Source organism: Pezoporus flaviventris, unplaced genomic scaffold (genome assembly GCF_033815535.1).
Source record: "Pezoporus flaviventris isolate CSIRO_AGI_PZ_B2104156 unplaced genomic scaffold, CSIRO_AGI_Pfla_v1 ptg000023l, whole genome shotgun sequence".
Classification (NCBI taxonomy): domain Eukaryota; kingdom Metazoa; phylum Chordata; class Aves; order Psittaciformes; family Psittacidae; genus Pezoporus; species Pezoporus flaviventris.
The window spans coordinates 5,797,655-6,072,838 of record NW_026892571.1 but is presented as its reverse complement, the minus strand read 5'-3'; the positions used below and the strand labels follow the sequence as shown (position 1 = coordinate 6,072,838).

The 275,184-nt window shown below is 55.1% G+C and overlaps 16 protein-coding genes across 18 annotated transcripts; 11 read left to right on the top strand and 5 right to left on the bottom strand.

Moving 5' to 3' along the window:
* Nucleotides 1–15,555: 15,555 nt before the first annotated feature.
* Nucleotides 15,556–26,641, top strand: LOC133271249 (uncharacterized). Its single transcript, XM_061457195.1, has 4 exons — nt 15,556–18,000; nt 21,229–23,985; nt 25,690–26,521; nt 26,565–26,641. Exons 1-4 carry the CDS (start codon nt 15,556–15,558, stop codon nt 26,639–26,641), a joined length of 6,111 nt encoding a protein of 2,036 aa, XP_061313179.1.
* A 35,992-nt stretch (nt 26,642–62,633) lies between these two features.
* LOC133271248 (protocadherin gamma-B5-like) lies at nt 62,634–66,633 on the top strand. Its single transcript, XM_061457194.1, has 2 exons — nt 62,634–65,073; nt 66,562–66,633. The coding sequence occupies exons 1-2, from the start codon at nt 62,650–62,652 to the stop codon at nt 66,631–66,633; spliced, it is 2,496 nt and encodes an 831-aa protein (XP_061313178.1). The 5' UTR covers nt 62,634–62,649.
* A 442-nt stretch (nt 66,634–67,075) lies between these two features.
* Nucleotides 67,076–69,520, top strand: LOC133271247 (protocadherin gamma-A2-like). The gene has a single exon (XM_061457193.1). It carries the CDS (start codon nt 67,076–67,078, stop codon nt 69,518–69,520), a length of 2,445 nt encoding a protein of 814 aa, XP_061313177.1.
* Nucleotides 69,521–72,667: 3,147 nt separating this feature from the next.
* LOC133271246 (protocadherin gamma-A2-like) lies at nt 72,668–160,462 on the top strand. The gene is made up of 5 exons (XM_061457192.1): nt 72,668–75,262; nt 76,989–79,520; nt 141,120–141,178; nt 152,902–152,990; nt 158,084–160,462. The coding sequence occupies exons 1-5, from the start codon at nt 72,815–72,817 to the stop codon at nt 158,308–158,310; spliced, it is 5,355 nt and encodes a 1,784-aa protein (XP_061313176.1). The 5' UTR covers nt 72,668–72,814; the 3' UTR covers nt 158,311–160,462.
* LOC133271243 (protocadherin gamma-B5-like) lies at nt 82,715–87,034 on the top strand. The gene is made up of 2 exons (XM_061457188.1): nt 82,715–85,322; nt 86,799–87,034. The coding sequence occupies exons 1-2, from the start codon at nt 82,871–82,873 to the stop codon at nt 87,032–87,034; spliced, it is 2,688 nt and encodes an 895-aa protein (XP_061313172.1). The 5' UTR covers nt 82,715–82,870.
* On the top strand, nt 87,129–93,410 carry LOC133271242 (protocadherin gamma-A2-like). The gene is made up of 2 exons (XM_061457187.1): nt 87,129–89,711; nt 93,063–93,410. Exons 1-2 carry the CDS (start codon nt 87,129–87,131, stop codon nt 93,408–93,410), a joined length of 2,931 nt encoding a protein of 976 aa, XP_061313171.1.
* LOC133271241 (protocadherin gamma-A5-like) lies at nt 93,418–96,136 on the top strand. Its single transcript, XM_061457186.1, has one exon. The coding sequence runs from the start codon at nt 93,491–93,493 to the stop codon at nt 96,134–96,136; it is 2,646 nt and encodes an 881-aa protein (XP_061313170.1). The 5' UTR covers nt 93,418–93,490.
* LOC133270898 (protocadherin gamma-A2-like) lies at nt 99,923–102,376 on the top strand. The gene has a single exon (XM_061456487.1). It carries the CDS (start codon nt 99,923–99,925, stop codon nt 102,374–102,376), a length of 2,454 nt encoding a protein of 817 aa, XP_061312471.1.
* LOC133271240 (protocadherin gamma-A10-like) lies at nt 112,065–117,777 on the top strand. The gene is made up of 4 exons (XM_061457185.1): nt 112,065–114,498; nt 115,809–115,815; nt 117,493–117,601; nt 117,666–117,777. The coding sequence occupies exons 1-4, from the start codon at nt 112,078–112,080 to the stop codon at nt 117,775–117,777; spliced, it is 2,649 nt and encodes an 882-aa protein (XP_061313169.1). The 5' UTR covers nt 112,065–112,077.
* Nucleotides 160,463–167,866: 7,404 nt separating the features above from the next.
* LOC133270894 (uncharacterized) lies at nt 167,867–186,997 on the bottom strand. The gene is made up of 6 exons (XM_061456482.1): nt 186,676–186,997; nt 184,307–184,398; nt 184,105–184,181; nt 176,210–176,257; nt 175,381–175,546; nt 167,867–168,617 (listed from the first exon to the last, which is right to left on the bottom strand). Exons 1-6 carry the CDS (start codon nt 186,971–186,973, stop codon nt 168,609–168,611), a joined length of 690 nt encoding a protein of 229 aa, XP_061312466.1. The 5' UTR covers nt 186,974–186,997; the 3' UTR covers nt 167,867–168,608.
* Nucleotides 186,998–193,818: 6,821 nt separating this feature from the next.
* HDAC3 (histone deacetylase 3) lies at nt 193,819–206,757 on the bottom strand. The gene is made up of 15 exons (XM_061456479.1): nt 206,613–206,757; nt 206,262–206,344; nt 202,510–202,652; nt 200,756–200,837; nt 199,797–199,853; nt 199,650–199,705; nt 197,679–197,812; nt 197,325–197,405; nt 197,166–197,239; nt 196,890–196,954; nt 196,073–196,162; nt 195,902–195,960; nt 195,464–195,543; nt 194,935–195,092; nt 193,819–194,665 (listed from the first exon to the last, which is right to left on the bottom strand). The coding sequence occupies exons 1-15, from the start codon at nt 206,665–206,667 to the stop codon at nt 194,596–194,598; spliced, it is 1,287 nt and encodes a 428-aa protein (XP_061312463.1). The 5' UTR covers nt 206,668–206,757; the 3' UTR covers nt 193,819–194,595.
* Nucleotides 206,758–211,155: 4,398 nt separating this feature from the next.
* RELL2 (RELT like 2) lies at nt 211,156–221,703 on the top strand. Of its 2 annotated transcripts, none has more exons than XM_061456480.1 (8): nt 211,156–211,576; nt 212,214–212,427; nt 214,004–214,069; nt 214,147–214,213; nt 214,511–214,699; nt 218,365–218,935; nt 220,702–220,744; nt 221,029–221,703. In XM_061456480.1, the coding sequence occupies exons 2-7, from the start codon at nt 212,220–212,222 to the stop codon at nt 220,741–220,743; spliced, it is 1,143 nt and encodes a 380-aa protein (XP_061312464.1). In that variant the 5' UTR covers nt 211,156–211,576; nt 212,214–212,219; the 3' UTR covers nt 220,744; nt 221,029–221,703. The 2 variants fall into 2 exon arrangements, with proteins under 2 accessions (XP_061312464.1, XP_061312465.1); XM_061456481.1 differs by lacking the exon at nt 211,156–211,576 and adding an exon at nt 211,621–211,838.
* A 4-nt stretch (nt 221,704–221,707) lies between these two features.
* Nucleotides 221,708–227,329, bottom strand: FCHSD1 (FCH and double SH3 domains 1). Of its 2 annotated transcripts, XM_061456477.1 has the most exons (19): nt 227,266–227,329; nt 226,916–227,013; nt 226,609–226,654; nt 225,676–225,749; nt 225,343–225,487; nt 225,127–225,263; nt 224,987–225,050; nt 224,764–224,892; nt 224,443–224,565; nt 224,265–224,360; nt 224,074–224,181; nt 223,866–223,970; nt 223,388–223,618; nt 223,216–223,299; nt 222,946–223,102; nt 222,655–222,860; nt 222,432–222,531; nt 222,293–222,360; nt 221,708–222,152 (listed from the first exon to the last, which is right to left on the bottom strand). In XM_061456477.1, the coding sequence occupies exons 1-19, from the start codon at nt 227,284–227,286 to the stop codon at nt 222,087–222,089; spliced, it is 2,058 nt and encodes a 685-aa protein (XP_061312461.1). In that variant the 5' UTR covers nt 227,287–227,329; the 3' UTR covers nt 221,708–222,086. The 2 variants fall into 2 exon arrangements, with proteins under 2 accessions (XP_061312461.1, XP_061312462.1); XM_061456478.1 differs by lacking the exon at nt 223,388–223,618.
* Nucleotides 227,330–228,614: 1,285 nt separating this feature from the next.
* Nucleotides 228,615–230,899, top strand: LOC133270888 (proteinase-activated receptor 2-like). Its single transcript, XM_061456475.1, has 2 exons — nt 228,615–228,795; nt 229,567–230,899. The coding sequence occupies exons 1-2, from the start codon at nt 228,699–228,701 to the stop codon at nt 230,589–230,591; spliced, it is 1,122 nt and encodes a 373-aa protein (XP_061312459.1). The 5' UTR covers nt 228,615–228,698; the 3' UTR covers nt 230,592–230,899.
* ARAP3 (ArfGAP with RhoGAP domain, ankyrin repeat and PH domain 3) lies at nt 230,871–250,963 on the bottom strand. Its single transcript, XM_061456476.1, has 34 exons — nt 250,767–250,963; nt 247,974–249,062; nt 247,313–247,356; nt 246,972–247,042; nt 246,687–246,757; nt 242,459–242,728; nt 242,156–242,225; nt 241,298–241,418; nt 240,890–241,077; nt 240,117–240,223; nt 239,813–240,012; nt 239,601–239,686; nt 239,253–239,435; nt 238,869–239,007; nt 238,430–238,561; nt 238,205–238,358; nt 237,995–238,097; nt 237,572–237,770; nt 237,419–237,482; nt 236,955–237,118; nt 236,612–236,824; nt 236,370–236,475; nt 235,799–235,946; nt 235,550–235,618; nt 235,217–235,291; nt 234,992–235,106; nt 234,735–234,863; nt 234,443–234,576; nt 234,229–234,311; nt 233,978–234,013; nt 233,210–233,273; nt 232,989–233,126; nt 232,697–232,735; nt 230,871–232,066 (listed from the first exon to the last, which is right to left on the bottom strand). The coding sequence occupies exons 2-34, from the start codon at nt 249,020–249,022 to the stop codon at nt 231,500–231,502; spliced, it is 5,331 nt and encodes a 1,776-aa protein (XP_061312460.1). The 5' UTR covers nt 249,023–249,062; nt 250,767–250,963; the 3' UTR covers nt 230,871–231,499.
* A 3,808-nt stretch (nt 250,964–254,771) lies between these two features.
* Nucleotides 254,772–260,292, bottom strand: LOC133271284 (START domain-containing protein 10-like). Its single transcript, XM_061457224.1, has 6 exons — nt 259,707–260,292; nt 256,621–256,768; nt 256,415–256,518; nt 256,205–256,322; nt 255,953–256,005; nt 254,772–255,669 (listed from the first exon to the last, which is right to left on the bottom strand). The coding sequence occupies exons 1-6, from the start codon at nt 259,869–259,871 to the stop codon at nt 255,457–255,459; spliced, it is 801 nt and encodes a 266-aa protein (XP_061313208.1). The 5' UTR covers nt 259,872–260,292; the 3' UTR covers nt 254,772–255,456.
* Nucleotides 260,293–275,184: the final 14,892 nt, after the last annotated feature.

Below are 275,184 nucleotides of genomic sequence, written 5' to 3'. Positions count from 1 at the left end.
AGCATGAACCGCGTGCCTTGGGGCATCCCACTCTGATACAAGCGAAACCGTGGAGACGGGCGCAGTCTCTTTCAGGCCCCCTAAAACACGGCTATCACCCGACTGCAGTGGCTTCGCGGCGCCTCCGGGTGCCGCTGTTGGCCGACGGAGAGCTGCGCTGGAGCCGCAACCGGAGCCGCAGCCACCGCAACGTCCTGCCTCCTCGGGTTGCTCTCTCCCCTGGCACCGGCCAGAGCGGCAGCTGCGCGGGCAGGAGAGGTAACGGCGCGGGGAACAGCGGCGTCCGAGCCGGCGCAGAGCTCGCTGCCCTCCGGCAGCCCCTCCGCTCCCTGCGGAGAGGAGCTGAAGGCGAGGAAAGGCTGCGGCAGGAGGAAGGAGTGCTGCGAGCGCTGCCGAGAATGGCGGGCAGGCAGAGCCGGCGGCCATCAGCCGGCCTAGTGCTGCTGCCCTTTTTACTGCTGTGCTGGTGCTGCCGGGCGGCGCCAGAGCGGCTCCGCTACGCCATCCCTGAAGAGCTGGACAGAGGCTCGCTGGTGGGGCCGCTGGCCCGGGACCTGGGACTGAGCCCGGCGGAATTACCGGCACGCAAGCTACGGCTGAACACCGAGAAGCAATACTTTACCGTGAGTGGGGAGAACGGGAACCTGTACGTGAGCGAGAGGTTGGACCGGGAGGAGATGTGCGGCAAGTCGACGTCCTGTTCTGTCAGCTTCGAAGCGGTGGTGCAGAACCCGCTTAATGTTTTCCATGTCAACGTGGCCATCCATGACGTGAACGACAATGCACCCCGCTTCCTCAGAGACAGTTTCCATTTGGAGATTAACGAGTTCACTTCCACTGGCTCCCGTTTTCCCTTGGGCATGGCGGAAGACGCAGACGTGGGCAGCAACTCGCTGCAGAGCTACAAGCTGGAGGCCAACGAATACTTCGCAGTGGAGGTGAAGGAGAGTAAAGACGGCCGCAAGTTCGCGGAGCTGGTGCTGCGCCAGACGCTGGACCGGGAGAGAGAACAGAGCCTGCGGCTGCTCCTGACAGCGGTGGACGGAGGGAGCCCGCCGCGGAGCGGCACCGCCCAGCTCTGCATCAACGTCACCGATGCCAACGACAACGCCCCCGTGTTCGCGCAGGAGCGGTATCGAGTGAGCGTGCGGGAGGATGCACTGCCGGGGTCGGCTGTGCTGACAGTCTCCGCCTCTGATGCCGACGCCGGCAGCAACGCACGCATCACCTATGGCTTCGGGGAAGTATCGGCTAAAGTACTTCAGAAGTTTTTGGTGGATCCAGAGAGTGGGAAAATCACGCTACAGGAAGCGCTGGACTTCGAGGACACGAGTGGGTACCCGCTTCTGGTGGAAGCAAGGGACGGGGGTGGTTTGTTGGCACACTGCAATGTGGAGGTGGAGGTACTGGACATGAACGACAACGAGCCCGAAATCACGGTGCTGTCGGTGTCGAGCCCGGTACCCGAGGACTCGCCGGCCGGAACGGTGGTGGCCCTGCTGAACGTGAAAGATCCGGACTCTGGGGAGAACGGTCAGGTGTGGTGCGAACTGTTGGGTGACGCTCCTCTGTCGCTCATGGCATCGTCGGGCGGCTCGTACAAGGTGGTGACGGCGAGCGCGCTGGACCGGGAACAGGAGTCCGAGCACCGGGTGACGGTGGTGGCGAAGGACCGGGGCAGCCCAGCGCACTCGAGCAGCACGGTGCTGGTGCTGGAGGTGTCGGACGTGAACGATAACGCGCCGGTGTTCGAGGAGGCCGCCTACAGCGCCTACGTGGCAGAAAACAACGCGGCGGGTGCGCTGGTGTTGCATGTGAGGGCGCGGGACGCGGATGCTGGCAGCAACGGACGCGTGAGGTACTCGTTGGAGGGCGACAGCGCGGGCTCGGCGCCGTACGTGTCGGTGGAGGCGCAGAGCGGCGCAATGTACGCGCAGCGCTCCTTCGACTACGAGCAGTGCCGCGAGTTCGCGGTGGTGGTTCGGGCGCAGGACGGAGGGGAACCAGTGCGGAGCTCGACGGCGACGGTGCGCGTCTTCGTGTTGGACCGCAACGACAACGCGCCGCGGGTGCTGTGGCCGGCGGTGGTGGGCTCGGGGACAGGCCAGAGTGCAGCCCCGGCCGCAGCCCCATTCGAGATGGTGCCTCGGTCGGCTGAGGCCGGGTACCTGGTGGCCAAGGTGGTGGCGGTGGACGCGGATGCGGGGCGCAACGCCTGGCTGTCGTACGAGCTGGTGCAGGCGCCGGAGCCGGCGCTGTTCCGCGTGGGGCTGCACAGCGGCGAGGTGCGCACGGCGCGGGCCGTGTCGGACAGGGACGCGGCGAAGCAGCGGCTCGTGGCCGTGGTGAAGGACCACGGGCAGCCGGCGCTGTCGGCCACGGCCACGCTGCACGTGGTGCTGGCCGAGAGCTTGCAGGAGGCGCTGCCGGAGCTGAGCGAGCGGTCGGCGGGCGCCGATTCGGCGGCGGAGCTGCAGTTCTCCCTCGTGCTGGCGCTGGCTCTCCTGTCCGCGCTCTTTCTGCTGAGCGTGGCGCTGGCCGTTCTAGCAAGAGGCCGCCGTGCCGCGTCGCCCACTGTGCTGCGCTGCCTGGGTGCTCAGCGCTTCTCTGGAACAGGCGCCGCCTTCCCGGCCGACTTCTGCGAGGGCACCTTGCCCTACTCCTACAACCTGTGCGTGGCTCCCGGGCGCGCCGTCGCCGAAACCGCTTGGCCAGCGCCGCCGCTTCCCAACCTGACCACGGAGGAGCTTCTCTGTGGGGAGCCCTGTGGGGAGCAGAACCTGACCAGTAGCGCTGGCGCTGGAGAGCCGCCAACGGCGCCCGAGGCAGTGAAGGTTTGTAAGCACGTTTTTTATTATCTCCAAACTTTCCCGAACTGTTGCTAGGAGGTGGGTTGATGCTTGTCGTTGCTCTGCCGAGGGAGGCTGCTGCTCTCTTTTACCAGAGACAAATGAAATAATCCTGTCGCTGCCTTGTTTTTGTAGCAGGCATTTTCGGCGCGTCACAGGCTGCCACGTGTAAACTCTGTGGAGAGTTTCTTGCTGTCAATTGTGTATTGGTTATTTTGTCCAGGCGTTGGAGTTTTTTTGTGAAATTGTGTCTCCCCAAATCTCATCTTCCCCTTCACCCCCAGCTTTTTCTACCGTTCCTGATCTTTTTTTATGGGGGTTAAATCAGTCTTTGGTAGCCTTTTTTTTACCCCCTTTTTTTTTCCCTAATAAGCTCTACTTTTTAACCTGAAGGCTGTATTCGAAAAATCCCAAGTGGTGGTGAGAGAAGCTGGAGCTATGCAGAGCCGTCAGAGCAGCCTCTAAAGTGCAGGGGAAAAGTATGAATGTCGAGAGGAAGGGCCGGACAGAGGAGGTCTCTTTGAGTAGACATCTTCATAGGTGCCTTGTGGTATTGCTCGGGATTTGGAAATTAATATGGCTGGTGGCGTTCCCGTCTAGTAAGTTTCTGATATGCTAAAAAGATGAGGGAAAAGTCATTCAAGAAATAGGATTAGAAAAATCTGTGCAATTGGTGAGGGAAATAGTGCCTGCGGAGTGCTGGGTTAAGGTTTCTAATACTCAAGCTGAAAACACAGCTGAAAAGAAGCTGGTGTCTGAAATGTCAGTAAAGGTGCAGGCGGATCCTTACGGTGCAGAATGAGATCTGCTAACTACGTAGCGGGATCGAGAATATGTGGTTGACGCTTGGTATTGCAGATTTTTCCTTCCTAATCACTTTTTACTGAAATGATGGACTTGAACGTGGTTAATACTGTTTCCCAAAGGAAGCGCACTTACGGTTCTATGTCCCTCCCCAGTGAATGTTCCCGTCTTCTGCTGTGCCCTGCCACCTTTTGGAGGAATGGCAGCATTGATTGCAATGATAGTTTAGGCTTAATTTTTCTGATTTCTTTGTGTAGTTACCGCTTATCCTTTTCCCCTGATGTGCAATGGGATCTCAAGGAGAAAAAACCAGCAAAACCCCAAATCAAAACCACCTCCTTTTTTTGTATCGGAACCTGTTTTTTCTTGTTTCCCGAAGAGAAGCACTTGCACTGAACTGAGTCCGATCTGTCACTTTTTGCAACATTTGTTGCGTTTTCCTGGTTACCAGTAAAGCCCCTAAGCAACCAAGAAGGAGGTGCGCAAAATGTCAGAAATTAGGCACTCGAATAAAAGCCATTTACACATTTACAGGCTACGGTTTGCAGCTCTAATCCAGAGATTGCTGTCCTGTTGTTTTTTTTTTAATAGGGGTTTATGCGGGCTATTGAAGGAGGAAGTTACTAGTTAAAATCCTCAAACTTCGCTTTCCAGTCATTAGGAAAAAATATAAAAATGTGCAGTAGTCCGTCCTGTAAAACCTATCGCAAGAGTAAAGGCAGATGTACCTGTTCTCGTTCTCTAGTTGAATGAGTAAACGTATATTCTCCGGCAGGCGGTGGTGCAGCGAATCTGAAACTTGCTCCGTATGAGCTGAAGTATTTGCATCTGGGAACTCCAAGCCAGTTTTCTTTTGCTCTCCTTGTACGCACGAAGGCAAAAAATATGTTGGAGGCTATGTTTTTGGATGAATAGGTCAATACTAAGGATATTCTACACCTTTACATATACGGCAATCATTTTTCGAGGCGGTGTAAAGAACAAGTCACGGAACAGCGCGTTTCGAGGGCAGCCAGCAGATCAACTGGGACCCGATGGCAGCCCGCGAGATGGACCTGGGCAAGGCCAGGCGAGCAGGGCTCGGCAGCATTCGGTGCCTGCAGTGCCAGTAGGAGGCTGTGGGCGCCGCTGTTGACCGAGGAGGAGCGGGAGGAAAGCAGGAGCGATGTCGGCAGCCCCGCCCGCTGCGGCCCGGCTCGCTCGCTGGTTTTCTCAGCGGCTGGGCGGTCTGCGAGCGTCTCGGCAGTGCGGAGCCGTGCTTCAGAGAGGCGGAGGAGCCTGTGGCAGCGGCCGGCAGCGGCGACGAGAACCGAGACACGGACCAGAAGCTGAAAAACCAGAAGCCGAAGCAGCGGTGGGCGGAGGGGAAGTGTGCGGCGGTGCCGAACCAACGGGACCGCGGCAGGGAGATGGGAGATGCGGGAAGGCGCTGGGGCCGGCGGGAGCGAGCGCTGCTGTGGACCGTCCTGGTGGCGGCGTGGGACGCGGCGTGGGGGCAGCTGCGATACTCGGTTCCGGAGGAGCTGCCTAAAGGCTCGTTCGTGGGCGACGTGGAAAAGGACCTGGAGCTGGGGCTCTCGGCGCTCCGCGATAGCGGCGTCCGAGTCGTCTCTGAAGGTAGGACGCCGTATTTCGCCTTGCACGGGAAAACGGGACATTTGGTGACAGCGGAGAGGATAGACAGGGAGCAGATCTGCGAAAGCGCGCAGCAATGCGTGCTGCGCTGTGAGGTGATCGTGGAGGGAGAAATGAAGGTTTACAAAATCGAAGTAGAGATCACGGACATTAATGACAACGCGCCCAGCTTCCGACAAGCAGAAAATGAACTGAGAATGAGCGAGAACACTGCCCCGGGGTGGCGGCTTCCCCTGGCCGAGGCTCACGACCCGGACTCGGGCCCGAATTCCCTGCAGCGCTACGAGCTGAGCGGAGACGAGCACTTCTCGCTGGCCGTACAGACGGTTCCCGGCGGCAGTCAGCGTCCCGAGCTGGTGCTGGAGAAGGCGCTGGACCGGGAGGAGATGGCGTTTCACGAGCTGGTGCTGAGGGCGAGCGACGGCGGAGAGCCTGCGCGGACGGGCACGGCGCGGATCCGCGTGGACGTTCTGGACGCCAACGACAACGCGCCCGTGTTCAACCAGGCGGAGTACACGGTGCGTGTGCCCGAGGATGTGCCCGTGGGCTCCGTTCTTGTCGCTGTCACGGCCTCTGACGCCGACGAGGGTCTTAACGGACACGTGAAATACTCGTTGAAGAAAATCACAGACAAAGCCTCGAAGATCTTGCAGCTGGACGCTGTGACGGGAAAGCTCACGCTGATGCGAAGCCCGGACTTTGAGGAAATGTCATCATATGAACTGGAGGTGCAGGCACATGATGGCGGGGGCCTTTTCGACACCGCGAAAGTCGTGATCACGGTGACAGACGTCAACGACAACGCACCGGAGATTTCGGTGCGGTCGGCTCTGAGTGAGATCTCTGAGGATGCGACATCGGGGACGGTGGTGGCACTCCTGCACGTACAGGACAGAGACTCGGGGGCGAACGGCCAGGTGAGGTGCAGCATCGCCGAGACCCTCCCGTTCCAGCTGGAAAAGACCTTTGAGGACTACTACCGCGTGGTGACAGTAGGGAAGCTGGACCGCGAGAAGGTGTCGGAGTACAACGTGACCGTGCGGGCGGTGGACGGCGGCTCGCCGGCGCTGCAGAGCAGCGCGGTGCTGGCGCTACGGGTGCTGGACGTGAACGACAACGCACCTGTGTTCGCGGAGCCGCGCTACAGCGCCCGGCTGGCAGAGAACAACGCAGCGGGCGCGCTGGTTCTGACGGTGCGGGCGTCGGACGAGGACTGGGGGCAGAACGCGCGCGTGCGGTACCGGCTTTCGGAGGGGCGGGTGAGGGGCGCGCCGCTCTCGTCCTACGTGTCGGTGCAGGCGGAGACGGGCGCGCTGTACGCGCTGCGCTCGTTCGACTACGAGGAGGTGCGCGAGGTGCGGCTGTGGGTGTGGGCGGAGGACGGCGGCTTGCCGGCGCTGAGCAGCAACGTGTCGGTGGTGCTGGAGATCGTGGACGAGAACGACAACGCGCCGCAGGTGCTGTACCCGCCGGCGGCGGCGCCTTCGGCGGCGGTGTCGGGCTGGGCGGGCGTGGAGCTGGCGCCGCGGTCGGCGGAGCCCGGGGCGCTGGTGGCCAAGGTGGTGGCGGTGGACGCGGACGCGGGGCAGAACGCGTGGCTGTCGTACGAGCTGGCCAAGGCGACGGAGCCGGGGCTGTTCCGCGTGGGGCTGCACAGCGGCGAGGTGCGCACGGCGCGCTTCCCGCTGGCCCGCGACGCGGCGCGCCAGAGCCTGGTGGTGGTGGTGAAGGACCACGGGCGGCCGGCGCTGTCGGCCACGGCCACGCTCACGGTGGTGCTGGCCGAGAGCGTGGCCGAGCTGCTCTCGGAGCTGGGCAGCGCGGCGGCGGCGGTGCCGGGCGAGCCGGCCGCCAGCCTCACGCGCTGGCTGGTGCTGGCCGTGGCGGCCGTGTCCTGCCTCTTCCTCGCCTTCCTGATGCTGCTGCTGGCGTTCCGCCTGCGGCACTGGCGCCACTCGCAGCTGCTGGCGACGTCGGGCAGCGCCGCCTTGCGCGGTGTCCCGGCCTCGCAGTTTGTGGGCATCGACGGCGTCCGCGCCTTCCTGCACTCCTACTCGCACGAGGTGTCTCTCACCGCTGACTCTCGCAAGAGTCATCTCCGCTTGTCCTCAGGCAGCTGCTGCGACACCCTCCCGGCCCGTCCGCCTCCCGACGAGCACGCACCGGTGCTCGGGGAGGACCCTGCCGCCACCAGCCGCGTGGACCCCGCCATTCCCTCGGTGAGTTCTTCCTAGGAGCGTTTTTCCGCGCTGCTTCCTTCCCCCTGCTGCTTGCCCTTTCTCCGACTGGTTTTGTATTCCTTTTGCCGCGTGGGAATTTGTATAGGCGAGGAAGACAAAGCTTGTCTGCGCCCCGCGTTGGGTACTCCCTCGCTCCCGGGAGCCGAATTCGGTTTTGATGTTCAGGTTCCCAGTGTGTGGGGAGAAGCGAGGCTTCTGCCGGCATATGTTTCCTTGCCGTGGGGTTTTGTGTTTCATCACGTCCTCTCTGTGTTTCACGCTTTTCAGCGATTCTCTCCTGGTGGTCTGTGCCTGGTTTCCATTTACACCTTGACATTTTTCTGTCAGCAGAAAAGTTTTCGTCTTAGTTATGTAAAGAACATGTGGGTATTGGAGAGGATACTCAGAGCAGCTGTGCGCGAGTGGTTGTTGGACACAAGTGACATGATTTGCTCCTTTCCCTATTCAGTGCCCATCTGCAGGATCGTTATGTGTGACTTTTTTTCTTCCTAAAGAATGTTTTTTAGACGACGTTATTCTTGCTCTATAGGGGTTGTTTGGAGTTTCCTGCCATGTGCTATATGTTGTATTCTTGTTACATTATGTGCTTATGACAAGTGCACTTGGAGGATGCAACAGTTCTGCCACTTCCAACGAGCTCTCTTTTCCTGCATACTGAGAGGGGACGACAATCGTTTTACAAACTTGTCTGCAAGCATTAGGCATGGATATGTGAACATCACTCTGGGCTACCGTGTTTAAGAACTGCTGTGTGAGGCGTCATTTTACCATCTATATCTCGTTGTTGGTTGTGTGAAGCTTTCCCTAGCCTTGACCAAATTTCAGATGTTTTCAATGGCTCCTGCTCTCATGAAGTAACTGCTGATGTTTTGTGGGTATTAAAATTAGTGGGAATGCAGGGGATGGGGTGGGGTATTTCTGACATTAATTTCTGGATATGGGCTTTATTTGAAACATGTGCCAGGAAGTTACTCGTTGTATGCACTATGTCAGATACAGCTTTTCCTGTGAATGGTAGTTATTGGGTGTAGATGTAAATGTCACAAAGTGGTGTAGAGTCACGTATCTGCACAGTTGCCCAAGTGCGATGCTGTCTTTGAGCTGATGCTCATGACTCAATTTTGAACCAACCAGCTAGATACTCTTCTTATGTACCTACTACAGATGACATTAGGAGCTACTAAGCTGTTGTGCCTTAATGTCCCCATTTTCTTATTGTTGCCTTTTGTCTCCTATTCTACACCTGGGTTTCAGTTTGGCTGTTAGTGGAGAGCTCTTCTAGTTGTCAGTCTAGGGAACAGTGTCCATCCATTCTATGATGGTGTTCTGCTGCCAAGACAAAGATTTTGATATAATCTCATTTCCCTAAGATGTCAAGGAATGAAACTCTTCATTGTCAGCTTCTAGCCCACATATGGTCAAAGATAGGATATAGTCTGCAATGGTACTAAAGGCTCTTTATGCAGAATAGATCTATGCAAGCAAGATGAGAGAATGGCTTGGTACCAGAAATACGGGTGGGTCAACATGCCTTTTGCCTGGTACCAAGGCCTGTGCCGCTCAAGCTGTGATGCTGGTTCCTTGTCCTGAAAGGCAGTGGGAGTCCTGATAAGAGAGCATTTGTGTAATATCTCTCCATGTGGAATGCTGATGCACTGGTAGGAGTCAAATATTATTTGTTGTAAGGAGACATTCTCTGTGTAATTTCTCTTTCAATGGAGTCTGATGAAGATCAGTGACAATGATGCAAACTAAGCATTTGAGGAGTCTTAGGGGTGCTGTGCGTGGAGGTATGGTGGAGAAATGGCATGTGTTGTGTCAGTTTCCAGGGTTTATTGCTGGTCTACAGGAAATGAGTCTGAGGGTGGGTATCACACATTTCAGAATCTGTCCAACCTGTGGGTTCATCAGTTTGCTTTCCTGTTGCATGATCACTTACTGGGCCTAGATACATGCTTTACATTAGGCTTTGAGAGTCATGTATCCTCTAACTTGTCCATGTGCTGAGGTAGGATCGTGTCTTTGAACTAATACTTTGACTGGGTCTTTACTGAAGCTGCATATCACTTATGCACTTGAGAAAATTTTACATTGCTTCCAAATAGTGTGATGAGAAATCTCTCTCCATACACCAATATAGTGATCTTTTTTTTTTTCAGTTATGTGTTGAACTTCTCTTTCAGTGGTGTCTTCTGCAAATGTAGTTTTCCTTTCATGTGACATTTGGGCATGGTGAGAAATTCTATCCAGAGACTTAGCACGTGTATACGTTTGCTGTGGTATAATTTGAAATGTCTAAAAGATGTACAGATTATGTAAAAGTTGTCCTTTTTTTCATATGAGGTTCATAGCTGTCCATGCATTTGCTTCTTATTGTCCAAAATGAGGAAACGTGGGTATGTTGTGTTAGCTCCTGTGGACATTTTATCTAGATCCTCCTTTTGTGTACCTAGTACAGTTGAGATACTCTGAAATTTTAAGCTATAATGCCCTCACCTCTGCAGGTTTCCTGTTGTTCCCTTGTTTGTTGCTCAGGTCTAAAGCTGGATCTCATAGTGGCTAACCCTTACGATATTAAAAGATGTCTTGTTGGACTGGGTAATGGTTTCCATTGATACCTTCAGTGATTTCATCTACAAAGCCAAGGCTTTGATATACCTTTTTTCTCTATGATGTCACACAATGACATGACACCTCACCTGTGGCCAGTATATGGCCAAAACAATATAGTCCATGGTGTGACTGTGGGCTGTGAACGCAGAGCAAGGAGGGCAAGATGCTCATTTTGAACATGGAAAATAGATGAGTCAGTGTGATTTTGACTGAGCAACGGATTGAATTCCTGCCTGGTACCAAGGCCTGTGCCATTTTTTTATTGTAATCCTGGTTTCCCTGTCCTGAAATACAATGGTAGTAGAGCATTTGTACAACTGAGCACAAAGAGAGATGACATATAGCTAGAATGGCTTGTAATCCTTCTGAAATCTCCATTATCCATTTCCCTGAATGTTGTGATAGTGTTTCTTCACAGCTGTTGTTCCACTTTCTTTCAGGCCCTTCTTTCCTGAAAGGTCATGGTTTCCTTATCCCATTTCTGGACAGTGCTTTTGCATTTGAAGCTGCATGGTTTTATGCAACAAATACTTACTTTAGCCTCCTAACACAGAATTGTGTGAGCAGAAAGAATGAGAATCTAAAAGAATCTATTGTGTGCTCTTAAAAGAATGCACTGGAGAAAGTGTCCCATAAGGGGGAAGAAACAATAGGAATTAGAGATGTGTACACATCTAAGTGAATATGACATTGTTGGAATCACAGAAGTATGATGGGATGGCTCCTATGACTGGAGTTGGAATGGAAAGTTACAGGCTCTTTAGGAAAGACAGGCCAGGCAGACAGGGGTGAGGGATGTAGCTACTTATGTCAATGGTAGTTTGGAGAGTACATAACTTTGCCCAGGGACGGGTGATGAATTTGTGGGTTAGGTTCAAAGGGAGAAATGTGATGGGGACATTACCGTGGGGACCTGCTGCAGGCTGCCTGATCAGGAAGACACTGTGGATGAAGCTCTCTAGACAGATAGGAGCAGCCCGCAATTGCAGGTCTTTGTCTCATGGGGGACTTCAACCACTCCAGTATCGGTTGGAAGATTGGTACAGCCTGGCACAAGTAATACAGGAGGTCTCAGTTGTGTGAAAGACAACTTCCTCCTGCAAGTAACAGGAGCCAAGGAGAGGTGCCATGCTTGACCTTGTGCTCACCAACAGGGAGGGAATGGGAACACTGGATGGGAATGTGATGCTCCAGGGCAGCCTTCACTGCAGTGATCATGAGATGGTGGAGTCTGTGATCTTCAGGGTAATGAAAAGGGCCCTGGACTTCAGGAGGGAAGACTTTGGTCTCTTCAGGAACCTACTCAATATGGTTCCATGGGATAAAACCCTAGAGGGCAGGGGGCCCAAGACTGCTAGTTGATATTTAAAGATCACCTGCTCCAAGCTCAGGAGTGTTGCGTCCCTGCAAGAAGGAAATGGGGCTGGAAAGCCAAGATGCCTCCATGGGTGGATAAGAAACTGCTGAGAAAACTTAGAAGGAAAGAAACTTGCAGAAAATGGAAGGACAGGCAGTCTGGGAAGAATACAGGAACATTGGGAAGTTAGGAATTGGGTCAGGAAAGCTGATGTCCAGATAGAATTGTCTGGCCAGGGATGTCAAGAATAACAGGAAGGGCTTCTGTGGGTATGTTGCAAACAAGTCTAGGAATAACACAGACCCTCTCTGGAAGGAAATGAACTGGCTACCCTAGATTTGGAAAAGACTGAGGTTCTCAATGACTTCTTTGCCACAGTCTTCACCAGCAAGTGCTCTGACCACACCACCCAAGTCTTGGAAGGCAGATGCAGGTACTGTGAGACTTAAGACCTTAGGCCTACTGTAGGAGAGGATCAGGTTCAAGATCATTTTAAGAATCAAAATGCATAAGTCCTTATGGGACCTGATGAAATCCATCTGTGGGTCCTGAAGTATCTGGCAAATGAAGTTGCTAAGCCACTGTCCATTTTTTAAAAATCATGGCAGTCAGGTGAAGTACCCAGCAACTGGAAAAAGGGAAATATAACCCCCATTTTCAAGAAGGGGAAAATGGAAGAGCCAGAAAACTACAGACCATTCAGACTCACCTCTGCCTGGCAAAATCTTGTATCAGATTCTCCTGGAAAGCATGCTAAGGCACATGAGGTGGTTGGTAACAGCCAGCATGGCTTCACTGAGGGCAAATCATGTCTGACCAATTTAGTGTCCTATGATGGGGCTACAGAATTGATGGATAAGAGCAAAGCAGTTGACAGCATCTACCTGGACTTGTACAAAGTGTTCGACACTGTCCCTCATGACACCCTTTTCTCTAAACTGGAGAAACAAATTTCATTGATGGACCGACCACTTGATGAATAAAGAATTGTTGGGAATGACCACATGCAGAGTTGTGGTCAGCAGCTCAATGTCCAGATGGAGATGGGTAACAAGAGGTGTCCCTCAGGGGTCAGTGTTGGGACCAATCCCATTTGTCAGCAACATGGCCGGTAGGTTTGAGGTGTCCTCAGTAAGTTTGCTAACACTAAGCTGTGTGGGGCCAACTTCATGAAGTTCAAGAAAGTGCGCAAGGTCCTACACCTGGGTCGGGGCAATCCCAGGCACAGCTACAGGCTGGGTGGAGAAGTGATTCAGAGTAGTCTTGCAGAGGACTTGGGGGTATTGGTCAATGAGAAACAGCATGGGCCAACAATGTGCTTGCAGCCCAGAAAGCCAACTGTATACTAGGCTGCATCAAAAGGAGAGTGACCAGCAGGTCAAAGGAGGTAATCCTTCCCCTTTGACCTCACTTGGTGTACTGTGTGCAGTTCTGGTATCCTCAACATAAGCATGTGGAGCTGTTGGAGCAAGTCCAGAGTAGGGCCACAAGGATGATCAGGGGACTGGAGCACCTCCTGTAAGAAGACAGGCTAAGAAAGTTGGGGCTGTTCAGACTGGAGAAGGCTGCATCGAGACCTCATAGCAGCCTTCCAATATTTGAAGGGGGCCTACAAGACGCAACAGGTTCAAACAGGGGAAGTTCAGGTTAGAAGATATAAGTTATTGTGAGGATGTTTAGGCACTGGCACAGGTTGCCCAAAGAGGTGAATGCTTCATCGCTGGCAGCGTTCAAGGCCAGGTTGGACAGAACCTGGGGCAACATGGTCTAGGGCGAGGCGTCCCTGCACATGGCAGGGGTGTTGGAACTAGATCATCTTAAGGTCCTTTTCAGCCTGAACTATTCTATGGTTCTATGATAAGGTCTTTAAACTTACAGCTTCATATTTTTGGGAGAATAGCATGTGACACGGTAACAACAATGCCTGAGGGCTGGTGTTTCTTAAACTGAACCCTGATACTGTGTAGTGCAGATGACTTTAGGGCAGCGCTTGCTACTTTAGATAGGAATGACATTCAGGTGCTCCCAGGATTGAATTTCAATGCCCACAGTGAAGACCAGCAAGATTTCCTGGTGTTTCAATGACAAAACATTTTCTAAGGCTTCCTTGCCTTGCTTGTCTGATTTATGTTTTTTATCTTGGTTTCCTAGGTGTTTAATCAGCATATATTCTTTTAGGAATGTGTCATGTATTAGTGCTTCTTGCTTATGCTCCAGTGGGTGTGAAAGGCAGGAGATATGAGGGTGTTTTTATGTTCTGTTATTGTTGGGGGGAACAAATGTAAACATGAACTGAGCAGAAGTTGGACCTCTCTGGAATGGTGTGTGCGATTAATGAGGGGAAGAGATTCCGCCTAAGTGAATAGTTTGGTGATCCAAACTCTGTTGATCACTTTTTTTTTCTCATTTGTGTGGTTGTCCTTGTTTCTTCTGAGAATGGTGGTGAGAAGCCAAATGTACCTCCCTTCTTGGTGCAATGGTGGGACATCTTCCTCTTATGATAGGTTTCTGCCAATTATGGGAAGGACAGAAGCAATCTTGCAAGTTGTATAGGGTTAGAAAAAAGACCAGGGAGCTCTGTCCGTTAGCGTGTAGAAAACCTGATGAGCATTTCCTTGCTTGCTATACATAACACGTGCCTGATGGAGTATCACACAGTTTTTCCTGTTTCTCAAGTTTGCCTTAAGAAATACGCATTTGTCTGTAGCAAAAGAAAGCAAAGCCATCTCTGCTGCAGTCGAGTGTAAAATAACCCAGCCCAGCAAAGGTTGCCATGAATAGACTAGAGGCCAATGTTAGAAGTCCTGCAGGGTGTACTCCACACATTTCCTTTCATCATGGTGGCCATTTAAAGGGATAGGTGGACAATTAGATGGTTGGCGAAATGGCTGGATGACCAATAAGGACTCAATATTCAAGAGGAAACCAGTGACCTGCTCTCCTCCAAGGGTCCATATTGAGACCCTTGGACTATTTAGTATCTTCTCAGTGGGATTGAGTACACCATCAGCCATTGTTTTCTGCTTGGAGCAGATAGTGATGGAATTTCTTGGTTCATCACATGTTCAGGTACAGCTGAAAAGTTTACAAAGGTGGTGGTGTGTGAAATGCTGTTAATAAAGGTGGTCATTAGTGCGTAGAATGACATCTGCCAACTCTACGTAACAGAGTTGGGAAAATGTTTCATTGACTCCCAGAGGAGCCTGAAGTCCTAAGTGGAAGCACAGACTCCAGTGTCAGGCTGTAATAAATTATTCCCGAGTGGTAATGGGAGAAACTGGATAAATGTAGGGTGATCCAGAGCAGCCTCTGGAGTGCAGGGGAAAAGTAACAGTCCAAAGGGCCAGCCTGGAGGACAGCTGTCTTTGAGGAGGGATCTTGATTGCTGCCTTGTGCTATTACTCGGGATTTGGGAAATTGTGGCTGATGTCATTCCAGTCTGGTACAGTTTTGATCTCCTGAAAGGCTGAGGGAAGAGACTCAACCACAATGACTACAAAAAGCTATGCAATTGGTGGGGGAGATTGTGCTTGCAGAGTGATGAGCACATAAAATATTCCGTGTGGAAGAACTAGTAGGGCCAAGGAAAGTATTTCTGCCTGGCCGGAATCGCCGCGAGAGTCAAGGCAGACCACGTCTCTAGAGCAAACGAGTAAGGGAATCACCGGGACCCGATGGCAAGTCCGTGTCTCGTGTGCCGACCCCGCGAGTTTCGCTTGGATAGGGGTGGACGAGCAGCGCTCAGCAGCGCCCGATGACTGCAGTGCAGGGAGTAGGCTGCAGGCGCCGCTGTTGACCGAAGAGGAGAGGAAGGCTCGAAGCGCTGCCGGCAACCCCTCCCGCTGCGGCTCGGCTCGCTCGCGGGCTGTCTCGGCGGCCGGGCGGTCTCCGAGCGTCCCCGCGGTGCGGAAGCCGGCTACATCGAGGCAGAGGGGTCGGCGGCAGCAGCGGCAGGAAGCAGCGACACGGACCGGGAGAGGGAGCACAAACCAGCACAGCGGTCGGCAAAGGAGGGAAGTGTTTGCGGCGGTGCGGGGTTGGCGGGGACGCGGTGGAGATGTGCACGGCGGAAAGACGCTGGAGCCGGTGTAAGAGAGTGCTGCTGTGGACCGTCCTGGTGGCAGCGTGGGACGCGGCGTGGGGGCAGCTGCAATACTCGATTCCGGAGGAGCTGCCTAAGGGCTCGTTCGTGGGCGACGTGGCCAAGGACCTGGGGCTGGAGCTACCGGTTCTCCGTCACCGCAGCGTCCGAGTCGTCTCTGAAGGTAGGACGCAGTATTTCGCTTTGCACGGGAAAACGGGACATTTGGTGACAGCGGAGAGGATAGACAGGGAGCAGCTGTGCCGGCTGGTGGTGAAATGCGTGCTGCACTGTGAGGTTATCGTGGAAGAAGAAATGAAGGTTTACAAAATCGAAGTAGAGATCACAGACATTAACGACAACGCGCCCAGCTTCCGACGACCAGAAAAGGAACTGAGAATGAGCGAGATGACAGCTCCTGGATCACGGTTTACCTTGGCCGAAGCTCACGACCCTGATGCAGGCTCGAATTCCCTGCAGCGCTACGAGCTGAGCGGTGACGAGCACTTCTCGCTGGCCGTGCAGGCGGGTCCCGGCGGGGATCAGCGTCCCGAGCTGGTGCTGGCGAAGGCGCTGGACCGGGAGGAGGCGGCGTTTCACGAGCTGGTGCTGAGGGCGAGCGACGGCGGAGAGCCTGCGCGGACGGGAACGGCGCGGATCCGTGTGGCTGTGCTGGACGCCAACGACAACGCGCCCGTTTTCAGCCAGGCGGAGTACACGGTGCGTGTGCCCGAGGACATGCCCGTGGGCTCTGTCCTTGTTACTCTCACGGCCTCTGACGCCGATGAGGGGTTGAACGGACACGTGAAATACAGTATCCATAAGATTTCAGACCGGGCATCGGAACTTTTCCAGCTGGACTCTGAGACTGGAGAAATATCTCTAAAGGACGATTTGGACTTTGAGGAAATCGCCACACATGAGCTGGAGGTGCAGGCACTCGACGGAGGTGAACTATCAGATACAGCGAAAATCGCGATCATGGTGACAGACGTCAACGACAATGCCCCCGAGATTTCGGTGCGGTCGGCTCTGAGTGAGATTTCTGAGGACGCGACATCGGGGACGGTGGTGGCACTCCTGCACGTACAGGACAAGGACTCGGGGGTGAACGGCCAGGTGAGGTGCAGCATCGCCGAGACTCTCCCGTTCCGGCTGGAGAAGACATTTGAGGATTACTACCGCGTGGTGATGGAGGGGGAGTTGGACCGCGAGAAGGTGTCGGAGTACAACGTGACGGTGCGGGCGGTGGACGGCGGCTCGCCGGCGAAGAAGTGTAGCGCGGTGCTAGTGCTACGGGTGCTGGACGTGAACGACAACTCGCCAGTGTTTGCGAAGGCGCGCTACAGCGCCCGGCTGGCCGAGAACAACGCGGCGGGAGCGCTGGTGCTGACGGTGCGGGCAACGGACGCGGACTGGGGGCAGAACGCGCGCGTGCGGTACCGGCTGTCGGAGGGGCGGGTGAGGGGCGCGCCGCTCTCGTCCTACGTGTCGGTGCAGGCGGAGACGGGCGCGCTGTACGCGCTGCGCTCGTTCGACTACGAGGAGGTGCGCGAGGTGCGGCTGTGGGTGTGGGCGGAGGACGGCGGCTTGCCGGCGCTGAGCAGCAACGTGTCGGTGGTGCTGGAGATCGTGGACGAGAACGACAACGCGCCGCAGGTGCTGTACCCGCCGGCGGCGGCGCCTTCGGCGGCGGTGTCGGGCTGGGCGGGCGTGGAGCTGGCGCCGCGGTCGGCGGAGCCCGGGGCGCTGGTGGCCAAGGTGGTGGCGGTGGACGCGGACGCGGGGCAGAACGCGTGGCTGTCGTACGAGCTGGCCAAGGCGACGGAGCCGGGGCTGTTCCGCGTGGGGCTGCACAGCGGCGAGGTGCGCACGGCGCGCTTCCCGCTGGCCCGCGACGCGGCGCGCCAGAGCCTGGTGGTGGTGGTGAAGGACCACGGGCGGCCGGCGCTGTCGGCCACGGCCACGCTCACGGTGGTGCTGGCCGAGAGCGTGGCCGAGCTGCTCTCGGAGCTGGGCAGCGCGGCGGCGGCGGTGCCGGGCGAGCCGGCCGCCAGCCTCACGCGCTGGCTGATGCTGGCCGTGGCGGCCGTGTCCTGCCTCTTCCTCGCTTTTCTGCTGCTGCTGCTGGCGCTGCGCCTGCGGCACTGGCGCCGCTCGCAGCTGCTGGCGACGTCAGGCAGAGCCTCCTTGCGCGGTGTCCCGGCCTCGCAGTTTGTGGGCATCGACGGCGTCCGCGCCTTCCTGCACTCCTACTCGCACGAGGTGTCTCTCACCGCTGACTCTCGCAAGAGTCATCTCCGCTTGTCCTCTGGCAGCTGCTGCGACACCCTCCCGGCCCGTCCGCCACCTGACGATCCCGCTCCCCTGCTCGGGGAGGACCCTGCCGCCACCCGCTGCATGGACCCCTCTGCTCCCACGGTGAGTTCTTTCCAGGAGTCTTTTCGCTGCTTCCTTCGCTCTGCTGCTTGTCTGCCCTTTTCCCGGTGGATTATCTTTTCGTGTTCCCTCTGTAGCTCGGGGAGCTGTGGGGACGAGGAAGGCAAAGATTATCTGAGCCCCGTTCTGAATTCTGGTGCTTCTTGCGCAGAGGAGGGGACTGTGGGTTGTAGGCTCAGGTATGCAGCAGATGGCGAGGCAGGAGGAGCAGGTGGAGAGGCCAGCCGGAGTTTCCTTGGAGGAAGGTGTCATGTTTTACCACATCTTCATTTTGTTCCATGCTGTTCAGCGACCCAGTCTCTACAGTAGCCTCGTGCCTCCTTGTAGGGGCATGAGTAGAAATGTGTCTTCATCTTACTATAGAAATGTAAAGATGTTCAGCAATACATTCGAGTTGTGAAGGACCTGCTCCCAAGAGTAATGTCCTGCACTGAGTTTTGCCTTCCAAAGGAATTTTTGCTAGAAGGTGTCATTGCATCTGTATGGGTTGCCCTGATAGGTTCTCCATGTGCATTTGCACTTGTATCGGTCTAATTATGCCTTAGCGGCATTTCTGTGCAACTCTTTTGGTGGTTTGCAGTTGATGAAAATCAATGACAATAATGCAAGCTGTAATGGGTTTGAGATACCGATGGTGGTGTCTGTGTGGAGGTATTGGTGGATACATGTGTTGTGTTGATTCCCAGGGTTTATTGTCGGTGTATTGAAAATTATTCAAGATGTCATGTCTTGGATATTGCCTTGGTTTGGCTCTGTCCAAGCTGTGGGTTCATCTGTTTGCTTTCCTGTTCCATGATCAGTGACAGAGCATAGATGTACACTTTACAGTAGTGTGATGAAAAGAGAAGTATCTCTGCATGCTGAGGATCTCCTCGCGAAGGAGAAGCTGCATGGGCAATTTTCAGTGGTGTCTGAAGACAAATGTAGCTTTTCTGTTGTGTAAGTTTGAGCAGGGTGAGAAATCCTGGTCAGATGCAAAGTTTTGCTGTGGTATAATTTGTAAACATGTAAAAATGGTGTAAAAGGTCAGTTTGTCCTGGTTATTTGAGGCCCACAGTTGTGGTTCATGTATAGATTGTCCACAGAATTGCCTGGAGGGAATGTGGCTACTGTCTGGTGTGAGCTCCTTTGGTTACGAACTAGGTCCTTCTTTAGTGTACCTGCTGTATCTGAAATGTTGGCTATGATTCCTTCATGTCTGCAGGTTCCCTGTTCTTGCCTTATCCAGGTCTAAAGTTGGGCCTGATTGTCCCTGTTAATCCTTAAAAGGTCTTTTGTACTTGTTGGGCTGCAGGAAGTTGCCATCCATAGCCTGAAGGTGTTCAGCCAAGATGAACACTTTGATATACCTGTTTCCCTGAGATGTCACAATGATACGCTCCTTCACTTATGACTGACATATGGGCAAAATATTGGACATGATCTGTAGCGCAACTAAGGACTTGGAATACAAAGCAAGGAGAGTGAAAGGCTGGCTTTGAACCAGGAAAATAGGTGAGTCAGCATGGCTTTGCTTGGGCAGTACTTTGATTTTTCTGCCTGGTGCGAAGGCCTGTGCCATATTTTGTGTGATCCTGGTCTCCTGAAATGCAATAGTAGAGCATTTGCTCCATAAATCAGTACATAGATGAAGCAAAGGTAAAATGGCTTATAAAACTTGTGAGAAACCTTTATCCAACTTGTATCTCCCTGTAACATTAGTGTATTTTCACAACTGTAGTTACGCTTCCTTTGAGGACATTATTCCTCAGAGGTCATGGTTCTTTTTCCCCATTTTGGACAGTTTTTACATTTGGTAATGTGAATGTTGATTTGCAGCACATATTTACTACAGCCAATATTGTAACCATGAGAATGAAGAAGGTAGAATTTGTTGTTGAATACTGAGGTGGAAAAGGAGGTCCATGAGAAGGCCTTTGCTTCATATTTCCAGGAGATGAGCAGGCCACAGAATAGAAAACAGTTGCTGAGAGCTCGTGACTATTAAACTAAACCCAATATGTAGTGCAGAGGAAGACTGTAGGCCCACAGTTGCAGCTTGAGATAGGAACAACCTCCAGGTGCTCCCAGGGATGAATTTCAGTGCCTTCAGTGAGTAGCAGGAAGACTTACAGGTAAGTTTCTGTGACAGCACACTTTTCTAACACTTCTTGTGTGATTTATGGGTTTGCAATATTATGTGATGGTGTCATGAAACTGCTCAATAATGAACATTCAGTTTAGTGACATGAACAGGAATTGGTTAATGCTGTTTTGGTGCTGGACTCAGTAAGAAAACATGCATGTGGTCCATGAATGGTGAAGTGGCAGATTGCTCTGCCCTAATAAATGTTCATCCCCTCAGCCTCATGCCATCATGCCTTTAAGTGAAGGGTGGCTACAGAAATGGCAAGAGTAGTGGTATGGGTTCATTTTCTCTGAGCTTGATTTCCTTGTTTGTGCAGTTATTAGTTTGTCTTCCATGCTGGGTGGCATTTCCCTCTTCCTTACCATTTCTCTACAGCTGTGTGAGATATAAAGCCTTTTAAAATATGGTTTGGTTGGTTTTGGTTTTTTTTTTATTTTTTTTGTTTTGTTTTGTTTTGTTTTGTTTTTGAGAATGCTGCCACACAGTAGAAGCAATTCCCAAGAACTAGTGGATTTCTAATGCTTTCTTGCCTGCTTGTGTGAGGTATGGTTTTGGTTTCCTCTTCTTGATTTCCTCGGTGTACAATTTTGGTTGTAATTACCAGCTTTGTTTAGCAATCTGGTTAGTGCCTCTAGCTCATGCTGCAGCAGCTGTTCAGCGCGTTCTGTTATTGTTGGCATACCAGATGTAAACAAGTAATCGAACTATTTGGCCTCAGAAATGGTAGACGTTCTGTTCATTTGAGTGTTTCTAAGATCTTGCATTTCATGCGCTACTAGACCTCATTTCCGCTCAAATTTGTTCTGCCAGAGCAAGGGTGCAGTTCCAGAAATAGAGCCACAGGGACGAGGCATGCAGGGTGTCCCCTAAACGGTCCGATAACATCCTGGCTTCTGTTGGAGAGATACACATTTGACAACTGGGCTGTTAGATGGCCTGAGTTCAGGTCCTCTACCATTACGACTCAGTGGTATTTTAAATCAGAAAAGAGCAGGGTAAAATTCACCCTGAAGCAGTGTAATATAAAGTCTCTAGCTACAAAAATGATTCTTCAGGTGAGTGGCTGCCGCTGCTCCTATCAGGGGCGCAGCCTCCGACTCGACTGCGGTGGCATCGAGTCGCCTCCGGGTGTCGCTGTTGGCCAACGCGAAACGGCGCTGGAGCCAAAGCTGCAGCCGGAGCCGCCGCAACGTTCGGCCCCCGCAACGTTCGGCCCCCGCAGGCTGCTCTCTCGTTCAGCGCCGGCCACAGCGGCAGCGGCACGGGCAGGAGAGGCGAGAGACGGCGTCCGAGCCGGCACCGAGCTCCGTGCCCTCCGGCAGCCCCTGCGCTCGCTTCTCAGAGGGCCTGGAAGAAAGCAAGCAGCGGCAGGAGGAGCACGCCTAGGGCTGCCGATAATGGCGGGCAGGCAGAGGCAGAGGCGGCGTCCAGCAGCCGGCCTAGTGCTGCTGCCCTCTTTACTGCTGTGCTGGTGCTGCCGGGCGGCGCCAGAGCGGCTCCGCTACGCCATCCCTGAAGAGCTGGACAGAGGCTCGCTGGTGGGGCCGCTGGCCCGGGACCTGGGACTGAGCCCGGCGGAGCTGCCGGCACGCAAGCTACGGCTGAACACCGAGAAGCAATACTTTACCGTGAGTGGGGAGAACGGGAACCTATACGTGAGCGAGAGGTTGGACCGGGAGGAGATGTGCGGCAAGTCGACGTCCTGTTCTATCAGCTTCGAGACACTCGTGCAGAACCCGTTTAATGTTTTCCACGTCGACGTGGCAATCCAGGACGTGAACGACAACGCTCCACGGTTTCTTAAGGAAAACATGCAATTAGAAATAATTGAATCCACACCTCCCGGCGCTCGGTTTTACTTGGGAGTTGCTGAGGACGAGGACGTGGGTCGTAACTCGTTACAGGGCTACAAGGTGGAGGACAACGAGTACTTCACAGTGGAAGTGAAGGAGAGCAAGGACAGACGCAAGTTCGCGGAGCTGGTGCTGCTTCGGGCGCTGGACCGGGAGAGAGAACAGAGCCTGCGGCTGCTCCTGACGGCGGTGGACGGCGGGGACCCGCCCCGGAGTGGCACCGCCCAGCTCTGCATCAACGTCACCGATGCCAACGACAACGCCCCCGTGTTCGCGCAGGAGCGGTATCGAGTGAGCGTGCGGGAGGATGCACTGCCGGGGTCGACGGTGCTGAACGTTTCTGCCTCTGATGCCGACGCTGGCAGCAACGCCCGCATCACGTACGGCTTTGGGAAAATGCCGCCTAAGGTGCTTCAGAAGTTCATGGTGGATGCGGAGAGCGGGAGGATCACGCTGCAGGAGGCACTGGACTTCGAGGACACGGGCTCGTTCAGCCTGGCCGTTGAAGCAAAGGACGGGGCCGGTCTCTTGGCTCACTGCGAGGTGGAGGTAGAGGTGCTGGACGTGAACGACAACGAGCCCGAAATTACGGTGCTGTCGGTGTCGAACCCTGTGCCCGAGGACTCGCCGGCCGGCACAGTGGTGGCCCTGCTGAAAGTGAAAGACCCGGATTCCGGGGAGAACGGTCAGGTGTGGTGCGAGCTGTCGGGCGAGGCGCCGCTGTCGCTCGTGGCGTCGTCGGGCGGTTCGCACAAGGTGGTGACGGCGAGCGCGCTGGACCGGGAACAGGAGTCCGAGCACCGGGTGACGGTGGTGGCGAGGGACCGGGGCAGCCCGGCGCTCTCGAGCAGCACGGTGCTGGTGCTGGAGGTGTCGGACGTGAACGACAACGCGCCGGTGTTCGAGGAGGCCGCCTACAGCGCCTACGTGGCGGAGAACAACGCGGCGGGCGAGCTGGTGCTGCACGTGAGCGCGCGGGACGCGGACGCTGGCAGCAACGGGCGCGTGAGGTACTCGATGGAAGGCGGCAGCGCGGGCGCGGCGCCGTACGTGTCGGTGGAGGCGCAGAGCGGCGCAATGTACGCGCAGCGCTCCTTCGACTACGAGCAGTGCCGCGAGTTCGCGGTGGTGGTGCGGGCGCAGGATGGCGGGGAACCGGCGCGGAGCTCGACAGCGACGGTGCGAGTCTTCGTGTTGGACCGCAACGACAACGCGCCGCGGGTGCTGTGGCCAGCAGCGGCGGGTGCAGGGGCAGACCCGGGACTGGCGTCGGCCGCGGTCCCTTTCGAGATGGTGCCGCGGTCGGCCGAGGCCGGGTACCTGGTGGCCAAGGTGGTGGCGGTGGACGCGGATGCGGGGCGCAACGCCTGGCTGTCGTACGAGCTGGTGCAGGCGCCGGAACCGGCGCTGTTCCGCGTGGGGCTGCACAGCGGCGAGGTGCGCACGGCGCGGGCCGTGTCGGACAGGGACGCGGCGAAGCAGCGGCTCGTGGCCGTGGTGAAGGACCACGGGCAGCCGGCGCTGTCGGCCACGGCCACGCTGCACGTGGTGCTGGCCGAGAGCTTGCAGGAGGCGCTGCCGGAGCTGAGCGAGCGGGCGGCGGGCGCCGACTCGGCGGCGGAGCTGCAGTTCTCCCTCGTGCTGGCGTTGGCTCTCCTGTCCGCGCTCTTCCTGCTGAGCGTAGCGCTGGCCGTGCTGGCAAGGGGCCGCCGTTCCGGGCCGCCCGCCGTGCTGCGCTGCCTGGGTGCTCAACGCTTCTCCGTGGCCGGCGCCGCTTTCCCAGCCGACTTCTGCGAGGGCACCTTGCCCTACTCCTACAACCTGTGCGTTGCGTCTGGACGAGCCGTCGCCGAAGCCGCTTGGCCACCGCCGCCGCTTTCTAACCTGCCCGCGGAGGAGCTTCTCTGTGGGGAGTCCCTCGGAGAGCGAAGCCTGACCCGCAGCGCCGTCGTGGGAAAACCGCCAGCGGACTCCGAAGTACAGCAGGTCTGTAAGCCCGCGCTTACGTCTTTCTCGGGTCTTTCCTAACAGGCTCTCTGCGGTTATTCGTGGTTGCGCGCGTGGTCGTGCCGATCTTTCAGGAACGAAATAATCCTGTGCCGTGGCCTTTTTTTGGGATCATTCACTGAACAGTAACTTTTCCGCGAATGACCACCCATCACGTGTAGTCCTCGTTTGAAGGTTCTTGCTGTTAATTGGTTTGTTAATTTTGTCCAAGAAACACCAAACAAATCCAACATTGTTTCAGAACCCATTTTTATATTTTTTCCTAAAGAGCTGTATTTTCAAAGTGCAGAGGCTGCGTTTTGGACGATTTATTTTTTTTGCTGTAATGACTCCACGAGTGTGTGTGCATCATACTAGAGCAGAGCCGCAAGTCCTAGGCTGTAGTGTCAGCCTGCAATGAAAAATTCCCCAGTGTCGGTGGCGGAAGCAGGAGGAATGCAGGGTGATCCGGATTAGCCTCCGGAGTGCAGGGGGAAAGTCCGCAGAAAGCTCTGACTTCTCAGCGGACTCTCTTTGGGGGGGGTGGGGGGGGGTGGTTGGGGTGTTGGGTGACTCTTGTGAAGATCTTGTGATCTGCATCTATGTGCTATTGCTCGGGATTTGAGAGATTAACGTGACACGGCGTGCGGGTCTCAGTTCTCATCTGCTGAAAGGCTGAGGGAAAAATTCTAGCACGACTACAAAAAGCTGTGCAGATTGGATTGCCTGCAGAGATGTTTTAAACGAAAAAAGCTAAAACGAAGAAGACTACGAAGCTAGTGTTCTGAAATGCTGTGGGTCTAAGTGCAGGCGGATCCACTGTGGAGATCCTCTAACTGCTTAGCGGGGTCGAGAAAATGGGGTTGATGCTTCGGTTTAGATTTCCTTTTTGACCGAAACTACTAAAGGAAACGCTCATTTATAGATTGTCCCTCCCTAGTGAATGTACCCGTCTTCCACATTGTCCTCCTGTCTTTTGGAGAAGGCTGCTGCAGAAATGGCAGCATTAATGGCAAGTTCTGTCTGGGCATGATTTTTCTGAGTTGTGCATTTACTGCTCATGAGTTCGTCACATAGTTGCTGCTTCTGCCTATTTTACCAGGATAGTCCTCTACCCATCCTGAATGCTCATCCAACCCGAGAACGAGGTACGCAAAGTAGCAGCAATTGATCACTCGAATAAAGTCCATTTGCATTGTGTTTAGCGGTAGTTGAGGGTCTGCAGCTGTAATAGTCTCCTGTCCTATGCTATTCTGTTGAAGAGGTGTCCAACACGAAGAGGATTAGCTGAAAAGTTGCAATCCTTTACATCAGTATCCCAGAGCTAATTACTTGGATAAAAAACCCTTATTTGGTTTTAAAGGGGGAGTTACTCAAAGTCCTTCAGCTTCGCTTTTCCAGTCGAATATTTGGTTTATAAGGAAATCGAGTAGTCCCATTAAAAATGCCGCAAGACAAGCCAGCCGTACTTCTCTGTATCATGCTCTACTCACAAAAGGTCTCAAATTCGGCGGGGTTGGTAGTGTGCTGAATTTGAAGCTTATCATCTGTACAAAGTTCTCGCCACCTGGGTTAATGACCTGAAACCTGGTTTGCGGGAAGGGTGTGTGCGATTACTGCGTTTAGGATCTCGGAACCTGTTTTCTTTTGATCTCCTTGTACCAGTAATTCAGCTACGAAGGGTATAAAACGTTGTGACTGCAGTGCCGAGATGAGGCTGCGGGCGCCGCTGTTGACCGAGGAGGAGAGGGAGGAAGGTCGGAGCGCTGCCTGCAGCCCCGCCCGCTGCTACCGCGCTCGCTCGCTCGCTCGCTGATTGTCTCGGAGGCCGGACAGTCTGCGAGCGTCCCCGCAGCGCGGAGCCGTGCGGTAACGACGGGGTGGAGCCAGTGCAGCGGCAGGAGCGGAGACACGGACCAGGAGCCAGTGCAGCTGCCGGAGCAGGAGAAGGACACGGAGCAGGGGTCGGCGGCGGGGAGCTGTCTGCGGAGGTGCGGGGTGGACGGGGCTGTGGCAGAGATCGGCTCGGCGGGAATGCGCTGGGACTGGCAGGAACGAGCGCTGCTGTGGGCCATCCTGGTGGCGGCGTGGGACGCGGCATGGGGGCAGCTGCGCTACTCAGTTCCCGAGGAGCTGCCCAAGGGCTCATTCGTGGGCGACATGGCCAAGGACCTGGGGCTGAAGCTGCCGGCTGTCCGCGACCGCGGTCTTCGCCTGCTGGAGAGAGGTAGGGCGCAGTATTTCGCCTTGCACGGGAAGACGGGCCATTTGGTGACAGCGGAGAGGATAGACAGGGAGCAGCTCTGTGAAAGCGCGCAGCAATGCGTGCTGCGCTGTGAGGTGATCGTGGAGGGAGAAATGAAGGTTTACAAAATAGAAGTGGAAATCACGGACATTAACGACAGCGAGCCCAGTTTCGAAGAGGCAGACACGGAGCTGAGAATGAGCGAGTTAACAGCCCTGGGCTCGCGGTTTCCCCTGGCCGAAGCTCACGACCCGGACTCGGGCCCAAATTCCCTGCAGCGCTACGAGCTGAGTGGAGACGAGCACTTCTCCCTGGCCGTGCAGGCTGGTCCCAGCGGTGATCAGCGCCCCGAGCTGGTGCTGGCGAAGGCGCTGGACCGGGAGGAGGCGGCATTCCACGAGCTGGTGCTGACGGCGAGCGATGGCGGAGAGCCGGCTCGCACAGGCACGGCGCGGATCCGCGTGGTCGTTCTGGACGCCAACGACAACGCGCCCGTGTTCAGCCAGGAGGAGTACACGGTGCGTGTGCCCGAGGATGTGCCCGTGGGCTCCGTTCTTCTCGCTGTCACGGCTTCTGACGCCGACGAGGGTTTGAACGGACACCTGAAATATTCATTGAAAAAGGACAGGGCATCGCAGACATTCTTGCTAGACGCAGACACAGGAGAGATAACGCTGATGCGGAACCTGGACTTCGAGGAAGGCAACTCCTACGAGTTGCAAGTGCAGGCACACGACGGTGGGAGCCTTTTCGACACGGCTAATGTTGAGATCACGGTGACAGACGTCAACGACAATGCACCAGAACTGACGATGTCGTCGTCTCTCAGCGAAATCTCCGAGGATGCACCGCCGGGAACGGTAATGGCCTTATTGCACGTGCAGGACCATGACTCAGGAGCAAACGGTCAGGTGCGGTGCAGCATTGCCGAGAACTTCCCGTTCCGCCTGGAGAAGACCTTTGAAGACTACTACCGCATAGTGACGGCAGGGCACCTGGACCGCGAGAAGGTGTCAGAGTACAACCTGACCGTGTGGGCGGTGGACGGTGGGTCTCCGGCGCTGCAGAGCAACGTGATGCTGGCGCTGCGGGTGCTGGACGTGAACGACAACTCGCCAGTGTTTGCGAAGGCGCGCTACAGCGCCCGGCTGGCCGAGAACAACGCGGCGGGAGCGCTGGTGCTGACGGTGCGGGCAACGGACGCGGACTGGGGGCAGAACGCGCGCGTGCGGTACCGGCTGTCGGAGGGGCGGGTGAGGGGCGCGCCGCTCTCGTCCTACGTGTCGGTGCAGGCGGAGACGGGCGCGCTGTACGCGCTGCGCTCGTTCGACTACGAGGAGGTGCGCGAGGTGCGGCTGTGGGTGTGGGCGGAGGACGGCGGCTTGCCGGCGCTGAGCAGCAACGTGTCGGTGGTGCTGGAGATCGTGGACGAGAACGACAACGCGCCGCAGGTGCTGTACCCGCCGGCGGCGGCGCCTTCGGCGGCGGTGTCGGGCTGGGCGGGCGTGGAGCTGGCGCCGCGGTCGGCGGAGCCCGGGGCGCTGGTGGCCAAGGTGGTGGCGGTGGACGCGGACGCGGGGCAGAACGCGTGGCTGTCGTACGAGCTGGCCAAGGCGACGGAGCCGGGGCTGTTCCGCGTGGGGCTGCACAGCGGCGAGGTGCGCACGGCGCGCTTCCCGCTGGCCCGCGACGCGGCGCGCCAGAGCCTGGTGGTGGTGGTGAAGGACCACGGGCGGCCGGCGCTGTCGGCCACGGCCACGCTCACGGTGGTGCTGGCCGAGAGCGTGGCCGAGCTGCTCTCGGAGCTGGGCAGCGCGGCGGCGGCGGTGCCGGGCGAGCCGGCCGCCAGCCTCACGCGCTGGCTGGTGCTGGCCGTGGCGGCCGTGTCCTGCCTCTTCCTCGCCTTCCTGCTGCTGCTGCTGGCTTTGCGCCTGCGGCACTGGCGCCGCTCGCAGCTGCTGGCGACGTCGGGCAGCGCCGCCTTGCGCGGCGTCCCGGCCTCGCAGTTTGTGGGTATCGACGGCGTCCGCGCCTTCCTGCACTCCTACTCGCACGAGGTGTCCCTCACCGCTGACTCTCGCAAGAGCCATCTCCGCTTGTCCTCAGGCAGCTGCTGCGACACCCTCCCGGCCCGTCCGCCTCCCGACGAGCCCGCACTGCTTCTCGGGGAGGACATTGCAGCCTCCTGCCGCGCGGACCCCGCCATTCCCCCGGTGAGTTCCTCCCAGGAGCCTTTCTCCACGTCGCTTTCTTCTTCTGCTTCTCCTGTCTTGTTGCTGGGTGCTGGTGCCTCTTGCTCCCAGGAGGGGAACGCGGGATGTTAGCAAGTTGAGAGGCGGAAGGAGCAATCCTGCTGCCAGCGGTAGTTTCCTTGGAGGGGGGCTTTGTGTTTTAGGATGTCTTCACTATGTTGACACAGTTTCTTCCTTCAAACGGGTCTTTTTAAACCTTGACATTTCTTCTCTGAAGTCTCATGAGCAGACATATGTAAAGATGCAAAGAGCACCATTGTGTGGTGTAGGGTTGGAGAGCAGAGTCATGGTACTTGTGCAGGATTGGCTCTTGAAGACGCAAGAGACATGGTTTCTTAATTTTTGTGGCCAGTGCCCAACTGTGAGTATACAGTGTGAGTTTCATCTTCCCAAAGAATGCCTGCTAAAAGACGTTTTACTCCATCTGTATGGGCATCCGTGGAAGGTTTCTCCTGTTTTCAGGTTGTGGTCGTTTTTGACAGCTTACGTATTTATGACAGGTGTGATAATGGGAGCTGTTGGAGGAGCCAGCAGTGGAATCATTGTCTATTTCTAGCCTAAAAGCCATTCTCGAGTATGCTGTAATCGAATCAGAATAGTTAGGGTTGGAAAGGACCTTAAGATCATCTAGTTCCAACCTCCCCCCCCCCCCCCTCCCCCTCATGGGCAGGGAGACCTCACACTAAACCATGTCACCCAGGGCTCTGTCCAACCTGGCCTTGAACACTGTCAGGGATGGAGCATTCATAGCTTCCCAGGGCAGCCCATTCCAGTGCCTCACCACCCTTAAAGAACTTCTTCCTTATATCCAATCTAAACTTCCCCTGTTTTAACCCATTACCCCTTGTCCTGTCACTGCAGTCTAATGAAGCATCCCTCCCCAGTATTTTTACAGGCCCTTCAAATACTGGAAGGCTGCTATGAGGTCTCCATGCAGCCTTCTCCAGGCTGAACAGCCCCAACTTTCTCAGCTGTCTTCATACGGGAAGTGCTCTAGTTCCCTGATCATCCTTTTGGACCTCCTCTGGACTTGTTCCAACAGTTCCATGTCCTTTTTGTGTTGACATCAGAACTGTACACAATACTCCGAGGTCTCACAAGAGCAGAGTAGAGGGGCAGGATCACCTCCTTCGACCTGCTTCTTTTGGTGCAGCCCAGGATATGGTTGGTCTTCTAGGCTGTGAGCGCACTGCTGGCTCATGTCCATAAATTCCATAAGGTTGACATCAGCCCAGCTCACAAGCATGTCAAGGTCCCTCTGGATGGCATCCCTTCCCTTCAGCTTATCAACCAAACCGCACAGCTTGGTGTCATCGGCAAACTTGCTGAGGGTGCACTCAATCCCACTGTCCATGTCACTGACAAAGTCATTGAACAAGACCAGTCCCAACAGTGATCCCTGAGGGACACCACTCATTACTGGTCTCTAGCTGGACATTGAGCCTTTGACCACAGCTCTTAGTGTGAGGCCATCCAGCCAGTTCTTTATCCACTAAGTGGTCCATCAAATTGATCTCTCTCCAATTTAAACAAGTATGTCATGCAGGACAGTGTCGAACACTTTGCACAAGTCCAGGTAGATGTCAGCGGCTGTACCCCTGCCCATCAGTTCCGTAGCCCCATCATAGAAGGCCACCAAATTGGTCAGGCAGGATTTCCCCTTAGTGAAGCCATGCTGTCACCAGTGGCTTATTCACTAGCTCCTTCGGGACCCACGGATGGATTTCGTCAAGCCCCATGGACTTGTGCATATTCAGATTCTTAAGATGGTCTTGAACCAGATCCTCTCCTACAGTGGGCCTAAGGTCTTCATTCTCACATTCCCTGCATCTGTCTTCCAAGACTTGGGTGGTGTGGTCAGAGCACTTGCCAGTGAAGACTGAGGCAAAGAAGTCAAGAACCTCAGCCTTCTCCAAATCCAGTCCTTCATGTGTCAACTTTGTGCCTTGCTGATTTGTCTTGCTGCTTGTGATGTACTGAAGGTAGGCTGTTCTCTCTGATAATGTGTGGAAGATCAAGCCTGTTACTTCTACTTCCCTGTTCCATAGGTTGCTTTCATGTTTAAAGCAATAGACTTCATATACTTGTTTCCTCAAAATACTTAAGCTCTTGCTTGTCACATGCATGTTGTGGGAAGTCAAATATTATCCATAGTAAGGAGAAGTTCTCTGTGCAACTTCAATTGAGTCTCTGCAATTGATTAAGATCAATGATAACAAGGCAGCTGTGAAGGGCCTGAGGAGAGTCATTGGTGCTGTGTGTGCAGAGGTACTTACCGAGAGATCTTCTGTGTTGTGTTCATTCCCAGGACTTGTTGGCCTATGGAATAATGATTCTGTTGATGTTTTTTTATATCACTTTGCTTGCATTTCTTTCCTATTGCATGATCAGTGACTGAGAATAGACATACAGATTCCATTGATCTTTGAGTCATGAACTAAGTTGCCCATGTTCTGAAGTAGAATTATGATGGTTTTGAGTTGATATTTTGACAACTAGGTCTTTATCAGAGATGCATATTTATGCACTTGAGAACATTCTACATTGCTTTCAAGTAGTGTTATGAGCAGATAAATCTCTTTATATGTGTTTGTGTTGCAATCCTTGTTCTCAGAAGTTGCATAGGCCCATTCTTTTTCATTGGTGTCTGTCTACAAATGTAGCTTTCCCATTGAATAATATTTGGGCAGGGTGAGAAATCCTGTCTGTTCAGAGGCAGGGCTGTTGAAAACATTTGCTGTGGTATCATTTGAAATTTCTAAAATATATAATGATGGTGTAAAAGTTCATTTTGTCCTGGTTTTCATATGAGGCCCACAGTTGGGGTTTTGTTTGCTTGTTTTTTTTGTTGTATAAAGAAATTGCCTTGTGGAAAGGTGGGATGAGTTCCTGTGGACTTTTAACCAACCAGATCCCACTCTTTTGTACATACTATAGTTCACATTATCTAAAATGTTACGCTTTGATTCGTTCAGTGTTCTGTTTCTCACTGTTTGTTGTCCAGGTCTAAAGCTGGCCTCATTTTGCATGATGAAACATAAAACATTAAAAGATATCTTGTATTTGCTGGGCTGGGGGAACAGTTCCAATCCATGAAAGTGGCTTTGAAGGAGCTTCTTGGTGGGGAGTCCATTGGGTAGCAATGCCTGAGTAGCTGCACCAGTGCAGGAGAGCTGCCTGTGGAGCCTGACTTGCCACAGCTCCGTAAGTCTGCATGTTTTTACTGTCCTGGAACCTTGCTGAACTGTTGTCTTCTTCTCCTGTGTGTTCCAGGATGGTATAGATTTGGAGTGCTGGTCTCTGTCCTTGTAGAGGAATGAAAGAATGGGGTCACTCTCTTCTTTTACAAGCAGGCATTTGGCTGTAGTGCTGCATGGTTCTTTGGTGATTGCAGGTTCAGGTTCACCTGAGAGGTTTGGCCTACATCTCACATGTGTTAGTAATGTTGAGCACAGTAAATTAATGATACGGTGATGCTGTGTGATGGAGATTTTTTCTTTCCGATCACCTTTTTCCCAAACCAATGTACTTGGTCTTGAGACCTGGATGCAAAGCTGTTCCTTCGTGCTGTTTTGTGAAACTTGCGTGTGGTTCCATAGGTGGAGGAGTTACAGATTGTTCCTCCAAAGTGAATCTTTCTAACTTTTGGAAATAGCATTAATATTTGCATTTGTTCCTTTTCTACTTAGTGATGGTATCTCTTTGTTCATTCACACATTCAGCTTCAGCTGAAGAATGTGAAACTCGTATGTTTCCAAATGTTGAGTCAGTATTGGTGAAGGTGGATCCTTACGATGTGGTATGATATTCACCAACTACACAATGGGGTTAAGAAAAGGGGGTTGATGTTTGATGAGCAGTTCTCTGCATCTTTTCTTTTGATGGATTCTGTCTGCAAATGGTGAAGATTATGAAGACAGGCTGGGGAGATGAGGAGGGGATGTTGCCCTCTAGATCAGTGACCATCTGGAACTCATGGAGCTCCACCTCTGGTTTGATAAGAAGCTGACTGAGAGCTTATGGGTCAGGATTAAAGGGAGGGCACGGACAGGTGAATTGTGTGTGCCACAGGCTGTGATACCAGGAGGACCAAGCAGATGAGGCCCTCTATACACAGGAACAGCCTCATGTTCACAAGCCCTGTTACTCACTGGGGACTGCAACCAACCCAGTATCTGGTGTAGGGACAACACAGCAGGGCATAAGCAATCCAGGAGGTTCCTGGAATACATTGATGATAATTTCCTCCTCCAAGTGACAGAGGAGCCATCGAGGAGAGGGGTTATGCTGGACCTTATCCTCACCAACAGAGGGGCTAGTGGAAAATGTGAAGCATGAGGACAGCCATGGCTGCAGTGACCATGAAATGCTGCAGTTTGAGATACGTGGTAGGAGTGTGTGCAGCAAGCTGGCTACCCTGGACTTCAGGAGAGCAGACAAGAGAGCAGACACTGGCCTCTTCAGGGATGTGGTAGAGTACCACAGGATAAAGTTCTGGACAGAAGAGGGGCCCAAGAAAGCTGGTTAATATTCAAGGACTGCCTTCTCCATGCTCAGATGAGATGCATCCCAACAAAAGAAATCAGGCAAAACCAACAGGTGGACTGCATGATTTAACAAGGAGCTCCTGGAAAAACTCCAGCACAAGAAGGAAGCCTGCAGAGGGTGGAAACAAGGGCAGGTAGCCTGGGAGAAATACAGAGAAATTATCTGGACAGCTGGGAATCAGGTTAGGAAAGCCCTGATAGAATTAAATGTATATAGGGATGTCAAAGGCAACAACAAAAGCTTCTCTAGGTACATCAGTGATAAAAAGGAAGACTAGGGAATATGTGGGCTGTCTCCAGAAGGAAGAGACCTAGTACCCAGGACATGGAGAGGGCCAAGGTACTCTATCATTTTTTTGCCTTGTCTTCATTGGCACCTGCTCCAGCCACATCACCTAACTTGGAGAAGGCAAGGAGAATGAAGAACCATCTGCTATATGTAAAGATCAAATTTGAGACCATCTAAGGAACCTGAAGGTGCACAAGAACATGGGACCTGAGGACATGCATCCATGAATCCTGAGGAAACTAGCAGATAAAGTAGCCAGGACACTATGCATCATATTTGAGAAGTTGGCAGTCCAGTAAAGTTCCCAGTGAGTGGGAAATGGGAAACATAACCCCCATTTTTAAAAAGATAAAAGGAAGTCCTGGGGAAGTACAGGCCAGTCGGTCAGTCTCAACCTTGCAAGATCGTGAAGCAGATCCTCCCTGGAACTATGCTAAGGCACTTGGAAAATTAGGTGATTTGTGACAGTCAACATGGTCTCTCTTATGGCAAACTGTGACAAATATGGTGATCTTTACAATGAATTTACAGCATTGGTAGATAAGGGCAGATATCATCTACCTGGGTTTGTGCAAAGCATTAGACACTGTCCTAGATGTCTCTGAATTGGAGCAGCATGGACCTGATGGTCAGAGTACTTGGTGCATAAGGAGTTAGGCGATTGTACTCAGAGTTGCGGCCAAGGCTCAATGTCCGAGTGATGAGTGGTGTTTCTCAGAGGTTCATATTGGGACTTAACATCTTTGTTGGTGACATGGACAGCAGGATCAAGCACCCTCAAGTCTGTGGATGAGACCAAGCTCTGTAGTGCAGGCAACACATTTGGAGGGAAGGAATGCCATTCAGAGGGACCTGGGTAGGCTTGAGATGTGAACCCATGCAAATTTAATGGAGTTCAACAAGGCCAAGTACAAGGTCATGCACCTGCTTGGGGCAATCCCAAGCACAAATGCAGGCTGGTTGAATTGAAAACAGCTCTGAGGAGAAGGACTTGGGGGTGTTGATTGATGAGAAGCTCTATGTGACCTGGAATGTATGCTTACAGCCCAGAAACGCAACAGTGTTCTGGGTTGCATCAAAAGAAATGTGACCAGCAGGTCGAGGGAGGTGATCCTCCCCCTCTACCTCATTCTCATGAGACCCCACTTGGAATAGCATATTCAGCTTGGACCACAATGTAAGAAGTACGTGGACCTGTTGGAGCAACTCCAGAGGAGGCCATAATGATCAGAGGACTGGCGTACCTCTCCAATGGACACAGGCTGAGGGAGGTGGGTTTGTTCAGATAAGGCTCTGGGGAGATAGCAGCCTTTGAGTACCTTAAGGAGGCTCAAAGCCCTACAAGAAAGAGGTTCTTTCTACAAGCACATATTGTGATGGGACAAGGGAGAATGGCTTTAAACTGAAAGAGGATAGATTTATATTAGGGAGAAGCTCTCCACTGTGAGGGTGCTAAAGCGCTGGCACAAGGTGCCCAGAGAAGCTGTGGTTACCCCATCATAGGCAGTGTTCAAGACCAGGTTGGATGGGCCTTTGAGGAGCATGGTTTAGTGGAAGGTGTCCCTGCCTGCGCAGGAGTTTGGAGCTGGATGAGCTTTAAAGATCACTCCCAATCCAAACCATGCTATGATTCTGTTATTCTATGATTCTGTGGTCATTGAGAGCAATGTGAACCGTGACACATCTTAGGAGAGTTTCAGGGTGGTGTGTATGTGGAGGTTCTGGTGGAGACAAGGTGCGTGTTTTCTCAGTTCCCAGGGTTTATTGCTGGCCTTCAGAAAGTGAGTATAAATGTGTCTGAATATGACCAGTACTTGAACTGATCCCCATATTGCTTATGGCCATTAGAACCCTTGATGTTTCATCAAACTATATGGGATGAATAGAAAAATCACATGCAGCTGTGTTGTGACTTCTGGGCTCTGAGAATTTGTGTCCACAGCATTTCATTCAATGGTGTCTGTCATATGTAGCTTTCATGTTTTGTGAGATTTGGGCAGGGTGAATTCTGCCTGCGCAGAGACAGGGCAGGTGGAAGAGTTTGCTGTACTACAGGTTGAAACGGCTAAGTGGAAGGTGCTCAATTTGTCCTAGTTATTTGAGGTCCACACTCATGGTTTGATATATTACCCCTTTGTCATTATACAAAGAAATTACCTTGAGGAACTATGGCCAGGGTCCGTGGTATAAGTTCCTGTGTGAATGTCCTGTGGACATTTTACCTAGATCCCCCTCTTGTGTACCTGCTACCTGTGAAATAATTAAGCTATGATGCTTTCACTTGTGCATGTTTCCTATACGCGACTTGTTTGTTGTCCAGGTCTAAAGCTGAGTCAGTGATCCTGGTAACCCTTGAAAGATTAAAATATCTCGTAATTCTTGGTCTGGGGCAACAGTTTCCATCCATACCCTGAAGATGTTCAGCTACCAAAGCAAATCTTTGATACACCTGTTTCTCCAAGATGTCACAGAATTACATATTCTTTCACCTGTGGCAAACATCTAGCCAGAATTCTGGCTATTGTCTGTGGTGCGACTAAGGGCTGTGACTGCAGAGCAAGGAGGGTGAGAGGCTGGCTTGGAATCAGGAGAACAGGTGGGTCGATGTGCTTTGGGCTGAGCAAAGTCTTGATTTCCTGCCTGGTGCCAAGGCTTGTGCTATGTTTTGTGTGATCCTGGTTTCTCTGTCCTGAAATGCAATGGGAGTCCTCTGAGAACAGAGCATTTGCACAGTAAATATGTATTTAGACTGATGCATGGGTAGAGCATCTTACAGTTTCTCCATGAAATCTCATCCATCTGTATCTCCCTGGAATGTTGTGAAACGGAGTTTCTTTGCAGCTGTAGCTACACTTTCTTTCAGACCTTGGTTTCCCTGGAGTTTGTGGTTCCTTTCCCTGTATCTGGAAAGTGATTTTGCATTTGAAACTGGGTGTTTTGCCACAGTTACTGACTTAATTCACCTAAGACACAATATTATCCCTGATGAAAATTAAGCCAGAATATAAAAATCAGTTGTATTTTCTAAAAAGGAGGACTTGGAGAAAGAGGCCCATAATAAAGTACTTCTAGTGCTTCATGTTTCTGGGAGATGAACAGGCCACAGAATAGAAAACAATTGCTTAGAGCTGGTGATTAGACCTCCCCCTACTATATAGTTCAGAGGAAGACTTAAGCTATACTTGCAGCCTGAGGTAGGGACGACTTCCAGGTGCTCCTAGTGATGAACTTCAATGAACTTCACTGAAGACTAAGACTTCCTGGTGAGTTTCTCTGACAGCACTTTCTCTTCTAACGCTTCCTTGCCTTGCTTGTCTAATTTATGGGTTTGTAATTCTACATTGTGGAGTATACAGGGATGATTCGTGTCAGCAACTTAGAAGTCCTTGTGACCATTATACCACGTGTGGAGAATATAGGAATGATCTTTTGATGATTGGATTTGTCAGGCTTTAAATTTATATTAAATGGCAGGGAACCTTTCAATCAAGACGTCCCTTGAAAGAAAGGAAAGGTAAATAAACCAAATAAACAATCATGGGAGCCCTTAGATAATTTACCACCCCCTTATCAGGGGCAGGACTTGGGAAGTAATGGAGAAGGTGTTTACCCTCCGATACCACCCAACCCTACTCCATCAGCTCCCCCATCCTCCCCTCCCTGAAGTCACACCAGAAGTAAGATAAAAATACAGGAGGATGAAAATCCTCAGGAGAAAACAAGAGAAAGAAACTCTACTCCCCCTCCGAGAGGTGCCGATGGGAGTAAATACAGGAGGGATTGGATTTGTATCAGTACCCCTGAATACAGGTGACGTAAGATCCTTTAAAAAAGAAATGGTTCGGTTATTAGATGACCCTTTGGGGGTTTCTGAATGATTGGATCAGTTTTTAGGCCCTAATATTTATACATGGGAAGAGATGCAGTCAATATTGGGAATATTATTTACTGCAGAAGAAAGATCTATGATTAGGCAAGCCGGAATGTGAAATTGGGAGAGACGACATCAACAGGGTCCTCCCAGAGAGCAAAAATGGCCTAATCAGAATCCCTATTGGAATAATCAATGGCCATGACAGGCAAAGCATGACAGACTGTTATAAATGCATTATTAGTTGTTGTCTCTGTTACAAGTGTTGTAAGACTTTGGTCTTGTGATTTTGGTGTTGGTGACAGACTTTTATAACTGTTAATTGTTAGTTTGATACAATGTTAGTCTCTGTCTCTAGTGCTGTAACTCTTTGGAGTGTGTGCGATCCTCTGTGTGTGTGTGTGAATGCAAGACTGATAGTGGGAAATCAGCAGAGTGGAGAGATCTTGAAAAAGAGTCCTTTAGAGTGCATTTTGGCACATTGGAAAGAACTGGGTTTCCTGGGGGCTCAGTAAATGAGAAAATGATAAAATATTGTAACCAATGATGGCTTTTGTATACTTCGGAAGATCAGTAAAATAGGCTAAAAATGGAACTTTGAACTATGATACATTGTTACAATTAATGTTGTTTTTGAGGGGGCAAGGAAAATGGGATGAAGTAATGTATGCAGATATGTTTTTCACTTTAAGAAACCGCCCCAAGTGACAGATAGAATGCGAAATTAATACAGCTCCGACAGATCCCTTAATTTTGGCTTTAGGAAAAGGACAGGAAAAAAATGGAGAAATTAGATGATTGGCAAGATCACGGGTTACAGGAATTAAGCATAGAAAGCTAAGCTGGAGAGATGTTCAGCCTGTGATATTGGGGGAATGAAATAAATAGGAAAATTATATATCACAGGTACCTCAGAGAGGAGCACCCTCTATATCTGTCCTATCAGATATTGATAAGGAGGAAATTGCTGTCACTGGCAACAAGCAGCACATTCACATTAAACCAGGAGTGCTGTTGCAGAGGCAGGTGTTTGTAACCCCTGCAGAGTAGGTTGAGCAGCTCTAAGAAAAAAAAAATAAATTAAAAAATGGGAAAACCAAGGGGGAAAGGGGGGGAGCTCCACAGATCCTGTATTTGAGCACGGGATGAGTGCTGGGGCAGGCAAACAAGTGGGAACAGACATGTTGATAGATGGGACTGAGGGGTTGTTGAATGCTTTGAAACTGGTGGAGGAGGAATGTCGGGCAAAGGTGGGGGAACTGGGTTCTTCTCCTATGAGACCGGATCGTTTTGTGTGTGTGCTGTGGGGAGTTTTGAGACTGCCCTGGGGGGAGAGTGCCATGGGGTAGCGCCGCTGGCTGAATTGGAACTAGACTGACAAAGGACCTGGGTATCGAGAAAAACAGACAGAAGGAAAAGACTAGGACCCTCTCTGGAGAGGTGCCAGACTGTTATTACTGTGGAAAGAAGGGACACCTTAAGAGAAATTGTAGAAAGCAGATGTGGGATGAGAAGATGTTTAAAGATGAGGAATAGGGGTGTCAGGGGCTATATATTCTGGGGACAAAAACATCATCAGAGCCCTTGATAAACTTAAAGATAGGTCCCCAGGGAGAAAAAATAATATTTCGAGTTGATGCTGGAGCCAAAAGATCTACAGTTTGGCATATTCCTATAGGATGTCAGACAAGTAAAGCTACCACCTTAGTAGTAGGAGCAAAAGGGGAAGGGACCCTTTAGGGTCCCTCTTATCAAAGACGTAGAAATAGAATCCGAAAAGAAAATTTGCATAGGAGATTTTCTGCTAGTGGAAGAAGCAGAGAGTAATCTATTAGGATGAGACTTAATTATAAAATTAGGAATAATGTTAGAGGTGGAAAAGGGAAAGATTACTGTGAACTTATATCAACAGAGAAAGATGAAGAGCGATTAATTTAAAAGTCTGGCATAATAAGGGAGAAATAGGAAAATTAGACATTGAACCTTTGGAAGTGGAAATAAACCCAAAATAGCCCATTAGGGTTAGACAATACCCGGTCTCATTGGAAGGAAGGAAAGGATTGAAACCAATAATTGAAGAATTAATACAAAAAGGAACTTCAGAACCCTGTATGTCACCACATAATACGCCGATCCTCCCGGTCAGAAAATCAGATGGGAGTTATCGGTTAGTTCGAGATTTAAGGGCAGTTAATCAGAGAACTGTTACCTGGTTCCCGGTGGTGGCAAATCCATACACTTTATTGAATCAGGTATCTCCAGAACATACCTGGAACAGTGTAATTGATCTAAAGGACGCCTTCTGGGCCTGTCCTTTAGCAGAAAAGAGCAGGGATTATTTTGCTTTTGAGTGGGAGGATCTGGAGACAGGTAGAAAGCAGCAATTACGATGGACAGTATTACCCCAAGGTTTTACTGAATCACCAAACCTGTTTGGACAAGCTCTGGAAAAATTGTAAACATCCTTCAAAATGGAGGGCAATGTAAAACTCTTACAGTATGTGGATGACTTGTTGATAGCCAGAAAATCGGAAGAGATCCGAGAAAACACTATAGGTCTATTGAATTTCCTCGGAGAAAGGGATTAAAAGTCTCAAGATCTAAATTGCAATTTACAGAGCCTGAAGTGAAATATTTGGGACACTGGATTAGGAAAGGGAAAAAAATCAGATCCAGATCGAGTGGCAGGAATCGTAGCCTTGCCTGCCCCAAGAACAAAAAGGCAGGTTCGACAGTGTTAGGATTATTAGGTTATTGTTGACAATGGATAGAGGGATTTAGCAAAAAAGGTAACATTTTTATGTGAGAAACTCACACTAAATGTTATAAAGTGGTCTCCAGAGGATGAAGAGAGATTTCAACATATTAAAAACACTTTAATGAGAGCTCCTGTGTTGAGCCTTCTGGATTTGGATAAACCATTTCAATTATTTGTAGATATGAGTAAGCAAACTGCATACGGAGTATTAACCCAGGACTGGGCAGGCAGTAAAAAGCCTATTGAGTATTTCTCAAAATTGTTAGATCCTGTAAGTAGGGGCTGGCCAATGTGTTCTACAAGCAGTAGTATCAGTAGCCTTATTAGTTGAGGAAGGGAGGAAGGTAACCTTTGGGGGATCCCTAGTAGTTTATACCCCACATGATATTCGGGGAGTCCTCCAACAGAAAGCAGATAAATGGCTCACTGATAACAGATTATTCAAATATGAGGTTATTTTAATCCATTCCACCGATCTGGAATTAAGATCAACAACAGCTCAAAATCCAGCACAATTCTTATTTGGAGAATGGGAGGAGATTAACTCTTGCTCACAATTGTATAGATATGGTAGAATTACAGACAAAAATTAGACCAGACTTAGAGGAGGAAGAATTAGGAGAGGGAGAAAAATTATTTGTGGATGGATCTTCACAGGTAACTGATGGAAAATGAAAATCTGGATATGCAATTGTAGATGGGAGAAAATGGGAAATAATAGAGTCCGGACCATTGAGTGCAAGTTGGTCAGCCCAGGCATGCAAGTTATATGCCTTGTTAAGAGCATTAAAAAGACTAAGAAATAAAAAGGGACTATATTTACAGACTCAAAATACTCCTTCAGTATAGTCCACACCTTTGGTAAGATATGGGAAGAAAGGGGTTTGATAAATACACAAGGTCAAAGGTTAATACATGAGGAATTCATAAAACAAATACTGCACGCAATAAGAGAACCTGCAGCAATACCTATAACTCGTGTTAGAGGACACCAGAAGGGGCTTCAGTTCAGAACCAGAGGAAATAATCTGGCAGATGAAGAAGCCAGGTGGGCAGCTTTTAGTCTTAACCACTGGTGAACACCTAGAAAAAGGGGGAGAACAGATAAACGAACCCAAAATATACTCAAAGTGAGATAAAGGAATATGAAAAATTAGGAGCCAAATTCAAAAACAATAAATGGATATTACCAGATGGGAGAGAAATGTTACCTAAGGGTTACGCTAGAAGAATATTGCATAGATTACATCAGCAAACTCATTGGGGAACAAGAGCACTTGCTGATCAATTTTTAAAATTCTATGGTTGTATGGGAATTTTTGAGACGGCAAAACGAGAAGTATAAGGATGTTTGACGTGTCAGAAAGTTAATAAGAAACAGACGACAGACTCCCAAAGGGGGAAGACCTTTGGCCCACCGACCCTTTGAAAGGATACAGGTTGATTTCACCAAACTGCCAGAAGTGGGACAATACCTTTTAGTGATAATAGATCAGTTAACACATTGGGTTGAGGCCATTCCCACTGCAAGGGCTACGGTTCAGGTGGTGACAAAACTACCTGAGAATATTATTCCTAGATATGGGATGATCGAAGTAATAGATTCAGATCGAGGATCACATTTTACCTCTAAAATCCTTAAAAATATTATATCAGTTGGATATATTATATCCAATGGGATTAACACACTCCTTGGCATCCCCAAAGTTCTGGAAGAGTAGAAAGGATGAATCAAACCTTAAAACATCAATTACCTAAATTAATGACTGAAACTAAAATGACAGATAAAATGTCTCCCTTTAGTGCTGTTAGACTGTGCCAAATTCGACAACTGGAATCTCACCTTTTGAGCTGCTATATGGGATGCCCTACACTCAGGGGCTACCGATAAGTCACCCCAAATTGGAGGATGTGACTATCCAATGCTATATCACTATTCTGAATGAAAACATGCAAGAACTCAGAGCCAAAGGAATGCTAGCTCAAAGCACTCCTTTGGAATTTTCAATACATAAAAGCCCACCAGGGGACAGGGTATTGATAAGAAGTTGGAAAGAGGATAGTCTATCCCCTTGTTGGGAAGGACCATTTCTTGTTCTTTTAACTACAGAAACGGCGATAACTGCTGAAAAAGGGTGGACACACGTGTCACAAGTGAAAGGACCCATAAAAGAATGGAGTTGTGACAACCTGGAGACACCAAGCTAACCCTCAAGAGGACTTAACTGAGGGAATTCATATTGACTCTTGTAGATATTTTAGGGAAAAAAAACAGGTACAATTGAAGTCATTTTGATAAATAGAATAAGGGCCAATCCCAATTACTCAAATTACATTATTACTCGTATAGGAGACCAAGAACAATTTCTGAGGAATCAATTACAGTTCCTTTGCATTCGGTGTGAAACTACCACCTCGTTGGAACAGTTGTGGGTCAAATACTACTGCTGTAATAGCCGATGGGACATACACCTCTGACCTACCAGAGAGGGCATGACCGGAGGGAATTGGTGCTGCAGCTGGAAAAGGGCCGAGGGCTGCAGCCCCTGGGGCTGTGACCGCTGAGCACTATGATCCTGACTGGACCTCTTTTGGTGTTGGTTCTGATAGGGACCATATGGGAGAATGCCGTGGCTTCTAAAAGCATTTCCAACTAGTGAATGCATTACCGCAACTAGACGAGGGAGAGTAACCTCTCAGACACTGTTCTATCACACCATCTATGAATGTAAAGGAACAATAGTCGACTACTGGATACATAACCAAACCCAATATAGACTGTAAACAACTAAAACGGTATGTTTCATAGAACCTGAAACTGGTTCAATGGTGACAGTTGAACAAATGTTGGTTAATACGGTTTTGGTGGTGTACTCACTAAGGAAATGTGAGTGGCTCCATGGAGAAGATTGTGCAAGTGGCAGGTTGTTCCTCTCATGAATGTTCCTCCCCCAGCCATGTGCCATCACACCTTTTAGTGAAAGGCTGCTACAAAATGGCAGTGGTAGTGAGGGGTCCATTTTCTCCGGGCTTGGTTTCCTTACTCTGTGTAGTTATTTGTGCTTTGTCTTCCATCTTGGCTGGCAGTTCCCTCTTTACCATTCCTCGTATGCTGTGTTGATTCCGAGTTTGCCAGTTTACAGAAAATGATTCGGTGTCACATGCTTGGATATCACCTTGGACTGTCCACAGTTCACTTTCATTCCATAATGTGACTGAGCATAGACAGATTTATATTCTTTGTCATGTATCTTCCAAGTAGCCCATATGCGAAGGATGGTTTGAGCTACTTCCATGACTGGGTCTTTATCAGAGTTGCATATTATGTAATTGGAACTTTTCATATTGCTTCCGAGGGATGGGCAAAAAAATCTTTGCAAGAGTCTGTTGCAATCCATGGTCTCACTAAGGAGGAGTTGCATGTGCAGCTTTCCTTTCTGTGGTGTGTCTGCAAATGCTTTCCTGTTGTGTAACAGGGCACGATGGGAAATTGTGCACAGGGCAGCTGTAAAGGGTGCAATGTTGGTTGTCCTGGTTGGTTGATGAGGCCCACATTTGTGGTTCATGAATTTGGCTTTTCATTGTCCAAAGAAATGGGAGGGAATGCAGCGAGGAACTGGTGTGAGCTTGTGTACCTAGATCCCTCTTTTGCATACCTGTTACTGATGACTGAAAAGCTACGATGCCTCCATTTCTACATCCCTTCTTGCCTTGTTTGTTGACCAGGTTTAAAGTTGGGCTTCGTCCCCAATGAAATTCTCTTGGACTGGGGCAGTAGTTTCCATTCATAACCTGAAGGTGATCAGCTGCCAAAAGGACCCTGACATCTGTCATGGAATGACACACTCCTTCACCTGTGGCTGACATACAGGGCATTTGGTTTGATGCAACTAATGGCTGTAAATGCAGAGCAACTGGGTTAGTATTTTCCTTGGGCAATGGTTTGATTTCCTGCCTGGTGACAAGGCCTGTGCCTATTTTTTTTTGTGTAATCCTGGTTTCCCTGTTCTGCAAGAATGGTAATAAGCATTTGCAACAAATCGGTAGACAGCTGATGCAAGGGTATATAGCACCTTACAAATCTGATGGGAAACATAGGTTGTATCTCCCTGTAAGTGTAGTTCTTCACAGGTGTACACTTCCTTTCAGGACATTGTTTCCCCAAGTTTTCCCCATTTTCAGCGCTTTTGCATTTGAAACTGCATGTTTTGCAGCAATTCCTTTAAGTCACGTAGGATTGTAAATTAAGCAGAAAATCTTCCATTGTTGAAAGGTTCATATTCTTGAGAGATGATCAAGACCACAGAAAATGGCCTGAGAGCTATTGACCTACTGTGTAGTGCAGAGGAAGACTTTAGGCCCACAAAGCAGCTTCAGAGGAATGACTTCCAGCTGCTCCCAGGGATGAATTTCAGTGTGTGCTGTGAGGAGCAAGACTTCCATTGACAGCACTCACTTCCTTGCCTTGTCTGATGTATGGATTTTCAACACTACATGATGGGGTCAGGAAAATGTGATTGATGCTTGAGATTTTTTCTTCCTGATGTTTTTCCTGAATGGACTCGGGTTTTGTTGGAATCAAGGAAATGTGCACGTTGCCCACGAACAAGTGACATTTTTCACCGAGTGCTCCTCAGCCTTGTGCCATCATGCCTTTAGGTGAAGGGCAGCTGCAGAAGTTGCAGTAAGGTTCTCTGAGCTTTTGTGCACTCTTCCCTCTTTACCCTCTTCCCCCTAAAGAGGGTAGCAGTTCCCTCTTTACCGTTCATCTTTCTACAGCTGTGTAGAATGGGATCTAAGCCAGCCTTCAGAAACAATTGCCAGGGGCTGGTGACTTGTGATTTATGGTTTTGCTGTATTCTTGATTTCCTAGGCGTATAGGTTTAGCTGGAAGGTGACATCTATTCCATTTGCATGGTTGCATTTCCCCTATGCTCAGTTTACAGCTGGGAAGGCTTTCAGGCATATGAGTGCTCATGCAGGCATAGCTGGGCGCATCAAGTGTGTGCAGTGGCAACCCAACCCAGCCAAGGTTTCCAGGAACAGTACAGGCCAGAAGGACAATGCATGCAGAGTGTCATCCCAACCTTCCCCCATAATATGTTGGCTACTTGAGTAGATATGGATAGGCAAGTGGATATGTTGGAGAGGGGTTAAGAAAAGTGGACTCAACGGCCTGAGTTCAGGTCCACTACATTTAGGCCTCGAGCAATTTGAAGTGCACTACCATAAAAGCTTTTAACATTTGTGGCTGGCTGCCGTTGCTTTTATGATCCCGACCTGCGAGACCCCGGGAGAGCAGCCATCACCCGGCTGCGCTGGCATTGAGACGCCTCCGGGTGTCGCTGTTGGCCGACTCAGAGAGGCGCTGGAGCAGAAGCCGCAGCCACCGCAGCGTCCTTCCCCACCCGGCTGCTCACTCTCCCGGGGCCGGCCACAGCGGAGCGGCACGGGCAGTAGAGGCGAAAGGCGGAGGGGGCAGCAGCAGCGCCATAGCCAGCATCGAGCTCGCTCCCCTCAGGAAGACCCTACTTTCTGTGGAGAGGGGCTGGAAGAGAAGGAGCGGCAGGAGGAACGAGAGCGGCGAGCGCTGCCGGCAATGGCGGGCAGGCGGAGGCAGAGCCGGCGACCAGCAGACGGGCGAGTGCTTCTGTTCACTTTGCTGCTGGGCTGGTGCTGCCGGGCGGCGCCGGAGCGGCTCCGCTACGCCATCCCTGAGGAGCTGGACAGAGGCTCACTGGTGGGGCCGCTGGCGCGGGACCTGGGTCTGAGCCCGGCAGAATTACCGGCACGCAAGCTGCGGCTGAGCGCCGCGAAGCAATACTTTACCGTGAACGGGGAGAACGGGAACCTGTACGTGAGCGAGAGACTGGACCGGGAGGAGATGTGCGGCAAGTCGGCGTCCTGCTCCGTCAGCTTCGAGGCAGTGGTACAGAACCCGCTCAACATTTTCCACGTCGACGTGGCCATCCAGGATGTAAATGATAACTCTCCGCGGTTTCCACAAGGCGGTTTCCACCTGGAGATCAACGAGTTGACTTCTCCAGGCGCCCGTTTTGCCTTGGGCATGGCAGAAGACGCAGACGTGGGCAGCAACTCGCTGCAGGGCTACAAGCTGGAAGCCAACGAATACTTCGCGGTGGAGGTGAAGGAGAGGAAGGACGGACGCAAGTTCGCGGAGCTGGTGCTGCGCCGGGCGCTGGATCGGGAGAGAGAACAGAGCCTGCGGCTGCTCCTGACGGCGGTGGACGGCGGGGACCCGCCCCGGAGTGGCACCGCCCAGCTCTGCATCAACGTCACCGATGCCAACGACAACGCCCCCGTGTTCGCGCAGGAGCGGTATCGAGTGAGCCTGCGGGAGGATGCACTGCCGGGATCGACGGTGCTGAACGTGTCCGCCTCTGATGCCGACGCTGGCAGCAACGCCCGCATCACGTACGGCTTTGGGAAAACGTCGGCAAAGGTGATTCAAAAGTTCGCAATGGACGCGGAGAGCGGAAGGATCACGCTGCAAGAGGCGCTGGATTTCGAGGACACGCGTGGGTACACGCTGTTAGTGGAAGCGAAGGACGGGGGCGGACTTTTAACGCACTGCGAGGTGGAAGTGGAGGTGCTGGACGTGAACGACAACACGCCCGAAATCACGGTGGTGTCGGTGTCAAGCTCTGTACCCGAGGACTCGCCGGCCGGCACAGTGGTGGCCCTGCTGAACGTGCAGGACCCGGATTCTGGGGAGAACGGTCAGGTGTGGTGCGAGCTGTTGGGCGAGACGCCCCTGTCGCTCGTGGCGTCGTCGGGCGGCTCGTACAAGGTGGTGACGGCGAGCGCGCTGGACCGGGAACAGGAGTCCGAGCACCGGGTGACGGTGGTGGCGAGGGACCGGGGCAGCCCGGCGCTCTCGAGCAGCACGGTGCTGGTGCTGGAGGTGTCGGACGTGAACGACAACGCGCCGGTGTTCGAGGAGGCCGCCTACAGCGCCTACGTGGCGGAGAACAACGCGGCGGGCGAGCTGGTGCTGCACGTGAGCGCGCGGGACGCGGACGCTGGCAGCAACGGACGCGTGAGGTACTCGATGGAAGGCGGCAGCGCGGGCGCGGCGCCGTACGTGTCGGTGGAGGCGCAGAGCGGCGCAATGTACGCGCAGCGCTCCTTCGACTACGAGCAGTGCCGCGAGTTCGCGGTGGTGGTGCGGGCGCAGGACGGCGGGGAACCGGCGCGGAGCTCGACGGCGACGGTGCGCGTCTTCGTGTTGGACCGCAACGACAACGCGCCGCGGGTGCTGTGGCCGGCGGTGGTGGGCTCGGGGACAGGCCAGAGTGCAGCCCCGGCCGCAGCCCCATTCGAGATGGTGCCTCGGTCGGCCGAGGCCGGGTACCTGGTGGCCAAGGTGGTGGCGGTGGACGCGGATGCGGGACGCAACGCCTGGCTGTCGTACGAGCTGGTGCAGGCGCCGGAGCCGGCGCTGTTCCGCGTGGGGCTGCACAGCGGCGAGGTGCGCACGGCGCGGGCCGTGTCGGACAGGGACGCGGCGAAGCAGCGGCTCGTGGCCGTGGTGAAGGACCACGGGCAGCCGGCGCTGTCGGCCACGGCCACGCTGCACGTGGTGCTGGCCGAGAGCTTGCAGGAGGCGCTGCCGGAGCTGAGCGAGCGGGCGGCGAGCGCCGACTCGGCGGCGGAGCTGCAGTTCTCCCTCGTGCTGGCGCTGGCTCTCCTGTCCGCGCTCTTTCTGCTGAGCGTGGCGTTGGCCGTACTGGCAAGAGGCCGCCGTGCCGGGCCGCCCGCCGTGCTGCGCTGCCTGGGTGCTCAGCGCTTCTCTGGAACCGGCGCCGCTTTCCCAGCCGAATTCTGCGAGGGCACCTTGCCCTACTCCTACAACCTGTGCGTGGCGCCTGGACGAGCCGTCGCAGAGGCCGCTTGGCCACCACCGCCGCTTCCCAGCCTCCCCGCGGAGGAGCTTCTCTGTGGGGAGCCCTGCGGAGAAAGGAGCCTGACCCGCAGCGCCGTCGTGGGACAACCACTCGATGATCCCGACGTACCTGAGGTTTGTAAACCCACTCTTCGGTCTTTTCGTACCGGCTGTATGCTGTATGGCTCTTCCTTGGGGGGTGGGGGAAGGTCACGCTGGTTTCCCAGGAAGCAAATATTGTCCCGTGGCCTTTTTTGGGTGGAGCATTCACTGAAAGGTCACCTTTTTGGCGTGTGACGAGCTCACATCCTCGTGGGGGGGTTCTTGCTTTTAATTGGATCTTGACGGGTTCAGTTGTCGAAGTTATGTGCAACTGTTCTGTGCATCACTGCCTGCTGTTTATAGGCAAAGTGTCAGGCTGCAATGGAAAATTCCCAAGTGCTGGTGGGAGGAGAAGGAGCAATGCAGGGTGATGCACAGCAGCCTCTGGATTGCAGGGGGTCAGTCGTGAAGGACTCGTGGGAATTTTCACTTCCTTGCGCTATTGCTTGGAATCTGCAAAATTTGACCGATGGTGTTCCGGTCTGAGTTTGGATCTGCTGAAAGGCCCAGGGAAATTACTACAGTTTGGAGCTGGTGGTGGTGCCTGCGGACTGATGGTTTACAGGAAAGCTAAAACAGCTGTGTGTAATTTTGCGTGTCAGTAACGGTGATGTGATCCACACTATGGAATTTCAGCGCTTAACGGTCTACGGAGTTTTACCAAAACGACTTGGCCATGGCTATTGCTGTGTCCCAAAGGAAACGCATGTTCTACGAATGGAGCAGTTACCCCCGGGAATGCTCCTTTCGCCTTGTCCCCTCCTGTATTTTGTAAAGGCTGCTCCAGGAATGCATTGATAGCAAGGGCGGGGGTGATTGAGTTGTGCAGTTACTGCTCGTCCCTTTTCCCTGGGTGAAGGTGTAATATGGGATCTCAAAACCCCCCCAGAAAACCCATTTGCATTTCGGACTCCCCATTTCCCTAAAAGGTGCTTGGACTAGAGCTCGGTCTGCCACTTGTAGCCATAGTTGTGCCTCATTACCAGGATAGTTACCCATTGAGCCATTTAACCCGAGAACGCAAAAACGCAAGTTGGCACGGGAATACACGTTTACGCATTTCAGACTGGTCCGCCTGGTTCAGGGTTTGCAGCTGTAATGGTGCGCTACGAACACGAGGCAACGATTAGCTGTGTCACTTTCAGAGCCATTTGAATAAGCCATTGTCGTGGGAAAAATAAGCCATTATGTGAGAAAAAGGGATATTGGTCCATTGAAGTCCAACTTCGTTTTTCCACTTGGGGCAAAACGTAACCACAATAGCAAAACGGCAGAAGTATCAGCTCTGATTCTCGAACACGTAGTGAGGCTTGTTCCTTGAGCTCCTGCCTGTGGATTAATAAACAAACACGGTTTTCGGGGGGGGTTAAGGGTGTGATTACTGCATTTGGGATCTTAGAACCGTTTTGCCCATTCAAGTACCAAGGATAACGTAGTGTTGGAGACACTGGAATGAGGGGCGATGGAAATAGAAGGCCTGCGATCCACGGAAAAGCTCGACAGTCGGGGTGGCAGCGCTCAGCAGCGCTCTGACTGCAGTGCCGAGGAGGCTGCGGGCGCCGCTGTTGACTGAGGAGCGAGAGGAAGGCCGGAGCGCTGCCGACCACCCCGCCCGCTGCTGACCCACTCGCTCGCTAGGTCGCTTGCAGTATAGCCGGCCGGACTGTCTGCGAGCGTCCCCGCAGTGAGAAGCCGTGCTGCAGCGAGGCGGAGAGACCAGTAGTAGCTGACGGCAGACGCGATCCGGACCGGTAGACAGTGCAGCAGCCGAAGGAAAACGGTGCAGCGGCTGGGACCTTTGTGCGGCGACGAGAGCAACGGAAACACGCTGCGACCGGCGGGAACGAGCGCTGCTGTGGTTCGTTGATGACGGCGTGGGAGCAGCTGCGCTACTCGGTTCCCGAAGAGCTGCCCAAGGGCTCGTTCGCGGGTGACGTTGCCAAGGATCTGAGGCTGCACCTGCCGGCACTCCGCGACCGCGGGGTCCGAGTCATCTCCGAAGGTAGGACGCAATATTTCGCCCTGCACGGGAACACGGGTCATTTGGTTACAGCATTGGATAGAGCGGCTGTGCCGACGGGTGGAGAAATGCGTGCTGAGGTAGTTGAAATACAGGTTTACGACATCGAAGTGGAGATCACGGACATTGACAACGCACCCAGTTTTCCAGGAGAAACGGAAATCAGAACGAGCGAAATGACAACCCTGGGCTCGCGGTTTCCCCTGGGCGAGGCTCGCCATCAGGACTCGGGTCCGAATTCCCTGCAGCGCTACGGGCTGGGTGGAGACCACCGGTTCTCGCTGGCCGTGCAGGCTGGTCCCGGCGGGGATCAGCGTCCCGAACTGGTGCTGACGAAGGCGCTGGACCGGGAGGAGGCGGCGTTTTACAAGCTGGTGCTGAGGGCGAGCAATGGGGGAGAGACGGCACGGACGGGCACAACGTGGATCCGCGTGACTCTGATGGACGCCAACGACAACGCGCCACTGTTCAGCCAGGCGGAGTGCACGGTGCGTGTGTCCGAGGACGTGGCCGTGAGCTCTGTGATCAATCTTACTGCCGTTGACGCTGACGAGGGCCTGAACGGACACGTGAAATATTGAAAACGGACGGCATCCCACATTTTCCATCTGGAGACGGGAGCGCTCACGTTAGTGCGGAGCCTGGACTTCGAGGATACTGCCACGAAATGCAAGCTCAGGCACATGAACTTCGACACGGCACATGGTACCCTGACCGTCCCCGAGATTTCGGTGCCGTCGTCCCTGAGCCAGATCTCAGAGAATGCGCAGCCGGGGACGGTGGTAGCGCTGCTGCACGTGCACGACCGGGACTCGGGGGCGAACGGCCAGGTGCGATGCAGCATCGTCGAAATCTCGTTTCGGCTGAAGACCTTTAAAGACTACCACGTGGTGACGGCGGGGGAGCTGGACCGCGAGAAGGTGTCGGAGTACAACCTGACCGTGCGGGCGGCGGACGGTGGGTCGCCGGCAATGCAGAGCAGCGCGGTGCTGGCGCTGCGGATACTGGACATGAACAACGCGCCGGTGTTCGCGGAGCCGCGCTACAGCGCCCGGCTGGCAGAGAACAACGCAGCGGGCGCCCTGGTGCTGACGTCGGAAGCGGACTGGGGGCAGACGGCGCTGAGCAGCAACGTGTCGGTGGTGCTGGAGATCGTGGACGAGAACGACAACGCGCCGCAGGTGCTGTACCCGCCGGCGGCGGCGCCTTCGGCGGCGGTGTCGGGCTGGGCGGGCGTGGAGCTGGCGCCGCGGTCGGCGGAGCCCGGGGCGCTGGTGGCCAAGGTGGTGGCGGTGGACGCGGACGCGGGGCAGAACGCGTGGCTGTCGTACGAGCTGGCCAAGGCGACGGAGCCGGGGCTGTTCCGCGTGGGGCTGCACAGCGGCGAGGTGCGCACGGCGCGCTTCCCGCTGGCCCGCGACGCGGTGAAGGACCACGGGCGGCCGGCGCTGTCGGCGGTGCTGGTATTCCATAACAGCACGTCACGCGCAGGATGTAACTGGGAGCCGGGAGGGCAGGGAGTCTGCAGGGTTGGAGGAGGTATCAGTCGGTGCTTGGCTGGGTTGGGTTGGGGGGGGGCTAGTTATCGGTCGGGTGCGTATTGGTGGTATTTACACTTTAGTTACTAAACTTCTTCAACCCGTGGGAGTTGCATTCGTTTCGATTCTCCTCTCCGTCCCTCCAGGAGTAGAGGGAGGGCAAGAAAGGGGGTGAGTGAGTGAACGAGCCCTGTGGCTGGTTTTAAACCACGAAAAGTTCTCCCACTTCCATCAATCTCCCTTTTTCTGCGTTGAGAAAGGATGAGAATCCTCTGATGCGTTTGCCTGCCGTAGCCACGAACGTCACAACATGTCTCTGGGCACTTCACCTAAGAACTGCCATGTGAAACGTTTTGCCATTTGTCCTTGTTAGTTGGTTGAAGCTTTCCCTGGCCCTGAGCAACCTTTCAGGTGTTTTCAGTGGCTTTTGCTCACATGAAGTCACTAGTGATGTTTAAACGGTCTCAAAATTGGCAGGAATACAGGGGATGGGGGGGGTATTTTTGTCAATTTTTTATTTGGGGCTCGTTCTTTGAAGTATGTGGCAGGAAGATACTCGTTTTACGTACTGTCATATTCGATGCTGCTTGTCCTGTGAATGGTAATTGCACAAGAGTTGCATCTGTCAAATTGCCCATGTGCATGATGGTGTCATTCAGCACAATCGATACTCATGACTGTCTTGAACCAACCAGCTCAATCGTCTTATGAACCTACAACAGATACACTGCAAGGCTAAGGTGCCCTCTTGCTTGTCTCCTGTTGTCCTGTTTCTGTAAATCGAATGAAACTGAGCTGCTAGCCTACATATGGTCAAAAATAGGATATAGGTGGTGGTACTACTAAAGGCTGTTGATGCAGAACGAGGATGGGCTGGCTTGGAACCAGGAGCACAGGCAGATCAGCATGCTTTTTACCTGGTTCCAAGGCCTGTGCCACTCATGCTGTGATGCTGGTTCCCTGTCCTGGAAGACAGTGGCAATGCTCTGAGAGCATTTACATAGTAACTCGGCATCATTGCATATTATGGAACGATTCATGGGTAGAATGGCTGGCTGGTGAATGGCACAAGACGGGTTGCTGTTTTCCCTGTTCAGTGCCCAGCTGTATTATTGGGCAATGTTTCATCTTCCCAAAGCTTGGCCAAAGACATGCTATTCAGGATGTATGGGGAGCCCTAGAAGGTTCTTGTGTGTTTGCAAGGTTGTGTTTTTAACTGACAGCTTATGTACATATGACAAATTATTTGGAAGGAGCCTTCTGATTTCGTGAACGACCTGATTTATGTGCCTACTCTAAGTGCCATTATCAAGAAAAGTTGGGGTGTTTTTTTTTCACATTTTAACTTCTTCCCATGCTCATTGGAATAATCTGAATGTGGGCAGTTTTCTGTGTGGAACATCAGACCTATTTGTTTATCTGTTCTGTATGTCCCTTGCATGTTTACAGCTGTCTCACAATTTCCTTAGAATGTCTCTGGAAGTAACGCTCCTGCTTGTCACATAGACACGGTTTCAAAAATCTATGGTAAGAAGTCTGTGCAACTTTTCCTTCATGAGATCAAGGACAATGATGCAATATGAATGGCTTGAGGGTCTTGGGGTGCTGTGTCTGAGGAGGTACTGGTGGAGACATACCATATGTATTGTCAATTCAGGGTTTACTGCTGGCCTACAAAAAAATTAATCTGAAGCTTATTTTTGGATATTGCACATCTCAGAATCTGACCATGCTCTGGCAGGTTCATCCATTTGCTTTTCTGTAGCATTTTTAGCATAAACATAGATTTATACTAAGTTGTGAGAGTCATCTTTCAAGTTGTCCATATGCTGTAGGTAGGATTATGGTGTCTTTGATGTGGTACTTCCACGACTGAGTCGTTAGAGCTGCATATCAGTCACGCACTTGAGAACATTTTACATTGTTTCCAAGTAGTGTGATGAGCAGAGAAATCTCTGCACTCATCCGTGTTGTGATCCTTGTTCTCAGTATGTAGTTGTGTGCACAACTTTTATTTCTGGTGTCTGAATGCAAAAGTAGCTTTTCTGTTGCATAAAATTTGGCCAGTGAACAATTCTGTCCAGAGACAGGGCTGGTGTAAAAATTTTCTGTGATATAATTTGAAATATCTAAAACATGGAAGGATGGTATATTCAATTCGTCCTGGTTGGTTGGTGAGGCCCACAGTCATGGTTCCATCCATTTACCTCTTTATTATCTAGAGAAATTGCCTTGAATGAATGTGGCTACTGTGCTATGAACTCCCACCTATTTTGTATCTAGACCCCCCTCTTGTGTACCTACTGCAGCTATTAAGCTATGCTGCCTTCACTTCTGCAGGTTCCTCGTTCTTGCCTTGTCGTCCAGGTTTAAAGCTGGGCCTCATTGCCCGTCTCAAAACATTAGAAGATCTCTTGGACTGGGATAATAGTTTCCAACCATACTTTCGAGGATTTCCTCTGCAAAAAGGCGATATATGTTTCCCTGAATGACACACTTTCACCTGTGGATGACTTATTGTCTAAATACAGGATATTGTCTGTGGCACAAAAAAGGACTATGAATGCAGAGCATGAAGGGTGAGAGGTTGGCTTTGAACCTGGAAATTAAGTGCGTCAGTTTGGTTTTGGCTGGGCAATGGTTTGATGTCCATCCTGGTTCTAAGGCCTGTGCCATTTTTTTGGTGTGACCCTGGTTTCCCTGTCCTCAAAGGCAATGGTAATAGAGCGTTTGGTAACTCAGCATGTAGATGCATGATATGTGGGTAGAATGGCTTATAATTCCTCTTTGTTATCCCTCTATCTCCCTGGACTGTGGTGTAGAGCTTCTTCACAACTAACACTTTCATGCTTTCATTTTCTGGAAGATCATGGTTCCCCCATTTCTGGACAGTGCTTTTGCATTTGAAACTGTGTGTTTTGCAGCAAACATGTACTTCAGCCACCTAAAACAGAGTGGTAGGTGTGAGGAGAATAAATAAGCTAATCTGTTTTATTTTGTCTGAAGGATGAGCCCATGATAAGACCTTTAAACTTACACCATCATATTTTTGGGAATGAGCAGGCCACTGTGTAGAAGAGTTGCTGAGGTCTGATTACTATTCCTTAACCTCTGCTACTATGTGGTCCAGAGGAAGACTATGGGGCCGTAGCTGCAGCTTGGGATAGGAATGACTTCCAGGTGCTCTAGGGAAGAATTTAAATGGCTGCAGTGTAGACCAAGACGACTTCCCAGTGAGCTCTGACAACTCTAATGCTTCTTTGCATTGCTTGTCTGATTGATGTTGGGTTTGGGGTTGTTTTTTCCTTTTGTTTTCTGTGTATGCTTACTTGTAATTACCAGCATAGCTTTGTTTAGCAATAAGTTGCGTGTTAATGCCTCAGGTTCCAGAAGGTTTCAAAGGCAGACGTGAGGGAGTCTGTGTTCTGTTGTTGGGAACAGATGTAAACACCTGAGTGATGTATAGTGTCTTTCAAGAGTCTGTGCAGGGATCCTTGGACTACTTAGTATATTCATAAGGGGACTGAGTGCACCATCAATTTGCCGATAAGCAGTGCTGCCGATTTGTGAGAGGGAATACATCCTGCATCATTAGCCATCACACATGTAAGCTCCTTGGGGATGTTCTCCACATTCAACACGTGCTGCAATAAAATGACTTGTGTGGTGGATTTCTTGGACGTAAGGAGCTTTGCTTATGCAGGATGTTCTCAATGTATAAAATATTGAATTTTCCATTGTTAGTGATGGTATTTCTTGATTCATCACATTCAGGTTTAGCTGAGTTTTCCCTATAAAGGTTGTGTTGCCTGGAATGAGTTAGTAAAGGTGAAGATGGTTCCTTAGTGCGTAGAAAGATCCACCAGCTCTGCACAACAGGGTAGAGCAGTCGGAATTGACACTCGATGTTTCTTTTACTTCATGATCTATCTTAGCCAAAGCAATGGACTGGCCCCTGGATGATAGGTGAACATGAATATTTTGGTTAAAGGTTTCAGTGTTGGACTCCCGAAGGAGACCCAAGTCCTAAGTGGAAGTGCAACCTGTATTATTCAGCCTGTAATGAAAAATTCCATTGTGCTGGGAGCAATGCAGGATGATCCAGAGCAGCCCCGATGTGCAGACGAAAAGTAACAAAGTCCAGAGAGAATGGCCAGCCTAGAGGATCACTGCCTTTGAGGGACGACTATATCTTCATAACTGCCTTGTGCTATTGCTCGGGATTTAGGAAATTGACGTTCTAGTCTGATACAGCTTTGATCTGCTGGAAGGCTGAGGGAAAAATTGTAGCCCTAAGACTAAAAAAGCTCTGCAAATGATGTGCCTGTGGATTAAATGGCTAAGGCTTGTAATACTCTGCACATCATATGAAATTTATATCTCCATTATACCTTTACAAAACTTGTTCCTTGTGGGAGGAGAATTTCACATTACGTTATCACCATTATTCCTGGGAGGTGGAAATCCCTGACATACGGATCACGGAAGAGCATGTATAGAGAGCAGAGGAAGTAGGAGATCATCGCTGGCTGGGACTCGATGGCAGCTCCGTATCTCCTGTGACCTTCCCGAGAGCTGGCTTTGGGCAAAGCCGAGCGGGCAGAGCTCGGCATCGTTCGGTGCCTGCAGTGCCGGGAGTAGGCTGCGGGAGCCGCTGTTGACCGAGAAGGAGCGAGAGGAAAGCCGAAGCGCTGCCAGCAGCCCCGCCCGCTGCGGCCCTGCTCAATCGCTCTCTCGCTTGCTGGCTGTCTCCGCGGCTGGGCGGACTGCGAACCGTCCCCTCTGTGCGGAGTCGTAGATGCAGAGAGGTGGAAGGGGTAGGTGGTAACGGTCGGCAGAGGCGATCCGGACCCGGAGACAGTGCAGCAGCCAGGGAGCAAAGGAGCCGCAACAGCTATCGGAGACGGGAAGCTCTCTAAGGTGCAGCAGAGTGCAGCGGTGGAGATGGGTGCTGCGGGGAGGCGCTGGGAAAGGCGGGAGCGAACCTTGCTGTGGGGTGTTCTACTGGCAGCGTGGGACGTGGCGGTGGGGCAGCTGCGCTACTCGGTTCCCGAGGAGCTGCCCAAGGGCTCGTTCGTGGGCGACGTGGTCAAGGACCTGGGGTTGGAGCTGCCGGCGCTCCGCGATCGCGGCGTCCGTCTCTTGGACAGAGGTAGGACACAGTATTTCGCCTTGCAGGGTAAAACGGGCTATTTGTTGACAAAGGAGAGGATAGACAGGGAGCAGCTGTGCCGACTGGTGGACAAATGTATGCTGCGCTATGAGGTGATAGTGGAGGGAGAAATGCAGGTTTACGGCATCGAAGTGGAGATCACGGACATTAACGACAACACTCCCAGCTTCCGAGATGCAGAGATGGAGCTGAGAATGAGCGAATCGACAGCCCCGGGGGCGCGGTTTCCCCTGGCCGCGGCTCACGATCACGACTCGGGGCTGAATTCCCTGCAGCGCTACGAGCTGAGCGGCGACGAACACTTCTCGCTGGCCGTGCAAGCGGGCCCCGGAGGGGATCAGCGTCCCGAGCTGGTGTTGGAAAAGGCGCTGAACCGGGAGGAGGTGGCGTTTTACGAGCTGATGGTGAGGGCGAGCGACGGCGGAGAGCCTGCGCGTACCGGCACGGCGCGGATCCGCGTAACGGTGCTGGACGCTAACGACAACGCACCCGTGTTCAGCCAGGAGGAGTACACGGTGCGTGTGGCCGAGGACGTTCCCGTGGATTCCGTCCTTGTCACTCTCATGGCCATCGACGCCGACGAGGGATTGAACGGAAACGTGAAATACGTTTTCCATAAGATTTCAGACCGGGCATCGGAACTTTTCCAGCTGGACTCTCAGACGGGAGAAATATCCCTGAAGGACAGTTTGGACTTTGAAGAAATCTCTTCACACGAACTGGAGATACAGGCGCACGACGGAGGGGGACTTTTCGACACGGCTAATGTCGGGATAACGCTGATAGACGTCAACGACAACGCACCAGAATTGACGATGTCGTCGTCCCTGAGCGAGATTTCTGAGGACGCGCCACTGGGAACGGTAGTTGCCCTGCTGCACGTGCACGACCGGGACTCGGGGGCGAACGGCCAGGTGCGATGCAGCATCGTCGAAAATCTCCCGTTTCGGCTGGAGAAGACCTTTAAGGACTACTACCGCATGGTGACGGCGGGGGAGCTGGACCGCGAGAAGGTGTCGGAGTACAACCTGACCGTGCGGGCGGTGGACGGTGGGTCACCGGCCCTGGAAAACAGCGCGGTGCTGGCACTGCGGGTGCTGGACGTGAACGACAACGCACCGGTGTTCGCGGAGCCGCGCTACAGCGCCCGGCTGGCAGAGAACAACGCAGCGGGAGCGCTGGTGCTGACGGTGCGGGCAACGGACGCGGACTGGGGGCAGAACGCGCGCGTGCGGTACCGGCTGTCGGAGGGGCGGGTGAGGGGCGCGCCGCTCTCGTCCTACGTGTCGGTGCAGGCGGAGACGGGCGCGCTGTACGCGCTGCGCTCGTTCGACTACGAGGAGGTGCGCGAGGTGCGGCTGTGGGTGTGGGCGGAGGACGGCGGCTTGCCGGCGCTGAGCAGCAACGCGTCGGTGGTGCTGGAGATCGTGGACGAGAACGACAACGCGCCGCAGGTGCTGTACCCGCCGGCGGCGGCGCCTTCGGCGGCGGTGTCGGGCTGGGCGGGCGTGGAGCTGGCGCCGCGGTCGGCGGAGCCCGGGGCGCTGGTGGCCAAGGTGGTGGCGGTGGACGCGGACGCGGGGCAGAACGCGTGGCTGTCGTACGAGCTGGCCAAGGCGACGGAGCCGGGGCTGTTCCGCGTGGGGCTGCACAGCGGCGAGGTGCGCACGGCGCGCTTCCCGCTGGCCCGCGACGCGGCGCGCCAGAGCCTGGTGGTGGTGGTGAAGGACCACGGGCGGCCGGCGCTGTCGGCCACGGCCACGCTCACGGTGGTGCTGGCCGAGAGCGTGGCCGAGCTGCTCTCGGAGCTGGGCAGCGCGGCGGCGGCGGTGCCGGGCGAGCCGGCCGCCAGCCTCACGCGCTGGCTGGTGCTGGCCGTGGCGGCCGTGTCCTGCCTCTTCCTCGCCTTCCTGCTGCTGCTGCTGGCGTTCCGCCTGCGGCACTGGCGCCGCTCGCAGCTGCTGGCGACGTCGGGCAGCTCCGCCTTGCGCGGTGTCCCGGCCTCGCAGTTTGTGGGCATCGACGGCGTCCGCGCCTTCCTGCACTCCTACTCGCACGAGGTGTCTCTCACCGCTGACTCTCGCAAGAGCCATCTCCGCTTGTCCTCAGGCAGCTGCTGCGACACCCTCCCGGCCCGTCCGCCTCCCGACGAGCCCGCGTCGCTGCTCGGGGAGGACGTTGCGGCCTCCCGCCGCGTGGACCTCGCCGCTCCCACGGTGAGTTTCTCACACGATCCTTTTTCCCCGCCTCTTCCTTCCCGGTGTTGTTTCTGCCCCATCTCCGACGGGTTCCGTGTTCTTCCGGGGAGCTGTGTGGACGAGGCCAAGTTTTTCTCTGCCCCCGGTGGGTGCTGCTGCCTCTTTCTGCCGGGGTTTGAACTTGGGGTGTTTGATCAGGTTTATCGCTGCAGGCAGGAGAAGCGAGGTTGCTGCCAGCAGGACTTATGTTGGGGCTGGGACTTTCTTGTTTTGCCACGTCTTCATTGTGTTCCACGCTGTTGTGTCCCAGTCTTCTCTCTAGGTCCGCATCTGTTGGTTTTTTTTAAATCTTGACGTTTCTGAAGTGGCAGCATACAATATGTCTTCATCTTGTGAGAGATGTAAAGTGGGAACTGCCCAACCATAATATCCTCCATTTGAAGTTTCGTCTTGGAACTTTTGCTAGAAGGGTTATTCCACATGTATGGGGAAATCATAGGACGTTCAACTGCAGGTTGTTCTTCCAGTTTGACTTAGCAGGACCTTTAGGGGGAAGCCAACCGGTTATTCATTCCCTGAATTGCTCTAGAATCCATTATATAATCAGTTTTCTGATGTGTTTTTCCTTGCTCATTATGCTCATATAAACATGGGCTATTCCTCTCACAGTATGTAGGAATTAGTTCTCTCTTCATGCGCCGTATGTCCCTTTCATGTTTAGACCTGTAAAGTTACATATGGGAGATCTGTTACTGCAGCAGTCCTGCCCAGTACATGCTTTTCATGTTTACCCCGTAATGACTTTCATACACCTGTTTTTTTTATATTATTTGAAGAAATGATCTTATCATATGGAGATAGAAGTCAGATATTATCCATGGTAAGGAGACACTGTGCAGCTGCAATTCGTGCAAAATGGTGGAGTCTGCAATTGAGAATCAATTACAATACAAGCTGAGAAGGATTTGAGGAGAGTTGCCACTGTGCGAGGTCATAGTGGTGGAGACTTGTTGATTCCCAGGGTTTATCACTGGCTTAGAGAAAATGATTCTGAAGGTATATTTTTTTGTATCACCTTGCTTGGGTGTTTGCTTTTCTGTACCTTGATCAGTCAGTGACCATAAGTTTTGAGAGTCTTTCAGGTTATCCGTGTGCAAAGGAAGAATGATGGTATCTTTGAGCTGATAGTACCATGACCAGTTCTTTATCAGAGCTGCATATTGCTTATGCAATTATTTTATATTACTTCCAAGTAGTGTGATGGGCAGAGAAATCTCTTTGCATATGTCCATGTTGCAATTCATGCTCTCACTAAGAAGCTGCATGTGCAGCTTTCTGTGGTGTCTGCAAATGTAGCTTTCCTGTTGTGTAACTTTAGGCGTGATGAGAAATTCTATGCGCAGACAGGGCAGGTGCAAAGATTTGTTGTAATCTGGAATGTCGATAAAGGTTTGTCCTGCTTTTGATGAGGCCCACATTTGCAATTCATGGCTTTACCTTTTTTTTTTTTACTCTCGAAATAGACTGGAGGGAATGTGAACTTTTTTTTACCAATTAGGACTCCATTTGCATACGTACTACCAATGACATACTCTGAAATGTTAAGCTGTGAAGCTTTTAATTCTGCAAGTTCGTTCTTGCCTTGTTTGTTGTCCAGGTTTAAAGTTGGGCCTGATCTCTTACACTTGTTGGACTGGGGCAGTAGTTTCCATCCATAACCTGAATGTGTTCAGCTGCCAAGAAGAAGACATGTATCTGTTCCCGAGACATCACTGACATGCTCCTTCACCTGTGGCTGACATGGCCAAAATGCTGGGCATTTGCTTTGGTGCAACTAATGGCTATAAATGCACAGCAAGGAGGATGAGCCTGGCTTGGAAATAATGTGTCAACATAGATTTCCTTGGGCAGTTTGGATTTCCTGCCTGGTGCCAAGGCCTGTGCCATTTTTTTGGCGATTGTTTTCCCTTTTCTAAAAGGGAATGGTAAGAGATCATTTGCCCCATGAATCAGCATGTAGAAAGCTGATGCAAGGATATAACACCTTCTAAATCTTGTTGGAAACCTTTATCCAAGTTGTGTCTCCTTGTAGCATTACAGTTTAGCGTTCCCCCACAGCTGTAGTTACACTACTTTTCAGGCCATTGTTTCTTCAAAAGTCATGGTAATTCCCCATTTTGGATAGCGCTTTTGCATTTGAGACTGTGGGTTGTTTTGCAGCAAATACTTGGTACAACCATTTAAGACAGAATTGTAGGTGTGAGGAGAAATAAGCAGAACTAGAAGAGAATCTATTTACTGTTGAATACTGAGCTGGAAAAATAGGAGCATACTAAGGCAATTACTCTTAATGCTTAATATTTTTGAGAGATCAGGCCACAGAGTAGAAAACAATTGCTGAGAGCTGGTGACTATTAAACTGAAGACGCTATTGTGTAGCGCAGAGGAAAACTTTAGGCCCGCAAAGCAGCTTGAGATAGAAATGACTTCCAGATGTTCCCAGGGAGCTGTGAGGAGCAAGAAGACTTCCAGGTAATTTTCTCTGACAACATTTTCTAATGCTGCTTTGCCTTGCTTGTCTGATTTATGGGTTTGCAATGCTACATGATGGGGTCAGGAAAATGTGATGCTCGATACTTGAGATATTTTCTTCCTGAATTTTTTCCTGAAACAATGGACTCTCACCAAAGTGACTGATGAACAGAAATTGTTTTGGTGTCGCACTCGATAAGGAAATGTGCATGCAGTCGATGAGTGAAGTGAGATTTTTCCACACTAATAAATGTTCATCCCATGAGCCTTGTGTCATGCCTTTTGGAGGGCAACTGTAGAAATGGCAGCAATAGTGTGATGGCTCAGTTTTCTCCGAGTTTGATTTTATTCTCTATGTGCAGTCATTAGTTTGTCTTCCATGCTGGATGGCAGTTCCCTCTTCCTTACCGTTCATTTTTTTACAGCTGTGTAGAATGGATTCTAAACCAGATTTTTAGAATAGCATGCAGCACATCTGAAACTATTGCCAAGGCCTGGTGACTTTTCTAGTGCTTTCATGTGATTTATGGTTTTGGTTTTCTTGTCTTGATTTCCTCGGTGTACATTTTTAGTTGTAAATATCAGCATAGCTTCATTTAGCAATGTGTCATGTTAGTGCAGAGTGGCATTCCAAAACATCCAGGTTTTCAGTAAAAAAAAAAAACATGCAGGGTGCCCCCCATAACATGCTAGCTGCGCAACTGGAGACATACGGGTTTGACAAATAGAATGTTATATGGTCTGAATTCAGGTCCACTATCTTTAGGCCTTATTTATCCCAGTGTAAATTATATCAGAATCGAACAACTCAGTGAAAAGAAATACATCCTGACAGAGTGTAATACTACTTTAAAAACCTTCTGCAGAAATACTTTTTTTTCGGTGGGTGGCTGCCGTTGCAGCCACAGTTACGGGCGCAGTCCGTGATCCTCTGGTTCCCGGGAGCGCGGACATCAAAAGGGTGCGATGGCGTCGCGGGGCCTCCGGGTGCCGCTGTTGGCCGACATGGAGCGGCGGCAGAGCCGAAGCCGCTGCAGCGGCATGCATGCAGAGAGACTGCTCGTTCACCCGGAGCCGGCCGCAGCGGAAGCGGCACGGGCAGCATAGGCGAGAGGCGCCGCTGGGAGCAGCGACATCCGAGCCAGCGCCCAGTTCCCTGCCCTCCAGCAGCCCCTGCGCTCCTTTCGGAGAGCATCTGGAATCGAGGGAAGAGCGCGGCAAGCGCTGCCGGCAATGGCGGGCAGGCAGAGGCAGAGCCGGGGACCTGCAGACGGGCGAGTGCTGCTGCCCGCTTTGCTGCTGTGCTGGTGCTGCCGGGCGGTGTCGGAGCGGCTCCACTATGCCATCCCCGAGGAGCTGGACAGAGGCTCCCTGGTGGGGCCGCTGGCGCGGGACCTCGGGCTGAGCCCGGCAGAATTGCCGGCACGCAAGCTGCGGCTGAGCGCCGCGAAGCAATACTTTACCGTGAACGGGGAGAACGGGAACCTGTACGTGAGCGAGAGACTGGACCGGGAGGAGATGTGCGGCGAGTCAGAGTCTTGTTCTGTCAGCTTCGAGGTGCTAATGCATAACCCGCTCAACGTTTTCCACGTCGAAGTGGCCATCCAGGATGTAAATGATAACTCCCCGAGGTTTCCACAAGACAGTTTCCACCTGGAGATCAACGAGTTCACTTCCACTGGCTCCCGGTTTCCCTTGGTCATGGCGGAAGACGCAGACGTGGGCAGTAACTCGCTGCAGGGTTATGAACTGGAGACCAACGGCTACTTCGCGGTGGAGGTGAAGGAGAGCCCGGACGGCAGCAAGTTCGCGGAGCTGGTGCTGCGCCAGGCGCTTGACCGGGAGAAAGATCAGAGCCTGCGGCTGGTGCTGACGGCGCTGGACGGCGGGGACCCGCCCCGGAGCAGCACCGCCCAGCTCTGTATCAACGTTACGGACGCCAACGACAACGCCCCCGTGTTCGCGCAGGAGCGGTACCGAGTGAGCTTGCGGGAGAACGCGCCGCCGGGATCGACAGTGGTGAACGTGTCCGCCTCCGATGCCGACGCCGGCAACAACGGCCGCGTCAACTACGGGTTCTATAAAATGCCGCCTAAGGTTCTTCAGAAGTTCATGGTGGATGCGGAGAGCGGAAGGATCACGCTGCAGGAGGCGCTGGACTTTGAGGATACGCGTGGGTACACGCTGCTAATGGAAGCGAGGGACGGGGGCGGTCTGGTAGCGCACTGCAAGGTGGAGGTGGAGGTGCTGGACGTGAACGACAACACGCCCGAAATCACGGTGCTGTCGGTGTCGAGCCAAGTACCCGAGGACGCACCGGCCGGAACGGTGGTGGCTCTGCTAAACGTGCAGGATCCAGACTCTGGCGAGAACGGTCAGGTGTGGTGCGAGCTGTCGGGCGAGGCGCCGCTGTCGCTCGTGGCGTCGTCGGGCGGGTCGTACAAGGTGGTGACGGCGAGCGCGCTGGACCGGGAGCAGGAGTCCGAGCACCGGGTGACGGTGGTGGCGAGGGACCGGGGCAGCCCGGCGCTCTCGAGCAGCACGGTGCTGGTGCTGGAGGTGTCGGACGTGAACGACAACGCGCCGGTGTTCGAGGAGGCCGCCTACAGCGCCTACGTGGCGGAGAACAACGCGGCGGGCGAGCTGGTGCTGCACGTGAGGGCGCGGGACGCGGACGCTGGCAGCAACGGGCGCGTGAGGTACTCGTTGGAGGGCGGCAGCGCGGGCGCGGCGCCGTACGTGTCGGTGGAGGCGCAGAGCGGCGCAATGTACGCGCAGCGCTCCTTCGACTACGAGCAGTGCCGAGAGTTCGCGGTGGTGGTGCGGGCGCAGGATGGCGGGGAACCGGCGCTGAGCTCGACGGCGACGGTGCGCGTCTTCGTGTTGGACCGCAACGACAACGCGCCGCGGGTGCTGTGGCCAGCGGCGGCGGGCGCAGGGGCAGACGCGGGATTGGCCGCGGGCCCGGGCCCGTTCGAGATGGTGCCTCGGTCGGCCGAGGCCGGGTACCTGGTGGCCAAGGTGGTGGCGGTGGACGCGGATGCGGGGCGCAACGCCTGGCTGTCGTACGAGCTGGTGCAGGCGCCGGAACCGGCGCTGTTCCGCGTGGGGCTGCACAGCGGCGAGGTGCGCACGGCGCGGGCCGTGTCGGACAGGGACGCGGCGAAGCAGCGGCTCGTGGCCGTGGTGAAGGACCACGGGCAGCCGGCGCTGTCGGCCACGGCCACGCTGCACGTGGTGCTGGCCGAGAGCTTGCAGGAGGCGCTGCCGGAGCTGAGCGAGCGGGCGGCGAGCGCCGACTCGGCGGCGGAGCTGCAGTTCTCCCTCGTGCTGGCGTTGGCTCTCCTGTCCGCGCTCTTCCTGCTGAGCGTGGCGCTGGCCGTGCTAGCAAGGGGCCGCCGTTCCGGGCCGCCCGCCGTGCTGCGCTGTCTGGGCGCTCAGCGCTTCTCCGGGGCAGGCGCCGCTTTCCCTGCCGACTTCTGCGAGGGCACCTTGCCCTACTCCTACAACCTGTGCGTGGCGCCGGGACGTGCTGTCGCCGAGGCTGCTTGGCCGCCGCCGCCTCCTCCTTGCCTGTCCGGGAAGGAGCTTTTCGGCTGCGATCCCTGCAGCAGTGCTATCACCGGAGAACCTCCCGCGGAGCCCAACGGACAACAGGTCTGTAAACCTTCTCTTCGGTCCTTTTCTGAACAGGGGCTTTGCTGTTACTCTTTGCGGCTCTGCTGGGCCTGTAGTTTGTGCTTGTGTGTGTTTCCAGGAACGTGTGAAATAATCTTACGGTCTAACAGTAGGCACTCAAACGGCACACAAGCCCCCGATTTGTGTGGCGTAGCTCAAAGTTATAATGCGCACTGCTTATTATGCTGGACGTTTAGAAAGCAATTTCAGTTCGTAGCAGGAAGTGATGACCCTTGTTGGTTCATCACGCGTTTAGGAATTTTTTTCTATATATTCCGTAAAAAGTGATATTAGTTCTGGTTATTAGGAACGCTTTATGTGCTGTAGAAGATTCTTTTGTCCTTCTGAAGCTCCGTGATTTTTCTCCTGGGCTTCCTCGAGCGAGGGCGTTGGAAGTGCTGGTCTCTGTGTGTACATGAAGGCATGAAAGGTTTAACTCCCATTCAGAGCATGCAGCTAGTGGCAGCACTTTCTGGCATATCAGAAGTCGGAAATTCAGGTTCAAATTTTTGGCACAAACCTTGTGGTATAACGAGTCAGCAATGGTGAAGGCGAATCCTGAACAGAGTAATTTTGTGATGAGGGAAATGGGGTGGATGCTCGGTAATGGAAATTTCTCCTTCCTGATTGCTTTTTCCCAAAGAGACGGAGTTGGTACTGGTTTAACCTGAAAATAATCCCCTTGGTTACTATGTTGTGTTGGACTAAATCTAAAAATGGAGAAGTGGCAGATTATTTTCCCGCCCGTCATCTGCCCTCCCGTCTAAGGGAAGGTCGCTGCAGAAATAGTTGCATGACGGGTTTGACTAAATCGAGGACTTGGGAATCTGTCACTTTTTACATTACCTGTTTCGTTTGCGTATTTCACCTGGAGAGGTCTCTACCCATCCCGAGAATGCAGCTACCCCCAGAACACAAAATGGCAGCAATTAAACAGTCGAATAAAGCCTTTGTAGGTTTAGATGATCAGTGTAGTTTAGGGTGTGCAGCTGTAATTTCCTATGGTATCGAAGTGTCCTATCAGCATGAAGAGTCGTCCTATCAGCATGGAGTCAAGGATTAGCTGAATACACAAATACGTTACACCGCGATTTCTGGGAAAACTACATTTTTAAGCTATCGAATTACTTGATAAACGTGAATATGTGAAACTATAAATACGCTATTTTTCTGTGCGTTCCTAAAGAGGAAATTGATGCTCAATATTTTCCGTAGGGACAAGTATTTAAAGGAAATCCCCAGGCGCATGTGCTAATGAACTGCTGGGTCTCGAGCAAGTGAGAAGCTTGTGTGTCTGATTATTGCGTTTTGGATCTCAGAGCCTGTTTTCTATTGTTTTGTATTAGTAACTCGAGAACGACAGCTTAAAATTTGATGCATTTGGACTTATAGGATGAGACTAAGTATATGCTACACGTTTAAGTACCATTTTACTTTCAATATACCATCATGACCGCCATGTTCCAGGCGGTAGAAAGTCCAGGAGCACAGGAGGAATTTGGTTTCCTCCTGGTTGGGTTCGCAGCGAAAATCGAGTAGCTAGGATCCGATGGCTGCTCCTTGTCGCCTGTTCCTCCCCCGAGAGCTTGTCCTGCGCAGGGCCGGGGGGGGGGCATACCTCGATGCGTGCAGTTCCGTAAGGAGGCTGCGGGCGCCGCTGTTGACTGAGAAGGAGCGAGAGAAGGCAGGAGCGATGCAGGCAGCCCCGCCCGCTGCGGCCGGCCTCGCTCGCTGGCTGTCTCAGCGGCAGAGGGTTTGCTAGCATCCCCTACAGCGAGGCGGAGGGGTCGGCGGAAGCCCCTGGCAGAGGCGATTCTGGAGGGGAGACGGAGCACAAGCCGGAGGAGGAGAAGGAGCCAGAAAAGCGGTTGGCGCTGGTGAGCTGTCTACAGTGGTACGGTACTGGCGGTGCCGCGCGGAGATGAGCACGGGGGGAAGGTGCTGGAGCCGGCGGGAGGGAGTGCTGCTGTGGACCGTCCTGATGGCGGCGTGGGACGGGGCTTGGGGGCAGCTGCGCTACTCGGTTCCCGAGGAGCTGCCCAAGGGCTCGTTCGTGGGCGACGTCACCAAGGACCTAGGGCTTGAGATGCCCGCGATCAGCGAGCGCGGCGTCCGCCTCTTGGACAGAGGTAGAACGCAGTATTTCGCGCTGCACAGGAAGACGGGACAACTGATGACGGCGGAGAGGATAGACAGAGAGCAGCTGTGTGAGAGTGAGCGACAATGCGTGCTACGATGTGAGGTGATCGTGGAGGGAAAAATGCAGGTCTACAAAATCGAAGTGGAGATCACGGATGTAAATGACAACGCACCCAGCTTCAATGACATGGAGCTGGAAGAGAGGATAAGCGAATCGACACCCCCGGGGTCACGATTTCCCTTGCCTGAGGCTCAAGACCCGGACACGGGCCCGAATTCCCTGCAGCGCTACGAGCTGAGCGGCGATGAGCACTTCTCGCTGGCCGTGCAGGCGGGCCCCGGAGGGGATCAGCGTCCCGAGCTGGTGCTGGAGAAGGCGCTGGACCGGGAAGAGACGGCGTTTTACGAGCTGGTGCTGAGGGCGAGCGACGGCGGAGAGCCTGCGCAAACGGGCACGGCGCGGATCTGCGTGACAGTGCTTGACTCCAACGACAACGCGCCCGTGTTCAGCCAGGCGGAGTACACGGTGCGTGCGGCCGAGGACGTTCCCGTGGGTTCCCTCCTCGTCACCCTCACGGCCTCCGACGCCGATGAGGGTCTGAACGGGCACGTGAAATACTCATTGAAGAAAATCAAAGAGAAAGCCTCGCGTATTTTTGAGCTTGACGCTGAAACGGGAGCGCTCACATTAGCGCGAAATTTGGATTTCGAGGAAGGCGACTTCTACGAAATGCAAGTACAGGCAAGGGACGGCGGGGGCCTTTCTGACACGACGAAAGTAGCAATCACTGTGACAGACGTCAACGATAACGCGCCCGAACTATCGCTGTCGTCAGCTTTAAGGGATATCTCTGAGGACGCGGTGCCGGGAACGGTAGTGGCCCTGCTGCATGTGCACGACCGGGACTCGGGAGCGAACGGCCAGGTGAGGTGCAGCATCACCGATGGCCTCCCGTTCCGCCTGGAGAAACCCTTTGAGGATTATTACCGCATAGTGACGGCGGAGGGGCTGGACCGCGAGAAGGTGTCGAAGTACAACGTGACCGTGCGGGCGGTGGACGGCGGGTCTCCGGCGCTGCAGAGCAGCGCGGTGTTGGCACTGCGGGTGCTGGACGTGAACGACAACGCGCCGGTGTTCGCGGAGCCGCGCTACAGCGCCCGGCTGGCAGAGAACAACGCGGCGGGAGCGCTGGTGCTGACGGTGCGGGCTTCGGACGAGGACTGGGGGCAGAACGCGCGCGTGCGGTACCGGCTGTCGGAGGGGCGGGTGAGGGGCGCGCCGCTCTCGTCCTACGTGTCGGTGCAGGCGGAGACGGGCGCGCTGTACGCGCTGCGCTCGTTCGACTACGAGGAGGTGCGCGAGGTGCGGCTGTGGGTGTGGGCGGAGGACGGCGGCTTGCCGGCGCTGAGCAGCAACGCGTCGGTGGTGCTGGAGATCGTGGACGAGAACGACAACGCGCCGCAGGTGCTGTACCCGCCGGCGGCGGCGCCTTCGGCGGCGGTGTCGGGCTGGGCGGGCGTGGAGCTGGCGCCGCGGTCGGCGGAGCCCGGGGCGCTGGTGGCCAAGGTGGTGGCGGTGGACGCGGACGCGGGGCAGAACGCGTGGCTGTCGTACGAGCTGGCCAAGGCGACGGAGCCGGGGCTGTTCCGCGTGGGGCTGCACAGCGGCGAGGTGCGCACGGCGCGCTTCCCGCTGGCCCGCGACGCGGCGCGCCAGAGCCTGGTGGTGGTGGTGAAGGACCACGGGCGGCCGGCGCTGTCGGCCACGGCCACGCTCACGGTGGTGCTGGCCGAGAGCGTGGCCGAGCTGCTCTCGGAGCTGGGCAGCGCGGCGGCGGCGGTGCCGGGCGAGACGGCCGCCAGCCTCACGCGCTGGCTGGTGCTGGCCGTGGCGGCCGTGTCCTGCCTCTTCCTCGCCTTCCTGCTGCTGCTGCTGGCGTTCCGCCTGCGGCACTGGCGCCGCTCGCAGCTGCTGGCGACGTCGGGCAGCGCCTCCTTGCGCCGCGTCCCGGCCTCGCAGTTTGTGGGCATCGACGGCGTCCGCGCCTTCCTGCACTCCTACTCGCACGAGGTGTCTCTCACCGCTGACTCTCGCAAGAGCCATCTCCGCTTGTCCTCAGGCAGCTGCTGCGACACCCTCCCGGCCCGTCCGCCTCCCGACGAGCCCGCGCCGCTGCTCGGGGAGGACGTTGCGGACTCCCGCTGCTCTGACCTCGCCGCTCCCACGGTGAGTTTCTCACAGGAGCCTTTCTCCGTGCCTCTTCCCCATGTTGCCTCTGCCCTCTGACGGGTTCCGTGTTCCTCGGGGGGAGCTGTATGATCGAGAAAGGCTAAGTTGGTTGCCGCCCCGTGGTGGGGTGCTGCTGCCTCTTTCCTCGGGAGGGCACCTTGGGGTGTTTGCTCAGGTTTCTCGCTGGAGGCAGGAGAGGCGTTGTTGCCGCCAGCAGGACTTACGTTTGTTCTGGGACTTTCTTGCTTTGCCACATCTTTGTGTTCTACGCTGTTGTGACCCACTCTGTAGGTTAGCGCCTGGTTTTTAAACCTTTTCTGAGGTGGCATCAGACTACGTGTCTTCAACTTGTTAGAGATGTAAAGATGTGGGAACTGTGCCCAACCATAGTATCTTCCATTGTTTCATCTCATGGAATTTTTGCTAAAAGGTTATTCAGGTTGTATGGGGAGCCCTGGGAGGTTCTTCATGTGTATTTGCAGGTTGTGACAGAAATGCATCAGGGGTTGCTTTGGGAGAAGTCAGCTGATTATTCATTCCCTGAATTGCTCTAGAAACCATTATCAAGAATATATCATTTTGTTTTTCGAATTTTTTCTTGGTCATTGTACTCGCCTGAACATGGGCCACTGCTTTTATAGTATGTGGAAATTACTTCTGGTATATCTTTCTGTAGGTACCATATGTCCCTTTCATGTTTAGAGCTGTAAAGCTGTGTGAGATCTGTTACTGCTGCATTCCTGTCTGGCATATGCTTTTCATGTTCATCGCAGTAATCTTTCGTAGACTTTTTTTAAAATTTCATTTGAAGAAATGTGCTTAATTCTCACAAATGAGAAAAATATCCATGATGAGACATTCTCTGTGTAGCTTCTGTGGACTCTGCAGTTGATGAAAATCAGTAACAATGCAAGCTGAGAAAGGTTTGTGGAGAGTCTCAATGCTGTGTGTATGGTGTAGTGGTGGAGATTGACGTGGTTCCCAGGGCTTATCACTGGCTTTCAGAACATTATTCTGAAGGTGTGGGTTTTTTTATATTGCCTTGTGTTTCATTTTACCTCTTTTTTTATTGTCCAGAGTAATTGTCTGAAGGGAATGTGGCTATGGTCTGCGTTGTGAGGTCCTGTTGTCTTTTTGCCAAACAGATCTCCCTTTTACGTAGCTGCTACCAATGACATACTGAAATGTTAAGCTATGATTCCTTCACTTTTGCATCATAGTTTAACATTGGTTCCCCATTCTTGCCTTGTTTGTTGTCCAGGTATAAAGCTAGGCCTCATTGTCCCTTCTAACCCTTAAAACATCTCTTACATCTGTTGATCTGAGGCGTTTCCATCTATAAAAGTTTTCAGCTGCCAAGACTGATACACCCAATTTCTGTGTCATACGTTTTCAAGTCTGGCTGACAGGTGCACATAATGTCAATGGTGCAAATAAAGGCTATAAATGCAGAGCAAGGAGGGTGAGAGGCTGGCTTGAAATCAAGAAAATATGTGGGTGAACACAGCTTTCCTTGGGCAATGGCTGGATTTCCTACCTGGTGACAAGGCCTGTGCCATAATTTTTGTGGTCTTTTTTTTCCCTGTCCTGAAAGGCAATGGTAGAGCATCTACACCATAAATCAGCATGTAGAAGGATGATGCAGGTGTAGAATGCCTTATAAATCTTGTGGGAAACCTTTATCCAAGTTGTGTCTCCTTGTAACATTATCCAAGTTGTGTCTACTTGTAACATTACAGTGCAGTCGCAGAGCTCGACATTACACTGCAGAGTTCCTACACGGCTGTAGTTAACACTACTTTCAGGCCATTGTTTCTTCGAAGGTCGTGTTTCTTCCCCGTTTTGGTCAGTTTTAGCATTTGAGTGTGCTTGGTTTGCAACAAATACTACAGCCATCTAAGAATTGTAGGTGTGAGCAGAATGAAGCAGAAGGTAGAAGAGAATCGTATTACTGAATACTGAGCTGGGAAAAGACCATGAGAAGGCCTTTATTCTTGCTGCTTCATATTTTTGAAGGGATGATCAAGCCACAATAGAAAATTGCTGAGAGCTTGTAACAACTTGCTGTTTTGTAGTGCACTTTGTCATAGAGATAGAAATAACTTCCAGGTGCTTCCAGGGATGACTATCAATGCCTACTGTGAGAAGCAAGGAGAATTCCAGGTATGAATTGTTTTCTAATGCTTCTTTGCCTTGTCTGATTTATGGGTTTGCAACTATACATGATGGGGTCAGGAAAATGTGATGCTAGGTGCTTGAGATTTTTCCTTCCTAATTTCCTGAAACAATGGACTCTCGGTGACTGGTTAATGCTGTTTTGGTGTTGCACTCAAGGAAACCTGCATGAGGCTGATGGAGATTTTTCCACACTAATGAATGTTCATCCCATCAGCCTTGTGCCATCATGCCTTTTGGTGAAAGGCAACTGCAGAAACGGCAGCAATAGGGAAATGGCTCAGTTTTCTCTGAGGTTGATTTCCTTATTCTCTGTTTATTCAGTTTGTCTTCCATGCTGGGTAGCAGTTCTTCCTTACAGTTCATCTGTCTTTTCTACAGCTGTGTAGAATGGGATCTAAGCCAGCCTTCTAAGCTAAAACTATTGCCAAGGGCTGGTGACTTTCTTTTCTAGCACTTCCTTCGCTTGCTTTATGCAATTTATGGTTTTGGTTTTCTCAGTGTACAGCTTTAGTTGTAATTACCAACATTTACTTTGTTAGTGCAGAGTGGCATACATGGCAGCCAGTGTTTCCAGTGAACACGTGCAGGGTGTCGCCCGTAACATGTTGGCAAGTCAGTTGGAGACATATGGGGTTAAGTGAATTGTTAGGTGGTCTGAGTTACTCAGACCCTAACTTTAGGCCTTCTTCTTCAGTTAATCTTTATTCTAAGTCATAATCGAACCTGAGCAGAGTGAAAACCCACCCTGAGTGTAATACAACTTTGTCTTCTGTGGCAACAGAAATCCGTTTTCGGTGGGTGGCTGCCGTTGCTGCCATAATCACAAAAGCAGCCCCAGATCCTCTGGACCCCGGGAGCGCAGCCATTACCCAGCTGCGGTGGCGCCGCGAGGCCTCCGGGTGCCGCTGTTGGCCTACGCGAAGCGGCGGGGAAGGTAAAGCTGCAGCCGGAGCCGCTGCAGCGTCCTGCCCCCGCAGGCTGCTCGCTCACCCGCCGCCGGCCAGAAGGGCAGCGGCACGGGCAACATAGGCGAGAGGCGGAGGGAGAAGCAGCGGCGTCAGAGCCGGAGCCGATCTCTCTGCCCATCTGCAGCCCCTGCGCTCTCTGTAGAGAGGGGCTGGAAGAGACGGAAGGCAGCGGCCGGAGGGAAGAGCGCGGCGAGCGCTGCCGATAATGGAGAGCAGGCAGAGGCAGGGGCAGAGCCGGCGGCCAGCAGCCGGGCGAGTGTTGCTGCCCTCTCTGCTGCTGTGCTGGTGCTGCCGGGCGGCGCCGGAGCGGCTCCACTATGCCATCCCTGAGGAGCTGGACAGAGGCTCCCTGGTAGGGCCGCTGGCACGGGACCTCGGGCTGAGCCCGGAAGAGTTGCCGGAACGCAAGCTGCGGCTGAGCGCCGCGAAGCAATACTTTACCGTGAGCGGGGAGAACGGGAACCTGTACGTGAGCGAGAGACTGGACCGGGAGGAGATGTGCGGCGAGTCGGCGTCCTGCTCTGTCAGCTTCGAGGCGCTAGTGCATAACCCACTTAACGTTTTCCACGTGGATGTGGCCATCCAGGATGTAAATGATAACTCCCCGAGGTTTCCACAAGACAGTTTCCACCTGGAGATCAATGAGCTCACTTCAGTCGGCGCCCGCTTTGTCTTGGGTATGGCAGAAGACGCAGACGTGGGCAGTAACTCGCTGCAGGGTTATGAGCTGGAAGCCAACGAGTATTTCGCGGTGGAGGTGAAGGAGAGCCCGGACGGCAGCAAGTTCGCGGAGCTGGTGCTGCTTCGGGCGCTGGATCGGGAGAGAGAACAGAGCCTGCGGTTGGTGCTGACGGCGGTGGACGGCGGGGACCCGCCCCGGAGCGGCACCGCCCAGCTCTGCATCAACGTCACCGATATCAACGACAACGCCCCCGTGTTCGCGCAGGAGCGGTATCGAGTGAGCGTGCGGGAGGATGCACTGCCGGGATCGACAGTGGTGAACGTGTCCGCCTCCGATGCCGACGCTGGCATCAACGCCCGCATCACGTACGGCTTTGGGAAAATGCCGCCTAAGGTGCTTCAGAAGTTCATGGTGGACGCAGAGAGCGGAAGGATCACGCTGCAAGAGGCGCTGGACTTCGATGACACGCGTGGCTACACGCTGCTGGTGGAGGCAAGGGACGGGGGCGGTCTGGTAGCGCACTGCAAGGTGGAGGTGGAGGTGCTGGACGTGAACGACAACACGCCCGAAATCACGGTGCTGTCGGTGTCGAGCCCGGTACCCGAGGACGCACCGGCCGGAACGGTGGTGGCCCTGCTGAACGTGAAAGACCCGGATTCTGGGGAGAACGGTCAGGTGTGGTGCGAGCTGTCGGGCGAGGCGCCGCTGTCGCTCGTGGCGTCGTCGGGCGGGTCGTACAAGGTGGTGACGGCGAGCGCGCTGGACCGGGAGCAGAAGTCCGAGCACCGGGTGACGGTGGTGGCGAGGGACCGGGGCAGCCCGGCGCTCTCGAGCAGCACGGTGCTGGTGCTGGAGGTGTCGGACGTGAACGACAACGCGCCGGTGTTCGAGGAGGCCGCCTACAGCGCCTACGTGGCGGAGAACAACGCGGCGGGTGCGCTGGTGCTGCACGTGAGGGCGCGGGACGCGGACGCTGGCAGCAACGGGCGCGTGAGGTACTCGATGGAAGGCGGCAGCGCGGGCGCGGCGCCGTACGTGTCGGTGGAGGCGCAGAGCGGCGCAATGTACGCGCAGCGCTCCTTCGACTACGAGCAGTGCCGAGAGTTCGCGGTGGTGGTGCGGGCGCAGGATGGCGGGGAACCGGCGCGGAGCTCGACGGCGACGGTGCGCGTCTTCGTGTTGGACCGCAACGACAACGCGCCGCGGGTGCTGTGGCCAGCGGCGGCGGGTGCAGGGGCAGACGCGGGATTGGCCGCGGGCCCGAGCCCGTTCGAGATGGTGCCTCGGTCGGCTGAGGCCGGGTACCTGGTGGCCAAGGTGGTGGCGGTGGACGCGGATGCGGGGCGCAACGCCTGGCTGTCGTACGAGCTGGTGCAGGTGACGGAACCGGCGCTGTTCCGCGTGGGGCTGCACAGCGGCGAGGTGCGCACGGCGCGGGCCGTGTCGGACAGGGACGCGGCGAAGCAGCGGCTCGTGGCCGTGGTGAAGGACCACGGGCAGCCGGCGCTGTCGGCCACGGCCACGCTGCACGTGGTGCTGGCCGAGAGCTTGCAGGAGGCGCTGCCGGAGCTGAGCGAGCGGTCGGCGGGCGCCGACTCGGCGGCGGAGCTGCAGTTCTCCCTCGTGCTGGCGTTGGCTCTCCTGTCCGCGCTCTTCCTGCTGAGCGTAGCGCTGGCCGTGCTGGCAAGGGGCCGCCGTTCCGGACAGCCCGCCGTGCTGCGCTGCCTGGGCGCGCAACGCTTCTCCGTGGCCGGCGCCGCTTTCCCAGCCGACTTCTGCGAGGGCACCTTGCCCTACTCCTACAACCTCTGCGCGGCGCCTGGACGCTCCGTCGCCGAGGGTGCTTGGCCGCCGCTGCCTGTGCCCAGCCTCCCCGCCGAGGAGCTTCTCTGTGGGGAGCCCTGCGCGGAGAGGAGCCTGACTAGTATTGACGGCGCTGGAAAGCTGCCAGCGGAGCCCAACGCGCCGCAGGTCTGTAACCCCTGATTTACTTGTCTGGGACCCTTTCCAAACGTTTTGCTTTTGCTGTTGCTTTGTTGGTCTCCTGGGGCTGGGGTCGTGCTGGTCTCGGTTTCCAGGAACGTCACTTTGCAGTAAGAACTGCGAGTCATTCCTTGATGGGTCAACTGCTGTTTATGCTGGACATTCAGAAAGCAAGACTTACCCCTGTTCAGCACACTTTTTCAGTTCAGATTTTTTTTTCAATATAAATTCCGTAAGAAGTATACATTAGTTCTGGTTATCAAGAACTATGTGCTTCGGAAGATCCTTGGGTCTTTCTGAAGCTCCGTCGTTTTTCTTCTGGATTTTCATGGGTGAGGGAATGGGAACTGATGATTTCTGTGTGCATGAAGGGGTAACTCCCATTCAGAGCAGGCAGCGAGCGGCAGCTCTTTCTGGCTCATCAGATGTCGGAAATTCAGGTTCAAGTGATTTTTTTTTTTACCACAAACCTTGTCAGCAATGGTGAAGGCGAATCCTGCAGAATGAGATCTGGTCTTTGCGATGAGGGAAATGGGGTGGAGGCTCGGTAATGGAAATTTTTCCTTCCTGGTTTTTTTTTTTCCCAAAGATGGAGTTGGTGCTGGTTTAGCCTGAAAATAATCCCCTTGGTTACTATGTGTTCGACTGTTGTGTATCTAAAAATGGAGAAGTGGCAGATTATTTCCCCGCCCCTGTTATGTGCCTTCCCATCGTTTAGGGGAAGGTCACTGCAGAAATAGTTGCACGAGTTATGACGGGTTTGACTAGGAGCTTTGGGTCTCACTTTTTACGTCGTCTACCTACTGTACCTGGAGAGGTCTCTACCCATCCCGAGAATGCAAAATGGCAGCAATTAAGCCCATTCGAATAGAGCCCATATGTAGGTTTACAAACGGTCAGTTTAGTTGAGGGTTTGCAGCTGTAATTTTCTGCTTCCCGTGGTGTCGAAGAGGTGTCTTACCGACATGGTCAAGTATCAGCTGAATAGTTCTTTGAAATCCTTTCCACAGTGGTTTCTGAGAAAACTATCGAATTTTATAAACATATGTAAAACTATAAATCGGATAGTGGGTTATTAAAAGGGGAAATTGCCCTTCAAGACAATCTTTTCCATAGGGAGTGAAATATAAATCAAAGCCCCCCACAGGCGCATGTGTTAAAAACGATGGTTCTCGAGAAGGTGAGGTCTTACTGCGGTTTGGACCTCCGAGCCTGTTCTATTGCTCTCCTTGTATTATTCGAAAACTACTTAAAATTTCGTATTGGAGATGCATTAGGACTTACAGGTGGAGAATATGCTATCCGTTCAAATAACATTTTACTTTCAATATACCAACACCGCCAGTCGTCGGAGGTGGAAACTCCAGACGCAAGGGAGGAAATGCCTTCCTCCTGGCCGAGATCGCGGCGGATCACGGAAGAGTCGGCATCCGTTGACTGCTTACCGTGTCACCTGTGCCGGCTCTGCTAGCCGTGGGCAAGACCGGGCGGACAGTGCTCAGCTGCGGTCCGTGCCTGCAGTGCCAGGACAAAGCTGCGGGCGCCGCTGTTGACCGAAGAGGAGCGAAAGACGGAGAGCTGGCGGCAGCCCCGCCCGCCGAGGACTGGCTCGCTCGCTCTCTAGTTCTCTCGGCGGGCCGCCGGTCTGCAAGGGTCCCCACACTACAGAGCCGTGCTGCTGCGAGGGTGAGAAGCCGGCGGCAATAAACGGCAGCGGAGACCAGGACCGGAAGCCAGTGCAGCAGGAGGAGGAGAAGGAGCTGGAACGGTGGTCGGCGGCGGGGAGCTGTCTGCGGCAGAGATGGGAGCGGCGGAGAGGCGCTGGAGCCTCAGGAAGAGAGCGCTGCTGTGGGGAGTCCTGATGGCAGCGTTGGACGCGGCGTGGGGACAGCTGCACTACTCGGTTCCCGAGGAGCTGCCCAAGGGCTCGTTCGTGGGAGACGTTGCCAAGGACCTGGGGCTGGAGATGCTGGCTCTCCGCGACCGCGGAGTTCGAGTCGTCTCTGAAGGTAGGACGAAGTATTTCGCCTTGCACGGGAAGACGGGCCATTTGGTGACAGCGGAGAGGATAGACAGGGAGCAGCTGTGCGAGAGTGTGCGGCAGTGCGTGCTGCGGTGTGAGGTGATATTAGACGGAGAAATGCAGGTTTACAGCGTCGAAGTGGAAATCACGGACATTAACGACAACGCTCCCAAGTTCGAGGAAATGGAGCTGGAGGAGAGAATGAGCGAGTCAACAGCTCCGGGGTCACGGTTTCCATTGGTCGAGGCTCACGACCCGGACGCGGGCCCGAATTCCCTGCAGCGCTACGAGCTGAGCGGCGATGAGCACTTCTCGCTGGCCGTGCAGGCGGGTCCCGGCGGGGATCACCGTCCCGAACTGGTGCTGGAGAAGGCGCTGGACCGGGAGGAGGCGGCGTTTCACGAGCTGGTGCTGAGGGCGAGAGATGGGGGAGAGCCAGCGCAGACGGGCACAGCGCGGATCCGCGTAACGGTGCTGGACGCTAACGACAATGCGCCCGTGTTCAGCCAGGAGGAGTACACGGCGCGTGTGGCCGAGGACGTTCCAGTGGGCTCTGTTCTTGTCACCATCACGGCCTCTGACGCCGACGAGGGGTTGAACGGAAACGTGAAATACTCATTGAAGAAAATCACAGCGAAAGCCTCGAGAGTTTTCGAGCTGGACGCTGAGACAGGTGCACTCACGTTGGTGCGACCGCTGGACTTCGAGGAAGGGGATTCCTACGAATTGCAGGTGCAGGCAAGGGACGGAGGAGAGCTTTTCGACGCCGCGAAAATCGTGATCACGGTGACAGACGTCAACGACAATGCCCCCGAGATTTCGGTGCGGTCAGCATTGACAGAGATCTCGGAGGATGCGCAGGCGGGGACAGTGGTGGCCCTGCTGCACGTGCAGGACAGGGACTCGGGGGCAAACGGCCAGGTGCGGTGCTCGCTGGACGAGGGTGTCCCCTTCCGACTGAGGAGCTCGCAGGGAAGCTACTACAGCGTCGTGACGGCGGGAGAGCTGGACCGCGAGAAGGTGTCGGAGTACAACCTGACCGTGCGGGCGGTGGACGGCGGGTCGCCGGCAATGCAGAGCAGCGCGGTGCTGGCGCTGCGGGTGCTGGACGTGAACGACAACGCACCCGTGTTCGCGGAGCCGCGCTACAGCGCCCGGCTGGCAGAGAACAACGCGGCGGGAGCGCTGGTGCTGACGGTGCGGGCAACGGACGCGGACTGGGGGCAGAACGCACGCGTGCGGTACCGGCTGTCGGAGGGGCGGGTGAGGGGCGCGCCGCTCTCGTCCTACGTGTCGGTGCAGGCGGAGACGGGCGCGCTGTACGCGCTGCGCTCGTTCGACTACGAGGAGGTGCGCGAGGTGCGGCTGTGGGTGTGGGCGGAGGACGGCGGCTTGCCGGCGCTGAGCAGCAACGCGTCGGTGGTGCTGGAGATCGTGGACGAGAACGACAACGCGCCGCAGGTGCTGTACCCGCCGGCGGCGGCGCCTTCGGCGGCGGTGTCGGGCTGGGCGGGCGTGGAGCTGGCGCCGCGGTCGGCGGAGCCCGGGGCGCTGGTGGCCAAGGTGGTGGCGGTGGACGCGGACGCGGGGCAGAACGCGTGGCTGTCGTACGAGCTGGCCAAGGCGACGGAGCCGGGGCTGTTCCGCGTGGGGCTGCACAGCGGCGAGGTGCGCACGGCGCGCTTCCCGCTGGCCCGCGACGCGGCGCGCCAGAGCCTGGTGGTGGTGGTGAAGGACCACGGGCGGCCGGCGCTGTCGGCCACGGCCACGCTCACGGTGGTGCTGGCCGAGAGCGTGGCCGAGCTGCTCTCGGAGCTGGGCAGCGCGGCGGCGGCGGTACCGGGCGAGCCGGCCGCCAGCCTCACGCGCTGGCTGGTGCTGGCCGTGGCGGCCGTGTCCTGCCTCTTCCTCGCCTTCCTGCTGCTGCTGCTGGCGTTCCGCCTGCGGCACTGGCGCCGCTCGCAGCTGCTGGCGACGTCGGGCAGCGCCTCCTCGCGCCGCGTCCCGGCCTCGCAGTTTGTGGGCATCGACGGCGTCCGCGCCTTCCTGCACTCCTACTCGCACGAGGTGTCTCTCACCGCTGACTCTCGCAAGAGCCATCTCCGCTTGTCCTCAGGCAGCTGCTGCGACACCCTCCCGGCCCGTCCGCCTCCCGACGAGCCCGCGCCGCTGCTCGGGCAGGACGTTGCGGACTCCCGCTGCTCTGACCTCGCCGCTCCCACGGTGAGTTTCTCACAGGAGCCTTTCTCCGTGCCTCTTCCCCATGTTGCCTCTGCCCTCTGACGGGTTCCGTGTTCCTCGGGGGGAGCTGTATGATCGAGAAAGGCTAAGTTGGTTGCCGCCCCGTGGTGGGGTGCTGCTGCCTCTTTCCTCGGGAGGGCACCTTGGGGTGTTTGCTCAGGTTTCTCGCTGGAGGCAGGAGAGGCGTTGTTGCCGCCAGCAGGACTTACGTTTGTTCTGGGACTTTCTTGCTTTGCCACATCTTTGTGTTCTACGCTGTTGTGACCCACTCTGTAGGTTAGCGCCTGGTTTTTAAACCTTTTCTGAGGTGGCATCAGACTACGTGTCTTCAACTTGTTAGAGATGTAAAGATGTGGGAACTGTGCCCAACCATAGTATCTTCCATTGTTTCATCTCATGGAATTTTTGCTAAAAGGTTATTCAGGTTGTATGGGGAGCCCTGGGAGGTTCTTCATGTGTATTTGCAGGTTGCGACAGAAATGCATCAGGGGTTGCTTTGGGAGAAGTCAGCTGATTATTCATTCCCTGAATTGCTCTAGAAACCATTATCAAGAATATATCATTTTGTTTTTCGAATTTTTTCTTGGTCATTGTACTCGCCTGAACATGGGCCACTGCTTTTATAGTATGTGGAAATTACTTCTGGTATATCTTTCTGTAGGTACCATATGTCCCTTTCATGTTTAGAGCTGTAAAGCTGTGTGAGATCTGTTACTGCTGCATTCCTGTCTGGCATATGCTTTTCATGTTCATCGCAGTAATCTTTCGTAGACTTTTTTTAAAATTTCATTTGAAGAAATGTGCTTAATTCTCACAAATGAGAAAAATATCCATGATGAGACATTCTCTGTGTAGCTTCTGTGGACTCTGCAGTTGATGAAAATCAGTAACAATGCAAGCTGAGAAAGGTTTGTGGAGAGTCTCAATGCTGTGTGTATGGTGTAGTGGTGGAGATTGACGTGGTTCCCAGGGCTTATCACTGGCTTTCAGAACATTATTCTGAAGGTGTGGGTTTTTTTATATTGCCTTGTGTTTCATTTTACCTCTTTTTTTATTGTCCAGAGTAATTGTCTGAAGGGAATGTGGCTATGGTCTGCGTTGTGAGGTCCTGTTGTCTTTTTGCCAAACAGATCTCCCTTTTACGTAGCTGCTACCAATGACATACTGAAATGTTAAGCTATGATTCCTTCACTTTTGCATCATAGTTTAACATTGGTTCCCCATTCTTGCCTTGTTTGTTGTCCAGGTATAAAGCTAGGCCTCATTGTCCCTTCTAACCCTTAAAACATCTCTTACATCTGTTGATCTGAGGCGTTTCCATCTATAAAAGTTTTCAGCTGCCAAGACTGATACACCCAATTTCTGTGTCATACGTTTTCAAGTCTGGCTGACAGGTGCACATAATGTCAATGGTGCAAATAAAGGCTATAAATGCAGAGCAAGGAGGGTGAGAGGCTGGCTTGAAATCAAGAAAATATGTGGGTCAACACAGCTTTCCTTGGGCAATGGCTGGATTTCCTACCTGGTGACAAGGCCTGTGCCATAATTTTTGTGGTCTTTTTTTTCCCTGTCCTGAAAGGCAATGGTAGAGCATCTACACCATAAATCAGCATGTAGAAGGATGATGCAGGTGTAGAATGCCTTATAAATCTTGTGGGAAACCTTTATCCAAGTTGTGTCTCCTTGTAACATTATCCAAGTTGTGTCTACTTGTAACATTACAGTGCAGTCGCAGAGCTCGACATTACACTGCAGAGTTCCTACACGGCTGTAGTTAACACTACTTTCAGGCCATTGTTTCTTCGAAGGTCGTGTTTCTTCCCCGTTTTGGTCAGTTTTAGCATTTGAGTGTGCTTGGTTTGCAACAAATACTACAGCCATCTAAGAATTGTAGGTGTGAGCAGAATGAAGCAGAAGGTAGAAGAGAATCGTATTACTGAATACTGAGCTGGGAAAAGACCATGAGAAGGCCTTTATTCTTGCTGCTTCATATTTTTGAAGGGATGATCAAGCCACAATAGAAAATTGCTGAGAGCTTGTAACAACTTGCTGTTTTGTAGTGCACTTTGTCATAGAGATAGAAATAACTTCCAGGTGCTTCCAGGGATGACTATCAATGCCTACTGTGAGAAGCAAGGAGAATTCCAGGTATGAATTGTTTTCTAATGCTTCTTTGCCTTGTCTGATTTATGGGTTTGCAACTATACATGATGGGGTCAGGAAAATGTGATGCTAGGTGCTTGAGATTTTTCCTTCCTAATTTCCTGAAACAATGGACTCTCGGTGACTGGTTAATGCTGTTTTGGTGTTGCACTCAAGGAAACCTGCATGAGGCTGATGGAGATTTTTCCACACTAATGAATGTTCATCCCATCAGCCTTGTGCCATCATGCCTTTTGGTGAAAGGCAACTGCAGAAACGGCAGCAATAGGGAAATGGCTCAGTTTTCTCTGAGGTTGATTTCCTTATTCTCTGTTTATTCAGTTTGTCTTCCATGCTGGGTAGCAGTTCTTCCTTACAGTTCATCTGTCTTTTCTACAGCTGTGTAGAATGGGATCTAAGCCAGCCTTCTAAGCTAAAACTATTGCCAAGGGCTGGTGACTTTCTTTTCTATCACTTCCTTCGCTTGCTTTATGCAATTTATGGTTTTGGTTTTCTCAGTGTACAGCTTTAGTTGTAATTACCAACATTTTGTTAGTGCAGAATGGCATACATGGCAGCCAGTGTTTCCAGTGAACACGTGCAGGGTGTCGCCCGTAACATGTTGGCAAGTCAGTTGGAGACATACGGGGTTAAGTGAATTGTTAGATGGTCTGAGTTACTCAGACCCTAACTTTAGGCCTTCTCCTTCAGTTAATCTTTATTCTAAGTCATAATCGAACCTGAGCAGAGTGAAAATCCACCCTGAGTGTAATACTACTTTGTCTTCTGTGGCAACAGAAATCCGTTTTCGGTGGGTGGCTGCCGTTGCTGCCATAATCACAAAAGCAGCCCCAGATCCTCTGGACCCCGGGAGCGCAGCCATTACCCAGCTGCGGTGGCGCCGCGAGGCCTCCGGGTGCCGCTGTTGGCCTACGCGAAGCGGCGGGGAAGGTAAAGCTGCAGCCGGAGCCGCTGCAGCGTCCTGCCCCCGCAGGCTGCTCGCTCACCCGCCGCCGGCCAGAAGGGCAGCGGCACGGGCAACATAGGCGAGAGGCGGAGGGGGAAGCAGCGGCGTCAGAGCCGGAGCCGATCTCTCTGCCCATCTGCAGCCCCTGCGCTCTCTGTAGAGAGGGGCTGGAAGAGACGGAAGGCAGCGGCCGGAGGGAAGAGCGCGGCGAGAGCTGCCGATAATGGAGAGCAGGCAGAGGCAGGGGCAGAGCCGGCGGCCAGCAGCCGGGCGAGTGTTGCTGCCCTCTCTGCTGCTGTGCTGGTGCTGCCGGGCGGCGCCGGAGCGGCTCCACTATGCCATCCCTGAGGAGCTGGACAGAGGCTCCCTGGTAGGGCCGCTGGCACGGGACCTCGGGCTGAGCCCGGCAGAATTACCGGCACGGAAGCTGCGGCTGAGCGCCGCGAAGCAATACTTTACCGTGAGTGGGGAGAACGGGAACCTGTACGTGAGCGAGAGACTGGACCGGGAGGAGATGTGCGGCGAGTCGGCGTCCTGCTCTGTCAGCTTCGAGGCGCTAGTGCATAACCCACTTAACGTTTTCCACGTTGAAGTGGCCATCCAGGATGTAAATGATAACTCCCCGAGGTTTCCACAAGACAGTTTCCACCTGGAGATAAATGAGTTCACTTCAGTCGGCGCCCGCTTTGCCTTGGGTATGGCAGAAGACGCAGACGTGGGCAGTAACTCGCTGCAGGGCTATGAGCTGGAAGCCAACGAGTATTTCGCGGTGGAGGTGAAGGAGAGCCCGGACGGCAGCAAGTTCGCGGAGCTGGTGCTGCGCCAGGCGCTGGATCGGGAGAGAGAACAGAGCCTGCAGTTGGTGCTGACGGCGGTGGACGGCGGGGACCCGCCCCGGAGCGGCACCGCCCAGCTCTGCATCAACGTCACCGATGCCAACGACAACGCCCCCGTGTTCGCGCAGGAGCGGTATCGAGTGAGCGTGCGGGAGGATGCACTGCCGGGATCGACAGTGGTGAACGTGTCCGCCTCTGATGCCGACGCTGGCATCAACGCCCACATCACGTACGGCTTTGGGAAAATGCCGCCTAAGGTGCTTCAGAAGTTCATGGTGGATGCGGAGAGCGGAAAGATCACGCTGCAAGAAGCGCTGGACTTCGATGACACGCGTGGCTACACGCTGCTGGTGGAGGCAAGGGACGGGGGCGGCCTGTTAACGCACTGCAAGGTGGAGGTGGAGGTGCTGGACGTGAACGACAACACGCCCGAAATCACTGTGCTGTCTGTGTCGAGCCAAGTACCCGAGGACTCACCGGCCGGAACGGTGGTGGCCCTGCTGAACGTGAAAGATCCAGACTCTGGGGAGAACGGTCAGGTGTGGTGCGAGCTGTCGGGCGAGGCGCCGCTGTCGCTCGTGGCGTCGTCGGGCGGGTCGTACAAGGTGGTGACGACGAGAGCGCTGGACCGGGAGCAGAAGTCCGAGCACCGGGTGACGGTGGTGGCGAGGGACCGGGGCAGCCCGGCGCTCTCGAGCAGCACGGTGCTGGTGCTGGAGGTGTCGGACGTGAACGACAACGCGCCGGTGTTCGAGGAGGCCGCCTACAGCGCCTACGTGGCGGAGAACAACGCGGCGGGCGAGCTGGTGCTGCACGTGAGGGCGCGGGACGCGGACGCTGGCAGCAACGGGCGCGTGAGGTACTCGTTGGAGGGCGGCAGCGCGGGCGCGGCGCCGTACGTGTCGGTGGAGGCGCAGAGCGGAGCAATGTACGCGCAGCGCTCCTTCGACTACGAGCAGTGCCGCGAGTTCGCGGTGGTGGTGCGGGCGCAGGATGGCGGGGAACCGGCGCGGAGCTCGACAGCGACGGTGCGCGTCTTCGTGTTGGACCGCAACGACAACGCGCCGCGGGTGCTGTGGCCAGCGGCGGCGGGTGCAGGGGCAGACGCGGGATTGGCCGCGGGCCCGAGCCCGTTCGAGATGGTGCCTCGGTCGGCCGAGGCCGGGTACCTGGTGGCCAAGCTGGTGGCGGTGGACGCGGATGCGGGGCGCAACGCCTGGCTGTCGTACGAGCTGGTGCAGGCGCCGGAACCGGCGCTGTTCCGAGTGGGGCTGCACAGCGGTGAGATACGCACGGCGCGGGCCGTGTCGGACAGGGACGCGGCGAAGCAGCGGCTCGTGGCCGTGGTGAAGGACCACGGGCAGCCGGCGCTGTCGGCCGCGGCCACGCTGCACGTGGTGCTGGCCGAGAGCTTGCAGGAGGCGCTGCCGGAGCTGAGCGAGCGGGCGGCGGGCGCCGACTCGGCGGCGGAGCTGCAGTTCTCCCTCGTGCTGGCGTTGGCTCTCCTGTCCGCGCTCTTCCTGCTGAGCGTGGCGCTGGCCGTGCTGGCAAGGGGCCGCCGTTCCGGACCGCCCGCCGTGCTGCGCTGCCTGGGCGCGCAACGCTTCTCCGTGGCCGGCGCCGCTTTCCCAGCCGACTTCTGCGAGGGCACCTTGCCCTACTCCTACAACCTCTGCGTGGCGCCTGGACGCTCCGTCGCCGAGGGTGCTTGGCCGCCGCTGCCTGTGCCCAGCCTCCCCGCCGAGGAGCTTCTCTGTGGGGAGCCCTGCGCGGAGAGGAGCCTGACTAGTATTGACGGCGCTGGAAAGCTGCCAGCGGAGCCCAACGCACCGCAGGTCTGTAAGCCCTGATTTACTTGTCTGGGACCCTTTCCAAACGAGTTTTGCTTTTGCTGTTGCTTTGTTGGTCTTCTGGGGCTGGGGTCGTGCTGGTCTCGGTTTCCAGGAACATCACTGCAGGAAGAACTGCGAGTCATTCCTTGATGGGTCAACTGCTGTTTATGCTGGACATTCAGAAAGCAAGAGTTACCCCTGTTCAGCACACTTTTTCAGTTCAGAATTTTTTTTCAATATAAGTTCCGTAAGAAGTATACATTAGTTCTGGTTATCAAGAACTATGTGCTGCGGAAGATCCTTGGGTCTTTCTGAAGCTCCGTCGTTTTTCTTCTGGATTTTCATGGGTGAGGGAATGGGAACTGATGATTTCTGTGTGCATGAAGGGGTAACTCCCATTCAGAGCAGGCAGCGAGCGGCAGCTCTTTCTGGCTCATCAGATGTCGGAAATTCAGGTTCAAGTGATTGTTTTTTACCACAAACCTTGTCAGCAATGGTGAAGGCGAATCCTGCAGAATGAGATCTGGTCTTTGCGATGAGGGAAATGGGGTGGAGGCTCGGTAATGGAAATTTTTCCTTCCTGGTTTTTTTTTTTCCCAAAGATGGAGTTGGTGCTGGTTTAGCCTGAAAATAATCCCCTTGGTTACTATGTGTTGGACTGTTGTGTATCTAAAAATGGAGAAGTGGCAGATTATTTCCCCGCCCCTGTTATGTGCCTTCCCATCGTTTAGGGGAAGGTCACTGCAGAAATAGTTGCACGAGTATGACGGGTTTGACTAGGAGCTTTGGGTCTCACTTTTTACGTCGTCTACCTAATGTACCTGGAGAGGTCTCTACCCATCCCGAGAATGCAAAATGGCAGCAATTAAGCCCATTCGAATAGAGCCCATATGTAGGTTTACAAACGGTCAGTTTAGTTGAGGGTTTGCAGCTGTAATTTTCTGCTTCCCGTGGTGTCGAAGAGGTGTCTTACCGACATGGTCAAGTATCAGCTGAATAGTTCTTTGAAATCCTTTCCACAGTGGTTTCTGAGAAAACTATCGAATTTTATAAACATATGTAAAACTATAAATCGGATAGTGGGTTATTAAAAGGGGAAATTGCCCTTCAAGACAATCTTTTCCATAGGGAGTGAAATATAAATCAAAGCCCCCCACAGGCGCATGTGTTAAAAACGATGGTTCTCGAGAAGGTGAGGTCTTACTGCGGTTTGGACCTCCGAGCCTGTTCTATTGCTCTCCTTGTATTATTCGAAAACTACTTAAAATTTCGTATTGGAGATGCATTAGGACTTACAGGTGGAGAATATGCTATCCGTTCAAATAACATTTTACTTTCAATATACCAACACCGCCAGTCGTCGGAGGTGGAAACTCCAGACGCAAGGGAGGAAATGCCTTCCTCCTGGCCGAGATCGCGGCGGATCACGGAAGAGTCGGCATCCGTTGACTGCTTACCGTGTCACCTGTGCCGGCTCTGCTAGCCGTGGGCAAGACCGGGCGGACAGTGCTCAGCTGCGGTCCGTGCCTGCAGTGCCAGGACAAAGCTGCGGGCGCCGCTGTTGACCGAAGAGGAGCGAAAGACGGAGAGCTGGCGGCAGCCCCGCCCGCCGAGGACTGGCTCGCTCGCTCTCTAGTTCTCTCGGCGGGCCGCCGGTCTGCAAGGGTCCCCACACTACAGAGCCGTGCTGCTGCGAGGGTGAGAAGCCGGCGGCAATAAACGGCAGCGGAGACCAGGACCGGAAGCCAGTGCAGCAGGAGGAGGAGAAGGAGCTGGAACGGTGGTCGGCGGCGGGGAGCTGTCTGCGGCAGAGATGGGAGCGGCGGAGAGGCGCTGGAGCCTCAGGAAGAGAGCGCTGCTGTGGGGAGTCCTGATGGCAGCGTTGGACGCGGCGTGGGGACAGCTGCGCTACTCGGTTCCCGAGGAGCTGCCCAAGGGCTCGTTCGTGGGAGACGTTGCCAAGGACCTGGGGCTGGAGATGCTGGCTCTCCGCGACCGCGGAGTTCGAGTCGTCTCTGAAGGTAGGACGAAGTATTTCGCCTTGCACGGGAAGACGGGCCATTTGGTGACAGCGGAGAGGATAGACAGGGAGCAGCTGTGCGAGAGTGTGCGGCAGTGCGTGCTGCGGTGTGAGGTGATATTAGACGGAGAAATGCAGGTTTACAGCGTCGAAGTGGAAATCACGGACATTAACGACAACGCTCCCAAGTTCGAGGAAATGGAGCTGGAGGAGAGAATGAGCGAGTCAACAGCTCCGGGGTCACGGTTTCCATTGGTCGAGGCTCACGACCCGGACGCGGGCCCGAATTCCCTGCAGCGCTACGAGCTGAGCGGCGATGAGCACTTCTCGCTGGCCGTGCAGGCGGGTCCCGGCGGGGATCACCGTCCCGAACTGGTGCTGGAGAAGGCGCTGGACCGGGAGGAGGCGGCGTTTCACGAGCTGGTGCTGAGGGCGAGAGATGGGGGAGAGCCAGCGCAGACGGGCACAGCGCGGATCCGCGTAACGGTGCTGGACGCTAACGACAATGCGCCCGTGTTCAGCCAGGAGGAGTACACGGCGCGTGTGGCCGAGGACGTTCCAGTGGGCTCTGTTCTTGTCACCATCACGGCCTCTGACGCCGACGAGGGGTTGAACGGAAACGTGAAATACTCATTGAAGAAAATCACAGCGAAAGCCTCGAGAGTTTTCGAGCTGGACGCTGAGACAGGTGCACTCACGTTGGTGCGACCGCTGGACTTCGAGGAAGGGGATTCCTACGAATTGCAGGTGCAGGCAAGGGACGGAGGAGAGCTTTTCGACGCCGCGAAAATCGTGATCACGGTGACAGACGTCAACGACAATGCCCCCGAGATTTCGGTGCGGTCAGCATTGACAGAGATCTCGGAGGATGCGCAGGCGGGGACAGTGGTGGCCCTGCTGCACGTGCAGGACAGGGACTCGGGGGCGAACGGCCAGGTGCGGTGCTCGCTGGACGAGGGTGTCCCCTTCCGACTGAGGAGCTCGCAGGGAAGCTACTACAGCGTCGTGACGGCGGGAGAGCTGGACCGCGAGAAGGTGTCGGAGTACAACGTGACGGTGCGGGCGGTGGACGGCGGGTCGCCGGCAATGCAGAGCAGCGCGGTGCTGGCGCTGCGGGTGCTGGACGTGAACGACAACGCACCCGTGTTCGCGAAGCCGCGCTACAGCGCCCGGCTGGCAGAGAACAACGCGGCGGGAGTGCTGGTGCTGACGGTGCGGGCGTCGGACGAGGACTGGGGGCAGAACGCGCGCGTGCGGTACCGGCTGTCGGAGGGGCGGGTGAGGGGCGCGCCGCTCTCGTCCTACGTGTCGGTGCAGGCGGAGACGGGCGCGCTGTACGCGCTGCGCTCGTTCGACTACGAGGAGGTGCGCGAGGTGCGGCTGTGGGTGTGGGCGGAGGACGGCGGCTTGCCGGCGCTGAGCAGCAACGCGTCGGTGGTGCTGGAGATCGTGGACGAGAACGACAACGCGCCGCAGGTGCTGTACCCGCCGGCGGCGGCGCCTTCGGCGGCGGTGTCGGGCTGGGCGGGCGTGGAGCTGGCGCCGCGGTCGGCGGAGCCCGGGGCGCTGGTGGCCAAGGTGGTGGCGGTGGACGCGGACGCGGGGCAGAACGCGTGGCTGTCGTACGAGCTGGCCAAGGCGACGGAGCCGGGGCTGTTCCGCGTGGGGCTGCACAGCGGCGAGGTGCGCACGGCGCGCTTCCCGCTGGCCCGCGACGCAGCGCGCCAGAGCCTGGTGGTGGTGGTGAAGGACCACGGGCGGCCGGCGCTGTCGGCCACGGCCACGCTCACGGTGGTGCTGGCCGAGAGCGTGGCCGAGCTGCTCTCGGAGCTGGGCAGCGCGGCGGCGGCGGTGCCGGGCGAGCCGGCCGCCAGCCTCACGCGCTGGCTGGTGCTGGCCGTGGCGGCCGTGTCCTGCCTCTTCCTCGCCTTCCTGCTGCTGCTGCTGGCGTTCCGCCTGCGGCACTGGCGCCGCTCGCAGCTGCTGGCGGCGACGAGCAGCTCCGCCTTGCGCGGTGTCCCGGCTTCTCACTTCGTGGGCATCGACGGCGTCCGCGCCTTCCTGCACTCCTACTCGCACGAGGTGTCTCTCGCCACTGACTCTCGCAAGAGCCATCTCCGCTTGTCCTCAGGCAGCTGCTGCGACACCCTCCCGGCCCGTCCGCCTCCCGACGAGCCCGCTCCCCTGCTCGGGGAGGACCCTGCCGTTCCCACGGTGAGTTCTTCCCAGGAGCCTTTGTCCGCGCCACTTCCTTTCCTCTGCTGTTTCTCTGACCTTTCTCCGATTTTCTTTTCCTTGTTATGCGCGGGGAACTGTGGGACAGGGAAGGCAAAGCTTGGCTCAGCCATAGCTGGGTGCTGGTGTTTCTTGTTCCTGGTAGGGGAGCGTACGGTGATTGCTCAGGTTCCCAAAGGGTGGGAAGAAGGGAGGAGCAAGAGCTCTGCCGGCAGATCTTGTAGATTTGTTTCACGTCCTCGTTGTTTCACGCTTTTCAGTGACCCAACGTCTTCTGATGGTCTGTGCCTGGTTTTCTTTACACCTTGATCTTGTGGCATGAGCAGAAAATTTTTCATCTTCGTGATGTCAACGTATGCAGTGAACACTTTGTGTTGAAGTGTTGGAAGTACACTCAGGGCAGCTGAGTGGTTCCTGAAGGATACAAGAGACGTGGTTGCTCCTTTTTCTTTCCAGTGCCTATCTGCAAGATCTTCGTAAAGAATGTTTGCTAGTGTTATTCCAGCTTTATAGGAGGTGTGGGAAATTTCCTCCAATGTAGGTTGCTGTGGTGTTCTTAGCTGTACTTCTAGCAAGTAGATTTGGAAGTTACCAGTTTTTTGACACTACCACAAAGCTCCCTCTTCCTTCCGCCTGAGGGGATGACAATTCTCTGATAATATTCCCTGTAAGAAGTAGTCATGGAAGTGCCAGCATGACTCGGGTTGTGTGTCTAAGAACTGTTGTGTGAAACGTCATTTTGCCATCTATTTGTCCTTGTTGGTTGTATGAAGCTTTCCCCAGAGCAACCTTCAGATGTTTTCAGTGGCTCCTGCTCATATGAAGTATCTGCTGATATTTTGGCAGTTTTAAAATTGGTGGGAATGTAGGGGACAGGAGGGTATATTTGTAAATTTCTGGTTTGGGGGCTTGTTCTTTGAAGTATGTGCCAGGAAGTTATTCATTGTATGCACTATGTCTGATACAGCTTTTTCTGTGAATGGTACTTTTTGGGGGTGTAAACGTTGCATGAAGAGTTGCAGTTACGTATCAGCAGAATTGCCCTTGTGCGTGATGGAGTTGTTTGGCTCGTACTCATGACTGTCTTGAACTAACCAACTACATATAGTCTCATAAACCTACAACTGATTACATACTCGGAGCTGCAAAGCTATGGTGCTATCACATTCCCATTTTCTTATTTTCTCTCCTTTTGTAAACTTCCACCTCAGTTTGGCTGTTAGTAGAGAGCTCTTCTAGTTGTCAGTCTGGGGGAGCAGTTTCCATCCACTCCATGAAGGTGTTCTGATTCCAAGACAAAGATTTTGATGTAATTGTTTCACTAAAACGTCAAGGAAACTCTGTCAGCTTTTAGCCTACATAGGGTCAAGAACAGGATATAGTGTTTGGTGCTACTCAAGGTTATTAATGCAGAACAAGGAGGGTGAGAGTCTGGCTTGCTACCAGGAGCATGGGGGTGTCAACAAGCTTTATTTGCCTGGTGCCAAGGCCTGCGCCACTCATAATGTGATGCTAGTTCCTTGTCCTGAAAGGCAGTGGAAGTCCTCTGATAAGACAGCATTTGCAAAACAAGTCTGCATGTGAAATGGTGGTATACGGGTAGAATGGCTGAGGGGCTGTTGAAGGGCACAAGAGACATGGGCTGTTCCTTTCTCTGTTCTTTGCCCAGCTGTATTATCGGGCAATGCAAGTTTCATCTTCCCAAAGAAGCTTGGCTGAAATGTTAATGTGGACGGGGAGACCTGGAAGGTACTTTTTGCATGTTTGCAGATTGTGATGTTTTTAACAAAGCAAATGCCATAACGGGAGCTTTGGGAGGAGCCAAGTGATCATTCCCTATTCAAAACTTGAATTACGTACCTACTTTAATAGACATTGATCAAGAAAAGCATGCTAGAATCATTTTGATTTTGCATGTGTTTTATCCCTGTTCTTGTGGTAATAATTTGAAGGGGCATAGTTGTCTCTGATAGTGTGTGGGAGATCAGATCTATTATATTTTCCTGCCTGTCCTATGCATGCCTTTGGTATTTACAGCTGTAAAAGATGGACTTTAATAGATGTATTTCCTTTAACACTGGAAGAAATGCTCTTTCTTGTTATGGAGAAAGATAATATCCATGATAAGCAAAGTTATCTGTGCAGCTTTTGTTGGAGTCTGCAAATGAGGACGATAAAGGACAGTGGTGCAAGTTGTGAAGGGTTTGAAAAGTCTTGGGGTGTGTGAGAAGGTACTGGTGGAAACATGGCCTGTGCTGTGTAGATTCTCAGAGTTTATTGCTGGCCTACAGAAAATGTTTGAGGTGTCTTATTTTTTGATATCACACTTCTAAAAATACAACTGTCCAAGCTATGGGTTCATCAGTTTGCTTTCCTGTTGCATGATCAGTGATTGAGCACAGAAGTACAGTTTATATTAAGCTTTAAGAGTCGTGTATCTTCCAAATTGCCCATGTGCTGAAGGATAATGGTGTCTTCGAGTTAATACTTCGATGTCTGGGTCTTTATTGGAGCTGCATATCGCTTATGCATATGCAAATATTTTACATTGCTTCCAAGTAGTGTGACGAGGAGAGAAACTTCTCTCCATGTATCCATGTTGGGATCCTTTCGCACACTTATGTTGAGCTTCTCTTTCACTGCTGTCTGCAAATGTAGTTTTCCTTTTGTGTGACATTTGGGCAGGGTGAGAAATTCTGTGTCTGCACATAACGTAAGAGTTTACTGCGGTATAATTTGAAACACAAACTTCAGATACATACTTCAGCCTCCTAAGACAATTGTAGGTGTGAGCAGAAAGAATGAGAAGCTAAAAGGGAATCTGGTGTGTTTTCTCAGAAGAATAAACTAGAGAAAGTGGCCCATGATAAGGCCTTTAAACTTACAGCTTCATATTTCTGGGAGAAAAATTTGTTAGTGGTGTCATGTTCAGCACATATTTAGGTTCAGCTGTTTGTTTTTTTTTCTTCTGTACAAAGGTTGTGTGCAATATTAGTAAAGGTGAAGGTGGTTCCTTAGTGTGTAGAGTGAGATGCACCAACTCTACATAATGGAGTTGGAAAAATGCAGTTTTATTGTCCGACTCCCAGAGGAGCCCCAAGTCCTAAGTAAAGGCACAGCTTCTAGTGTCATGCTGTAATTAAATATTCCCGAGTGGAAGAGCAGCAGCACTGCAGGTTGATCCAGAGCAGCTTCTGGAGTGCAGAGGAAAAGTAACAAAGTCCAGAGGAAGGGCCAGCCTGGAGTACAACTGTCTTTGAATAGGCATCTTCATCTCTGCTTTGTGCTATTACTCAGGATTTGGGAAATTGTGACTGTCAATTCAGTCTGATAGTTTAGATCTGCTGAAAAGCTGAGGGAAATGAATTCAGGAACAACGACTTCAAAAAGTTGTGCAAACGGTGGGGGGAGATTGCACCTGCGGACTGATGAGCACATAAATAAATCTAGCGGTAGAAGAACCACAGAAGAAGTCTTAATTTTGCCCGGAAGAGCTCTCCTCAAGAGCAGCCGAGGCTGGAAATCATCACTGGTCGGGACCCGGTGGCAACTCTGGCGTCCGTGGCGTCTCCTCGAGGTGACCATGGGCAAAACCGGGCAGGCATCGCTCGGTGCCTGCAGTGCCGGGAGGAGCCTGCGGGCGCCGCTGTTGACCGAGGAGGAGCGGGAGAAGGCAGGAGCGATGCCGGCAGCCCCGCCCGCTGCGGCCCGGCTAGCTCGCTCGCTGGTTGTCTCGGCGGCAGGGTAGTCTGCAAGAGTCCCCGCGTTGCGGGGCCGTGCTGCAGAGAGGCGGAGGGGACGCCGTCAGAAGCCGGGAGAGGCAATACGGACCGGGAGTGAAGCAGCAGGAGGAGGAGAAGGAGACAGAAAAGCGGTCGGTGGTGGGGAGCTGCCTGCAGCGGTGCGGGGTCTCGGCGGAGATGGGCGCGGCGGGAAGGCGCTGGGGCCGGCGGGAGCGAGCGCTGCTGTGGACCCTTCTGGTGTCGGCGTGGGACGCAGCGTGGGGGCAGCTGCGCTACTCGGTTCCCGAGGAGCTGCCCAAGGGCTCGTTCGTGGGCGACGTGGCCAAGGACCTGGGGCTGGAGCTACCGGCGCTCCGTGACCTCAGCGTCCGAGTAGCCTCTGAAGGTAGGACGCAGTATTTTGCTCTGCAGGAGAAGACGGGCCATTTGGTGACAGCGGAGAGGATAGACAGGGAGCAGCTGTGCGGAAGCGTGCAGCAATGCGTTCTGCGCTGTGAGGTGATCGTGGAGGGTGAAATGAAGTTTTACGAAATCGAAGTAGAAATCGCGGACGTTAATGACAACGCGCCCAGCTTCCGACAAACAGAAAAGGAACTGAGAATGAGCGAGACGACAGCTCCAGGGTGGCGGGTGCTCCTGGCCGAGGCTCACGACCCGGACTCGGGTCCGAATTCCCTGCAGCGCTACGAGCTGAGTGGAGACGAGCACTTCTCGCTGGCCGTGCAGGCGGGTCCCGGCGGGGATCAGCGTCCCGAACTGGTGCTGGCGAAGGCGCTGGACCGGGAGGAGGCGGCATTTCACGAGCTGGTGCTGAGGGCGAGCGATGGCGGAGAGCCTTCGCGAACGGGCACGGCGCGGATCCGCGTGGCAGTGCAGGACGCCAACGACAACGCGCCCGTGTTCAGCCAGGAGGAGTACACGGTGCGTGTGCCCGAGAATGCGCCCGTGGGTTCCCTCCTCATTACACTCATCGCCGCAGACGCCGACGAGGGGCTGAATGGACACGTGAAATACGTTTTCCACAAAATTTCAGACCGGGCTTCGGAACTTTTCCATTTGGACTCTGAGACTGGAGAAATATCCCTGAAGGACAATTTGGACTTCGAAAAAATCTCCATACATGAACTGCAGGTGCAGGCACTCGACGGAGGAGATCTATTCGATACAGCGAAAGTCGTGATCACGGTGACAGACGTCAACGACAATGCCCCCGAAATTTCAGTGCGGTCTGCACTGAGGGAGATCTCAGAGGATGTACCGCCGGGGACTGTGGTGGCCCTGCTGCACGTGCAGGACAGGGACTCGGGGGCGAACGGTCAGGTGCGGTGCTCGCTGGACGAGGGTGTCCCGTTCCAGCTACGGAGCTCACAGGGCAGCTACTACAGTGTGATGACATCGAGGGAGCTGGACCGCGAGAAGGTGTCGGAGTACAACGTGACGGTGCGGGCGGTGGACAGTGGGTCTCCGAGGCTGCAGAGCAGCGCGGTGCTGGCGCTGCGGGTGCTGGACGTGAACGACAACGCACCCGTGTTCGCGGAGCCGCGCTACAGCGCCCGGCTGGCAGAGAACAACGCAGCGGGAGCGCTGGTGCTGACGGTGCGGGCAACGGACGCGGACTGGGGGCAGAACGCGCGCGTGCGGTACCGGCTGTCGGAGGGGCGGGTGAGGGGCGCGCCGCTCTCGTCCTACGTGTCGGTGCAGGCGGAGACGGGCGCGCTGTACGCGCTGCGCTCGTTCGACTACGAGGAGGTGCGCGAGGTGCGGCTGTGGGTGTGGGCGGAGGACGGCGGCTTGCCGGCGCTGAGCAGCAACGCGTCGGTGGTGCTGGAGATCGTGGACGAGAACGACAACGCGCCGCAGGTGCTGTACCCGCCGGCGGCGGCGCCTTCGGCGGCGGTGTCGGGCTGGGCGGGCGTGGAGCTGGCGCCGCGGTCGGCGGAGCCCGGGGCGCTGGTGGCCAAGGTGGTGGCGGTGGACGCGGACGCGGGGCAGAACGCGTGGCTGTCGTACGAGCTGGCCAAGGCGACGGAGCCGGGGCTGTTCCGCGTGGGGCTGCACAGCGGCGAGGTGCGCACGGCGCGCTTCCCGCTGGCCCGCGACGCGGCGCGCCAGAGCCTGGTGGTGGTGGTGAAGGACCACGGGCGGCCGGCGCTGTCGGCCACGGCCACGCTCACGGTGGTGCTGGCCGAGAGCGTGGCCGAGCTGCTCTCGGAGCTGGGCAGCGCGGCGGCGGCGGTGCCGGGCGAGCCGGCCGCCAGCCTCACGCGCTGGCTGGTGCTGGCCGTGGCGGCCGTGTCCTGCCTCTTCCTCGCCTTCCTGCTGCTGCTGCTGGCGTTCCGCCTGCGGCACTGGCGCCGCTCGCAGCTGCTGGCGACGTCGGGCAGCGCCGCCTTGCGCGGTGTCCCGGCTTCTCACTTCGTGGGCATCGACGGCGTCCGCGCCTTCCTGCACTCTTACTCGCACGAGGTGTCTCTCACCGCCGACTCTCGCAAGAGCCATGTCCGCTTGTCCTCAGGCAGCTGCTGCGACACCCTCCCGGCCCGTCCGCCTCCCGACGAGCCCGCACCGCTGCTCGGGGAGGACCCTGCGGCCGCCCTCCCCGCGGACCCCTCCGCTCTGTCGGTGAGTTCCTCCTTGAGCATTTCTCCACGCCCCTTCCTTCACTTTGCTGATTATCTGTCCTTTCTGTCACGGGTTCCGTGTTCTGCGTGGAGATCTGTGTGCACCAGGAAGGCAAAGCTTGAGCTCTGTTCTGGGTGCCGGTGCCTCTTGCTCTCTTTAGGAGAACATGGATTTGTTGCTCAGCTTGCCAGCGAGTGGTGAGGTGGGAGGACCGAGGCAGCTGCAGGCAGGACTTTCCTTGGGGCAAGGCTTCGTTTTTTTGTCGTGTCTGTGTTGTGTTCCACGCTGTTAATCTCTCCTGGTCGTCCGTTCTTAGTTTTCTATGAAACTTTGACATTTCTGCTCTGAAGTGGCCTATCTTCATCTTAATGTAAATAAAGATAATGCCGGGAACATCATGGGAGTTGTGAACGTCAGGGTTTTGGCAGTTGTGCATGAGTGGCTGTGCACAGGAGACATGGTTTGCTTCTTTCCAGTGCCCATCTGCAGTATGCTATAAAGTGACTTTTTTCATCTTCCCAAAGAATGTTTGCTGGAAGACATGCTATTCTCGCTCTGTAGGGAGCTTTGGAAGTTTCATGTGTTGTAGGTTTTCGTGGTGTTCGTAATTGACAGTTACAAGTATCCTTGGAGGAGCCATAGTGTTCTTCCACCAAGCCCCATTTTCCTGTATTTTTTCAAAGAGGGGATGACAATACTCATAAGAACATGTCAGCAAGCGGTAGAAAGTGCCGACATCTCATGGCTACATTGTTTAAGAACTGCTGTTTGAAACATCATTTTGCCATCTATATGTCCTTGTTGGTTGTTCAAAGCTTTCCCCAGCCTTGACAACTTTCAGAAGTTTTCAGTGTCACCTCAAGTGAAATAAATGCTGATGTTTCGTCAGCATTAATATTGGTGTGATTGTAGGGGAGGGAGGATATTTCTGGGGTTTAGGCTTGTTTTTTGAAGTATATGCTTGGAAGTTACTCATTTTATACACTGTCATGTCCGAGACAACTTTTCCTGTGAATGGTAATTTGGCATGGATGTAAATTTTGTATGAAGAGTTGCAGAGTCACATACCTCAATATTGCCCATGTGCTTGGTAGTGTTGTTGAGCTGATACTCATGACTGAGTCTTCAACTAACCAGCTACAAACTCTTACGTACCTTCTACAGATAACATAGAGATGCTGAGCTATGGTTCCTTCACTTTTCCATTACTTAGTTCTGCCTTGTTTTGTCTCCTAAATCTGGAGTGTTAGTTTGAAAGAAGAGAGCTCTTCCAATTATCAGGCTGGGGGAACACTTTCCATCTGTCCTATGAAGGTGTTCATCTGACAGGACAAAGACTTTGATGTTATTTTGTTTGAAACATCAGGAACAAAACTCTTCATTATCAGCTTCTAACCTACATATAGCTCATGGATCAAAACCAGTATATAGTCTGTGGTGCAACTGAAGAATGTGAATGCACAGCAAGGAGGGTGAGAAGCTGGCTTAGAACTGTGAAAACAGGTGTCAACATTCTTTTTGCCTGATGCCAGGCCTGTGCCACTCATGATGCTGGTTCTTTGTCCTGCAAGGCTGTGGGAGTCCTCTCATGAGAGAGCATTTGTATAATAACTCTGCATGTGGAATGAAGATGAATGGGTAGAAAGGCTGAGGGTCTGTTGAAGGGCACAGGAGACACGGGTTGCTCCTTTCCCTGTTCAGTTCTCAGCTATAATACCAATCAATACAAGTTTCATCTTCCCGAAGAATCTTGGCCAAAGCAATGTTACTCCAGCTGTACAGGGAACGCTGGAAGGTCCCTATTGCCTGTTTGTAGGTTGTTTTTAACTGACAGCTTAATTAGGCACATATGACAAATGCCATAAAGGGAGCTTTGGGAGGAGCCAAGTGATTATTCATTCCCAACTGAATACCAGAATTAGGTACCTACTGTAACAGTCATGATCAAGAACAGTGTCTAATGATCCATTTGTTTCTGCATGTGCTCGCTTCTCTCAGTACTCCTTGTAATAATCTGAAGGCGGGCAGTTGTCTCTGATAGTGTGGAACATTAGGTCTGGTTTATTTGCCTGCCTGTCTCATAAATGCCTTTCACGTTTACAGCTGAAAGGGACTTTCGTAGACATTTCCTTAAAATGTAACTGGAAAATATGCTTTTGCTTGTTATGTAGAGGTAGTGGGAAATCAGATCCATGGTAGAGATGTTCTCTGTGCAACATTTCTTTGGATGGGGTCTGTCTGCAAATGAGAAAGATCAAGGACAATGATGCAAGCTATGAAGGTTTTGCGGAGTCGAGGTGCTGTGAGGTACTGGTGGAGACATGGCATGTGTTGTGTTGATTTATCATTTCCCAGGGTTGCTTGCTGGCCTACAAAAAATGAGTCTGAAGGTGTCTTATCTTTGGATGTCTCATATCTCAGAATCCAACTGTCCAAGCTGTGGGTTCATCAGTTTGATTTCCTTTGCATGATCATTTTTTAGCATAGATGTACAATTTACATTAAGCTGTGAGTCTTGTATCTTCCAAGCTGCCATGAGCTGAAGTAGGACGATAGTGTCTTTAATACTTTGATGACTGGGAACTGCATGGCGCTTATGCATTTGAGAATATTTTAGGTTGCTTCCAAGTACTGTGACAAGAACATCAATATCCCTCCATGCATCCATTCAACAGTTACGTGTTGAACTTTTCACTGATATGTCTGTGAATGTAGCTTTGCTTTTGTGTGACATATGGCCAGTGAGAAATTCTGCCCAGAAACAGGCATATGTAGAAGTTTACTGCGGTATAATCTGAAATGCGAACATCAAATATGTACTACCGCCCCCTAAGACAGAATAGTAGGTGTCAGCAGAAAATGCAAGAAGCTAAATCTGTTGTGTGTTCTCAGAAAATAAGCTGGAGAAAGTGCCCCGTTGTAAAGCCTTGAAACTTACAGCTTCATATTCCTGGGAGAAAAATTTGGGTTACTCAGTGATGCCATTTCTTGGTTCATCACATGTTCAGGTTTAGCTGATTTTTTTTCCCTACAAAGGTGTGTGCAATGAGTTAGTAAACGTGAATGTGTTCCTTAGTGTGTAGAATGAGATCCACCAGCTCTACATGATGGGGTTGCGAAAACCCTTTCATTGTCCGACTCCCAGAGCAGCCCAAAGTCCCAAATGGGAATGTAGCCTGTAGTGTCAGGGTGTAACGAAACATTTCCAAGAGAAAGCTGAAAAAGGGGAGCAATGCACAGTGATCGAGAGCAGTTTCTGGAGTGCAGGGGAAAAAGTAAGTCCAGAGCAGGACCAGCCTGAAAGACTATGTATGAAGGGGATCTTCATCTCTACCTTGTGCTAATAATCAGGATTTGGAAGATTGTGGCTGATGTCATTCCAGTCTGATACAGTTTAGATGTGCTGAAAGGCTGGGAAAAGTTATTCAAGCACAACGACTACAAAAAGTTATGCAAATGGTGGAGATTGTGCCTGCGGGCTGATGGACAGGTGAGTTTCCCATGCGGTAGAAGTAGCAGAGCCATAGAAGGAATGTTATTTCTGCCTGGCCGCGATCGCTACCAGGATCAGGGAAGAGCTCGTCACAGGAACAATCGGAGCAGATTACCGTTGGACTGAAGCAGATGGCAGCTCCCTGTCGCCTGTGATGTCCGTGCGAGCTGGCTGTGGGCAAAGCTGGGCGGGCAGCGCTCGGTGCCTGCAGTGCCGGGTGGAGGCTGCGGGCGCCGCTGTTGACCGAGGAGGAGAGAAAGGAAGGCCCGAGCGCTGCAGGCAGCCCCGCCTGCTGCGGGCCAGATCGTTTTCTCACTCGCGAGTGTATAGGCGGCTGGGGGTTCTACGAGCTTCCCCGCGGAGCAGAGCCGTGCTGCAGCGAGGCGGAGGAGATCAGGACCGGGAGACAGTGTAGCAGCAGGAGGAAACTGAGAACAGCGGTCGTCGTCAGGGAGCTGTCTGCGGCGGTGCGGAGACAGTGGGGGCACGGCGAGATGGGCGCGGCGGGGGGGCGCTGGGGCAGGCGGGAGCGAGCGCTGCTGCGGACCCTCCTGGTGATAGCGTGGGACGCGGCGTGGGGGCAGCTGCGCTACTCGGTTCCCGAGGAGCTGCCCAAGGGCTCGTTCGTGGGCGACGTGGCCAAGGACCTGGGGCTGGAGATGCCGGCGCTCCGCGACCGCGGCATCCGAGTCGCCTCCGAAGGTAGGATGCAATATTTCACTCTGCACGGGAAAACGGGCCATTTGGTGACGGCGGAGAGGATAGACAGGGAGCAGCTGTGCGGAAGCGTGCAGCAATGCGTGCTACGATGTGAGGTGATCTTGGAAATGAAGTTTTATGAAATCGAAGTGGAGATCACGGACGTTAACGACAACGCGCCCAGCTTCCGACAAGAAGAAAAAGAACTGAGAATGAGCGAGACCACGGCTCCGGGAACGAGGTTTCCTCTAATCAGGGCTCACGACCCGGACTCGGGCCCGAACTCCCTGCAGCGCTACGAGCTGAGTGGAGACGAGCACTTCTCGCTGGCCGTGCAGGCGGGTCCCGGCGGCGATCAGCGTCCCGAGCTGGTGCTGGCGAAGGCGCTGGACCGGGAGGAGGCGGCGTTTCACGAGCTGGTGCTGAGGGCGAGCGATGGCGGAGAGCCTGCGCGGACGGGCACGGCGCGGATCCACGTGGCGGTGCAGGACGCCAACGACAACCCGCCCATTTTCAGCCAGGAGGAGTACACGGTGCGTGTGCCCGAGGATGTTCCCGTGGGTTCCCTCCTCGTCACTCTCACGGCCACCGACGCCGACGAGGGTCTAAACGGGAACGTGAAATACTCGTTGACGAAAATCACAGAGATTGCCTCGAAGATTTTCGAGCTGGATTCTGAGACAGGAGCACTCACGATAGTAGGATGCCTGGACTTTGAGGAAGCATCATCACACGAACTGGAGGTGCAAGCACATGATGGCGGGGACCTTTTCGACACTGCGAAAGTCGTCATTACAGTGACAGACGTCAACGATAACGCCCCCGTGATTTCGGTGCGGTCATCGCTGAGCGAGATCTCTGAGGACGCACCCCCAGAGACTGTTGTGGCCCTCCTACATGTGCACGACCGAGACTCGGAGACGAACAGCCAGGTGCGCTGCTCGCTGGACGGAGGAGTACCATTCCGGCTGAGGAGCTCGCAGGGAAGCTACTACAGCGTCGTGACGGCGGGAGAGCTGGACCGCGAGAAGGTGTCGCAGTACAACGTGACGGTGCGGGCGGTGGACGGCGGGTCGCCGGTGAAGGAGAGCAGCGCGGTGCTGGCGCTGCGGGTGCTGGACGTGAACGACAACGCACCGGTGTTCGCGGAGCCGCGCTACAGCGCCCGGCTGGCAGAGAACAACGCGGCGGGAGCGCTGGTGCTGACGGTGCGGGCGTCGGACGAGGACTGGGGGCAGAACGCGCGCGTGCGGTACCGGCTGTGGGAGGGGCGGGTGAGGGGCGCGCCGCTCTCGTCCTACGTGTCGGTGCAGGCGGAGACGGGCGCGCTGTACGCGCTGCGCTCGTTCGACTACGAGGAGGTGCGCGAGGTGCGGCTGTGGGTGTGGGCGGAGGACGGCGGCTTGCCGGCGCTGAGCAGCAACGTGTCGGTGGTGCTGGAGATCGTGGACGAGAACGACAACGCGCCGCAGGTGCTGTACCCGCCGGCGGCGGCGCCTTCGGCGGCGGTGTCGGGCTGGGCGGGCGTGGAGCTGGCGCCGCGGTCGGCGGAGCCCGGGGCGCTGGTGGCCAAGGTGGTGGCGGTGGACGCGGACGCGGGGCAGAACGCGTGGCTGTCGTACGAGCTGGCCAAGGCGACGGAGCCGGGGCTGTTCCGCGTGGGGCTGCACAGCGGCGAGGTGCGCACGGCGCGCTTCCCGCTGGCCCGCGACGCGGCGCGCCAGAGCCTGGTGGTGGTGGTGAAGGACCACGGGCGGCCGGCGCTGTCGGCCACGGCCACGCTCACGGTGGTGCTGGCCGAGAGCGTGGCCGAGCTGCTCTCGGAGCTGGGCAGCGCGGCGGCGGCGGTGCCGGGCGAGCCGGCCGCCAGCCTCACGCGCTGGCTGGTGCTGGCCGTGGCGGCCGTGTCCTGCCTCTTCCTCGCCTTCCTGCTGCTGCTGCTGGCGTTGCGCCTGCGGCACTGGCGCCGCACGCAGTTGATGGCTGCGACGAGCAGCTCTGCCTTGCGCGGTGTCCCGGCCTCGCAGTTTGTGGGCATCGACGGCGTCCGCGCCTTCCTGCACTCCTACTCGCACGAGGTGTCTCTCACCGCCGACTCTCGCAAGAGCCATCTCCGCTTGTCCTCTGGCAGCTGCTGCGACACCCTCCCAGCCCGTCCGCCTCCCGACGAGCCCGCACCGCTGCTCGGGGAGGACCCTGCGGCCGCCCTCCCCGCGGACCCCTCCGCTCTGTCGGTGAGTTCCTCCTAGAGCATTTCTCCACGCCCCTTCCTTCACTTTGCTGATTATCTGTCCTTTCTGTCACGGGTTCCGTGTTCTGCGCGGAGATTGTGGACCAGGAAGGCAACGCTTGAGCTCTCTTCTGGGTGCTGGTGCCTCTTGCTCTCGTTAGAACATGGATTTGTTGCTCAGCTTGCCAGCGAGTGTTGAGGTGGGAGGACCGAGGCAGCTGCAGGCAGGACTTTCCTTGGAGCAAGGCCTCGGTTTTTTTTTGCCGTGTCTGTGCTGTGTTCCACGCTGTTAATCTCTCCTGGTCGTCCGTTCTTAGTTTTCTATGAAACTTTGACGTTTCTGCTCTGAAGTGGCCTGTCTTCATCTTAATGTCAATACGTAAAGATAATGCAGGGAACACTATGGGAGTTGTGAACGTCAGGGTCTTGGCAGTTGTGCAGTCACATACCTCAATATTGCCCATGTGCTTGGTAGTGTTGTTGAGCTGATGCTCAACAATGGGTAGAAAGGCTGAGGGTCTGTTGAAGGGCACAGGAGACACGGGCTGCTCCTTTCCCTGTTCAGTTCTCAGCTATAATACTAATCAATACAAGTTTCATCTTCCCGAAGAATCTTGGCCAAAGCAATGTTACTCCAGCTGTACAGGGAACGCTGGAAGGTCCCTATTGCCTGTTTGTAGGTTGTTTTTAACTGACAGCTTAATTAGGCACATATGACAAATGCCATAAAGGGAGCTTTGGGAGGAGCCAAGTGATTATACATTCTCAACTGAATACCAGAATTAGGTATCTACTGTAACAGTCATGATCAAGAACAGTGTCTAATGATCCATTTGTTTCTGCATGTGCTCGCTTCTCTCAGTACTCCTTGTAATAATCTGAAGGCGGGCAGTTGTCTCTGATAGTGTGGAACATTAGGTCTGGTTTATTTGCCTGCCTCTCATAAATGCCTTTCACGTTTACAGCTGAAAGGGACTTTCATAGACATTTCCTTAAAATGTAACTGGAAAATATGCTTTTGCTTGTTATATAGAGGTAGTGGGAAATCAGATCCATGGTAGAGATGTTCTCTGTGCAACATTTCTTTGGATGGGGTCCGTCTGCAAATGAGAAAGATCAAGGACAATGATGCAAGCTATGAAGGTTTTGAGTCGTCCTGGAGGTGCTGTGTGAGGTACTGGTGGAGACATGGCATGTGTTGTGTTGATTTATCATTTCCCAGGGTTGCTTGCTGGCCTACAAAAAATGAGTCTGAAGGTGTCTTATCTTTGGATGTCTCATATCTCAGAATCCAACTGTCCAAGCTGTGGGTTCATCAGTTTGATTTCCTTTGCATGATCATTTTTTAGCATAGATGTACAATTTACATTAAGCTGTGAGTCGTGTATCTTCCCAGTTGCCATGAGCTGAAGTAGGACGATAGTGTCTTTGCATTAATACTTTGATGACTGGGTCTTTATCAGAGCTGCATATCGTTTATGCATTTGAGAACATTTTAGGTTGCTTCCAAGTAGTGTGACAAGAAATCTCTCTCCATCCATGTTCGGATCCTTTGTCACGTGTTGAACTTCTCTTTCACTGATACCTGTCTGCAAATGTAGCATTCCTTTTGTGTGACAGCTGTGAGATTCCGTCTGTCCAGAGACACAGTAGATGTGGAAGTTTACTGCTGTACAATCTGAAATTCGAACATCAAATATGTACTACAGCCACTTAAGAGAACAGTAGGTGTGAGCAGAAAATGCAAGAAGCTAAATCTGCTGTGTTTTCTCAGAAGAATAAACTGGAGAAAGTGACCCATGATAAGAGCTTTAAACTTACAGCTTCATACTTTTGGGACAAAAATTTGGGTTACTCAGTGATGCCATTTCTTGGTTCATCACATGTTCAGGTTTAGCTGAATTTTTTTCCCTACAAAGGTTGTGTGTGCAATGAGTAAACGTGAATGTGTTCCTTAGTGTGTAGAATGAGATCCACCAACTCTACATAATGGGGTTAGGAAAATGCTGTTTTGTCTGACTCGCACAGGAGCCCCAAGTCCTAAATGGAAGCTCAGCCTGTATTGCCAGACTGTAATGAAACATTCCCGAAAGGAAGTTGGAGAAGGCGAACAATGCAGGGTGATCCAGAGCAGCCTTTGTAGTGCAGGGGAAAAAGTAAGTCCAGAGGAAAGGCCAGCCTGGAAGACAACTGTCTATGAAGGGGCATCTTCATCTCTGCCTTGTGCTACTACTCGGGATTTGGGAAATGAATGTGGCTGATGTCATTCCACTCTGTTTTAATCTGCTGAAAGGATGAGGGAAAAGCCACTAAACCACAACTACAAAAAGTTGTGCAAATGGTGGGGGGAGATTATACCTGTGGTCTGATGGGCACGTAAGTTTTTCGTGCAGTACAAGTAGAAGAGCCACAGAAGTAGTGCTATTTCTGCCTGGCCGGGATAGTTGTGAGGATCACGGAAGAGCTCGTCACAAGAACAATCGAGGCAGGAGATTACCGCTGGCTAGGACTCGATGGCCGCTCCTTATAGCCTGTAACCTCCCTGAGAGCTGGCTTTAGGCAAAGCCGAGCGGCTCCGTGCCTGCAGTGCCGTGAGGAGGCTGCGGGCGCCGCTGTTGACCGAGGAGGAGCGACGGGAAGGGCGGAACGCTCCCGGCAGCCCCGCCCGCTGAGGCGCGGTTAGCTCGCTCGCTCGCTGATTGTCTCGGGTGCCGGGGGTCCCTGCGGTGCGGAGCCCTGCTGCAGCGAGGTAGAGGCGGCGGTGGTAGCTGCCGGGAGTGGCGGTCCGAAGTGGGAGACAGTGCAGCAGCAGGAGGAGGAAGAGGAGGAAGAACAGTGGTCGGCGGCGGGGTGGCGGTGCGGAGCCGGCGGGGCAGCCGCGATGGGCACAGCGGGGAAGCGCTTGGTCCGGCAAGAGCGAGCTGTGCTGTGGGGCGTCCTGATCGCAGCGTGGGACGCGGCTTGGGGGCAGCTGCACTACTCGGTTCCCGAGGAGCTGCCCAAGGGCTCTTTCGTGGGAGACGTTGCCAAGGACCTAGGGCTGGAGGTGCCGGCGCTCCGTGATCGCGGCGTCAGAATAGCCTTCGAAGGTAGGACGCAGTATTTCGCCCTGCACGGGAAAACGGGCCATTTGGTGGCGGCGGAGAGGATAGACAGGGAGCAGCTGTGCGAGAGCGTGCAGCAATGCGTTCTGCGCTGTGAGGTGATCGTGGAGGGGGACATGAAGTTTTATGAAATCGAAGTAGAAATCACTGACATTAACGACAACGCGCCCAGCTTCCGTCAAGCAGAAAATGAACTGAGAATGAGCGAGTTGACAACCCCCGGCTCGCGGTTTCCCCTGGCCGAGGCTGTCGACCCTGATGCGGGCCCGAACTCCCTGCAGCGCTACGAGCTGAGCGGAGACGAGCACTTCTCGCTGGCCGTGCAGGCGGGTCCCGGCGGGGATCAGCGTCCCGAGCTGGTGCTGGCGAAGGCGCTGGACCGGGAGGAGGCGGCGTTCCACGAGCTGGTGCTGAAGGCGAGGGATGGCGGAGTGCCTGCGCGGACGGGCACGGCGCTGATCCGCGTGGTCGTTCTGGACGCCAACGACAACGCGCCCGTGTTCAGCCAGGAGGAGTACACGGTGCGTGTGCCTGAGGACATGCCTGTGGGCTCCCTCCTCGTCACTCTCATGGCCTCGGACCCCGACGATGGGCTGAATGGGTACGTGAAATACTCATTGACGAAAATCACAGAGAAAGCCTCGAAGATTTTCGAGTTGGGCTCTGAGACAGGAGCGCTCACATTGGTAGGCAGTCTGGACTTTGAGGAAGTATCAAAACACGAACTGGAGGTGCAGGCACATGATGGAGGGGGCCTTTTCGACTCTGGGAAAGTCGTGATTACAGTGACAGACGTCAACGATAACGCCCCCAGGATTTCGGTGCGGTCATCGCTGAGCGAGATATCGGAGGACTCGCCATCGGGGACTGTGGTGGCCCTGCTGCACGTGCAGGACAGGGACTCGGGGGCGAACGGCCAAGTGAGGTGCTCGCTGGACGAGGGTTTCCCGTTCCGGTTGCTGAGCTCGCAGGGAAGCTACTACAGTGTGGTGACTTCGGGAGAGTTGGACCGCGAAGCAATATCGGAGTACAACGTGACGGTGCGGGCGGTGGACGGCGGTTCGCCGGTGAAGGAGAGCAGCGCGGTGCTGACGCTGCGGGTGCTGGACGTGAACGACAACGCACCTGTGTTCGCGGAGCCGCGCTACAGCGCCCGGCTGGCAGAGAACAACGCGGCGGGAGCGCTGGTGCTGACGGTGCGGGCGTCGGACGCGGACTGGGGGCAGAACGCGCGCGTGCGGTACCGGCTGTGGGAGGGGCGGGTGAGGGGCTCGCCGCTCTCGTCCTACGTGTCGGTGCAGGCGGAGACGGGCGCGCTGTACGCGCTGCGCTCGTTCGACTACGAGGAGGTGCGCGAGGTGCGGCTGTGGGTGTGGGCGGAGGACGGCGGCTTGCCGGCGCTGAGCAGCAACGCGTCGGTGGTGCTGGAGATCGTGGACGAGAACGACAACGCGCCGCAGGTGCTGTACCCGCCGGCGGCGGCGCCTTCGGCGGCGGTGTCGGGCTGGGCGGGCGTGGAGCTGGCGCCGCGGTCGGCGGAGCCCGGGGCGCTGGTGGCCAAGGTGGTGGCGGTGGACGCGGACGCGGGGCAGAACGCGTGGCTGTCGTACGAGCTGGCCAAGGCGACGGAGCCGGGGCTGTTCCGCGTGGGGCTGCACAGCGGCGAGGTGCGCACGGCGCGCTTCCCGCTGGCCCGCGACGCGGCGCGCCAGAGCCTGGTGGTGGTGGTGAAGGACCACGGGCGGCCGGCGCTGTCGGCCACGGCCACGCTCACGGTGGTGCTGGCCGAGAGCGTGGCCGAGCTGCTCTCGGAGCTGGGCAGCGCGGCGGCGGCGGTGCCGGGCGAGCCGGCCGCCAGCCTCACGCGCTGGCTGGTGCTGGCCGTGGCGGCCGTGTCCTGCCTCTTCCTCGCCTTCCTGCTGCTGCTGCTGGCTTTGCGCCTGCGGCACTGGCGCCGCTCGCAGCTGCTGGCGACGTCGGGCAGTTCCGCCTTGCGCGGCGTGCCGGCCTCCCAGTTTGTGGGCATCGACGGCGTCCGCGCCTTCCTGCACTCCTACTCTCACGAGGTGTCTCTCACCGCCGACTCTCGCAAGAGTCATCTCCGCTTGTCCTCTGGCAGCTGCTGCGACACCCTCCCAGCCCGTCCGCCTCCCGATGAACCCGAGCCTCTTCTCGGGAACGACATTGCGGCCCCTCGCAGCGCGGACCCCTCTGCTCCCTCGGTGAGTTCCTCCTAGGAGCTTTTGTCCGCACAATTTCCTTTTCCGCGTTTCTTCTCTGCCCTTTCCGCGGTAGGTCTCGTGTTCCGTGTGCATCCCGTGGAGCTGTATGGACGAGGAAGACAAAGCTTGTTCGAGCCCCGTTCTGGGTGCTGGTGTTTCTTGCTTTCATTAGGGGAATATGGGCCGGTTGCTCAGGTTCCAGTCTTATGGGGGAGTTGTAAGGGTCGTAGCTGTTGCCGGTGGTACTTTAGTTTGGGCTTGGCTTCATGTTTTACCACGTCTTCAGTGTGTGCCACGCTCTTAAGTGACCTAATCAATCTCTCCTGGACGTCTGTGTCTCTTTTTGAAATCTTGAAGTTTCTGTTCTAAAGTGGTGTGAGCTGACAGCGTTTCCTCATCTTAGTGTAGTGATGCAAAGTGCAGGCAATGCCATCCGAATTGTGAAGGGTTCTCGAAGTGAGTCCTGGGGACTGTGCCCAACTGTAGTATCCTCCAGTGTGAGTTTTGTCTTCCCAAGGAATGGTTGCTAGAAGTGTTAATCCAGCTCTGTGAGGGTGTTCTTGGAGGTTCTTCATGTGTGTTTGTGACAATTTGGTTATGTATTTATGACTAATGTTATAAGGGGATTTTTGGAAGAAGCCAGCTATTATTGCCCACAAATACTTGGACTATATGTACTCTAGGACCCAGTAGGAAGAAGAGCATGTTATGATCCTTTTGATTTTGCATGTGTTAACTTTTTCCCTTGCTCATTGTGATGATCTGAACATCGGCTGTTTTTCTCACAGTATGTTATTTTTTTTTTTGCTTTTCAACACATGGTTTTAATGTTTACAGCTGTAAAGAAATACTTTATTGGGCGTGTTTCATCTTTCCATAGAATGTTTGCTAGAAGACATGTTATTCAATCTTTATGGGTAAGGCCAGGGAGGTTTATCCCGTGTGTTGGTTCGTTGTTGTGGTGTTCCTAATTAACAGCTGAATTACGTACTTGAGAGGTACATGTGGAGGAGAAAAGTGTTTTACCACTTCCACCAAGCCGCATTTCTCTGCGACCTGAGAGGATAACTATCCTCTGACTCATTTGTCTGCAATTCATAGCCATGTAAGTGCCAATGTGACCCTGGGGTGCTGTGTCTATGAACTGCTTTGTTCAATTCCTCTTGCCATCTCTATGTCCCTGTAAGACAGAGATATAGTTTCATCACGGTTGTATAAAGCTTTTCTTGGCCTTGATCAAACTTCAGGTGTTATCAATAGCTCTTGCTCACATGAAGTAACTGCTGATGTATTGCCAGTTTTAAAACTGGTGGGAATGTAGGGGATAGGAAAGTATTTCTGTAATGAATGTCTGCTACTGGGGCTTGTTTTTTGAAGTAAGTGCCAGGAAGTTACTCATTTTATGCACTGTCATGTCCAATACAGCTTTTCCTGGGAATACTTATTTGGCATGGATGTAAATGTTGCATGAAGAGTTGCAGAGTGTATCTGACAAATTGCCTTTGTGCATGACAGTATCTTTGTGCTGATACAGATGACTGAATCATTAACTAACCAGCTAGATATCCTTCTTATGTACCTACTACATATGATATACTTGGAACTGCAGAGCTATGAAGCCTTCACTTCTGCAGTTTTCTCATTTTTGCCTTGTTTTGTCTGATAACCTAAACCCCGGTCTCAGTTTGGCTGATAGTAGAGAGCTGTTCCAATTATCAGGCTGTAGGAATTTCCATCCATTCTGCGAAGGTTTTCTGATGCCAAGAGAAAGATTTTGATGTAGTTCTGTTTCACTAAAAAGTCAAGAAATTACTCTTATTGACTCCTAGTGTACATATGGTCCAAACCAGGGTACAGTTTGTGGAACAACTAAAGGCTGTTAATGCAGAGCAGGGGGAGTGAGAGTCTGGCCTGGAACACAGATGTGTCAACATGCCTTTTGCCTGGTGCCAAAGTCCTGTGCCAGTCATTATATGTTGCTGGTTCGTTGTCCTGAAAGGCAACGGGAGTCCTCTGAGAAAAACATCTGTATAATAACTCTGCATATGGTGGGTGGGTAGAGTGGCTGAGGGGCTGTTGAAGGGCAGAAGAGACATGGGCTGTTCCTTTCCCTGTTTTTGCCCAGTTGTATTATTGGGCAATGCAAGTTTCATCTTCCCAAAGAAGCTTGGCTGAAGACATATTACTCAATGCGGACGGGGAGCCCTGGAAGGTACTTTTTGCATGTTTGCAGGTTGTTGTGATGTTTTAACCGGCAGTAAATGCCATAACGGGAGCTTTGGGAGGAGCCAAGTTATTCATTTCTTACTCAAGACCTGAGTTATGTACCTGCTCTAATAGATACTGATCGAGGAAAGCATGCTACAAGCGTTTTGATTTTTCATGTGTTCACTTTTACCTCTTCTTGTGGTAATAATTTGAAGGTGCATAGTTGTCTCTGATTGTGGGAAATCAGGTTTGTTATATTTTTCTGCGTATCCCATACATGTCTGATATTTACAGCTGTAAAATATAGACTTTAATAGATGTATTTCCTTTAAATATCACTGGAAGAAATGCTCTTTCTTGATATGGAGAGATAGTGAGAAGTCGGATACTATCCATGGTGAGGAAAAGTTGTCTATGCAACTTTTCTTTCGATGGAATCTGTCTGCAGATGAGGACGATCAAGGACAATGATGCAAGTTGTGAAGGGTTTGAAGAGTTTTGGAGTTGCTGTGTGTGAGGAGGTACTGGTGAAAACATGGCCTGTGGTGTGTTGTTTCCCAGGGTTTATTGCTGGCCTACAGAAAATGAGTTTGCAGGTGTCTTATTTTTTGATATCACACTTCTAAACATATAACTGTCCAAGCTATGGGTTCATCAGTTTGCATAATCAGTGACAGAGCATAGACATACAGTTTATGCTGAGCTTTAAGAGTCGTGCATCTTCCAAATTGCCCGTGAGCTGATGTAGGATGATGATGTCTTCACGTTTACTTTGTTTTCTGGGTCTTTATTGGAGCTGCATATCGCTTATGCATATGCAAATATTTTACATTGCTTCCGAGTAATATTATGAGGAGAGAAACCTGTCTCCCTGCATCCATGTTGGGATCCTTTCTCACAGTTATGTGTTGAGCTTCTCTTTCACTGCTGTTTGCAAATGTAGTTTTCCTTTTGTGTGAGATTTGGGCAGGGTGAGAAATTCTGTCTGCACATAATGTAAAAGTTTACTGCGGTATAATTTGAAACACAAACTTCAGATACATACTTCAGCCTCCTAAGACAGAATTGTAGGTGTGAGCAGAAAGAATGAGAAGCTAAAAGGGAATCTGGTGTGTTTTCTCAGAAGAATAAGCTGAAGAAAGTGCCCCATGATAAGGCCTTTAAACTTACAGCTTCATACAGAAAAATTTCGGTTAGTGATGTCATTTCTTGGTTGTGTTGTGTGCAATGTTAAACATGAAGGTGGTTCGTTAGTGTGTAGAATGAAATGCACCAACTCTGCATAACAGAGTTGAGAAAATGGTGTTTTATTGTGTGAGTCCTAGAGGAGCCCCAAGTCCTAAATGGAAGTGCAGCCTCGAGTGTCAGGATGTATTGAAACGTTCCCTAATGGGAGAATGAGAACAATCAGCATGATCCAGAGCTGCCTCTGGAGGGGGAAAACAACAGGGTCCAGAGGAAGGACCAGCCTGGAGTACAACAGTCGTTGAATAGGCATCTTCATCTGTGTGCTATTACTCAGGATTTGGGAAATTAATGTGGCTGATGTCAATCCAGTCTGATAGTTTAGATCTTCTGAAAGGCTGAGGGAAAAGTATTTCAGGAGCAACGACTTCAAAAAGTTGTGCAAATGGTGGGGGAGATTGTGCCTGCGGACTGATGAGCACATAAATATACACGTAAGTGGTAGAATTAGCAAGGACACGGGAGGCTTGTTATTTCTGCCTGTCCGGGATGGCCGCAAGGATCACGGAAGAGCTCGTGTCGTGAGCAGCCGAGGCAGAAGATTACCACAGGCTAGGACGCAATGGCTGCTCCGTGTCGCCAGTGCTGTCCCCGCGAGCTGGCCGAGGGCAAGGCCGGGAGAGCAGCGCTCGGCATCGCTCGGTGCCTGCAGTGCCGGGAGGAGGCTGCGGGCGCCGCTGTTGATCTAGGAGGAGCGAGAGGAAAGCCGGAACGCTGCCGGTAGCCCCGCCTGCTGCGGCCCGGTTAGCTCGCTCTCTCATCGGCGGCCAGACGGTATGTGAGCGTCTCCGCACCGCGGAGACGTCCTGCAGCGGGGCGTAGAGGTTTCGGCATCGGCCGGAAGCGGAGACACGGACCGGGTCAAGGAGCAGAAGCCGGAAGACTGGTCAGAGTCAAGGAGCTGCGTGAGTCGGAGCGGGGCCGGAGGGACTGCGGCGGAGATGAGCACGGGAGGAAGGCGCTGGAGCCGGCGGGAGCGAGCCCTGATCTGGACCATCCTGGTGGCAGTGTGGGACGCGGCGTGGGGGCAGCTGCACTACTCGGTTCCCGAGGAGCTGCCCAAGGGCTCCTTCGTGGGAGACGTGGCTAAGGACCTGGGGCTGGAGCTACCAGCGCTCCACGACCGCGGCATCCGAGTCGTCTCCGAAGGCAGAACGCAGTATTTCTACCTGCACGGGAAAACGGGCCATTTGCTGACAGCGGAGAGGATAGACAGGGAGCAGCTGTGCCGGTTGGTGGAGAAATGTGTGCTGCGATGTGAAGTGATAGTAGATGGGGATATGCAGGTTTACGACATCGAAGTGGAGATCACAGACATTAACGACAACGCACCGAGCTTCCGACAAGCAGAAAAAGAACTGAGAATGAGCGAGACGACAGCCCCCGGCTCGCGGTTTCCCTTGGTCGGGGCTCACGACCCTGACGCGGGCCCGAATTCCCTGCAGCGCTACGAGCTGAGCGGCGACGAACACTTCTCGCTGGCCGTGCAGGCGGGTCCCGGCGGGGATCAGCGTCCCGAGCTGGTGCTGGCGAAGGCGCTGGACCGGGAAAAGGCGGCGTTTCACGAGCTGGTGCTGAGGGCGAGTGATGGCGGAGAACCTGCGCGGACCGGCACGGCGCGGATCAGCGTTACGGTGCTTGACGCCAACGACAACGCGCCCGTGTTCAGCCAGGAGGAGTACACGGTGCGTGTGCCCGAGGACATGCCTGTGGGCTCCGTCCTCGTTACTCTCACGGCCTCTGACGCTGACGAGGGGTTGAACGGACACGTGAAATACATTTTCCATAAAATTTCATACGGGGCGTCGGAACTTTTCCATTTGGACTCTGAGACTGGAGAAATATCCCTGAAAGAAAATTTGGACTTTGAGGAAGTATCCACACATGAATTAGAGGTGCAGGCACTCGACGGAGGAGAGCTTTTCGATGCAGCGAAAGTCGTGATAACAGTGACAGACGTCAACGACAACTACCCCGAGATTTCAGTGCGATCGTTTCTGAGCGAGATATCGGAGGACTCGCCATCGGGGACGGTGGTGGCTCTGCTGCACGTGCAGGACAGGGACTCGGGGGTGAACGGCCAGGTGCGGTGTTTGCTGGACGAGGGTGTCCCATTCCGGTTGCGGAGCTCGCAGGGAAGCTACTACCGCCTAGTGACGGCAGTAGAGCTGGACCGCGAGAAGGTGTCGGAGTACAACGTGACCGTGCGGGCGGTGGACGGCGGGTCGCCGGTGAAGGAGAGCAGCGCGGTGCTGGCGCTGCGGGTGCTGGACGTGAACGACAACGCGCCGGTGTTCGCGGAGCCGCGCTACAGCGCCCGGCTGGCAGAGAACAACGCGGCGGGAGCGCTGGTGCTGACGGTGCGGGCAACGGACGCGGACTGGGGGCAGAACGCGCGCGTGCGGTACCGGCTGTCGGAGGGGCGGGTGAGGGACGCGCCGCTCTCGTCCTACGTGTCGGTGCAGGCGGAGACGGGCGCGCTGTACGCGCTGCGCTCGTTCGACTACGAGGAGGTGCGCGAGGTGCGGCTGTGGGTGTGGGCGGAGGACGGCGGCTTGCCGGCGCTGAGCAGCAACGTGTCGGTGGTGCTGGAGATCGTGGACGAGAACGACAACGCGCCGCAGGTGCTGTACCCGCCGGCGGCGGCGCCTTCGGCGGCGGTGTCGGGCTGGGCGGGCGTGGAGCTTGCGCCGCGGTCGGCGGAGCCCGGGGCGCTGGTGGCCAAGGTGGTGGCGGTGGACGCGGACGCGGGGCAGAACGCGTGGCTGTCGTACGAGCTGGCCAAGGCGACGGAGCCGGGGCTGTTCCGCGTGGGGCTGCACAGCGGCGAGGTGCGCACGGCGCGCTTCCCGCTGGCCCGCGACGCGGCGCGCCAGAGCCTGGTGGTGGTGGTGAAGGACCACGGGCGGCCGGCGCTGTCGGCCACGGCCACGCTCACGGTGGTGCTGGCCGAGAGCGTGGCCGAGCTGCTCTCGGAGCTGGGCAGCGCGGCGGCGGCGGCGCCGGGCGAGCCGGCCGCCAGCCTCACGCGCTGGCTGGTGCTGGCCGTGGCGGCCGTGTCCTGCCTCTTCCTCGCCTTCCTGCTGCTGCTGCTGGCGTTCCGCCTGCGGCACTGGCGCCGCTCGCAGCTGCTGGCGACGTCGGGCAGTTCCGCCTTGCGCGGTGTCCCGGCCTCGCAGTTTGTGGGCATCGACGGCGTCCGCGCCTTCCTGCACTCCTACTCGCACGAGGTGTCTCTCACCGCTGACTCTCGCAAGAGCCATCTCCGCTTGTCCTCAGGCAGCTGCTGCGACACCCTCCCGGCCCGTCCGCCTCCCGACGAGCCCGCGCCGCTGCTCGGGGAGGACTTTGCCTCTCTCCCGGTGAGTTCCTTTCAGGTGCTTTCCTCCTCTCCACTTTCTTTCTCGCGCTGCTTCTCTGCCCTTTCCCCGATGATTCCTTTTCCCGTGTTTCGTGTGCCGGTGGGGCGTTGGTTGTGGAGATGCTTCGTGTTTTTATAAGGCACCAATTCGTTTTTCTCTCTTGCCGTATTTAATACGAGATTCTTGGTAGTCATGACTCATCTGAAAAACTCGCTCTAATATGAAACGGAAATTTGCGTCATTAGTATTGTCAGGTTTATTCTCAACAGAAACTGTTTTAGTAGAGTTGGAAATGGAACGTCATCTGCCCCGGTTAGAAATTTCCGTGATAGGTTAATATTTTATGTATTTTAGGCAGCTTTCTTGCTTGTTTCATTGTATTACCTGTTTGCACGTGTTGTACCACTTCATCTTTTATCGTTTGTTTTTATCAGTTGAAGGCAGTGTGTGAGAGATGGAGCTTTCTACATTTTTAATAGCGGTACTCATTAGTTTCTCTTTTTCTGTGCTTCTTACCAGCCAGAGTGGTTTTACGTATAGGATGGGACTATTGCAAAAACAATGGTTTTATGTTAACTGCGTGTTGAGGTGTTTTGTCCGTCTTTGCTTTCACATACTTCTTAGTCTTCCCTTGTGGTACATCTTTTTTATTTAACTGCCTTTATTTGGGAGGAATATAAGCTGTTGTTGGAAATGAAACCCTTCTCTGGGTTGGGTCTTGGTCTTGTCTCGTGTTCCTCACACACAGGGTGTTCCTCAGCCAGTAGTGACAGCACTTTCTATATTGCATCCCAGAATTAAGACACTGGATGTGCTTCTTCCTCAACCAGAAGCCCCTTCACAGGCATCCCTACGAATTCCTTGTTGCTTGTGGAAATTTCCTTCGTTGGTTCAAAAGTGAGCTCCATGCTCTGGATTGAGGAAGACTGAAGAAGAGCGAAATTAGTTACTAGCAATTGTTACATTCCAAAATACATGTGTACATGAACATGGTGGTGACCCAGCACTGTGCTCTTCAAAACATGGAGAGTTGAAGAACTGGATGTTCCCAGACTGAGCCTTGTGTCTGTAGACTCCACAAACCACTTCTTAGACCTCCAAACTATGGGTGAAGTACTACAGAGAGTATTGTAGCGGTTCCTTTTGGGCTGCACTGCAGTGTGGCAGTTCAAGACATGTGAAGATACTCTTGCTGTGAAAGGTTATTTTGTGATTTTATGTTGCCTTACAGCTTGTTTCATACCATTATCCCTGGTGTAGCAGCGCTGGGTCTATGTTTAAAATCTGCTTTCTCCTGTGCTCCTTACCAGCTGCTGGGTACATCCAGAGTCTTATTGCACATGGAATGATTTTGTGAGAGTGAGCTTGTTTCCCACGAGAAGCCTCTTTGCAGAGCTACCTTGTGGCCTCCTCTGCCAAATGAGAGTTGATCTCCAAGTGATCGTTGCTGTCCTGTGGTCACTTTGTATCTACTTTACCGCTCCTCATTGTGTCTTTTACGATCGGGTATAGTTAGAGGTAGCAGGGTAGCTGAGGGTGTAGCAATAGTATGTCCTAATGTTTCTAATGCTGATACAATGTTCTTGTTTATCACTATTGCCTTACAACATAGTTTTCACTTAATATTTGTAAAAAAAAAGTAAGCACACCTTAGGAATGCAATGCAAGAAACGTTAAGGAAGATCAGCATTCTGCATAAATATCTGCTCGGTATCGGTAGGTAGCCCTCTTGCATGTGTCTCTCCACCTGAAGAAGAGTGTGGCTGCTTCTTTGTGACAATGGTCGTGTTGGTGAGGAAGAGCCTATTCTCAGAGCGATGTTGTGGCTGTGATTAAGGACTGCTACAGTGGAATAAGCTTGTGAAGGAGAAACTGAGTCCTGTAGACAGTCTCTTTGTACCATCTAAGAGAGCTGCCAGAATGGCATAATAGGAAGCTGAGTTATCAGCAGGTTCAGTGAATGAGCACAATAGCCATCCATGCTGTCATCTCTTGTCCAGAGCAATAGGAGTATTAGGAAAATCTGCTGTTCCTGTAGTTTCAAAACCCGTGGTCTTGTAGCACTTCATATGGCTCAGGTGGTGATAATGTGCCCCTCTCTCTCCATGGTCATGAACCAAGATGTGGTGGTTTACAGAGTCTTGCATTATGTGATTTCCTTCGGCTGTTGTGAAGAGGTGGTGTTACTTGTACAAACAGGCACTGAGGAGGATCAACTACTTTTTCATAGACGATACACTTGCGGGTTTTATCCTTTCCATTTGCAGAGCACCCCACACCTGGGGTGTTTTGTGTATTGTCGGTGCAAAGAACATGCTGCTGTGTTTGTGTCATGGGTGAACTGTATTCTCCATTGCTGCCCTCCTGACTTTTCTTCTTGCGACTTTTGTTGTATTCTTTTCTGCAAGTCTATGCCTACCCTGGGAAGGATAACTTGGACAGCACATGTCCCAGACACCACGGGCATCACCAGCGAGTACACCACTCTTTACAATTCTTAGAATTGCACAGTTAATTGAGGTCTCCTTGGCCATGGGGACCTTTTCGCTGCCCGTCCATGTTTTTAGATCGTGCTAGTTTTCCCCCATCTCAGCCATTCTGAGAGGTATATAAGATAAAAGGGATATAAGTAATTGGAGGTTCTGGTGCTTCCTTTACACAACAGCTCCCCCTTTGAAGTATTTTGTAGCTGCTGCTTCACAAAGCTCGTAGAAATTAAATTGCTGAAGAAAGACAACCTGCAGCAGTAGTAGAAGCTGTTGGAATATGTCAGATATTTGCTGTGCAGTGTACGTGCTTGAACTCACCTGTACTTACCTGTGCTTGCTGTACGAGGTTTGCGCGCTGCTCCGCTGCTTGGTAACGCGTTCCCCAACCAGACCCGTAATTTCCCCAACTGAACAGAGCTGCTTGGTTCTCCTTCCCCCGGGTGTGAGAAACCCCGAACTGAAGGATGAGAGTTTTTTGGTGGCCGATGGCGCCGACTGCTGGTAGCCGCTGACAGCGTGATTCAGAGCGTAGAGACCGGATCACCGCGCGGCCATCACCCGGCTGCGGCGGCGTCGCGGCGCCTCCGGGTGCCGCTGTTGGCCAACGCGGAGCGGTACTGGAGCCGGAGCGGGAGCCACCGCAGCGTCCTGCCCCCGCAGACTCTCGCTCTCCCGTAGCTGGCCACAGCGGCAGCGGCACAAGCAGCAAAGGCGAGAGGCGACGCTGGCAGTAGCGGCGTCAGAGCCGACGCCGAGCTCGCTGCCCTTCGGCAGCCCCTGCTTCCGCTGAGGAAAGGGGCTGGAAGGGGAGACGAAGTGAGCGCTGCCGACAATGGCGAGCAGGCAGAGGCAAGGGCAGAGCCGGCGGCCATCAGCCGGGCGAGTGCTTCTGCCCACTTTGCTGCTGTACCTGTGCTGCCGTGCGGCGCCGGAGCGGCTCCGCTATGTCATTCCTGAGGAGCTGGGCAGAGGCGCACTGGTGGGGCACCTGGCGCGGGACCTGGGGCTGAGCCCGGCAGAATTGCCGGCACGCAAGCTGCGGCTGAGCGCCGCGAAGCAATACTTTACCGTGAGTGGGGAGAACGGGAACCTGTACGTGAGCGAGAGACTGGACCGGGAGGAGATGTGCGGAGAGTCGGCGTCCTGCTCCATCAGTTTCGAGGCGCTGGTGCAGAACCCGCTCAACGTTTTCCACGTGGACGTAGCAATCCAGGATGTGAACGACAACGCGCCGCGGTTTCCACAAGACAGTTTCCACCTGGAGATCAATGAGTTAACTTCTCCCGGCGCCCGGTTTTACTTGGGCATGGCGGAAGACGCAGACGTGGGCAGCAACTCGCTGCAGAGCTACAAGCTGGAAGCCAACGAATACTTCGCAGTGGAGGTGAAGGAGAGGAAGGACGGCCGCAAATTCGCGGAGCTGGTGCTGCTTCGGGCGCTGGATCGGGAGAGAGAACAGAGCCTGCGGTTGGTGCTGACGGCGGTGGACGGCGGGGACCCGCCCCGGAGCGGCACCGCCCAGCTCTGCATCAACGTCACCGATATCAACGACAACGCCCCCGTGTTCGCGCAGGAGCGGTATCGAGTGAGCGTGCGGGAGGATGCACTGCCGGGATCGACGGTGCTGAACGTGTCCGCCTCCGACGCCGACGCTGGCATCAACGCCCGCATCACGTACGGCTTTGGGAAAATGCCGCCTAAGGTGCTTCAGAAGTTCATGGTGGATGCGGAGAGCGGGAGGATCACGCTGCAGGAGGCGCTGGACTTTGAGGATACGCGTTCGTTCAGCCTGGCAGTGGAAGCGAGGGACGGGGGTGGGCTGTTGGCGCACTGCGAGGTGGAGGTGGAGGTGCTGGACGTGAACGACAACACGCCCGAAATCACGGTGCTGTCGGTGTCGAGCCCGGTGCCGGAGGATGCTCCGTCCGGCACAGTGGTTGCCGTGCTGAACGTGAAGGACCCGGACTCCGGGAAGAATGGTCAGGTGTGGTGCGAGCTGTCGGGCGAGGCGCCGCTGTCGCTGGCGGCGTCGTCGGGCGGCTCGTACAAGGTTGTGACGGCGAGCGCGCTGGACCGGGAACAGAAGTCCGAGCACCGGGTGACGGTGGTGGCGAGGGACCGGGGCAGCCCGGCGCTCTCGAGCAGCACGGTGCTGGTGCTGGAGGTGTCGGACGTGAACGACAACGCGCCGGTGTTCGAGGAGGCCGCCTACAGCGCCTACGTGGCGGAGAACAACGCGGCGGGCGAGCTGGTGCTGCACGTGAGGGCGCGGGACGCGGACGCTGGCAGCAACGGGCGCGTGAGGTACTCGTTGGAGGGCGGCAGCGCGGGCGCGGCGCCGTACGTGTCGGTGGAGGCGCAGAGCGGCGCAATGTACGCGCAGCGCTCCTTCGACTACGAGCAGTGCCGAGAGTTCGCGGTGGTGGTGCGGGCGCAGGACGGAGGGGAACCAGTGCGGAGCTCGACGGCGACGGTGCGCGTCTTCGTGTTGGACCGCAACGACAACGCGCCGCGGGTGCTGTGGCCGGCGCCGGTCCCCGGAAAGGACCCGGGATCGCCCCCCTTCGAGATGGTGCCTCGGTCGGCTGAGGCCGGGTACCTGGTGGCCAAGGTGGTGGCGGTGGACGCGGATGCGGGGCGCAACGCCTGGCTGTCGTACGAGCTGGTGCAGGCGCCGGAGCCGGCGCTGTTCCGCGTGGGGCTGCACAGCGGCGAGGTGCGCACGGCGCGGGCCGTGTCGGACAGGGACGCGGCGAAGCAGCGGCTCGTGGCCGTGGTGAAGGACCACGGGCAGCCGGCGCTGTCGGCCACGGCCACGCTGCACGTGGTGCTGGCCGAGAGCTTGCAGGAGGCGCTGCCGGAGCTGAGCGAGAGAGATGCTGTGTCCGAGCTGACATCTGATCTAAATCTCATTCTTGTAGTGGCACTCGCTGCCGTGTGCTGCTTGTTCTTTTTCACAGTCATTTTGATATTGTTCTTTAAATGCCGACGGTCGAGGAGCCCTCCCGTTTTTATTACTTCTGATAAAGAAATGTATTCCACCCTGGGCTCAAAAGCACCGTACAACTACTGCAGCAGCACTTTGCCCTTGCCCTACTCCTATGAGGTGTGTTTAGCCTCCGAGTCGGGACAGAAGGATTTTACATTTGTGAGACCAGCGGCAGCGGCGCTGTCTGACCATCTCCTAGACCGGGAACCTGGCTCAGGCACTGACTCTGGCAAAGACCCTTCTAGCCCTGGGAGCTCGACACAGGTAAGTTTCTGTCCTGGGATCCCTCTCTGTCGGCTTGTGTGAATCTTCGGGCTTGTGTGAAATCTTCCTCTGCTGTCCGCTCAGAGATGAGTGGGCAACCGGCAGAGCTCAACATCGCCTCTGGGAGCACTGCTCAATAGCTTGGGAGGGTCTGTGCAAGTTTTGGGGGGCACATGGGCCCCGGACTTTTCCATTTTACCTGCCCAATCTCGTCAGCGATTTGTCGTTTGTGCCCCGAGGCGCAACACAATGTTGTCAGTACTGCTGTCTGTCCTACTCCTAGCGCAAGTTTCACCGAGCCGGGGTGGTGAGTGGATGCAGGGTGGAGCGGGGCCAAAAATGTCTTGAGGTCCGAGGCTGAGGCAGCCCTTTCGTCTTGGTGTAGTGACTGCTTCCTTTATTATCTCAGCCAGATCTGTTTTCCTGTGATAACGATGTGTAATCTATCCCGGCGTGATTCGTTCAGTGAGGCAGCAACTCTGTTCCCGGGTTTTGCCAACTTGTTTAGTTGCTTTTGGTGTTTTTTTTTTTTCCTACTCTGAACCTCTCAAAAGGAAGATGGCACACCCGTGACTTACCATATCCCCGCCGTCTGGGGAACCGGGGTTGGTGCCTCACTGTAGCTCTGAATCCAGAGCAGAGCAGAAAATGCTTTGGGTTTGCTGCTGCCACCGGCTTCAGCAGAGCCGGGAATAACACCATTGACCTGCTTTGGCTGGGATTTGGCTTGAACCCGTCCCCGAAGGAATTCCTGATGTAGGGAAAATGCGTTTTTCCCCTTAAACTGTCACATGTTTCCACTTCTCTCTCTCCAAATGGTGAGAGCAATGGAACAATATCTGGAGCAATTTCATTTCTGGAGCAGTGAAGCATCACTTTCAATGTTCGGGCTTCCTGTCAAAGTAAGGGAGAAGTAATGTCTGCAGATTAGCCAAAATATATGGAAATGTTCGGTCTTCCATGCCTTTCCTGAGATCTTTGCTGTACTCAGCTCTCCGCTGCTTGGCCGTTCTGCTATTGTTGGGATTAGGCGGACCAGGTACTCTGAATAGGGGTTGTGTGTGCATACATGAGAAACACCTTAAGAATTGTGGTACTCGTGGTAGACAAAATTACTCAGTAAACTGTGTTTAGGAAAGACGAGAAACGGACAGTGCTTGGGAAAAAAGATTTAGGGCTTTCAGAGAAAATGGGTGGCTGAATGCTGTTTCAAAATTTGCCTCAGTGCAAGCTGCGGATTTTCTACTCTTTAGAATATATATAAGAAAAGTAATTGGGATTTGGTTGCATAAGGACCTATGAGAAATGAGCTCAAAGCGCTGTGAGCCCGCAGACGTAATGTGTTACAGAAGCGCTCCAAAAAGGATAGAGAGGAATAACATGTACTTACGTGCATGATGCAGCTGCGGTGGTTAAAGCATACAATTTTCTTTCTGTCTTTAAATTGCTCCGAAATTAAATTCTATTAAAATACAGCGTTAGATGACTAACGTTGGATATTACCAGCGTGGTGCCTATACTTTTATCACATTCTGTGGACTGGTGATAAGAATGCTAAGTAGCCCTGATAGGATTTATTACTCGCAGGGTTTATTCAGTAGGAAAGGAAATAGCATGCAGAGAGGAAAGACTGTGCCGACCCGTTTGATACTGCATCTGCGGGCAGATCCTGCCCGCTCACGGCAAGTAAAAGGACTGTACGGAGCGAGGACAGAATCAAGGTCCCTGTGTCGTGTCTCCCACGTTGGTCTGGGTTAATTGCAGCCCTTCCACGTTGCAGCCATGACAAGCAGCGGGGTAACAGAAATGCAGCCACTGCGTTTCCGAATGATACGGAGAAAACTCCGGGAACAAACTCGCCAACAAAGTTTTCAAGTTGACAAGCAGGTATTCTTTATTGCGGAGCCGGGAGACACGGGGGATAGCTCCACCTAGCGTGTATCACCCCAATTGCCACACAAGCCGTCCTTTTATAGCCGCTGGGCACACATACATATTCACGAGGCTACGTATGGATTACATCATTTTCCAGAGAGTTCCTCGCATGCGTACAGAATTGTGGTGGTGGTCTCTGAGGGTCGTTTACTTCCTCCAACAATCTTCAGCACTTCTGGCAGCCTTTGAAGCACGCGCAGTAGATGCTCATATCAGTTTAGTTGGTTCGTTAGCACCAGAGACGTAATAATCCTTCTATCCTCCTACTCATCAGTTAGTTTAACTGTAGCCCATCCTGGACCCCTGCCGTTCCCAGATGCTCCTTATCCCTGTGTCCTGTTCTTCTAGACTGTTTTTTCTTAAAACTATGTCAACTATAACGATTTATCTTGTGAGAATTCTCAGTATGTTCTCTAGCTGCACTCTCTATATTTTTTTTTCTCTATGTATCACGCACCTCAGTAATTTTCCATTGCTACGTTACAAAGCCTTCAAACTTAACATTACTTAAAACTAATTCTAAAGATTTCTATATTCCATTTTGTGATTGCGCCTCCCCCTTTGTCGCAAATTCCCCCCTTTTTCTATCCTTTTGCAAATTTTTGCAACTTTTTTTTTTCATATATTCCCATTACCATCAAAAGTCTTTTTGAAATAATTTCCCATTTCTACTTGGTGCTTTATTTCATTCCTTTTCCAATCTCCATAATTTATCATAGACCATTTACAACACCAGAGGGAACACTGTATCCTATCACAAGTAATCAATATCAACATAACATCAATATTCCTGCAACCAGTTGCCTCAACCAGGAGAGACTGGGTAACCATGAAGTTAACTTTTTCCATATTTCTTCAAAACCCCAGGAGGTGTCATCCATGGCCATTTCATGAAATGTCTTACGAAACAGGTTTGCAGGAGAGCCTTGTCTTTTCTCTCGGTCTGCGAATGAACTCCTGGGAGCTCCTTTCCAGCCCGAATTATTTCCCAGACATCGCCATCCTTTCCTTATCTGTCTCGGCTGTGGGAGGACACTTAGACGCTGTTTCTTGGCCACAGCCGCCATTGACATTGCTCTGGCGCGCCCTTATCAAGCTTCCTTGTTCCTTTCCCACCGTGATAGCTGAGCAGTTACGCAGGTGATGGAAAAACAACCTGAAATTACAGTAGTTTTATTCATATGAGCACTCGAAACCAGCCGCAACCGCAGGCTGGCATCCCGGGAATTGTCTGTTTCTTGCCCAGGCGCTGCCGGTGCCGTGGTTCACGCAGTGCCGTGAACCTGCTGGACTGTTGTTGTACGGGAACGGGAACCGCTCCCTACCCCGGCGAACCAGACCGTGCATTTCCCTGCGTCTGGCTGGTAGGAACAGGTACCACAGAGCAAGCTGGGAGGCGGTGAGAGCAGGAGGGCGTATTAAACCGAGAACTTTACGATTTGTAGGGAAAGATGCCTGCGGGTACAGTGACGGGGCATGGAGGGGGCACCTGGGGAGCGTACAGGAGGTGCCGGTCCCAGGTGCTCCTGGGAACCCCGCAGCAGGAGCTGCCCTGCGGGGTGACTGTGCTGCGGCCGGAGCAGCTGCTCATCACTCGGCAGCACTAAATCTGTGTCGTTTTACCGGCTACGCTGCTTTGGCGGCCCAAAGGCTCGACGCCGTGAGGTGTCAGGAAGGATCTGACCAAACGCTTGGGTGGCAGGACCGGCATTCTGAAGGTCCCGAAGGACACGGAGCTGGATTTCTCCGGCGCCCTGTGTACTCCGGCAGACCCTCTTCACCTTCCCTTCTTGTTCCCGCTGCTTCTTTCCAGCGAGGTTTTCCCGGGACATCCCCCACCCTCCCCCGTTTCCATCCCTCTCTTTCTGGCGTCATCCTTTCCACTATCTCTTACACCTTCCTTCCCGCACACGGCAGTCCCCGTGCCCTTTCTACACTGCCTCTCTCAGCCCGGCTGTCCTTATCAGCCGGGTTTCTCACAGGGATCCTCTTTCCCTTCGGGGTCAACGGGCCGGAGCAGCGCTGCCCTCGGGCCGGGGCTGCCGCGCTCCCTCTCGGCGAGCGCTGCCCCTCGGCGGGGTTCCGGTAGCCCTGCGCTCCCGTGCAGTTATTGGCCAGGACTGTGTGTGCCGCTGTCGGCCAATGGAGCTGGGGGGATCTGCCGGCCCGGCCCCGCTTGGAGCCGGGATGAGGCGCAGACGGTCTCAGAGAGAGCCCGGGAAGGAGTCGCGGCGCAGCCCGGAAAGCAATGCCCGTCCTCCTGCCGCCGCCGCTTCCCGGGGCGCGCTGGGCAGCGGCATGACGGGGCGAGCTGAGGATTTCTAGCCGGGGCGGGGGGACGAAGAGGTGAGCGCGGCCGTCCTGTGCGATGAACGGCGTTGCTGTAAGGAGCCGCGGGGTGACGACGGGGCAGGTACTGAGCCTCTTGCTTTTGTTCGGCGTTTCCGATTGGGTTTCCGCCGCTATTCGCTATGCGATTCCCGAGGAGGCGCGGAGAGGCTCCGCGGTGGGAAACGTGGTAGCCGACTTGGCGTTGGACCTGGAGCGGCTGCCGGGACGCCGGCTGCGGGTGGTGTCCGGCGGCAGCAAGAAGTACTTCGGGGTGGATCTGGCGAGTGGCGCGCTGCTGGTGAGCGAGCGGATCGACCGGGAGGAGCTGTGCGGAGCGCTCTCTCCCTGCTCCCTCAGCTTTGAGATCGTGGTGGAAAACCCGCTGGAGCTGTACAGCGGCGCCGTGGAGATCCAGGACATCAATGACAACGACCCGGTTTTTCCCAGCAGCCAGGCGAGGCTGGAAATCAGCGAGTCGGTGGCGGCGGGAGCTCGCTTCCCGCTAGAGAGCGCGCAAGACCCCGATGTGGGGATTAACTCTTTGCAGACCTACCAGCTCAGCGCCAACCCCCACTTTGTGCTCGACGTGCAGACGAGGGTGGATGGCAGCAAGTATGCGGAGCTGGTGCTGGAGAAGGAGCTAGACAGGGAGGAGCAACGGGAGTTGCACTTGGTCTTGACCGCACTGGATGGAGGCAGCCCGCCACGGTCAGCCCACGTGCAGATCCACATTGATGTCGTGGACGCCAATGATAACGCCCCGGTCTTCAACCAATCCACCTACAAGGCAAGTGTGAGGGAGAACACGCCCAGTGGTACCTTGGTTGCCAGGATCAATGCGTATGATCTTGATGATGGGCCCAATGGAGACATCATCTATTCCTTCAGCAGCCACACACCCGCCAAGGTACGAGAACTCTTTGCTCTGGACTCAGCCACAGGGGAGCTGAGGGTGAAGGGACAACTGGACTATGAGGAAACAAAGCTGTACGAGATTTACTTACAGGCTAAAGACAAGGGTGCTGTTCCTGGTGTGGCTCATTGCAAAGTGCTGGTGGAAGTTTTGGATGTGAATGACAATGCTCCAGAGGTGACAGTGACTTCTGTGTACAGCCCTGTGCCTGAAGATGCAGCCCCAGGGACGGTCGTAGCTCTGCTGAGTGTAACCGACTCGGACTCCCATGACAACGGTCTGGTGAACTGCTTCATTTCCCCTGGGATCCCGTTCATGCTCAGCTCCTCCCTCAAAAATTACTACACATTGAAAACAAAAGCAGCTCTGGACCGGGAAAAGACATCAGAGTATAACATCACTGTCACAGCCAAGGACTCGGGCTCACCACCCTTGTCTGTGGCAAAACAGATCCTGGTGCAGGTATCAGATGTCAATGACAATGCACCCAAGTCTTCCAAGGACTCGTACGATGTGTATGTGCTGGAGAACAACATGCCTGGCATTCCCATTCTTAATGTCAGTGCCACAGACCCAGATCTTGGGCGCAATGCCCATCTCTCCTATACCCTCTTGCAGGGTGACTCCAATGTAGGCCACCTCTTCTCTATCAACCGGGAGAATGGCACCCTCTACCTGCTCACGTCTCTGGACCATGAGGACCAGGTGGAGTTCAGCATGACTGTGCAGGTCCAGGATGGTGGGTCTCCACCTCTGGCCACTAATGTCTCAGTCAGTGTGTTTGTCACTGACCTCAATGACAATGCCCCAACTGTGCTGTACCCTCACCCCAACGCCAATGCCACCTATACTGATGTGCTGGCACCAGGCACTCCTGCCGGGCACATGGTCACCAAGGTGGTGGCAGTGGATGCAGATGCAGGGTACAATGCATGGATCTCCTATACCCTGTTGCAGGCCACTGACCCCAGCCTTTTCTCAGTTGGGCTGCACAACGGGGAGATCTTCACAGCCCGCCAGCTCCGGGACGATGATGCTCCCCAGCACACACTAGTCATCCTGCTCAAAGACCATGGGGAGCCTGTGCTGTCTGCCAGTGCCACTGTCTCCATCTCTGTGGCTGAGATGGTCAAGGAGGTGCTCACTGACCTCACTGAAGTGTCACCTGCTGATCCCAAGAGGCATGTGACCTTCTATCTCATCCTGGCTGTGATCTTAGTGTCAGCAGCTTTCTTCATCACCATGTTGTCAGTAGGCATCTTCAAGTGCTACAAGTGGAGGCAGTCCAAGGAGCTGTACAACAGTTCCAGGAGCACCCTGTACAGGACACCGGGGCCCTTCCACCACATTGATGCTGTGCGGGGTGGCTTCATGCCACCCAACTTGTACCACCAGGTCTATCTCACTACAGACTCTCGCCAGAGCGATGTCCTGTGTAAAAAGCCCTTCTCTTCCAGCCCCCTGGGGAGCCGCCAGAGCACCATAAGGAATGGTGAGCCAGGGCTGTACCACCAGATCGTGGGCACTGCAAGCCGTCTCCCCACACCTGCTGAGGTAATGTAGCTCCTTCCTTGGCATGTCCCAGTGCTGGGAAGAGCCATGGTTCACTTGTGCCATATGCATATGATAGTGGATTGGGGTTGCGGGGAATATCCAGTTGTGCCATGCCTCAAGAGCATTTAGCAGTAGCTGAACAGGTCTTCTCTGGAGTTAAATGAGCCATCTTGAGTGCTGATGACATTTGCTCTGTGGTGAGCAGGATCAAGTGAGTCAGTTTGCTGAGGTGAACAAACATAGGTCTTTCAGATGCAGTTTTGGGTACGCCTTGCATGAGTAACCGATGGAAGCTGAGATCAGCTTGCAAAAACTTGCAAATCCATGGCAGAAGGTTTGCTGCAAATGGTGTATTATTCCCTCTGCAAAATGAGAGCCGAGGGGAGTACTTGGTGGGGTCAGGGGCTGGGAGGGGAACATAGCCACTCTGCGTCATGCTCTGGTGTGGGCTGAGGAGGTGGTGGTGCAAATGGGGCTGGGAACCACCATCCTACTGGAAAACCAGGGTGTTGCTTCCCACGGTGTAGCACGCAAAGCCAAAGGACAATGCTGGTTCCTCCGTTTGATGGTCTGTGGCCACAGAGCAGTCCTTCCCATCCATGTCTTGCTTTATGTTTGACTCCTGATGGCTCTGATTTTGTTTCTGTAGAAGTTTTGTGAGGCTGACTTCAGTGTTGGGTGGCATTGCAGACTGCCCCAGTAGCTTGCAGGGCTTCATCATGCTGGATTGTAGCTCTGAGCAGGATGGTGAGCCTTCCACACAGGTGTTGTTTAAACAACCCTATTACAAGCTCTGTGTGATTTGTAATATGCTATCTCTGGGTGATGTCTAATATCCTGACTAAACAATCAGCAGCCAGGAAGGCATCTGCGCATGGCAGGCAGCTTCTGTGCTTCTTCCCCGCTGGGAATTGCGCATCTTGAGAGCTTTCAATTATAGCAATGCTTTGATCCTTTATGATGAGGCTGGGCGGTTGATCCAGTGGAATCAGGGAGACATCTGATGGGTTTCCGAGGTGGCTGGTGCCAGTAATGTGTCCCTTCTCGGGAGGCTGTGAGTAGGAGTGACCGGTTCCTTAGAGCAGAAGGAAGTGAGGTGCAGCGGAAGCTGTGCATGGGTGTGGGGCTGCGTGTGCCGCCTGCTTACTGCGGCCAAATCACAGACAGAGGCAGAAACCTCTCTATTTTTATGGCTTTTTTTTTTTTCTCTTCCCCTCTGCCTTGTGCTGCTGCTCAGACTCAGCACTTCTGATTTCTGGCAGATGGGAATGGCTGCAGCAGCTGCAGGAGCAAGTGTTCCTCTTTATTGTGTGGGCTGTGCTACAGCTGGGGACAAGGATGTCCCCTGCGCCAAAGGGTCCTGGCAAGATGCCTCTGCGGCTGGGGACAGTAAATGATTAGGAAGGAGGTGATAATAGGCAGGTGGTAACTCGAGCCCCGGCTGGCACTGAGCCCTGAATTTGCAGTCTCTCTGGTGACAGAAGATCTAGCCCAGTGCCACGGACCATGTCAAGCCTGCAAAGGCTTTAATACCTCTTTGCTCTTTCAGGGCAATAGCCAGACCCCAAAACCAATGCAGTGGGGATGGTGCTGGCCCCATCTATGGCAGGTGGCATGTCCTGCCCTGAGGGATACTGCCCTGATCTCTCAGCTTCCTGGGTTGCCTTGGTCAGAACCTTTCTACAGGTGAGCTCTGGCCTTCTGAAAGAGGGATATCTCCTCTATCCGAGACATCCCATTCCCTTCCTGCCTCACCACCATCCCCATCCCAGGCTTTGGCAGACCCAAGCAACAGCAGGATCCCCCTTGTGAAGCCTGCCCCTTGCTCCAGCCCCTTGGTGACTGAGCCACCCTGGGACACTGAGTAGGTTCTCCCAGACCATGTGAGCTTCCTAGAGAGCTTTTGCTGAGGCACCGCAGCAGCACCAAACCCATTTCCAGGGGTGCTGCACCCCGTGTTGCCAGTGGCAGTGTTTGTCACCCAGGTGTGCTTGCTGGCCTGGACTCTGCCTGGGATGGGGACAGGGCACATCCCAGAGACAAGGTTACTGGTGACACCATCAGAAGCCCTCAGGGAATGAGTACATCCAAGCAGGTATTGGTTTCTGGACGCAGGGAATCCACCTGTCTAGCTTTTTGCTGCGCTGGCCCTTTAAGAATGCCTTCTCTCTCCCCTCAACACCGCCTCCTCCCCGCCCCCCCCCCTCCCCCCCCCCCCCCCCCCGCTTCCCAAAGCAGGCAGTAGGTGGGACTCGGGCCGCGTTCTGCGCTAATCGGGAGGTTCCTTGCTCCGTTTTTCCCTGACTGACAGCAGCGTTGTGCAGCCCCGTGGCTCTCGGACTCTGTGTGTGTGTGTGTGGGGGGGGTGTATGGGGGGGGGTGTGCTGCAGAGCATCTCCGCCGCCTCTGTCATTTCCCAGAAGGATGATGTCCCTCTCACGGTGCACCGTGCATGGGTGTTCCCAGTCTCTCTTGCCTGTTCCTCCAGGTCCCCTTGGTGCCCAGGCACTGCGGATAGGGCAGGGTCCCAGACAGGAGCTGAGTCCCCTGCCTGTCGCATTGCTGTGGACCCTAGCCTCCCAAGATCTATGTGCGCTGAAGGGGGGTCAGGGTGGTCTTGATTGCACCGAGGACAGGACTCCAGGGCATAACTGCACAAGGCTTCTGCAGGGATGTGAACTGAGTTCACTCAGTAGCTTGCCATCATTCTCGGAGACAGGGAGAGGGGGAAATTACTATGATGCTTCCCACAGGGGAGGCTGAGAACCCTACTTTTGCTCTGCAGAAGATTGCTTGTCTGCAAAGCAGAATTTCAGTGTGTTTGCCAGGTGGGATGCTCGGACCTCCTTCCCAGTCTGACATCCTGACCCGATGTGGTAATCTGGTGGTCTGGTGGGCTTGTTGCCTGACTCTGTGTGTTTGCAGTGACTTAGGTACTGTGAAGGTTGACCCCTTCCTTGTCCCAGGGTGAAGTGGCATCCAGCCAGGTGTGTACGGGAAGCAATTGCATTCTGGCTTTGAATGGCTCATCCAGCTCTGCCTTCCCACCTTCTTCCTCCAACACCCACGGGGCCCTGGCAAGGCTGCGTGTTCCTGTCTCGGTGAGAGGTCCCCTAGCTGATGCTGGTACTGGTGGCAGTGATACCTTACTTACAGAGGCAATAACAGGGTGAAGGCAGTGGCCAAAGCATTAGCTGAGGGGGAGAAGAGTGGGAGAAGAGCCCCTGAATCCTCAGGGCTCTAACAAGTACCTTTTCATCGGGCATGAAAAGTCTTGGCCCGTGTTCATGACAGCTGCCCTTTGTTTGTGGGTGCGATGTGAAGCCACCATTGTGGAAGGGGGAGCACACAGGGAGGGCTTGTACCTAACTTCCAGGCTACCAGGACGTGCAGTTTCCCTGCGAACGAGAAGCGAGCTGTGGGAGCAAGTGACTCAGGCTGGCGGAGGGGAGGCCGGGGGTGGCAGCCCTGCTGGTGTCGCCGGCTTAGGCCCCTGCTTCCCGCACCTCCTGAGAGCGGCTCCTGGCTGAGAGGGGACGGAGCTCCCGGCCAATTGGGCGCTGATCTGAAGCGGGGGGGGGGGAAACCTGCTTCTCTCTTCCCCCCCCCCCCCCCCCCCACCTCCGCGCTGGGGCTGTGATTCAGTTCCCCTCCCCCAGCCCACCCCCTCTGCTCGGAGGCTGACAGCCGGAGCCGCAGCCTGCCGGAGCCCCGGAGCTGTTTTCCAAGCCGTGGAAGAGAGAGACCCAGGGATTTTTTTCTCAGCTCCCCAGAGCCTGCTGAGTCCCAGGCCGGACGCACACGGACATGGAAAGCGTCAGCCTCCAGCGACCCGCCTGGAAATGGCAAGTACTGAGTTTGTTTTTGCTCTGCGGCTGGGGCTGGGTCTCCGGGCAGATCCATTACTCGGTGGTTGAGGAGTCGGAGGTGGGAACCATGGTGGGGAACGTGGCCCGGGACCTGGGCTTGAAGGTGGAGGAGCTGCCAGGTCGTAGGCTGCGCCTGGGCTCAGAGGAGAGCCAGCGCTACTTCGCCGTGCGCCTGGACAGTGGCGCGCTGGTGGTGAGCCAGCAGCTGGACCGGGAGCGTCTGTGCGGAGCGGCTGTCAGCTGCGTGCTGTCGGTGCAGGTGGTGACAGAGAACCCCCTGCAGCTCTTCCGCCTGGAAGTGGAGATCCTGGACCTGAATGACAACTCCCCGAGCTTCCCCACCTCTCACCGCACCCTGCGCATCGCTGAGTCTGCCACAGTGGCTACGCGCTTCCCCCTGGAGAGCGCGCAGGACCCCGATGTGGGCACCAATGCTGTGGGTTCCTACCGGCTAAGTCCCAACTCCCACTTTTCCCTGGACGTCAAGCAGCAGCAGGATGGCAAACTCTTCCCGGAGCTGGTGCTGGAGCGTGCCCTGGACCGGGAAGAGGAGCCAGAACTGCAGCTGGTGCTGACAGCCATGGACGGAGGAAGCCCAGCCCGCTCGGGCACGGCACAGATAACAGTTCTGGTCCTGGATGTCAATGACAACGCACCCACCTTTGACCGTGCCACGTATAAGGTGCAAGTCCCGGAAAACACACCTGTGGGGGCCCTGCTCCTCCGTCTCAATGCATCTGACCCTGATGAGGGTCCCAATGGGGAGATACAGTATTCCTTTGGGGTTCACACTTCTGACTCAGTCCGGAGGCTTTTTGCCCTGGATCCCCGCAGCGGGGAGGTCCGGGTAAGTGGGGCCCTGGACTTTGAGGAATCACCTTTCTATGAGATTTATGTGCGAGCCCATGATGGAGGGGTCCCGGAGATGGAGGGCCACTGTGTACTGCGAGTGGAAGTGGAGGATGCCAATGACAACCCCCCCGAAGTCCTGGTCACTTCCCTGCTGAACCCAGTGCCAGAAGATACCCCACCGGAGACAGTCGTGGGGCTCTTCAACGTACGGGACAGAGACTCGGGGGCCAGTGGGGATGTGAGTTTGGGGATCTCTTCTGATGTGCCTTTTGCCATCAGGTCCCTGCAGAACCACTTCTCCCTGGTCACCCGAGAGACTCTGGATCGAGAGTCCACCTCACGGTATGTAGTGGAGCTGATTGCCCAGGATGGTGGGTCTCCTGCTCTCACCACAACGCTCATGCTGCTCCTCAACATATCTGATGTGAATGACAACCCCCCCCGCTTCTTGCAGCCCTCCTACGATGCCTTCCTCCTGGAGAACAACCCGCCTGGCTCCCTGCTGTGCACTGTGTCTGCCTCAGACCCTGACGACGGGGATAATTCCCGGCTTGTTTACTCCATACAGAGTGGGCAAGTGCAGGGTGCCCCCACCTCTTCCTTCGTCCACATCAACCCTGACAATGGCAACCTCTATGCTCAGCGCACCTTTGACTTTGAGCTGATGCAGGTTCTGCCGGTCTCTGTGTCTGTGAGGGACTCGGGGTCCCCCCCACTCAGTGCCAATGTTACTGTCTACATCTTTGTGCTGGACCAGAATGACCACGCCCCCACCATCCTGCACCCTGTCAGTGACAGCGATGTCCCGGCACCACAGAGGGTTCCACTGTCTGCCCCACCAGGCTACCTGGTCACCAAGGTGACGGCAGTGGATGCAGATGCTGGGCATAATGCCTGGCTCTCATACCACCTGCTGCCACAGTCCACTGACCCCTCTTTGTTCCACGTGTCACTGTACACAGGGGAGGTGCGGACAGCGCGTGCCTTCAAAGACACTGACATGGCAGCGCAGCAGCTTATTGTCCAGGTGAAGGACAATGGTGACCCCCCACTCTCCACCACCGTCCCCATCACCGTGGTCCTAGAGGAGGCAGCCCTGGAGGAGAGCTACAGCCCTCGGGACTTCCTGGCTGGTGCCAAGGAGAAGCCGGACCTAACCCTCTACCTGATCATCGCTCTGGCAGCCGTTAGCACTATGGCGCTCGCCACCGTCACCCTCCTGGCCACCCGGTGCCTCCGGCGCAGAGGCCATGCTGCAGCCTCGCCCTGCTGCTGGCACCATGAATCGCCGTCCCGGGACTTCTTCAAGCACTCCAGCCCCAAGCTCCAGCTCAACTCCGACGGCACCCTTAAGTACATGGAGGTCACCCTGCGACCCACCGACTCCCCATCCCAGTGCTACAGCACCTGCTTCTCCCCCGGCTCCGAGGGGAGCGACTTCACCTTCCTGCGGCCTTGCCCCCGCCCCGCGACCCTACCGCGGGAACCCGGGGCTTTCCTCTCCGCTACCGGTACGCTGCGGGACCGCGGCCAGGTGAGAGTCTAGGGGCGGGGGAAGGCGGTGCCGGCGCGGGGCTGGCCGGGCCGAACCGAACCGAACCGGACCGGGCAGTGCCGCGCCTTCCCCCCGGGCAGCCCTTCCTGGCTCCCGCCCGGGCGCGGGGACCGCGGAGCCGCCGCCGCTCGGGGAAGCGCCGCGCAGGTTCGCGCCGCGCGGCAACCGCCCGCGGGTTGCGATTGGCGCCGTTGTTGCTGTCCTGGGCAGGGAGCGCGGCGATTGGAGGATCAGTGCGGCGTACGGAGCCAATGGCGGGGCGGCTGCGCGGAGCCCCGGCGCCCCCCGCCCCCGGTGGACCGCGTCCGCCCCGCACAATGAATGGGAGCGGCGAGCGCTGAGCGCGGCCCCGGAGCGCGGAAGGGAGCGCGGCCCGGCCGCCCACCCGGCAAGGATGCCGAGGGCGGGAAAGGCGGGCCGGTCCCTGGGGCTGCCGCGTGTCTTCTCTTTCTGTTTGTTCCTGCACAGCTCCTCTGCTCAGATCCGGTACAGCATCCCCGAGGAGCTCACCCGGGGCGCCTTCGTGGGCAATATCGCGAAGGACCTGGGCACCGATGTGGCAAAACTGGCGGCAGCTAATCTGCAGGTACTGTCTGATTCAGATTCGCAGTACTTCTCAGTCAATGTGAACACCGGTGTTATAATGGTCAGTGAGCGGATAGACCGGGAGCAGCTCTGTGGGCAGAACCTACGCTGCTTCCTCCACCTGAAACTTGCCATCGAGAACCCAGTGGAGTTTTACCGCATTGAGGTGGAGATCTTGGATATCAATGACAACCCCCCGGTGTTCCCCAGTGATGAGGTTTCCTTGCGGATCTATGAGCTGGCCTCCCTGGGTGCCCGCTTCCCCATCCAGCCTGCCCAGGACGCTGATGTGGGCACCAACACCCTGCAGACCTATCACCTGAGTGCCAATGAAAACTTCAACCTCAATGTGAAGGCACGCACAGATGGTGGGAAGTTCCCTGAGCTGGTGCTGGAGAGGGCCCTGGACAGGGAACTCAGAGCTTTCCACCAGCTGGTCCTGACAGCCGAAGATGGGGGCTCTCCACCCAAGTCCAGCAAGACACGCATCACCATTCAGGTCCTGGATGCCAATGACAACCACCCAGTCTTTGACAAACCATCGTATGGAGCCCGCTTGGTGGAGAACTCGCCATTGGGCACCCTTGTGGTGAAATTAAATGCCACCGATGTGGATGAAGGGCCCAATGGAGACATCCGCTACTCCCTCAGCAGCCACAACTCAGCTGCCTTACGCCAGATCTTTGCCATCGATGAGCAAACTGGGGAGATTCGTGTCCAGGGCAACCTGGACTTCGAAGAGGCAACGGTGTACGAGATTGAAGTGGAGGCCAAGGACATGGGGTCACCCACGATGGAGGAGCACTGCAGTGTGGTGGTGGAAATCACTGATGTGAATGACAATGCCCCAGAGGTCATTCTTACCTCATTCTCAAGCTCCCTGAGCGAGGATGCACCTCCAGGCACTGTGGTGGCCGTGATCCATGTCAGAGACAAGGACTCTGGTGACCAGGGCAAGGTCCAATGTCATGTATCTCCAGATCTTCCTTTCCAGCTGCGTAAGGACTATGAGCACCAGTATTCACTGCTAACCAGTACCCGTTTGGACCGGGAATATATTGCCTACTACAATGTCACCATCTCTGCCTCGGACCTGGGCAGGCCCCCGCTGTCCCGCCACACCATCTTGCCCATTGTCCTGGCAGATGTCAATGACAACGCACCCCAATTTGAGCAAGCATCCTACGAAGTGCTTGTGGCAGAAAACAATGCGGTGGGCAGTGTGCTGGTTACAGTCTCTGCTGCTGACCCTGACTCGGAGCAGAATTCCCGCCTCTCCTACACCATCCTGCGAGCTGGGGGGACAGATCCAGGCCTGGATCCAACTCACTACCTCTCCATACATCCCACAAGTGGGCAGGTCTCTGCCAAATTCCCTTTTGACTATGAGCAAACCACCTATCTCCAGTTCCATGTGGAGGTCTCCGATGGTGGCTCCCCGGCCCTGAGGAACAGGACGCTGGTTCACATTTTTATAGTGGACCAGAACGACAATGCCCCACAGGTGCATTTCCCCAGGGCCGGGGAGGACTCTGCTACCCAGTTCCGAATCTCCCCCTTCACCACCCCTCCTGCTCTCATCACCAAGGTGGTGGCAATAGATGCGGACTCTGGCCTCAATGCCTGGCTCTCCTACCACCTCGTGGAAGCCACAGACCCAGGGCTTTTCAGTGTGACCCTGCGTTCCGGGGAGATCTGGATCACACGGGCCCTACAGGAGACGGATGCCTCTGAGCATGAACTGCTGGTGGTGGTCCGGGATGCTGGGGAGCCCCCACTCTCCACAGCAGTCACACTGGTGGTGCTGGTGGAGGAGAAGGGCCCAGAGGCTTTGCAGGGCTCTGAGGCTCGTGCTACTGATGGTGGGGGTTTACCCACGATTACCCTTTACCTGATTGTGTCCCTAGTGCTCATCTCCACCATCTCACTGGTGGGACTGGTCACACTGGGTGTGCGGTGCCTCCGGCGGGGCTCAGCGTCTTCCAACCAGGACTGCTGCGTGGAAAGCGTGAATACGCTTCAGCCCCCACCCAGCCACATTTTTGGGCGCTGGCATTATGAGCCTAAGCAAGGGGACACGGTGATGGGCGTCCAGGTGACAGCCACGGCCCCCCCAGCTCCGCTTTATCGCTCCTGCTTTTCGCCGGTATCGGACATCAGCGAGTTCATGTTTGTGAAACCCTCCGCGGGTCCAGCCGGTGCCAACCTGCCGGATGCCACCCTGTGCAAAGAGGTGAGCTCGGGAGCGTGTGAGTCTGTCCCGACCGCAGCCACGGCATCTGCGGGGCTCGGCACCGAACCGGCTCGGGACGCGGCACCCCCAACCGCTTTGGGGGGGGGGGGGGCTGCCCGCCGGAGCCCGTTCCCAGCAGCCGGGCGGGGCGGAGCTGAGCGGGGTTTGCCGCTGCCGGGAGTCCCCGGCGCCCTCCCGGCGCTGCGAGGGCGGATCGGCGGCGGCAGGGCTTGGGGGGGGGCTGCGCCGTGCGTATTTTGGGGAAGGCGGTGGAGGAGGAGGAGGGAGAGAAAAAGGAGGAGGAGGAGGAGGAGGGGGCTGTGGAGAGACGTAAAACTGTCACTCGTTCCATCCCCTCCGCTCGCCGACTTTGTGTGCCTTTGCGTGCCGAGAAGCGGCTCAGCCGGCCGGGCTGCGATCACCCCCCCCCCAACCCCCTTCATCCCTCTCTTCCCGGCTCCGGCGGTTCCGGCGGCGGCTTCCTCCCTGCAACACCCGCTCGGACCCCCCGGGGCACCGGGGTTCTGGCGCGGCCGCGGCTGCCGGGGCCGGCAGCGGGGAGGCGGGGGAGGCTGCTCAGAGCCGCCGCCGCTCCGCTCCGCGCTGCTCCGCTCGCACACCCGGCACGGGATGCTTGCGGGACGGGGCTGGCAATGGCAGCTCCCGCTGCTGCTCGCAGCTCTCTCCTGCCTGCCGGCTCCCAGCAGCGCTCAGCTCCGCTACTCCGTGCCCGAGGACCGAGAGCCGGGCTCCTCGGTTGGCGACCTGGCCAAGGACCTAGGGGTGGAGGTGCGGAACCTGGCCACTCGCAACTTGCGGCTGGTGAGCGAGGGTGGGCAGCGGCACTTCCAGGTGGACTTAGCGGCGGGCGTGTTGCTCCTTGATAGGAGGCTGGACCGGGAGGCACTGTGTGGGCAGAGCCCCACGTGCTCCCTACACCTCCAGCTCGTCATGGAGAATCCCCTCCAGCTCCACCGTATTGAGGTGGACGTCCTCGACGTGAATGACAACGCGCCCCAGTTCCCTAAGCCAGAGGTGGTCTTGGAGATCACCGAGGTAGCCAACCCTGGGACTCGGCTACCCTTGGAGGTAGCAGAAGACCCGGATATGGGCTCCAACTCCATCTCCACCTATGAACTCAGCCCCAGCGAGCATTTTGCCCTGAGTATCAACATGAGGGGGGATGGGGTTAAAATGCCCGAGATCATACTTGAAAAAGCACTGGATAGAGAGAAAGTGCCTGTTCATCATTTAACACTGACAGCCCTGGATGGAGGGAATCCGGTGAAATCTGGCACTGCCAAGGTTACCATCCATGTCCTGGATGCAAATGACAACCCTCCTGTCTGTGATCCACCTATATCCAAGGTACAACTGGAGGAGAATGTACCAGTGGGCACTCTAGTCACCAAGTTAAATGTCACCGACCTGGATGAAGGTCCCAACGGGGATGTGGAATATTCTTTCAAAACAAGCAATAATTCACCTGGTAAATTCACCAAGCTGTTTTCCTTAGATCCCCGGACAGGGGAGATCAGAACCAAAGCCCCCCTGGATTATGAGGAATCCAGTGCTTATGAGATTGCAGTTCGAGCCAGGGACAAGGGATCTCCAGCCATGGAAGGACACTGTCACCTGCGAGTGGAATTAATTGATATCAATGATAACAGCCCAGAGATCGTGCTGACTTCTCTCTCCAGCCCAGTGCAGGAGGATGCAACCCCTGGCACTGTGATTGCCCTCATTGGTGTGAAGGACAGCGATTCTGGTGACAATGGGCAGGTCCGTCTGCAGATAGCAAAAGAGCTCCCATTTAAACTGGTGTCATCTTTTAAAGAGCATTTCTCCCTGGTTACAAATGGTCCCCTTGATCGAGAGAGGGCCAGTGGATACAATATCACAGTGAGGGCTGTGGATTCAGGGTTCCCACAGAGGGCTACCCAAAAGACCTTTTACCTCCAAATCGCTGATGTGAATGATAATGCACCAAACTTCAGCAGCCCTTTTGATACAGCTCACGTTCAGGAAAACTCCCTTCCTGGAACTTCTGTCTTTTCAGTGTCAGCATCTGATCCTGATGAGGGTAGCAACTCCAAGCTGTCTTATTCCATCTTGGACAACGGGGTGCAGGATATACCCATCTCGACCTACTTCCGAATAGACCAGGACAACGGCACCATCTACACCTTGCGAGCTCTGGACTATGAGCAGGACAAGGTGTTCCAGGTGCCTGTGGAGGTGAAGGACGGTGGGTCTCCTGCACTGAGTAGCACTGCTGTGGTACATGTGTTTGTCCTGGATGAGAATGACAATGCCCCCACCATTGTCTACCCATCTGTCCCTAAGGGCTCGGCTTTCCACCAAACCATCCCGGTCTTGGCAGAACCTGGCTATCTGGTCACCAAAATTGTAGCTGTTGATGCTGATAGTGGCCATAACGCCTGGCTGTCCTACCAGCTGCGGGAGACTGCTGAGGCTTTGCCTTTCCAAGTGGAACGCCGCTCTGGAGAGATAAGGGTTGCACAGGCTCTCAGAGAGTCGGAAGATCCCCACAGGCTGGTGGTTGAAGTGAGGGACAATGGGACACCATCCCTCTCGGCCTCTGTGGTAATAGTAATTTCTCCAGAGGAAAACGGTGTGCAGGACTTTTCCAAGTCCTTGGACCTCCCCAAATCTTCTCCCAAGGATACCAACCTAACTCTTTACCTCATCATCTCCTTGGTTTCCATTTCCCTTGTGTCCTTTGTGATGTTTGCTGTGGCAGCTGCCCGGTGTCTCAAAGCTGGCACTGCCAGCTGGACCTTTGCGGGTTGCTGCCGAGGGACTGGCCGCAAACCTGCCTCCCATTTCCGTGGACAAATGAAGCCAGATGGCTTCATCAAGTACCTGGACGTGGGAGGAGCAGGCTTGACCTCCCAGGCACAGAATTACACCTCTTGTTTTTCGCCCATGTCTGACCAGAGTGATTTCCTCTTTGTAAAACCTTTCAGCCATTCTAGCACTGCAGAGACTGTGGCTGCCTATGAGCAGGTGACCAGCACCTTAGCAAGTCCCTGCGATGGGGTAAGAAAGGGGGGGGGGTTCTTGCTGTCCTGTCTGCTAAGTGCAGTGGTTGGTAACATCCAGGCCAGTTGGCTGTTCTGTCCTTCTACCTGAGAAGGTGGCTTCAGGGAACATGGGTCACTGTCACCTCCTGGGAAGTGGCAGGTGAAAGCTTTGGCTCGGTTTGATGGAAGTAGGGAAGGGGGTGGTCAGCACTATAACATCAGAGACTGTATTTGTAGAGCTGGAGTTTTGCCTTGGCCCCGTTCGTACTCTTTCCTTTTTAAAGTGATTCTTAGCATGGTCAGGAATATGATTTTTGGGGGTGTTTAACTTTTTGATTCTTTTAACTGCTGCTTGTTACAAGGGGGTTGGACTTAGATGACCTTTGAAGGTCTCTTCCAACCCAAACTACTCTATGGTTCTATGATTCTGCATGGCATACAAGATTGTCTGAAAGCAAAGTTTGTTGGTGTTTCTTTTGCTTTGTTTTAGAGGTGTATTGTAGGTATTTCTCCTTAACCCCCAAGTGTTATTAAATACTGATTGTTCTCTGGTAAGGGGTCATTTTCCAGCTTGGTTATTCTGAGCAAGGGGCTGATTTCACTATTCAGCACTGAACATAGTGACATTTTTTGCAAGCATCTTGGTGACCTTAGGTGCCCTTGGGCTAGCAGAGACTGTAGCCGTTTATATTCAGATGTCTAAATATGGATGTAGGTGACTGTGTTTAGCTGTAGCTTTTATGATGCTGGGATATAAAAAGTAAAGTAATTTTGTGTCATAAATGCCTGCCCTAAATTTGAAAGTGGTAATTAGACAGGAATTCAAAATATAGATTGAGAAGGGCTTATCTAGTGCAGGAGTGTGTGTGCAGAAATGTGTTTCTCAAATCTGAAGGGCAAGTGTTTAAACAGCTTTATTTGCATGCCGCTTGGGTACCAATAGGGCCTCTATTTTAGGGGAGTAATTTATTCTAATATATTCTTTCATCAGAATCATCAAAGCTGTGGAGAAATTAGTGAAATCACATTTACTAAATCAAAATCTAGGTCAGCTTTACCCATCTTCACTTTTCCTTAGTAATTGCGTGTACAAGCAGAATAATCCTATAAAATAGATGTTCCGCTGTATGGATGATGAACTGCTCATTCAGAAGGTAACTGAGAGAAATGCTGTTCTTTCCAGGTTGCATGTTATCATTCTGGAGTTAATTAAGGAGATTATGATTCTCGGAAGTATGTGTCTTCCAGACAGCAAACAGTTCTGCTATTTAGTGCACTTCACAAAGGCATGATTCAAACAGGAATACACAAGCTTGCTTCATGTCCTTCCTTATTTACAAAATGTCCATTGTCTGATGGTGAAATAACACAGGCAGAAAGTGATACAGGGGCTTACTAATGAGGTGTGCTGCTGTGTCCAAAGTTGATTGTGTCTCCTAAACAAATAATGCTTTTTCTTTTGCTGTCGGAAGTTCATTCTCTTTGTGGACAGAAAAATATTGCAATGCTCTGAGGGCACAACATCTAGGAAAAATCATTCAAATACAATGTGTGAGATCAGGATCTCAGGCAGGCCTTTTTAAGAACAGAAGGACAGATTAGGAAGGTCTGTTTCCATTTTACCTTCTGGCATTAAAAGCATCTTTCTCAGGATCAACTACCACCCCCACTCCCTTGCTCCTCCAAGCTCATTACTTTGGTACCATCGCTCCTGCTGAATTGATGCTCTTATCAGTTTATTTCATGCTTAATTTCTTTCACAGCCTGGTTTCCTGAGCTGCTGTGGAAGATTATTTGCTGAATAGTTTTTTTCATGCTTTTCAGTATTCATGCTGGTTCAGAAATCCTCAAGAAAGGAGGAGGGGGAGCTTTCCTTTTGTTCTAATTGATTCGCTTTACTTGGAAGGAACACGCTGATATTCCACACTGAAATAATCCAGGATCAGTTCGCTTTCATTTTCAAATCAAGAACGGAGGTACTAAAACTCTTCTGTTTTCTTTGCAGCAAGCTCAGCCTAACACAGACTGGCGTTTCTCTCAGACCCAGAGACCTGGAACCAGTGGGTAAGTGTCTCTATCTTCATGTATATGTCTGGTGAATGTTTCTTTCCTTTGCATGCCGCTTTCACGGCTGGAAAGTCCTTGACTGGTAGCTCTGAGAATGGGTGTTCCCTGTCACTGCTAGAATTGTCCATCTAAAGAGTCAGAAAGTGTTGCTTCTGTGCCAGCTCTGTTTTGTGGGGCTGTAAGCTGTTGTTTGCAATGGTGTGTCTGGTTCTGGTGTCAGGAATCAGAGGGACCTTCAAGTAAAGTTGTGAGATGATTAAGAGACTGGAAAGCATGCTTCACAGAGAAAGGTTTCTTCTCTGAAACACATTTTGAGCATTTAGACTAGATTGAGTCCAAAATCTTGATTCCTCCTCATGAACAGATGCCACTAGAAATCACCATGAGTTCCTTTACCAGTCATGAAGCCTCAGGCTCTGTGCTGCTGAAGGGTATTGCCCGCTCTGCCTGTGTTAGCCCCTGTGGCAGCCAGAGTTTGGGTGGCTGAGCCCCAGGTCCCCAAAGGCCCCTCTAGAGAAATGTATCCCAACCACATCTAACTCAGCAAGATCAAGTCCCTCGTGAAATGCCACTATGTGTGCTTTCTCCTGTGAGCTAATCTGGCTGAATCAGGGTTGGGACCCCTGGATCCAACTCTGTTGGGAAGCTTGAAACCTTTCTGGAATTCTTTGGGAAGTGGGATCACCAACATGGGATGGTTCATTCAGGTGAGGAACACTCTCCATGCTTCCCACTGGAGCTGGGTAACTGGGCAGGGAGAGGCTAAGGAGGAAATTAATGGTTCAGGAGACTCACAGGAAGGGTATCTCCTAAGGTCTGGTCTTGCTGTCAAAGCCATGGCTGAGTTTTTGCATGTGATGTCAAAGATAAGAAGCTGGGGCTGCAGAGACCTGCCTCCCAAAAGTACCCCTCTTGTGACTGTGTGCTTTTGCCTCTGGCCCAGCAGTTTGCTTTTCTTGGCCCATGGTGAGAAAGCATTGACAAGAGAATGTTGAGCAGGTGCCCTTCACCTCTCCCGTCTTCCCTCCTGGTCCATAAGCAAGAGGCAGGGATCCTCTTCAAAGAGTGAATTTATTTGAGTACCATCAGGGTAAGAAAGGACTTAAACTTGGGAGTCCACCTTCCTCTGTGTATACTTCAACCAGACCAGAAGTTATTGTGTATGATGAAACTACCTCCAGGATAACTTATATGTGAAAACATTGTATTCTGGGGGGAAACTGAAGGATTATACCCTTGGAGCAGTCAGGAGTAAATTCGGATAATGTGCTGCTTTGGCTGGCTGTGGAAAAGAGAGAAGCTTGTACCTCTGTGCTTTGTCGTTCCTAGTGACCACTTGAGCAGCTCCTGTGGAGGTTTGCATGGTGCCACAGGGAGTGTTGGGTCTTGGATTTGTGTTGGAGTTTGCAGTAAAACATATGTGGTAGCTGCTTGTGTCCGAGTCTGCCTGGGTCTGGCTTGATAATTTAGCTTAACAGAAAATTAAAAGCCTGCTATAGCCAACTTGTTGCAGTGATTAAGCTTTGTTACTAGGCTCCTCTAGCTGACAAGGCTAAAATGGAGTGAGCCTTTGGAGTTAATTCCTACTAGAAACCAGCCATGGACTTTAAAACAAGGCCGTTGCTGGAATAGTTTTCTCAGAGGTCTGTTGAGTTCCCCATCACTGACAACATTTTAATCAGGAAAAGTCTTTCTATCCATTTACGCTCTAGATCCAATGACAATTAACAAAGCTCTGTTAATGCAGAAGTGCACCAGAGCTGCTGTAATAGCTTTGTTACAGAAGCAAGTAAATGAGCTCCATCAAAGCAAGCTCTATTGCCCCCTCTTCTAGCATCATGCTGGTGCTCATCAAGGCACAGATCTGGTGCAGTCCAGACCTACTTAACTCAGTGACAGGAACCTCTTCTCAGGTCATGGGGCAGTGACCCTCACCCCAGCCTCTGCTGAAGGCTCTTTATATCTCCAGCCCCTTTGCAGTGCCTAAGAGGGAGCAGCAGCACGTGGGGTGGGAAGAGAGAGGACAGGAGGAAAGCCTCAGAGAGCTGAACTAGCCCAATGTGTTGTTTCTGCTGCATGAGCCGTGTTACCCCTGGTGATCTGTGACCTGGGTGTCCACAGTAGTCCCTGAAACAGCCGCTAGGAGCTCATGTCAGTGCTGTTGTGTTAGGGGTTCCTGTAATATGGGCTGCCCAGGCTGGCCCTTGGGTTTGGAGAAGGACTTTGTCTAAGCACAGGCTGGTACTGAAATTACTCAGTGGATTTTAATTCCTGCTGCTTTCCCCCCTGCCTGTGTGCAGATGCCACATTTGCAATGAAACAGCTCTCTTTTTTGAAAAAGAATTTTTTTCTTGTTTCTTTTATCCTGTTTTTAAGTTAAATTGAGGGAGGTGTTCTTATTCTAAACCTGTGCCACAATAGTAAAGGAAGGGAACAGAAAGTGGTATCATATGTTCAGTGCCCAGCCCTGATGTCTTCCTAGACATCAAACAGGCAAATCCTGGAGAGCAGTCTGCTCCCCGTTGTGCTCTTCCCAGCGTTTTGATGTCTAATGTATGCATTCCCCAGGCACTGGCTGGTAGTGTAGGTAATGAAGAGGCTGCGGGCCTGAGTCCTGCCCGCTGTTACTCTCTCCAATGTTAGCTCACACCATGAGCCCTCTGAACTGCAGGGCTCTGCTTGGTGCTTGGGGAATGCAGGCCACCTATTAGATGAAAAGGTAAAAACAGGACATGCTTTTAGCTGTATTTGTCTGACCCAAATTAAATAGCAATAAAGACAAGACAGTTTAGGCTTGTGGTTTGAATGGATCCCAGAAGGAGTGCTGTACTGACCCTAAACCAGAAAGCAGGTTTAAATGCATGTTGTGATTTCTCCTTTGCTGTCTTCATGGGAATTGGAGAAGGAACAATTCTGTCTTTTCTCAGCATAATTCTGCCCACTGAAACAAATCCCACATGTCTCTGAGCACCTGGAACCAGGTGAAACTCCGAGTAAGCTCAGTAAGGGACCATCTCTCAATCCCATATATCGCTGTTATGGGACAACAAAGAGAATTTGTTCTTTGTCCTGAAGTGCAGGGGAGCTCTGGTGCACGTGCTTAGGAAATAAGAGTTCAGACAATATCCTCTGAAAATATGGCAGAGAGTCAGACCTGAGTAGAGCAATTCTCACTTGTTGGGGAGAAACAGGAGGAGAGATATAAATGAATTAATTTAATGATGGTCTTGTTTTCTAAAACCAAAAAACCACCCATGCTGTCTCTGGGCAAATGTGGATGAATACAGAATGATACCAAGCAGCAGATGCTATTCCCAGACAAATCAGATCAGTGGCTGTAGTGGAGATTACAGTGATGAATTGTCCTAAGTGAAGTAGACGTACAGTCTGGCAGTGTTGCAGGACATCGCTTGGGATCATTGGGATTTCCCGGTTGGGAAGTGGGGTGGCATGCGGGGGGAGAATGCAGGGACTGGCATTGGTACAAGGGACCTATCTTGTTGCTTTGTCACTAGTTGCCAAAGAAAGAGAGAGCAGGCTTGTGCCCCACATGTTCCTGATATTTGCCTGACCCCGGTAGCTCTTTGTTTTGATCTCTGTGTGATGGTTTATGCAGGAAAACACCAGGATCAAGTCAGGGTTTCCTGCCTGGAGGAGTGGGGAGGGCTCTGTGTTGCTCACAGGTGGGCATGGGAGGGTGAGACATCCAGGGCTGGGAAGAACTGACATGTTCTCAGCAGATCATGGGAAGAGTGGGGATAGTCTCAGGCCATGTGGGCAAGGTAGAAGTTGATCACAGGCAGGAGGCACACCAGAGACCATGGTGGGGGACTTGAAAGGAGGTGAGGAGCAGTGTGAGAATCCCTGGTCACTCCAGGGGAGGGAGGAGCAAAGCATACAAAGAAGATATAAAGTGCCATTTCACACACATCACCTCCCCCCCCATTTATCCCCTCCAATCCTGAATCTCCCTGTGTTAATGCTTTCCAATGCTGTTGCGAGGCAGACTCCCCCTCCAAGCCCCAGCACAGCCAATAGTGAAATTCATCATCCCCTGCCTGTGCAGTGGAAGGAAGGAAAGTGCAACAGGAGCGGTTTGGGGCTGACAGTGGGGATGCTGCAGCAGTGCCCACCAGAGAGCCATGAAGGAAAGGAGGGTTTTTTGTTTGGGTTACACACAACAGCTCCAGAAGTTGGGCTTGTAGGACTAGCAGCAGCCTGCCTGTGTGTGGTGGGGGACAGGGAGGGGAAAAATGTGCCCCAATATGGTGCTTAAAGCTCTCAGAAGCATTCTTGGGCCTCAGAGCATGCAGGTACCACCAAAGGGGGGCTGCAGCTTGGGGTGGCTTCTGGTGTATGTTTGGGGTCATTAGGAGGTCCTGCGTGACACCCCACTGTACCAGGACATGCTCTGCCAATGAGACCCCATATGTGTGTGTCTTGTGGGACATCCCAGAGCATGCAACAGCTGGGGCAGAGTATAGAGAGAAGGAGACATGGACATTTATAGACTTACACAGCACAGGGGAGGATACACAGCAGAAAGACAACTGGCCACAGATGGTTTGCCACATCCTTCCTAAAAAGAAGCCATAGGGGAGTTTGTGGGTGTTGCAACCCCTTGGGAACTTATATTGCAAGTTTGTTTAATGTTATAGTGGACACAGTAGCAAGTGCTATAAAGCACATGCACGGATGCACCAGCAGGGATGTATAGGGCAATGCTGATGGATTTGCCTTCTGTTTACTCTTTCACTGGAAGCGAGTGAAAATGGGCACGTGCTGGGCAGCCTGCAGAAGTCAGGAGACAGGCGTCAGGACAGGGGCACCTGGAGAACATGCAGCTAGCGGGATGCAGACTGCAGTAGAGTCATCGTGGGTCAGGGAAGGCCAGGAGCCCTAGGAGTGACTGCTGGCACTTGTGGGCTCTGCAGGATTCCCATTGACAGTGTCAAGAGAAGCAGAAGGAGCAACTGCCACACTGGGAAGTTTAGGACATAACTGTAATCCTCAGGTTTCCATCTCAAATGCACTCAAGGGTTGAAGCCAGCAGTGGTGTTCGCTTTGCGAGGTGAGGTTCCATGTTTGCAGGTGAACCAAAAAAAGGTGCAACAGTCTTTGGGCTAAAATTACTGCTGCTTCTGCCTGGTTTGCGTTCATGGAATCACAATGGTTTGGAACCACAGAAGCCCGGCAAGGGCCAGATGGTTGCATCTGCCAGGTTTGGTTTTGCCTTGGTGGGTCTTGAATTAGGAAAGGTTGAAGAACATTCAGAGGCTCCTGGCTTTGAGGTGCTGGAGCATGGCTGACGAAGGGCAAGAACCCTGGTGAAGGTCCCAGACCACAAGTCTTACGAAGAGAAGCTGAGAGAACTGGGGGTGTTAGTGTGGAGAAAAGGAGGCTCAGGGGACACCTCATTGATCTCTGTAACTACCTGAAAAGAGATTGTACTGAGGGGGTGTTGGTCTCCTCTTGAGTAGCAAGTGACAGGACAAGAGGAAATGGCCTCAAGCTGCACCAGGGGAAGTTTAGGCTGGATATTAGGAATAATTCCTTCCCCAAAGGGTGCTCAGGCATGGGAATAGGCTGCCCAGGGCAGTGCTGGAGTCATCGGTCCTGGGGGCATTTAAAAGATGCACTTAAGAGACAGGGTTATAGTGGTGGACCTGGCAGTGCTAGGTTTACAGTTGGACTCGAGGACCATAAAGGCATTTTCCAACCTAAATGATTCTGTGATTCTATGACTGTGGTTTCCTAGCAAATGCTGCAGAGCAAATGCTGCAGAGCAAATGTTGCTTTAAAGCATTAGGAGACTTCTCAGAGCCCGGCTTTGCTCCTAGTGTGGGTTGCAGCCCCAGGGTGAAGTTTTGGAGTGGGTTTCAGGTACTGGGACAGGCAGGAGCTGTTTTGATGCTGGGAGCAGGAGTTCCCGGTGGATAACTGCTCTCCTTTCCCCTCGTCCTGCAGAGCTGAGCCAGGGAAAAAACCCTTCAACTTCTTGGGACTGGAAGATGAAGGTTTTGTAGTGATGTGTCCTGGTCCCACCCCACTTCCACAGCCAGGATACCGTGGAGCTGGTCGTGCTGTACATGATGCCTGTGAGCATTTCTGCTTGCAGGTGTCACCTTTTTGTCTATTACAGCTCAAATCTCAGCAGATTCAGTATGTGGGCTCTCTAGTTCATGTACCCCTCTTCAGCTGAATGTTTCCTTCCCTTATTGACCATCCTAGGCCAATAATCCCTTTACCTGGATTTGTCAAGGCCTTTGAAATCAGAGCTATTTGGATTCTGTCAGATTGAACAAAAGCTGGAGAGTCTTTCATGGAGAAAGGGAAATATCCTAGCGATGGAACATGTTTCTCATTCTGGAAAGCCCCCGGAATATCAGCAGTTTCATCATCTTCGCTTTATGTATAGAAACATTATTTTAGGTAATTTAGCAGGTGCTATGTGTATTTAACTTTTCTCCCTCCATCTGCTTCCTGCACAGCTGAGCACATGCCATGGCTGGCTGCAGGGGTGCAGGGATCCAACAAATAGGCACAATAGCCTTTCTAAAGCATTTCTCAAAATATCCTTCACGGTGGGTTAAGGATGGCGGCAGGATGGGCTGGCTGAAATAATTCCTGCCCTCATCTCCATCTCATTCAGGAGGGCTAAAAGAGTCCCTGGGAGGAGGGACACTGCCCCTGGTCCCCCTTTTAGAGCCATTGTGGCCTTTTGTTCTACCTCTGCCTGGCAGTGCAGCATCCCAGCAGCTCAGCTGGCTGGAAGTAAGGGCTCACCGGTGCTTTGGGAGGCTGCAAATCATTCCCCCACTTGCCTGCTATAGCATTTTCAATCTCATCTTTGCAAAGTCATGATCTTAAAGCTGGGCCTCATCCAGGCCCTTGTAATGGCATTACAGAAGCGGCAGGGAATGTGATGGGGGAAGGGCTGGCAGCATCCTCTGCTGAGGAAAGGAAAAGAGCAGGAAATTGTGGCAATTTTGGAGCTGATTCCATTGTTTTCAGAAGCTGGGGGAGGCGGGAGGGTGGTGGGCTGTGGGTTGTGGCTGGGGGAAGCTGGTGTGGGCAGTAGGACAAAAGGATGCTCATCCTGGGTCTGCATCCCCAGCCGCAGGACTGTGTCCCCAGCACACCTGAAGTTCGGAGGAGGCGTAGCACCGGCGAGGACAGATCCATTCCCTCTTTCTTGTCACTTTGCCAGCCTGGAAACACGCAGGCTGAGATTTTATTGCTGCTGCCTCTGGCTGGAGCTGTGTGTGGGAGATGGAAGGGGGATGGGGAGGGCTTGGAGGAAGCTGGGAGAGGAAAAACAAAAGTGCAGAGGGGGAAGCCTCAGGGGACCAGAGGCTGCCTCGGAACTGGGCTGGAGGAATGGGTTTGAAGATACCCCTGGTCGGTGCTGCTCAGGGGGAGCAAAGGGGAATGAAAAAGGAAGAGTCTGGGAGGAGAAACAAACCCCAGTCACATCCCCTCCCTGGAGTGGGGAAGCTTGGGAGCACCCGGGCTATGCGGTGGGAGAGGTGCTGAATGGTGGGAGCGGGGGTCACTGCTGCATGAGCCAGAAAGCCGCAAATGAGAGAGGAGGGAGGATGCTGAGGGTGTCCTGGGAAACTCCTGAAGGCAAGCGCTGCCTGAAGCCCTGCCAGGCACCCCAGGGTGCTGGGGTCGGGTTCATGGGCTGCTGGGCTGTCCTTTCCAGCCCCTGGGACTCTGAGAGCACTGCTCAGGCACAAATACTTGTCCAGTTTGTTGTGGCACTGCTATAGCTCCTGATTCCAGCTGCAGAGCAAGGAAAACAGTTTTTTCATGACTCCACCAGGCAGTTGTGCAAATCCCTGTTTGTGAGGCCTTTGGCTGCCATAGTGACGAGCTCCATAGCAACTCCGGCAGGAAATGAATAATTCTGGGCTCTGCTCGAAATGGGAGTTAAAAAGGGATGTGGTGGTTGGGGTGCTGTGAAATAGCTAGTCAGCAAAGCACGCAGGTCCACCCTGCGCTGCTGGGGCAGATGCCCTTGGTAGTGGGGCAACCTCATGATGCAGCTTGTTGTGGGGCTGTGTCAGGGCTGCAGGGCAAACCTTTCATTTCAGTGTTCCCTAATTTCCACATAGGTTTAGTGAAGGGGTTTGCAGGTTGTGCACTGGCTGTACCTGCTGTGCTGGCACAGCCCCTGTCCTGTCCTCTGTGCCCACCATGCCTGGAACACCCCCTTAAGATGCTGCATCCCTTGGTTTGTCTCAAACGTGGGTTTGCTCCCTTCCCTCCAGTCCTAGAGGGGCTGGAAACGTTCCCAGAAATAAAAGCCAGCTCTTTTCTGAGCTTTGAAGTGTGGAGTAGGATTGAACAGAGGGGAAAAAAAATCTCTCCTATGGGGGATGGGTTTTTAGGAAAAAAACCCTACTATTGAGTCAATGGCATTTGTATTATAAACAGGGAGTCCTTGGAATCATTTCCATAGGAACCAGCCCTCCCCTTCCAGGCAGCCTCCCCGAAGCAGTGCCCCAGCAGTGCTGCAAGGGGGGGTCTGAGGTCTGCCCATTCCAGGCAGGGGAGCAGGGCAGGGCAGGCTATTGAATCAGTGATTCACAGCTCTGATTCACAACTCCATCCTATGGCTGTGGAAGGCAGCCAGACCTGGTCATCAGCTGTGTGCCTTCTGCCAAAGCGAGAAGTTATTTTTGGGTGTTTTTAGATTACAGCACTTATTTTTTTCACGTGCCTCAATTCTGGATTATTGCGCTGCAAGTAACTGAGGCACTTGAATTTCCTGCCTAGACAACTGAGCTCAACCATTTTTTGCAACTCTAAGGCATTTCTAAAATAGCTTTTCTGCATCACAGGAGCAGGCACACAGCTTTGGGGCTGTTTGTGCAAAATTTGGGAGCACTGGGTGCAGCTTGCTTGCAGAGAAGGGCTGCATCAGGCTGCACACGAGTCACCAGTGCATCCTTCCCTGGATGGAGACTGACTGGGTGTTACTGGTAAGATCGTAGCCAGCAGGTCAAGACACGATTGCTGTCTGGTTAGGGAGCTCAGTGAGCTTGGGGGTACTGGTGCTACCTCCAAGGTCAATGCCCTGACCACAGGGTGAGCATTTCCTTCTGTGCATTCCTGCTGTCCTAGGGCACATGGCTTTGACAGGAGGCAGGAGGAGCTTCTGTCTTGTGCAGCTCGTTGCCTGAAGGAGAGGTGGGAGGAAAGAGTCTTTCAGGAGGTGGAAAATGTGATGCTGGCACTGCTGTGTCATGGAGCGAGTTGAACCTGGGTCTGCTTTCAAACCAGAGTTCAAACCACTGGAATATTTCAATTAAAAAGGAGAAATTTGGCACTTCCTTGTGATTTCCCTTTCCCCATCCCTGGATGCTATCACCATGCTGGGGCAGTTCCCTGAGCCAGGAGCAGCAGCTTGGAGGCACTGGGGTGTTTCTGGATGGCTTTCCTGCAGCTCTGAAAAACCTGGAAACCTCAACTGCCCCAGTGGGGCAGAAGCTGCTGGGGTTAACTGGTGGCTGAATGGGTTGTGGTTTGCAATGGGGTTTAGTGCAAAAAGGTTCCTAAGTCCTTTATTGGATCTAGCCTGGGGCTCTATTCCCAGCCCTGCTTCTGACAGTAACAGGTCACTGCAGCCCCAGGGCTGTCCCCTTGTCCTCACTGCCTGGGTTGCCTGCATGCTGCTGGCTGGCCCAACAGGCAGGCAGAGCAGCAGTGCCCACGTCTGAGCAGTCTCAGCGCAGCCATCATGCAAACACGAAAATCCATTTGTGAGGCAGGCAAACCTTGCTTCTGGCCTTCCTGAAGCCGTGCCACCACACATGCTGTGAAGGAGGGATATAAATAGTTTTTGGGATGCCCTGGGTTGCAGCAGACAGCAGGTATTTCAGAAGTGGTGCTGTTGTAGGGTCATGCCAGGGCAGCCCCTGCTACATTAGTGATTGAATTCGTCCTCCATGGGTAAACCAGTGTGTGAGAGCAGTGCCCTGCCTGCCTGGGGACGGATCAGGCAGGCATTACAGAAGGGGAAGGGATGGATGCTCAGGTGGTCCTGGCACAGGTCCTTTGTGTCTCTGGACAAGTTGCTTGAGACAAGATTTTGTACAGAGTATGTGGGAGCATCCATACATGTATCTGCACTCAGATCACGTGTTTCAAAGGGAGTCTGACTACAAGGTCACTGTGGCAGATGCATCCTTCAAGGACGTCCCATGGGTCCATCCCACTTCCAAAAGGGCCGTGTTGAGCCTGTTATGTATGAGGGCTGCTGCAGGCACACCCAGTGAGGGTTAGCGAGATACTTGGCATGGGGGTGAAGAGCCCATCTGCTACCCAGCACGCGGTGTTGAGCTGGCATCAGCAGTGCCTGTGCTGGCAGCTCAAGCATGAAGCTGCCAGCAGGAGACCCCAGAGCTGAGGGAGATCTTGGCTGCTTGAGCATGTCTCAGTAGGGCTTTGGGGTCTCAGCAGGGCTTTGGGGTCCAAACAGGGCTTTGGGGGCTGATAGCTCTTGGGTGTGAGGGCTGGGACCACAGCAGTGGAGGAGGAGGCCACGTTTGTGCCTTGTAGCCTGATATTTGAATGCTTGCCCTGGGAAATGGGCTCAGCTCTCTCCAAGGGAAAGGGCTTTCAACCTCCCCTGTCTCACTTCTAGAGAGCTCCCAGCTGCAAGAAAAGGGCTGCTCTTGTGCCAAGCGAGGCAGCACACAGCCAAGGGGCAGATCCTGGTATCCCAGCAGGTGGCAAGAGCTGTGGGTGTCAGAGCACAGTGGGGAGAGGTGGTCTCAGGGAGGTGGTCACTTAGGGTCGGAGCAGAGGAGGGCACAGGAAGCTGGTGAGATGTTCAGGTCTCTGCTGAAAGCAGGGAGGTTCCGGAGGGGCTCTGGGAGAGCAGCCCTGACCCCTCTGGAGGGGAAGTGCCAGCACCAGTGAGGGGTGGCTGAGCACAGCTGGCACCTGGCAAACATGAAAGCAGGGCTTGTTCAACTGTGCACAGGCTGCTGATTGTAGCCTCAGCCACAAAACCTCCTTGGCTAAAGTCTGACAGCATCCCCAGAGCTTTCCCAGGCACATCTGTGGTGCTCAGCCCTCCCATCAGCCAGTCCTGGGGAACCAAACCTCCCTTCTCTCCTCTTCCTGTTGCTCCATCCTCCCCAGAACTGTTCGCTGCCAGCTTTGCAGAGCTGATGCCTACTCTTGGACTCCCGTCAGAGCAAGTTTTGCAGTGCCAGGCAGCTGGCTCCATGCTGATCCCAAAGGCCACAGGGTTTTCTCACCTTCCATCCTGTGAATGGAGTTGTAACCTGAAATAGCTTGAGGGGTGTATCCACTCACATGGCCTGGGAAAGGACCAGAGGGTGAATGCATCTCTGGGGCTTTAGGACCAGCATTTTTTTTTGTGATACTGCATTTTATCAGTGGGAAGGTGGTGGTGGGATTTTGAGGTGATGTGTTGGATGTCTCTGAAGTCACCAGAAGTTAGGTAGGTATTGCTGGAAGCACCACTGAGCCCCCAAGTGCTTTTGGTATTGCTGGCTCTTCTTCAAAAGCCTGGTGGGTGATAGAGACCTTTAATAGGACAGTGTTATTTACTAGAAGGATTTAAAGCCTGCAGCTTCTCTCCACCAACAGACAAGCCTACAGCCTTGGTTTCTGATGTGCTAAGCTCACTCCTCCTGACCGAGCTGCAGTAACTTGCTGTTTCTTTTCTCTTCCCATAGCTCCCAGAATGGAGAGGAAGGTGGAGCCTGGCCGAACAACCAGTTTGACACAGAGATGCTCCAAGCCATGATCCTGGCTTCAGCAAATGGTTGGTCTCCATCGCGTGTGGGAAAACCATGGCACATGCTCTCGTGTGGATGTCTCAGTGCATGCTGTTAGATAAGATGCTGATGGGGTTGATGTATCTGTTAACTGGGGTGGCTTCAGAAGTCCTTCAACAGAAAACAGTGGAAAAGCACTGTGTTACCCTGCAGAGAGGAGGGGTCAGGAAGGATTCAGACAGAGGAGATACCATCAGCATCAGGCGTGCTGTAAAAAAGTCTACCTCTTCCATACAAAATATATGTACATAGTTATCTGGCTTGTGATGCAGTTGTGACATGAAAGAGAGTCTTGATGTTTTATAAACTACTTGGTTCCAAAAGGTCACCGTAAATGAAACCTTTTCTGTGTTGCAACTTGCTATAAGGCGAGGATGTAGGAAGCCTGAAAGATTTGTTTGTGGCTAGAGACTAGGCCAAGAATACAGTAAATGCCTGACTCAGTATCCCCAACAAACCTTGTGTCCAGAGACACTGGTTTGCATCAGTGGTTCACTGCAGTTGTAGTCACAGGGATTTGGTTTGGGGTCATTTTGGGTTGGTTTGTTCTGCTTTACAGCTGTGCCACGTGGAAATGGTGGGCAGGGAGGGGTATTCCCATGCACCCACGGTCACGAAGTGCAATTATCACTCTGCACAGCACTACGGATGAAGAGGCTGTTTTTCATGCAGCCTTTATTTATAAATACCTCACAGTCCTTTCCCCCTTGATTTAAAAATAGAAGCAACAGCACAGCCATAAAACCTTGTGCAGAATGCTTGGGATGCTTCCTTTGAGCTGCTGGGAGAGAAAGAATCTGGGGGAGGGGGATGGCTTTGGTGTTGCTTTCTTGGAAAGCTGCTGCAGATGAACTTTGCTGTTGTGCAGACACCAGGCAGCCTGGAGACACAGCTGCTGTGGCCTGGGGAGGGGATGAAGGTCTTGGGCAAGGGACTTGTTTACACTCAAGGGAAAGGAGCAATGCGAAAACGTGTCTCTGCTCTGAAAAACGACCATGGAAAAATATCCTCTGGGGTTGCATGTGGTTATCATCACCCAGCGCCGCCAGATCCGGTTTCCTTGCTCACAAATAAAGCTGTTTTTCTGACTGCTGCTCCAGGCAGAGCACCAGAGAGCTGAGTGGATCCAAGGTTAAGCCCTGACTTCCATGTAGCCCTGAGCCCCATTGCAGCCTATCTCCCCCAGTCCACAAGTCTCCACAGTCCTAACCTCTCCCACGGCTTCAGTTCACCCTGGGGGTTAATTTAAAGCAGATCCATCTGCCAGATTAGGGCTTCCCCTGCTGCAGCCCCACGAGAGGATGGCCCTGTGCACTCCATCCTTTCCTTCCCCATGCCGGTCCCTTGCTGTACTGGAGGGACAGAAGGAGGGAGGGATGGGTGGGTGGATGGATGGATGGAGGGATGGATCCACCTGCAGACACAGCACAAGCTTTTTCCACCAGCACTGTGCTGTGATGTCTCCCCTGATCTCTGTCCCCCTCTTCTGCTCTCACTATTAGCTCAGTGTTGATTGCAGCAATCTTTGATTAGGGGCAGTGTTAATTCCCATTAAGATCTGTACTGCCCATCCTTGGGTGATGTTTCCTGGCTTTTTAAATGATCCTTATCTCTTACTTTCACCTGCTGAGCTCTGTGGTGGCAGGTGGGACACAGTGACAGAGGTGATGACACTGTGTGCTCTCAATTTCCATCCACACCATGTCAAGCCCACTCTCAAGTTGCACTTACAAGACCATCTGGGAGGCAGGAACTCCTCTGATGCTGCTCTGCTTCACGAGCTAAGGATGCTCCCTAGAAGTGGCTGTGGATGCCATGAATGCATCCTTACCCTGTGCTGGGTGTTATCCTTTGCTTCAGCAAGATGCCAAGCTGGCCCTGCCATGCCAAGACTGTGCGATCCAGTGGCTCTGGGGATTAAATTGTTTGCCCAATGGTTAAACCACACTCCCAGGCTGGAATGCCTGGGGAGCTGGTTTTCCACCAGGGCTGTGACTCTGCTGTAGGACTTCTCTTCCTGGGCTTCCTTCCTCTGGATCTTAAGAGATTTTCACTGCTCTGAGGGTGGGAGCAGCTCTGCTCTGGAGCCAGGCTGAGAGAGCTGGGCTGGGTCAGCCTGGAGAAGACTCCTAAAGGGGAGACCTTAGAGCAGCTCCAGTGCCTGAAGGGGCCACAGGAAACCTGGAGAGGGGCTTTGGACAAGGGCCTGTAGGGACAGGACAAGGGGAATGGCTTTAACCTGCCAGAGGGGAGACTGAGATGAGCTCTTAGGCAGAAGCTCTTCCCTGTGAGGGTGCTGAGGCGCTGGCACAGGGTGCCCAGAGAAGCTGTGGCTGCCCCATCCCTGGCAGCGTTCAAGCCCAGGTTGGACACAGGGGATTGGAGCAAGCTGCTGCAGTGGAAGGTGTCCCTGCCTGTGGCAGGGGTTGGAGCTGGGTGAGCTTTAAGGTCCCTTCCAACCTAAACCAGGCTGGGATTCTATGATTCTGTGATCTCCTTCCCTTGCAGCTGGGAACAACATAAAAATCTGTTTTGAGCCATCTAAAGGGGCAGAGGCAGCTGCAAAGGCAGACCAAGGAGCACAGATGCTCCAGGACACCAGACACGAAAGGACAGACGTCCTGTCCTTAAAATACTTCAGCTTCCAGGGAGAATTTATGAGGGTGCCATGAGATGATGGAAGAGCAGACAGAAAGGCAGCTGGAGGAGGTCCTTCTCCCCAGCTCCACCGCCTGCAGGCAGGGACAGACACTCTATATTGGGTTCTCCTGAAAGCCCCCCAGCAGCTGCAGCAACACGTGCTCTGGGGCTGTCTCCAGCCTCTCCTCCCCTCTGCCCATGAGGCCGATGGAGCTGCTAGCTGGTTATTTTTGTGAAGACCAAATCCTTGCTTTCCTTCTTAGGACCATTTGGGACAATGGCTGGCTGCTGGTAAAGGCTGAGTGTAACCTTTCCCGTAACAAGAGCTGAAGGGTCCTGCTTGGCAAGAGCAGCTCAGTGCCCATTTATAAACCTCTGTTGTCCCTGTTCTCTTTTCTTTTCAGCCTTAATGTCAATGTTACCTAGAAACAGCCCTTTGCTCTTCCCTGGGACCAGCTGGCAGGCTGGGAACTTCATGGGTGGCTTTTTCTCCCCTGTGAAAAACTGCTGTGTCTGCAAACTAGTTCATGGGGACCACTTGTCCTGGGTGGTGCTGGCAGCCCCCCCAGCCCCATCACTGCTCAGAGCCCTGGTGCATCTGGGATAGCCCAGGGCAGCAGAGAAGGTTTCCAAGCCCACCAAGCCCCCGGCTGGGCTCTTTACAGCTACAAGAGCCTTGAAAACATTATCTCCCCTGCTGCCAGAGGCCATAGTCCACCTGCAAGTCAGTCTGGCTGCAGCCTGGTCTGACCCCACATCTCCAGCCATCCCATTCCCACTTTAACACCCTGATGAGTGTGGGGTTGTGCTGGTTATTAATGAAATAAGACGAGTGTGGATGAAAAATATCACCAACTGTATATGCACATCTCCTGCAGCCCGAGGTCCTCAAAGCCCTGCCAGGTCTGGCACCCACTTAATGGGGACAGAAAAATTCTCCTTCTGGTGGCTGCTTCCACAGTGGGAAGCAAAAGGCATTTCCCCACGCTGGTTCCCTGTGTTTATACACTGCCCTGTGCATCCCCTGGCCTCGGGCACAGTGTCCCGCCAGGTTTTGGACTCGCTGTGTGTTTTCCTCCCTCTGGCTCCAGCAGAACAGCTGTAACTTTTCAAGCTGCAGTTGCTTCATACTTCTGACCCCTGTGAGGGGATGTGTACATGGCAGTATTGCAGGGGATGGGGGGATGTGGCCCAGCTTTTTGTTTAGCTTTCTGGCTGGCTTAGCCACCTCCATCTGCTTAGGGGAAAGCAAAGGCAACAAAGAAGCATGCATGGATCTCATCTGGAGAGAGGAGAAACACGTGAGGACTGGCCCATGATCTCTGCTTGTTGCTTTTTATTCCTGTGGTCTCTCCACCTTCGACAGGAGCGAGCAGAAGCCCTGGACTCTGCCTTGGGTGCTTCATGTGCTCCTGCTGGGTCTCTCCAGCTTCCCAGGAGAGTGTGTCCGCAGCCATGAAGCAGTTAAAAGGCTGAGATAGGATCACAGTATCCAGGGCAGAGAACTGGGTTTAGCAAATCATTTCTGAGCACGGCTGGGCAAGGATCCCACCCTGAGCCATGCACAGGCAGTTGCACTGAAGCACATCATGCCGCAGCCCATGGCAACAAGCATCGCTTGTGCCTTGCCATCCCCCCATGTTCATCTCTCCCCCTGCTTCCATGCATCCCCCCTGTCTCCATCTGGTTGCTACCTTACAGCCATGCCCCAGCAACCCAGGGGGAATCTGAGCCCTTCCCCATCCCTACGCTTGCTCTCTCCATGCTGGGGCTTTGCAGAGCAACAGGAATGAATTTGCCTTCCCCTCCCCCTGCTCCCAGATCTGGACCATCAGACGCGCTTCAGCATTGATTTCCTTTGTGCTCGGCTTCCTAGAGCCATTTTGCAGTACTGCAGGGGAGGGGTTTTCTTTCTCATCTCCTGTGCTCTGCTCCCTGAATAAACTTGGCTGGAGAAATACTGGGGGCAGGGTTTTAAATGCAATGGAAAAACAAAATAGTATTGGATTTCCCTTAATGTGTTGCTAATGGTTGTGGCTGTACAATATGTTTGTAATGAGGATGCTTTCCGTGGAGGGGGTGTTTTTATGTGGAGGGGGGCTAAGAAGGCAGCAGCAGGCAGGCAGGGAGGCACAGGCAGCCCCATCACTGCCAAGGGCAGAGGAGAGGTTGGCTGGAGGCCCCAAATCCCAAGACTTTAGCAACCATGTGAGATGAAAACAAGGAATTTTGGTGCTGGCTGTGCCGTGCTCTCCATCACGCACATTGCAGCCATCCCATGGAGCAATAGCACTGAAGGGTAATGAAGGGTTGGGGTGAGGTTTGGTGGCACCGAGGTCTGCGTTTGACACCCAGTGAGAGCCTTTCGGGGGTGCTGATGCTTGTCCGACAGTAACAACCTGCCCTTCTCTTTCCCCCCACCCTCTGGTGTCCCCCACAGAAGCTGCTGACGGCAACTCAACGCTGGGCGGTGGAACGGGCACCATGGGGCTGAGCGCCCGCTATGGCCCCCAGTTCACCCTGCAGCACGTCCCCGATTACCGGCAGAACGTCTACATCCCGGGCAGCACCGCCACCCTCACCAACGCTGCCGGCAAGCGCGATGCCAAGAACGCCGGTGCTTCAGGAGGCAACAAGAAGAAGTCCGGGAAGAAGGAGAAGAAGTAGAGAAGAAGAAGGAGACCTTAGAGCCACAGGGCAGCCGGCTCCAGCACTCCCTCAACCCACAGCTCAGGCCAGAGGACGAATGTGAATTTGTTGTGATGCTAAAAGTAGGAAACACTGCGAATGTATCTCCTCATCATCATCAGAGCTAGGAGCAGGGTCTCGCTGCTGTTAGATCTCATGATGAAAACCAATCCGGAAGCTAAACCGAACGCAAACAAGTGCCCTGTGAATACTTGCTAATGTTTTATACGATCCCTTGGGTGTTAGAATATGCAAGGGCAGAAGGTCTTCTGCCACATCTTCGGATCCGATTTGCTCCCAGATAGTCCTCGAAAGGCACAAGGCTTGTGCTTGGCTTTGCCTAGTGTAAATAATTCTAGCAGGGATCTTTTAATTTATAGAGCTTCAATCATTTTTTCTTTGGAAAGGAAGTTCCTAGCTTAGAGCCCATGCTCCAGATCTTTGCTCTTAAACTTTCCATTAGTAAAATTCACACCCGGTTAATGATAGCGATGGATTTGTTGCTGAGAAGTTGGTAGGGAGTGCTTCAGTTCCTGCTTCCCTGTTACCTGGAAAAAGTGTTTATATTGCATGAGTCAAAAGGAATACGGCAAAGCTGCATCCTAAACATTTATTTTCTTGTTTTAAAGTGCAACCACCGATGGCCTGAAATATGAGATTAAAACCCCCCTCTTGATGTCAGATGTAGGGAATTCAATGAGGAGCATGCCGAGGTGTGCGGCAGCTGCCCCAGCGGTTCTAGGGGTCTCTGAAGAGCAGACACATCTCATCCCTTCTTTGCAGTAAATATTTATATGTACAGTCAATGTTCTTCTGGAATTAAAGCTAAGAGAGTCTCACTCCCCTGTGGCCAGGTGGCCATCTGGCCAAGTCCCCATCAAGGGGACCAGGGGACGATGCTTCACGCTTCTGCACACCGTTTCTGCATGCACATCCTTCACCTCACGCCTGCGCTAGCGCAGTTAGCTCCATGGACCCAGAGAAGTCCTCGCATGCCCATGCAGCGTGGTGTGAACAGCCCCTCTGTGCTGGGGCTGCTTTGGGAGGGGTGGGGTGGGTGGGATGGGTGAAATGGGATAGGGAAATTCATCACTTCTTATTTGGGGGTTATTCGGGGTCTCAGCCAAAGGGGGAGATCTGCGGAGCTGCTGGCGCATGGCTTTGAGAGTTAGTGACTGAGTAAGTGATGGTTTGTTCGATGGTGTTTGGGGACCGGACCTGGGAAAGGGAGCCAAGAGCTGGGGGTGAGCATGGGGTGATGCTGCAAAGCTGGCGAGCCAGGGCAACAAGGTGGGGATGTTACAAGGGACCATGCCAAGCCAGCCCAGATGAGATGTTCCCACTGGCTTTGGGCTTTCCACCCTCCGTAGGGAATCAAAGGATGAGGAATAGAGTTTCTCCATATACCCATAACCCTTGCACCAGGCCAGCTTCCCATATCAAAGCAGCTCTGAGCCCCCCCAGGTTGGCAAAGCGGGGCTTTGTGTAGCCAGAGCAAGGAGAGGGGCTGTGGGGTGGCCAGGAAGGAGGTTCCGGGGGGGGGGTGTGTTGTTTTTTCCCTTTTTAACCACTAACTCATAACTCACCCAGATCCAGCCCTCTCAGCCAGGCTGCTGCCACCCCACCACTGCCCCCTCCCCAAACCCAGGGCAGCAGGAGCATCCGCTGTTGTCCTTCCGGATCCAGCCACCTCCAGCACTGGCTGCACTGGGAGCAGTTCCCACCCTGTCCCCTGCAGCTGCCACCTGCCCCCCCTCTAGAAATGCTGTAGCTGAATCGTAGTCTTTATATTTCTTTTTAACCTGCAACCCGAGGTAGCGTAGTGAGTGTTGTGTATTTAGTGCTGTGCTCTTTTTAATCTTGGTAACTAACTCGTGGCCACCAGTATTTTCAATTCTCTCTGTATCTTCTTTCCATGTGCTCTGTGCTCCGAGTGTACGTGAAATGAACACGTTTGCCCTTTCAATGTGTCTAATATTGAATTATACTTATATATTATATATATGCTTATATCCTTCTTATACCCGTATAGACCAACGTCGATGTGTTACACGCAAGTTTTATACTCTAATATTTATATGGCTTTTTTTTTCTTTGGGAAAAAAAAAATAATAAAATGGTTTCTTCTGAATGTGTTCTCTTTATTCTGATGGGAAGAGGGGGGCACAGATGGGGCCTGTCCATCCCAGTGCTGCTGCAGTGCCGAGGCTGCTCGAGGCAGTGGTTCAGCCTCAGCCTGGCTCTGGCAGTGGGGATGCTCTTGGGGCACCCTCATTCCCAGGTCCCCGAGGATGGAGGGTGACATGGTTGTGAGTCATGACTGAGGACACCATGGTGTCCACAGCTACAGCCCCTTTCCCAGCACCAAGGGGATCCAGTTGCCCTTCCCCATCACTGGCAGGGGCCTGGTCACCCTTCCCCAGCTCGGGGGGGGATATGATGACCCTTTCCCATCACCACCACGGATCCACTCTCCCTTCTCCAACCCTGGGGTTTTCATGGTGGGGAGGGGGGTTCAGGTGCTGTGTGAGGGGTCCCCTGGCCAATATAAGCCCTCCCCCCCATAGGGTAGTATTGACACAGGCCAGGGAGAAATCCTGCAGTTCATGGTGTCGCATCCAGAGGAAAACTTAAGCTGCTGCTGCCCAGATGGGAGGGGGAGGTGGAGGAGGCGAGGGCAGAGCGGGCCTGACAGACCCACACACACACACACACAGAGCCAGGCTGGGAAGAGGCTGGGCTGCCCCCCTCCTCTTTGCAACATGAAGGAGGCTCCAGGGGTGCAGGGCACAACCCCTGCACCCCACAGAGCCAACCCTCCTCCCTGTGCCCGTAAGGACAGCCCAGGTCCCACACATCACATGCACACACGTGTGCACCCCCATGCACACACATGGGAGCACGTTCCAACCCCCAGAGCATCCTCCTTTGGAGCGGGCAGTCGCAGACCACAGGGGAGGGCATGGAGGGAATCAGGGTGGGAACAGAGCAGTGACCTGGTGCTGGGGGGCCCCTGTCACACTGTGCCCTCTGCTCCCAGCCCTGGGGCCACCATCCCTTCCATGCTGGAGCACCTGGAGTGCATTAGGGCAGCTCTGGAGGGATCAATCACATCAATGGGGAGCAGGGCTGAGTGCTTCCAGGTGCCACCCGCAGGGCTGGAATGTCACCTAGCTGGGGTGACATTGTCCCAGGGCACCCGGAGCTGGGTGATGGGGGCTGTGGGTGCAGGAAGAGGGACGGTCAACCCAGCGGGTCCCTGGCTGGGTGACAGCCACTGCTGGTGGGGAGCAAAGAGGCTTTTCAGAGCTGTGGTTATTGGTGTGGCTTCAGCCTCTCCAGTGCCCGGAGCCCCATGGTGTCCCCGTGTCCCCAGCTGCTGGTGTCAGTGTGAGGATGTGAGCAGCATGAGGACATGTGTTCAGTTTCATTTCATTTCATTTCTCCTCTCTGTTGCACTAAAATCACCCCAGGGCATTGAGAAAACAGGGAAGGGAAAGGCACAAAGACAAGCCTGGCCAATTAACACCGATGAAGGGAACCCGGTCAGCTGTGCTAATTAGCAGGGACACGTGGGAGTGGGAACATGTTCATCCCAGCATGGTTAGCTGATGGAGAGCTTCCTGAGCTGAGCTGATGGGAAAAAGGAGGCCAACAGAAACAGCCTGGATCACAGCCCTGACAAAAGGGATATGAAGAGGGTGACAAGACTCAGGCCCCAGCAGCCACGTGGGCTGAGTGACCAGTGGGGGATTGGAGACATCACTTCTAGGAAGGACAGCACGGCCTTGGAAAGGAGGGGATGATCCTGGATGTGCGATAGGAGCGAGTGAGGGGGTACGGGGTGTCTTTCACCTCCAGTCGTGGGGAGCACCGAGGGACTCTGTGGCTGGAGTGGGACCGTGGGTTACAACGGTGCTGGATGCTGGGAGGCTGAGTAGCTGTACCCTCCCAACCAGGTGTGTGCATGTGTGGGGTGTGTGTATTCACCAACACTGAGGTGGCTCAGCAAGTGAGCAGAAGGGGACCACAGCGAGGGCCTGTGCTGGGATGCTCTGAACATCAACAGCTGTAAGGGTCTCGTATCCACTGTGGTGCCCTCCTGCTGCTGCCTTGTTCTGCCTCTCCTTCATCTCCTTCTTTCCCCTCACATTAGGAGCAGCTCATCACCTCTTCCCCCCTCCCTCACTGTCCCCCATCACCCTCCCACATACAACCGTGGCATGGGACCAGGGGAGCCCCAACCTGTTCTGCAGGCAGCTGAGCTGGAAGCCCTTGGTGATACAGAAACAGGTTACTTGGTGCTGGAGACCTCGTTGTCCTTCCCCTGGGGACTGTCCCAGACTCACCACCTGCTCCTGGCAGGGCTGGAACCTGCAGATGCCGCGGGCAGTGATGGTCCCACGTCACCAGCTCATGGGGCTCTTGTTTGCAGCAGTTTTTTGGGGCAGTTGACCTTGAAAATCAAATTGAAATAACAGCAAAAAAAAAAACCAAACCAAAAATGAATTGAGCAAACCCGGTTTTCCACTGGGTCTGTGAGCTGAGGTGACCTGTGGCCGCTCGGCCCCGGGGAGGGCTGGGTGGGGAGCTGGCATCCCGCCTGCTGACATGCTCCTTGGCATCAGGCTGCGGTCATGGGCCAAGTCCCATCGGGCAGCTCCTCCAGCCATGATCTCACCCAGAAAAGAGGCGGAGTGGGGAATAATCACTACAAAAGCTGAATTTCCACTTGGCTCCCTCTCGCCTGCTCCTTTGGGGGCCCAAAGGCAGGCAGGAGATCACCCTGGTCTGACCCAGAGCATGGGAGATGCAGGTTCATGCGTCTCTGTGCCAAGAGCCTGCAGCTGGATTGTGAGCCCTGGGGAGATGGTGGCAGTGGGGCCGGGGGGGGGGGGGGGTTGCTTCTCCCATAAACAGGTCAGTAGGGAGGGCTGGTGCTGTCAAAAACCCCTTAGAAACCCCAGTGCTTGGGATAGAAAAGGTCTAAAAGGGGCTTTCTGGGGCAGCGAGTGAGCCAGGCAAGGAGAGTGGGTGTCCATAGAACAGGGGTGTCCCTAGAAGGGGATGGTGTGGTGGGAAAGCCCTTCCCACAGCCCACACTTCCCAGCTCCCTGCCAGCCCCTCACCATAGCATCCCCTGGGATTGTGTCTCCCCCTGACACAGCCAGCTCTTCTCACAGCCCCACATTCCTGGCTGGGAATGAGAAGTGTTTCAGCATCCCCTGTGTCCCTTCCTGCTCCATAAATCCACTTCCCCATGCTTTATGATTTAACAGCTTAACCCCAGCGTGTGCAGACGGAACAAAACTTGCCTTTTGCTGGCTGGAACCTTGTGACTGCAGTGGGGGAGAGGCTGGAGGGAGGGCACTGCCTGCCCTTTGCGGGCCCTGCTGGGGCTCGGTGCCTGCCAGGAGCTCATCCATCACATGGAGGAGACCAGGCGAAATAAGCTGTGGTGGGATTTTGCCCTTTACAAGCCTGTGTGACCTCTTGGTGGCCTCTGCCGTGTTTGCTGTTTGGGGTCTGTCATGCTGCTCGGTCTGTCTGTCCTCCCCACAGGGCAGAGCCCTTGTCCAGCTGAGTGCTGGAGGAGCTGATGGCATCTGTGGCCAAGACATGAAGTCATGGAGCCAGTGAGAAGGGAGAGGAGGGGAAGGCAAAACAAGGGATGGGATGCCAGCGGGATGAAGGCAAATCAGGAAGAGGCGAGACTGCCTTGGGCACTGCTGTTGGGCCATGGTGTGGCTGGATGGGCTCTGCTCCAAGGGGACACTGCTGTCCCCCCTGGAGCCCATCCAGTCTCTTGGAACTTGCTGGGGCCTCTGCACTGCTGTGGATAGGACCTGCCAGGGTCACTGTCACCACATCGCTGGTGGAGGAGCCAAGCCATGCACTTGGTTCTTGCGTGTGATGCTGCCTCTGCAGTCAGGAACACCCCTTTGCAGGAGACGGGGACATGGGTGGCACAGTGCTGGGCACATCCCAGTGGCCAGTTTGGAAGCTGCTGCCAGTTTTGGGCTGGGGAGCAGAGGCACATGCCAGGGACATCCCCTCTCTCCCAGAGGGCTCAAGCCACACGGGATGTGGGGTGAGCCCTCTGGGTGAACTGCATGAGACACAGCCCTGCTGGCATGGGGAAAGAAAAGCAGCTGGTGAAGCTGTGCCGTGATTGGCAACAGGACAACGGATCCCCAGGATATGGATGAATGCCAGGACAAGAGGTGGGGACCCTGCCCATCACCTCTGGACCAAGGGAGTCCCCAGGAGCCTCAATGGGGCAACGAGGGGCTTGAACGCCCTGCCCTGAGATAGAGGAAGAAAGTCCTTGTGCTGCACAGGGAGACAGGACAGGCGCCAGGGAGGGAGAGCAGCCAGACAAGAGGAGACGAAGAGGAAGAGGCAGACAAAGCTGCTTTGTGTGGGGCAGCATCCGGAGGGGAGGGGAGGGGGGACATGGGGAAGGGGCCCGTGGGTGCCAGAGGGCGTGGGGACGGTCTGGCTCCCTTCTCCTCAGTGGTCCCCAAAGTGGGGTGCAGGAGATAGTCCATTGAGGTGCGGGAAGAAAATACTTTTTAGTATCAATAAACATAAAAGCCCCATTTTAAACTGGCGCTTTTTTCCTCTTTACCCCATCCTGTTTTAATTTCTGGTTTAGCTTGTACTTTACAATATACCCATTAGTACGTGCAGGTTATTTATACATCCAGAAATACATTGGGGGAATGTAATAAAACCAATTTGGAGCTCGCTGCTCTACAGGATGCTGGTGAATGCCTCATGCTATTAGGAACCAGAAATCCTCCTCCACTGCTGCAGCACCCAAGGGCAATGCAGCACTTCTCCCTGCTGAAGCTCACGAGGTCTCTGCTGGCTCTTGCAGAGCTTTGGGGTGTCCTCACCCCATAACCCAGCATCAGCCCATCCCGGCATCTCCGAGGCCGTCACAATTAGCAACTTGTCATTGAGGAGGTCATCAAAAGGCTGCTGTAAAAACCCGGGGAGGTTCGACACAAAGTAGGACAATAATCAGGTCCCTGCCCTCGTTTTGAAACCATCCCTGCAGTCCCCTGTGTGTCTATGCCTGTCCTGAAAGCCCTGTGGCGCCATCCCACACCCGTGGCAGCAATAGCAACACAGAGAGGAAACGGGGCTGGAGAAGAGGCAGAGACTTTAAAAGACAGCCCTGGCTGATGGCCATGTCCCCCCAAGACTGCTTGTGGGGTGATGCAGGACAGAGGATGAGGAGGAGATGCTGGTGGCAGCTCGCTGCAGCAGGAGGGCTAAAGCAGCCCCAGTGGGATACTGATGAACCCCTTGGTTATGTCCCACCACCACCTTCCCAAACTCATAGTGGCAGGGGCTGCTCCCCGATGCAGGCATGGGGGTAAAGGCAGTGCTGCCCAGGACAGGAGAGGATGGGGCTGGCTGCACAGGGGATTCAGGTACCCCTTGGGGTACCTACCATGAGGTACCAGCAGGACTTAGCAGCAAAACAGCTCCTGCAATGTGGTCTTAGCCCCAGGATGAGGAATGCAGCCCAGGCTGGGTTGTCAGACACAGCCTTTAGCCCTTGGCTCCAGCCCCAAGCACAGAACCAGTCACAAGGACAAACTCCTCCTGTGCCACCAAGCCAGGGCCACCAGCACATGGAAAAGCATTTGTGCCTCCGAAGGGGCATCTGGCCTTCCTCCCAGCAGAGCAGCAGGAGCTGCAGCCTGGCCCATTGCCGGCAGGGTTGACCTCAAAACAGTCGGTGGCAGGGCTGGTGCTGCTGACAGGAGAGCCAGGGAAGGAGGACCCCTCTGAGGGGTTCACCAGGAGGGACACTGCTGTCACACGGCTGCCACACAGGGACATGCACCTCGGGGGGACAAGAAGGGCTCAAGCACTGTGACCAGGGCTCTGCTCTCTCCTTTATCCCTGGGGAATAGCCATCATGGCAAGGATTTGGACAGTGAGGGTGGCTCCTGCCCTCACCAGCTTCCCACCCACGTGGCTTTCAGCCCAGGTGACATTTGGGCAGGGGGGACACATCCATTCCCCAGAGCCCACTCCATGTGTGGGCTCTCAGGAACCAGCTTTGCCCAGGTGGAATTCTGTGTAGGGAGCAGGACCTCCAGCCTAGCCTGGATAAGGCCCCTGGATGAGCGCCCCAAAGCTCCCGGTTCATCTCTGCACCAGCAAAGGTATGAGAGAGGCAAGATCACATTTTTTTGTACCAAAAACGTTTTTCTCCTTTTTCTTTTGTCCACATAGTCACGATAGCGCAGACCATCACAGCTGCAAAGCCGTAAGAAAAGGCTTTATATGAAGGAAACTGCTACAAGAGAATAAAAGCTCTCAGGCAGGGCTCCAGGCTGGCCCAGGTGCAGCTCATCTCCCAATTTCTCTTTCATTTTGCAGTTCTGGGACTGCTAAATGCAGCCACAGGCATTTGGTTGCATGAAGGCAGCTCCTGCCTGGAGTCACCAGCCTGGCAGAGCCCAGCACCTCCCTGACACAAGGGTGGCAGAGCTCTTGCCCCTGCAAGGAGCCCTCATGTCCCAGGCACCAAGGGGGCAGAGGGACTGATGGAGAACGTGGAGAGGGGCTTTGGACAAGGGCCTGTAGAGACAGGCCAAGGGGAATGGCTTTAACCTGCCAGAGGGGAGACTGAGATGAGCTCTTAGGCAGAAGTTCTTCCCTGTGAGGGTGCTGAGGCGCTGGCACAGGGTGCCCAGAGAAGCTGTGGCTGCCCCATCCCTGGCAGTGTTCAAGGCCAGGTTGGACACAGGGGCTTGGAGCAAGCTGCTCTAGTGGAAGGTGTCCCTGCCTGTGGCAGGGGTTGGAACTGGATGAGCTTTAAGGTCCTTTCCAACCCAGTCTCTATGGTTTAATTTTCTCACCTGTCCTTTTTGACTCTCTCATCCCTTCCCAGGCAGGAAAAGGGAACAAACTGCTTCTAGTGGGCTTCTGGTTCTCCCTGGCTTGAGTGTGGGGAATCCCTGAGCCTCATCCAGCACCATCCTGCCCAACCAGCTGCTCGAGACTGAACCCAAGCAACTCTTCTCCCCTCTACAATCAGCATTTTTCTCTTTCAAGCACAAACCTCTTGCACAAAAGGCACACTCCTACCTCTTCCCAAGGGCCTCTGCATCCACACTCATCCACAGAGAACTGTTATTCTCTCTGGTTCATGCACCACTGGCTTTGCATGAGCCGAGCACCTGGGACTGGAGTGAGATAATAGACATGAAGTGCATTGGAAGCACAAAGCTCCGCTGAATGCAGCCACCACCGCGAGGGGACCAGAGGCTGTGCCACGTGCCGCATGGGGCTGCTGAGCTTCCAGCCCATGATGTGATGGACGAGCCCCAGGAACACCCAAATACCAAAGAATGGAATTGTATTACGTGAACACAAAAGAGCATTAAAACTAACAAAGGCTCAGGGTGACCCCAGGAGGGATCAGTGCTCCCAGCAGTGCTTGGCCAGGCACAGGCTCCAGCAGCAAAGAGCCTGACTGTGGTCACAGCCATGGTAAAGGCCCCAGATCCGGCTGCACTGCTTGTGCTGGCTCACCCCTCCATATGTGACCATTCTCCCTTCTCCCTGAGAGCATTCCCAGCCACCCTATTTCCTTCTCCACCCTCCTGGTACCCCAGCTCCCTGGGCTGGGATCAGCCTGCCTCCTCCCACAGGGATGTGACAGCAGCCAAGCTGTGTACTGGTTCCAGGTGATGCTGGGCTGTTATGGATCTTTCCATTACTTCAGTGTTACAAATACGTTAGGACAGAAAAAAATGCCTGGAAGCTGCAAGCTGGAGCAGAGCTGTTCCCACTGTAAACTACTGCACCAACAGCCACCACCCTGCAAGACAAGAACTGGGGTCCCTGCTCTGGCACCCCAGCACCAAGCTGTGTGTACGGAGGGCTGTGGCTTGCCCCTCTGTCTCTGCCTTTCTGCTCAGTCTGCTCCAGCATGGGAACTACAGGTGAGGCTCCTCCCCTTGGCTTGAAGCCTTCGACCCTTCACTTGTCTATAGGGGCAGACCAAAGATTGGACAGGAGAGCTACAATGACACAAAAACTGCGTCAGGCAGCTCCAAAAGCAAGAAAGAAAATGCATCACCCTTCACAGCCATGCACTGTGAAAGTGAATTTTACTTACTGAAAGCTTTTGATGGTCCAGTTTTCTGCCTTTGCCCAGTGCCGTGTAGCACAAGCAGCTGATGGTCTCCACTGTGTCCTCCAGGATGCCACTATCTCCTGTCACCTCAATGGCTTTGCTGGTCTCAGTTGTTCTGAAAAGGTGTTAAAAACAGGGGGGAGAAGCTCTGGTAGAACCTCCAGGCCAGCTCTGGTTCATCTTCCTCAGGCTGGGCTGGGGGACCTCAAAACTAATGGGGAATCAAGAGGGAACATGGTCCAGCTGTGCCCAATGCACCATGTTAAAGGTTTCAGACCCCTTCACCCCAACCCCAGAGAGCAGCCATGGCTCCCTGATGGGCAACACCATGACCCTAAGGGGACTCCACACCTCAGACACCACCTCCTTAGGAGGTTTCTGTGCAGCCCATGAGAGGGAATAGTGATGGTGTAACAGAGGATGCTGCCTGCCAAGATTACAGCCCCCTGAATCCTTCCATCCCCCACACTTTGGCCTTATCCATTTAAGCCTGGCATTGCCTTCCAAACACAGCCAAGTGCTGGTGTCCCAGTAAACAGGCCCAGACAGCACCTACCCTTAAGAAGCCTTTACAGCTTAAAGCTGAGCGCACCCAGCTCATGACGCTATGCTCAAGCCAACAGCCCCAAATGAGATCAGCCACCAAGCACTGACTGGCACGAGGCACCCAGTGATAGGGGACACAGCATCCTGCCTTCAGTGCATGGGAAGATGGGATGGCAGAAAGAAGGAGACCTGCTCAGGAATATAAAGCAGCAGCTGAATTAGTGCCCAGATGCTGCAGGCATGAGAAAACTTTCAGGACTGAAAGCCTTTCTTGCTGTAACCATAGCTCCTGAAATACCGAAGGCAGGCACATTAAAATGTGCAGAGGAGACAAGCTATAAGGCTTCTATACAGGATTTAAAAGCCTTTTGGAGGGTCAGCTAGATACCCATCACAAACCCAGCACCCATCTCTGGAGCACAGCTGAAACTGCTCCTCACCTCTCCCTGCCGTGCTCCTGCTCCCACCCCCAGCCCCACATGGGGCAGGAGACATCATCACCTATGGGTCTGCCCCCATCCCCAGACTAGGAAAGCAAGAGGAACGTGGAGGGAGCAGGGGGGGGTAGGTGGAGAGCTCTGTGCACAGCAGGGCTGACGCACACAGATCAGGCGCAGAGCCTGGCTGGGGAGGGACTGACCGCCTCCAAACACAGCCATCAACCATCTCCCTTCCAGGTCTGCTGCCAGGGAGTCCCCTGTGGAGGGTGGGTGTTTTTAGGCGCTGGACCCTGCTGTGTGGACCCTGTGTGGGTGCTGCTGCTGGGTCAGCCCCTCGGGGATGAGGCATTTGGTCTGGGCAGACAACACAGGGAGCATTCAGAGCTGCCAGGCTTTGTGCACTGATTCCCTCAGGGCTACAGCAGAAAGGAGGAGGGTGAGATGTCCCCCCATCTGCCAGCTGGACTGCAGCACAGCTAAAGAGAGCTGAAAGCAAGCAGGAGCCTCTACTCAATGCACTGCTTGTCCTTCTCCCTCTGCACACTCTCCTCTGATCCAGCAGCCCCTTCTCACAGGCTCCCCCCATGGCTCCCAAACCCCAGCCTGCAGCAGCAGCTCCTTGCTCCTCATCCTTCCTCAGTCCCCAGGATAACCCCTTTCCCAAGACCTGGCAGGAACCCAGCAGACGGCTCCCTCCCTCCACCTCCGCTCCTCACAGGTCCCAATTCTCCCTCCCGCCCGCACTGACACTCTCTCATCTTTCCCAACCGGTGAATTTTCTCACATCCTCCCACCGTTTTCTTCCATAAATGCTTTACTCGGTTGCTTTATTTAACCGGGCAGGCTGAAAGCATCTGCAACATCCTGTGAAGAGGAGGGCTGTGAAACTGCAGCTTGGCATTTAAACCTACCCCTGCCAGCTTCACTCCCGTGGGAGAGACCCCGACATCTCCAGGTTATGATTTCATATGCCTCCTTCGTGTTTTGCCTGAATTAAGCAGCCCCAGTTACCCTCGCTGCCTCGCTCAGCTCCTGATCTAGCTTATGGTGTCCCCCTTCAGGCAGGGGAGCCAGAACTGCAGGCAACACAGCGCATATAAAACAAAAGGCTGCTGCTGCTGCGGTTGCTTTTCCTTCCTCTTTCCCAGAGATTTCGAGGTCTCAGAGGGGGCTTTTGGGGTTTAACTACCTCAAAACACTTGGCTGACATTGCCATAGACACCCCACAGCCCCCACGTTTCGCTCCCACTGGCAACAGATGCTCAGAGCATCTCCGTAGAGTTACAAAGGAAAGGCACACAGGGCAAGACAACCCCTTTGAGATGCTCCAAGCCTCCAACCATCCAGGTGAGGCCCCTTTGCAGCCCTTCACAGCCAGGCTTTTGTTTCTTTCCTACTGAGTGCCAGAAATATTCCTACTATTCACAGTCTTCCTGATGAGTTGTTTCCTGCCTTTACCCGGTTAAATAACAGGTTAGCAGTCAGATAGGAACCGCCCCTCTCATCCTGTGAGAGCTTAGCTGTTTTAGGAGACTGCAAGAGACCCCTTTGGAAATCCAGGTGGGCTTTATCAAGTGGCTTCTCATGCTGGCAGCAGCAGGACAACAGGAAAACACTGGAGCTACTGAACATAGTGCTTTGGGCAAAGTATTTATGGCTTGGCCAAGGGATCGCTGGGCTGGAAACCCATGCCCAAAGATGCTATTTTCGGTCATCCCCAGCAGATCTGGTTTGAGATTGCAGTGGCTTTACAGAGGACAAGCAAAACATTTCAGGAATACTTGGAAATTGCTGCCTCCTACACTCAAAGCACAGATTTTTGCCCTGGTATGATCACATCCACCAGCAAAGGCTGCAACCTGCCGTTCCCCAGGCTTGGATTGGGATGACCACCATCTCTCCCACAGACCAGGCAACCACCTGGTACTGTGTCTGCTCTGTGCACCACAGCAGCATCCTCTGAGGAGGAAGAGTCCCCTTGAATCCAGCCAGCCAAACCCTCCCTCTCTTCCCTCTGTGTGCTCGGGCCAGCAGCGATGGATTTGTGATTGATTTTCTGCCTTCACTTTGCTGCATGGTGGGAAGCAGATGGCACACGCATGACGTTGGGGCAGCAGAAAAGGACACGGCTTGAATCACTTCAACCACAAACCAATTCTGAATCATCTGGCTGAAGCTCAAGGGGAGGACAAGTGCTGAGCCAGACCAGAGGAGGACACGGAGCTATTGTGCCCGTGCCCTGCACGCCTTCCTTGATGAGCTGGCTGCGGCATCCCCTTTCCCTGACCTTGCTCCCCTACAATGGGTCCTTTAAGCTACTAAGCAGAAGCCCGGTGGCTTTCCAGTCTAGGGATGGAGCTGCTCAAGGCAGAATAGAGCCTGCTGTGGGCAGGATGGGATTCAGATCAGAGCTGACAAGGCTCACACGCTGAGCTCCTGTTTTCCTTGGCAGCCGTGACGGGGCATGGAGAAATGTCCTGACAACTGGTGATGGAGAACAATACATCCCACTGGGAGAGCTCCTGGGGACTGCAAAGCACCAGACAGGAGAGTCATGGGGAGGAGGACCCCAAGGAGCACCAGCTCCAGCAGCATCCTCTGCAAACACATGCTTTCAGACCTGGTGTGGGTTAACCCTGAGCTGCTGTGGGCAGCTCAGCACCACACAGCTACTCGCTCCGTACCCTGCATCAGGATAGGGTCAGAATGAGAAGGGTAGGGGTTGAGATAAAGGGGGTTTAATAGGTAAAGCAACAGCAAAGCAATGAATTCATTCACTAATGAGCAGGAAGACGTTCAGCTGTTCAGTGGCTTTTAGCTACCCATGGGGTTAAACCACGAAACAAACACATAGGTACTGCACTGAACTGAAATCACATCCTGAGAAGAGAAAAAAAGGGGAAGATTCAGGGCATGGGAAGGGAATCCCATGGTGCCAGGCAGAGTTCAGGTTCAAGTATCTGGTACCTCCCTCCCAGCTCCTACCTCCGGAACCCTCTTGGCCATTTCCTCCTGTAAGCAGTGAGTCCGGGCCCCCTGTTTTTGCAGGTGTGGAAAGGGAAATCCTCCCCCTCCAAAGGAAGCTGGGTCTGAAGCAGCTGCAAAGGGAGCGAGGGCTCCCTCCCACCAGGGTTTTGATTGCAGCAAGAGCTTCCTGCCCTCAGAGCACACAGTGCTCCTCTGGGAAAGGGCCAGAGGGGCAAAACCAAGTCAGGTGTCAATGGGACACAGGGCACGCTGTTACTGACAGCCGAGGCCGTGTATGGGAGTATACATGGTGCTGTGTCACGTGTACCTACAGGTTTTGTGCTGCTGCCACTCACATCACTGGTGGAGGACCACAGCTACCGTGCATAGCACCAAGGCAAGTCTGCCATACAGACACCAAGGTGGTCGGGGTCTGAGGGGGCAGCAAGGCTACACTAACCACCCGTTAGACTTGGACCCTGCTGAGGCCAAGAGGCAGATCAGCCCTGTTGCTTTAAATCCCTGACCTTTACTGCACGTAAAAGATGAGCAAGCATCCCACTGCTGCTGTAGGCTGCTGAAGCTGAGTTGGAGATTTCTCCCTCCTCCTGACCCTCATCCTCCTGTATTTGTGACAGAAAAGTTATGGCTTTATATTTTCTACATCTCTACCCTGGTTTTGTTTTTCCAAGTGCTTAGCTGAGAGATCTTCCTACCCCACTCTTCTGGTCTGGTCACCAGCTTGTGGCCACTTCTGTGTCCACTCCCACTTTGGGTCCTGTTTTTCCCTGCTTTCTTTTCCACTCTGAGCACATCACATCCCCTCTACCCAGAACATCCTGTAAAGCAGCCACTTTCAGCAGCACAGCTGCCTTAACATCTCTTCACTGTGTCATCTGTGAACCTGCTTCCTTGGAAAAGCTGCCTCCTTTTCCAAACCCTCTTGATCTCTCTTTTCTGCCTCTAATACAGAACAAGGCTTTGTCTTTTGCTGTAGCTGCTGGCAATGGGTGGGTTATTTCCATATATCTCACTACCACCTCGACTCTTGCCATGTCTCTCTGGTCCTGTCTTTACCACGCTCATGCAACTAAAAGGTACAATTCTGCTCCCTAGCAGAAACATAAAACTTAGTTGCAATAGGACAAGGAGTCATGGTTTTAAATGGAAAGGGTAAGTTCAGACTAGATATAGGGAAGAGATCTTTTACATGGGATGGTGAGACACTGGCACAGGTTGCCCAGAGAGGTGACAGATGCCCCACCCTGGAAATATTCAAGGTCAGGTTGGACAGAGCTCTGAGCACCCTGAGCTAGATGTCCCTGCTCATTGCAGGGAGGTTGAACCACATGACCTCTAAAGGTCCCTTCTAACCCAGTGTATGATTTTAAGACTGGTGTCCTGGTCCGCATCACTGGGCAGGAGAACAGACGGCAGGCGGGAGTGCGCAGTGAAAGATGCTGTGTAAGCCACCAGGAATGGAGGGGTGAAGCTATTTTGGATGTAGATTAAAAGGATGTAACGTCAGCGACTACAGCAATACCAGCTGGGTATGTGAACCATGCCATGGTTTCCTTGACAGCTGCAAGGAAGGAACAAACAGCAAGTAGTAAAAGTAGGCACCATGTTTTTTCCTTCCCTCAGCAGCCCTGGAACTCCTTGTGGGAAGCAGCACAGAGGTGGCACAGCCAGGGAGCAGCACCTAGCCTGCCACGCTGCCTTGCTCTGCTGAGACAGGCTGCTGGACCACAAAGCTGCCTGTAAAGCATCCATCACTCCAGCCCTCTTAGCCGCTGGCAAAGGAAACACAGAACCCGGTGACACTGATGTGGCAGGAAGAGGGAACAGAGCCCTGCATCTGCGCTCCTTCACAGTGGAGTCTACTGTGCAGTTCACTCACCCCCTTCTCTGCCATGGAAAATAGCATCTTTCGTCTCTTTTGTCAGGGAAAGGGACAGTATATGTTCAATATCCTGTCTTCCATGTCTCTGATACAGGGTAAACTCCAGTGGCTCTTCACTCTCTATACAGAACCATAGGATCCCAGACTGGTTTGTGTTGGAAGGGACCTTAAATATCATTCAGCTCCAACCCCCTGCCATGGGCAGGGACACCTTCCACTAGAACAGCTGTCTCCAAGCCCCTGTGTCCAGCCTGGCCTTGGACACTGCCAGGGATGGGGCATATGCCCCATGGCCGTGTAGGGGCCTGGGAAAGCATCCACACACGTTTGCCCCCCCCGGATGGGTGGGAATGGATTAGGACCCAGACTGCCTGGCAACACCTTCCTGTTGGGGAGGACGGACCAGGGATGGCTCCGCTGGGATTCTTGGGTATGGTGTCTAAAGCCTTTCACTTCCTCAGAGATCCCAGCTGTTGGGTTATTTGCTGCCTATGGAGGAGGCCCCTCCAGCTGCTCCGCTGATGTCTCCCTGGGGTCTTCTCCCTCTCTGCTTGCCTCAGTTGTCTCGTACCTCTCCAATGAGGGTTGCTAATGCCGCCGTGCCCTCATCTCCTTTCACTCTCGTGATGGTGCTCAGGCCGCTAAGGCGATTAGCCTGGGCTCAGCTGCCAGCCTGCCCTAGCAACAGGGATGTCACCTCTCGGGGAGCCATGTGCAGGGGTGGCCCGTGCTCTGCCACCTCCCCTGTGGCAGCGCATCTCTGGTGCCCTCTCCTGTCCGGCCACACGCCCAGAGGAGGTCCCCACACTGCAGCCCGTGAGATGTGCTGGGAGCCGGCACTGGTAGGGCATTTCCCTGCACCCACCCTTGCCTGTTGTCTCTTGTTAGTGTGGGAGTCTCCCAAGCTTGGGAACAAGAGGGCCAGAACCCAGGGCCAGAACATGCTCCCAGCCTTGTGCTCCAGCATCCCAGGAGCAGGTTTAAGAAGCCATTAAACCACCAGACCGAAATGAACCAGCTACCTCTGCAAAGCCAGGAAGAGGCTGCGAGCTCCAGATCCAAATCACCACCAGCCCTGAAGCACATCCTGCCCTGGCCATCAGCACGGCACCGAGGCGGTTAACGCCGAGCGCACGGGGCTCTGCAGATCTCTGTTTCCGTGACAACAGCTCCCGATGAGACCCAGAGCTGTAAAATCCCATTAAACATCTGTGAGAGGCTGCCTGTGCTGCCTGCCACCCCCCCATTGCCCACACCAGCAGCATCCTGCACCCCAGAAACACGGCAGAGGGGAGCAGGGGCAGCACCAGCACGCTGTGGGGAGGGCTGGGGCATGAAACGTGCTATCAGACCTGGCTTTTGTGCTAGTGAAGGGAGGCTGTAAAGATCGAGGGGGAATACACCCCACAAGTCATTGGAAACTTGGGGGGACCCAGGAGTGACACATGAGCCCTCACTGTGACTTTGGCTGGCAGAGATGCTCCTCTCACAGCAAACCAGTCCAAATTCACCTGTGGGGTTCTCAATGTCTTTAGGGCAGCTGCCTGAGTGGCAGCTGTAACCACTGGCATCTAGTAGGGCTTTCTAGTTTCTTACACTTACCTACCCACTTGTGCCAAAGCCAAGTAGAGGGTCTGGGGGGCTGCAAAGGTTCCCCGAGGTTGAGACAGGGCAGTGACCCAATGGGGCCTTCAGACTGAGCTCAGCCCAAGCCCAACAATGGGACTGGAAGGCTGAGGAAGGATGCAGTGACAGTGACAGAGCCTGACCTCTGGGCTTCATTTACCACCCCTCCCACCTCCCCCCATCTTCAGTGTACTCAAGGACTTTTAAACACCCTTTTCACTTTACCCGATTGGAGAAGTTTGGGTTTCTCCTTCTCCATGCTTCCACCACTGCCTGCAATAGGAAAATGCATCAGGAGAAGGTGAGTAGGAAGTTAGGGAGGTGATTTAAGGTGGTGGTGCCGATGGCAGAGCTCAGCTGACGCATTCCTGCTGTGGGTAAGAAAAGCAGTGATAAGTTTGGTATCACACAGACGGGTCCCTGGGTAATGGGCAAGCAAGGCTCTGGCACTCGGGAGATCCTGGGTTACTACTGTTTGTAGGGGGAGTTTGGGGGGCGACAGGCACCATCCCTCGAGGGGAAGCTCAAATAACACAGACACAACCCATTCCCTGTGCCTGCTGTTGGGGCTCAGTGACCTTAGGAGAGAGAACATGGACAGTGTCCAGGCTTACTGTAGTACAGTTTATTATACAATATCTCATAATATATAAGCCATATATAGATATATACACGTAGCAGTAAATAAGCCTTCTTATACAAGAAGGCTCCTGCATCTGAAGCTGGCTGCAGGACTGCTCAGCCACAAATATTTGTCTGTTGCTTTCCCCTGAGCTGTACCCCAAGTTGCTCCCCTGTGCTCCTGGGTTCAGAGATGCAGCTTTTCATTCTGTTTGCAAGTGCTGCCAAGTCACTTGTATCCTGGGAAAAGTACCTTTCCTCTGCTTGGGTAAGGATGGGGCAGGAAGCAATCAGTTTTCATCGCCCCCCCCCCCCCCCCATCTAACTCCATTGCCGGGTATGAGAGAGAAAACAGTCACAGGGACTCGCAGCAGCAGCCCTGGAAACTCTGGCATCTGCAAGAGCCAGGGGAATCCAAAGGGGCCATGGATGAAAGCTGACACAAAGAAAATAGTCTTTTAGAGCTACAATTGCTGGCACAGCTGCTAGCCAGACCCCCTTCCACAAACCGAAACATGCCAGCAAGGGGATGGAAAGCATTAACTTGTTCGTTTGTGTGATTTAACCATTTCCACCCTCCTGTCCCTTGAATCTCAGATTTCTTTAGATCTCCAGCACCACAACACAGCAGCGCCTGGGGCTCTCCCAGAGAAGCAGGAAAGGGTTGAGAGAACCAGTAACGGAGAAGATGGAGCTCCCTCTTCCTTCCTCCTCAAACGCTTTTAAAGGCAGCAGGCATGGGCTTTTCTGCCGGAGTAGGTGAACAGGAAAGAAGCCGAACAGCACCCAGGAGGAGCCCAGAGCAGTTTGGTGCTCCTTTCAAAGCACAGAGGCTCAGAAAGCCCACGGGCTGAGGAGGGAATGAATAAACCCAAGTACTGCAAAGAGAGGTTGGCTGAAAACACCAGGGTGATCTAGGAACAACGCTGAGGCAGGGTGGGGACCTCTCTAGAGGAGCAGGGGCACAGACGCTAGACACGGAACATGCATTTAGTGGGCTGGCTAGTTCTGCCGTGGCAAGCCAAGCCCTCGGGCTTCCCGGGCTGAGCTCTAGGGACAGTGAGGGTCTGCAGCCTTATCTGTGCGTGCTCGGGATCAGGACCACCTTGTCAGAGGCAGCAAAGCGGCAGGAGGGAGAGAAGGAGGAATGCGAGAGCTTGCAAAGCATCTCACTGCGGGAGTTCAAGCTGCCAGGAGGAGGGGATGCGTTTCAGGAAACACAAAGAGGCAGGAAATCAAGAGAGAGGGACAGTAATTGAGTCCATATGTTGGAAGCAAAGAATGCATCTGGTAGCACGGAGCAGACTAAGGGAGAAAGCCCACGCTGTGGGGACAGTCACAGAGTCGCATTAACCTCCTGAGCCAAGCAGAGGGTTGAATTCAGAATAGCCAACTGAGACGGGTCACTTGTCACTTATGTGGCCTCTCAGGTCTGTGCCTGTAGTAGGCACACGTTGTCCTGATGTAACATGATAATGCTGCAAAAAAGGGAAGGAAATGGCTGTTATTACAAAGTGATATGGTTAGATCTACATCCCTGAGCACATACGGAGCTAGGAAGTAAAGTAGAACATAGTAACATCAGAACATGGTTTTGCTGTTCATCGGGCAGTGCCAGGAGGGACGAGGTCCACCCTGCTCCCAGGAAGCAGTACAGAACCTGCTGTAGGAGGAGGGCACAGGCAAGGTGAGGAATGAGGAGCCTGAGGCTGCACAATCACTGCAGGACTCTCCCACAGGGGTTGCCCTTCTGGTTTAGGTACTCCCGGGTTCAGGCTACAGCCCTGGGAAAGCTCCCGAGTTGTTTATGGCCTCCCCATCCCTCCTTTTAAAACACATTTGCAAAGAAATCTGAAACGTTTGTGGTTGAACAGAGGAGCTGATGCCAGACTGCTGCAGAATGGGCTGGGAGCAGGGGGAAGAGCTCTGGTGCTAACACTCACCCTGCTTCCAGAGAAAACAATGGAGGAGACAGGGCACAGGACTAAGTACTGAAAGGCCGCACAGAGTTTTGGTGTGTCATGTAAACTGCATTCTATATAGGCAGAATATGTAGGGCTGGCAAAGAAGGTGGATGGGGGCTTTTGACAAGGGCAGGCAGGGACAGGACACCACCATCACTGGGAAGAAATTCTGCCTAAGAGCTCATCTCAGTCTCCTCTCTGGCAAGTTAGAGCCATTCCCCTTGTCCTGTGCCTACAGGCCCTTGTCCAAAGCCCCTCTCCTGCTTTCCTGTAGCCCCTACAGGTATTAGAAGGCTGCCCAAGGTCTCTCCAGGATGCAGTCAGGTAACTCACTTGCAGACAACTGAACAGAGCAGCAATCTCTTTGTCCAAAGCTCTCAGTGAGGCTCAGAATGACAGAGATCCCTCGCTGACAGCAAACAGCACCCCTGCAGCACTGCAAGATCCCCCGCAGCTGTTGAGGAACCCTTCGTGGTCCACACCACGAAAGAAATGCCTTTTCCCACATGATGAACCCTTCTACTCAGTCTCCAGACTTTGCAGAGGGCCGCGAATCCCTTCTACCACTGCTCATATCCACTTGGAAACGTTTTTGTTTCTAAAACCAAGAGGATGCTGTAAATTTTTCCCCACGGATTCATTGCTCTCATCTGTGTCAGCTGGGCAGTTCAGACCACACCGCACATCCACAATCTGTCCTTTTGGCGTGTAGAAGCTTTTCTACATGTTGCAGCACATAAAAAAGAGGACATTCCTAAAATTCTTGCTTTAAGCAGGAGCAGTTTCTAACCTGCAACTGTCCTCAGGGCTCAAGACGTCCCTCCTGAAAATACCCTTGTCCTCACTGCCAGAAGTGTGGCTCACCCCCCAGTTAGATCCATTAAATCACCCGCACACACTGAAAACTGTTCAGGCAACACCGCAGTGCTCCCCAGCAGCTGATCACCCAGGAAGTACAGACTTTCCTGCTCCTGGGTGGTGTGCGTGTGTTCAGAGCAAGGGCAAAGCTCGCTCACAAATACCCTCATGTGCATTTCACAGGCAGGTGACGGAATCCCAGCCTGGTTTGTGTTGGAGGGACCTTGAAGCTCACCCAGTTCCAACCCCTGCCACGGGCAGGGACACCTTCCACTAGAGCAGCTTGCTCCAAGCCCCTGTGTCCAACCTGGCCTTGAACACTGCCAGGGATGGGGCAGCCACAGCTTCTCTGGGCACCCTGTGCCAGCTCCTCAGCACCCTCACAGGGAAGAGCTTCTGCCTAAGAGCTCATCTCAGTCTCCCCTCTGGCAGGTTAAAGCCATTCCCCTTGGCCTGTCCCTACAGGCCCTTGTCCCAAGCCCCTCTCCAGGTTTCCTGTAGCCCCTTTAGGCACTGGCGCTGCTCTAAGGTCTCACCTTAAGGAGCCTTCTCTTCTCCAGGCTGAGATCAGATGAAAGAACTCTGCAGCAAAAATACAAAGAGCCAGCACCAATGCTCTCCGTCCTTTGTTTTTGCAGTATTTTGGTATAGGACACACACAACAGGAAAGGTCTGCACACTTCAGCCATCGAGATTAAAAGGTGATTTCTTTGGACCTGTTGTTAAAGGCTGCTTAAAGACAGCCCGACTGAGGTGCAGAGACACAGTGAAGCACCCTGCCCAGCTCTAGTGCAGCACAGTGGCATTGGCTCAGCAGCTGGGAGAAGGGATGGGGCAGTTATACAGTGACATATAACTATGTTGAGACTGATTAGCTGGATGTAAATACTAGACCAGGTAAGAGAAGAGCAGAGCACCAGAGAAGCAGCAGGGAGCTGTCATCTGTCCAAGGGAAGGATACATCTGCAGTCCACATCCTGCTCCTGCCTCCTACTTTCCTTCCTCCCTGGACACTGACTCAGCACCACCAGCCTTTTATCACAGGACAAATGAGTATCCTTCCTTCCAGGCATCACATCCGCCTGTCTCATCAATGTTTCTTTCCTTCGGCACCCTGCACAGGACAGCACAGCCACAGCTTGGATAGGAAAAAGGCTTCCCCTGTAACACCACAAATGAGGCATCTTTGGGATGCAGCCTCAGGCTTTGCAGCCACAGATGCAGCAATGAGCCAAAACTGTCCTTGCTCAGAGCAGCCAAGATCCAAATTCCTGTTTCTGAGCCACAGGAAGCATCTCACCTTCACTGGGATCACCTCTGCTCCCAGGTTTTTGTGTGATGGAGCTGGTCATGAGAAGAAATGATCAGGAAGACAGGACCATATGGGAGGCATTGAAAGCCTCACCAACAGGTATTCCCAAATGCTGGAAATCCTCTGGGTGTGCTTTTTAGCCACCCCCATGGAGGTGATTGGGAAATAAACCCAGAGGATCCCAACCAGTTCCTTGAGCTACCCACACTAAAGCAACTCAACTTGCAGGGAGCTGATTGCTCTGTTTCTGCTCTAGAGTCCCCAGGCTGCCCCAGAGCTACCATCCCCCAGAGACCCACACGTTAGGTCAGGCTTTGAGATGCAGAGGTGGAGCCCACACTGTATGATGCTCACTCCATTCTATCAACCAAAACCATGGCAAGTCATTGCTGGAGGCAGCAGGTAGGTGCAGGATGTGTGCAGGCACCAGAGCTGGCAGGCAGCAATAGTTCTTTGCCATTGCCAGCTCCCACTTGTAAGATGAACTGCAGAAAGCACTGAAGTGATGCCTGGAGTCCCGCAGGCTTCAGACCCATCAAGCACTTGTTTCCTGCTGACCTCAGCCAGAGTCCAACACAGCAACAAGCACAGAGATCAGCAGGCAGGCAGAAAGATGAACACAAAAATGCTTAAGATGAGCAGTGACTGAGTCTCAAGGGGCTGTCATTGTGCATGTCCATGCCACAGCATCTGCAGCAGCACATGCACGTCTCTGAAGCAGCTCACTAGGGACCTTCTGCTTTTGGGACATGACTGAATATAGGCAGTTATTGAAAAACTGCTCATTGTGCTTTCCCAACTTGTTATGGCAACCAGAGCTATTTTCTGAACAGGTGGGTTCTGTCACCAGAGCACTTCTGCAGTCAGATCTCATCAGGCAAACTGTTGGGAAGGAGAATCAGATTGGTTTGTGTTGGAAGGGACCTTAAAGCTCATCCAGTTGGCATGGGACCCCCGTCCTGCCTGCACACAACTGTGCAACCCACTCCAGTGCCCCCAGTGTCAAACACACCCTGGCTGGGGGACAATGAGACTGCATCCCCAGGATCATAGAATGGTTTGGGTTGGAAGGGGCCTTAAAGCTCATCCAGCTCCAACCCCTGCCACGGGCAGGGACAACTTCCACTAGAGCAGCTTGCTCCAAGCCCCTGTGTCCAACCTGGCCTTGAACACTGCCAGGGATGGGGCAGCCACAGCTTCTCTGGGCACCCTGTGCCAGCGCCTCAGCACCCTCACAGGGAAGAGCTTCTGCCTAAGAGCTCATTTAAACTGACCTTCTTTAGAAGGCCTCAGACAATGCATGTTGTTATGGCCAGGAATGGGCTTATAGGGTTATCCAGGAGTTGAGAAGGAAGGAGATGGAATTCAGGCTGCAGACTCTAGGCAGGTTACACACAGCTGGGTGCAGGAGGAGATGCTTCCAGAAAGATCATTGGCAAGGGCTAAGTTATGGCAGAATCACCTCCCAGGGAGGCTCCCTCTAAGCCCTGCACACATTTTAATTGTAAAAACAGTACTCATCAATACAAGTGAAAAAATGACAGGAAAAGGCATCTTTGAGGTGTTTTATCCTTCCTGTACATCACAAACATAAAGGCATTAGGAACAAGATCATGTTTATTTTCCACTCCCCTGTTTCTGACAAGTGTCAGTGCTCTCATTTCCGGTCATGGTCTTAACACTGAGAAACCCCATCCTCCTCAGTGCAGGAGCCATCAGACATGGGGTCCTGATCTTCCCATTCCCCACCTCAAGCTCTTCTTGCCCATTATCCCCCAGCAAAGTCAAACGGACAGTGAAAACAACACTGCTGCTAAAGGAGGTTGTATAGCTCCAGCAGTTTGAAGGCTTCTAACACTGAAGGAACAAAATCAGTTTGCAATGGGTGTTTCCTATTGGCATCACAAGGCCAAGTTTGTAGGGGTTGAATTAAACGTGGCAGGAGAAAATGACCTATTCTTTTGGAGTTCTACCAGATGCTTTTGCCTGTCAGACATCAGATTCCTCCTGTGCGCACAACCCAGAGCTCTGTCTTAAAAACAGGACAACCGAGACCATCTCAAGATTCTTTGGGAAGATAAATAGGGAGCTCTTCTCTTCCTTTTTTATTCCTGCCTTTATAAAAAGCAGGGTGGGGGTGTGAAGCACAGCAACCACATGCGTTATGGAAGCTTGTACATAGGGAACAATGACAGGGAGCACACATTTTCTGGAACACATACAAGAACATATAGATCTAGTCCAAAATTTACTTGAGACTCTCCCCACAAAGCGAGTTGATAAAGCTGCCTCCTCTACAGGAAGAGTGAGCCTATTTGGAAACTCGGGTAATAAAGCTGAACTGATCCAGCAGCCCAAGGACAATTACTGCCATCCAAGCAGGTTAAAGACATTGCTAGCCCTTTTTTTGGCCAAACTAAGCACAGAATTTATGCTCATCACTGTGGTTACAAGGATGCTAAGAAACGTTATCAGACAGCAGGATGAAGAAAAGGAGACAAAGTCCCTACCGTAAGCAGGGTGTGTATGCTACAGAGGCGCCTTTCCAGTGTTGTTTTCCTTGAGAGCGGATAAGAGCTTAGACAACCAGACCTAAGTCTAACACTGGACCCACACGGTGCCTTAACCTTATCTCCCCTGAATCAGCCCCATAGCCCTTTGTTGTGCTGTGTGTGGCAGTGGGAAGCAATTAGACGGGAATAGTTAATTACCACTGATGGGAGGGGGGGGAAGAGGATCTGCCTTTTCCAGCCTTTTGTGCTGGGAGCGCTAACCTCGAACCAGGGCCCTCAGCAGGAGACAAGGGGCATTAAAGCACCACTAAACATCACTCAAGGATGGGCAGCGCTAAGCTTAATGGACAATTAGCATTGCAATACCTACACCTAATCAAAGCCGGTTCCAATCAACACTTTCAGCCTAAGGATTCACAACGGGGCACTGAGCAAGGCTTGAAATGTCCAAAGAGCTGCAGTAGGAAAAGTTTTTGGGGGACTCTTTTCTTGCTGCACTGGAGGAAGCGCGTATTCAGGGAGACTCCTGTTGTTTCTCTCCCCATGTGGCCACTGAGAGAGCTTTTCCTTTTCTCTCTTTTCTCCCACTTATTCCTCCTTCCCACCCCCAGAGTTGAACTTCTGCTGCTGTAGCTGATGTTTTACACCAAATTCTGAGGGTACATCTCAGTGTTAAGCCTGATTCATCATCTTTTGTGCAATACTAGACAGGGAAACCCTGCAGGGAACACAAGGCAAGAGGTGGAGTTGGGCAACACACAAGGAACAAAACAGTGAAAAACGCAGTTTTTCTGTCAGGGGAACAAGCTGATGTGATCCCTGTTGGATCACACTGGAGGAAAACTCACTCACCAGAAGGCCAGACTGCTCACACTCGGCCAGAGCTGCACTTTTCCGAGTTTCATCAGCTGTGGAAGCTTGAGCGAGTTCTACAAGAGAACACAGAGCACAGAGCTGCCTGGACCTGCACCAGGGCGAAGTTCAAGAGATGCCGAGTGCAAACAGGTCCCTGACCTCTCCCTTCCTTACACAAAGGGCAGACACAGAAACTCACCTGCACCAGGTTAGTGCTCAGCCCAGCCTCCACCAGCTCCAGGACCAGTCTTGATCTCTTCATAAGGCAAGCAGAGAAGCCCCAGGAAACATCTGCCAGGTCATAGAAAAAGCACGGGTCAAGCTTTAGAACCCCCTAAGCACCAGAGAGAAGTGGTTTCTGACTTGGTCCCACTGGCAGAGGATTGTGCAAACCCAACAAGTGCGGCTCCTTCCCCCTTTTATCTTTGGAGAGTCTTTTCTTGCCTTCCTGGTCTGTCTTTTCTGAGTACAGCAAACCCACGTAATCTGTTGGAGTCATGCTTTGGGGAAGCACCCGGCTTTTCTTCATGCAGAGGCTGACCAGAACTGCCCTCCTAACAAGTACCAAAGCTCTGGCTGCTACATGCAACAAATGCCTTTACAAAGGGGTAGGGAATGATCAGAGCATTGCTTTCCCTGCGTGCACAGATACGGGCACAGGTTACTCTGCCACAAAGAGCAAGATAACCTCACTGAAGACATCTATTGCCTTAAATCAGTGCAGAGACTTCAGGCCTGACAATGTCCACGATATCCACTTGCACATCAAAGCTCAGTGTAAGGCACTGAACACCAAAGGATTTGTGGAGAGGCACGAGGGAAGGGTTTCAGGAGATGTGTTTGCAGGTTTGGTACTAAAAAAGTGACTGAAAGGTGCCCAGCATCAGCACAGCACCAAGGCTTTCCTGCCCTTCTTTAACAGCCATTTCCTCTACACTGCATAGGAGTGAGGCTGTCACAGACACCCCGCTCTCAAGGAGCGTGGACAGTCCCCACTGACACTCCTGGGACTTGCACAGAGGGGTATGAAAAGGGTTTGCACCCTGTCCTGTGACTCTGCCTCTGCCAGCTCCACTCCACTGACCATGACAGGCATTCCAGTGCTCGGATGCCTGAAAACCCATTGCTTCACTATGGGCTGGAACAAGCAGGGGGGTCTTTACCCATCCCAGAGGGGTAGTAAAGCCAAGACACCCTTCCTGCAGTATCCCAACCATAGGCAGGGGGAGAAGCAGCACAGAAACCCAACCCTGAGCAGCTCTGCTTGGTGAGCTCTGCTCCCCCTCCAGTACCGTGGGCATGGGGGCTGCAGGAGCCTGTAGCACCCCCAACATCACCCCCCCTCCGCTCAGCAGTCCCTGAAGCGGAACACTGCCCAGTAACAAGGCAGGAGAGGACGAGCATCCCTCCCTTGAGCTGACCTATGGCTGTGCCGCGGCTCCGTGCCTCCTCCTGCAGCCCCGCCGGCGCCCGGAGCCGCTGCCGGCACAGAATCACTGACCTATTTTTGTATAGGCACAAGATCACAAACAAAGGGAGCTTTAACTCAGGGTATTTAAAGGAAAAGATACTCATTTAAGGCTCCCGAGAAACCGCAGCAGCCTCATGACGTTTGTTACCTCCGAGAAGCATCTTTGAGCATGGTTGTGGGAAGGAGGAAATACCCCAAAGCATGGAACAGTTGGGTGAAAGCAAAGCAAAATGCTGTAAAAAAAAAAATAAAAATCATTTATAGGAGAAACAGAAGGGGGTGTAAGAAATTGAGAATAAACCGAGTCTTGATAAGCACAAGAATGAAAGGAACAGATTTCTCTAACGAGGAGTGACTAAGCAGGGATATCCCCCACCTCCCTTCCCTGTCACTGCTTGTGCAGACTCATCGAAACAAGTCAGCTTTCCCGGGGATTTTGGTCTAAATTTGCTGATGGACTCGGACCAAACTGTGAAGTATTTAATCCGCACCTGAGGCAGGTTTTGGAGCTGGCAGCTCCAGTTGGTTTGAAGTTAGTTGGATGCTTTATGGCACCTACTATGTCTGTGCACATACCTTTGAGGGTGAGGACTTAGCAATTTGGTCCTCAGGTACTGGAAACGATAGATGCCCCAACGAAAACCCTTTAACTGCATTCTTTAGCCTGAATAAAACTGCAAACAAACCCAATACAGAGGCTCACAGAACCGTGTCTCCTGCCAACCACCTCTCATGGAAGGGAGGGATGCGTTGTGCTCAGTGCAGAGCAAGAGCCTGTGAAGAACCGGTGACTGGGAGGGGACCACAGAGCATCTCCGAGCCGGCAGCACCCTTGTTTGGCTTGTTCAGTGAAATTCACTGTTGGAGAAGCCTCCAGTGAGTTGCCATCTTGCTTCATATCCTGAATTGGGAAATGCCTGCTCGCCCCCAAGTGCTCCGCCGTATAACACGAAGGATGCAGTGACAAACAACATAAAACCGGTTACTACAAATAGAGATGCTGACAATAGTTACTCAATATCACATGCTGGCAGCTCTCCTGGGGCTCTCCATACAGCTGGGAAAGGTGCTGCTGCCAAGAGTTGTTGGTCACGAACCTGGGGCAACATCCCACTCCTCCCAGTGTGCACAGGCAGGAAGGAAAAATAGAGCAAGAATAGATCCCAGTGTCCGGAACAATGGAAACAGGAAAGTCCCTCTCATGTGGGGAGCCCGGACAATAGAAGCTCTGCAGTGAAACCGTAGCTCCATCCCGCTTCCAGGCGGTTTGTGGGGTCTGCTCAGCCTCCTATGGAGATGTGAGTTCAAAAACAGGAATATGGAGCATCCTGCGGAGGGATGGATGGAGGGATGGAGGGCACCATCCAGCCCCGGGGACTCCAAGCAGCATTCCATCCCAAACACCAGCTCACTCCGCAGACCCCCAGCCCCAATTCTGGCATCTCCCTCCGAGACCCCCCTCACTCTGCATCCCCCCCGACACAGGTCTCGCCTGCCTCCCCTGCTCCAAGCCCCGCATCCCACCCTGGCGCAGGGAAAGCGCTGCCAAGCTTCCCCTCGGCACATCCCGGTCCCCCCCCCCATCCTCTCCCTTTGCCAACCTTTATATTTTCTGCGTCAGAAACATAAAATGGAGACTGCAGGGAAGGAATCCGCTTTTCCCTAAGATGGCTGAGGGAGAAGCGGGATTTGCACGGCGGAGCATGAGCACCCTCTGCTGCTGGATGAGCCGCTCCTGGGCTTGGGGGGGGGAAAGAACTCCCCAGCCCCACAGGCTCCAAGCAGAAAGAGAGACCCCAACCAGCCCTTACTGAGGCATTTAAATTGCTCTTTATAGCCAAAATATTGCCTTAAAAGCCTTCAGCAGCCTTGTCGCCTCCAGAGCTCTCCTGGTTACCTCTCCCCACCATCCCTTTTTATTCTGCTTTTCCCTGCTGTGTTACATTCACAATCCGTAGGAAAAAGGTAGTATTTTGTATTAAAAGCAGCATGTTTCACACAAAACTCCCCACAATTAATGCCCACAGCTCTGCACAATTACATACTTTTCCAGGGTTGAGAGAAACCACCCAGTTTCATTTGTATTTATACATGAGGCAGAGTGCCCAAAGCCTGGTGTCACCTCTTGTAGGAGCATGTACAGGCCCAGGGATGGGAGAAAGGGCTGAAAACGAACATGAGGGGAGAACCAGCACCGTCCTGAAATGGGGTCACCAGATGCTGTTCCTAGGAAAGGTTTAGGGACAAAAGGGTACATGCAAAATGAGCACACAGGTACCTCGCAAGGCACTCACTGAGCATCCAAACTTTCAAGCCAGGAGCATGTCAGTGTAGGTCAAAATTCCATTTGGATCCGAGGCTTAAAGTCCCAAAGAAATTTTGCAAGAAGTTTTCACAAGATCAGTTCAAAAATGTCCAAAAGACATCACTCAGCTATGAGACACCACCACAAATAGATCCAGGACCCCGAGTCCTTTTTGTAACTTAAACACTGAGGAAAAGGAGGAAGAAAAGAAAGGGTTTTAAATATGGAAAGACAGAGAGAAAGTGCTTATATGGATGACTGCAGTAAAGTCCTAACACCAAAGGACTGAATTCAGCCAGGAGCAAGGTGCCCAGCACACATTTTGGCACCACAGCTGCAAACATTCTGCCTGGCAAGCACTGGTTTGGGGGTACCAGCACTTACACACCACAAAGCTGCACACAGCAACCCCCACCTCGCTACAGCAATACCTTTAAGGGCCTTTCGTGGGGGAGAGCCATCCTTTCAGTGGGATCAGGGTGATGCTCCTGCTTTAGCAGCATGCTGGGGTGCAGGCACAGTTGATAGGACACTTGGGGGGGGGGGGGGGGTGAAAGGGGTGCTAGCTTTATCACTGTCAGTTCTGCAGCTGAAAAACTATGGGCATGTCCCCCTGGATGGCAGGAGCCAAGCAAGGCTGGCACTGGCATGGCAGGGAGCTGGGCAGGTCAGAACTGGCAGCAGGAGTACACCAAGCATCAGGTATTTGTGCAGTGCTGCTGCATAAGAAGAGGCACCAACAGACGAGGTGCCAGAACACCTCATCCCGTGAGCAATGAGGGACTGAAAAGAGTTGCAAAACATAGCTCTGGGGCTGCTAAAGACGGGTGTATGCTCAGCATCCCCGAGGTGACTCAGGCTGTGAGTGCTGGGAAAGCACAGTGAGACATCAGGGTGGGCCCCAGCTTGGTGAGATGGTGCCATGGGGCAGGAGCAATAGACACGGGCTCGGTGGGACAGTGGTCCCCAGCAGGACCAGGGTATGCTGGCATTACTGGGCACCCACCCGAATGTATAGTGCCTGCAGGGAAGGGGTTTTGGGGGGACAGGAATAGAGGAGCACTGCATCAGCACAACAGCAATGGGCTGAGAGCACAGGGCAGGAAGGGGGTGCACTGGAGACAATACACCCTCAGCAGAGGGGTGCAGAAAGGGACTCACACAATGCCGCAGAGATCCCTGTCACTTTTAATGGCGCAAACCACTGCTAATCCCTTCTCCTGCTCTCAAACTGCCTGACAACCAAGCACCCAAAAGGCTGGGGGGCAAGTGCTGCCTTGTGTGCCAGGGCAGGTGACTTCTCCCTGCGGACCCCTGCTCCCCTCAGCAGCAGATGGAGACCCCCGTCCATTATGGCCTTGTCACAGGCATTGAAAGGAAGGACAAATCTCCCAAAGGAAGCTGTGGGACAGGACAAAGGCAATGGGAGCTGAGCTCTTTTTCCCAGGTTCGGGGGGGGGGGGGGGGGAGCAGAACGGGGGCTGGCAGCGCGCAGGATGGGATGATGGGATGCGCAGGATGGGATGATGGGATGCTGGGATGCGCACGCAGCCAGCACTTCCCCTCTTTGTCTGCAAAAGGAGGTCGCGGGGGGAGAGATGGGGGATGCAGGGAAGGATGCAGGGATGCGTCAGCGCCACGTCAGCAAAGCAGCTGATCCCTTGTCCCAATCAGAAGCCTCTGAGCTCATTCCCGGGAAGAGAGCCAAGGCGGCTCAACTGCGCACACCTGGCGGATGAAAACAGCACTGCAAGGGACCTGGGAATGGGAGCACTCAACCGGGGGGGCACGCAGAAAGCCCCCGGTTTTCACAGCCAGAAAACCCCCAAACCCACATAAGGCTAATACATACCCTTGGGCACCGCCGGACCTGACCTGGGGTTCGCGCAGGGGCCTCTTGATGCTCAAATTGCAAATAAAATCACTGCCCGGCACTGATGTCCCAGTGTGAACATGATGGATAAGTATAGGGGCTACCACAGGCAAAGCCCAGCTCCCAGTGTCACCCAGTAAGCACCACACAGTGCGTGCAAGCCCATCAATAATATCCCAAGTGCTTCCTGCGGTGGCAGCAGCCTGGGACAGGCAGGAGCTGCACCCCAAAGCTGGGTGCACCCATCACCTGCAGCACCCCCAGGAACGAGCACCCGCAGTGGGGACAGCAGCAGCTCCTCGCTCCCAAGGAGGCAGCCCTGGGTGGCAGCCTGACCTTGCCCCCACTTACTTTTCTACACATCTTCTGTTAGAAACACCACATCCACCTGGAAAAAATACCTGTACCGGGAAGTCTGCTGCAGCTGGAGCAGGCCGGGTGCCCAAAGGATGGCACTGCAAGGGCAGGAAAAGTGCTGCTTGCCCTGGAGTGTAACTAAAGGTCAGTCCGAGACATACAGGTAACACCATTGCCTGTTGCAAGATGAAAACAGCTGCTAAAATACGCAGCCATGCTACAGGAGGTGTGGGAGCTGTAGTTCTCCTCTCTCGACTCTGATGCATGCAGGTGGGACAGTGGGAATGTACAAACACCCCCCAGACCAGCTAATGCTGTACCTGTACTTATAGAGTGCCTCAGTGTGGTGAGGAGTGACTTGTGTTCAGAAACTCCAGGGAATAGGCTCAAAACCCTCTCCTAGGACATGATACAGAGATGAAATGGGAGATCCAGGGAGAAAGCTCTCCAAGGAGATTCTGCCTCCTTCAAAAAGCAAAGGAGCAATCAGTTTCCCACCAGCACCGTTCCCAGAGCCCTACAAAAGCAGAGATGTCGTCAATGTGTGTTTCCCAGCAGCATCACAGGAAAAACAAGGAAGCAAGAGCAGGGAGAAGGCTAAGGGATAACAGCCACCAGCTCCAACAGGGAAAATCCTGACTTGACACAAGGAGAATGAAAATATTCACAAGGGTGGTTAAGCACCAGGAAGGGAGCTCGGCTGCGTTCTCCAATCTCTGTCCTTGAAGAGATTCAAACTTGACTGCAAATGGCCCTGGGCAATCTCTAACTTTCAGGTTGGCCTTTACTCAGAGAGGACAGATGAACGAGAGACCTCCAGAGGACCCTTTGAATTGGGATCATTCCACAATGCTGGAGGGATGTCTAGTGAGCTCCCGTCATCAGCAGACACTTGAGCCAGGATTTACCAGCTCCTGGGTTTGGGGACAGACTTCTCCATCTTCCCTAAGAATATTCCTAAGCAACAGAGGAAGAGAGATGTTTCCATCCCTATTCACTGTCACTTCCTCAGCCAATGCTGGTGTGACAGGCGTGGATGCGTGAGGAAGAGAGAACCTATGGCTGCAGGATGTTGAAGGCCTCTACTTCACCAGAGAGAGGTGATGGAGCTGGGGATGGGACTGGGAAAGGACACGGGAAGGAGGTATTGGCTCAAGGAGACACTTGTGCCAGGGATCCCTTAGCAAGACACCTGTGAGCAAGAGGAAGTGATGGCTCCCAGCATCCTGGACATCTAGGGACATGTGAAGAGCACACAGGGGTGCTTTAAATGCATTTGTGAGCACCTGAAAGGCCCAGCGAATCAGGAGCAGACATTTTGGGAGCTCTGCCACAGTGCCGGGCAGCATTTGAAGAGACCCCCAAAGTTCCTTTTGGAGAGAAGCTTTGGTTTGGGCCACACAAGGCTTTCAGGTCCCTGACTCCTGGCTGGGTGCATACAGCACCACTGTCTGCTAATGGTATGTTACATTGCTATGTGTAGGAGCTAAATACTTTCTGGAACTGGCCTTCTGGAGCTAAGGACTTCCAGCGAAGCTCTGGATGTTATTATGTGGATAAGGAATCGGGTGCATGGGTGCATCCTGAGAGTTAGTGACTCAACGGCCAAATTGAACACGTGGTGTCCCCCTGCAGGGTCCGTACTGACACCTGCACTACTTAATATCAGTGGTTTGAGACAGCAGGATTGAGTGCACCCACAGCCTGGATTCACCTGCAGCTGAGCTGAGTGGAGAAGGTGATGCACTTGAAGGGGTGTCAGAGGGACCTGCACAGGCTGGAGCCATAGAAACCATATCATGCTCAGCAAGGCCAGGGCAATCCCCAGTGTCAGTACTGGCTGGGGGATGGATTGAGAGCAACCCTGTAGAGGACCTGAGCATGCTGATGGGTGGCAAATGGAACAGGACTGGCAGTGCTCTACAAGAAACATGGAGAGCGGCTTTGGACAAGCGCCTGTAGGGACAGAACAAGGGGAATGGCTTTAACCTGCCAGAGGGGAGACTGAGATGAGCTCTTAGGCAGAAGCTCTTCCCTGTGAGGGTGCTGAGGCGCTGGCACAGGGTGCCCAGAGAAGCTGTGGCTGCCCCATCCCTGGCAGTGTTCAAGGCCGGCTTGGAGACAGGGGCTTGGAGCAAGCTGCTCTAGTGGAAGGTGTCCCTGCCCGTGGCAGGGGTTGGAGCTGGGTGAGCTTTAAGGTCCCTTCCAACCCAAACCAGTCTGGGATTCTGTGATTTATTTGTCCTACCTGCACTTTGACTCCCTCATTCCTTCCCAGGCAGAAGGAATGCTTCTAGTGGGCTCCTGGTTCACCCTTCTGGCTGCAGTGGGACTGGGGAGAGCAGAAGCTTTGCCTGGCCTGCAGATAACCCTGAGCTCAGTTTATTAACCAAGGGGCACCGATTTTAACCTGAAATGGGGTAGGCCCGAATTGATCCCCTGCCTCTGATGCACCCTGCAGCAGCTGCATCACACTGGAGTCTCCCTGAGCTCTCCCAGAGCACAGCCAGGACTCTGGCCTCCCCCCATATCCCTCCTCCAGGTCTGAAGTCCCCCAGTCAGGCTCCCACCAGGGCTGGAAGCACAGGCAGCAGCAGGACACAGAGCCTCCATACACAGCAAGAGGTCCATCTGCCACCTGGTGTCCAAAGGCAGCTCTGCATCGTGACCCGGATTGCAGGGAGACCTGCCTGGAAGGGAAAGAGCAGCTCCAACGGGACAAAAGCAGAACCCCCCCCAGTGCCACCGTACCTGTCCTACAGACCTGCAGGTCACAGCACAGCAACACGAAGCTTCAAACAGCCCCTGTGTGTTTTCCTTCATGCAGAGTAATTCTGTCCCAGGAGGAAACTCGTTGCCAAGTCCTGTCTCATAGAGCCTTAGCACAGTTTGGGTTGGAAGGGATCTTAGAGCTTAAAGGCTCATCTAGCCCTATGCCCACCCTGCAGTAACCAAATGACAAAGGCAGGAATGGTACAAGCACAGGGCAAGCATGCAGCCATGCTTCCCCAGAGCACTCACCCAGCCACCACCAACCTGAATCCAGAAGTGTCTCTGTATCAACAGCCTTGATTTCCCTGTCCCCAAGTCCTTTCTGAAGCCACATTCACATTATCTGGTGACAAAAGCTTGCACAGCTCACCTTCATGTGTGCAAAGCAATCTCCTTTTTAAGCTGGCCCCTTTCTAGTTTCATTTGATGCTCCCCTAACATTTGGAGATACCCCCTCCAACACTCACGGGTTTATAGCCCTCATGTTCAGACACTACCCTGCTGAGGACGAGTCTCATGTTCTCAGTCTTGAGGACAGGAGCCAAGGGTGTGAGCATTAAACAGACAAACAACAGATCAGGTAAGAAAAATACTGCCTCTTTTTAATGTTTAAAGACGTCAGTAAACAACCAGAACAGTACAGAGGCTAAAGCCCTCCCGCCTCCCCAAACACACTCCAAACCAGGTACCAGGTGATTTGGGAGGAGGAGCAGCAAAGTCTGGGATCTGAGGGATGGCCAAGGGAAATCTCTGCTGTGTGAGGGCAAGTAGGCAGACCCTGGAGGAAGCAGCTTCCCTCACCCATAAGCAGAGTAACATCTTACAGTGAAGAGGGAATGGTTTCCACTCTGAGCAAGCAGCCCAAATCGCTTGCTAACGTGCAGAAGGGCCATGTGTGACCTCGGACAACGGTATTAGAGGTGCAAGGTACTGACAAGTACAACAGCCAAACCTCTGCCCCAGTGATTTTAGCCTCTTGAATACAGAACAGGGAAGTTAGGTCCAACTCAAAGTATTGCAGTACTCATTTGGAACACAAAAACTGAGTGGGGGAAGGAGACAGGAGGAACGAGACTATGCCCTGCATCCATTCCTCCATCCTGCTCCATCAAGCTGCTCCCTGTCCCAGGGACTCTCCCAACCCCTAATCCCACAACTGGCCTTGTCTTCTTGAACAGTTTTCCTTGAGCTGTGGAGCATCAGATGGTTAGGAGGGACATCAGGAAGCAGCTTTCAGTGCAGGCTTGAGGACAGGCAACTGGGTACCTAAATAGAGGGCTGGGGAGGGCAGGATGTATCAGGTGCTGCTGCAGAAGAGAGGCAGAGATCGTAGGCACAACCACTCCAGCTCCATGCTGCTGGCAGGAGCCTGCATGGGAGTTATATGAGGTGAAGGAACCACCATGGGTCAGGCTCTGAAGGCAGCTGCACAGCTGCAGCCAGAACACAGTACAGATAGAGTGCTACTCGAGTTCCCATATCCCAGAGCAGTGACAACTGGAACCGTAACACAGTAGAAAGGAAGGAACACGTTTTCCTGCTCTCTGCCTCTCCAGGTAGCAGAAGCCTGCAGTGCTGTTGTTTCTGCACTGCCACCCCATACAATCAAATTCAAAGGGAAGGCTAACTGGGTCCTGCTCCAGTTACCTGCTCCAAGCACCCATGTCCAATGTGGGACCCCCCACAGTCCATTGCCCCACAGCAGAGCTCTCAGATCTCAACGTCACTCTCTTTGTCGTTATCGTGGTCACCATCATAGAACTCATTGGCAGCTTCAGGCCTGGGGGAGAGACAATCACCATCAGCAAGGAGAGCCCTGGCACCCTGGAGGCCACAAGAGAATGCCTTCCACTACTGAAGATCAGGAGATGCCCTGCACCCAGATACCCCATAACATGCTGTGTGAGGAGATTACACATTTCTGGATAGAGGCTCTCTGGATAAAACCAGAGATTTGGAAATGATTTAGTATCTGTTCTAGGAAACAGATGGTCTCCAGTGTATCAGGACAGGAAGGGAAGTCCCGTTTTCCAGAACAGGATCTGGTACCTGCTGTAGTTTTCCTCAGAGCCTCTTTCCTCTGGATCAGGCTCATCTGTCCGATCGTAGCTGAGCAAGTCAGAAGGGACATCATGGATCTGTACGCTGGGAGCATGGTTCAGCATCTTCAGGTTCTCAAATATTGTCTGCCTGATCTGATCCAAGTACTATATAGGAAAAAGGGATGACCACAGTGAGATCTGGCAGTGTGCATCAACCACTGCTACCTGCCTGCATCACCTGTGTGGTGGCCATGAGAAGCAAAAGCATGCAAGAAACTGTTTATCAGGGCAGATGGAGGAAGGAGTTAATTCAGTCACTGAAACTCACACACATAGAACAGGCAACCCAGCAAGGCTTTCAAATGCTGGGAGACTGCCTGACATCCCAAAAGAAAGGTTCTACTTGTTCTTGGTCAGTCTGCAACTCCACAAGAATTCCTTGCCTGGAAACCTCTACCTGGTTTTACAGGGCACAGCATCAACCCCAGGGTTTTGCTACTACCCTCTACTCCTGCAATAAGGCTGCAAGGACTTACCTGCCTGGAGTTCTGATTTTCAATCCTTGTACTGACATCAGGATGAAGGGTGAAGTCTGGAGCAAAGTATTCAAAGTACTCTGTGATGGAATGAGAGAGTTACAGCACAGAGCCCAGAGTGCTCTGCGGAGAGCAGAGCTCACTCCCACCATGCTAGGAGGGTCCAGACCCTAAAAATCAGAGCGATTTATAGCTCTGCATCCACAAGGAATTGTATCAAACAGCCAGTAAAAGAAACACTCAGGTCACTAAGAAGGAAACAATCTGGATTAAATGATACATGACAGTAATGGTGTGTCTGCCCAGCGAAGCGGGTGGTAGAAGACAACCAAGGCCTCTTTCATCCTTCTGTCTCTGGTCAATGCAGACCAGAAGTGTTAATTAAGCTGATGTAACAAATAGCTTAGCTCATGAGGAAAACACAAAACTCCAACTTACCACTGTAAGGGAGCTCTTCACTAATGGCTTCATCGACAAGCAATGATGTTTCGTAAGTCCTGGAAACAGGAAGATAAGCTCAGTCCAGAGAAAGCTACACGGTGCATGAAGGGACACAGCCCACAGCAACTGCTTATCCAGCGACCCTCAACAAGCAGAGGAGAGACTCACCAACAACGTGCCACATTGCGGACTGTGTAACCACCTCCTCCCAGCACCAGCAAGGGGATGTTGAAGCTCTTCACATACTCCACACACTCCCTACAAACCCCAAAAGAAAAATGCCAGAGCTGTTGATGGCAGCACACATCCATATGTCAGAAATGTCACTACACACTAAAACACCACTACATAGAATCCTACAATGGTTTGGGTTGGAAGGGACCTTAAAGCTCATTCAGCTCCAAGCCCCAGCCACAGGCAGGGACACCTTCCACTAGAGCAGCTTGCTCCAAGCCCCTGTGTCCAACCTGGCCTTGAACACTGCCAGGGATGGGGCAGCCACAGCTTCTCTGGGCACCCTGTGCCAGCGCCTCAGCACCCTCACAGGGAAGAGCTTCTGCCTAAGAGCTCATCTCAGTCTCCTCAGCGCACAGGAGAGGAGAGAATCCCCTCCCTGACCTGCTGCTCACGCTCAGGGGGTACAGCCCAGTACATGGGGTGTTCTGGGCTGCAAGCACACACAGCTAGGTCCCACTATCACCATGGCTGGTATGATACACCCAAGTTCAGGGCTTCCACCTAGGCAGCCTGAACCATGTGCTTCCACCTAGGCAGCCTGAACCATGTGCTACTCTGTGAGCCAGCACCTTCTATGAAGCCTCATTCTGAGGCTCCCTCCTGTCACACCAGAGTTAAAAAAAGCCCAAAACCCTGCTGGAAGGCTGAAGTCAAAGCTCAATCCTTACAGCATAGGACTCAGGAGAGCCCCTTACACTAAAGGATGGTCTTTCAACCACCTGCTGTGCCCCAGCCCTGCTGTACTTACCCATGTCCTCTGATACTGAGGTTAAAACAACCCAAACGGTCACAACCCAGAGAATCAGCACCACACTGGGGAGCAGAAAAAGAACAACCATGTTCTTGCTACAGAGGCATTGCTTTCCAGACACAACAGCATTCCCACCCCTTGTCCATCCTTATTCACCAGAGGGTAGGGACAGCAGCTTTGCCAGGACACACCAACCCTAACTCCCCAGGAACAGGAGGTAACACATTGATAGCAGCCCACTCCAACCTCAAAGGGATGAATACACTTTCTTACCTGCAGCACTATGCAGGTGGGCTGATAGTAATCTACCACCTGGTTAATGACTGGCTGGAAGAGGTGTTTATAACCTGTGGAGAGAAAGGTAGATTTGGCTTGGCTCTGGAGAAGAACCAGCAAACACCTTGGCATGGGGAAAGGGCAGGAAACACCTACTTTGGTCATCAATGCCATCCCGCAGAGGCACATTGAGACAATAGTAACGCCCGCTCTCTGCGCCAACTTCATACATGTCACCTGGCCAGGGAAAAACAGGAGTCACAACAGCTCTGAAGCTTCAGAGGTGTGGGAAGGCTAGATCTGGTCTGGGCTGAGATCTCTTAACCTAGCTAGGATCTCTTTTTAACAAAAGACTACACTTCTGCTCCTCTGTGATTGCTTTTCCATGCCCTCTTCCATCATTTCTCCCTGCAGCTCTCATTTCATGGTTTTACACTTTTATACTCCAGCAGAGCTTCCAAAGGATTCTGAAGTGAGGCCAGGTTCACACTATAAGGGAAAAATACCTACCTGTACCAGGAAAGAAATAGTTCCCATATTTATGAAATGACACTGTCATGACACGGTCTGTCAAGTAGAAAGCCTCCTGCACCCCATCTCCATGATGGATATCGATATCAATGTACAGCACACGTGGGTGATACCTGTTGAACACAGGAGGAAATGGCATTACTGCCTGCTCCACAGCCAACCTCACTGCTCCCCCCATGCCTCAGCATCACCTGATACTCTGACCACCACCAGCAACATCCACCCATAAGCCACTTGCCAAAACTCAGTATGAGACATTTAGAGTCAAACATATCCCACCGCTAAAACATTTACTTATGTGCTTGGAAATAGGTATTAAAGGTTTTCAGATGAGGCCAGAAATGTCTTGGGAAACACAGAGAACCTATTTTATAGAATCATAGAATCACAGAATGGTTTGGTTTGGAAGGGACCTTAAAAAGATCACTTGGTTCCAACCCCTGTGCCATGGGTTGCAGGCTTTGGTTCCCTCTACAAGCAAGATGCCATTACTAAATTATTAAGAGCTCCAACACTTTTTAATCATATCAGGAAAGGCAGGCTAGCCAAGGAGGAGGCTGAATACTTACTTCCTCCATGTCCCAGAGAACTGGCAGCAATATGCCCCAGCTGGTGAGCACCAAGAACACCAGACTATACTAAATTTACTGGAGAAGAAGCCTGCTGGGTTACAGAGACAGGATGGAGAAGGGGAGATCATCACAAGTAAATGCATTAGGGTAATGGTCAAACACACCTCTGTTCCAGAGACAGGCTCAGATAGCTGGGCTGGTTCAGCCTGACGAGAAAGCTCCTTAAGGGGAGACCTTAGAGCAGCGCCAGTGCCTAAGGGGGCTACAGGAAACCTGGAGAGGGGCTTTGGACAAGGGCCTGTAGGGACAGGCCAAGGGAAATGGCTTTAACCTGCCAGAGGGGAGACTGAGATGAGCTCTTAGGCAGAAGCTCTTCCCTGTGAGGGTGCTGAGGCAGTGCCCAGAGAAGCTGTGGCTGCCCCATCCCTGGCAGTGTTCAAGGGCAGGGTGGACAGAGGGGCTTGGAGCAAGCTGCTCTAGTGGAAGGTGTTGGAACTGGATGACCTTTAAGGTCTCCTCTAACTCAAACCAGTCTGGGATTCTGTGGTAATCTCCTGTAAGGGGTAACTGGGCTGTACTTGAAGCCTCCAGTGTATGGGACTCACATGAAACTAGAAAGTGGGTGCACACAGATTCACAGTGAAGACCTGAGGTTAGAAGCACAGAGCAGGAAGACTGGAAGAGAGGAAAGAGGTACAGGACACCCCAGTACATCCCATGCATCCGACTTCAAGAGCGAGCAGACTTGTCACCAGTCATGTAATTGCTGTCTGGTCAACCCAAATCTTTTTTAATTCTGTAATATCTTGTCTCAGATTCAGGGGCAAGGAGGGCATTGGAAAGTACAAACAAGAAAAAAAAAGTAATTTAGAAACCAGATTATTCAAAAAGATGGAGGTGTTTCTGTAACTCTTCCACTCTGAATTTATTTTTCAATTTCTAAAAAGAAATCTCTTTTCTACTCAGAGCGTCCTTTGGTCATCCATGTGTTGCTCAAATCATGTTCGGAAGCCACTCAAGCAAAACAAGGTAGATTGGAGTCATTTACCTGCCTCCTGTGAGCCATAATATGCATTTACCTGCAAGAGGCTCACTGTGGCCAAAATGCTGAGAGTCAGGAGACCCTGAAATGAGCATTTCACAGATGGATGAGAAATGGAACTGAAGACCTCTTTTGTATCTCTTAACCTGCATGCAGTGAAACTGGAGTCAGGTATTGCAATTCTCAAGCCCCACTTCCTACATCCTAAGAGGCCAGGACAACAACTGAGTTGTTTGCTGGCCTTCCTGGAAACTAGAAAGGCAAATGAAAAGGGGAGCAAAGAAAAGGGAAACTACAGCCAACCAGGACAGGACTGCACTTGCCCCAGGTCCTTACTTGAGCAGCTCCAGGATGCCAATAACTATGTCGTTAACATAACAAAACCCGGAAGCCTGTAAGACAGAAAACAGAACAGCATTAGAACAGGATCAACACGGAGCTAGGGCCTCAACAAGTCAGGAATACACACAATTGCCTCATTACCTCAAACTTCTTCGCATGATGCAGGCCCCCTGCCCAGTTTATTGCAATGTCACAGATCTAGGAAAGGAAAGGTAAGTTTCAGGTGACAATGTGGTAACAACAACCTTGCACCCACTTCAATCTGCCCAGCCCTGTGGCACACAAACACCATTCTGGCATTTCCTTTGCCTATGGAAGATAGCTTGAGCTGGAAGGGACATTAAAGCTCACCCAATTCCAGAGCCCTGCCCCGGGCAGGGACACCTTCCACTAGAGCAGCTTGCTCCAAGCCCCTGTGTCCAACCTGGCTTTGAACACTGCCAGGGATGGGGCAGCCACAGCTTCCCTGGGCACCCTGTGCCAGTACCTCACCATCCCCAGGGTAACTGGTTTTGGCTATACCACATCTGTACTGGATTAGCCCTGTGCTCTACATTCCCTGCTAGAGCACAGATGATCCTCTCCCAGCACCACTGCTCCCTCCCTAGCCAGCACCAGGCCCATACAGTTTGTTCCTGCACTTGCTCTTCCCTCTCATCAGACCTTTCTCAGTCTCCGACTCACACATATGTAGATTACTTTTTCATACACTCCTGAGTGACCCTCTTCTTCAGACCTTCTGTGTGGGCTCATTCAGTGCATGCCCATAGCACAGACCTAGCAGCACCCTTGGTCTCTCAGCAGCCAGTTTCAATGAGGATTCCAGATTCATTCCACAGTGCTAAGAGAACTTTATGGTTTTAGTATGTGCAGCATCAGTATCCTCTGACTTCATTCAGATTAAACATCTGCTGAATGGTTGCCTCTGACAGTATAGGAACATTCTTAAGCTCAATAGTCCTGCAGCACTAGGTATTCACACTGCAGCACAGCACTGCTGGCTATGCTGCTTTACCTAACAAAGCCAGAAGGTTCTCCTTAAATTAAACAGTTGGCTTTTATGATGGTGTTTCAAAAGATAAGGCCAGCAGCTCGGTTACCTTGTTGTTCAGCTGTGTTGCTCCCTGCAGGGAGGCCCCAGTGTAGCGAGAGCAAAATTCAAAGAGGCCTGGAAACACTGGGCTGGAAAAGAAACCATGATTCAAACACAGGACATCACTTTGTTCTCCAGAACAAAGCCAGGAATAAAACTGTCCAGGGACATCACCTGAGCACGATCACGATTCACTCTCTGTGGAACAATTAATTTGGAATCACTCTGACCCTGCTTATAACACACTGAAAGCCAGCACGGAGCAATCCAGCCGCAAACACAAAGGGAAACTCTGAGTTTGACAGTAACAAAGCTTGCAAGCCAGCCCTGACAAGGCTTCCCTGCTCACAACCATGCTGGAGCCTGTCCTGCAGCCCTGCTGACATGGGCCCAGATCTGGGACACGATGAGAGATGCTGAGGAGAGGGTAGGGCTGGTCTGCTCCTACACTATCTCCCCCATGGCTGTATCTAGAAGATCCTGCCCCCACTCTGCTTCCAGGCACACAGCCCTGCATGCCATATACTGCAACTGGGGATGAACCTAGAATAGTTTGGGTTGGAAGGGACCTTAAAGCTCATTCAGTTCCAAACCCCCTGCCACGGGCAGGGACATCTCCCACCAGAGCAGCTTGCTCCAAGCCCCTGTGTCCAACCTGGCCTTGAACACTGCCAGGGATGGGGCAGCCACAGCTCCTCTGGGCACCCTGTGCCAGCGCCTCAGCACCCTCACAGGGAAGAGCTTCTGCCTGAGAGCTGATCTTAATCTCTGCTGGCAGGTTAAAGACATTCCCCCCTGTCCCACCCCTACAGGCCCTTGTTCAAAGCCCCTCTCCATGGACACGGTTGGCTTTCTGGGCTGCAAGTGCCTACTGCTGGGTCATGTTGAACACAGCTTTTATGACAGCACTAAGGCCTGATCTATCCCACCATGCAGAGCCAGCCCAGGCACTGGGAGAGTACAGAAGCACAGGACATGCAGCCCCTGTGTCACCAGCTGGCTGACAGTGTCCCACATTTCATTCACGGTCAAGCGATGGCTCAAAGACCACAGGGTCTTATTTCCCCTTTCATTTCTGTTAAGATGGTCTTTGATCATCAGAGCAGCAAGGTCACAGAACAGTCTTTTTATTCTCAGCCTAAATATTAAACCCCACACTCCTCCCATGATACTTACAAGCTTTCCCCTCCACAGAATACATAAGAACAATCTTACAGACAGCCCTTATAATCCTCAACCAGGCAAGGCATATTGCCATTTCCTCAGTCACCCACAGAGCTCTTCCACACATTTCTTTCAAGTTTCATCTCTCACAAGCATTAAAGGCTGGTACAGAATGTTCTCAACAAGATCTCACACAATTTTGTACAGAAGCATGAGTACCTCCTAGTTCTACCCAAAACTCAGGCTCTCAAAGCTGCCTTGAACTTAACATGCATATATTAAGGTGGCTAAAAGGGCAGGAAATTATTAAAAGAGATAGCATGTTCAAGAACTGATGCTCTGCAAGAGCAAGCAGAAATATCATCTCTAATGCAACAAGCTTACAACCTAAATGTAGATCTAAAAAGGAAGACTGCAAGAGCTAAGGAGAAGTGAAAGGAATTGAGGAGGTTCTAGTAATCCGAGACACACAAGAGGGACACAAACCTCATCCTGGTCATAACCAAGAAAGAAATAGGACATCCTAAATGGGTTCTCTGGACATAGCCATGTACAAGCACCCCATTTGTGACTGTGGAGAAGACACAGAGCACTCACCAGTCGTCTCCCACGTTGAAGGCGTTGAGGCTCTTGGTGAACCCCTGCATGTTGTTGGGACTCACTCTCTGCAGGAAGTCTATGTAGTCCTCGGAGTGGAATCGGCACATGTCATGCTGGGATGCCTGGTATGGTTTGAAAACCTGCAAGAGAGAAAGGCAAGACTTATTTCCCATCCAAACTTGGGTTTGCTTTGGCTGTGAGAAGTCTCACGCTAATAGACAAACAACCTGCATGTGATATATCAAAACCCATCCCAGTACACTGGCTTCCTGACATCTCTGTTCATTTAAGTTCAATGAGTTCCACAAAGCCTGTTTTCCTACCAAGCTTTCTCTTTGATGGGGGCACTATTTACCAGCTTTCACACAATTTTAAGTCCTTGACATAAGGGCAGTTTCGGTCCCTCCATTGGAATTGCCTGCAGTGGACTGAGAGGTTCCAAAGTCACTTGCAGAAAGCTCACAGACAGATGGAAGAGTTGCACAAGCTTTGTTTTCTTAGGAAAGCTGGCAAAAAATGCTCAGGGAAGTGGATGGATCCAAATTCAAGCCCTTGTGACAATATGGACTTGCCAGTTTGGCACTTAAAGCACATACCTCAATATACAGGGAGTTAAAAATTAACACCACATACCTGGCAAGAAGCAATTTGAGTTGCACTAAAATCAACAAGAGAGCTTTTATGTGCTCCCCAATTTATCTTTAATTAAAGAAGGCCCTTTACAGAAAAAGTGGAACATGAGGAAAATGTAAGTGCACGAGCTTGTGTCCAAAGGGAAAATTTGTGAGGGCAGCTGCACCAAGGTACCTGTTTCCTGGGCTAAGGAGGAGAATGTTAGTTTTCAGAGACAGAACAAACTGATCATCTCCTTTCCTGATCCCATCGGCGTGCGGTAATGGAATTTTCCACATGGATGTGTAGGGTTTGGTGTTTCTCAGAGGCTGCTGCCTCTGACAACTCAAAGAAGGAAGATGAAGCAATTCACAGCATGAGCCTGTAGTGCAGCTGCTGAAGGAGCCGCTGCAGCCTTCCTGACCCCATAAGGGCTCCAGAAAGCCTGATGGTTGATTAAATCAAACAAGACCAAACCCAAAGCTAAAGTCATAATGGAAAAGAAATAGTTCTGAAAGATATCTAGAGGCTCTCTTGGAGAACAAAAAGTAGGGATGTGTGAATCAAAGCAGAAAGGGAAATGGGGGGAAGACCAAAAGCTTCAAGACAGGCTCAGCTGCTGGCAAACAACCTGCCTCCTTCCACCCTTCATCCTGCTCCCAGCAATCACAAAATGGTTTGGATTGGAAAGAGCCTTAAAGCTCATCCAGTTCCAACCCCTGCTACGGGCAGGGACACCTTCCACTTGAGCAGCTTGCTCCAAGCCCCTGTGTCCCGCCTGGCCTTGAACACTGCCAGGGATGGGGCAGCCACAGCTTCTCTGGGCACCCTGTGCCAGCGCCTCAGCACCCTCACATGGAAGAGCTTCTTCCTTATATCTAACCTGAACTTCCCCTGTTTAAGTTTACCTGCAAGTTCACTGCATTCCTGCACCACCACAGCCACAGGGAAGCTGGGAAAGGTGGAAGGAGGCAAACCCAGCTTGACAGGATGGCAGCCTTTTATTTGGAGGAGGCAGAGAAGTCACAATGATGTAACCACAACACAACCTTAACAGGACTTTTTATAGTCACAGCTGACCACAATCCCTGCTTTTATTTGCTCATTACTTTCCCAGTAACTGTTCAGGAGGTAGTTTCCTCTGTGGTTTTCAGCTTTAAGATGGCATAAGAAGGATGTGGAGCTGTTGGAGGGGACTGGAAGTGACACATTTCTGTCTGGCAGCTCTGCACAATCACATTTTCACAGCAGCTCACAACTTAGTACTAAGGCATGCTGCTGCAGGTGTGAAAACACAGCACCGAGACATCCTGATTGCATTTTCTTCTCTACAGCCTCAGAACAAGCCCAACTATTACCAGTTCCTTGCAATCTACAATTGCAAACAACTCAGGATTGAGTTCTACAATCATTTTGAGAGCACAAACTGCAGTCTAACCTCCAAGGTCAGCCAGTTATCATAGAACCATAAAATGATTTGGGTTAGAAGGACCCTTAAAGCTCATCCAGTTCCAATCCCCTGCCATGGGCAGGGACATCTTCCACTACAGCAGGTTGCTCCAAGCCCTGTCCAGCCTGGCCTTGAACACTGCCAGGGATGGGGCATCCCTGTTCAGACTCACGAGTAACAAGGGAAGCTGCTAGTTTGCAGAGGACCACAAGAAGTAGAACCTGATTGCAGAAGGGTGAGGAACACGCGGGAAAGAGGAAGGACATAGGAAAGTCTTAACAAGCCTCACAGATCAGAGTAATGGTGCATTTGTGCCCTTCTTTCATCTCCCCTCCCCATTTGCCAGCTATGCACAATGATGACTGTGACGGAAGTGCTTACCTTCTTTAGCAGGGTACTTCCCATGAAAAGACACTGTAAATGCATGACTGTGTGTGCCCATGTATGTACATATATAAATACATATATGTACATAAACCCAAAAGTGCCTGTTTACAACAGGAGGAACATTCTGGACACAGGCTCTCCCCCAGGGCTCAAACACATCACAGACAATAGGCAGCAGCTACACCCAGCCTCTGGATCAGCTAGCACTGCCTAGAAACCGGCCAGCCAAGAATTAAATCACTCAATGGTTCAAAACAGCTCACTGAAAGTGAGAACAAACCCACAAGAGACTGAAGAAGCTGCCCCAAGACAATCAGCAGCTGCAGGTGGCATGTTCTGCACATCAAAATGCACAAAAGCCACCTCAATAGGGCCAGACCTGTAGAAGACTTTCATCATTCCTGCCCTGATGTATTGTGAGGCATTAAGTTACATGCCCTGTGCTCCTGAGAGCTTTTCATTTGCTCTGTTCTGCAAGAAGGGGCAGAAAAGGGAACAAGGATTCTAGGGAAAGGTGCATGGTTCAACCCTGCCTGTGCCAAGTGAAATCAAACAGATGTCAGAAAGGGCTTCCACACATTCATGGTTATACACCATTATCCCCAAAGTAGATCATTTCTTAGAAGATGACAAGTTTGCTTTTTGACTATCACTCTACGCTGACTACGTTCTGTCAGGCCAACACTAACAACCCACTGGCCTCGGCTGTTGGAGCTGGCTGGGCAACAAAGCATTGAAGAGCAGGTTGGGCACTCAGCGATCAGATGCGAGATGGGATTAGTGAACCCCATTACAGCATCAAGGTGAATAAGGAACCCTCGAGGGCTTGGTTTTTTTTCAGCTTTAACTGTTCTATGATCACACAGTCCACAGCGCTCACTGGGTCAACCCAAGAAGGTGCTACAGATACAGGAATATCACAGAGCAGCCCTGCTGCAGCTTCAGACACTCTTGAACAAGACATTGACCACTAACGATGGGACCTTTCAGATCAGTGCTGGATGGCACAGTGGGGGCTCAGGGACTGCTCAAAGCCTTGTCCGTAACAACTCCATTACCTGCTGCGCCAGAGTGGAGCTGCAGGACAAGCAGCACCACAGGAAAGCTGTGAAGAACCTACAAACATGGGCCAAGCCCTACCACGGAGGCCACAGCTCAAGCAGGCGGGTGAGAGCACAGCGCTCCATCACCCTCCACGCGTGCTGGAGCACGGACACCACCTGTGGCGCCTGCCTGCCCAGAGCCGCCCGCCGCACCCCCCGTCGCCGCGCCCAGCCCCAGGAGCGGCCCCGCTGCTTACGATCATCTTCTTGTAGAGCCCGTAGTGCAGGACCAGGCTGTGGGTGAGCGCCAGGCGGTGCGGCTTCATGGGGTGCCCGGCTCCTGAATGGGAAACACACGGGGAGTCACCGCCGGGGGACGGCGGCCGCTCCGCACACACCGGGGCCGTGCCGGGTGAGGGGACCGGCCCCAGGCCGGGCTAGGCCACAGCCCCGCCCCGCGCCAAGACAGACCCAGACCCAGACCCAGCCCCAGCCCCAGCCCCAGCCCCAGCCCCAGCCCCAGCCCCCAGCCCCAGCCCCAGCCCCAGCCCCAGCGCGGCCCCTCCGTCGCCCGGCCCCGGCTGCCTCTGGCCCGGCCCGGCCCGCACCATAGTGGAAGTTGCCCACGTCCGGGTCGTAGAAATAGGCCACGGTCTTCGCCATGGCGGAGAAGCCGAGACCCGCCGCGGCGCGCTCCGGACGACGTCATCACGCCGCGCCGTCAGCCCCCACCTCCCTGAGCGCGCTTAATTGCGGGCCAGGGGCGGGGCTAGGAGCGGGGCTAGGGGCAGGGCTAGGGGCGGTCGCTGCTGCCCGCTGCGCGGTCCTAGTGCCGACCCCAGTCACCCTGCCCGCTGCGCGCTTACCCCCGGCTGACCACAGTTGGCCGCTGTAGCCCTACAGGTGCCACCAAGCACTTCCAGATGCTCACCGGTTACGTCGAGTTGCACCCCAGTCTCACCTCGCTGCCCCCAGCTGCCCCCAGTCACTCCCAGCTACCGCCCATTACCCCAGCAGTCTGCTGGATCCTCTCCCATAACCCTGTATCTGCTCCCCAGTCACCTCTAGCTGCCCCCAGGCACCCCTCGCTGATCCCAATTGCCCACTGGATTCTTTTCTGTAGCCCTATAGCCACCCCAGTCACTCCCAGCTGCCCCCAGTTACTCCAAGCTGATAGCAGTTGCCCCCTGGATTCTCTTCTGTAGCCCTACAGCTGCCCCCCCAATCACTCCCAGTTGCCCACCAGTTACCCCCACTTGTCTCCCAGTCACCCCCAGCTGCTTCAGCCCACCAGCCGAGGCACAGTGGATGGGGTGGTAGGGTTTTCATGGGGCACCAAAAACCCTGCTGGGTTTCATCTCCTTCTGGGGAGCAGCTCCGATGGGGACCACCACCACTGGCTGTCACCCGGCCAAGCAGCACTTCCAGCTGCAGGTCACCCCTTCAACAATAACCTTTTGGGGTTGGCAGGGAGTGGGGAGAGGGAGGCACTGCCAGGCAGGGTGTGGACAAAAGCTCCATGGAAAATTGGTGTGTACAAAACAGCAGCCACGTGGAATGGATGGAAAACCCTGAACCTCCCCTGGAGCCAGCAAGGGACAGGGCTGGGGCCATGCTGTGAGTGACGCTGGTGGCAAAATACTGTTCCCTGTGGGCTGGAAAGAAGGAAGGTTGAAAGGAGCAGGTGGCCTTGTCCAAAGGCTTGGAAAACAAACGAGGCAAAATCAATGCTTGGCAAAGTCTTGGTCCTGCTGGTCTCCTGCTTGGTTACTTCCCACGGGCAGAAGGCTGGGGGTGAAGGATGCTGAGCTGGAGCCAGGCTTCGCAAACCACCTGCTGGAGTGTCAGAGAGCAACAGGCAAAAGGCAAGGACACCCAAGGGACACACCAAGAGCTGGGTAAGGATGGAGACCACATCAGGTTGGCACCAGGATGTTCCATGGCTTCTCAGCAGCAGGGTTTTGGTGCTGGGTAATAAACGTGTGGTAGGGAAACCCCTCGGCGTGCAGCAAGGGGGAGCTTCCTTCATGCATGGCTGGGGTGTGCAGGATGGGGCTGGCAGGGCCTTGAGGTGATGGCATGGGACTTTGAGGTTTGTGCTGGCAGCAAGCAGGTGAAGGATTAGTTTCAAGGTGCCATTAAATCATGGGATTATTAAATGATGCTTCTGGCTGGCTTTGCCACTCACTGCAGGGGCGCCGCTCCCTCCACACTATTCCTCATGAGCGTTTCCCTTTGGGATGCTGGCTCTAACACATGGATACTCCAGGGTATGCAAGACCCTCTGGCCTTGACCCCACAGGGCTGTGGACACTCAGAGCTGTGATTCTTGGCACAGTGAGCACTGAGCCCAGCACCATTTCAATAAACAGGCTTTGAACCTGCAGAACAAGGTTCAGCAGGGAGCACGAGCGCGCTGACATCTCAATAGGGCTGCTGCCTCAGCATGACAATCACCTGGTTGTCACTCTGCAAGGTGCTGCCACCAGATAGTATCCAGCCAGCTGGGGATAGGGGTGAGGAAGGAGCAAACACGGCCCAGCTCCCAGCTTTGGTGGTCCAGCTCCCTTTCTGGAAGCCAGTCACTGCTCTGGACATCGTTACGAGTCTTGGAGCTGTGCAAAGAAAGCGTCGGAGAAGGGTGTTTTTGGATGCTCTTTGTGCTCAGAGAGCAAAACCACGCTGTGGTTTAAAGGCCATTAGCCTGCTGGGGATCCTTGAAAATCTTAAATAAGGGCTTAGTAATCAGGGAGGTATTTGATGCAATGGGATGTAGCACTGCTGCAGAGATGATGGCAGTTTCTGGGCTGAGCATCACAGTGGAGACCCTGGTTGGAGCATGCCCATGGGATTGCTGGAGCCAAGCGATCTGTCCCGTTTAGCTGCCACATGGACAAGCAACGGGGCCAGGGTGGATGAACCCCTGAGCGGGAGCGTTCACATTGCTTGCGGGGTGACATCTGTTGTGATGGCTGCGGAGGAAGCATGGGAAGAGAATAGACGAGAGGTAAAGTGGTGATACACTGGGATCAGAGCTGGCCATGGTATGGGGTGATGTGGGACAACACTGTTCTCCCACCCCTTCTTACTGCTCTGTCTCATCCCTCCCATGCCACCTCTAGACCCGGTGGCTTAAAATTTAAGGGCTTCCAGGCAATGGCACAGGAGGGATCAAAGCCTCCAAGGACTTGGAGCTCCAGCAGGATTGGTGCTGTGTATCAGCTTGTGCTGCTTTGGCTGGTGGGGTCACATAGGACAGGGACAGGAGCTGGAATGGGTTTAGGAGGGGACAGAGGATGCAGAGCCCAGCTTCTGGATGAGCCATGAACATCCAGCCCACACCCATGTTCACACCTCCCTGGCACGATGTGGAGCTTAGCCCCATGTGGGGACCATCCCCCTGGCCAGGATGGACTCAGCCCCTCTGGAACCGTGATCTCAGCTGTGTGGATTCATGCCTGCCATGCTGCCTGGTCTTGGGGCAGAGAGGAGCCGTGGTCTTTCTTGGATCACCTGTGAGATGCTGCATGGACCAAGGCTCATGGTCTGTCCATTGAAGTGCTAACGGGGTCCCACAGTGGGACAAGGACTGAGCAGCCCAGAGGGATGCTGAAGCTGGGCTGGTGGAAGGAGGATGGAGACAGACCATTCCCTGGAGGGAGGCATTAGGAAGAGAAACACTATGGGCTGGGATAACCCAGCTGCAGAGAAAGGCAGTAGCAACTTTATTCGTTAGGGACTGTAGTGATAGGACAAGGGGTAATGGGTTAAAACTTAAACAGGGGAAGTTTAGATTGGATATAAGGAAGAAGTTCTTTACTGTTAGGGTGGTGAGGCACTGGAAAGGGTTGCCCAAGGAAGCTGTGAATCCTCCATCCCTGGCGGTGTTCAAGGCCAGGTTGGACAGAACCTTGGGTGACATGGTTTAGTGTGAGGTGTCCCTCACAGTCCCAGTTGGAACTGGATGATCTTAAGGTCCTTTCCAACCCAAACCACTTTATGATTCCATGACAAGTAGTGGAGCCCCCTCCTCATCCTGTTCACCCCACTGAGACCAGGATTCGTCCCCAGGTGGGTTGCTGGGCTGTGGAAATACTTCGACACCAGAAGCAGTGGGAAAAGGGAATCTTCCCTCCAAGAGGGGAGGGCTGAGCAACCTGGGCTCGTTTCGCCTGGCACGGCTGGAGGCTGGAAGCTGGAAGGGTGCAGCAATGCGTTGGGTGGGCGGGAATGCCTGGGAGGAGAAAGAGTGATTTGTTGTGCAGGACAGCGTGTGTGGGCATGAGGAAAATGGGAATAAGCTCACAATGACTGCATTCCCTTTGGGCTCTGCAGAAACCCATTCCTGTGAGGTCCCCCTCTTCAAAGAAACAAGGGCGAGGAGTAAACCACCTTTAAGGTCTTGATCAGCAGAGACTTGGATGATGCTGCAGCATGTTCCAGCATTAGGAGACCTCTCCTGTGGCTGTAGCAGTGCATGGCAGGAGAAATAAGTCTCACTGCCTGTGGCCTCACCATAGATGGTCCATTTTAGCTGTCCCTACCAGGACAGCAGACTATGAGTGGTACCTATGATGCTGTGACCTCCTGATGTTACAGTGATGGAGCTCCTGGAGCCTTCATCATTACACAGCTGATGATGAGGAGCTGCAAGTTTCCTCATGGCAATATGGATTATGGTGGGATAATTCCTACAACTGAATGTGTATATAGATGGATAGCTTGCTAGAGATGGGGTGGGAGAGTTGCCTGTGCTTCTCAGGGTCTAGGTGGAAAACTGGCAGGTGGGCTAAGGATGGAGAGGAGCAAGCCTAGGTTGTAGTAGGAAAGGAGAGTTGGGTGAAGCCTCCCAGAGTGAGCATAATGCGGTGGAGATGGAAAGGGAGGTCCTGGGACCACCACAGCTGGAGATTTCAAATGACTCAGCCATCCTTTTTGAGGAAGGAGGGAGAGATCGTTGGCTGGGGCAGAGGGTTGGGCTGTGGGGTCTCCAGGGGCTCCCTTTCCACCCTGTCCTCAGCACTGTGATCATAGTGAGGGTGTCTGCACCCCTCTCTGCTTGCACACACCGGTGCAGGACCAGTCCTGGTGTAGCTGAGCCCCACTTCTACCCCTGTGCCCCCCCATCACCACGGCTCACTGCTCTAAAAATCGCCGAGCGCTTAGGAAAGGAGGGTACCGGGGGAACCAGGGCTGGCTCGCATGTGGGTGAGGTTATTCGCCCCGGGGCGGGCAGCAGCTTGCCAGCGTCGGCTTCCCTGAGCGGCGTTCCTGTTTGCTCCCCGCTGCAGCCGCCGGCATTTCCCTGAGCTTCCCTCCGCACCTTCCTCCCCTGATACCACTTCGGAGTGATTCTTCCCAGCGCCGGGACAGGCGGGCTGCTCTCGCTGTCAGGCAGCGGCGGGCTGCCGCGTCTCCCAGGAGCAGCTCGGCTCCTTCCAAGGAAGGAAGAGGCAGCCGGGAGCCGGGGGGCCAGAGGATGCTCGCCGCGGTCCCGGGCCGCAGGGATGCGGGGTTGCTAGGAGGCAGGTGAAGGTGAAGAGGAGAGCGCTGCGGAGGACCGCAGGCCCAGGTACCGCAGCAGCAGCGGGGACAGCCGGGGGACACCCTGCCTCTTACCGGGAAGTGGAACCGGCGAGCGGGCGGCCGCGCTCTGAGCCCCCGGGAAGGGAGATGGGAAAGCCCAGGGGAGCCGGGGCGCAGGGAATGAGCTCGGTTCTGCGGGCGGACGATGCTGGAGCTGCCGGCCGGCTCGGCCCTCCGCCTGCCCGGCTGCCGCGGCTCCCTGCCTGCCCTGCCTCTGCCTTTGCCTGTGCGGGTGGAGGCCCCCGGCCGTGAGTAGCGAGGGATGGAGGGGGTGGCGGGTCGGCGCTGTGCGATGAGGGTGCTCATCCTCCTGCAAGGGCGAGCGGGGTGACGCCGCTCGCCGCAGAGCCCGGAGGAGGCCGGGGAACAGATGCCCTTGGGAAGCTGCTTGCAAGGGATGGGGAAGCGCCGCAGCCGGGGGCCGGGCAGGCCTGCGGGGATGCTGCCACCGCTGCCCTTGGGATGCTTCTTGCCGGGTGCGTGTGGGGCAGCAGTGTCCTTGGGAGACTGCGCGGAGCCACCTCTGTGGCTCTTGCTGAAGGTGGACAGGAGGAAGAGGAGGGAGAGGATGGGCATGGGGGATGAGCACTGTGTTCTTTGAACTGCCTTCCGCCTTCTCCTAGATCCGCATGTCAGACCAGCACAGCACCGACGATGGGGAGACAGACCCCCAGCACAGCCTGTCTATGGTCTTCCTCCTCGTCCTTGTCTTCTTCATCATGGGGCTGGTGGGTTTCCTGATCTGCCATGTCCTGAAGAAGAAGGGTTACCGGTGCCGGACTTTCCGGGACGAGCTCGACCCAGATAATAAAGACGTGCTGGCGGAGCTCCAGGCCAGTGAGTACTGGGGCTCGGGGGCTCAGTGGGGATCCGATGTTATCTTTTGCTTGGTGTGGATTGATGCTCCTTTAAACACACTCCTGTGATGTGGGCTGGGGATGGGAGGATTACCCATCACGTGCTGCTGGGCTAGGAAAAAGGGGTGGGCAGTGCGGTGTTCCCTGGGGATTGGGAGTGTTGTTGTCTGGAGAGCCCTGTGAACTGCTGGCTCCACAGGCTGGAAAGTCTGGTGGTGTCAAGGAGGTGGGAACCAGCATGTGGCTCTTCCCAAAGCAACATAATCACCAAAAGATAATGCTGATGAACAGCCAGGTCCTGCTGAATCCCCAGCACCTAAATTGTGTCCCATGTCCCCTAGAAAGAAAGTATCCCTCAGCCAGCTGTCCCTCTGCCCCTTTGGCATTAGGAGGTCCAGCATGGAGGCAGCCTGGTGTTTGCTATCACTCATGTCTTCTTCGAGTCCCTGCTGTGCTCATGAAGGCTGGAGCTGGAAGGTGACTTTTAGGGTTTTTCTCCATCACTTCACTGTAAGTCACTCTTGGGTAGTTAGACTGGGAAGTCACTGCAGCATCAAGTGTGGGTTCAAGCTAGAGCTTGGTCCAAGCAAGATCTGACTTTTAATGGTTTCATGAACCTCTGCTGAAATGGAGAAGACACGTTCCTCTGGCTGCTTCTGCAGGTCAAATGGTGCTGCATGCCTCCTCCACCTTCCCTGTGCCATCGCCAGTGCTTGGGGGGATCAGCACCTCCTGTTACCACTTCTGTCATGCACAGGAAGGTAACGTGGCTTCTCCAGCTCACCAGTGTCCTTGGATACACTCCTTTGGCTTAATTGACTTGGCTGCATATGGAGACGGTGTCTGAACTTTCCAGGATTGGCTTTGCCCACTGGATATGCCGCAGCCAAGGGAAACATCTCCATGGGCTCCCAGGATTACGGTGGTAGCCCTTGACCATGCTCTTTGAGGCAGCTGCCCTCCAGACCATGGCTCTGATCTGCTCACTGGAACATGTAACGCTGTGAACTGGGCTGGTCCACTCAGCCAAGCGTCCTGCCTCTGACAGTGGCCAGAAGCAGGTTAAGGATGCTGGGGTTGAATACCACAATGGAGCAGACACTAAGCCAAGCTTCCCCAGAACAGTCTGTTAGGCTTCTAAAAGTGTGCAGCTCCTGGTTTGCTCCATCAGAGATGGCTTCTCCGTATTTAACAGGCCCCAGTAGGTTTCTTTACTGTGAACTTGTCCTGTTTACCCTTGGACACTCAGCACCAGCAGCATCCTACAGCCAGGGGCTCCAGGGCTGGACTCTTAATTTGTTTTGAACCTTCTCCCCACTCATTTCTCGTGATGCCCGCAGTTCTGAAGGTGCAACACGACCCCTGTATGTGTCTCCACACACACATGGCTCCTGGTTTAGCCATTTCTTTTCCAGGGTGAGGGATCTGCTGCTCCCCATGGGTTTCCCAGCTTGATGGGGACACGAGGCTTCTCCAACCTCTCTGTTGACATGGCTGCTCTGGGGAGGGACTGGTGCCCAAATCCCAGCCCTCAGTGCCACGTTTTCTCTTTCCAGATGAAGAGGAGGAGCTGAATGAGGACACTGTGGAGAAGATTGTGAGGTGCATCATACAAAATGAAGGTGAGCACTTCCTAGGGCTGGCCTGGAGATGTGCTGACCGCTTCAGCTGATGCATTCCCTTCTTCCTCTCTCTTCAGCAAATGCGGAAGCCCTCAAGGAGATGCTGGGGGACAATGAAGGGGACATCCCAGTGCCAGTGCCCAGGTGAGGAAAGCCTATACCAGCTCGTGGGAAGTAAGGGAGGAGCAGCCTTTGGGTATCACCTTGGTTTAGAGGCTGCAGCCAGCCCCTTTCCAGGGTGTTACAAAGCATCTTCCCAATAAGTCCTGCTCTCCCAAGGGTTGCTTTACCCCACTGTCAAGGGGATTAGCTCTTCTTCATTCCTCTCCCCACAGGAGGTCCCCTTCAGAGCTGCTGCTTCTCAAGGCTTGCTGCAGTGAGGCTGCTCCATGGTTGGGAAGTATCCAGATAACATGACCTGTCACATCCTTCTATTTGCAGCCTCTGTCCCCACCGTAACAGCCAGGACGGGGGCCCACCACATCACCACACAGTGCATCTGGGCTCCACGCAGGCCCCCTGCATCCACTGCAGCAAGAGGAAGAGGCACCCGCTGCATCGACAAGGACGGTCCAAGGATGGCAAAGGCAAGATGCATCCTGGAGAGACCACCGTCTTCTCAGTGGGCAGGTACTTCAGTGACACTTGCCAGACACAGCCCGTCTCATGTAGAGCATCATGTAGAGTCTTCTCAGTCCCCTTGATCCTTTCCCCTTCCCTACTTGCAGTCCTGAGGACCCAGGTGCCTCTTGGACCTGGAAATGCCTGTGGTATGTGGCAGGCCATGATGCTCATGTGGTGGCTTCCCTCCTTCTCCTTGAGGAAGGTGACTCAAGCCTGTGTTGTTCTGCTGACTCAGTGCTGGGCAGAGCCCCAGATCCATGTCCTTTCAAAGCCTGCTGTCCCAGCTATTTGCAAGCAGGACTCTAGCTGCCCAACAGCAGCAGTGACCCCAAGTTTTAGGGATCTCAGGAAGGAGAGGAGACAGCAGGACCCAGGTCCAAGTTACCAGCCACCATCAGAATGAAAGGGTGGCTGTGCTCCTCCAGGTCTCTGTCAAATGACTACTGTAATTGACATGGCAGGAACATAACAGGGGAGTGTACCTCATACTTGCCACAGATACTTTTCCAGTCCCCAACTGGTTTCACCTCAAGGGACTTCCTGTGGTCTCTGTGTAATCCATAACCTTTAGTACCATCTGCAGCATTGCCCAGGTTACCCCATTCCCCAGCTAAGTCCTCCAGGGCTCAGCTCCTCACTGCTGTGCTGACCAGAGCAGGGTGATGAGCAACTGCTGGTCCCTGGATGGACACCTTGGTGAGACACAGAGCTCTGCTGTGCTCAGATCCTACAGTGGGTCTTCATCAGAGCGTAAGACCTGCTGAAGCTGCGCATTGTGGTCCAGACAGACGGTTGTTCATGGTGATGTTGAGCCAGAGTGGGCATCACGGGGGTGAGCTTTGGGGTTTTCCACCATCACAGCTAGGAGTTTCAGTAGGCAGGTGAACTGGGGGCTTTATGGGGAGCTGGGGGAGACACATGCTGAACCTCCCCATGCTGAACTCCAGCTACGATCTCACTTTATGGTGGCTGATGGCTTCTGACTTCCTCTTCGCCTGTAGCTGTCAGGTGTCCTCGGTTGTGGTGGTTGGTGGCCAGATCTCTGCACAATTGCATACTCATGGCTACTCATTCCCTGGCTAGTACCCAGCTCCATCTACTTCTCTGTGTCCTTTAGCCATGCTCTTGTCAATCTCTCAGTGACCTCTGAGTGCCAGAGAAGATGGTTTCCTTTCCAACAGGCACCTTCCTGCAAATGTTTTTTCTCTCTTCAACCTTGCTAATATCCTGTGTCATACCAGCCTTCTCCATGGTGCAGTCATAGCATCTCTCCAAGATCGTATTTGAAGTTTCCACTTCCCGGATCTCCTTGCTATGAGGTCCAAGCGCCAAGGGTCCTGTGAGACCATGAGATACAAAACTACCTCCAGATTCTGGTTCTTATTTCCAAACTGGCCCCTTTGCTCTTCCAGATCTTGGATGACTCTTCTGGGACTGCCCTTGCTGTACCTTATTTACTAGGAATATCTTGATTGCATAAAGTGCTTTGACTCATGACTGATGCTACAGACAAAAGCTCCTTTAACCCACCTCTTCTGTTGCAATCCTCAAGTTTTGTTTTTCTTGCTGTTGCTTTTGTCTTGGACATGGTGGTTGAGAGTCCAGCACCCTTCCCTGTTACCTACAGCTCATAGACTGAGTCTGGTTGGCAGCTGGTAGGCACAGCCTCATCCCTAGTGGAGTGGAAAGGAAGGAAGATAGCGAAAGTCCACAAGATCACCAGGGGCTGAAGCATGTGGCATGTGAGGTGCTGCTGAGGGAATCGTGTTTATTTAGCCTGAAGAAGTAATAGAGGGGGATCTAATTGCTCTCTAAAACTACGCAAAGGGATGGGGGAGTTTAAATGGAGGTGGAGCTTGACTCCTCCCAGGGATGCACAGGGAAGAGGCAGTGGCCAAAAGCTGCAGCAGGAGAAATCCAGAAAATCCGTAAGGAAAAAACCCTTTCACTATGAGAATGGTGCAGCCCTGTGGCAGGGCCCAGAGGAGCAGAGGGGTCTCCAGCCTTGGAGACTGGACTGGGCCTTGGGCAACCTGCCTGAGGGTGGGAGGTGGCCTGGTTCCGAGCAGAGGGTTGGACTGGAGACCTCCTGAGGGCTCTTTGCTCCTAAATGACTCCGTAATTCTGAGGCAATCAGCGTTATATGATCTGCACTCTTACATTATTGACTTACATTTATCTCAGGGCTTTCTCGAAGCCAGTTGTCAGTGGCAGTTTGTCCACTGGAGGGTCTGACCCTCCATCCTTAGCCCAGTCAGCCACAGTGTCCCATCCTACTGAGTCAAATGCCCCAGTGATGCTGACGAGGAGACAGCGCTCTCCTGCCTTTCCCCTCACCACACAGAAGCTGGCTACGTTACCTCTTGTGCCCCCTCCAGTTCGAACCCTGCCTGTTCCTTTGAACCTGTTTCTGGCTCCTCCAGGCTGGCATTGCTCAATGGTCTTGTCGCTTGTGCCTGCTCCCTGGCCCTCTTCAGGTCTGGAACATTCTCTGGTCTTCCCGAATAGCAGTGCTTGGTGCCTTATCTCCAATTATCTGGATAGACCTGAAAGGTCACATTTGCTGCTGCTTGGCCTGACCAGAGCAGTCCTGTGAGTACCTCGTCTGGAGCTGGAGCATTTCTCTTCCTGACCCTTCCAATGAAGAGCAATCTGCAGAGGGGTCTGTGCTGCCCACAGACTGCCACTGGGTCCTCAGCCTGGCAGTCATCTCCTTTACCTCTGGCATCTCATCTGGCATCTCTTCTTATCTCTTGGGCCTTCTCAGCTCCTTCCTTCCGAGTGGCTGTACTGCCATGTCCTTGACTTTTGGGCCCTGTTCTTTCAGCCCCAGCTGAATTTTGCTGCTGAAGTTGTGTTTTGCCCCAGTGCTGGCTCGCAGCTGAGCTTCCACACAGCCAGAGCCATCTGCAGCTTCTCCATGTGTGGCTTAAGCACAGAGCTGCTGGGTGAGTCATGGACTGCGAGAGATCTCTGTGGTGGGATCAGTCTTCCTTGGCTGGTGGACACCAGCTCACATGGAAGAGCCTTCCCATCTGCTGGTCCAGCAGTCGCTTGCCTTGCCTCCAAAGAGGAATCACAGTGTTGGTCACAATCAGCTTGCTTGCAATTCAGACTTAGGCTTTGCCTATGCATTATGCCTCACAAATCCCAAAGTTATGGTAGATCCCCAACTTCTCCTCCCCACGTGCAATACTGCATCACCTCATTATAAACTAATCCTTTGAGGGTGTCAGACCAACTTCCATGCAGCTCTTCATGGCCATCCCCTCCTTACCAGGCTTAGCAGGTTTGTATTTCACCTTCTGAATCAACACCTGAGTTTCTGTGCAAGCTCCTGCTCATCCAGGTTGCATCTTGGAGCATTTCCAAGAGCTGTGACCCATCTTACAGGGAGAACAGGCTGGCAGTGCCTGCACCAGACGACATCTGGATAGACCTTTTTCATCTTTCTGTATTTGTTCTGCCAAAAATAAAGGGGGAAATGGGATTAAGTCAGTGGGGGCATGGCTAGAGTGGGGGCCAGTGGTGTTGAGTGGGTCTGGAAGGTTGGAGATCATCACCAGTTGATGACAAAGAGAGGAGATCCAAGGCTGGAGGTGCAGGCAAGCTGGGAGTACAGCTGGGGAAAAGAAGGGAAAGGATTTTGATCCATCCTGCCCCAATTCCAGGTTTCGTGTCACACACATCGGGAAGAAACCCACTTTCCATGAGCAGCAGGATGGGCCCCTGCCCGACGGCAGCCGGGAGCTGAGCACGGAGGAGATGGAGCACAGCAGCGAGCGGCTCCAGCGGGAGCCGGCGCGCAATGGGACTGTCCCCACGGGTGGCCTGCAGAACGGAGACGTCCAGAAGGGTGTCCAGGGTGGCAAAAGCGGGGGGCAGAGCTGCTCCACCACCCCGGCCCCAGACACACCAGCCAGCTCCGGCCCTCGCGACAGCCGGCGGGCGGGCAAGCGCTCCGGCACGGCGGGATCCCTGCAGGATGCTGGCACTGCTCCCGGCAGCACCAGTCGCCAGAGGAAGCTCCTGAGCCAGCGGATGCTCGGAGGGTCGAGTCCCAGCATCCCGGGAGCGCTGGTGCAGGAAGGAGCCAGCATCTGCCTGGAGGAGACCGGACTGGGGTCGGCAGATGAAGTGTCGGATATTCACGGGAGCCTGAGTCTGCATGAGCAGGTTGATGACTTGGGAAGAGATGACAGCAGCAGGAAACAGCCCGCAGTGGGGGATGTGGGGCAGAAGGTGGGTTCCTCCTCTTCCTTGTCCCTGTGGGGTCCTCTGGGCTGGGGGGTTTGGGTTGTGGCTCAGCATCCCAAGTGCTGCTGACATCAACCAGCCCCAGTGTGGTGTGAGCTGTGTCATGGGACCTGGCCTGCCACCCTGTTTCTGCTCATCTTTCTTGATTCCATCTGTTTCTAATGTCTGGGGGATGCAGTCACTGTGACAGTCCCCATCCCACCAGTACCTGCACTGCTGCGGCAAAGGCAGGTCACTGGTTGGCTTGCATGGGAGATGCTGCAGACCTGCTGCCAGCTGCCCCTAGGGGAAGGGATGAGTTTTGTAGTTGGGGTGGCTTGACCTGCGGGAGCTCTATCACTGCACATAGCTTGGTCCCTCCGAAACTGTAGCCTCACCACAGTGTTCAACATGGCACCTGCACAATGTCCAGGCAGGGACAGATAGCATCAGGAGCCTTTCTTGCCTTGAAGTCTAGGAGATGGCAAAAGCAACCGGTCAGTTCTTGGTTGTTCTTCCCTGCTCCAGGGGGCCTGGTGCTGGCTGTGCTCAGACAGGAGGCCACCATAGCTGGAGCTCCCAGCACCCACATATCTCCCAACCATCCCACCCAGCCACCCTGCTGGAGGTGCCAGAGAGCACTGGCGAGGACACCATTTGCTTGGCCATCAATAGCTCCCACTTTAGGGGATTTACTCCCTGTCAGTGGCTGTCATCAATGAGCAAATGAGGCTGTTGGTGGTGGCAGCAGCCACCCAATGTGCCCATTCACTCACCTGTGGCTATGGAGAAAGGCTTTTCTGAAGGGAGCTGGGGAAGGCAGCTCATGCAACATCACCCCACCTGCATCAGCAGCCCCAGGAGCTGGCCTTGGCTCATCCCACCAAACCAGCACTGGACACGTGTGGCAAAGCCCTTGGAAGAAAAGGGAAGCAAACCATCTGGATAAAGAGCCAGAGCCATTCCCTGGGGCTGGCTGTGCTGGAGCTCCATGGGCCAGGAATGGACCATGCTTGTAGCCCTTGGCAGGGAGATGGGATGGAGCTGACTGCATCAACATTGAAGAGCCAGGGAAAGGTGCCTGGCTGAAGGCAGGCTAAGGAAAAGGCAGGAACTCACTGCGTTTATTGGTCCTCTTTGCTTTCTGGGGGACAGGCTGGAAGGTTCCAACTGTTTCATGAAGGGCAACACAAGGCATCCACACAGGACAGAGCCGATGGGCTGCAGCCCTTTTCCAGAGACCTGGAGAGGTAGTGGCAGGTCCTCCTTCCTCCCATGACCCTCTGTGCCTTGGGCAATAGCTGTGGCCCCTCTGATCACTGGGGAAGCAGTTACATGCAGGGCAAGCCCAGGGACATGGTGACTTTTTTCTCCTCTTTCTCCTCTGCGGTGCCAGGCTCTTGCCTTGGACCCTGCACCAGGCTTTGGGCTGTTGCTTTGGTGAGCTCCAGGACATGGAGTCCCAGGAGAACAGTAATGGGACCCCACTAGAACGTCTGTCAGCAAGCCCTGACACCACTCTGGTGCTCCCTCATCCTTAGGTCCCAGCCAGGGCCACCATGAGGGTTGTTAGGTGCTGCTCAATGTGTCCTGCAGGTGATGGAGAAAGGCAGCAAGATGGTGTTTGTGCTGTTGTCAGCTCCTGGAGCCTCAGCAGGGTTCTGCTCACTGGCCCATGGATCACTGCTGTGGCCAATGGAGACCAGAACCCCTACCCCAGCACCCTGCTCCCACAGGAGCACTGACATCCACATCCCTCCTCTATCCCACAGGAGCCCAGTGCTGTGGTGCAGGACCGAGGAGCAACCGTGTGACGTGAGTGCTTGTCCCCAGTCCCTGGGTGATGGCTGGGGTGGGAAGCGGCAGTGACCCTGCTCTAGTGGGTCATGGCCTGGTGATGGAGAGAGGATGAACCCCTGCTCCAGGAGGGTTGGTTCCCAGTGCCCTGGGTCCTGCACAGGCAGGTCCTGTTATCAGTGTGCCCAGCCCCAGGCAATGATGCTGGCTCTGGGCAGACACAGGGCCAGGACAGCCTGTGGCTGATGGGGGATGCTGTGGCCACAGGGACAATCCCTATCCTCTTGCCTCTCTCCCTACAGCTCCTCTCCGCTCCTGGCTGGAGCGCGGACAGGAGGTGCTCAGCCCCTGACCCCCGCCAGGCTGGGGGCTCTGCCATGGGGTACCCGTGGGGCAGCCGGCCCCGGCCCCGGGTTGGCAGCTACGCGCTTGGCATGGCCGGAGCGACACGCCGACGTTACAGACAACGCACTCGGCGCCAGACCTCATCCCATTGGCAATAGGTACCCGACTCCCACCCACTGCACCTGCCCCGGAGACACCCCCCGGCCTGGCAGGGGCAGGACAGGACCCGGTCCCCACTGCCCACCCAGTGCCAGGGGAAGGATGGACCCGAGGGGCTGCAGAGAGGGGCAGGGATGGAGGCAGCAGCTTGAGCTCCCCCAGGGTGTGGGACAGCACCCCCCAACCCACTCAGCACGTTCACCACAGAGCACAGCCCCCCCGGGCACCTTGGCCACGCAGAGCGGGCACAGGCACACATCCTGCACCGGCAAGGGACCCGGCCAGGTCCCTGCGGGATGAGGCGGAGAGAGGAGCTTCCAGCCCCATTCCCAGCACAGAAAGGGCTGGAGCCTGGCCCGGGGGGCGCAGGATTGCAGCCAGGCCAGCGGGCAGCCCCCGTGCCCGCAGCGAGCTTTGGTGTGTAACCGCACTGTACATAGACAAGCTAAAACCATTAAAGCTGCTGAATCCCTCGGCAGAGGCTTAACTGGCTTTATTGGGGCACAGCCCCCAGTGCCCACTCCTGCCTGTGGGGAGATGACCCCAGGGCTCAGCACCCCCAGGAACCAGGGCTGCACTAGGGCTGCATGGGTGATGGAAAGGGCAGAGGCAAGAGGTGGGTGAGGTGGGGCCCAGCCTTAGCACTGAACACGCCTATAGAGGGGCTGTGAGGATGCCACGTGCTGTAAAGGGATGCAGGACCACTCTGCAAGCGGTGCTGGGCAGGATGCGGCCCGTGGAGAGACCAGCTCAGGGTAGGAGGTGGCGCAAGCCCCTGCTGCAGGACAGCAGCCCATGGGGGCTCGCCGGGGTGAAGTGAGTTGAGGAGCAGGGAGGGAGGTGGGACCTTGCAGGGTCAGCTGAAGGGTAGCTCGAGGTCAGGCTCTGGGGCTCTGCCTGGTGGTGGTGGTGGTGCTCGGAGCTGTGGAGAGAGGAGGGAAGCGGTACCAAGGCCACCCATCACCCTTCAGACCCCCCCAAAGCACACAGATGGTGCTGTCCCCTGTTACAGGAGGGCTGGGGGCAGGTTTGGGGTCACAGCATCGCTGTGGTGGGGCTTACTGGCCGGAGGCGGGTGGCTGCCAGGTCCGGAGAGCTCTGCCCGCTGCCCGCGCCGTCCTGCCGGCAACCTGGAAGTGTGCAGCAGCTCAGCCCAGCTCTCTGCCTGCTCCTGGCTCCTTCCCAGACCCCCAGCACTCACCTCCCAGCGATGATGCTTCAGGAGAGGGGTTGGGGACCAGGCTGGCCCCGGGTGCGAGGCCAGGAGGGGAGAAGGGCGGTGGGGATGGCGACGGCAGCTCCTGGGAAGACAGAGCCAAGAGGGATGGGAACAGTGGGAAGGGGGGGGTCTAACTCCCAGCAGCCACTGCACAAGACTGGGGCTGCCCCACACCAAGGGGACACAAGGGCTCTGGACCACAGACCTGCCCAGTTGGCCCCCGCGCCCCGGTGAGCTCCTCCACCACCAGCGAGGGGAAGACACCAATGCGGCCATCAAAGTCACCCGTCCAGAAGCCATCGTCCACCTCGCCGGCAGTGCGGGGCAGCACCCGGATGATGGCCCCCTCGGGGAAGCTCAGCTCCTCAGGGCTCTGCCCCTCATAGTCATACAGAGCTCGCACGAGCCAGGCTGTGGGGAGGATGGGGCAGGGGCTCGGCACACTCTGGGTGACCTGTCCCCATCCCCAGGGCTGGGGGAATGCTCCAGCACCCACCTCCAGGCTCCAGCACCAGTTCTGCAGCCATGATGCTGGAGAGCTGACGGTGCAATGCAGAAGGTCCCGGAGGACCAGCCCCGGCCCCTGGCTCACCCCCCAGGGACAGTAGGTACTTTTCAGGGACGTAGCCAACCTGGCCGGCCTTGTTTCGAGCCTGAGGGGACAGAAGCCATATAACCATCCCAGCCCCCGGAGAGGGGACAGCACCAGGGACCTCCATAATGTGTCCCCCCCCCAGCATGGTAGAGGGACTCATCTCATTCCCACCTTCACCCACTCCTCTGCGTCCCCATCCTCGATGATCTCCAGCTCCTCTCCCTGGGTGATGGACAGCTCGTCTGCCTGGCAGCCCTGCAGGGTACAGGCAACAAAGCGGCAGGGATGCTGAGGGTGCTGGCCCCGGGCAGGCAGGGTAAAGGATAGACACCCACGGTTGTACCTGGTACCCAAAGATCACCCGACAGGTGTAGGGATAGGTGCGGGCAGCAGGGCCAGGCTCATCGTCCTCATCTGGCTCGTCACTGTCCTCGTAGTCATCGAACTCAGCTGGATCCAGGCCTGTGGGAGCCTCTTCTCCTGCCCCCCCCATGGCCCCTGCCAGCCAAGTGTCCACATCCAGCCCTGCTGCCCGCAGCAGCGCCAGCCGTGCCTCTGCCTTCACTCGGCTCACCTGTGCACACACATTGTCCAGGTCTATGGGGACACCTATGGGGTGCAGGGACAGCCCAGCAAGCCCCATCACCCCTTGTCCCCAGCATGATTGTCATAGTGGCAGAGCATCCCCAGACACCACACCTCCCATCCCTGCATCCACACCTCCCATCCCTGCACCCACCACAGCTCCCATCCCTGCATCCGCCACCCTGTGGGTGACAGACCTGGAACCCACCCTGAGCATCCTTGACAGAGGGACCCACCTCTGCCTTCCGGATGCTCTCCCTCACTTCTTCCATCTGCCGCTCCACGGCAGCTGCTTCTACCTCTGTGACCTGCTGCCGCCTGGCCTCCAGCCGCTGCAGCACCTAAGTGGGCACCACAGGTCAATGGGAAAGTGGGAGCAGGGGAGAAAACAAGGAAAGCCCCTCACTGAACTCCCTGTGCTCCGTGGGGAAGGACAGCACCCACCTCCTCACTGTGCACCTTGTTTTTGCGGTCCCGGGCCACCCGTGTAGCCCAGCGCCGTGCCTCCTTCTCCAGGCTGGCCCCGTCATCCCCAGGTGGCAGCAGGCATACCTGGGTGAGGACAGGGTGGCTGAGAAGGGGCTGGCTATGCAGCCCCCCAACCTTGCTGTGATATCCCATCACCCACCACCTACCTCCTCTAGCCCAGTGAGCTGGAGGCGCTGCTCGGGGGCCAGGGTGAAGGAGGGATGCTCCTGCAGGAAGAGGATGAGGTCCTGCTCCCGGCACACCTGCAGCAGTGGAGCAGTGTGAGGCTTGGGGGCTCGTCCATCCCCTCCTGCCTTACCCAGCTCCTGGAGGGGGGACTGTTACCCGTGCAGATGCCTCCGCAACGCCCTGGAAGCAGTCTCGTGTGGCCCGGCAGGTCTCCACCTCCGTCCGGCTGGCTGCTGACAAGTGCTCCCGCAGCCTCTCGTAGAGGTCACCGTCCAGTGCCTGCAGGAAAGCGGGTGGGAACCACCCATAGCACTGCCCACATCCCCCCAGCACTACCTGCACCCCCTGGGGAGCATCCCTGCCCTCTGACTCTGCACCGCCAGGACCTTCTCTGCTGCATCCCCTTGCAGCGGCACTGGGGAGATGCTTCTTGTAGGAAGCTCGGGAGGGGACTTGGATGGTCCAGGCAGCTCCTACCTGCATGGCAGCCGGCAGCTCCACACGCCAGTAGTGCTCCAGGTGGGCAGTAGCAGACACCAGGGCAAAGCTGTACTCGTTGTGCACCCCTGCGAGCTGCCTCGAGTGCTCGGCCAGCCGTGCAGAGAACTGCAGGGATGGGGAGAGCAGGGGACGGTGATGGGCTGGGGGCTACCACCCCATCCCCCTGCACCCTGCTGTTTGGATACGTGGTGCTGCTGACCTTGGCACTGAGCTTTTGCAGGCTGGCCTTGGTGTGAAATATCCTCCGGTCGCTCTTCCGGAGCCTAGGGAGGGTAGGAGAGGAGATGTGAGCCCACCCTGCAGCCATGGCAGCCCTCTCCCACCATCCCCTCTGCTCACCGAGCCTCCACATCAGCCGCCTTGTCCTTGGCCACCTCATTGCTCCGCTGGAGGTGGGTGAACTGCTTCTTTGCCTTGTCCAGCTCCTTCACCGTCTCCAGGAGCTCTGCCTGTGCCTTCTGCAGCCGCTCAATGCCCTGTGGGGAGCACCAGCAGTGGGACACAAGGAGCTGTCCCCACTGCCCAGGCACAGGGAACATGTCCTCATCCTGGTACCTTCTTGAGCAGCCTCTCCTTGGAGAGCCGGGCGGTGCGGGCGGCCTCTGCGGCGAGGGCACGGTAGCTCTCCGAGGCGGTGACGCGGACCTGCCCGGCATGCGCGGTGCCCTCGATGACACCTCTCCAGACAGCGACCACGCTCCTGTGCAGGGTATGAGGGTTAGGACAAGGCAGGGCTCCCTCCAGCCTCCCTGCCAGAGTCCCCAGTCCCCAGTACATCATTACATCCCATCCCCGGGATGATGAAATCCTGGTTGGCATTAGGCATCTCCCAGCTGGGAGGGCCATGGATGTGCGCAGCCAGCCCCAGCCCCAGCCCCTTGTTCCCACCTTGAGTCGCCGGCCTCGCCGCGGCCCCGCTGCCAGTCTCTCTTCACGAACTGGCTTGCCAGCCTCTGCAGTGCCTGTGGACAGACCCAGCATCACCAGCACTCCCCAGCCCTGCTGAGCACTCCAGCAACCCACCATCCCGCTCTGGGGCTGAAACTGGGGTCCCCCACATCATCTGTTCACCCCATGGGTATCAGCGCAGGGAGGGCACACATCTCACAGCAGCTGGATGTCAGCAGGGATCCCATCATGCTTCCTGCAGGAAAAGCTTTTTGGGAAGCAGCCACTACTATAAGATGACCCCCTTACTGTGGCTTTTAGGAAAGAAGACTGGCAAAGGGACACCAGTGAGGGACACTGGCTGCAGAGGTGGGGCAGAGGAGCCCCCAGCAAAGCAAGACCCCAGCCTTGAGGGCATGGTCCCCCCCAGATTGGAGAGCAGAGAGGGAGCAGGATGGCACGGAGCCCAGGTGCAGGGAGGGGGGATGCAACTCCGCTGCAGGCTGTGCCCAAGGGATGCTGTGAGGACATCTTACAGAGCAAACCAAGGCTCTGACATTTAACAGCAGAGCCCTGCGATGACCCAGCAGACAGCAGAGCCAAGTAGCTTCCTCCCACTGCAAGATTTTCCCTCCAGGCCCCCCAAACACGTGAGGCTCAGGCATGCTGTGCTCAGCAAAGCATCCCAGTGGGTGCCCTGAGGTGGTCAGTGTGTCAGCACCCCCCTCTCCAGCAGGGAATATGCTTCACCCATCACCACAGCCCTCCATGGCTGACACGGACCAGCCAAGCCCTGTTGGCTGGATAATTTCCAACTCTGCCCATCACTTAGCGATGCTGTGCTCTGCTCCACAGCCCCCCACACAGGGAGGATGGAGCCTGGTCTCATGTCCCCCCAGCCCATCGGTTCCTGAACTGGTGGCATCGCCTCACCTGCCCGTATTCCCTGTCGATGGCAGCCCTCTGCTTGCTGTAGGACCTGTGGGGAGCGGGCACAGAGGGCTGGTGAGGACCCACACAGGAGGGTAGGGACGTGCCACCCCTGCCATCACCCCCCTGCCACCACCCCACCGCGCAATGCCCCCATCTGGCTACCCCGGCGGGTGATGGAGCCCACGACCTCGGCGCGGCAGGCTCAAGGTGAGCCGTGCCCGGCGGGCTGGGCCCTCGCCTCACACGTGGGATGAGCTGCCCGGTCTCAGCTCTGGAGGGGACACACACAGACCAGCGAGGGCCCTACCTGATGTCCTCCAGCAGCTCAGCATCCCGCTGCTGCTTGCCCTGCAGGCCCGAGAGCTGCTCCAGGACGTGGACCCGCACCTCCTGCGTGAGCTTCACCTGCGGGACAGCACCGCTCAGACCCCGGCGACGCTGCGACCCCGGCCGGGCCGGGCCTGCCGGCTTGAGCTGCCCCGGCACGAGTCCCCACTGCCCACCACACCGCGTGCCGCTGCAGGCGCCGGCAGCCAGGGCCCAGCGCCGGTGAGGGTCCGCCGGGGGCGACTCCCGCTCTGCAGGTCCCGGCCCCGCTGGCACCCGGGGAGAACTCGGTCCCCAGCGCCCCGTGCCCCGCTCTGAGCCCGCGCTCACCTTGCGCGGCGGCGGCTGCATCGCTGCGGTGCCCGGTCCCGATCCCAGCCCCGGCCGCGCTCCCGGTACCCAGGGCCCGCCCCGCGCGTGCTGAGCCCGGAACTGCCGCGACCGGACCCTCCCCTCCCGAGGCCCCGCCCACAGCCCCGCCCCCCGTAAACCCCGCCCACTTCTGGACCGCCCTATGACACGCCTCTTTGTCTGGCAAGCCACGCCCCCAACGCCGTGTCCCAGCGCCACCTCGTGGTCCGAAGCGGTGGGACACGCATGGGGACAGGGGGGACGCAGGGAGCAGTGGGGGCCATGTCCTTGAGCAGGGGGACGTGGGAAGTGCTGGGGCACAGGGGCACTGGGAGCGCTGAGGTGAGGACTCACAGGGCAATGGTCCTGGGACACGGTGGCCCCTGGTGCGCTGGGGTGATGTGGGGTGGTGGGGCACTGGTCCTGGAGTGTGGGAGCATGTGGGGCAGTGGGGCCTCAGTCCCCAGGCACAGGGACATGTGGGGTTCCACGTCAGGTGGAGGATGCTGAGCCCCTGGATGCCAGGGTCGTGCCATGGGGACACAGGGACAGATCTGAGCACAGGCATTTGGTGGAGGGCACCGAGAACCCAGAGGGGATCCCCAGCCAGCCTTTCCCCACTGCCTCCCGTTCCCTCTGTCCCTATCCCATCCCTCTTCCATCCCCTTCATCTCTCATCTCTTTCCATCCTGCTTTTTCTCTGCCTATGAGTCCTGCAGAGCTCGTGGCTTTCCCCACTGTCCCTTTTTTCCCTTTGCTCTTTCACATTTTTGATGCCTGCTGCACGTATCCTGGCTGATGCATGTCAATGCGCAAGGCTGGGCTGGGGCTGTGTCACTGGGTTTGTTGCTCCCATCCATGGCCCCTCTGCTTCAGGAGGGAGCTGGGAAAACGAACCAGGGGTCACCCAGCACCCACTTCAGTGGCAGAAAGGGGACAGCAGAGTGGGACAATGCAGGATGGCCCCATCTACAGGGTGACACTGGCTTGTCAGCCAGACCAAGGTGATGAATACGATGCCTGTCCCAAGGAACGCTGCTGAAGACGTCACCAGACTGAAACCCAGCTGCCTCCTTCCTGCCCTTCGCGTGGGACACGCATGACTGCTGCGGTTCACAACTGCCTTTCGATGGCTGCCTTGCGCCTGCTTCCCCCTCCCCACAGTGTGTCACTGCGGGCAGGAGGCTGGAAATCACCCCAGCCTCGAGCGTGTCCCCTGCGTGCTGCTCGGTGCTGGCAGCTGATGGTCATCTGGAGCACGAGGATGTGGTCGCAGGCACGACGTGGAGTGAAAGAGGAAGGAGGCAGCGTGTCGGGGCCGGCGCCGGTCCTGCCGTGGTGACGCATGGAGGAGTCAGCCCTGCCTGTGGTGCTCCTGCAGACCCAGCTTGTGCAGAGGCCACCCCGCAGAGATGTCCCGGCCGGTGCCATCGCCCTGCTCTGCTGTCGCCTGTGTCACCCTCCTGCTCGGCTGCGCCTGCCTTGGCTGGGCTGTCCAAGTCTCCCCAAGTAAGTGCCTTGGTGTGTCTAGAGGGTGATGGGGCAGGATGGGCACCCATCATGTCCTGTGATACTTGGAGGGGATATCTGGGTGTCGTGGTGAAAGCTCGGGGCACTACTCTGTTTCCTTCCCTGGGTGTCCATGCTCAAAACCTAAGTGAAGACCTGAAACCTGGCCATCCCTGGTCCACTTGGAGGCAGAAATCAGGTTACTGCTTTTGTAACCTGAATTTTCCCTGTGCCCTGGATGTCGAGAGGTGGCAGAGGTTGTGGGAAACCTATTGGATGTAACCAGGGTCCTCTGGGGACCATCGATGGAGCCTTTGGAGCTGGGGGTGACGTGCAGTACACTAAAGCCTGGATGTTTTCTGAACCAGCCACAAGAGGGATTTGATCAGAAGTTGCCTGGTGTCCTGGACCTTCCTGTTCTTCACTTTTGTTCTGAGCATGCAATGAAAAGCCTCAGACTGCAGGAAAACAAGGAGGCAGCCTTCAAATTGGGGGCCTGGCCAGGAGGAGGAGGAAGCAGCCCCGCTGGGAGAACATCTCCTATGCTGGCATGGGAGGCCTTATCCCAACCCTATCCCTGTGGGTTTCCTGTCTGCCCTTTTGATCCTGTTGGGTTGCAGGGGACCCGTTGTGCTGGGCTCATGGGGGTCCCATGTTCTGAGCCATGGAGAAGAGCAATGCCAGGTCCTGCGGTTGCTGATGACAGCTCCTGCATGGTCCTGAGTGGGAAGGGGCAGTGGGAGCTGAGCCTAACCCTTGTCCCCTCCACAGTGCGTGGCAAAGGGCGAACCTTGATCCCCCTCACTGCCCAAGAAGAAGCCGTTTGCCCCAGTGCTTCTGTGGAAGGTTTCCTCAACAGCACCCTCACCACCCATCTCCTGCCTGCCCTCTACTCTGTGGTCCTGCTCGTGGGGCTGCCAGCCAACGCTCTGGCCTGCTGGGTCTTGGTGACCAACTTCAGGAGATGTTCCAGCACCCTCTTCCTGCTCAACCTGGCGAGCGCCGACTTGCTCTTTGTCCTCCTGCTTCCCTTCAAGATCTCCTACCACCTCCTGGGCAACCACTGGCTCTTTGGGGACTACCTGTGCCGCACTATGATGGCCTTCTTCTATGGGAACATGTACAGCTCCATCCTCTTCCTCACCTGCATTGGCCTGGAGCGCTACATCTCTGTTATGCACCCATTCCTGTGGAAGGGCTCCAGTCAGACGTGGCTCAAAGCAGGTGTCTGTGTGGGCATCTGGCTGGTGGTGGGGCTGGGCATGAGCCCCCTGCTTTTGTGTCCCCAGACAAGTCACATCTCGAGCCTGAACATCACAACGTGCCACGATGTCCTAGGAAAGGATAAGCACATGTTCCTCGTCTACTATTTCCTCTGCCTGGTGGGGCTGGGCTTTGGCTTGCCCTTTGTGCTCATGACCATCTCCTACAGCTGCATCCTCGTGCGGCTGCTGGCCGAGGGGAGACGTTATAGGCAAGTAGTACATGTCCTGGCCGTGGTCCTCCTGGTCTTCATCCTCTGCTTCACCCCCAGCAATGTGCTGCTCTTCATCCACTATATGCTGAAGGCCACGGGGTGCCACAACGACACATACATGTGGTACACTGTGGCCCTGGTGCTCAGCGCCTTCAACAACTGCTTCGATCCCTTCGTCTACTTCTACGTCTCCCGGGATTTCCGGGTCTGGGTGCGGGATGCAGGCAGCTGCTGCCTGAAGGGGCTCGACACCTCCTCGGGAAGGGCTTTGGAGAAGGCAGCCTTGCCCCTGCGGTCCAATGAGCAGAGCCAGCTGTAGGCAGGGCTTGGGGGACTGTGCTGTGTCCCCCTGCCCCAAAGGGGGACATCCTGCAGTGTGGTGCCACCACAAAGGGCTGCTCCGTCCCAGGCTGGCATGAGCCTTGGGCAGAAGATCCCACCCTGGATCTGGGCTTCATCCCAGTTTTGTAGCTCCTCTGCTGGTGGTGCCCCCGTCCTATGGGCCCTTCAACTGCATGCCTGGCCCTGGAACCCTTATTTCCTCATCTAATGGATGCCAGCATCCCTCATTGCTCCTCCTGCAGTGACCAAACCCTCTAGAGTCCAAATAAACCTTTATTTCTCCCTGCTGCTGGAAGGAAGAGGTATAAATACCCTGGCTGAGCAGGAGCTGTCCTCCATCACCAGGACCGTGCTCCAGGCACACATGGCCAGCCCTGCTCCCATTGATGACCCTTCTCCCCCCACAGATATGCCATGCTAGAGGCAAGAAGAACTGGGGGGTGGCTTGGGTGTCCTGACGTGTCCCATGGGCCAAATGCTGGAGAGGGGACATCATGCTGTGTTCCCCCATGCCAGCAGGCCCCATGTGCCCTGTGCCTGACACTGTGGATGCTGCTGAAACATGCAGGCTCCATGTTTCTGCTTTTATTTTCCCTTTTACTTGCTTCCTGTGGTGCTGGGCCCAGTGACAGATATGCCACCCAGGAGGGAGAGCACATGGGGCAGCATCCCCAGCCCTCCCAAGAGGGGGTACCATGGCTCAGCATCCTTGTCCCCACTAGTCCTCTCGTTCCCACTAGTCCCCAGGTCCCCACTGGTCCCCACTCCCAGGTGAGGAGGAGGAGGGTACATGCTCCATGCTGTAGGAGTGTGGGGCACCCATTGTCGCTGCTGCTGGGCACTACTTGACCCCCAGGTCGGTGGCCACCCCTTTGGCACAGTGAGTCACGTCACCGGCTGGCCTGGCCCCGGCGACTGGCCCTCATTCTTCCTGAGGATGACGCTGCTGAGCTCCTGGATGAGTTTGTCGTTGATGGGTGAAGGAGGCTGAACGCTCCTCTTCCTGGGCATCTCCATGGTGGTGTCTGCACTGGGACTGCTCCCTGGCGTGGCTGCCTGCTCCCAGTCCCTGCCCAGTGCCAGGGAAGGCTCCATGTTCCTCTCCAGAGAGGCTGTTTTGGTGGGTCTGAGCCCCCGAGCTGGAGCTCTGTCACTCTCCAGGTTCAAGCCCCTCTCCAGGGACAGGGCTTTGGTGACAGAGGGACCTGCCACCCTCTGGGCCGGGCTGGCGGGCAGCGAGGAGCGCAGCGCTGTGGCGGGGGGATGCTCAGGGAACAGGGATGGCTTCTTGGACCTGTCCATGGGGGGCACAGCAGACAGGTCTGCCAGCAGCCCCTGCCCCAGCTCCAGCGTAGCCAGCTCGGGGAAGTTGCCCACCTCCTCGTAGACAGGATCAGCATCTGCCTCCTTCTCCTGCTGCTCCTCCAGGGAGTCCTGGTGAACCTTCATGGGCTGCAGGAGGGCAGGATGTCACGGTGAGGGGCACTGTCCGTACCGCTCAGCAGTGTACCCCTCCATCCCCCCTCAGCTTGCCCTCCCTGCAATCCCTGCCATGGACCCATTATCCATCAGCTCTCTTGGCTCAGGCACTGTTGCCCTTTCTTCCCTATTGCTGATGGAGGGTGAGCATTTTGGTGCCTGCTGAGGCATGGTCCTCACCACCAGGCTGTAGCAGCAGCCCTGCAACCCTTGGCAGATGTGGTCTGGGGTGAGAAGGGAAGATGGGTGCTTATGTAGAGCACAGAGCCAGGTGAGGTGGGGTCCAGTCAGGTGGCCCCCATGCAAATAACTTGATGGTGAGGAGGACTTAAACTTGTTTTCTCACATTTCTTACGTTGATCGTTTCTGGGCAATGGGAGAGGCTGTGGGAGCTGGTCTGGTCTGTTGTGGTCTTGCTTGCACACACCAGGACCATGCAGGGACCCCCATCCCTGGGTGTGGGACACCTGGAGTAATGGGCATCCTGTCCTCTGCCACACAGTGTGGGCAGATGGCCTGGGCATGTCTCAAGTATGGTGACATCCCATTGCCAGCAAAGTTCAAAGCCAGCAATGGATGCATTCAATGTGTGCTGGTACTTACAAAGAACATGGACAAAGTCCTTCTCGTGTGCAGGCGGCGCTGGAAACAGAAGAGATGGGCAGAGGTAAGCACAAGATAGCATGGATCAGGGTTGTGGATGCCTGGGCAGGCAGCAGGGAGCTGCTGTGCACATGAGCACCAAGCACAGGGACACCCACCCGAAGCATCCATCAGGGACCCGTGCATGCACCTGCCTCTGGGGCCCTGGGGTGGGCGCATGGAGCTGGGATGGGTGCATGGAGCTGGGTGGGTGCAGAAGCCCCTGTGGGCAGGGGCAGCTGTGGGGCTTTACCAGGGTCTGGTTGGCAGAGAGCATGGTGGCATCGGTGCTGTCCCCGTGCAGCGGCACCAGCGGCATGGTGCCGAACTTCTGCTTGGTGAGGTCAGAGGAGGAGCGCCGGCGCAGGATCACGGGGCGCAGGTCATCGTGCTGTGCACAAGGACAGGGAGCGGGGTCATGCTGGGCTGCCCTGACACCCCCCTCCAGCCACAGCACAGCCGCTCTGCACCCACCTGAGCCTTGAGGATGCTGGTGGTCCAGTCCCACAGCTCAGCCTGCCCCGAGCACACCAGGTACCTGCAGAGGAGTCAGCGGAGAGGCTGCTAAGGAGCAGGGCCAGCGGGGCCCATGTCCCCTTGTCACCCTGCATGTGAACACGGGGCTGTCAGGCACAGCTCCTCTGAAACCCAAATCATGCTTCAGGGCAAAGCGAGAGCTTGTTGGGCTCCTCAGCTCATCTGCCCTTGCTGCCCTTAGCAGAACATCTCAGCCCCATGTCCCTGTCCTAGCATCAGCAGTGTCGGAGGAATGGGGAGGGGATCAGCAGGATGCAGGGATGTGCCCAGGCACCTGGTGGTGCTAGGGAAGCCAGTGCAGGGAGCCCAGCTTAGTGCAGCTGTTGGGTGATGGGGACACAGAGCTGAGCCGACTGGATGCTGGCAGGCAGCACAGCCATGCAGGTGGCATGCAGACCTGAGCAGGGTGGGCAGGTCCCTCTGGAGCCTGTTGTGGGTGCTTGGACATGCATCTACCAGGGGTGCTGGTGTGGATGGGGAGGTAGGAGAAGTGTGTGGTACAGAGATTGCCCCTAGAGCCTGGCTCCCACCTTGTGCCAGGGTGTGTATGGCCCTGCCACTCTGTCCCTTGAGTGCCCCAGCCAGGCACCAGCTCTGCCCTGACCCCCGGGCCCCATAGCACTGCCCCTGGCTGTGCCACTGCCACCGAAACTGGGGACTGATCTCAACACCCCCAGCCCCAGAGTGGCAGGGACAGATACTCACAGCTGCTGCTTGTCCAGGGTCAGTGTGAAACCCCACCTGGGCAAAGGAAGAGATGGGCTGTGAGGAGGCACCACTGAGCTCAGACACAGCCCAAGGTCTGTGGGCAGTATGAGGGGGCTGAGCTCCCCCATGGATTCAAGCTTGTTGTGGGTTTGGGTCCCATTGGAGCTTGGCATGATCCCAGTGCCTGGGTTTGCACGTGGGTGACCAAGGAACAGAGGGATGCATGCTCCAGGGAAGGTCCCACTTACTGGGCTGGTGGCTTCAGCTTCTTCCTAATGCCCATGTAAACCTTGGCTGCATCCAGGGGCCACTCACGCTCTGGTTTGGCACTCTGGAGAAGGAGATCCATGGGGTCAGCCCAGCTTGGTGCCAGCCACCCCGTCAGGAGGACAGCCACCACTGTGCCATTGCTGTCCCCAGGCTCCCCTCCCTGCCTCTCCTCCCTGAGCATCCCCTGGGTACCCTCTTCTCCTTGAGCAGCAGCAGCCTCCGATCCCGGATGACAAAGTAGCGCTCCTGAAACTTGTTCCCCAGCAGCTTGGGGGGCTCCTCACGGCACTTCAGCAGCCCACACTTGGGGGTCTCGCGCTTGACTCCTGCCCAGTTTGGGGAGACAGGGGTCAGGGTCCCACTGTGGTCTCCGGGATGTGCCCCTGATGGCTGCAGGGTGGCGGCCAGGGCAAGGGGAAGCTCAGGCAGAGCTGTCCCCCTTGGGGACACCCTTTAAGGCTGGGACCCTTTGTGACTGCCTTACCTGTGAAGAGGCAGCTGCCTTCACCGATGGGCACCTTCTTCACCAGCAGGTATGCGGCACTGGGCTCCGGGAGCTTGCACCACTGCAAAGCTTGCTCCAGCACCTTCTCCTTGGGGTGCAGGGGCCGCTCTGGGGAGGCACAGACACTGTGTCCCCTTCCCTGTCACCAGCAGCAAGCTGCCCCCCTTACCCCACACCTCTCCTCACCAGCCCTGCCTTGCCGAGAGCATCCCCCTGTGCCATCCCACCACACTCACCCAGCTCGCCGTTCTCCAGGGCCTCGAAGGTCAGCCAGACGTCCAGGCTGGCTGCCACGTTGCGCATCTCCAGCACGTGGTTGGTGAGCTCCTCTGCTGTCATCGTGGGGGACACCTGGGGCCGGACACATGGGGAACTGCAGGTGGTGGCAGGATGGGTCCCAGGGACAGGCTGTGCCTGCATCCCTCCCTGCATCCTGCAGCACGGTCTCCTTTGGGACTCACCTTCAGGGTCACGCAGCAGTCGGGCAGCTTCTGCTCCAGGTAAACCTCGATGATGAGGTCCCCTGCCTGTGAGAGCTGCGGGAAGAGAGGGTGGCATCGGTGCTGTGCTGGTGTGGGTGCTGTGCATAGCCCCTCTCTATGGGGCTGGGGATGGTGGCCCAGGGAGCTGGGGGTGCTTATCACCTGGGCAGGAGCCTCAAGGTGATGGGTGAAGGGGACACAAGTGGGTGAAGGTCCTTCCCCATATATCTGGTGTGGGACAGTAGGAACCTGAAAGTCCCACCAGCCTAGGGGTCCCGACATGATGTGCACTGGCAAGCACATCCCCAGTACCTGAGTGTCCTTCCAGGTGGTGATCAGACTGTTCTCCAGATCCATCTGGGATACCTGGTCCTCATCAATCTGCCAGAGGAAGGAAGCACAGGGTGAGAAGGGAGACACATGGAGTCAATGTGGAGTGAGGACACATTGCCAGGATGGAGGGGTGCAGGGCAAGGCAGGCGTGGGCAGAATGGAGGGATAAAGGGGGAGAGAGACAGAGCCATCATGCAGGGGCCTGGCAAGGACCTGCAGGGAGCTTACATTGAAGATGCTGACATAGTTGTCAATGAGGTCTTCCATCACCTTGACTTCGTGCTCCCCTTTGCCATCGGTTTGGAAGAGGCTGGGTGCGAAGAGAAGTGACAGGTTCTTGGTGCTCATCTGGTTGAGGTCTGCACATTTCTGCACCCTGGGACAAGGAGGACAGAGGTGAGGGGCTGGTCGCACATTGGATGGGGTTTCAGCCCCAGACATCCTCCTCTGCCTTCTACAGACTCTCCTGAAAAACCAGCTGTGGAATTTGGTTTCCCTCTTTTTTGGGGCACTGGGTGAAGTTTACACCCTACAGGGGATTGTCCTTTACTCCTAAAGCTCCTGTCACTCCCCTTGCTGCAGGATGACTTTGGGAACATTTGAGGCGTCCCAGAGCATCATGCTTCATCACACCCCAGCAGCTGGAGGGGTGATGAAGCAGGGCATGGGCACTGGGCTCTTCCTGTCTCCCTGGGATGGCAGCCAGCATTCCCTGCGCAATGGAGTGATCCCACACTTCTGGCTGGCCTTGGGTACCCCGGCTGGATCAGGGGACCCCGCAGGGAGGTGTCCCACTGACCGGTAGAGGTGCCCGATGAGCGCAGCCAGGGTCTTGTGGTTGAGGCGAGGCAGGCGCTGAATGAGCTCCTTGTACCGCTCCAGGCGCTGGGGCTTCGAGGGTATTCCTGCAGTGAGGCAAACAGGTCATGGCTTAATGGTGAACCCAGTGGGTCCAGAGCTGACAGGGTACCAGGACCCTGCCCTGAGGGACATTGACCCTTGGGTCCCTGGCAGGCAGCCCAGCATGGTAGGAGGATGTACCTGCAGCCTCCTTCCACTGTGGGTGCAGCTCCAGGGTGAAGACAGGATCTTCCAGCTCTCGGAAGAACCTTTTCAGCACATCCGTGACATCCTCAATGAAGTTGTCACTGATGCGCAGCTTGACATTGCGGGCGTCCCGCCGGAACTCCTCCATCAGTACCTTGATCCGGGACTTGGCTCCATTCTTGCGGTAAATCCCCTCATGCCGCAGCCCTGGGACAGGGACATGGGGTCATAGGGGCCCTATCCTGCCCACAGAATCCCTAATGGGGCTGCCTGGCCCCGTTGGCCACCCCGTGTGTGTTGGTGGATGCTGTGGCTGTGGTCCCCATGCCGGGCTCACCGTACTGCGTGATGAAGGCGATGCAGCTATCCACAATGATGGGGATGTCTGCCCGGCTCAGCTGCTGGTCCCGCAGCGCGTTGCCCCGGCCCCCTGCCGATGCCTGGATGTCACTGTACCACGCTGCCGAGTCCGCCCGCGACAAGCCCTGCAGGTAAAATGTCCTGAGAACAACAAGGGCAGAAAAGAGGGAATGAAGGTTGCCAGGGGTGGCAGGTTACCCCCTCCTGCCCTTATGCACAGGGAGAAAAGCACAGCCAGGCTGAGCCAGGGGACACCCTATGCCAGTGAGACCCTGGGCTGGGGTGACCTCTGTACGCCCCTTAGCCACAGCGCTGCTGTCCCAGTAGCATCCCCACCATGGGCTTGGGACCAGCATCAACCCATGGATGAGTGCCTTTATCCTGGGCAGCCTGCTGAAGTTGCTTGTCTCATTCTCCATCATTCCCACAGCCAGGCCTCACCTTCCCATCTCCACCAGGATCAGCAGCTCCTTTTTCTCTGGAGTCTCCGTGGGGGGAACCAGACCTGCATTGAGGTGAGAAGTGGAGGGGTCAGAGCCGTGCGTGGCCACCCGCCCTATGGTGCCTTGTCCCGGGCTGCAGCACGGCACTCACTGAGCTCCTGCAGCCGCCGCAGGTTGATGCTGTCCTCAGCCCCATCGTCCTCAGCGGGGCAGATGAAGAGGTGGGCTTTCTGCAGGATGAAGAAGGCCTGCTGCCACCGCTCGGGGTTGAGCATGCACTTGTAGCGCAGCTGGCCCACGCGCTGGAACTCGTAGCCCAGTAGGCAGTGACAGCTCACGGGGGTGAACCACTGCAGGAGGGAGCCAGAGGTGAGCTGGGTAAGGACAGGGCTCAGCACCCGAGCGCAGACCCCCGTGAGGATGGGGGCAGGTTGCTGGGGAGGATGGGAGCCCCTGCAAAGGGAAGGAGGGTGCTTGACACAGAGGATGAAGAGTGTAGGGAGCACAATGGGGAGGCAGGGACAGAACGCAGGGACCCACCACTGGCATGGCGCTGGGGTTGGGGCTGGCTCACCTTGCCGATGGCGCTGGCCCATGCTTGCAGTGTCTCAGGCCCATCGGTTCCCAGCTGCTGCACTTTCTCCCCAGTGAGGAAGAGCTCGAGGGTGAAGCGGAACCTGCAGAGGATGAAGCAGCCCATCAGGGCAGCCCCGTACCCTGAACCTGCTCCAAGCAGGAGCAATGCCCATCCATGGGCATGCAGTGGGGGCACTGCTGGGGGTACCTTTCAGTGGGGCCAGGGCTGGTGACTGCCTGAGCTCTGCTCACACCCATGGAGAGGAGGTCCCCGCTCTCGATGTGGCCCAGGGGCTCTGTGCATTTCTCTGTCTCGAAGAAGAGCAGGGCTCTCTCCAGGGAGCACCACGTGCGCTGGAAGTCTGTGGGACCAGGGCTCAGTGGCACCGGGGTGCACACTCCCTGGCTGCCCTCCTGTGCTCCCCACACTTACCCTCTTTGCTCTTCTTGGTGCCCGGGAGCTTGTGTGGGGCTGTTGCCCGGTACAGGTACCCACTGTGTGCCACTGGCTGTGTGATCTCATTGTAGACACCCTCCGGACCCGGTTCCTGTGTGCGTGGGGTCCCTGTGGGGAGTGATGTTGATAGCGGGCGGGAGCAGGCACCCACCAAGGCGTGGGTGCTGGAGGGGCAGGGAGACCCCACTCACGCAGGTGTGGGTAAGCGGGTGTGCCAGCATGGGGCTCCCTGAATAGGGGCTCCAAAAGAACCCACTGCCTTGCCCCATTGCGAAAGAGGGGGCAGGGGTGTCACCCGGTGAGCCACAGCATCTAATGTCCTGCCTGTCCCCAGCCTTGGGGCATGCTGCGGGGGGCAGTGGATAGGGGGAAACCCCCCATATCATAGACAGATGGGGCTTGGGTTTCCTCGTACCTGGATGGTTCCTGAGCCTTTTCCTCTCTGGTGTCACCTCGCAGGCCGCAGGGTCAGCCGCCAGCCCAGCCTCCGTGGATGAGAAGAACTGCAGGATGGTCTTGAGCAGAGCTGGTCCTGTCACTGCAGTGCACAGTGCCTGGGATGGGACAAGTGCCTGTAGGGACCATGTCCTGGCACACAGAGACCCCCAGCCTGCTGCTGGGGGTGCTTGAAGGCAGGTAAAGTGGGGTACAACCTCCCACCCGAGCCCCCAGAGCTGCCTGGCACAAGGGTGTGGGCAGACACAGCCAAGCAGGAGGTGTTGGTATCTCTGGATGGAGCCCTGGGTTGGTTCCCAGCACCCCAGTATCCTCCCTGCATCCTGAGGCTCCCCGCTCCTACCTGGAGCACGTCCTCCTGCGTGGTGTAGTGGGGATGGGGCAGGCGGTACCGTCCCTCTCGGTACTTGCGGGTGATGAAGTCCCGTCTCTGCTCGGCGCTGGCATCTGGGTGCAGGGCCTCAGCGGCGGGGAGGCGAGCGGCCCAAAACCGGTTGGCTCTGTCATTTCCCAGCATGATAAAGAGCTGCAGGAGAGTCCCGAGGTCATGGCGAGGGTCAGGCAGGAGGAGCAGCATCCCTGCATCCCTGCATCCCGAGGGAGACCGTGGGGCTGCTGCCCTGCCTGGAGAAGCAGCCTGGGCCCTGAGCCTGCTGTGCCAGCCCCAGCATCCTGCCCTGAGTGCCTCTACCTGTACGATTTCATTGGACCAGACGCTGGTGTCAAGCTTCAGGCTTTGCACTTTGGAGATGTTGGAGCCCAGACTGCGGTGCTGCCCTGTGGGGAGCAAGAGAGTGAGCACTCCCTGGTCCCACCAGGGGAAGTGGTACCCGAGTCGCGCCCATACCCCAGCCAGCACCCCCGACCCACACCCACGGGACCCCCCATGGGAGATGTACTGGCCTGCACACTGCTTGCAGATGACCACGCACAGGTTGATGGATGCCCAGTCGGGGCTCGGAGCCCAGCAGTCCGCACAGTGTTTGTTGGCTTTGTTGGACCAGATCTTCTCTGCCACCTCATAGTCATAGAGCATCTCAGCTATGGCCTCCTGCAGGGCCTCCATCCACTCCCGCTTCTCTCGCTCTGACTCTGCCACAAAGCTATGACACCAGCACAGCCAAAACTCAGGGGCCTGGAGCAACCAGCACCCGGGTCCAGCGTCTGCTTGCTCCCCCCACCTCATCCCACTGGATAACTGGGATACCTGAATATTTTGGAGGGGGTGATGAGCTCGAAGCTGCGGTTCTTGGCTTCTCGAATGGTGGAGCCGCGCATCTCGATCACGCAGATGCCAATGCCCATTTTAAAGAACTGCAGTTCAGAGTGACACTGGTGTTGGCTCTGCAGTGCCATGGCTGCAGTGGATGCACCACCCAGACACGCCTGTAATGCTGGGGCTGGAGCCAGGTTGCTGCATCCAGCACCCCCAGCACCCTATCCCTGCTTCGCCTGGACAAGCAGACCTGGTACCAGGTCACATCTCTCAGGTACCTCATGAGGGCTGACATAAAGCATCCTGCAAGTACGTGATACCTTAAAATGAAAGGCACGCAGCCCCTGAAATCAGGGCACTCAAGTGGCTCAGTTTTGGGGTCAGGCACACTCATAAAGTATCAACTTGAGCAGAAACCACAGACACTCGATGCTCAATGCATGTCTGCAAACTGAGGTGACTGGGAAAGAAACGGGGTGCTGAGAAAGCTCAGCAAGCAGGAGGAGGGGAACCCTGTAGGAAGCAGGTCACAGCGAGAAGATTGGAAGGGGGGGTCCATTCCTGGTACCTGCATCTCGAAGCCCAAGCCCCTGCTACTTCTGCTGTGTGCAGCATCTCTCACTTCCTGCTCTGTCATTCCCTTTCTCCTACCTGTCTTACTCCTCTCTGCTCTCCCTTTGGCACCAGCCCTAGATAAAATCCCTCCACCCCTCCATTGCCCTCATCCTGTTAAGCCCCCTGCGGTGTCTGGTCCAGCCACCAACCTGCTCACTCTTGTACAGCCACATCTCAGGCAGGCTCAGGGTTGCAAACACCTTGGACTTCTGTCCCTTCAGCTCCAGGGTTCCTGACTTCTGGCAGTGGGCAGTGTTGGCGGGCCGGGGCCGGGACCCCACCAGGCGCTGCTCTGTCACCTTCTTCTGCAGCGTGGAGCACCACTCATTCCTCAGGGCTGGGGACCAGGCATGAGGGAGCAGGTCTGAGCCCTTCCCAACAGCCCTGGCATGGAGCAGAGCACCCAGCGGACATGGCAGGGGACAGGTCCCCTTGATCATCGTGGCTGGATGGCTTGGGGATGGGGTGAGAGCTGCCCCCAGGATGCTCTGGCTGGAGGATGGAGGCAGGGAAGGTTCCTTAGGGACCGGTGGTCCCTGGCGAGGGTCTTTGCTTACCCTCATTCTCAGCACGGAAGACAAAGATCCGGTGGCTGGTGATGACTTGGAACTTGTTGTCCTTGGTGCAGCGAGCCATCTCGATCACGGACAGCGGGATCACCCCCTTGGGGTAGGGCTCCTGGAACGAGCCCCAAGCAGGGTTATCCCCCTTTGCCCTTCCTGTGGGACACCTCCATAACCCACCCACCCCAGCACCTGCCCCTGTGGTGCCGTTACCATAGGGGTAAGGAGATGGGACAGGGATGCCTGCAAGCTCCTGCAGCTGTGGGCCATGCATGGTATGTTTCTGCATGGGTGCCGCTGATGTGGGGCCACAGAAGCAGTGTCTGTCACCCCATGTGGTATGGCAGCCACCAACAGCCCACATCAGGCCTAAATGGGGCCATGCACCCACGGGAGGATGTGGGACAGGAAAGGGTTGTTTCATCACATACACCTAACCCACAGTGCAGTACCCACAGCAAGAAAAGCTGCTCTGTGCAGCACATCCCTAGGTAGTCCGCTGGGTGCTGCCTCAAAGAGCCTGGGCCACAAGGAGATGAGGATTCAGGCAGGGATGGGTCCATGGTGGCACCCAGAGATCCCCCATTTGTGGTCTACCCCAGTGCTTGGGAGCCAGAATGGCCCCCGTTGCTGCTCCCTGTTGGCAGAGGGACCCTTGCTACCCCGGGCTTCCTATAGCACGAGGCTGCGTTCAGAGCCCCACCACGGCTGTTCTGCCCTGGTGATGGTAAAGGAGTGCTGGCTCCTTGCAGGACAGCAGGAGGCAAAGGGGACATGGCAGCTCACGTGGTGTCAAGGCACCTTGCTCTGAGTGCAGCCTCCCTGCCTTGCCCACATCCTGTCCCCTGGTACCTTCTCACTGCTGAAGTACATCAGGTTCTTCCCGTCGAAACGGACATAGCGCCTCTGGAAGACATAGTTCCTGTTGGGATGGCAGAAAAATTAGGCTGGTGGGAAGGAGATGATGCCCCCAGGGACCCCTCATCTGCTCACAGACCCCTGTTCCCCTGAGAATGGCTGCACAGAGACCGGTGCAGTGGTACCCGAAAGGTTCCTTCTGTGGGGAGGTCCGTCACGGTGACCAGTGTGCCAACCTCACCAGCCTTGCCCAAGGGGGCTTTACCTATGGGGACTGTCCCATGGGTGGGCACGTACCCCTGTGGGGAGAGCTTGTCCAGCCATCCGCTGAGCATGGTGGGCCGGGGCTCGGACAGCGACGTGAAGCTGGCGTAAGGGGAGATGGTGAGGTCGTCCAGGACCTCGTCCGGGTAGAGATGTGCAGGCAGGATGAACGGGGTGCCCTCGGCCCGCGGTGCCTCCACAGTGGAGTATCCCTCTGTGTCATGCTGGATGATGCGGTCAATGAGCCGGGACCGGGTCTCCTCGTCCTCACTCCTTCCCTCACTGCTGCAGTCACTGCTCGTCCTGTAGGAAACAGGGCTACGAGGGAGCCGGCCTATGGCAGCTTAATGCCATCCCATTGGGATGTCTCACACTGCTCCTGTCCCCATCCGGAGCTCCTCAGGGCACCCCATGATGTGGTGGTTGTACCTCCATGAGCAGGGTGGGACAAGGGCTTAGTGTTCATGACCCCCATAGCCACCAGCAGCCTGAGGCTCAGCCAGTCCTACATGGTGGCAAGGCTGGGACTACCTGGCAAAATGGGCTTCCCCACTGTGGTAACACTGCACAGGCCACTGCACATCTCCAAACCCCTGGCATCACCTCCTGCCCCTCTTCACAGGCAGCAACCCAAGCCCAGTCCCACCTCCTGCTCCCTACTCTGCATTCACCCCAGAACTCCTCACCAGGGGTTTCAGCTTCCTTCTCCCTCTACCCCTCCAGTGTTCATGGCACTGGGAATGTCCTTCTGCTGTGACACCTTCCTGCCTGCTCTTGTTCTGCAAAGGGATTGGGATGGAGAGATGGGCCGGTGGAGCTCCTGCAGCCATCTCCTGTTGTTGGGAAGCTGTGCTGCACCCCCAGGCAGGCCTGGTGAGCCCATCCAGCCATAACAATAAAAGGAAGTTATAAAAATAAACTGCTAAGCCTGCCCCTTCCCCTCAGCCCTCCCAGGCAGACGTGGCTCTTTCCCTGGAAAGGAAATGTGCTGGGAAATGTCTGACAGTCCCAGAGCAAAGAGCAGAGCTGCTCAGGTGCAATGATGATGGGCAACAGGAGGCCGAGACACCTGGGCAGCACCAGCAGCAGAGCACCGTTACCACTGGATCGCTGCTGGCATCCAATGCTAGGGTGAAGAAAAGACTCCAAGAGAGGCAACGAGGATGGTCCAAGCCCTGTCACAGCTTCTGCCTGAGGAGCACCTGAGCAAGTGGTGGCTTCACTTCCCCAGTGGGGAAAGGGTTAGTGATGGGGCAGGTTCCTGAAGTCATGAGCAGCATGAGAAGGGCAGAAAAGCATCTCCTGGCCACCTCTGCTCCAGTCACAGGAGCTGGGTGGTAGCAGATAAAGCCAGCAGGAGCAAGGTGCAGAAGCGGCTGATCTGTGGGAATCCTCACTATGGGATGTTGTAGAAGAAGAAATGTACAGAGGAGAAACCCACTGGGGGTTACTCAATGTGAGAAACCACCTCCAGCACCATACCATGTGCTGGAATGCTTTTGGACCAGGAGAATGACTGCAAACTCCTTCATTGCAAATTCTCAAAACACCCTGTTTTGAGCACTGCCATCATAGGAACCAAGGCAATGCATGGACCTGTGCTTTGGCCATGGATAAGCACCTTATGAAGCCATGGGACATTATTGAACCATGTGGGACAAAAGCAAGACCTGAAGTCTGCCTGAGAGGATGTTGGGCTGGAGTCACCCAGGCTAGGGGTCAGCTCTGGGGTAGTGTGTGGGGCTGGAGAGGTAAAATGGCCTGTGTAGCTCCAGAAAGACAAGAAATGGCCATGGGTGGTTGGAGGCTCAGATCACAATGACCACTGCTGTTGAATTAGTGTAACAGAGCCGTGGCAGGGTGATGGATCTGGCTGCAGTCCCAGCCTGGTGTCCAGCTCCTTCAGGAGGGGCCGCCCAGGGGGTGGGGTGGCTGGAGAACTCTGTACATCATAGGCAGACATCAGCCTTGATGTCAGAGCCAAGTGGGAGAGAGATGCTCTCAATGGGTCAGGGCAAGATAAGAAGAGGAAAACTCCATGACAACCCCTTCCTGAGCCATGATTTACAGCCACTGAGGCCACAAAGAGCTGGAGGACAAGCAGCATCCGGCAGGGACAAGCAAAGCTCATGGGCCAGCTGGAGTGGGGTCTCTCAGCATCCCAGGAGCACACCAAGATCCAGGCCAACTCCCAGCTCTGCCCTTGAGGACAGGGCTGGTAGAGGAAAGCTCCAAACCTCCAAGCAAGTGTGCTAAGGCCAAGTCATCTCCCTTTCAGCTGGTGCTGGGCAATGAAAACCAACCTTAGGGCCAAATGAGTCCTCAGGGCAAGGAAAGCATAATTCCAGGTCAGCTGAGCCTGGAACGTGATGCTTGAGGTGCACTGAGTTGGGGCAGCCTCAGCCTGTCAGTGCTTACATGGGGGATGTGGGAGATGGAGGGTGGGTGATGGAGGAAAGGGATCTGCAGGTGGTGAGGGGACCAAGGAGCTGCTGATGGATCTGGTTACTTCAGCTGGGGGTCATGGGCCAGACAATCAACCTTGAGATAGGTAGGGAGGTAAGGAATAAGCTGTCACATACACCATTCCCAGTGTTTCTCTTCCACAGGGAAGATGCCTTGAGGTGTGAGGAGCAGCAGTGTGGGTACCTATCTTCCTGAGGATCATCTCATCGTGAGTCTTGGTGCAAACCAGGGTAAGGTCCACTATCTTCCCCACAAAGAGCTGCCGTCTGACCCAGTGCCATGAGCTCCATGGGGTGGCACTGGCATTGCTGTGCCACCATCTCTCTCCTGCCAAGTCTGATGTTTGAAGCAGGGCAGATGCTATCCTCCACACCAGCATTTCATGGGACTGAGCATCACCAACTCGGATGAAGGTGCTCCGTGTCAGAGTGGGTGAATCCCAGCTTATGCTCCAGCCTCTGCTGGACTCGCAGAGATGCAGCTTCCAGGTGCAAGAGGAATTTCTCATTCCTCCTCCTCTTTGCTGAGGATACCTTGCTGCTGGCAAAGGCAGCTCTGCTCATTTCTAACACTGACCCTCAATGCTCAGACTCCAAGCCAGGGAGCAGCGTGGTCCAGACGGAACTGTCCCAGAAGAGGGTGGGAGAATGTATCTCATATAAACAGCCCATAGCTCTGTTCCAGGGGGATCATGGTTGGACTGGTGGGGAGGAAAGCATTGGATCAGCCCACCAAAAGGGTTCACGAGCACAGTGCAAAAGGTCTTCAGAGACTTTTCTGTCTCTTGTTCAACTCCCCATGCCCCAACCTTAGTGCTCAGGCTGTGAGAAAACCCTGTCAATCGCTGCCTCTGATGCTGCTGATGGTCACATCCTGTCTCTTCTCAGCAAGACCCTGGTGTGTCCAGGGCTGAAAGCACGCAGCTGATGCCCTCAGGATGCTTTGCATCCCAGCTTCCTGGAAGCTGATGGATGGAAACTGTGACCCACAAGCACCCAGCCCTGCTCTGGTTTAGTGGCTCCACAGCAGACGTCAGTATTTCTGTTTCCAAAGCTCCTATTCCCAGCTATTTGCAATTCCAGCCCATGGCCTGTGTTGGGATTGTGACACTGGATCACACTTCCAGAGCTGGACCGACCAGTACTGGGACCAGAGAGGCAGGGGCATGGGGATGCATTGGCCAACGAAGCCACGGCAGAGCTGAAGGACACAGAGCTGCAGCTCAGGCCTCCTCTCTGAGCAACACAGGAAAAGGAACCCTCCCCATCCGAAATGGGAAGAGCAACTTTCCTTCCTCTTTCTGAGATGGTATCAGGAGCTATGGAAAGAACATTTCAAAAGCATTTTAAAGTGCCCCTCAATCACTGTCCACCACAGTGTGTGACAGATCGGCAAATGCTGCTCAAATGATGCTGGAGCCTTTGGAGGTTGCACATTCCTTCATCTGGTCTCAGAGCCATCCCATTTTTGACTGATCCCTGTCCTCCCTGGTGTTTTCCTGCTCCCAGCAGCCAAATCCAGGCTCTGCCTGGTGTGTAGGTGCCCAGAACCGCTGAAACAGCTCCACAGCATCTGTTGGCAAGCACTGTCCCCTCGAGGGCCACCCACCAGCATGACCCTTTCTCATCTCTCAGCCCATCAGCTCTTCCTGTGACTGCTGACCTGATCCCAGACAATCCTGATCCGCTCTGCAGTGGGGGAAAAGCCCCCATTGCCTCTCAGGCTGTCCCCAGGGGTGTCCCTGTCCCTTGGCAAGCAAATCCCAGCCCCTGAGCCCAGAGGAGGTGATTCCTACCTGCACACTTCTCGCTCCAGGTCCAGCTCGGGCATTGCCTCACAGCTCTGATCCGAGGAGATGCCAGCACCCTGGGAAGAGAGATCGGTCACATCTCCCCTCCTCTCTGCCTTCTCCCACCCCAGACCTCCTCAACCAGCCTGGCCCACTGCAAGGGGGCTTAACTTGCGACCCGCAGCCCACCAGTGATGCTCAGCACTGCCAGGCACCTCTGTGTCACCACCAGCAGCTGATGGGCTGCAGTGACATCAGGGGCCACCCACCATCCCCACCGTGTGCTCTCACCTGCTCCCATGATGGGGCTATGTGCCCAAAGATGGTCTCACTGTAGGGGCTGACGAGCTGCTCACTGACCTCTGTGGGCAGAGACATGGGAGGGAAAGGCAGTCAGCAGTGCCTGCTGCGGGCAGGAACCAGCCAGGACTGGCAGCTCCAGAGGGGACCCCCCACCGAGCCCACCACAGTGAACCCCAACATCCACAACACCACAGAGACGTGAACCAAATGTGTCCCTGAGCGAGACGGGGCACAGGGCAGGAGCTGGGGACAAGGCAGAGGGTGTCCCCCTCACCCGCCTTCCTTGGGGACATCAGGAGGTCCCCACTGCGCACCCTGGGTGCTCTCACCTGATGTGCTGGTGGGTCTCTGCGGGACAGGGGGCAATCCGGGACTGCTGGAAAACAGGAGAGGGGTTATTGTGGCTGCGGCCGGGATGGGGCGGGATTTCTCCATTGTGTTTTTCCATCTGGCTTACGTGGGCTTGAGGCTGCGTCTGACTGGGGCAGAACCCAGCTTCGTCCCCCAGGATGAGCAGCATCCCCTCCCTGCTCCTAGCGCCCTCCTTTGCTCCCTTCTCCTCCCAACACCATGCTGTAGCCTCCAGGGCTGCCAGGCATTTCCCATCCCAGGTCACCCCCTCTAACATCTCCCACCTTGCTCCCAGCAGGAGCCAGACTCAGACCCCCACTCAGCCACCCCTCACCATGGCAGGGACCCCAGCCCTGCTGCTTGGGGGGCGCAGCAGCTTCTCCCCCCAAGCAGTGGAGCAATCCAGGGGCCCATGGTCACCCTGTCATCTCAGAGGGATCCCAGCTGCCCTGCGGGCTGGCTCCATGCAGAGCCTGGGGGAGGCATGGGAAAGGGTGGTGAAAGGGGCTTGTCAGCACCCGGAGGCAGGCAGGGCCAGGCTGGGAATGGGGTCCTGAGAATGGAGGGGGTCTCGATCCTTGGATCTGGCTGCTCTGCATCCCCCTCCACTCGCTGTGGGGAGGGAATGCATCTGCTTACTCAGGCTTGTCCGGCTGGGTCGGCTCCTGCGGGGACAGAGCCGGGGGCTGAGCCTGGCCCTGGGGACCCTCCTCCCCTCCCGAGTCCTCAGCGGGTGCTGACAGACGCTTGAGTCCTTCATAGATGACGTTGGACACCATCTCCATCCTGCCCTGCGCTGAGGCAGGCTGTGGGGCTGGTCTGGGGCATGGCGAGGGATCTCTTCTGGCTGGGATGGATGCAGGATGACCCTCTGGAACACCCCCAGTGCTGGTCTCCGCTGCTGGGACCCTGTGGCTGTGCCGTGGTGGGACAAACGGGATGGAGAGGGGGAATTTCTCTGATGCCTCCAGGGTTTGTCCATGATCCAGAGCTGGCGGCGACCATGTCCCCTCCCGAGCACTGTCCCGCACCCGCAGCCGGGATAACCCCATGCCCATGGCCACGGCTGCCCCTGGCCCAACCGGCTGCGCTGGCCGGGGCTCCAGGCTCTCCAGATCCGTGGAGCTCTCCCCCGGCACAAACCCCTCCAGCACCACAAAGGCTGCAGTGGCCCCGTCTCTGTGTGTGTGCACCGGCACTGCGGGGCGTGCTGGCGGTGCAGGCGCTGAGCCCTGCTCTGGCTTGGAGCGAGGGAAAACCGTCCTCGGCTTGGGAATGGGCTTCACGAGGGGAGGAGCAGGGTCCTTGTCTATAGGTGATGCCTGGGTGGGCACTGCCACAAGCTGCTGTGTCCCCAAGGCGTCAGTGGCTCCTCCTGGCTCTGTTTTCATGGCATCCTTGCCGGTCTGGGGGGCATCCAGGCCCTCAATGGCTTGGAAATGGGTGTCTTCTGCTGCAGGTCCTCTCCAGGACTGACTGAGCACCCGTGTCTGCTGCACCAAGTTCAGGATCCTTTTGCGGTGCCCAGTGGCAGTGATGCCGAGCTGCTGCAGGCGGTCACTGTCCAGCGAGGCAGTGTCTCTGGCCACATGGTACCCATGCTGCTTGAAGGCATCCCGGTACCTCTCCAAGTGGATGGTGGCCAGCCAGTCTGCGATATCAGAGTCAGGACCGCACGGAGAGCTCATGGCCCTGGGGTGCCTCTGCGACGGATGCTCAGCCCATCATCTGTGGAAGAGGAGGGAAAGGGGATGAGGAGGCGGCAGGAGGGGACAGGGGCGCTCAGCTGGGGGTATGAGCACGGGCAGCTCCCGAAGCTCCCCCTGCCTCACCACTCTCCCCGTTGTCGCTCACCTCCCAGCTTCAGGAGCCCACATCCTGTTGTTCCTCAGCCCCAAGCCTCTCGCCCCTCCCCGGAGCTGCCGGATCCTGGCCCGGCTTTGTCGACGGGGCCGTGACCCGAGTCCAGGCAGGAACGGAGCAGCCGGGGGCTCACGGGGGAGCGGGTTTCTGCGCAGCCCGGCGAGGGGACATCCCGGGCTCTGCCAGGCACGGGACGGGGTGTGAGGAGGATGGGAGCAGCCAGAGGGGTGCCCCGGCGGAGGGGCTGCCTGAGGCAGATAATGGGGGGAGCAGCTGGGCCCCTCCCAGGGGATGAGCTCCTGAGCCGGCCGGCGCGGGGAGGGCTCTGCAGCCGGAAGGACAGACCATAATCTCCCTCTGTCACTGCTGGCGAGGGCATGGGAGAGGTCAGCGTGACTCACGGCAGAGGGGGGGGAAGCCTCCCACCCACCTCAGCCCATTGCTAGCACCCACAGCTCGAGGCAGAGGGGCACAGCTGGGGGCTCAGCACACTGACACCGGCCGGGCCCGCTCTGTTAGGGACCCCCATCCCTAGATCTTTGCTGGCACAGCTCTGGGACAGAGCCGTGATCTCTGCTGAGCGCTGAGGGCCTTTTTCCCATGAATCACGCTGCTCCGCACTAAACCATCTGTGCTGACTGTGCTGCCACTCGGTCTTTTTCCAGTTCCTCCATTTCCCCCTATTGTTCAGCACAGGCTTCCTTCCTGCTGCCTGCATGATCCCACACATCCCCTGCCCCCTCCGCAGGAGCCGAGGGACAGCCAGGCCAGGATTCCTGCTGCACGATCCCTGTGCAGGCATCTGCCTGCTCCCTGCTGCTGGCTGCACAGCAGTGCCATGGGGCTGATGTGCTGCTGGTGGCTGCAGTGCCCCTGAGCACATGAGCAGGATGCTGTCAGCAAGCACATGTGAAGAGCAGGGCTCTGCTTACATGTATGTGCCCAGCCATGTGTGTGTTTCCATGGAGGGCTCCCCACGGGGCAAGTGGCTGAGCACCAGAGTGCATTGAGTAGGGACAGCCATGGCAGGAGCTGGCTGAGAAGCTGGGGGAGCAATGGGTGGGGAGCAAGGCATGGGGACACTGCAGCTTGTTGAGGTAGGACCTATACAAAGGCCTGGGCAGGGGGGTATGGGGGGTGATGGCCCGTAAGGGTGTGGGTTGGGTATCACTGCCACAGGGTTAAAGGGCTGTACCCAGCAGAAATGGGGCAATTTCCCCCTTTCCTGTGCCTGTATTGCCCTGAGGGACCTGTGGGCAGCTTTGCCCTCTGCCTGCCCTGCCTTGGGGGGGTCAGCAGGCAGCCGCCTGCCAGGACCTGGCTCCCAAGACCCGACCCCCCCCCCCATGCCAGGCACTGGGCACTGGCTGGGCTGTGGCTCTTTGAGGCCGTCCCGCTGTGCCCATGGGCAATGGCACTGCACAGGCAGGTGGACACCGTCGCTGTCCCTGCAGGACCATCCGGTGCGGGGGGCTGGAAGCGGGCACGAACTGCCCCAGCCGGGGCCCTTCCCTCCCTGTCCCAGGTCTGCCCCATCCGCCCCCTGCCACCGCCGGGGTTGTCCCTCACCTCTCGCCCCGCAGCGCGGTCCGCAGCCTCCCCCGGCCGGTGGCAGCGCCGCTGCGGGCTCCGTCCTGCTCTGGGCTCCAGGGTGATGCCAAGGTGTGCTCCGGGCACAGGGCTCGGCCCGCAGGCACCGCGCGCAGGAGCTGCTGCGGGCACAGCCTGGCTTCGAGGCACCCAGCCCGCCTCCCGCTGCCGGTCCCTCCTACAGCCCAACCCTCCGGCCCCCATCCCTGCCCCGTCCTGCCCCTTCCTCGGCATTACCCTGCCCCTGGCTGCCCCGTGTCCTGCCCCTCAGCCAGGCTCTGGCCTCCTCTGGGGGCTGCATCCTCCCTGCTTACCCCCTCATGCTCCTTTCACCTTCCCAGTGAAGGTCCTGCTCTCCACCTGCATTGCCATAGAGGAGCCTTCACCCACACCAAAGGCTGCACAGCTGAGGACGTTTGACGTTCTCAGGTGTATCAGGCTCTATTGGCTGCTCCCACCTCTGGCTACACACAGAGGAGATACTCATCATGGCCCAGAACAAGGCAGGGTGCAGGTGCTGCCAGATTGGTAGAAACAGGCTGAAATGTCCATGTTTATGAGGGGACAGGGGAGGGCTGGCGCCGGCTGGGTGAAATGCTGGGAATACAGACCCCTGCCTTGAGCTCTAGGGATGCTGCAGCACCCACCCATCACTGCTGCTGCCCCATGATGAGAGTGGAGTGAGCTGAGAGACAGGATGGCACCAGGGTCTGGGTGTCAGGGGGACAGCGGGAGGGTTTTTCTCTTGCAAGGAACCTGTGCTTTCACCACGGGCTGACCTGGCTGCCTTTAATGCAATGCTTTGTGCAAGAGCCCCAGTGGGGCTGGCAGTTGGTGCAGCTCTGCTCTTACCCAACCTTGCACACAGTGTGTCTGAGGTATCTCACAGCACCCTTCAGCCCTTCTCTGGTTCTCATGGTGAGGCTCCAGCTCCCTGGGCAACCCCTTAAACCAACTCATACTGGTCCTTTCCTGCCCCAACGATGTCCCCAAAAACCATTGCAGTGGCTGGGAGCTGCGTGAGGCCCTGCTGTGGGACGTCCACCTTTACAAGCCCCTGTGTGTGCAACTAGAAGTGAAAAGGCAGCTTTTCATCACAGGCTTTCTCCTACAAAGCAGAAGCAGAAAGCATGATTCTGGCATGGCTTTTGCCTTCCTCCCCCTTCCCCACCAGCTGCTCTAGCCGTGGGTGATGTGTCCCTGGGGCTGGGGGTAGCACCGGTGGCCTCACGGACCACCCTTATGGATGAGGTGTGGAGACAGGGTGTACTGGGACCCACACGGTGTATAGGAACCCTCTGGCCCTGCACTGCAGACTGTGTCATCCTGCTGGGCTCCTACCTCTGCCCCTTAGAGCAAACTGGCTAAACACAAGTCCTGATGCTCACAGGAAGGTTGCTGTGGTCTGCAGTGTGAGCAGCTGGAGGGGCAGAGCAAAGGGTGCTGGTAGCACTGGTGACACTGGTTTGTGCCATCACATCCATCCTGCTGTGCTGGGGCATTAGCACCAGTAAAGCACACTCCAGTGAGGGACCAGATCCTAACTCACCTCTCTGGCACACTGTGGCATCTCTATAGAGCCCTCACAACCTGCTGAGTGGAGCTGTGCTCACACCACATGCCAGGAAGGCAGGGATGGGTTGCTTGGAGGGAGATGCTCAAGGGTGGAAGGGACACCGTGGGACAGTCCCAGAGTGGCAAGACTCAGTCCTATCCTGTGGCCAAGTGTGACCACACACTCCCACAGCCCACATCCTGATGGCTGCTGACAGGCCAGTGCAGTGCAGAAAATCTCCCTTGATCCCTTCTCCCTCCACAGTCACCAAAGTGCCAGGACTGGGGCTCCCTTCTCCTGGCAGGGGGGAAACCACTGCTCAAACACCTCTGCTGAGCTCCAGCACCAACAGGAAATGCCCAGCTGGAGCTGGGACATCCTTCAGCCATGGGACCACCATGGATCCAGACGGCTGGCATGGGGAGAACACGGCACAGCAGAGCACTGGAACTCAGGGTCCTGGTGTGGATGGTGGGGGTGAGAGCTGCCCAGGACATATCCATGAGCTCAGGAGATGCAAAGCATGAGCTAAGCATGCTGAGGCACTGGCACAGAGTGCCCAAAGAAGCTGTGGCTGCCCCATCCCTGGCAGCGTTCAAGGACAGGTTCGACACAGGGGCTTGGAGCAAGCTGCTCTAGTGGAAGGTGTCCCTGCCCGTGGCAGGGGTTGGAGCTGGATGAGCTTTAAGGTCCCCTCCAACCCAAACCATTCTATGATCCCGGGGATGCAGTCTCATCGTCCCCCAGCCAGGGTGTGTTTGACACTGGGGGCACTGCAGTGGGTTGCACAGTTGTGTGCAGGCAGGACGGGGGGCCCATGCCATGCTCCCCCTGACTCCTCTCCATCCAGTGCCGGCTGACATCACCGCCTCCGGGCTAATCTCTTGTCCAGCAGCAGCTTCCCGTTTCCTTTCCAATCTCTGGAATGACTCGCCTCTGCCTGGGGCCAGCAGGAAAAGCTGTCCAGATGGGGCTGTAGCCCTTGTTTCTCTGCCTGTGTCCCACTGGGCTGCGGACCACCCATGAGGGCACCGGTGGGGGGGCTCCAGTCCCCCACATCTTCCCTGCCTATCCCTCCCTCAGGCACTCCAGGATACCAGCACACTGCTGCCTTCCTCTTCATGCCACAGGAAACACCGCAGTGGCACTTATAGGAAATCACCACTCTGGGGGTCCAGGACCCCCAGGGTCTGAGGCAGCCCCACTGGCCAGTGCTGCAGGTTTCACTCTTCTACCCAGCCAGAGTGATGCTGAGGGCCAATCCTGGATGTGGACCAGTGACCCTGCCACCCCAGTAGCCCTTGCCCTCTACATGCACTCAATGTCGCTGCCGACCTGGATGTCTTGAGCATCATGGTGGGCTGGGTGTCGGCCCCTGGCACAGCCTCCCCTGGGACTGGTGCGAGCAGGAACTCAGGCAGCAGCTCCTCACGCCTACCTCTGGCTGGCTGAAGGGAGCTGCAGCCTGGCTGCTGCTGAGGAACCTCTGGGGAGTGAGGAGAGAGAAGGCTGCTTCTGCAGCACTAAGGCTGCGTGGGGTGCTCCTCACCCCAGCACCCTGCGGGCTCTGGGTGCCAGGTGGATGTGCTCTGTTATGGCAGCAGGCAGGGGTGTTTCTGCCCATTGCTGTGGCCATGGTTCCCTGCCCAGCTCTACCAGAAAGTGTTACCGGGGCAGTCTGGGGCTGGAATGTGTTAAAATCCTTTCCGATGTGAGCGCCCTCCCTCTGCTGATGCGGGAGGAGCAGCACAGAGCAGGGAGGGACTGTGCTGCGAGGGCTGCGCATCCCCAGCCCAGCTGCGAGCCGTGGGAGCGGCTGCCTCAACGGACCTCCTCTCCCTGCCCCAGCACATGTGTGGGTGATGTCCCACTGGAGCAGCACATATGCGGGACATATGTGACCTTATGGGGTGGCTAAAGGGGGGCAGTGAGCATCCGTGCCAGGGATGCTGGGGTGGGGGTCTGGATGAACTGGGGAGGAGAAGCACAAGGTGTGGGGGAAACAAGCACAGGGCAGCAGCCCTACAGCTCGGGGTGGGATCACAGACGTTGGGGTGACCAAGGATGTGAAGCTGAGTCGGTCAGAGGGGCCCCAAAAGACACAGTGGCTCTATGGATGCTGCCATCCACAGAGCCACAGGATGGCTGATGGGGTCACCCCCATCACTGCATAGGTTGAGCGTGTCTGCCATGTCCTGGCCATGTCCCTGCCCCTGGTCTTTACCTTGCTGGGACAGCTCTGGAGCTGAACCTGCCAGCACCATCAGCAGTGACGGCCCCATTTGCACAGATCAGGCTTCAACCCATTTGGGGCAGGAGCCCTGCAGCCGCAGGCAGCCTTGCAGCATGGGGGCTTGAACTTAGTGCCTGGACAGCCCCAGGGAGGGCTTGGTGCCAGCACCATCCTGTGCCAGCCCGAAGCTCTCTCGTGCACACAGCAACCCCTTTATTGTTGTGCCAGAAACCACAGCAACGGCAAACACCGAGAGTGGGGACAGAGGCTGCCAAGACCCCACGGCCAGGACAAGCCCCCCCCGCACCTCTAGGGAAGGGGTCCCCCGAGCTGGGCTAGAGCTAGGCCCAGGGGTGAGCCTCATGCCCAAGACAGGACCTGGGTGCGCTCCCTGAGATGGGGGTTCACACTAAAACTGGGGGGACCTGGTGGGCTGGAGCAGGTCGAGCCTGACTGTGGGGCTGTCAGAGCTGGAGCACAGGCCAGAGAGACTCAGTGCAAGCCCTGTGCTACTGCAAAGCCTGGGCAGGACCCCCATAGTTCTCCCTACTTCTGGACCTTTGGGGGACACCCTTAGAAGGTCTTAAACTGGCAGAGGGATATCCTGGTACCAGGAAAGCTCCTACACCCCCCCATAAAGGGTTCCCCCCTCTCTCTGCCCAACCTCTCCTTGGGGCACCCACTCCCACTTCCAGCTCTATGTCCTGCATGGGGACATCATTTCCCATGTGACAGTACCTCGCTGCACTGCTAGGGGAGTCTATGATGAAGGAGTTGGAGAGCAGACATGACTATTGGGGTGCAGGGGGCCAAATTCCCACCCGTTCCCCCCCTGGCTGCCAAGCCTCAGTCATGAGGGGGTCCCCCCATGAGGTGAGGGCTCAGGCCTCGTGGTCACTGGTGCTCAGGTGATCCTCGGGCAGCCCGGTCTCGTCGATGTTCTCCAGCGAGTCCGCGTGCTGCAGCGAGAGCTCGGCCAGGCTGACGCTGGGCAGTGTGTTCTGCTCCGGGTACACCCAGGGCTTGTACCCGGGGTCGTGCTTGCGCTTCCACTCCGGGTACTTCAGCCCGGCCTTGTAGATCTTCTTCATCGCCTGTGGGCAGAGTGGGACCGGCCCGTCACAGTGCCCAGGGGGGATGGAGCCACCCTGCTCTGCGGGCACGGCTCCCCCACTGCTTGGCCTTTGGGGGGGCTTGGAGGGGATGGGGGCCTGCTGGTGGCTTGGGCCACACAGACCTGTGAGTCCTGGGTCACCCAGCACCCATCCTGCAAGCCCTGGGACACCGGCACCCATCCTGCCCTTACCTAGGGGCCACTTTGTGACAGCTCACCCCTGATGCCCCTGCATCCCACCACCAGCCATGCACCCTGCTTACCTTTGGTGCCACAAACTGGGAGACGCGGTTCACCACCCACTTTGGCAGCGACCCTGCAAGAGCCCAAAGCCCCATCACTCAGGCAATCTGGGTCCTGCACAGTGCCCTGTGCCAGACTCAGCACCCCCCAGCACTGATGGCTGTGCCCTGGGAGGGACCCCCTTCTTCCCTGGGTTGCCCCCACTTCCCTGTGGTGATGGAGAACCTCAGCGGGTGAGCTCTGGGGGCACATTGGGGCACACCGGCACTCACCACGAGGGTCCACCTGGGTGAGATAATAGAGGACGCAGGCACCGGTGCCGTTCGCCTTGATGAGGTACCCTGTCTGCAGGGACACGGCTCTCACAAAGTCCTTCCGGGGGGGGTATTTCTGCAGAGAGACCCCATGCACCTCAGAGCCTGCCCCAGCCGCTGCCCAGCCCTGCCTGTGCCTGCTGGCACCAGTGCCGTGCCCGGGCTCACCGGGTGCTTGACGCTGTAGTTGATGATCATGTAGTCATTGCCCAGGGGCAGCCAGGAGCGCAGGGTGACGAAATCCCTGTTCTTCAGTGGGCTCGGGCACTTCCCTGCGGATAGACCCCGTTACATCCCAACCCAGTGCCCCTCGTGGCCCCACAGCCGCTCACAGTGCTGTGGGGTGAGGGAGGGGGTCCCCAGGGGCTGCTCACAGGAGTAGTATCCCACGTCAGCGTTCACGGTCAGGCGCCCGATGTCGTAGGTCTCGATCATATTTGAGTCCCATTTCTTGCGGTAGTCGGTGTCGTGCAGCACATCATAGAGTGTCTCAGCAGGGACGTCCTTGCAGGAGATGCGAGTCTGTGGGACGACAGGCAGTGGGGCAGGGAGGCAGCCCCCACCACAGAGCATGGAGCAGTGCCTGCCTGCGGAGGAGGGCTTCAGGCTGCTCCTGTGCGCGGTGGCATGTCCCTGTGCTGTTATAAACCCATGTACACGCGTGCCACGGAGGATGCTCTGCACACACATGGTGCAGGGCATGCCCCAGCTTCAGGATAGGCCATAGTAGCCAGAGGGTATCCAGGGGTAGAAGGACCCTCAAATAGAGCTGCGTGGTGGTCCAGGCTTGGCTCCCTGGGTACCCCAAACCCAAACCTATTCAAGCACAGGGATGCTCCTGCCCGGGCAGGGTGGTTTTGGTGAGGGGTCCAGCCCAGGGGAGTTGCTGGGGCCCTGGCTGTAACCGGAGCCATGGAGCTGCCCTACCCGGCAGCGAGTGCATTATTGATGAGCTGGCTGCCCTGCTCCGCTCGGTGCCGGCAGGAGGGAGATGTCATCTGCTCCTCGTTAGAGGCCTTGCATCTTTGATGAGGTGCTCAGCACTGGCGGGTAACTGGAGATGCCCCTCTGAGTGTGGCAGGGCCCATCAATCTCAGGCAAGCGTTCCCTGATGGCCCCGGTGGCAGCTCCTGCCCCATGTGCTGGACTTGTGCCCAGGACAGGCTTGGAGATGTGCTGGAGCCCCCGGGGTACCAGGAACAAGAGTGTGGGAGCATCAAGACCCACGCTCTGAACCCCAGGCCCCAGCCTGTGCAGCTCAGCTCCTGGGTGGCATCCTCCATCCCATATTTTGGGAAGGGTCCCAAACCCCTGCACCATGCCCAGGCCCCCTCCAGAAAAGCCACATCCTTGCAATGAAGCAGGGTGATGGTGCTCAGACCCCCCCACCAACCTGCCTGGGGTTCTCAGTCTATGGGACTCGGTGGTGGCAAAGCTGGGTATAACTGTGTCCCCTCTGCTGGGCTCTGCGTGTTTGAACCTGGCTGGACCCCACAAGGTTCCTGCCAGCCCATCCAGGAGCAGCTTTGTCTCCAACACATCACTCTCCACACTTCAGGGCTGCACAAACTGCAGACGTGCTGACAGGGCACTCCCATCATCCCAGTAACAGGGTGGGATCCAGCAACTGGCCACCATCCAGAGCCTGCACTGCTGACCCCCATCCTGTGAGCCAGGTGCTGAGCTGGTTTTCCACCCGCCTCATCATCCACTTCCGTCCAGACTCACCAGGGTGGTGATGAGGAGACTACAGGAGACCCTGCCAAAGGTTTTACTGAAGTCAAAGTGCAGGGCTTTCACCTTTCTCCCCATACCCAGTTGCAGGAAGCAATCAGGCTGGTCTGCCATGATTTGCCCTTGGCAGGTCCCTGCTGCTGTTACCACTGCTCTTGCCCTTAAGGACATGGCTTCCAGGAGGAATTTCTCCACCACCTTCCCAGGGATGGAGGTGACACAGCAGTGCATAGTGCCCTGGGGCATCCTTCCTGCCCTTCTGCAAGGTGAATGTGACATTCGCCTCTTCCCAGCTATCAGGGACCCCCTGCAGTCACCAGGACTTTTCAAAGAGACATTGACCAGAGCCCTCAGCACCCCCTGGTTCATCCTGCCCGGTCCTGTGCACTTGTTCATGCCCAACTGGCCTAAGTGCTCCCGGATCTTAGCCCAAAAGCTCTTCCCTGGCTCTCAGCAGCAAGGCAGCGCATTGCAGCTACACCTCTGTAAGGAGTGCTGCTCCTCCTCACCTTGCCCTGAAGGGCCTCCATCCATGGCAGCACCACAGCCATCGTGTACCCAGCTCCACCTTGTGTCTGCCCAGCTGCAGGCACTCGAGGTGGGCTGCCGGTTACTCTGTGTCCAGGAGAGCAGTGCAAGAGGCTCCTCCGGTGTTCTGTACCCCAAACACCCACCACCACCTCCTCCCCATGCCCTTCAGACCATAGCAACCCTTCCCTGACACTCCTAGTTGACAGCTCCCCTTATCAAGTGGTCTGTCCCATAGGTAAGATGCTCCTGTCCTACTTGCTTGGGCAGATCCCATTCTTGCCCAGCAGCCCTGTGCCTCTGTCCTCAGGAAAGCCAAAGCCCTGCCCATGACACCAGCATTGACCCACAGGATGCTCCCACCCAGGGTTTACGCTGTAATTGGGCTCCCTTGCCCCCAGCATCCTGTAACCACTCCTGATGTACTCAGGGTCACCTGCCAGTGTCACTGGTGCCATATAGAGGAGCAGCTAGGTATAGCAACCTGAGGGATGGTTGAACCTCATCCCAGATTATTCTGGAGGTGAAGAAGGAATTCTTCACAATGAGGATGGTAAAACACTGGCACAGGCTGCCCAGAGGTGGTGGATGCACCATCCATGGAGACATTCTAGGCCAGGCTGGATGTGGTTCTGGGCAACCTGATCTGGTGGAAGGTGTCCCTGCTCACTGCAGGGGGGTTGGACTGGATGACCTTTGAAGGTCCCTTCTAACCCAAACTATTCTGTGATTCTATGATCCAGCCCCTGGCAAACAACAAACATCCTGAGACCGCACATGGGGGCTCTTAAGCTCAAGGTGCTCCTCCAGTGCGGGATGGCAGGGATGTGCTGCAGGATGGCGTGGCTGGGGGAGAGGCACCAGGGAGGCATCGCACCAGCCTGTCTCATGCCCGGGGGCTCCCAGCAAGGCCATCTCTATAACGTAATCGATCCTGGGGCCTTCCCTCCTGTGTCTGGATCAAGGGCAGCCGCAATGTGAGCCCACACGCGTGCATGGCAGGATGCTGCAGCGGCACCCCAGCAGGTCGAGAGGCTAAAGCCACAGGGCAGGCAGTGAGAGCCCTGGGCAGAAACACCCCCAGGCAGGCTGGACCAGGGCCCTGCGCACCCTCAGGGTGGGCCAGCACCTCAAGGACCGTCGGGTGCAGCTGGGGTAAGGAAGGGCTGCAGTCCCGCAGCTGCAGGCATTTGCTTACCTTGATTTTCTGCACAGTGCAGCTTTCCTCCTGGCCCTGACTCCACACGGTCACGCCAGCCTTGTTATACCGACAGTGCCAGCCCTCCAGGCTCTCGCACTGATCCCTGAAGGAGCTGAAGTCGGAGTCATCCGGGATATAAACCATCTCCCCTCCTCTGGACATGGGGCTGCGCTGCCGGACCCAGGATGCGGGTACTTGGCTGCAGGCAGGCTCCTTCTGCCTCACCTCCCGGGGGAACCCAGCTCTGCCCTTGAGCTCTGGGTGCCTGCTTGCAGCTCACATCATCCTCCGAGCGCTGCGCCCGTGCCCCTGCGGTGGGCAGCGGGGCCGCTCAGGCACCCAGGGAGGGCAGAGGCACCCCGGAGCAGGCGGAGGAAGGCTCAGCGCCTGCAGTTGCTATCGCAGCTGCCGGGAGCTCGGGTGTCTCCTCCGGCTGGCTCCCGGGATCACATTTCTCCCCGCGGGCTCTCAGCTCCTCTATTATTCAGCAGGCAGCAGCGCGCAGGTGACTCGGCTTTCAGGGCACAGCTGCCCCAGGCCCCCCGAGCCCCCCAGCCCCGCAGTCCCCTCGCTGCACGCTGCAATCTCCGTGCCTGACTTTGCAGCACCAGCTCGCCGATGGGATCAGCTGATCACCTGCCTGGAGCAGCCGCCGGGCCTCCAGCGGCGCGGCGGAAGCAATGGGCAGCAGCATCAGCAGGATGCGGGCTAGGGGGGGCCTGGCCTGCCTGGGATGAGGCCGCGGTCCGGTGCGCAGCACCCTGGTGCTCAAGGTGCCCTGGGTCTATGTGTGGGCTCCTGGCAGTGTTTGCAGGTGGGGAGGCTGCCCCTCACTGGGCTCAGCAGGATGCTGGTGATGCTGGCAGGAAGGGACCCCTGGGGTCTTTAGCGCACCCTGCTCCTTGGAGCAGAAACACCACCAGCACAGGGTAAGGTGACCCATGGCTTTAACCAGCTGTGTCTTGAAATATGGACTTGCCCCACTCCCCACATGCACCACCTCCCCAGGAATAAAAAAGGAGTAATTTCTGCTTGTCCTACCTGAAGCTGCAATTAGTGCCCATTGTGCTTCGTTCCACCTCATTTTGCCCGTTGTCCTTTGTTACTCCCTACAAAAAGAGATGTCTCCATTTCCGGGTAGCTGCATGCTGGTAGATTCCAGCCCACCCCTCTTGTAGCCCCAGCCCTGCCAGCAGCAATTTGCTGGTCCCTCTTCAGCTCCTCCACCTCTCCCTGCACTGGCCATTCTCTCAGGCTGCTGCCCCCACTCCTCCTCATGTCACTCAGGACACAGCTTGCCCCCTTTCTTTCAGCCTCTTGGCCAGGACTCTGGGTCCTGGTTTGTGTTGATCGAACTTTGGAGCCTCTTGGGGTCCACCTGGGCTGAGGCTCTGTATTTGCTGTGCACCCATTCCTCCCAGATTAACCTCACCTGCAAGGCAAAGGTGCATCTCTTATCCAGCCCTCTGATGCTGATATGGAGCGTGGCCCCAGCACTCACCCTGGGGTACCCCACTTGGGACTAGCTGCCAGATGGGCATCAAGGCACAGGCAAAAAGGAAGGGAGAGCACAGAGGAAGCTGCAGCACTCACAGAACCTTGCCTGGGAGGGAAGTTGCCTGCAGCTCTCCATGTTGCAGCACGGTGGCTGAGCAGCTCCTCCATGCACACTGGCTCATCCTGGGGCTGTTTCCCACTTTGGCCTGTTCTGGGTGCCATGGTCACCACCAGTGAGGCAGAGCTGCCAGGTGCCACACTTGGCTGAAGAGCTGCAGCAGTGGGCAGGGAGCAGCGGATCCTGAGCTGGGGATAGTGCAGAGGAAAGACCTTGGCGTGGCCTTGGGGCTGTGGAGCAGGGAGCAAATGAGGCTGGAAGGATTTATGGTCCAGAGCTGTTCAACACCATTGCTGTAGTGTCCCATGGGGTGCACGCACAGGAGAGTGTGTGAGCATCTGCATGCCTGTGTGTCCATTGCATGTACAGTCACTCTAGCCCCTGTGAGACAGACACAGCCTGGAGAGTCCATGCATGGATGTGTGGGGCAAGGTAGAACCCAAGCCTGGGGGCTTTGTAGCTCCAAGGCTCCGTGGGGTGAAAGGAGGAAGGACACTGCAGTCCTGGGGATGGAGCAGCTTTGCTGGGCTGCATAGGAAGGAGCACACTGCTTTCCCAGCACCACTGAAGCATGAACCAGCCCTGCCTGGCCCCATTTCTCTCTGCACCTGACAGATGGAACATTTCTCTCCCTGGTTGGGCAGGCTGGTGGAATTGAAGGTGCTTTCTTCTCTTCTGCAGCACTCCCTGGTCAGTGTCCAAGCTGGAAAACAGTGCAGCCACCCAAGAGGTTGCTGGTCACCATCATGTCATCTGCAAACCACCAGCTGAGCTGAGATGGGTTCCCATCACCCACTTGGCCTTGCAATTACTCAGGGCTCAAGGCAGCCCCCTTTACCCCTGTCCTTGGCTCTTTTGGACCCAAAGTCTGGGTCTGAGTGATGCTGCTGGGAACCTGCACATCCCAAGGCAGAGGGAAGGTGACTGGAGCGAATGTAAAGACGCAGGTTAATGTGACCTTGCCTCTGTCACTCATTTTTAACTTCTATTCATGAGCATTGACCATCAAACGTCCTGCCTTGAGTTTCCAGCCAGGCAACAGCTATCCAGGAGCAGTTTTATGGTGTGTCTCCAGGTACCACAGCCCCATGTGCCCCATCCTCCATGGAGGAAGTGCTGCTGAACAAGGACTTTCTGGTCCCTTCCTCCTCCTCCTTTCATTCTCCAGGTCAAATTCCTAAACTCTGCAAGTGTCTTTGTAGACCCCAGTGGCAGGATGTGGGGTTTCCATGCTGGGAGGGGGGTTTGCAGGGCTCTGATGTGGGTGTTCAGGGCTCCCTTAATGAGCTTGGATGCCTCAGCAGGATGAGCGTCCAGCCTCTCCAGAGCTGGAGAAGAGCATCCAGTCTCCTCTGCAGTGACTGATCCTTCAAGAATCAACTTCAAAATTGAAATGGAAAATGCTTTTCCCACAGAAAACGGTTCTGCTTTGGCTTTGTGCGAACCATGGTGCTCTCCTCAGGTACTTGGGTTTATCTGCTGGGGAATGAAGAAGAGAAGTAGGAGGAAAAGCTGAGATGGGCTGAGAGTTTCCTGGCCTGCAGGGACAGGCCAAGGGGAATGGCTTTAACCTGCCAGAGGGGAGACTGAGATGAGCTCTTAGGCAGAAGCTCTTCCCTGTGAGGGTGCTGAGGCGCTGGCACAGGGTGCCCAGAGAAGCTGTGGCTGCCCCATCCCTGGCAGTGTTCAAGGCCAGGTTGGACACAGGGCCTTGGAGCAAGCTGCTCTAGTGGAAGATGTCCCTGCCCGTGGCAGGGGTTGGAGCTGGATGAGCTTTAAGGTCCCTTCCAACACAAACCAGGCTGGGATTCCATGACCCCTTGATGCCAGGTGTGATCCGGGAGTCCCAGGACCTCAGGAACCACCCCAGATCCCCGGGGCTGCAGGGACCCCGCCAGCTAAAACCCCCCTGCGGCTCCCTGGGGAGGACAAGGTCCCCGCACGGGTGACACCCCCAGGACAGGGCACGGCGAGCAGGGACCAGCCCGGGCTGTGCCGCCCTGTGCAGCCTGGCGCTCGCCCGCTGGGTGTCACCAGCGCTCCACGGACCGCAGCGACGGGGACACGGCAGGGGGAGGCCGGGGAAAGGGACGAGCCGGGGAGCAGGGAGCGGAGCGGGGCCGTGCCCGCGGCGGGGACAGCGCAGGGGTGACCTGTCCCCACCTCCGCGCTACTGCTACCAGCTCGTCCACGGAGGTGGAGGTGATGGCTGGGGCTGGTTGTGACCTGGGCCAGAGAAGCACAGGGTGCTTTGGGTTGGAAGGGACCTTACGGCTCATCCAGTTCTCCCCAGCAGAGGGGCAGGATCCCCTCCCTCGACTGCTGCTCACGCTCTGGGGGTGCAGTCCAGAGCACGGGGGGGTTCTGGGCTCAAGCGCTCACTGAAGCTGGGTCATGGGGAGCTTCTCATTGACCAGCATCCCCAAGTCCTTCTCCTCAGGGCTGCTCCATTCAGTCTCCCCCAGCCTCTGTGCCTGGGATTGCCCCGACCCATGTGCAGGACCTTTCACTTGGCCTTGTTGAACTCCATGAGGTTCGCACCTCCGCAGCCTGTCCAGGTCTCTCTGAATCCCATCCCTTTCACACACACGGGGTGGTGCAGATGTGCTCTGTACGTGTGCAGACACATGTGCCCACTGCAGCTGTCTTCGTGTGCATCTTGACGCTCCTCAAAGGCCTCTCAAGCACCCCATTCCCACTTCAAGCCTTGTTGGGATGCATCCTGCTTCCCACTTCCCTCTTGCCACCATCGCTGCACCATGGCCCCGCATTCCCCCTTTACAGCTCTCCCACTGCCCCATACTGCTCATTTGAGCTAAGTCCTTCTGCTCTGGTGGCAGTCAGCCTTGTGTTCCCCTTGCCTTGTGTACCCTGGAGCATCCCTCCCTTCCCACACTGCCTGTAGCCACCCAGGGACCCTGTGCCAGCCCCTACTGCCCAAACCCCATCTCTGCTCCACCACCCTTCTCCTAGCGTGGCACACAGGGCTGTGGTACCCCACAGCTGCCGGTCCAGGGCTTGTTCTCACGGTGCCCAAGCCAGGTTTCAGCATGATTTAAAAGGACTGTGAAAAATGTAGTTATTCCCCCCCCTCCCCTTCAGCTGCAAGTCAATACTTGGGGAAAGATGTTTAATTATCTTTGTCACCCTCCTAAATCTCTTTATGAAAGGGTTTGGCTGCAAATCTTCACATCGTTTCAGAGTTATTGGCTAGTGCGGTGCGCAGCGGCATAGTAAATTAGCCAGTTGGAGCAGGCATGGGTGACCCCCCTGTGCTGTGCTGTATCCAAGCTCAGCACTAACCTGGGGCTGTACCAGCATGGGGGGGCAGCAAGGAAGCCCCCTGCTTGCTTGGGGTTAGGGGTGGTGTCCCCTCCATGCATGGGCACCAAGTGGGCATCATGTCCCAGTGCATGCCCTATACCTGCAGTGGGTAATGCCACAGGCTGGCAGCTTCCCTGGGGCCCAGGATCATAGCATCAAATAGGTTGAAAAGACCTTTAAGATCATCAAGTCCAAGCTCTCCCAGCACTGCCAAGGCCACCACTAACCCATGGCACTGAGGGCCTTGTCTACATGGTGTGTGAGCGCTTCCAGGTACAGTGACTCCAGCACTGCCCTGGGCAGCAGTTTCTCATCAGACTTTGCTCTAAAATGGATGAGACAGGATCCAGGGACATAGGACAGCCAGGGCCACCGCAGGATGACCTCCTGTATCATGAGGTCCATTGCTCTCTGTGTGGCATGGTACCCCCAACACAGCCTTTAACCCCATTCCAGGTGCTTTCCCCATCCCTGTGGACACTTCCTGGACTTGGGGCTGTAGTTACCTGGTGCCATGTCTGGCAGGATCCTCCGGGGGTGGCCCAATATCACCCCTGGCTGAGGGATGGACCAGGATGGGGCTGAGGCATCTGCACACCAAAGATGCTGGGTGGATCCAGCTGCTCTGAACCCCCCAAACTCCCTAACTCTCCACCTTGCATCTCCTTGAAGGCAGGTGGGAGAGCAGATGGATGTGCTGAGATCCAGTGTGGTCACTGCTGGATGCAGCTGCTGTCCCCAGGGCAGGAGATCATAGAATCATAGAATCACAGAATGGTTTGGGTTGGAAAGGACCTTAAGATCATCCAGTTGCAACCCCCTGCCATGGGCAGGGACATCTCACCCTAGGCCATGGGCACAGGGCTCGTGGCTGCAGACCAGAGAAGGATGGAGGTGCTCCAGCAGGATGAAAAGCAGGCACAACCACGCTCTCCAGCACCTCCTCTGCTGGGGGGGCACAGAAAGTGGGTTGCAGCCCCCAGTCCCCAAGCAGCACCCATCACCCTCCATGCCCTAAGCCTCCTGTTCTCATGCAAAGCCAGGGCTGGGCTGGAGGCCTGAGATATGCAGGAACAAAATGCCACCTTCCCGATAATGCCTTTTATTGGACTAGGTGACACGCAGGCTTTAGGGGATAGCGGGAGAATCCTCACGGCTCATCCACAGAAAGGATTTCAACAGCCCTCCCGGCTGCTTGTCAGCCCCTGAGGAGTTATTACCTCCCGACACACGTCTCTGTCTGCTGGGAATTGAATGGGAATGGTGTCCCTGCCCCCTGCTCGCTGCTTCCAAAGATTACGGCGCCTTTGGATAAGCTCCTCGGAGCGCTGCTGCGGGAGCATCAGACAGGGGCTAATCACAAAATTAACAGCAAGAGAAAACCTGGTGGCAGGAACTTATCCGTGGCGCGGGTTTGTGCTGCTCCCGCACCCGGCCTTAGGGAAAGCTTCCCTGGGATCGCAGCACCGAACCCTGCTACCCTGTTGTGAGGAGGTGGTGCCGCATGTGTGTGGTTGAGCGTGGAGATGCAGCGTGCGTGAACACGCGCTGTGTTAGACCCACAGACATCCATCCGTGTGTGCTTGTGCAGATTACACAGTTCTAGACATGGGCACGTACACAGGGGTGTGCCTACGCTCATGCACACACATGGAGACATGCATATAGACAGATATAGCAGCCTTCCAGTGCCTAAAGGGGCTACAGGAAACCTGGAGAGGGGCTTTGGACAAGGGCCTGTAGGGACAGGCCAGGGGGAATGGCTTTAACCTGCCAGAGGGGAGACTGAGATGAGCTCTTAGGCAGAAGCTCTTCCCTGTGAGGGTGCTGAGGCGCTGGCACAGGGTGCCCAGAGAAGCTGTGGCTGCCCCATCCCTGGCAGTGTTCAAGCCCAGGTTGGACCCTGGGGCTTGGAGCAAGCTGCTCTAGTGGAAGGTGTCCCTGCCTGTGGCAGGGGTTGGAGCTGGGTGAGCTTTAAGGTCCCTTCCAACACAAACCAGTCTGGGGTTCTATGAGCACACAAGTATATTACATACACAAGACACATGATGACACACTCGCATGTACACTCACACACTGCACTTTGGAGCACAGACCTGCACACACGTGCATATTCCTCCGCATGTGAACACATGGCACTGGGACAGCAGCACTGGAGAGAGACCCTTGGGTGCTCCCCAGGCACCCTGTGCTGCACCCCGGGGCTGGCAGTGTGCCGGGGGGGCAGGAGCCGTGCAGGGGAGATTAAAATGCACCGTTTGTTTTATTTAAGCTCAAGTGTCAGGGAGAGTTACAGGGCACTGAGCTAGAAAATAGCATTTACAGAGCCACCTCCTGCCACCCGAGCTCTGACCTTCGCAGACTTCATTAGCACTGCACGCATGGGTGCACGTCCAGAGGAGAGGAAAGGGCCGTCTCCCAACATGATGCCAGCACAGCCCCTCCATGGGACCCCAAAAGCAGCCCCTATGGGGTGACTGAGCCCCATGGGACCCAACACTGTGGTACAGTGGTGGTGGTGGCACTGAGGCAGGGAGACATGGGCTGTACTGGGATCCTCGGGGTGCTGCTGCACCCAGGGCTGTTGGGGCAGCCCTATTCAGCCATGGCCACGTTTCGGGGATGGCTGGTCCAGCCATAGCAAAGGTTGCTATGATTCCCTTTTCCTATTCCCTTTTCCCAACTCCTTCCCATGGAAGCTCTGGCACTGCCGGGGATGTGTTTGCAGCAATTAAAGCTCATTAATGGCTCAGAAACAACAGAGGCCCTGTGGCAATGTGTGGGGGTGAGACCTGCAGGGGAAAGAGCCAGACCTGGCTGCTCCCAGGACATCCAAAGTAGTGTTGGGGGGAAACAGGGACCTGCACTCACCTGGGGTGATGCAGGAATGAGCTGGAGGGGTCTGGAGCTGGCAGCAAAGGCCGTGGGATGTGTAACATGTGGGCATTGCCGCGGTATCACCCACCCAGCAGCCCTGTGTGGATGTTAACTTGAATGCTGCCACATGGAGCTCTGAGCATCACACAGGGGGTCAAGTCCCCCGATGCCACCTCATGTGGGGGGTACCAGCCTCATCTTCCTCCCTGCAGCCTAGTGCTCTGCCATGGGGATGAAATAGGCTCTGCTTTGGGCACACAGGAGCTGAGTGGGTGCTTGCTTGAGGCTGTGTCCCATGCATGTCTTGAGCAGAGCTGGTGTGGGCTGAGTGGCTGCTCCCAAGCCTTGGAAAAACAATAACATTTGGTAGGAAGCGGGGGGGGGGGGGGGGGGCAACCTTCTCCTGGATTGAAATGAAATGATGCTTTGATTGGGAACAGATGCATGAGAGATGGGAGGAGGCAGGTACCCGCATGGTTAGACGCAGGGCCAGCATTCAACCTGCTTGTGGGTCCTGGCTGCAGGGAATTGAAGTAAAGAGCCCCAGGAGGTGGCTGGTGCTCAGCTTCCTGATGCCTTGCCTGCTCCAGGACTGTCGGGATGGATGTGGGTCTGCCTGGTCAAGCAGCAGGCACTGGAGTGGGGGAAGGATGCCCTGGTACATGGGATGTGCCTGGCTGCTGGCTGTGGGATGCTGTGGCTGGGTGTGGGCATCACTGCTGGGGGATGAGCTGTTCCCTGGCTGTGGGGGGGTCACTGGAAGCAGGGGTTCATGGGGAGAATGCTCTGCTGTTCTGAGAGGAGCTGCAAGCTGGGAATTGTCCTGCCAGGGAGGATGTGGGACTGTGTGTGTGACTCCAAGCCCCATGCCCAGGCTGGCATCCTGCAGGACCAGCACAAGAAATGCTGTGGGTAGCACAGTGTGGCCTCCTCCTTCTCTTCCTCGTCTCCTCCTCCAATGCTGTCTGTGTGGCCCAGCAGGACCAAGGGCACAGCTCTGACAGGCTGAGGCCAAGGGCACAGATGAAAATAAAGACCAGTCATGCTGAAACTCAGTGCTCCCTGTCTGCACAGAGGCTGCTGCACACGGGGCTGCGTTCTGGGGTGCTGGCAGAGGTGCTCTGGGCATGCTGCTGTCAGGGAGAAGTGGAGAACGGCTCAGCAGGGCCTGACCCCTGCCCTGGCTCTGCCTCCATCCTCTCTGGTTCTCGTGCTCGCCCATAGGACCATGGTGCTGGCCTCTCTGCCAGGCAGGAGGGTGCAGAATGGGTGCAGAGCTGCTCACTGCTGGGTCTGGCTTTGGATGGGCAAGAACATCCTGCCACGGCAGTGAGGAAGAAGAGAACACCTGCCTGCCCTTTGGAGACCTGCATATTCCCTGGCGAGACCTGAAGGGCTCATCTCCCACCTCTGAGGAGGTACGAGCCTTTTCCTCCCTAAGAGCCAGCTCCCAGCAGTGAGAGATGGCTCTGCCTTCATTCCCTGGGAAGTCATGCGGAGCTCAGTGAGCTTCCCTGAGAGGCTGCAGACATCAGCTCAGCCCCATGTCACCTCACTGCCCCTCCATGCTCTCCCCAAGGCTCACTGGCTGCAGAACACAGGCTAGGAAACAGCAGGGGCATTCAGGGAATACTTACATGAGCCAGAGCATCGGGGTGCCGGGCACCCTGGGAGGCTGGCAATGGGTCCATCCTGCCTGGGGAAGTACCATGCCTGGGTACCAAACAGCACCAGCAATGATGGATGATGCTTGTCCTGTTTTAATGCTTTCCCTGGCTCTGCTGCCTCTGCCCATGATTGCCACTGGGGCTGGGTCCCCCCCTCCCATCCTCCAGAGAAGATCCAGCGGGAAGCAGTCGTCAGGCGCCCGCTGCGGAGCGGCGCTTTTCTTCTCTAATCTTCTTATTTCATTTTAGCATTTACAATACAGGCAGCCGGTAATCCTGACATCAAACACGCCACGCACGCTTCGAGCTGCACCGACGTCAGGCTGCGCCCGCGCTGGCAGGAGCTGGCAGCTCCGACGTCTCCAGATAACACACACAAGACAGACAAGGAAAGCGGCTCTGCCAGCGTGATGAGCAGCACCGGGTGCTGCAGCCCCCAGAGCCCTTTCCATGGGGCACACACAGGGGGGCCTGGGTGCAGGACCCGTGGGGTGCCTCTGTAACTGTGCTGCACCGCTCAGGTAGGTTGTGTCTCTAGGGAGAGGTTGGAGTCGAAGTGACCCCAGGTGGCAGCCCATGGGACAGGGGCAGAGCTGGGTGATCCCATTAGTGCCCACTCAGCTGTATTCCTCCTCCTTGGAGCTGCACATGCCTCTGGGGCAATGGCAACATGGATGCAGGAGGCTCTCCTCAGCCTTAACCTTGCTGGAGCATTCTTTGGTGATGGGGCATGGCAGCTGAACCTGGGCTGGGGTACCTGGGTCTGACGGGGGTGCAATGGGGCTGTTCAGGGCCATGGCACCATGGCCCACATGGGGCTGGCTGCAGAAAACCAAGGGCTGGGCAGTCAGGGGGGCTCATGAGTCCCTTTGCCACCCTGTCACCAGTTCTCTGTTGGACACCAGCAACTGGGACAGAAATTTAGGTGGCCAGGGAAACATCTCCCTGCTCCCACATGGAGCGGTGCAACACCACGGTGAGAGATCCACAGTGTCTCAGAGCCCCTGGGGTGTCTTTTCTTCCCCAGCTCAGTGTCCAGCACTGAGATTCCAGCTGCTGGGAATTGATGGAGTTTTCTTGGAGCTGGGGCTGGGGAGAGGGGGACGAAGGGCAGAGAGAGGCAGAAGAGCCTGAAAAATCATTTAACCCATCCTCAGGCCCCAGTGAGGATGGGACACCCACCCGGCTCCCTCTCATGGATGGTTTCAGAGGGCACCCCAAGGCTCAGGAGCGTTTCCTCGTGGCAGAGCACCCTAATGCCCTGTGCTGGGGTGGTGCCCTGTGCCCATGCAGCGTTACCATCCTCTTCCCCAGCCCACATTGAACAAATGAGCTCTGCCCACCATGCTCTGCCCAGCACTGACAGTGCCAAGGGATGTGAGGGATGACAGCCCATTGAGGAGGGCAATGGCTCGTGTCCCTGTGCAAACCTCAGTGCCTGCCAGCCCATCCTTGGAGTGCCTACATGGGGCCAGGCGGGTGCTGGGACTCTGCCTGCTGGGTTACATCCTCAAAGGAATAGTCTCAGGTCTAATCTGTGTCTTGATAGCTGGAATTTAATCATCCCTGAAGTAAGCAGCTTGCTGGGTTTTTTCTCTCCTAAGGCAGAGAAGAGCTGTGACTCTATAGGAATTAATTTGCCTAATTAGGATCTTTGGGAAGCTCTCCCTCCTGCGCTTCCCAGTGTGGGGATCTGAGGGCTTGGGGTCCCAAGGCTGAGCCTCGTGGGGTGCTGCCCAGCGCTCTGATACCCCCCTGGTACAGACAGCACTGCCCCAAGGTCCTGCAAGGAGCAACCTGGAATGCAGATGTTGGGCATCACCCGGATGCCCATTACGGTGGCGGCACCCACTGGGTGCTGACCACGGGTGGCCATGGTTGGTGTGGGGCAGGGGGCCGGCTGAGGGGTGCGGGAGCACCGACTGACAGGGAAGATGAATGGTTTTAATCACACCGCTTACAGGGCACCATCTGAAGTTTCGCGTAAGTTATGATAGCGACAGTTTGCACGAAAATTGTATTTCCAGGCTTCATTGACTGGCTTAATGAGAATCTTTACATGTCAGATATTAAATTAAGAAATTAAAGAGCTGTTTCGGTGTGTATAGACTCCTTTCCCTTGCACTGAGCTGCTTCTTCCAGATCAATCAGGAACGTGCCTCTAGAAAAGATGGGAGAAGCCTTTGATTTCCTGTCACTGGGGAAGTGAATCTAATATGCGTTGGCACCTAATTCATGTTTTATTAAAAGGTATGAGGTGGATGCTGCCGGCCCCCGCCTCTGCCTGCTGCCCTCCCTCTGCTTGCCCTGCTCCGGTAGGAGGGAGCATCCCGGCTCCACCATCCTTGGATGCCCGTGCTACCCGGCTGTCCCACTGCATCCCATATCAGCATCCTGGGGCTCGGGTGATGCTGAGCACTGAGAAGGTGCAGGGATTTGCTCTGCTAGCCAGAGGTTAAGATCAGTTTGGAAAACTCCGACACTGGAATCACTAGGATGGAAAATACTGCTGCTCTCCTGTGTTGTATTCCGGCTTTCATTTCTGTACTGGCCATGTTTGACCTGAATTCACGGATTGCTTCAGTCTTCCCTCAGATTTTGTTGGAAATTGTGCTTGGCAAACGATTCAAGAGTAGGTGGGGAATGGGGGAAGGTGTCCCAGCCATAAGGAGGGATTGGAATGGCTGGAGAACATGGAGCGAGCAGGCTCTCAGACATGGTGAGCAGGAGTCATGCACCAGAGCGAGATGGGGGCAGTGGATCACTGAACACCACTCCATGGATACTGGAAATAAACACCCAGCATAGGGATGCTGGAAACTAACTCATGGGGCAGGGACCCCAGGGGTAAATGCCCCAGGGCAGGGACATCCAGGAACACCAGAGATCAATGCCTCAGGGTAAGGGCATCCACGACATAATCCAGGGATAAATGCCACCATTCAGGGGCACACAGGGATGCTGGAGACAACCTGGGGTAAGGACATGATGGAACAGGGCAGATAAGATGGAGACACGGGTCAGGGAGGGAGTCCATCTGGGATGTGCTCCCATTTCCTGACTCACCTGGGTCCTGAAACTTGTCATGGAGGAATCTGGAGCCACCTTGGCTCCTGCCACCATCTCATGTGTCCCTGTGAAGGGGACAGGGGCATCACACTCTCTCTGGCTGGGAAAGTGAGCCAGGGTGAGCCCCAGGCCCTGGCTGTCAGTGTGTCTGGAGGGAGTCCTGCTGCCCGGATGCTCCCCGAGTCCCCTCACTGCATCTCCGCCTTGTGAAGTGGCAGGCGAGGAGGGGAAGGCATCGCTGTTGCAAACCGTCTGTCACAGCAAGAAGAATCACACCTCGGGGGCCCTGAGTGTGCCATCCATCTTCACCTCCCCACGCTGGCCCCGGCTTCTCCTTGTGCGGGGAAAGTTTGAGTAAACAGCTTAATTTGGCACTAATATGAGCAGAGACATCGTTTGTGGTGTCAACCATTGATTTGTGTCCTTACGGCCCCATCAATCCTTTGGGCTTTTTTCATGTTTTGATATTGCAATCAGAAGGGATAAACCTCCCAGCAGCTCCAGGCTGGGCTCACTCTGCCTGTCCCCGAGCACCATGGCCACGGACCCCGTGTCCACACAGGAGCCTGGTCCTGGTGCCATGAACCTTGTACCCACCTCTACTGACAGTGTTGTTCCCATGGGACACACTGCAAAGGGAGATATGGGGGGAGCTGGAGCCATGGTGACCCCTGGAATGAGGACTGGTTACTGGAATAGAATCGTAGAATGGTTCAGGTTGGAAGGGACCTTAAAGCTCCTCCAGTTCCAACCCCTGCCACGGGCAGGGACACCTTCCACTAGAGCAGCTTGCTCCAAGCCCCTGTGTCCAACCTGGCCTTGAACACTGCCAGGGATGGGGCAACCACAGCTTCTCTGGGCACCCTGTGCCAGCGCCTCAGCACCCTCACAGGGAAGAGCTTCTGCCTGATACCCAACCTGAACTTCCCCTGCCTGAGGATACCCTGAGGACCCTTCCCCAGCAGGACCAGGATGGGGTCAGGACCAGGATCCACAGATGCCTTTATCCCCCAGCGATGTCCAGGCTGGCCAAGGTGCGTCACAGCTGGCCCTGGCAGCCAAGAACCCCGCTGGCCGTGCCTAAATGCCTCATTAAAGGGATCGGTGGGGGGTGCTGAGCTGGGCTCTAATCTGGCTCTTGCCATTCATTTGTCCAGCGTCGCAGGCAGTGGGAAAGGTCGTTGGATCTTTAATTACGCCGAGGCAAGTGGCAGGCACAGCAGGGAGGAGGAACCGCTGCGGGCATGGCGCAGACAGCGTCAGGATAACAGGGAAATGCTTCCTGCCCTCGGGAGCTCTGGCCAGCACAAGGCACCTTTCCCGTGTGATGTTGTCATGGCCAGCCAACCCATCCCTTGGATGCACAGTGACTGCACCTTCGGCTGGCATTGCCCTTCCTCCCCTTCCTCCTCCTTCTTCTCCTCCTCCTCGGTGGTGCATTGACAACTCCAACCCTGCTGGCCTCCTTCCTGCTCCTCCTCTGCTGTGAGATAGGATGGGAGCCCAGCCCTGGGGACATGGAAGTGCCTGGGCACACTGTGCACACCTCAGTGTGTGCAGCTGAAGGTCTGGGGGCATCCCCCACTCTCTGGGCAGGTTTTGGGGTCACAGCTCAGTCAGGACAAACCAGAGTCGCTGAATGGTAAAACCACGGGGATGTGCTGGTACTTCCTGTGTGCTCCCTGCCTGCAAATGCACATAGGATGGAGGTGAAGGGTGTGACCCAGCCTTGAACACTGCCAGGGATGGGGCAGCCACAGCTTCTCTGGGCACCCTGTGCCAGCGCCTCAGCACCCTCACAGGGAAGAGCTTCTGCCTAAGAGCTCATCTCAGTCTCCCCTCTGGCAGGTTAAAGCCATTCCCCTTGGCCTGTCCCTACAGGCCCTTGTCCAAAGCCCCTCTCCAGGTTTCCTGCAGCCCCTTCAGGCACTGGAGCTGCTCTCAGGTCTCCCCTTCAGGAGCCTTCTCTTCTCCAGGCTGCCCCAGCCCAGCTCTCTCAGCCTGGCTCCAGAGCAGAGCTGCTCCAGCCCTCGCAGCATCTCCGTGGCCTCCTTTGGACTCTCCAACAGCTCCACATCCCTCTTGTGCTGCTGCCCCAGAGCTGGATGAGGACTGCAGGGGGGGGTCTTCCAAGAGTGCAGCAGAGGGGCAGGATCCCCTCCCTCGACTGCTGCTCACGCTCTGGGGGTGCAGCCCAGCACACGGTGGGGGGGGAGGTTCTGGGCTCAAGCGCACACTGAAGACGGGTCATGGGGAGCTTCATGTATACACAAAATTCACATGTGTTTGTGCATGTGCATAGTGAACCATCATGTGTTCAAGCATGTGGGTGCATTTCTCAGTGCTGAATGCCCCTAGAACGAAGGATGTGTGTGTCTATGTTATGTATGCATATGCAGTGATATGCATGTAGGATACAGGCTGCGTTTGCACACATACATGTGTGTAGCTCACTGCTGCATGCACACAGGCAAAGGCACATGTGTGCACACATGCATGTACCTGTGCTCCTGTGTGTGACTGCTCAACGCTGCAGGATGCACTGCGTGTGTGTGCTGAGCTGTGCGGTGCTTGTTTGTGCTGCGGGAGGGGGCTGGAGAATGCTGCATGCTTGACAGGGCTCCAAAGAGCAAGTGACAGCAGGATAGGAAGTGAGGAAAGTCAAACAATTATCCCTGCCCTGCGTGCAGAGCCGTCCTGCTCCGCCACGGTCATTAGTGGGCTGTCATGTCCCGCACTGACATGTGGGGATCAGCACCTGACATACAATGAGGTGCTTCGGCTGACAGGCAGGGACCGTGCTGGGGATACTGCCTGCACTTGCCCATGTGCTCTGCCTGGCTCCTGCTCCTCCATCCCTTCCAACCCACGGGGGGATGCTGCACCCAGGTGCCCAGGGAGGCTGGGTGGTGCTGTGCAGCTC

What these genes read in the sequence shown, in the direction of transcription:
- LOC133271249 (XM_061457195.1), top strand. Translation starts at nt 15,556, where the DNA reads ATGTGCACGGCGGAAAGACGCTGGAGCCGGTGTAAGAGAGTGCTGCTG. An exon ending in TGGACCCCTCTGCTCCCACG is followed by an intron (nt 18,001 to 21,228) that starts GTGAGTTCTTTC and finishes TGCTCCTATCAG; the next exon opens with GGGCGCAGCCTCCGACTCGA. An exon ending in CGGACTCCGAAGTACAGCAG is followed by an intron (nt 23,986 to 25,689) that starts GTCTGTAAGCCC and finishes TTGTGACTGCAG; the next exon opens with TGCCGAGATGAGGCTGCGGG.
- LOC133271248 (XM_061457194.1), top strand. Translation starts at nt 62,650, where the DNA reads ATGGCGGGCAGGCAGAGGCAGAGCCGGGGACCTGCAGACGGGCGAGTG. An exon ending in CGGAGCCCAACGGACAACAG is followed by an intron (nt 65,074 to 66,561) that starts GTCTGTAAACCT and finishes GCCATGTTCCAG; the next exon opens with GCGGTAGAAAGTCCAGGAGC.
- LOC133271247 (XM_061457193.1), top strand. Translation starts at nt 67,076, where the DNA reads ATGGCGGCGTGGGACGGGGCTTGGGGGCAGCTGCGCTACTCGGTTCCC.
- LOC133271246 (XM_061457192.1), top strand. Translation starts at nt 72,815, where the DNA reads ATGGAGAGCAGGCAGAGGCAGGGGCAGAGCCGGCGGCCAGCAGCCGGG. An exon ending in CGGAGCCCAACGCGCCGCAG is followed by an intron (nt 75,263 to 76,988) that starts GTCTGTAACCCC and finishes AATAAACGGCAG; the next exon opens with CGGAGACCAGGACCGGAAGC. An exon ending in GATCCTGGCTTCAGCAAATG is followed by an intron (nt 152,991 to 158,083) that starts GTTGGTCTCCAT and finishes TGTCCCCCACAG; the next exon opens with AAGCTGCTGACGGCAACTCA.
- LOC133271243 (XM_061457188.1), top strand. Translation starts at nt 82,871, where the DNA reads ATGGAGAGCAGGCAGAGGCAGGGGCAGAGCCGGCGGCCAGCAGCCGGG. An exon ending in GCCCAACGCACCGCAGGTCT is followed by an intron (nt 85,323 to 86,798) that starts GTAAGCCCTGAT and finishes CGGCTCTGCTAG; the next exon opens with CCGTGGGCAAGACCGGGCGG.
- LOC133271242 (XM_061457187.1), top strand. Translation starts at nt 87,129, where the DNA reads ATGGGAGCGGCGGAGAGGCGCTGGAGCCTCAGGAAGAGAGCGCTGCTG. An exon ending in GCTGGTGTTTCTTGTTCCTG is followed by an intron (nt 89,712 to 93,062) that starts GTAGGGGAGCGT and finishes TTTGCCCGGAAG; the next exon opens with AGCTCTCCTCAAGAGCAGCC.
- LOC133271241 (XM_061457186.1), top strand. Translation starts at nt 93,491, where the DNA reads ATGGGCGCGGCGGGAAGGCGCTGGGGCCGGCGGGAGCGAGCGCTGCTG.
- LOC133270898 (XM_061456487.1), top strand. Translation starts at nt 99,923, where the DNA reads ATGGGCGCGGCGGGGGGGCGCTGGGGCAGGCGGGAGCGAGCGCTGCTG.
- LOC133271240 (XM_061457185.1), top strand. Translation starts at nt 112,078, where the DNA reads ATGAGCACGGGAGGAAGGCGCTGGAGCCGGCGGGAGCGAGCCCTGATC. An exon ending in CTGTTGGCCAACGCGGAGCG is followed by an intron (nt 117,602 to 117,665) that starts GTACTGGAGCCG and finishes GCTCTCCCGTAG; the next exon opens with CTGGCCACAGCGGCAGCGGC.
- LOC133270894 (XM_061456482.1), bottom strand. Translation starts at nt 186,973, where the DNA reads ATGGAATGCTGCTTGGAGTCCCCGGGGCTGGATGGTGCCCTCCATCCC. An exon ending in TGAGCACTAACCTGGTGCAG is followed by an intron (nt 184,182 to 184,306) that starts GTGAGTTTCTGT and finishes GTTCTCTTGTAG; the next exon opens with AACTCGCTCAAGCTTCCACA. An exon ending in GTGAGCAGTCTGGCCTTCTG is followed by an intron (nt 176,258 to 184,104) that starts GTGAGTGAGTTT and finishes TTCCTATTGCAG; the next exon opens with GCAGTGGTGGAAGCATGGAG.
- HDAC3 (XM_061456479.1), bottom strand. Translation starts at nt 206,667, where the DNA reads ATGGCGAAGACCGTGGCCTATTTCTACGACCCGGACGTGGGCAACTTC. An exon ending in GGCTCTACAAGAAGATGATC is followed by an intron (nt 202,653 to 206,261) that starts GTAAGCAGCGGG and finishes TCTCTCTTGCAG; the next exon opens with GTTTTCAAACCATACCAGGC. An exon ending in CTATTTCTTTCCTGGTACAG is followed by an intron (nt 197,406 to 197,678) that starts GTAGGTATTTTT and finishes TTCCCTGGCCAG; the next exon opens with GTGACATGTATGAAGTTGGC.
- RELL2 (XM_061456480.1), top strand. Translation starts at nt 212,220, where the DNA reads ATGTCAGACCAGCACAGCACCGACGATGGGGAGACAGACCCCCAGCAC. An exon ending in GCTGGCGGAGCTCCAGGCCA is followed by an intron (nt 212,428 to 214,003) that starts GTGAGTACTGGG and finishes TTCTCTTTCCAG; the next exon opens with ATGAAGAGGAGGAGCTGAAT. An exon ending in TGGGGGATGTGGGGCAGAAG is followed by an intron (nt 218,936 to 220,701) that starts GTGGGTTCCTCC and finishes TCTATCCCACAG; the next exon opens with GAGCCCAGTGCTGTGGTGCA.
- FCHSD1 (XM_061456477.1), bottom strand. Translation starts at nt 227,286, where the DNA reads ATGCAGCCGCCGCCGCGCAAG. An exon ending in TGCAGCCGCCGCCGCGCAAG is followed by an intron (nt 227,014 to 227,265) that starts GTGAGCGCGGGC and finishes GCTGTCCCGCAG; the next exon opens with GTGAAGCTCACGCAGGAGGT. An exon ending in GAGCTGCTGGAGGACATCAG is followed by an intron (nt 226,655 to 226,915) that starts GTAGGGCCCTCG and finishes CGCTCCCCACAG; the next exon opens with GTCCTACAGCAAGCAGAGGG.
- LOC133270888 (XM_061456475.1), top strand. Translation starts at nt 228,699, where the DNA reads ATGTCCCGGCCGGTGCCATCGCCCTGCTCTGCTGTCGCCTGTGTCACC. An exon ending in GGCTGTCCAAGTCTCCCCAA is followed by an intron (nt 228,796 to 229,566) that starts GTAAGTGCCTTG and finishes TCCCCTCCACAG; the next exon opens with TGCGTGGCAAAGGGCGAACC.
- ARAP3 (XM_061456476.1), bottom strand. Translation starts at nt 249,022, where the DNA reads ATGAGCTCTCCGTGCGGTCCTGACTCTGATATCGCAGACTGGCTGGCC. An exon ending in TGCTGCTCAAGGAGAAGAGG is followed by an intron (nt 234,312 to 234,442) that starts GTACCCAGGGGA and finishes CTCCTTCTCCAG; the next exon opens with AGTGCCAAACCAGAGCGTGA. An exon ending in AAGCTGAAGCCACCAGCCCA is followed by an intron (nt 234,014 to 234,228) that starts GTAAGTGGGACC and finishes TCCTTTGCCCAG; the next exon opens with GTGGGGTTTCACACTGACCC.
- LOC133271284 (XM_061457224.1), bottom strand. Translation starts at nt 259,871, where the DNA reads ATGTCCAGAGGAGGGGAGATGGTTTATATCCCGGATGACTCCGACTTC. An exon ending in GCACTGTGCAGAAAATCAAG is followed by an intron (nt 256,769 to 259,706) that starts GTAAGCAAATGC and finishes GTCGTCCCACAG; the next exon opens with ACTCGCATCTCCTGCAAGGA. An exon ending in TGACGTGGGATACTACTCCT is followed by an intron (nt 256,519 to 256,620) that starts GTGAGCAGCCCC and finishes GTCTATCCGCAG; the next exon opens with GGAAGTGCCCGAGCCCACTG.